At 43.4% G+C, this 239,270-nt stretch overlaps 1 protein-coding gene across 1 annotated transcript; it reads left to right on the top strand.

Annotated features, from left to right (window-relative positions):
- The first annotated feature begins 32,223 nt into the window (after positions 1–32,223).
- DLG5 (discs large MAGUK scaffold protein 5) lies at positions 32,224–232,758 on the top strand. Its single transcript, XM_006269642.4, has 33 exons — positions 32,224–33,170; positions 109,267–109,335; positions 146,323–146,488; positions 153,685–153,828; positions 156,856–157,039; positions 164,401–164,660; positions 170,847–171,159; positions 176,500–176,730; positions 180,087–180,271; positions 181,244–181,369; positions 182,394–182,526; positions 184,130–184,257; positions 186,088–186,263; positions 186,713–186,816; positions 189,036–189,128; positions 190,010–191,029; positions 193,651–193,789; positions 202,231–202,375; positions 204,855–204,976; positions 206,252–206,341; positions 207,228–207,396; positions 211,597–211,759; positions 212,813–212,946; positions 214,318–214,482; positions 215,335–215,518; positions 216,653–216,801; positions 217,219–217,389; positions 219,945–220,141; positions 222,796–222,939; positions 223,156–223,283; positions 224,171–224,280; positions 227,906–228,015; positions 231,113–232,758. The coding sequence occupies exons 1-33, from the start codon at positions 32,861–32,863 to the stop codon at positions 231,214–231,216; spliced, it is 6,066 nt and encodes a 2,021-aa protein (XP_006269704.1). The 5' UTR covers positions 32,224–32,860; the 3' UTR covers positions 231,217–232,758.
- Positions 232,759–239,270: the final 6,512 nt, after the last annotated feature.

Here is a 239,270-nt window from a genome sequence, read left to right as displayed (position 1 = left end):
TACTAACATCCCACACCAGGATGGCATCCAAGTCTGCCTTACATATCTACAGGAACAAGATTACAACTCAGAATACAGACCCAAAGATATTACTGACCTTATACACTTCAATGTCACACACAACAATTTCACTTTTAATAACCAACACTTTCTCCAGACAATGGGAACAGCTATGGGCACCACAATGGCCCCACAGTATGCCAACCTTTTTATGAGCCACCTGGAAGAAGATTTCCTCAAGAATTGCACCATCAAACCCTTGCTGTACTTAAGATATATTGATGACATCTTCATCATTTGGAGTGAAAACCTGCAATCTCTGAGTTCCATCAGAAGTTCAACAAACACCATCCCTCCATCCAACTTTCTCTAGAATACTCCAGTACCAACATCTCCTTTTTAGATGCTATGATCTGTATCCAGAATGATAAAATACAGACAATGTTATACAAGAAACCCACAGACCAACATACATATCTGCACAGAACCAGCAATCACCCTAAACACACCAAAAAAGCTGTGATATACAGCCAAGCCCTCACATACCACCGCATTTGCACTGAAGAGAACACCCAGGATTGCCACCTCACCAATCTTAAAAAGGCTTTCACCCAACAAGGACACCCTTCCAGAGAGAGAGAGCACACTTTTGAAAGAGCCACCTGGATACCACGTGAAGAATTGCTGCAGTACAGAAGAAAAAACCCTACACGAATTCAGAGACAGAGCTAGTGGAGGTGGGGCCTACAGCCAAAATCTATGGCACAGAGCCCTGTTGGCAATACATGTCAGCTGTGGGTGGCAAGCACCAGCTGTACTAGCCCCTGTGACTGCCACTCGCACCATTGTTGCCACTGCTTGCTCCATCACTGCTGCTTGGTGAGAAACTCCAAGGTCAAAAATCCAGCCCTGAGTAAGTTTGACACCCCTGGCATAGAGTAATGGGATCTAGTGAGAATGAAGCTGTTTAAGAGAGCAACTTTTTCATAACCATGGGACTATTTGAGCTGTTGAAATTCATGTACATCATGAACTGAAGATGCCTGGTATGCAGCTACCTTCCCCCCAAAGACCTTACTGTCCGTTGACTCAAGCCTGCAAGATATTGAACATTTACTACTCCCACTGGAAGAAGTGGGATTGGATTAAAAGGCAGGGGGGTTACCCAAGAATGAGTTGTTTCCTCCAGATGTAAGTATAATATTGCAGAAGGAATAAAGCTGAGGAGTGAAAGGATCGTAAGGGAGGGGGGTAGAATTGGACCAGAGGTGAAGTATTACACAGATATCAATTATATGAATCTCTGTGCCACCCTGTGGGGAAAGTTAGTTAAATTACATGTAGGTGTAACCCAGGTGGGATGGGACAGGTAGGCCAGCGGGGGGGGGGGAGCGTGCTGTGGGAGGGATGCCAGAATTTTGAGCAGATCCTCTTTCCTCTATAGAGTTAGCCCAAGCCCAAAGTTCTTAACTATATACAGTTTATTGAATTACCGACATACATATATAAAATTCTTTAAAATAGATTTAATTGGAGGTATAAATACAAATATACATATAAAGGTCTCCTAGCTGCAGGAAGTCAGCCCTAGGGAGGGATTCGGGTAAGTACCTGTGCCTCAGACCCAGAAGGGGGGTAGATCCCAGGACAGTCAATCCAGCAAGTTTATACCACTAGTGGGTTAGCTAATAAAGACATCCTTATAGAGCCCATTATACAGAATTAATACGTCCAACTATTTATAACACCAACAATAACAATAGATACCGAATAAGAAACATAACTATACCAGATATTAGACACCCTACCTGGGTTCCAACCACTTGGTCCCTCAAATGGGATAGGGTCTTCTCCCCCTAGGCTCACTCCCCCCAGGGTCCCTTGCCCAGGGACGCCTCCCCTGCGGGACCAAGGTTCCCAGTAATTCATGGTCCTTCCTCTGGGGCTGTTGATCTGGCCTCTGGGTCTGCACACCATCTCAGGTCTCCTGGAGCTGTTGGCCTCAAGTTGAGGATTCTTCCCTCTGGGCCCTGTGCCCCCACGTTGGGCACCCTGGGAGCTCCTATGGTAGCTGAGCCCTCACTGGCTCTGGTTCCCCAGCCTCACGCCAGGGGTCTTTCCCCTTCCCGGACCCTGCTCTGGGCACTAGGGCTCTTTTAGTTTAATGCTGAGCCACACTGGGGCTCTGGTTAGCCCTAGCTCTAGGCCAGATAACTTGAGCAGCCTTGACCTGCTCTCAGGGCCGACTCTCTATGTGCCAACTGCACTGTATGGGGCCTAAGCAGTGTCGAGCTGCTCCCAAGGCCAGCTCTGTGTACTGATCTGCACATTGACTGCCCAGCCACTTGCTGGGTTCGCAGGCTCAAGCTGCTTTGAGCAGCTCCTCGTGCCTGATCCCTGTGCACCGATTTGCACACCGCTAAAGCTCAAGCAGGGTCCCAAGGATGGCAGTCTCTGGAGCTTCTCTCTCCTCGCCATCCCTCATTGTCTCTCCAGCTTGCTGAGCATGCTTCTCCTTTATACCCTTCAGGGGCTCCATCCCCAAAGTTCTCCGGACCTGACTGGTGCAGTTCCAATTCAGGTCCAGCTGCTCCTTGCCCCCTCCCTTTGGAAAAGGGTGGGGCATTGCTTCCCTTGTGCTGCCTCTGGACTGGTGGGCAGGCTTTACCAATCAAACAGCAGACCCTTGATCCTGGGCCTCAACCCAAGCTCGGAAAAGGTAAGCCTGCTACATGAGTAAACAAACATGGGTATTGGTGATCTCCCCAAGGAGTTGTAATGTGGCATGGGCCTAGCTGAGAATACAAACCAGCCATCTGACCGGTAAGAGCCTGTTATAACCATTTGACCACTCTCTGTGATGATTCATTTCCTGAAAAATATTCTCTGATAACCAATTCTTAACATATGTGCTTTGGCTGGTTGACAACACAGCAATATTGATGAATCATAGAATTGAACCAACCATCAAACAAATGATTTATCTGTAATCTTCACTCAACCAGCTGTACAAAACCCAAAGCAGCAAATTTTACTGTTTGATGGGTTTCAGTTCAGTGCCAAAACTGCTGCTTACGTTGGGTTTTTAGCACAGTTCAGATCTCCACCTGCTATAAATAAAAGGCAAGATTTGTAGACAAATGAGGGCAAATCAGAAGCAGCCTTGTGGGGCTGATGCACATAGATCATAAGCAGCCATGGAAAATCCTTACTGCAAGAAAGCTTTATGTTATTTTTGTTGCTAGGGCAGCAACCAGAAATGATGCAATGAATTAAATTCTGTTTCACCTTGTTCCATTTTCTAGCAAGAGTAAGTATAGAACATTTTGTGTTAGGATTAGATCAAGAATCAACTGAAGTGAAAAAGGAAGCTGTTCCTACAGAACTAAAAAAATTGAGTTAATATTTTATTTGTAATAAACATGTACAGCCTTAACAAATGCAGCTGCAAACTTGTCAGATCTAATCAGCTGAACAGTACTGAAGAGTTTCAGCCCTTGGATAAAAGAGCTCTAGGAGCACAGGTGTTGACTTAGGAAGTGGCACTCCACTTAGGGAAGGGCAGTCCAGTCGGTGGTCTGTGTACTGCATGTGGCCCCTGAAGGGTTAAACTGTGCTCCCCAGGCTTGCAGTCTGGGTGCTGTTCTTACTGCTGCCACCCGAGTCCTTGGGCTCCCCCTGGTTCTTCCACCTTCTGCTGCCTGTCCCCACCTGTGGGCCAAAGTGTAGCAGTGCTGCCTGTGGGATCCAGGAACCTGTGCATGGACACTACACAGCCCATGCACCCCTCTGTCATGTGACATCCTACTCCCTCCCTGCCCACTGGGGACACTGTAAAAAGAACCTCTTTGGAGGTGGGATGAAGGGAGCAGCTGCACCAGAGCTTTTCTTCAGCTGGCTCCACTGCTTGTAAAGTGCTCGTTGCAATTTTTTATTTGTACTTTTCCTCTGTGAAGGTGAGGCAGGGAGAGCCCCTGCCCTGTGGGCTGCTGGAGGTGGCACTGGCAGAGGAGCTCCTCTTTGAACTCATCTGGCTGCGCAGCCAATCAGCACATGCGCAGTTGGGCAAAAGCGTCACAGACAGACAGACTAAGGCTTTTCTTATTAGAATGCTAAAGTATTTGGTTGCTGATATTTGCAATTTCATCCGAAGTCCTGTGATACATGACTTTAATCTTAAGGCCTAAGCTCTTGGAATCACATGATTAAAACCAAAAATTGTAGGTGAAATTGTAGTGCAGAATTTCTTAGTTGCAGTTTAAATCCTGAAAATGTGAGCCGAATGTATTCCAACAGCTCAGCAAATAGGCGGCCAATTTGTTTCTTACTAATCAGGAGGAATTGGTTGAAAATCTGAAAGTAAAAGGCAACTTGCTTGAGAGTGATCCCAAGGAAAAGAAGAAAGGAGAGCAGCGAAATAAGAAATGTTGGACTTCACAAAAGCTGCTTTCAACAAACTCATAGAACTGGTAGACAGAATGATGTAGAAGGTAAATCTAAATTGAAAAATGCTGTTTGGTACAATTGGCTATTCCTTAAAAACAACATATTAAGGCACAAGAGCATGTTATCCTGATGCAAGAGAAGAAGTGGAAGCACAGCAAGAGACTGGTGTGGCTAAACCATGAATTATTCAATGTCTTGCAATTTAGAAAGCTGTCTTTCAAAAAGTGTAGTCAGCCATATTAGTGTGGATGTGTACAAGACTATGGAAAGATATAACAATACACTGTTTTTTAAAAAAGGCAAGAGGAAAGCTTACCACTTGGGAATGTGTCAGCTGAACCAATTATTTGATTTGTCTACTTCTATATAGGTCGGCTGTAGCTAGGATACTTTAATTTTAAACCTGAATGAAACAGGTTTAAAGATGCAACTGTTTAACTTGCACTTACAGTAGAGTAGAGCAGGCAGATAAAGTGCAGAGGATCAGCTGTAAAGTGCTATGATTTTAAAGTGTGTTATTTCTCCATCCATCTGTAAAAGTACAGGTGTAAGAGTACAGTAAGAGCATACAGGGACAAAATGAGAGGTTGTCATGAACTAACATACAGCTAGCAAAGGTCACTAAAATTGTATTTAATGTATGCAGTTTTAGCAAAGGTCATAAACAAGTCATAAAAAACATTCTATGAATGTTAGAAGTAGGAGAAAAATGCAGATATTGGAGATAGTGGGGAGAGCTGAAATGTTTAATACCTCTCATTTCGGTTGTTACCAGAAGAACCAACTGTCAGATGACAGCAAGGACGGGGGGGGGGGGGGGGGGGGGGAATAGATACTCAGGCTAGAGCAGGGGAAAAAGAGGCAAAAACTAGAGGTGCACCGATACATCGATCCAATATCGGATTGGTAGCGATATAAAGACAATTCTGTATATTGAATAGTGGCCCGCTGTGGCCGATAATTTGGCCGATAAATGCCCGTGCTGCGCACAGCACAGCACAGCGCAGAGCCGGCAGCGCGGAGAGCTGTCTCCAGCCGGTAAGTTAAGAGGGGAGGGGAGGGGTGTGGGAGGGCAGATCAACACCCCCGCAAAGAGGGCGGGGGCAGGCGCAGGCGCTGCCCACTTGGGGTGGGGTGGGGGCAGCTCCCTCCGCTGCTTGCACCCCGGGGGGGGCGCGCGTGCCCCTAGATCAGCGTGGCGCGGGGCGGGCTGGATCCGGAGCCGGTGCTGCGCGCGGCTTTTCTTGCCAGGGCTGGGCTAGGAGTGAGCTCCAGCGGCGCTGGGAGGATGCTGCAGCCACCCCAAATTTCTCAACAGCTCTGCTCCCACGTTGCACCACCGCCGGCCGCCCAGCACACCCATGGCTTTTCCTGGGGCTTGGGTATAGGTGAGGCGTTCAGCCGGGGCTGCACCGAACAACAGTGCGGGTCTGTGAGCGGAGCTGCGGTGAAGTACGGGGTGGCTGCAGCCTCCTCGCCGCGCCGCCAGAGCCCACCCCAAGCCCAGCCCCCGGCAAGAAAAGGCACGCACAGCGCCGGCTCCGGCTCCACCCCGCAGCTGCAGCCCGCCTCACGCCACACGGGCCTGGGGCACTCCCCCCGCCCTCGTGGGGTGCAAACAGCGGTGGGAGCTGCCCCCACGCCACGAGCTGCGGCTCTGCCCCGTGCTCCCACCCCCCGGCTGGGCAGCGCCTGCCCCCGCCCCCTCCCGCACTGCAGGGAGCGCTGATCCTTCCCGCTCCTCACATCCCTCCCTCCCTCCCTTCCCCCACGTCGGACTTGCCATGAGGGCGGCTGTATTGGATCGGTATCAGCCGATTATGCCTCCTTAAATATCGGCTGTTGGTGTCGGCCCCCAAAATCTCACAGTGTACCCCTAGTTAAAACTTAAATAATTGGCTGAAGCAATAGCAGACTTATTGTCCATTATATTTCTGTATTCTTATATCTATACGTGTGTGTGTGTGTGAGAGAGATTAAAATAAGGAAATGTAAATGTTAAAAGCCCCCCACGCACATGTAAGTTTACAATATTTCAGGAAATATGCAAGTGAAGCACAATTAAGATTTAGCAAATGTCCCAACAAACTGCTTTGCTATTCTCATTTTGGTTTTAAGTGCTTTCTGATGAACACGGTGCATCCGATAAGTCATATCTTAATATTTAATAGTAATTTATTATTTTACTTTTAACAGTGCTTGGTTGACAAAGAACTTCATTATACAGATGAGCTTTAAAAGCTCTGAAACCAGCAGTAGTCCACAGATTCAGACAAATAATTATCTAAGGTAATCTCGATAACATCACTAATGTAGTTGCAGTAGCCTCTACCCCAGTGATTCTCAACGAGGGTGATGCAGCACCCCAGAGTGTCACCACAGCCTTTGAAGGGTGCCACTGCAAGAGAGGAGATAAATGCCTGCTCTTTGCTTACAGCTGTTCTTCCTCTCACTACTTGCTGCCACAAACTCCTCTCTGCCAACTGCTCCTCTTCCTTCCCAGCCCTGCTTCAAGCAAGTAAGCACTATAATAAATGAATTTGTTTTTGAAGCAGGATGCCTCTCAGTTCACAAAAGTTATGGAGGGGTATCTTAACTCTAAAAAGGTTGAGAACCACTGTTCTAATCATTCGCTGCAGAATAGATGACAGCAGTCCAGGTCTTGCTACTACACAGGTCTTGGAATGTGTGAGGTTTGGGTCAGATGGCTTGTTGCTTAAGACAGTGCCGTATTCATGCCTGGGAGAAGAAAAAGTTGCTCTTCATCACATCTATTTAAATATCTTCCAGTACAACAATGACAGAGTTCATGATCTGGGTGTATTTATGTCTGGAGAGACTATAGGGCTATCTCCCTAGTTCCATATAAGCCGACCTTAAAGAGACTTTCAGCTTTTAGACTGTTGTTGTTTCCACTTCTTTCTGGGTACTCATTTTCATATTTTATTATACTCCTATTCTAAAGAGAGGGATCTATTAATTTTAATCCTCATGATGGGACCCATTGCTATTCACTTTTTGCAGCTTATTTTTATATTTAGTTTCTCTCTGTCTTTATTCCTCACATTAGCCTTTCCTCCTGGGTCTGCGGTGACTGTCACTGGTGATGACACTGATTTCCTGTAGCAGAGATATGTTGACCACATTATGCCAATGGCTTGCTTTAACTCAGCCATCCAAGGTTACTCTAAATTTTTCTTCTGGGCACAATCAAATCACTCAAGGAAACAACACCATCCTGGCACATCTGGATTTGGGAAATTTACTGCCATCAAAATTATGACTCTGGACTTTGAATGACTTCTGGTAAAATGACCTACAACACAAAAAAGTGAGTCTGTTCTGTGCCTTAAGCAAGAGGCATCTTGACTTTGTATTTCTTTTCTCCTCTTTCATAATCATGCCTTGTGATAAGAGCAAAATTTAGTTTCCTCTTCCTATGTTCCTTTCCCATTTATATTCTTTTTAGAATAAGCCCTGATAAACCTTTTTCATACTGTATTGCTGAATACTCCAAGGAGTGGAGCCTTGGTAAAAGGGAGGAAGGGCAGTCAGTCCTTTGTATAGGGCACACTATCCTGGGCCTTGGGAGATCTGGGGTGAGTTCTCTGCTCTGGCACAGACAGGGAACTAGTGTGGGGCTACAAGGAAACATCTGCCTTGTCTTTATAGGAAGATGGAGGATTTCTTTATAGGCATACCCATATAAATCTGGGGGACTTCCTATTTCAGTTGTGGTGTTGTAGAACATATTTTATTTAAAAATTGGGTCTATTCCAAAGCTCAATAAGGACTTTGAGGGGAGTAGGATTTGTGGCCTCCATGTGTGCTACCACGAGGTTTGCTTACCACCACATACCCCTTTTATTGCATGTTTGTGTACTTGTTTGGAATTTACAATAGATGTACATGTATCACTGACAGTGGCTTGACTCAAAGGAGCACTGAATCTGGATTCTTCACAAGGCCTCAGATGTAGCTTAGGGCATGAATAAAGATGGTTAGTTAGCCATGTTAATCTGAAGTCAGTCAGAAGGCAAGATAGATATGCACCTTTAGGCTAAGGACAGAAGCTACACGTAAGCTGGTTTAAGTGATCAGAAACTGGTTTAAGCTTGTAACAGAACAGAAGCTCAGTGCACAAAAACCAGTTTCAAAATGGCTGAAACTGGTTTAAGATAAACCTGGTTGAATGTAGTATCAGACTTAACTGACTTAGGTCAAACTGGTTTATGAAAGTTCTGTCCAAGACCCCTTCCTGGTTCAAGTTAAATCAGAGTTGCACAGCATCCCACCATGCTTTGCAGCCCTGGGCTGGGATGTGCTGTCTGCTCCAGAGAGCAGGGCTGCTCCACCCCTCTGCTTCTTAGCTCGCTTACTGGCCTCAATGGCTAGCATATTGCGCCCCCCCCAGGCAAACACAAATTGGGGTCTGGGGCCAAGGAGGAGGGTTAGACAGCCCCTTCCCCCATTCAAACTTACTGCAGGCTGCAACTGTGGACTACAAATCCCAGAGTCACCTGGAAGCAGGAAGAGGAAGTGATGAGCAACCTTGCAGAGTCCTGCTACTGTGATTCTAGACTGCAAATCCCACAGACCTCGGGGGCAGCAGGAAGATGAAGTGAATACACAGAACATGCTGATTATATGCCAGAAAGCTGTGCTCTACCCCACCGTAGCTTCTGGCCTGAGCCACTGCATTTCCTGAATTAAAGGTAAATGTCTTTCCAGTTGTTTTTTAGTTAAAGCTCTGCAACTTAAACTAACCTGCAGAGACTGAATTGATTCAGCCTTGGCCTTTTTGACTGTCTGTACTTAGCCTTATAAACTAACTAAATGTGTGTATGTATATAAAGAGAGAGAGCATGCATTTTTGTAAACCCAAATTCACTTCATCAGATGCTGTGAAAGGACATGCAGAAAGCAGAGTATAAGGAGAGAGAAATTAGGATACCAAAGACAAGGGGTATGTGGGGGGAGAGCAGAGAGAGAGACGGGGGGTAGGGGACAATGCTAGTAGAGATGAGCAAATGAACAGTAAACCCATAGGAACAAAGGGGTCACCAAGCTAACCCAGGTAATGGGATAAAAATCCATAGTCCCTATTTAAGCCATACTTAACACAGTCCAGTTTGTGGATGATTTCTTATTCTGCAGTTTCTCATTCAAGCTTTTTTTTTTTCTTTGCCAGAGAGCATCAATCCTGAGGTCAGCAAGTGAACAGGGAGGTTGAAGTATTCTGCCACAGGGTTTTGTGTCTTTCTGTAGCTGATGTCAGATCAGTGTTCATTCATTCTTTCACAAAGAGATTGCCCTGTCTGTCTGATGTAGACAGCAGAGGGGCATTGAAAGCAGGTGATGGCACATATTGACATTAGTAGAGCTGGAGATGAGTGAACCTTGGATGTTGTACTTCTCACCATTAGGTCCAGTGGCAATGTGGTCTATATGATCTGGGGACACAGCATGTATTTGGGTCCGTTGCAAAGCCTAGTGCCTCTGTGAGTATGGGAGTTAGTTGATTTGTTGTTTGTGACACACCATTTGAGAGTGTGGGGTTGTTTATAAGGTGTGCCCCTAAAGGCCAGCTTTAGATGGCTGGAACAGCCTGCCACCGGAGGTCGTTCAAGCGCCTTCATTGAACACCTTCAAGATGAAACTGGATGCTTATCTTGCTGGGATCCTATGACCCCAGCTGACTTCCTGCCCTTTGGGCGGGGGGCTGGACTCGATGATCTTCCGAGGTCCCTTCCAGCCCTAATGTCTATGAAATCTATGAGAGAGTCATCCTTTTCCAGGAGGTCATTAATTATGTATCTTGGGTTTTTAAACTGAGGGCTGTAAGTCAAAACCAGAAGAATTCTGTAGTTCTTGTCTCAGGGCTGGGATTGTAGCAGGTCAGCATGAATGCTATCCCTGCCTGTCCTGGGCCACTCTTCACAATTTGTCTCTGTTGATTAGTCCTATGAGCTTTCCCCTCTTAGTGTAGTATTAAATAGGAAGGTTCTTTTGTTCAAACCCTTTTATGTTTTTCACCAGTCACCCATCGGTGCACCTCCTATCACAAATGTTCTGGCTTCATTATTAATGCATCCCAGATAATTTACATCTTATCAACCACCATAGTTATATAGAGATCTCTTGTAAATCACAACATTTTAACAAATTAATCCCACTTAATAACATGTTTAATGGCAGTTTCTTTTTAACTTTATACGCTCAGTATCTTTTGATTTCTAAGTTTCATATCCATGTGTAAAGATGAAAATAATATTTATTTGAAGTGAATATTTGTAGCTTGGTCTGTAAGTACTAGATTTTGTTAACCAAATCTGCTGGTAGTCACAAATGTGACTTGGCTAGTTTTTTACAGCTGTCCCCTTTGCCTTGAATGTTGCTGTCATGATACATAAATTTACATTGTTCTTATATCTTTGTCTCTACAATACTGTTGTATTGGGCATTGCTGGGGTTCTCTCTTTATTTTTGTATTAATAATCCCATTTCTTGCAATTTTGCAGTCATTCTTTCAGTGTTTTCTTGCATGTGGTCAATAATTTAGTCTACTCAGCTCATTTACATTGTCAGCTGAAATCATCATATGTCCAAGTAAGCAGATTATAATATTTTTACACTTTGACATTTGATTTCAGTATTTCTGTGAACATCTCAGTAGACATCTCAGTAGACTGAGATGAGTGCATGTAGACTGTTTTTTATATTCCAGAAAAGCAGTTTTTCTATGGTCACTGTTTTATAGACTGTTTTCCTCTTGCAGAAATCCATTTTTCCAAGATGGGGGAAGAAAAACCTTGACAGATAGCTTCCCCCCTTCCCCCCACCTCTTAGCATATGTAATCACATAAATAAGCATTCCTTCAATTCTAAATGGAAATTCTGTTCACTGTATCATCAGTGATAACAGTTAAAGCCTTAATACTGATATACAATGTCTATTCAAAACCTGGAAACATAGTAAAACTGTCAATTTGATGTTAAGAAACCAAGAATGGGGGTAGGGGTGGGGGGTGCCTGGTGAAGGCAAAAGCAGCGAGGGGCCTGATCCTTTTTCTTTCTTTTGGCAGGGCCTGCCTGCGGCCAGGGAGCAAGCTGCCGGCTGGCCGAGAGGCCTCTGAGCTGCAGGGGGGGTTCCAGTCCTTCCCTCCACGGTGGCGATGCCCCCCTGGGGTTGCCCAGGCAGGCTGCTATCAGCCCAGGTGCTGCCACAGTTTGGAGGCAGCACCTGGCCAGATCCAACTCATCCCTGAGCATGCTGGGGCTTCCAGCACCCCGCGCATTGTCCCAACTGCCTTTCTGTTGCCTGTGACTGCCTGGGAATGGGCTGGCTTGTCCCTGGTGCAGTGCAGGGAGGTGACAGGATGGTGGCTGGGTGTGCTGGTGGCCAGAGAAAGGGGCAGGGACAACACACAGGGTGCTGGAAGCCCAGGTGGGCTCCAGGAAGCTTGGGCTCAGCAGACTTCCAGTGCTCTGTGCACCAGCCCCACTGCCTTCTCTGGCTGCCAGCACACAAGCTCCCCTTCTGCTGCCTCCCTGTCCTGCCCCAGGGGCAAACCAGCTCGTTCCCAGGAGGTGGGAAGGCAGCAGAGACAGTGCACAGGTCACTGGATCTGGCCGGGTGCTGCCTACAAACTGGGGCAGCATGTGGCCCACTAGCAGCTTGCCTGGGCGGCCCCAGGAGATGCCACTGCTGCAGTGGGAAGGACCGGGGCTCCCCACAGCTCAGGGTCTGCTCAGCTCACCTCACAGCCGTGGGCAGGCTCTGGTTCTGACAATAAATAAATAAAGGATCGGACCCCTTGCCATAACGTGATGGAGAAACTTGAAACTGTTTAGTCCTCAGGGTTTTATTCTATGCCCCACATTTTCAGTTTAGGGGGCATAGAATAAAACCTTGAATAAACGCTAGAATAAATACACCCCTGTCACATGTACATGTACGCTAAGTCCCTAGAGAAGTGCTGGCATGCTTCTACCACTGCTGTCCTCTCCTTGCAATCCAGCCCCTGCTGCAAGCCACACCCCTGCAACCCTCTCACAGTGAACAGCAAATTTCATATAGGGAACAGATAGAAAAGGCAGGCACTGGTGGTACCTTCTCTGTCTCTTCAGAGACTAGGTCCTGCCTGCAGGACATAGGTTGCCATCTGCTGCTTGTGAGTCTGAATTTCTCCCACTTAAGGGTCTTAAGGCACATGCTCAAAAGTAAGGTCCTCTGGTTATCATCCCCTACTGAGATATGGGTTCTGTGGCCCAAATTCCTGGGTCTTGGGATTGGTGCTGATTTAACTAACCCTCTATCACAATTCCAGCTGTGTGTAGGCACTGGGAGTCTACAGTTCATCATGAGAATTTTGGAGATAAAATATTAAATACATCTGTATGCATTTTCTTGTCTTGGGTTCCTCCTCATTCTGGATAGGTCTTTGGGCTTGGGTCCTGGATCCTTCTCCTGAAGCTCAGTGGCTTCTGTTTGTGGCCTTTCAGTCTCTCTCCTCTAGTTCAAGACAATTCACTTTGACCTTTGCTGAACCCCAAGGCAAATCAAATGCAATGGACTTTTCCCCACACCTGTGGAAAAATATCTCTCCCTGCCATCCTGTCCTGTGCAACTGAGCCTTGTTGTTTGTTCATTCTCTAAGTTTCTTTAAACCCCAGCTTTGTCACATTTGTCCCTTGGTGCTTTTTGGAGATTTTCCATTTATTTCCTTTTCTCTAGCAGAGTACCTTGGTCTAACTTTATTTGCTTTTACATAAATGGGCTATTGCTAAAGTTTCACAAAGGACATAGTACCTGGCCTGGGAGGAATGTGACACAGCACGTACAGCCAATGACACTTAAGATGCGGTAGTCTGTGATGATACAGAGCATATTGATAGGGATGACTTCAATTAGAACCTATTACTCAAAGGCTTCAAATCTTTTGGATAATGCCTTTTATTGGACCAACTATATAGTTGGAAGAGCTGATGAACAAGCTTTTGGACATCAGGTGCCCTTCCTGAGCAAAGAAAGGCTTGCTTCTGTAAATCTATGCACTTTTTCATATTTTATTTTTCATATTTAAGTAGATGAATGCATGACATTACTGTTTAAATGTTCTATCTCTTGCCTTGTATGTTTTGAAACATGGTAGTGTAAACTATGTATGTTGGTAGATAAATGTACTAGAAACCTGGTCCAATGCTCATCACAACCAATAAAAGGACTCTCATTGACTTCAAGGAGTTCGAGATCTGGCCCTAGATCCTTTCACTGACCCACATATTGTCACAAGCTGAATTAGTGGGATAACTATTATCAAATTTCTGCATGTGCCTGACTAGAGTGGGACTCTTCTCTATGTAAAGTTAAAAGGACCTGGATAAGTCTTAGAAAAACTGGGGCTTTAAATGTAAAATGAATAGAAGAAAAATAATTAAATATGTCTTCCACCACCTCTAGATTTCCACCTAGCATGAAAACATGCATTGCTGTGGCCACCAGAAATACAGTTTTGTTTTGTTTTAGTTATTTAAATGAAGTATTTGATAAGGGCTATGAGAATTCTATTTGTTGATTTACTATAAAATGCTTTACTACTAAATGTATCTGCTTCTTTCAAGTGCCAATTTGTTTATTTTTCTCTTAAGTTTTTAGTATATGCACAGCCCTTTTACTATTCCCCTCTGGCTAAAAAGATCTGTTCCAGAGGTCACCAAGAGGCATTTATTACAGCCATTTGCTTCTATCTCCACATCAGCACTAAAAGAAGTGAAGAGCAAATGGTTTGCATAAATGGCCTCTCCTGGCTCGGGTCTGGAACAGGCACCCTGTCACCCTGGAAATCTCCCAGTAACAAACTGCAAGTGGCTCCTTAAAGTTCTACAGCTGCTTTACATCTAGTCGGGTAGAGACCCCGACCATGTGGTGATCTTCTCAAGACATGACAGAGAGTATTCCAGTGCAATTCAAAACAGTCTGGCTACCAGGCTGGGAACAGTCTAGGTCCTTGCTCTGACATAGGTTATTATACCGGGTGTGCATCTCACACAGTGTACCTTGAGGTGTGAATTCCTCAGGGAGGAATCCACAAAGAGAGAGGATATTCCCCAGGTCTGGGAAGGACAAGAAGGGTTTGTGAAGGGTAACAAGAAGGGTTTCTACAAGTATGTTAGCAACAAGAGGAAGGTCAAGGAAAGTGTGGGTCCCTTACGGAATGGAGGACGCAACCTAATGACTGATGAGAAGGAAGAGACTGAAGTACTCAATGCCTTTTTCACCTCATTCTTCACAGGCAAGGCCAGTTCCCAGACTACTGCACCAGGCAGCAAAGTTCGGGGAGAAGATGAGCAGCCCTCAGTGGTGAAAGAACAGGTTAGGAGGTATTTAGAAAAGTTGCATGTGTACAAATCCATGGGACCAGATGCAATGGATCCAAGGGTGCTGAGGGTGTTGACACTGACTTGGTGTAGAGTCACTTGGATGGACTGGATATGTTCAAGTCAGCAAGCCCAGATGAGCTGCATCCGAAGGTGCTGAAGGAACTGACCAGTATCATAGCAGAACCACTGGCATGGCTGTTTGAGCACTCATGGTGCTTGGGTCAGGTCCCGGAGGACTGGAAAAGGGCCAATGTGGTCCCTATTTTCAAGAAGGGGAGGAAGGAGGATCTGAGTAATTATAGGCCAGTCAGTCTCACCTCCATCCTTGGAAAGGTCTTTGAAAATATTATGAAGGATCATATTTATGGGAGTCCATCATGAAAAATAATGCAGCAGGGAAACCAGCATGGATTTGTAGCAGGTAGATCATGTCTGACCAATCTGGTTTCGTTTTATGACAAGGTCACAAAATGCATAGACACAGAAGTAGAGATGGATGTCATTTTCTTGGACTTTAGGCAAGGTCTTCGATACAGTAGCTCATCCTATTCTTATAAATAAATTAAGAGGCTGTGACATGGATGTTTACACAGTCCAGTGGGTGGCAAATTGGCTTAGAGGTTACAGCCAGAGAGTGGTAGTAGATAGGTTGGTATCAACCTGGAAGGATGTGGGTGGTGGGGTCCCGCAGGGTTCAGTCCTTGGACCTGTACTCTTCAATATCTTCATCAGTGACTTGGATGTGGCTGCGAAGTTGTACTCTGTCCAAGTTTGTGGACAATACTAAATTGTGGGGTGAAGTGCACACTCTGGAGAGTAGGGAACGATTACAGGCATACCTGGACAGGTTAGAAAAGTGGGTTAGAAAAGTGGGCAGTACACAATAGGATGCAGTACAACAAGGGCAAGTGCAGAATGCTGCACCTAGGGTGCAAAAATATTCAGCACACATACCAGATGAGAAGTGACCCTTTCAGCAGCACAGAAGTGGAAAGGGATCTTGGAGTCATAGTGGACTCCAAGATGAACATGAGTTGTCAGTGTGATGAAATCATCAGCAAAGCTAACCGTACTTTATCATGCATCAGCAGATGCATGACAAATAGAGCCAAGGAGGTGATACTTCCCCACTTTGTGGCATTGGTCAGACTGCAGTTGGAGTACTGCATCCAGTTTTGGGTGCCACATTTCAAGAAGGATGTTGATAGACTCGAGAGGGTCCAGAGGAGAGCCACTCGTATGGGTCAGGGGCTTACAGGACAAGCCCTATGAGGAGAGACTGAGAGACCTGGATCTCTTCAGCCTCTGCAAGAGAAGGCTGAGTGGCAATCTTGTGGCCGCCTATAAATTAATTAGGGAGATGCAGCAAGGGATTGGAGATGCTTTGTTCACCAAGGTGCGTCTTGGGGTAACAAGGAACAATGGTCACAAACTGACAGATTTCAGCTGGACACCAGGAAGAACTTCTTCACCGCAAGGTTGGCCGAAATTTGGAATGGGTTTCCAAGGGAGGTGGTGCTCTTCCCTATCTTGGGGGTCTTTAAGAGAAGGCTGGATAGGCATCTGGCTGGGGTCATCTGACCCCAGCACTCTTTTCTGCCTAGGCAGGGAGTCAGACTCAATGATTTGTTGAGGTCCCTTCTGACCCTAGCATCTGTGAATCTATGAAGGAGTCAGCTGATGTGATTGCAGAGTTACTGGCCATTATCTTTGAAAACTACTAGTGACTGGGGGAGGTTGCAGATGATTGGAAAAGGGAAAATATAATGCCCATCTTTAAGAAAGAGAAGAGGAAGGATCCAGGGAACTACAGACCAGTCAGCCTCATTTCAGTCCCAGGAAAAATCATGGAGCCAGATCCTCAGGAAATCCGTTTTTCTAAGCACTTGAAGGAGAAGAAAGTGATCAGAAACGGTCAGCATGGATTCACCAAGGGCCAGTCATACCTAGCCAACCTGATTGCCTTCTGTGATGAGATGACTGGCTCTGTGGATGCAGGAAAAGCTGTGGACATAATATTCCTTGACTTTAGCAAGGCTTTTGATACTCCTACAGCATTCTTGTCTCCCACAGCAGTCACAGCATTGCGATCTCCCACAGCATTAATGCAAGCAAGCTGAGGAAGTATGGGTTGGATGAATGGACTATAAAGTGGATAGAAAGCTGGCTGAATCGTCAGGCTCAACAGATAATAATCAATGGCTCAATGTCTAGTTAGCAGTGGTTCTAGGGCTGATTTTGTTCAATATCTTCATTAAAGATCTGGAAGATGGAATGGATTGCACTCTAAGCAAGTTCTTGGACGATACCCAGCTGGAAGTTGTATTAGATATGCTGGAGAGTAGGGCTAAGATTCAGAATGACCTAGACAAATTTCATGCTTGGACCAAAAAAAGTCTTATGAGGTTCAACAAGGACCAGTACAGAGTCTGCACTTTAGACAGAAGAATCCCATGCACTGCTACAGCCTGGGAACTGACTGGCTGAGCAGCAGCTGTGCAGAAAAGGACCTGGGGGTTACAATGGACGATAAGATGATTGAGTCGGCAGTGTGCCCTTGTTGCCAAGAGGGCTAATGACAGGGCCATCCCTGTGGGGCACGAATCGGGGAGACTGCCTTAGGCCTCGTGGTTTGGGGGCCCCCGCAGACTGGGAGTAGCAGCAGCATGGAGCCGGGTCAAGTGGCAGCTCTGCATACAGACACTTGCTATTCCACTCCCCCCTGCTGCTAATGCCACTGCTTCCAATGGCAGCTTCTTTGGGTCCAGAGCCTGGAGTGGAGCGGAGTGGGGGCAGGGCCTCGATGGGCTGATTTGCCCCAGGCCTCACACCCTGCTCAGGTCAGCTCTGGCTAACAGCATACTGGGCTGCACTAGTAGGAGCAGTGCCAGCAGATCAAGGGAAGTGATTATTCCTATGTATTCAGCACTGATGAGGCCACATCTTGACTATTGTGTCCAGTTTTGGGCACCTCAACTATAGAAAGGATGTGGACAAATTGGAGAGATTCCAGCGGAGAGTAACAACAATGGTTACTGGGGCTGGGGCACAAGACTTCTGAGGAGAGGCTGAGGAAACTGGTCTTCTTTAGTCTACAGAACAGAAGACTGAGAGGGCATTTGATAGCAGCCTTAACCTATCTGAAGGGTGGTTTCACAGAGGATGGAGCTAAACTGTTCTCAGTGGTGACAGTTGACAGAACAAGGAGCAATGGTTTCAAGTTGCAGCAAGAGAGGTTTAAGTTGGATATTAGGAAAAATGCTCCCACTAGGAGGGTGGTGGAGCACTGGAACAGGTTACCTAGAGAGGTGGTAGAATCTCTATTCTTGGAGGTTTTTAAGGCCCAGCTTGACAAAGCCCTGGATGGAATGATCTAATTGGGGATGCTCCTGCTTTTGAGCAGGGAGTTGGACTAGATGACCTCCTGAGGTCCCTTCCAACCCTAATTTTTTATTAATCTATGACAACAGGTCTGCAAATCATTTTTTACTGCCAGTTTAGGGCACCAGTTGTTTGAGGAACTGAGGCTACAGTACCTACCCAAAGCTCTATAATAGTTATTGCTTAGGTAAAGATCAGCTGCTCAGTTCTCTCCTGGAATTACCTTTTGCAATAAGAAAACCTTCCTGCTAAAATTAATTTTGAAGGATCTCAGCCCTGGAAGAAAGATGGCTTTCTTTTTAGTGTAGATAAATCTTTCTTGTCTTCTGGAGGAAAGCTTAGTAGTTTGGTTTGCTTTCATGCTGGTGTTTTGAAGTCAGACACAGAGATGTTGCCTCTTATGCTTGGTATAACAGGGTATGGAGTAACCCTCTTCCTGTGAAAGGAGGTAGACTACCTGCCTCTAGAGATAAAGCGGAGGAAGTCTGGGTCAAGGGGGGGGGGGGGGAAGTCTGGGTCAAAGGCAGGGCAAGGACAATAGCTCACTAGGTCCAACTGGGAGATTATCATACCATGAGAGGATTAATAGAATGACATCTGAAGTGGCGTCCAGCAGCAATAAAATGAAGTCATCAGGAGCCATTCATTGCCTCCAGGGGTGCTTCAGGAGACAGAACAGATGGGAGAGGAACAAAACTTCGGAGGAGCAGGACACAAAACTTGCCATACACGGGCTCACCGGGTGATGACATAACCATGGCAAGACCCTTACCTAAAAGGTGAGAAACATGAGATACTTACCGCTGAACATCATAGCCATTGAGATAACCCTGGGAAGGGGGATGTTGGCACAACCTGCAGAGAAGAGAAAAAAGATATTAAGTTGAGATAAACCATGGCCAACGGGCCAAGGTGTGATGGGAAGAGAAACCGCAGTTCTGTCTGTATTCTAGCCAGTTGCTAATGTTTTACGGGGAGCACAATAAAACTAATTCACTTTTCCTTTATACATAGGGTGATTAACTGGCTTACCTCTTGTTGGGGAAATAACTTTCTCATTTTCCATCATGCAAAGGTGTGGCAGGAGAGTCCCCAAGGAGAGAATTCTCCTTGATCACTTCTAACCCCACCACACGTGGTACTAATTTGAATTAAATTTAGTAATTTATATCCAACCTGGAGCAGTAGTTGTAAAGTAGTTGCTGACTGAAGACTTTACCATGCCCTATGCAAGATTAGTGTCAAGTAAAGGATTAGAAAGCCATGTGGAACTCTCATTATTTAGGATGACCTTTCTGCATGACACAGATCATGGAAACTCACTCCACTAACTTGGATATCAGGTCCAGTTACTCTAGTCTTTCAGAAAGACAAATGATATTGTTGTCTTTCCCCAGGTGATTCTTTGCACTGAATGGCAGCCTCAACCTGAAGGTCCTGGAGGCTTAGCAGGTGAGATGATCCTTTGAAAACTGCTTGGACCCTTTCCACTAAACCATTCTGACTGGATACTGTGGATGACAGCTTCTGCTATGGCTTTTTCCTAGGCTGTGGATAAATGGGAGATTGGAACATTGGCTCGTTAAACTAATACAAAATTACATTTTTTTTTAAGTTGAGGCATGAAGAATATGAGAAAACTGATCCCTTTTGAAAATTATATACTTACTGTTGTTTGACATGCCTGATATTCCTGTAATAGGAAAAAAGGCAGGTGGGTAGAATTTATTGATTTAAAAAAAAATAAAAATTTCCTGCTTCTATTTCCATTTTTAATGGTCTATTCTTATGTTGATGGTCTGTTGCATCATACTCATGCACTAGTCTTGGAGGCAACTCACATTCGTGTTGTTTTCCAAGCACTGCACAAAGTTGCCAACTGGCATTTTATCATGAGTCTCACAATGTTTTGTCTATCTGAAATGCTGTGCCTCTGAAGTTGCATGAAAAAAATTATGCTGTGACTATGAAAATCATACCTTTTGTTAACTAAAATGTTTTAGCCTTTGTAGTGCCAAGCAAAGTGTGAACCCCAAGAGTTCAAAGAATAGAAGGCAAATAAAAGAAACCAAACTGAATTAATTGTTAAAATATTAATGAGGCAAGAATTCTTGTGGGTGATAGCTTTTATTGGACCAACTGCATGGTTGGGATAGACATAGATAAGCTTTTGAGTATCACAGTACCCTTCCTTATGTCTCTGGGAGAGAAGTAGACACAGCAGAACTAAGCAGCAGATAGAACAAAGACTTGTGTAAAACTCCCTTATGTAAATAAAAACAGAATACCAGGGAAATTATCAGGCTACCTGATAACAGGGAAATAACAAAACTCTTACAGGGATGTTTGTAAGTGAATGTTAAAAAAATCCAGATGTTCTTCTTGGATTATCCTATCAGAAAAGTTTATCTAAAGACATTCAAACAGATGGTGTCATTTCATATGTTTGGGTCACTAGTTTAGAATGGAGATGCTTTATATAATATTTTTGAAAATATGGACACATGGTTGCTACATGTGCATTGGATTCTGTTATCTTTACATATAAGTATCCTTCAATATCATTACAAGTTTAGCTGGTATATTGATTTGAACCAATGAGAGAGAAACATACTGTTAAGGGGCTTTGTTTGCACTTCGGCTACATTTTTATTTTGTAGACTGCATGTTAGGTTCTGAGCTTTGGAGAAAGCACCTATGGGAGGAAAACATCTTATATTAGAAAATTTGTTGCTGAGCTTGCACACAGGAACCCAGTTAGTGGCTTCATAGCCAAAGAAGCCCAGGGTTGCCAACTGTCTATAAGTTTATGGACATCATGTAAATAAACAAAAAACAGGCCAAAATAACCTGTCTGTAAAATCCATTTAAAAAAAAAAATCAAGCCTTCTGGAAAAACACTAAGCAACCAGAGCTTGATTGAAGCTTTGTGGTCAGAAAGAAGATGGAGGCAAACTGATATAGACACAGCCTAACACTATTTCCTGCTGTCTGAAGAGCTGCACTGAACCCTGCAGGGAGCCTTTGCTCAGGTCTTTGTAGACTCCTCCCTCCCCCCAGCCATGTACCACTTCTGTTAAGTCCCATCAGCTGCCTGTAATACTTCTGATTTACAGGTAGGCTTCTTTGGAGTCCGTGCTGGGACAGAGAAAGGGTCAGTGTGGGTAAAGCTAGAGAATGGAGCGGGCAGGGAAAACATGATGCAAATTGCAGTTGGGAATATCAGGGTTTGGGGGTGAGTAGAGGACCCCTTAGGTGGGGGCAGCAAGGTGTAAAACCATCGCTGCAGTCAAGCAAGGTTGTCAACCCCAGGAATCTTTTTTTAATACTACAAAGTTTTTACTAGCATCTGAACTTTTTTACTATGGCTGGTGTTGGACCTCTAAATTTGAACCCAGTACTTCTATCTGGGGACCGGCAGCAAGACAGGGCCTAGCAGAAGAGTTACATTTACATTATGTATAACATATATCAGTAAAAACATGTGTCAGTAAAAAAGTTTGTCAGTGTGATCTCTGGGGCCTTATGTGTTGCACAGCCTGCCGGGTATGTAGCCCCTCCCCTCAACTCGCCTGCCACAACTTTTGATGTTAATCTATCAAGAGAGGGGGTTCAGTGGAGATCTTCCTGGGAGGGCCTCCTGACAACGGCAGTACTCACGATTGCTTGGCGTGATGTTCCACGGGGCTCTGCCTCCCCTACACCCCGTCCACTCACCAACTGGATAGGTGATCGTACCATGGTGTTTTCGGCCCCGCGGAGCTTGCCTGCAGCCTGCTTCAGGTGGGGGGGGGGCCTACATCTGAGCGGGCTCAGCTGGCTCTTGTCCCTCCAGCCTTGATGCCCCAACCTTCTTTCTCTATCTCTGATTTTTTCTCTCTTTTTTTTTTTTCTTCTGTTTTCTTCAGAAGAAATATGCTCCTGGGGAGAAGAGGGATGTGGAGCCACCTCCTTTCCCCCAGCCTCCTACAGGGGGCTCAGACGCCTCCCCTGCTCTACCTCTTCCAGGGAGCTTGAACGCTTCCCCTGCTCTGCCTCCAGAAGGGGGCTTGAAGATTTCCCCTGCCCTGCTCACCGGGGAAATCTTCCCTGTGGTGGCTGGTACGGCTGCTGCAATTGGTGCAGCTGTTCCCCACGTGGGGAACAGCTGATTAAACAGCCGGCGCAATGCCAGCTCGCGCAGCTGCGGCCACGGTCCCGGCTCCTGTGCTGACGGGCTGGCAGGAGGTAAGTTTTCCCTGCGGGTGGTCTGTTTCTGGGGTTTGGGACCCATGGAGCTTGCCCTCACCCCTTTGAAAGCCTGTGGGGGCGTCTCGCTGCCACAGTCAGTAAAAAGCTTATAGATTGTCAGTAAAAAACTTTCTTGAATTGGCAACCCTGAATTGGCTTCTGGGCTGGGTTTGGGTTTTTTGGTTGTTTGTTTTTGTTTCACCTTCCTTGGAGGCATTGGAACATTGCTCACAGCTAAGTTTAGGGGATTTTGACTGGAGTAGCTGAATACTTCTGTGTCTGATTTTTGTCTATGGATTTTAATAGGAGCTTCCCCCCCCCCCCCCCACTCCAATTTGGCCTTTAGTCTGAAGAACCAAACTCCAGCCCTGTTTTCTAGATGGGCTTATGTATACATTCCATTTTGCATACTCTGGTAAATCTCATAGAATTTACTGGGACAACTCATAAGGTCTACACCCAACTCTAGGCATAAGTAATTGCAAATTCAGAGTCTGAAGCTTCAAACCAGCAAGCTGCTGAAATACAGGAGCTCTTATGAGTGCTCATGACTTCCCTGGCAGAACAGCTTGCAGAATAAGAGCTTAAAATTGCTCAGTAGTCTCCATCTTTCATGTGAAAAAGATGATTTTCAAATACACAAATAGAAATTGGGATCTTAACCCTCATTGATTTCCCCGCTGCCCCATTCAAACTGAGTTTGACTTTGAAAGCCTTCCCCAAAATCCTTAAGATGTTTTAATAGTTATTGTCCTTTTTTCTTTATTTTACATGGAAGGACAATGAGCATCCAGCTATAAACACTTATACATGCTTGTACTCCCTGAGTTGGGCTAATAAGGTAGCTCTATCTTCATGTGGAAGACATCTGGTAATCATTTGCTTCAGGGCTTTTGCTGGTGTAACAGGGCTCCTTCAAGCCACGTTACAGGGAAGAAGGTGAAACTAGACAGGCTGGAGGCCATGCCCCTGAAAGCAATATAAGGAAGGGCCCCAGCAGCAAAGAGGGCGGAAGAGATCTGATTTGGGAGAAAATGGGCTCCATCGGGTGTAGGAGGGGAAGAGATTGAGTGTGACAGGGATAAGCTACGGGAGACTTAGCAGGCCGTGGGGAAGGTCACCTTGGAGCTGGGCCTGTTCAGAAAGACTAGAAACTTCAAAGGGACAGGTCTGGGGAAGAAAAACCAAGGACTTGCCAATGGGAGAAAAACTCAGCGAAGATGTTCCTTTTTTCCAATGACAATACACACTACATAAAATCAAGATGTGGCAGATAATTTTATCAGAGGCACCTGCGGAGATGGGCTGGTTTGATATGTTTGTTTGTTTTTTTTTGTACCAGACATTCCACATGCAGAAATGTTGTTTGTTTAGTTTGCATAAAAAAGCATAGAAAATCAAGCACAGAAAAAAATGCAAGCGTTAAGGTTGCAAGGTCATGCACTCAGAAGTTAGGAAATGCTGAAGTGAGATTGCCCATGTGATCTTATTTCAGTCTTCTTGTGTGTATGCATTATATTACACTCCTTAACTACATGAGCATATGCCATATATCCTGCTGTAGGCACAATGGGGGCACTACCATAATAACCCTCTGGGAGTAGTTAGTTTTGTCTGGGCATGAGAGAGCATATGGTGTAGTTTACCTCTTATTGCTAGTTATATTGTGTTCTGTTTCAGCCTTCATTTTCCTGTGTAAAAAATAGCAATTAATGTTCGCCACCAATTCTAGATCCAAATCATTATTTTTCAGAACATACTAACTCACTTCTGGCACAACATTGATCAAGAAAGCTGGAGAATTGTATGGTTTTTTATTTGTTTTAGTAAAATCTAGAAGAATTGTTGTACAAAAAAGAACTGCAAGTAACTAGAATAAACAACTATTTAGGAAGATTTTTGTTGCTCTTAAATTAGTTAAATGGTTTTGGAAATCTTCAGTTTAATTGCTTTTTAAAAGCAGATAAGACAGAAGAAACTTCACTTTTTTCTTTGTTTTTTTCACCTTCTTTTAAAAATGAACTGAATGTTTCATTTTTAAAAAGTAGCAATTTTTCATGCAGCACTTTTCTTCAAAAAAAAGAAAAGAAAAAAGCATTTCATAAGGACTTTACCACAAGGATTTGTTGTAAGTATGTTTCTACCAAATTTCATGTATTCAGATTTCTGAAATAATAAAAATGGAGTGTCTATCTAGGAATCTGGGTAGCTCATACACAATATGAATGATACACATATATATTTTTTTTAAATAATACATGCCTCCTTACAGGCAACAGATCTGAACCCTATACAAAACAGAGAACAAACATGTTCCTCTCTACACCTCTTCTGAGCCCTGGCAAATAGTATCGAATTTGAGATATTTGAGAAAGGGCTGTTTCTGTCTTGGGTCAATTGCTAGCAGATAAGGGATGGTATACGTTGGCATTTAATACTCTGATGTTAATGCTGTGAACACTGAACTGGGTAAAACAATTATACCTCAGTGGGTGCATCCACACGTGTGCTTTACTGTTGAGTAGACTAATTAGCTACACAAAAAAGCATCACTGTCTATACATGCACTGTTATTAGGGCAGAGTACGCAAATTAACTTTGCTGTAAGATAAGTACTGTTGGGAGATAATTTACTGCATTGAAATGCACATGTAGATGGTGACTGCAGATGTAAATTGGACCCAGTCAGCCCAACCAGCTGCTGTCCTGGGCGCACACATAGAAGCTATGCCCCAGAGCAGTTTACTCTGGCTCAAACTGCTCCAGTTTATTGCTCAGTAGGCACATCTACACATGAAATGAATGTGAAGCAATAAACCCTGATGCATGTCACACTGGAGTTTATTGCACCCAGGCACTGCATTTACATGTGCACCTGGGAATGTAGCACGTTGAACCTGGTTGGAACAGCCCCGGCTGGCAGCAAGTCCAGGGGTCAGCCTGCCAGCCTGAGGCTGCTTCAACCTGTCTCAATGCGTTGTGGAGAGGCTGGCTGGGTGCTCCAGTGTGGGGCTACCCAGCAGGCAGCCCCCACACTGAAGCATCCTTATGCCCCAGCCTTGTCAGTGCCTACATGTGTGTTGCTGCAGAGTGAAAAACTCCACGGCAGGATAGTACTTGTATTTACAAATACTATCCTACTGCAGAGTTAATTAGTTAACTCCTCCCTAATAGCCCTGCATGTGTAGACATAAAATGTTTACTTTGGAGTTAACTAGTTCTGTAGTAAATGTCTTGAGTAGACATGATCTCTGGGTGCATCTACACAAGACATAAATTGTGGAGTTGACTAATTAGCTGTGCAGTAAATGTCTCAGAGTCTACACGTGATCTCACTGGATCATCTGCTTTGGCCAGTATCAGATCTAGGAGCACTTTACTTCTTGTTGGCACATAGACTTCTTGAGACAAGTAGAGTTCATCAATGTAGATGAGAAAGCTATGTGACTCATCAGATTTGGCAGACTGCCCCTCCCATGAGATGTCAGGGTAGCTGAAATCACCTCCAACCACTTGGAATTTGAACAGCCCTGATATAAGCTATTGAGAAAATAATGTCAAAGGTTTGAGTGATGTCCACAGAAATTGTCGTTTTCTAAGCTGAATATGGGCCAACTATCAGCTCATAATAACCTTACAATAACCTAATAATAATAGCCACATATGCACAGCGGGATGCATAATTTTGGGGATCTGTGATAAAATTTGTCAGATCCTAGTCGCACATCTGCTGGGGCAAACAATTTGCTGCACCTCCCCACCCCGCTGAGGGAGTGCTGGGGAAGCATCCTGATTATCCACTTTCCCACACCCAGTGAGGATGCAGTGAGCTGCCCTCATACTGGTAAAATTGTGTTGCGTAGGCAGCTGTGGATTGAGGAGCTACCTGACCCATTGCATGCCAGCCTCATTGGCTGCTGCTCTGGGATGTGGCCAGGGCTGTGCTGGGCTCTTTCCAGTGGGGGCCTGGGTTGGGCAGTGGTGCTGGGAGGGGGCAGTGGGGGGATGGGGGCTGTAGGCACCTGAAAATTTACCAGCCCTCCCTCCCAGAGTTGCTGCCGCCTGGCCCAAGTGCAGTGTGGCCCAGCCCCTTGCTGGGAAGAGCCTGGTGCTGCCTTCTGCTTTCCCCACCTCTTTCCCCCCCCCCCGCCCCCCAAGGGCTAGGGGGCCATTTGCCCGGGATCCGAGTTGAGGGGAGGGTGGGCTGGGGCTGGAAGGCAACACCAAACTCTTTCTGATAGGGGGGCTGGGCCACACTGCACTTCGGCTAGGCAGCAGCAGTAGTGGCATTGGGAGGGTTGGGGGTGCTACAGTGAATTTTTGGAAGCCTGCAGCCCCCCTCCCCTATAGTCCCATCCCAGCACCATAGCCTGGCTTAGCCCCCAACTGGGAAAGTCCAGCACAGCCCTGGGCCCATCCTGCAGTGGCAGGCAGCCTGGCCAGTATGCAGGTCCAGGGGGGCACATGCCCCCCATGCCCTCCCAGGGAGGCACTCATTGCTCCATTCTGCGCCCTGGCTGTGCAAGGTCTGCCCCTGCTTCAGCCCCGTTCCCTCCCACACAGCTGCTGCAACCGCCCACACTGTCCCGCGTTTGGGGAGGAGCATGCGGCCCCCCCACATCTGTGCGTAGCAGAGGTGGCTGCTGTTGCAGGCTGGGCTTTGTGCCCCGAGCACCACTGCAGCTGGCCTGGGAGTGGCTCGATGCCACATGTGTCCAGCCGCTAGGCTGAGCCTTGTCCCTTGCCCGCCTGGTGACTGGATGCATATGGCATCAGGCCACTCCCAAGCCAGCTGCAGCAGGGCTTGGGGTGCAAAGTCCATTCTGCAATGGCAGCTGCCTCCACTGCACACAATGGGAGGACATGTGCCCCCTGGGGCCTCCACCAGAGTGTGCATAGTCGTGGAAACCCCTCACCCTCTGTGCCCCTCGACGAGCTGCGTAGGCTCAATCCTCTCAACACCTGCCTGGCTCCGAGCCCCACTCACCTTACACCTGGTCCTGTCTCTGCTGCACTCTGTCCCTCACTGCAGGGGCCTCGATCTGGGCCCCACCCCTTCCCTCCCTCAAGGACTGACCTGCTGGGCTGGGGGGGGGCGTGATGCATGCATGCGCATGCTCACCCCCCAGCCTCAGATCAACTCAAAGAGACTCCGTGATTGACTGGTTGGTGACCACTGCTTTAGAGAGTAACCTCATTCACATTTACTTGAAAATGATCTTGTAAGCACATTCCTCTTATAGATGTCAGTCTTCTCTCCCTGTCACTATTGAAACCAACTGATCTGCCTGTTGCCATAGGAGGGGTAACATCTTTTAGGCAGGGTGTAAATGTTGACCTCCTATAGCAACCCTTGTAATTTAACCCTGGTTGATTTCTGCCTTTTGTATATGTGGTTCAAGAAGTTTTAACTAGTATAAATAACAGAATTTGGCTGTCAGATTTAAAGGGAAACAATGATGCACAATTCCTCATATCCATCTCTTGGATCTAATGAAAAGAAAAAGAAGCTGGTAGCGGTAAAAACATGTTAAACATGAATGCGTAGTCATAGGCTACATCTTGACCTGTTGAACATGTGTTAATGGACACACTAAAATGTCAAGTCTCCGAAGTCATAGTCCCAATCTATCCTTTAAAGCAATGACTTAATCAAAAGGTAACGGATCTTACAGTATGGGTGCCTCATATTATAGATCCTGACCTGATGATAATCATATATCTAAGGAATAAAAAAGCAAATATGTTAGGTTGGCATTTTTTGCAGTGCTGAAGTTAAGGTTGTTTTTGTTTTTATACTGACATATGCATGCATACATATTCATATATTAGGGTGAAATTACATATTGTACTTAGACCATACTAAATGTGCAAAATGTTAAGTGGTGTTACAATTAAAATATGCTATGAGCAGCTGCACATTAAGGGTTAATACCATTTCTTGCCTGCAGAGCTCTGACATGCTGCTAGAGGGCTAGTGAGAAGAAGCATGATCTCTATCCCTGCTCTGGGTGAAGAGGTAAGCGGGGTGCATCATGGATTGCTAGAGGACTGCAGACTGCTCATTTTATCACTGTGGAGCAGACCAAAGTTACTCGAACGCAGGCTTGTCCAACATATGGCCCGTGGGCCACCATGCGGCCCGCCAAGCCATTTTCTGTGGCCCGCGGTGCTGCGACAGGACATGAAAGTAAACGCTGTTTACTTTTGTTCCCACCCCTTGTCCCTCCGCCAGCCCCTCAGCAGCTTCCTGATGGCTGCTGAAGGGCTAGGGAAGGGACAAGGTTTCCACATGCACCGTGTCAGCTTGATGTTGCTGACACGGTGTGGCTCCTCCCCTCCCCTCCCCCCTCATTTTACGGTGTCCCTTCCTCACCCCACCCCTCCCTTCCTCATTTGCATGCCGGCCCCACCCTGCACCGGTCCCTGCCGGCTGCATGGACTGGAGGGGGCGTGGATGCCAGCAGGGGGCGTGGATGCCAGCTCGAAGGGATGCTGTGGCCAGGCCTGTGGGAGATGCTGCTGCTGTTGCTGTGGCTGTCGGGGCAGGAAGCTGGCGCCGCTCCCGCATCCCCCCACGCCCACAGACATCATGCTGGGGGTGTTGAGTCGCGGATCCCGGAGAGGGAGGGACCCCTGCTGCTTGGGCTGCCCCAGGGAGAGAGGGAGCAGGGGGGTGTCCCTGCATATCCTGCATCCCCCTGTAGAGTCCCCACATGTCCCCCTGGCTGTTGAGCCCAGGTGTGCAGGTGCGGAAGCATCCTTGAGGCTGCCCAGGTGGCAGGGAGGACATGGCGGGGTAAGGTGGCACCCCTTGACCCCTGTGCCCCCAGGCCGCGGCTGGACTGGACAGGCTGCGCGAGCGCCCGTTCCTGCCGGCCCACTGGGTGATAAAAAGTTCATGATCCAGCCCCACATTCAAAAAGGTTGGACACCCCTGCTCTAACGTGAGCTAGGTAGCATGACCCAGAATTTGGTTTCTGTATTGTATGCTTATATGGTTATTTATTTTCCATAGTTTTTATTGTTGCTTTCTTTCAAATAATGTATGCAGTTAATGGCATTAGAAACAGTGTTTTAATGTCAAGTGTTAGCCAGCAACGTTTTTTTTCTTAGAACTGAATCAAGATGCTGCAGTGTAAACAAGGAAGTGAACAAACCCATCTTTGTGCATTGCCATTCCATTAATACAAAAAGTTTACTAAGCATGAAAACTAAATCAGTAGAAGGAAGAACTTTTTCTTCTCAAAGCTCTAAGTACGGGCTCAAAACAATGGAGCCAACACGAATGGAAACTACCAGTATTTAAAAAACATTGTGGGTGTCCCTTTAAATCTTGCAAGATTATGTTGTGACTTTTGGTGACTTTTTTTGTCTAGATATAAATCTTTCATTTCTTTTCTGGGCTAAAAAACTCACTTCAGAACTTGGATTTTCCAAAATGTAGTGCTTTTCCTAGGATAGCTAAAGAGCAACTGCTTCCAGCTGTACTTCCATGAGTCTGTCTATTGTCAGAAGCTGAACAGAATCAGGCTTTACTTAAGTACGTGGATGGGAGACAGCCAAATAACGGCCTTGCTACAAAAATGGTGGGAGTAACAAACAGCAGGATTTTCCCTGTGCCATTACTAGTGTTTTTACACAGTGTCAGAGGCCCTTACCTGTAGCAGGTGTGGTATTTTAGATAAAATGTAAATCCTGTAATTATTTGTGGTAATTAAAGGTGACGTCCATGAGGTGCTTGCAAAGTAAATCGCTGCTCAATGTAATAATTAATATCAGCATTTTACCCTAATTTATGAACAATATTCTCTCAATAGTTATTTCTTACTTTCTTTGTATAACTATTGTGCCCTGTTGCTGATTAACCACTGCTGATTCCCCTGAGGAAGCTGAATTTTATTGATAAGTGAAAGGATCCTTAAATTACCAGTAACAATGCCAAGATGAGTGGCAACTGCAGCTGCTACTCACTTAACATCATAGTTATGTCCTTGAAAAATGTGACTTTAAGTGAAACCATGTCATGTGAATCCAGTTATGTCACAATAGTTACCTACTAGCAGGTAGCGGACAAACAACGTTATAACTGAACACTGTGCAACTTTGAAGATGGTCTCTAATAGATGAGCAATGTAATAACGAAACAAGGTTAACGGGGACGATGTTAAGTGAGGCGAACCTGTATGTAAAGTTATTCATTGGAGTTGGCCAAAAGTTATCTGCCAGTGTAGCAAACGGTTAATTGTTGAAACATTCCCAAAGAAACAGAACTGTTTCAATTAAGAAATTACAATAGTGAAAAAAAATTGACAAACACTTTGATCACCCTGGAATAGAATGTCTTCAAACAACTTTCGTTTTGAAATGTATTTGTACCGTATGAATTTACAATAAATCCAAAACAACACAGGCTAGCTAATATGTTGATTATTTTGATCAAAACAAAACAACTTGGTTGGACCAGTTTTCTTCTGGAAATTGTTTGGAAGGGAGACTTCACAATTCCTTGTACCCTCCCAATTTAGAAACAAAATAAACTTTGAAATCCCAAACTGTCCTGCAAAACGAACATTTGTTTCCCTCACCCCTGCTTTTAATGCTGTCACAAGGCAGGCCAGGGATTTAGACAGTCTTTCCAGTAGATGGCACTAGTATATCCAGTTTAATATTTATTGTGTAAGCACGTGAATCAGATTTGCTCTGTCATTCATTTGCTTCCTCAGTGTATTCAGTGAGTACAGGATGTAGAAGTACAATGTCTGTCTTTACATTTTTATATTGAAGACGTTTCTCATCTTTGTATCATGTAGACATTCTATTTCAGTTGCACCTGCTTTTTGCTTTGGTATACTCACTCACTCCAGTAGTTTTCAGGGATGGGGCTAACTTCTCTTCCTGCCTCCTCCCCCCAAAAAAGTAAATGATTTATTTTCAGCAAACAAAACAAGGGTGATACTGTATAAGGGATGCATACATCTCACATCACCTACTGTGCAGAAATCACAACTGGGCATCTAGTAGAGGCCAGGGATCGTTAGATAGGGTTAGATCCAATTCAAAGCTCTACCTCTAGCATCCGGTTCTGCCCGTCAGAGCCAGGTTCACAGCTCCGAGGTGTTCCTCTATCTTTAGTAAAAGACAACAGGTTTATAGGAGCTGAACCGAGTAACAGGATGCTGGCCTGGATGGGGCATGGGTAGGAGCCAGTATAGCACTTGTGTTTCATAAGCTCTGAACTCGTAACGAAGTCTCCTTTACTTCTGGAAGCAGTGGGCGGAGAAGTGGCCACAGTTCTGTAAGATCCCAGAGTTCAGAGCATGGGTTTGCTCTTGGCCACCGAAGGAGAGGAAGTAACACACTAGAAGCCCCCTTCCCACATCCCCGCGGGGGCAGAGCTTTCTGCCTAGGGCCGCCATCCCTACGTGAGCAACCCCCACCCGCTCCTCCTTGCTCCCCTACTTCAGCGCCAGGAGCCAGCCCTGCGCGGGTGCGTGCTGCCGACGGGCTCCTGGAGGTCGGGGGGCCTCGGGCGGTTCCGCCCTGCGGGGCATGGGGGCTCAGGCTTCAATGCCCCTTTCCCCGCCGGGACCGGGGCACGACGGCTCGGCTCGGCACAGCACAGCACAGCACAGCAGGTCTCCTTTTCCCCACCCGGCGCGGGGAGGCGGCAGCAGCCGCGCTCCTCCCTCCCCCGCCCATGACGGACAGGCGGGGGGCGGCAGCGGCTGCGGGGGCTGAGGCGGCAGTCCGGGGCGGGGGGCGCGGGAGGGCCCGGGCCGCAGGCAGCGCGAGGCTGGGCGGGGCGTCTCTCTGCCTGCCTCCCTCCCTCTTTGTGCCCGCGCCGGGGAGAGGAGCGGCGGGGCCGGGGGTGCTTTTCCTCCGTCGCCGGGCGGCCAGGGGCATGAGTGGGAGCTGGGGGCTGCGCGGCCCGGGCCGCGCCTGGGCGCGGTGCAAGCAACATGGCTGCGCGCGGCTGGCGCTAGGAGGAGGCGCTCGGGGCTGAAGCCTCCCCCGGCCGCTGCGGCCTGGAGCGGGGCGCGGCGAGGCCACAAGTTGCCGGAGCGGCTGGGGAGGGCGGGAGGCGGCGCTGCGCGGGCCGGGCCGGGCCGGGCCGGGCGAGGGGGACCAGCCGCCTCCGCTGCCAGGTCCGCGCGGGGGGAGGCGCCGCGCGGCCGGCGCGTGTCTGCCGGCAGGACAGGGCGGGAAGCGGGGCCCGGCCCGGCCCGGCTCGGCTCGGGCGGCATGCTGCGGGGCTGCGGGCGGCCGGGAGGGGAGGAGACAAGCCGCCTGAGCCGCTGCTCGTGCGGAGCGGCCCCGTGCCCAGCCGTGGCGGCGCTGGGGTAGGCGGTGGAGAGTAACCGCCCCCGGCCTGCGCGTCCCGGCGGGAGGGAGGGAGGGAGGGCGGCGCGGCGCGGCCATGGAGCCCAAGCACAAGGAGCTGCTCGCGCAGTGCCGGCCCGCGTTGGCTCAGGCCATGAGCGAGGTGGACGCGGTGGTGGAGCTGCTGCAGGCGGCCGGCGCCCTCGGCCCCCGCGACCTGCTGGAGCTGGAGGAAGCCGGGGCGGGAGCAGCCCCCGGCAAGGCCGAGCTGCTCCTCAAGCTGCTGCTCGCCAAGGAGCGGGACCACTTCCAGGACCTGCGCGTGGCCCTGGAGAAGACGCAGCCCCACCTGCTCTCCATCCTCTACCTGAATGGGGCGGCGGGCGCACCGGCCGGCGAGGCGGCGGGTGAGTGGCGCTGGGCCTGGAGGAGTCCGCAGCCGCGGCGGGTCGGGGCTCGGGGGGGGAAGCAGCCGGGCTGCCCTGCCCTGCCCTGCCCTGCCCTGCCCGCTGCCGCGCAGAGAAGGCCTTGGTGTGCTGGGAGGGTGTCAGGGAGGCTGCAGCCGTGGCCCGCCAGCTTGTATGGAGCAGACCACTCCGGCTCTGGAAGCAGCTGTGCAGGTGTCTCCTTGCCGGCTTATTTTCTTCACCCCATTTCTTTTCAGTTTGTTTCCATTCACATATCCCCCTCCTCCTTGCTGCCAGCACCTGGGCTTTGCCTCCGTTTAGTTGCGCACTGCCTGCCTGCGTGCGGTCACTACTGCTGTGCCAGGGTCCCGAAACCCAGCCTCAAGGGAAGACTACCTGTTTCCACAGTCTTGTTCTGCCTGCTCTGTCTTGACCCGAAACTCCACTGAAGCTGCTGCTGCTAAACCAGTTAAAGTTTTTTGACTGCTGATGGCAGCTAGGAAATGGTTGTTCCTGTTGCAGGTTGCTTGTACTGGTTTAGCCTGGCTTGGCAAAACTGGAGATGCCTGCACCCAGTGTTTGAGGAAAGTGGTAAACGTGGGACCTAGTTGCTCCATTTGGAGCAGAGATTCATTTGGAACAGTCCTGTCATAACTCCTAGTTGTGAGGAAAGGAGAGGAGCAACTAGTGTTAACCTTCAGAGGGAGAGAAGAATCCCACACAGATTTCCTAGGGAGGGTCCTTTTTCTTTGAAACCCAGCTACCATATCTTATAATGAATATCAAGTTTGGCAAGAAGGGGGAAAAATATGGCAGATGTGGATGTAGACCAGGCAGGAAACTATGCATGGGAGGCTTCCTGGTTTATGTAACCCAGATCATTTTCTTAGGACAATAATGAGACAAACTAAATTACAACTTTTAATCCTGCCTGTTCCACCTGGAAAATGCTTATCATATACACTGTCCTACTTGACATTCTCTTTTTATTTTTAATGATGATGTTAGCTGTGTGTGTTGGTGGTAATAATAATAATAATGGATACATACAGTACAAAAAACTTTACATTGTATGGACTCTTCTAAGGCCCCTACAGCATTGGGGGGGAGCATAAACTTGAGCAACAGATCTCAACACTTCTATTATTACGTAGTCTGACATCAGTAGGAGTTGAGGGTACTTGGTTCTTTGCATAGGGGGGCTCATAACTTTCTGTGCAATGAGAATAATGGTCAGCATATTCTTGGCTGAAAACTCCCTTATATACTGATAATGTTGGACTATTAGAATTCCACAAACCTAAAAAAAAAAAAAAAAAAGAGAGAAAAGTATCAGGTGTGACTGCAGGAAAAAATGGGATTAGATGAATCTATTCTTTGACAGTGCCGTGTTCCTAAATTGAAAGTAAGGTAAAATGTCACAGTTCTAAAATTGGTAGAGGTATTTGTAATTATTTGATAAAAAGTCACACTCTCCTTTCTGCAGTGCAGTCATCCTTCGTATAGGGGGGAATGTTTCCCTGACATGAATTATGTTCAGAAGGAGATTTGTGATGCTTTTTAGACACCTTTTTCTTTCTTTTAGTTGTGTTTGAGAGAGAGTTTTCATACTATTGAAATATACTCTGACATTTTCTCAAAGGAATGCAGAAAAGATCATTACTAATGACCCTAATTGGTCATTGTTTGTGTGGCTTTGCATCTAGAAGGACAGTTGTACACAATTTACCTCTACCCCCCCACCCCCCACTCCGGCCCCCGTGTACCCTGGTTAAGACTAGTGAGACTATTCATGTGTATAAAGCTAGCCATTTATCAACAATTTGCAGGATATCTACCTGTTCTGAAAACATTCTGGAGAAGGAATTAATATTTAGCCACAGCTGGTCTTAAATGATAACTTATATTTTAAAATGATCTGTTATTTAATATGGGCTCAGTCTTGTCTCTTTCAGTCTACTTCCTGCAGTTAACTTTTATTTAGTTAGTATTTCCATTCATGGTGGACAATGAAAATAAGATTACATCAGCTAAACTTTCTAGTTTTTATGTACAGGAGTAAATACCAAGGAGGAATGGTTTAGCCTTTTTGTTTAAAGGATATATTATCAAATTGTTAGAAATAACTATTGTAAACAGATCTTCTATTATATTTTGTAAAATAGTTGTATTTTTTAAAAGCTAGACTAGTTAGGCCTACATATTTTAAATATCTTTTTAAGACATATCTTTCAATTATTTTTTACGGTTATTACTTAGATTATGATTGATAATCATTCCCATCCTACATTCTTTTTAAGTTATAAGCTGTTTGTCAGAGAGAGCTATGTGAAGTTATGAATCTTGAATGCTTGCTAGACATTCAGTTTGTATGCAGCAAGCTGCATATACTTATAACTGAATAGTTTTTTCTTGTCTGTTTTTCCTCTGAGTAATTTAAGCTATAGGTGCATGTCTCTTCTATCTACTTGGGATATCTTCATGAAAGAATTAATCTTTTGGTATATCAGTGTATGATTAATTTGCATTTCTTCAACTTTTTTTAGTTAAGGAATAATTTTAAGAAGTATCAGATTTTTTTTCTTCTCATTTGAAATTTAGATTCCCTGTTGGTTGTAATGATGCGGTGTAAATTGATGAAAATGAGACTGTTATTGCTGTTTGGGTGATGTATAGGTGATGCCATCTTATAAATATGTCCCCCCACAACACAAAAGGCAGTTGACAGCTGTTTTTATTGCTAAAGTGGAAGATTTGGGTTCTAGAAGTTGTTAAAGGATTTTTAAAATAGTTAATGATATTTGCATTTCAAGGAGCTTGCTTTTCTTTTAGCATTTTTCTTATGCGACTGTTAAGTCTTAAAGTTTACTGCAAATGTCAAATATGTAGTGAATTCAAATCTGCTATTGTTATACTTTAAAACCCCCCATGCTGATTTCCCCCCAGCCTTCCCACCCCTGCTTATTTGGTTTCTAATTTTAGAGCATTGTGCACGGCAGCATTAGTAAACAGGCTGCAAAAACTGACTTTGTATGATTTTTGCTTAGTCAGAAAGTAATTTCCTGTCAGGATTATTTACTTTATGCTTGGTCATTGTAGAGAGAGCATTTAGTTCTTACTGGATTTTCCTTTACAGATTCATTTAAGTCATTAAATCAAGGAAGCCTAGTATTAGCACATACTTTAAACAATTTTTAATTACTTGTAAACAACATTTATTAAGTTTGGTGTACTCCTCAAAGGCTAAATGGGACAGAGAGGCCAGTGTTGTGATTGGAGCATACGTATCTTTGCTAAACAAGCTCTATTTCAGAGAAACACTTGGGCACCACACAGGAGCACAGAAGCTGCTCCAACACACTGGAATTGTAGTGAATCAGAGCAGACTCAGTTTAATCGGGTATGCTAGAGCATGGCAGTTACTGTGATCCAGCAGCCTCCTGTGTCTCCTGTATCAGGGTTCCTGCACTTAAAAATGGTGGCAGGGGTGCTTAAACTAAAGCTCATTGAACAGGCTTTAGTTCAAGTGCCCCCACCACTGTTTTTAAGTGTGAGGATGCTTATACATGAGATGCGGTGGCGCTTCAATTAAATTGCCACCCCTCCCTCCCTCCCCACCCTGGAACATGTGTAAAAGTGCCCACAATGTCTTTAAAAATCAGGCTGAATGTGACTTGTAGCATATTTAAGCTACACTGCACATCTTGTGAGTCCACTTCTTTTTACTTCCCCCTGTATATTCCTATTATCCAGTTCTGAGAATGGTAAGTTATACTAGTAATTATATCTGACTTAACAAGTTACTTCAGTCATGTGTGTTCTCTCCTACTTTATACAGTTTTCTCTCTTTTAATGAGGTGTTAAATGGCTTTTAAGGACCACTTGCATGTTTGTCTTGCTGAATCAAAGCCTGAATATACAGGTTTGGAGCTGATGTTACACCAGTGTTAATGTTGTAAAATTAAAAAAATTATCCTGGGCATTAGACAGCTATGTGAATTTTATTAGTAAACAATACAAGAAAGTTTGTCTAGGTAAAACTAATTAAAAAGGGATAACTTCTGAAGTACTGTGACTTCAAGTGTTTGTAAGCATTTTTTTTTTTTTATTTTTTATTTTTATTTTTTTTACACTTCATTTCCCTGGTTTTACTGGGGAAAAACAGTTTGGAGCTATTTAATAGGTATCTGAGCTTATTTCTGGTTATGGGGTAATAGGCTTATAGAGCTGCAAAGGGGTGCACCAGTAGAAATTTTGGGGGCTGATATCAGTAGCCAGTTTTTAAGGAGGCATATACCAATCTGATTTTCAGATACAACTGCATCCACCTGGTAAGTCTGTGGTGGAAGGGGAGGGGGGAGGGAAGGGGTATATGGCCCCCTCCCAGCACTGCCCTTGCCTGTCCTGAGCCCAGCTGTGCTGAGAAAAGCCTAGTGCAACTCTGTTTCCAGGCTGGAGCTGCAGGCTGCCTGCCCTGCCCTGCACAGATCTGGGGGGCATGTCATGTGTCCCCCCTCCCTCCCCCTGCCCGGTGCCCCTTGGATGAGCTGCACCTCCGTCCCCTGCCCCGCCCTGGCAGGGCAGCATCTGCCCCAGCCTCTGTCCTACTCTTTCCCTCACCACGGGGGCTGTTGATCTGCCCCACCCTCCATGCCCCTTCCCTCCCCTTCCACTACAACAGACTTACCAGTTGCATGCAACTTTCCAAGCTGCTGGTCTGTTCTCCTCGCTGCCTCCATGCTGTGCTGCAGCTGTATGCACGCACGGGCATTCATCAGCCAAATTATTGGCCGCATCAGGCTGATTTCTAATACAGCCAATTTTTTTAATATTGGTGCCAATTCGATATAAAACCGATGTGTCGGTGCACCTCTACTGCAAAGGTGGTATAAATTCTTCACTTCTAAGGTAAGGAGTTTGCTGAACTTAATGTTTTGCCTCTTGCGTCCAGGCTTGTCAGGTTTACAGTTTCCTTTTGCTTTAATAGCTAGTCTGCTAAACTGTTGTGACTGATGAGCAGTGGCCATTGGTGAAGTAAGTGTCTTTGAAAGTTCACATCTAATAGCATGAAGAATTATTTAATTGTTCATTTTTAATGTTTCAAGACATTAATACAGAGTACAATATTATCCTTTAATAGTAGCTTCAGACATTAAAGCCATTGAGACTAGTTCTGTCAGTGAAGTTACTCATTCTTATTTGCAAGGCTAGTTTAATATTCCAACATTCAGTTAATTTTGATTTTTAAGGGTTTTTTTTTCTCTTTAAGAAAAGAGGTCTTTTAACGAGGAAAATATTTGTAAACTGAATTTAAAAATGACGAAAGAGAATTACTCAAAGCTGGATTTTTATTTTTAACACCATTTGGGCATAGACTAAGTATTACTTTCCAACCCAGTAGGTCAGATTTAAGAATTTAAATGTGAAAAAACTGCATTAAAATGACAACAGTTTCTATTTTGACTTTAAAAAATGGCACTCTGAACTTAATCCAGTCAGTTTTCAAAAAGATGAGTAATTAGTTTAAGGTACTACATTTGAGCCTTAGGTGCTGAGCTGGTTTTTGCGGTTTCCAGTCATGTCTGTATGTATTGTTTTAAAATGTTTTCTCTTCTTCTTGGCTGGATGTGTAGCGATAGGGAGCAGAGAGCTGGGAGGCACTTTTTCAAGGTAGCATGAAGTCAAGGAATGGAGTAGTCCTGTTGTTGCTGACTCCTTCACAGGAAACTGGGAGAACTAGAAACCTTTGAGTCGCTCTTATTTTTCCAGAAGGGGAGTGATGAGCACTGATCTGGAGGAGCCAGTGAGTGGGTAAGAGAATTTTAGCTGGTGGGTAGATGAATTAAAATGTTGGGGGAAGATTTTTGATGGGAAGACAGAATGAGAAACATTGGTGTTGGCTGGGGGAGAGCGGGGTTGAGGTGCGAGCTGAAGAAATATTGTTGGAGGATATAATGTTAGGAAAAATGGAGAAGGAGAGAAAAGGAATAATCGAAGAAGAGAGGTAGGAGACTCTCAACATTAAAATGACCCTAGGAAACATGCACTCAGATGCAGAATAAGAAACAATGTAATGAAAAGAGAGATTTCAGAAGTGTTACTTACTAAATACAAGATCAATTTTGACCCTGTACTTCAATTAATTACAGTACCGTGCAGTCTTTATTTCCTTTAAACTGAAAAGTAAGATTAATGTAGCTTAGATGTCTTTCAGTTTTGTTACTAGGTGTTAACTTCTTAAGCCATTTTTTAGAGTTCTTTAAACTGTCTTGATCAGGTGGTAGTTGCCTAGACAGTGTTCAGAAAAACTATAATAGAGTAAGACAGTGGATCCCTTCCTATATGAAGTAGAAAGTATTGAGTCATATTTCCCAGGCCAACTTTGTAGTGACCTAGTTTTCTCGTGCTGTCATATTCTAAATTTGTGTTACATTTGCAGGTAACTAAAGAGCAGGAAGTGTCCAGAAGGGTTTTTCCCAATGAAATCTTAAATAGCTTCTGTGTAATGATCTTCCAAACTCAACGAGTGCCAGTCAGAGTGCCACCTTGTTTACAGATTTCCTGAGAGTTGCTAAATAAAAATATGGTTAATAAGGGCAATAAGGTTGCTGAAGGCTTTGTCAAATGGCCATGTGCGATATTTAGTAGTGACCTGTCTAGAACAGACATAAAAAGGAAAGTTGATCACTTTCTTTGACTTATACCAAAAATGCAACAGCTAGCTCCAAGTTCTGACTGTCTCCCCTTTTTAGTTAGTAACTGAAAGATTCTAATATTTCTGTTCTTGTTGATCACATTGTGTTTTCATGTAGACTTATCGGATGCCCTCTAGCACATTGATTGGTGAAGAACATTTTGGCCTCATGGGACTACAACCAGTCCCCCTATATCAGCTGACTCAGGGTTTTCAGGTTGTTTAAGCAGTCTGTGCTCTGCTGTTTCAACTGAAAACTCTTTGTCTCCTTCCTTTGACTACCCATTACACTCCTGCTACTTATTCTCCTTTCCTTTCAATCTTTCTTCCTTTTACTTCTATTTATTTTCCTAATCCCTTCCGGTTAACTCTTCCTCAGTGATTTCCCTATGGTTGGTTTTTTGCTCCATTATTATTATATTTATTATTTACTAAAATCACAGATTACCCCCAAACCCCAAAATTGATTAGAGGTGTCAGTAATTGCCCATACCAATTTGATTGTACATTCTATCTTTCTTCATATACCTTTTAGGGGGCAAGGTTTTGAGTACAGGAACTATGTTTTCCCTTGTGTCTGTAGAGTGGTTAATGGATATTGCCCATAAATGAAAAGGAATTGATTTGCCAAACTTTTCCATATATTGTCTCAGTGACAAGTGTATGTTCTTCCCTATAAATCCTTCTTCTGTATACTTTCCACAGTATAGGTAGAGATGATAAAGCAAAAATATAATGAGTTAAATTTAGATGAAGCATTGCTGTAGGCTTTTCTGGGGGTTTTCAGTGGTGACTAATCAGCATCGTTTCAAAGTGTGATTTGTTTTCAAAATACAGCTGTCAGATTTTGTTTTTGCTTTTTTGGCAAATGCTTGTGATATAAGACTAAATCTTGCTGATGCACGGAAATGTAGCAATTTGTGCTCATAGAGTTTCTGAAGTTGAGGCTGAATAGTCATCTCTTCCCTCCTGCCTCCCTCCCCTATTTTTGCAAGGAATTAGAAGAGAAGGGGTTTGGCTCCTGAAAACTATAGTCCTTGGCAGCTGAAGTTATTTGTGCAAAGGTGTGTTGTTTCTCCTGTTTGTAAGTCTAATGGAAACTGTTCTCATCAATGGTACGGTACTCCAGGGCTCTGCTTTGGACTGCTATTTTTGTTCAGGATTAACTCCAATGTCAGCCCTAGCCAGGGGAATTATCGCCGGGTTGGTTTATTGTGGCTTTTAAAACCTAACTCCGGCCCAACTTCTGTGTGGATAGTACTCAGTTGTTTTTGTGCATAAAATTAGGCCAAAATACAGGTCTCTTTAGGATTGTGGGCCCTAATTTTTATTAGTCATGTCTGCAGTGAAGTGTCTGTTAAATCTGAGGCTGTAAAATTCTTCACTGCACATACAAACTGTCGTCTACAAATGTTTAGTGACTACATAGAGGACCACCACACTTTGTTTTAACAAATAAAAACAAAAACAGATTTATCTCCTTTGTAGCTTCTTTATTTCCTCATTCTGTTTCCCTGCGGACAGCGTTCTGCTCCCCAGATCTCTTGAATCTTCCAACTGTCATCTTTGGATAGATAATAATCCATGGGTGGGCAAAATGCGACTTCCCCCCCCCACCCCGGACGGTTGAGGCCCTCCAGGCCATTCTATCCAGCCTGCAGGGCCCCTAAAAACTTAAAAAAAATAATATTTATCTGCCCCTCGCTGCCTGTCATGCGACGCTCGATGACTTGTCAAAACTCTGTAAGTGGCCCTCGCCCAAAATAATTGCCCGCCCATGTAATAATCCCTATGAGTTAGTAGTTCTGCAGATTTTGGCTGTATTGCATGAATTGGGACTCTCTTGAAGTGCTTGTCTTTCAGTCTCATTTTTGTGATCTCTGGTCCTCTCTTTCTCTCTTGCCTGTGTTTTGTTCCTTGAAGTCTGTTAAACTTGTTCAAAAGAAAAAGGTTATATTTTCAGTGAGTTTTCAGGGAAGTTTACTTCTTGGTTATCTTTCAAAGTTGAATACTGTCTTTTAACAGGTAATGTGTATGTATGTGTGTCTGCCTGGGTGGTGGTGGGGACAATAAGTTGTGCGTTTTATTTACTCCTACCTTAGAAAGTTGAAAAATACGTGGAGGTTTTCGTGTTATAAATCTAGTTGCTCACCTTAAAATAAGAACGGCCAGTCTAGTTTTCTGTCCTGAATGATCAACCCATAATTGAAGAGACATGGTATGTCGCATCTTTAATGAAGAAACTGGTTTTTCCAACTTCATGTAAGGTGTGTGCTTTGTATGGGGCTTGGCTTAAAAACGGCAACCAAAATAAACGCACAGTTTTATTCTCAAATAACAGAAAACTATCTTGACTGATTGTCAATGTCAAATCTGTCAATGGTCATAATATCATTCTCTCGTTATCAGTGTCATAATATCATACCAAGTTTCCTAGAGTTTGAATTAACTGGGTAGACAAGACCTGAATTTTGAATATATTTAAAAACAATCACTTGTAGAGGAGAAGAGGTGTTTTTAGGAAAGGAGTTACTTTTAACTTTTTGTTTTGTTATTTTGCCTTTTGTTTTTAAAGTTTGTGGTTTGTTTTCTTTCAGTTTTTTTAACAGAGAAATATTTATTTTCCTTTTCTTTTTGGCCAGGTTCTCTAATACTGCCTACCTATTTTATATTAGTTTCAGTTTTGCTGCAGCAGCCCTCATGGTTTTTCTTTGTTCGTAGCTTTATCTATATGCAACCACGTGGTAGCTGGAAAAGTGTCAATTTCTGGTAGCTAAGAGGGCGTGTAGGGTAATAGACAGCTTGTCTTGGGTACATCTAGCCACTATTGTTACAGTTCAAGTGATTTGGGCCCTGGAGAAAAGGCATTGTGAAATCCAGAAGCTGAGGGTCTGATCCTTCAGTACTCGAGTAAGCATCAAAATTGCATTGAGATACGAGATGTTAACTTCTCTGTAGACTACATGAGTGAGCCCCAAGTTTAGTACTATGACATATTTCCTAAATTGGTGACCTTGGAAATATCTAGACTAATTTTTTAAAGATGTATATCATTAATTCACAAAGTTAGCTTTATTCTTCTATTGTGTCACTGTTTCATGGACCTCACTTGACTTCTTGATATTGCTGTAACAGCAGTGTTTTGACTGAGAGACTGAGTGTTGGTTGATAATACTAGGAGGTTGCTTCAGCTGTTCAAAGCAAACATACTATCTGCCTAAATTCTTTGAAAGTGCTGTATTGCTTTTGTTCACCTACATAGCTTTCTTGGCCTCTTGTGTCTATTAGGATAACTGGCGTGGGATGACACTGCTAGATGACTGTCTGAGGTCTCTTCAAACCATATTTTTCTCTGATTCTGTGTGTTAGGAAACTTTTAAGTACTCAATGAACAATTTTCATTTAGCAAGGAAGTATCCATGGCCCTTGCATATTGTCAGGATGAAACCTGCATTCAAATAATGGTGCTGGGACTAGAAGAGCTGCTTAGTAGATATTTGGTCGTCTTTTTTTTTTTTCTGTGCATGACTTCTATCCTTCAGTAAGTCCTAGTAAGACAGCTTTGTATAGACTACTTGTACATTTTCTCCCTTTATTAGAAGATACTCCTTACACTTTGTCTAGGTGTTAAGTGTGTCTGTATATCTTAGATCCATAAATATACTTCTCAAGTATTGTGAAGAATGTGGGTATTCAAAACATAGTTATATAATATTAAGCTATTTTAGTCTCGTTTGTGTTTTCTTTATTATGATACCAGTATGTAAAGGCAAAAGTATGAAGCTGTGAAAACTGTTATTTTAGTATAATCTGGCAATAATGACCAAGCATTTTCTGCATGCATTCTCCAACTTTATCCCGTTTCATAAGGAGATTTAATGTACTGGAATGTGTGCATCATTTAGTGTCTGTGAAGATTTGAATTCTTCTCATTTACCCTTTAAGTCTACAACTCAAGACTCCACTGTTTACTTTGTTGATTTTGTTCTTAATGTATGTTTGGATTTCACATGGGCATGTGCACTCACATCTAAGGGTTGAAGTAGCTGATGTGTAGTGCTTCTCTGAATTTGCCAAATTAAAGGAGTGTTTTTTAACATGATTTTTTTTTTTTCAATGAGGGTCTTAAAGAAAAGTGTCCTTGAATGGAAAGACTGATAGTTTAGCTGATTTATTTATTTTCTTCCATCCTTGGAGGAATGGCTTATTATGAACAGCAAGCCACAACTTTAATAAAGCTTTGAAAAACATCCTGTAAAGCTTTCTTAAACATAGTTGGATGCATAATTACTAGGGCTCATTGTTAGTCATGGTGAATGCTGAGAAAAGTCATGCTGCAGTCATGGAGCAGGAGGGATAGACAAAAGAAATACAATTTAAAAAGTCAGGTGTTTTAGGGAAGCTATACCTTTCCATGTTTCTACATGTTTACATCAGAACAGAAACAAAAGGTTTCTTAAAAACAGCAGTGTTGTAATAAGTGAAGTTTTGTCCACTTGAACTACAGGACAGGTACAGGGCATAGTATCATTTTCTTAATGATAAAATCATATTTATAGTAGAGAGTTTCTTTTCAGGAAGAAACTGAAGAATCAGAATTTTAGTTTTATTTCTAATAGGCAAATGAATGATTCTTGCTTTTAATTCAGCAGTTAGGATCAAATGATGACAACTAAACCCTTTGAATACCACTTTTTCCTATTTTATTTATTTTGCATGAGCTGATTTGGCATTGATATGTATTCCCAGCCATGTAAAACTTTTAAACAACACATACTTTTGCTAAGTCTTTCTAGAGTGCATGCAGTGCCCAGCTGAAAAGCACATTCTAAGGGTAATGGAAAAAAAATGAAAACTTGATTTTTGCCAGAAAACTGGGCTTTTGATTAACTGGAATTCCCCCCTCCCCCCCCAAATGTTTTTGCTTACCTTGAAAATGGGATTGATTTAATTTTTTTATTTTGGGGGGGGAGGGTAGAAAATTTATGTACAGAAAAAACTTGGTTGATTTGAACATGAGGAGAAGTAAAAGGTCTGATGTAAACTTTGGATTCTGTGGTTATGACACAGCAGTGGCCAACTTTTTTTTGTTAGCATCTTGCTATAGGTATGGCACACTGGTAGCCAGACTTTTTAGGAGGCATGTAGTAGTTTTATATGATGAGCAAAGATCCGATCCAAAGCCCTGAATTCAGTGGTTCTTGAAGGGTTTGGTTAGGGTTAACTTGATGGACACCTGACATTTCCATTTGCAGCAGCATCCGGTACCCAGAGGCTGAAGCTATCCTTCCTTCATTTCAGTTAGGGGTGCACCGATAAAGATGTTTTGGGCCGCTACTGATGGCCAATTATTGACCAGCCATATTGGCCAGTACCAGTCAGATTGCTGATATACAGCCTGGCAACTTCGAGAGCAGTGTCTGGCTGATAAGTCTCTTGGGGTGAGGGAGGTGGGTGGAAAGGGCGTGGGGGGCGGCAGATTGAAGCCTTCATCTGGCTCAGGTGTTGCACAGCTGGGGTGGTGTGGAGTGCGGGACAGATCCATGGGTGGCCTGTCCAGTGGGGTGGCTTCTGCCACTGCACACACCCCGGGAGAGAGATGGGGAGGGCTTGCCCACTGGATATGTGCACAGAGTGAGGGTGAGCTGCCGTGGTGGGGTGGGTGGCAGTGGCAGTATTTTGGGGGGGGGGCTACAGCCACCCCAAAATTTCTCATAGCTCACCCCATACCTCCCCTTGCAGCCCTGCCCTGCCCTGCCCATCCCAAGCACAGCCCTGGCCCGGCCCCATCACCAGGAATAGATTGGCACAGCACCTGACCCTGAGTGCACAGTGTGCAGCCTGCCCTTGCCCCGTGCACAGATCTGGGGTATGTATGCCCCCCCCCATACCACCCCCAGGGGTGTGTGCAGCTGTGGGAGTCGCCACCCTCATCCCCTTGAATGAGCCCCCCACAGCCCTGTCCCATGCCCAGTCCTGACTGTGCACTGTCTGCCCCAGCCCCCTACTCCCTCCCTAACTGTGGGGGCCTCGACCTGCCCCTCCCCCCCCACTTACCGAGTGGACCCTGTTCTCCAACCTGCCAGGTTGCACTCCTGGCTCTGTGCATGCTGCAGCTGCGCACATGCATACAGCATTTGTCGGCCACATTAGCTAAAAAAAAAAAGCAGACTGCCAATAATGTCAATTTTCCTTTTATCAGTGCTGATACCATATGGACCAGTGTATCAGTGCACCTCTAATTTCAGTGCCTTCCTTTACTGAGCGTCCAAGGCTCATGTGTGACACACAGGAGATGCCCATGCTCTGGGTTGGCCATCCCTGGCATATCAGCTCAGCTTTCTGACAAAGTGGCTGTGAGGTCATTACTGAAATGACTTTCTGAATTTCATGAACATATATGTTTGCTAATAAGAAGCCTTCTCCCATCTTGCATGCACCTAGAGACCTCTAAGCAATAGGCAGCTGATGTTATAGTTTTATTTATTTAAATTCAGGTGTTGTTGAAAAAATAGGCTTTTTGAGGGACTAATGGGAAAAAACTCCAATACATGAATAATACAAACGCTTCAACTAGAGCTAATGAGTAAAGAGGAAATGCCAATTAAATTTGAATCTAACAGCATCCAGTGGACTTTCATAGGGGCAGAGCATCAGTGTTACTTTAGTCTTTCTCTCATATTGGTTTTATAGCATGTCATTCTGATGTGTGAGGGTTTGGAGTGGATGATTTTTTTAAGACCCTGGGTAAATCATTACCTGGCAATATATGGGACTAGCCTTAATAGCTCTGGGAATCTTTTTGTCCATCTATTCATTTCTTTAAGGAAGTGACAGTACTAACTAAACGGGAGAGCTGTGGTCGTCAAAACCAGAATATGTTTGTTTGATGACAGCCATTTGGCATAGCTCTTATGCAAATTTGTTGACCTCAAAGGAGAATTTGAAAACTGGTTATTTGTTGCAATGCCTAGAGTGCAGTCCTTGGATATAGAAAAAACCCAGGAGTTTGTAGAGGGGTGGATTTTTTTGTTTTGTGTTTCTGGGTTTCCTTGGTTGGTAGTTGTATTTTTTTTTTTTTTAAAAGCCCAGGGTATTGCAATGAATTCAAAGTTTATATTATTGGCCCCACTTCAACACAGGTGACCTGTTTTAAAGATTTTTGCATTGGAGGATTTCTGCCTGCCGTTCCTCAAGCAAACTCCATGGACTAAGCTGAGATTTAGGTGGGCAATGCAGAATTAAATTGGTCAGACGTGTAAGCAGATGAAGAAATATGTATGCTCCACACTAAAGGCAGATGATACCCGACTAAATATATTAAATTTTATCCTGGCACAAGTCTACATACAAGTTTTAGGAAGCAATTCTTAGTGGTTAACTTCCTGAATTATCATATGGCTGAATCATACATCTCTTTAGAAAGAAGATGTCAGCCATACTGAGTTTTTTAGGTTAGGTCTGAATCTCTGGCATAACCTTATCTTGTAGGTATGTATTGGATAATTTGGGTATTTTTACTTAATCTTTACTTAGCTTAGATTATAGGACCAAATAGTTGTTGGATTTTTAAATGCTTTCATCTTCACTTTTCTAATCAGGGAATTTTTAATGGTAGAAAGAAGTAATTAGGTTTTTCTTGAGATTTTTGAGGCATAAATGAGTAGAAAACAGTGGAAAATTTGTATGTAGCTTTCTGATCATAAGATTTGTTGTTGCAGTTCCTAACAGTGTAACATCTATTTTTGAACTCTTGTCATAGGATCGTAGGAAAGTAGAGCTTCAGGGGATCTCATAAAATGATCTTGTCCAGCCCCCTGCTCAAGGCAGGATCAAGCCCTGGCCATCCCAGACAAGTGTCTGTTTAATCTGCTCTTGAAAACTTTCAGAGATAGACATTCCACCACTTCTCTGTAGGTAGTCTGTTCTAATGCTTTTGGCCACTGTCATAGTCAGGAAGTTTGTCCTGATCTCCAGTCTTAATGTCCTTTGGTGTAGTTTGAGTTCATTGCTCATAGTCCTGTCCCCTACTGCTATAGACAAAAAGGCCATTTCAATTCTCTTCATAATTGCCCTTTAGATATCTGAAGCCTGGTATCAAATCCCCTTTCTGTCCTCTCTTCTACAGACTAAACAACCTTTCAGCCTTTTCCCAGAAGTCTTGCTTTCCAGGCCCCTAATCCTTCTTGCTGCTGTACTGGACTCTTTCCAAACCATCCATCAGGTGCAGCTGGTGAACTCAGACTGGTGGGGCGGGTGCAGCGTCACACAGGGGAAGGTGTGTGGGGGTTGCAGCTACCCGGGCACTCTGGCCAGGAGTGGGGAGGCTGCAACCCCACCCCTGGCTCCTGTGTGCTGCTCCACCTGCCCCACCAATCTGAGTTCACCAGCCACACCTGCCATCCAGTTCTTTCCTGAAGTGTGAGGCCCAGAACTGGATACAGCGCCCATATGCCTAGATATCATTTCCCTTGAAGTGTCATCTTGTTTAAATCTGATTCATACATTATCCTTTAAGAAGAACGTTAATTTGGGAAACAATTCATTGTGATTTGAAATAGCTTAAAGTGTGTGCCGCTTATCTGAGGCAGCACAGCGCCTCCGCCCTGTGTCCCTCTTCCCCGGCTGGGCGAGTAGCAGCAAGGCATAGCCTTCACTCCCAGCATGCCCACTTAAAGTGAGCCATACCTGCATCCCATGCCCAGCTGAGAGAGCAGTGGGAGGGCAGAGCCCCCGCTCCCATTACCTTCTGCCTGGAGTGCAGCCTCAGCCCTGCCTACCCCATTCAGATCCAGGGCACATGCCCTCCTGGACTGGTGGCACACATTGCCATGAGCTGCCCCATCCCTTCCTTGTGCCCCAGCTGGGCAGCTTGCCTGGTCCCAGCCCCAGCTGCAATCCCTCCCTTGCTGCAGGGGCATTGATTTGCCACCCCCCCCATGCCCTTTCCATCCACCCTCCCGCCCACCACAAGAGACTTAGCAGCTGGATGCAGCTGTGTCGAGTGTCGTAAAGGCGAAACTCGCATCGAAACCATGAAATGGTGTCAATTTACAAATGTCGTAAATGCCCTTCGCCCTAACTCGCAAAATTACAAGTTGAGGACTTCCTGTACAACAGTTAAACAATTAATTGGTACAGCCCTGCAGCAGGCAGTAGTTGGCTTCTGACTTCTGCGCTCCCCAGAGAGGGAGCTGAGCTGCTTTTCTTGTGGACATTGCGGGTGAGGGGGACTAGTACCTAATAACTAGTTTCTGCAGACTCCAGTGCAACTGCTTGCAGCCTCCCTGCTGCCCGCTGCAAACAGCTTAGGCTCCATGGTGGATGACGGGCCTGCCTGGAGCCCAGGCTGCTCGTGGCCGGGAGGCTGCAAGCAGCTGCACCCGAGTCTATGGAGCATAGCTATAAGTACTGGTCCCCTTTCAACCCTCCTTCTCCCCTCCTTCCCTTCCACCCGCCCTGTTGCCTTCTTGCTCCTGCTGGGCCCTGCATGGCTCTTCTTCCCCCAACTTCCCTGCCAGACTGCACCCCACACTAAACAATAACCAGTAAACTATAACCCTAGCCCCATGCTCTGCGCTCCTTCCCAGCTACAGCCCCAACCCTACTACTTCCTTATCTGCTGCCTGGAGCAAGCAGGAAACGGGAAGCAGGAACAGTGGCACCAATGCCTGGCCATGATTTAGCAGGTCTCATTGCATAGTAGTCTTTTTAGTAATTGTTCCTAGCTCTGTAACTAGTCTTTCATCAGCATATCTCAAAGCACTTCACAAAAAAGTAACAGCATCTCTGTTTTACAGATTGCAAGACAGAGGCAGATAAAGGAGAAGCAACCTGCTAAAGGTTGAATAAAAACCAGCTTTACTAAGTTCCAGTCCACTGGGACTCTCTCCACTGAGCAAGTAGAAGTCTGCTTTCTAAAATCAGTTTCTTACAAGGGTTTAAATTGGAAACACCTTTTTTTAAGGTGTAAAAACAAACAGACTAAAATATTTCACTGAGCTTTCACCAGACACCCTGAATCTTCTTAATGAAGCCTCACAAAAAACTCAGTTATTGCCTAACAATAAAGCAAAAAAGAAAAATCTACCACTGCCCTATTGCAGTACTATTGAGGGCCATGCGAAACAGCACTGTTTTGTTTCAACTTCCATTTCTCTGGGACAGTGTGTTGTTTTGTTTTGTTTTGAAAGCACTGGTCCGTTTAGTTTTGTCAGAACTGTTTTGCTGCTTTGACCTTTTGCACATAGGCTATAATAGGAAAGCACAAAACTGCCTATAACTTTGTCATTTCTTGCCTGATTCAGATGAAGTGTACAGGGATGGTGGCCCCTTCTGAGACCCTGAAGACTGCCAAGTTTCAAGGAGATGGGTGCAGAGGTTTCTGGGAAACTGCGCCTCAAAATCTTGAAAGCCAAACTTGTCATGCGTATTAAGGCACAACAGGGTGAAAACTGCAGGCATGGTAGCCCCTGCTGAGGCCACAAAGCCTGCCTGCTTTCAAGGAGATAGGCGTAGGGGTTTCTGGGAAACTGCACCTCAGGCTGCTGACAAGCAAAACTTCTGGGGTGCGTGCGTGTGTGTGTTAAGGTAGGCCCACACTGGCTCTGGGGCCTCTACACGACACAGTCACTGGCCAGCTACACAGTCAATATCAGAGCAGTCCTTCCCCCCTCTTCCCCCTCCCTCTCTTTACTTTCTTTTTCCCCGCAGGCAAGCCCAGCTTCAGTTTCAAAACGTTTCGACTGCCCTAGTTTCGTTTCGAAGCCGTCTTGAAGCCTTTCATTTCATTTCAATTTTGCTGTTTTGAGTTTGAAACGAGTCAAAATGAAACAGCCGGTGAAATTTTGTGCAACCCTACTCTGCAGTCTAACTTTATAAAGTGTTCTGCTAAGGATTGGACTTGGTGCCCAATCTTCCAGAAATATCTTAATGGAAATGTAAAATCTGCTTCATAGAAAGAACATTACCAAATTATCCTACATGGATTACTGAATAAAAAGAAGTATTTTGTTATTACAATTTAGACAAAAGAATAATAAATATATTTATTCCATATTCATCTCTGTTTACTTCCCTTTTTGTCTTGCTGGGTTTTTTGCAACAAATAAGCACAAATAAAAGAATTGCTCTCATTTTCCTGTGGTCAAAAAAAATGAGTGAAAGCTAAGAGCTGGCAATTTGAGGGGTGCACCAAGTCTAAAAAGGTTGAAAACCACTGACCTAAAAGTTTCTCTCTCTCTCTCTCAAAAAAAAAAAGCTACATTGTTATCCAAAGTGAAAACCATTTTCAGACCAGTAATGCTTTGGTCAGAATACAAAAGAGACTTTGGTTCTTTGTGGGGTCATAGCATAGTACATAACAAGACACTTGTGTTTAAATAAAATAAAAATTTGTCTCCACATATCATTAAAAACAAAGGTGCTTATTTATAGAACAAATCCTTTAAACATGGTTAGCTACCTTGTGTAATAGGGCCTGCGTTAGAATTAGCAATTGAAAACTAAAATTCACTTTTCACAATTTTTGACATTTTTGTTTAAACTTGAATAGTAACAATAAGTCTGTCCAGTTTTACTTGTTAGTTAATTTGGAGTAGCAAGTACCTCAATATTTGTGTGGCAAATGCTACAGGAAAGTGATTTAACACTTGGACCCTTTCACTGAATTGGAAGAGTTCTGAAAACACTTATACTTAAGACTGCAAACTTTAAAATTAAACTAATTTTGGGGCTTGAATATGTTTGTAATATTTCAGTAATGCACGTGAGTTTTATTCAGTGTTAGTGTTTGACACAGTAGCATAATGAAGGGTGGGCAACCACGGTGTCCTGGATTTGAGTTGCAAAAACAGCAGCTGTGCTTCTGGATTGGCTGTGGGTGTGTTGCTGGAAGCGCAGCCAGTGATGCTTCCTTTATGCGTCACTACCACCCAGGATGCTTCAGCATCCTGTTATGAGGCAGAACTCTGACGGGGATATACAGCATGTGTTAATGTGCCCTTAATTACTGACTGTATCGTAATGCTTATGTATTAGGAGGGTTGGATTTCTGAGGAAGAGGTGCGAGGAGAGTTCTGATTAGTCCTTAGTGCCCTGGGGAAACAGCAGAATGAATTTCCCAGTCAGAGTAATAGATACAGCAGCGGTGGGCAATTATTTGGGCCCAGGGGCCACATAGGAAAATTTAGGGAGCTGTTGCAGTCTGGGTCAAGCACTCTTTCCTGGCATGGGACAGCGTAGGTCTTGAGCAGCAATTTCAGCAGGGGCAGCTCAGCTGGGTCCCCTGTCACCACTAGCATAAACTCTGGGCTGCCCTTCCACCCTGAGGAGGGGCTGGAGCTGCAGCCTGGCTTTGGCATCAGTAGCTTGGGCATGGAGGCAGTGGCAGCAGTTGGATAAGCTGCTGCTGGTTGCCAGGAAAAAGTGGGACCTGGCAGTGGGTGTGGCTGCCTTATGATGGGGCCTTCTTGCTGTGGCTGTCTGGAGCCAGTGTCTGGTGCCCTGACACCAGGTCCAGCACTTTCCCTGTGCCCAACAGCAGCTGCCTGGCTGCTGTTGCCACTCATTGGGTGGGCAGGTGTGGAGCGGGTGCTGCAGAGACCTCAACTCTTGGCATGTGGCAGACAGGGATAGGGTGGTGGCAGCAGCTGGAAGGACCTGCCACCATTGGGGCTGCTGGGAAATGCTTCCACCCCATGGGTGGCAGGATGGTGTTCCACAGGCCATATTTTGCCCGCCTCTGAAATATGGAATTGTATGAAAATGAAATACTTGTTGCAGCTGATATACTTGGAGAAATTACTGCTAAACTCTTAACAAGTTGCTACAGATCAAATGTGAAATGACAGCATTGTAGGTGATACTATTATTTCTTTCTATACTTAATAAGTGTGTGTGTGTGAAGGTAGTAGGGTTGGACTGTTGTAGTCACGATGTTCCAGGGTGTATGGAAGAAGCAAAGGGGCCTTTTTTCTTGATAATATCTTGTATTGAACCAACTATATAGTCGGTTCAATACAGTAGATAAGCTTGGTCCAATACAAGACAATACCAAGAAAACTTTGCTTCTAGTGTATTGGAAGTATAACATACTTTATTTCATAGATTCATAGATGTAGGGTCGGAAGGGACCTAAGTAGATAATCAAGTCCGACCCCCTGCCCTGGGCAGGAGAGAATACTGGGCTCATATGACCCCAGCTAGGTAGTTGTCAAGCCTTCTCTTAAAGACCCCCAAGGTAGGAGCCAACACCACTTCCCTTGGAAGTTGGTTCCAGATCCTGGCTGCCCTGACTGTGAAATAGTGTCTTCTAATGTTCAGCCTGAACCTACTCTCAAACAATTTATGGCCATTATTCCTTGTTACTCTCGGGTGAACAGGGTCTCTCCCATTCCCCGCTGGTCCCCCTGGTAAGTTTGTAGATGGCCAGCAGGTCCCCTCTCAGCCTTCTCTTGTGAAGGCTGAACAGGTTCAGGTCCCATAGTCTCTCCTCATAGGGTCTGCCCTGCTGTCCCTGGATCATGCAAGTGGCCCTCCTCTGGACCCTCTTGATGCTGGCCTCATCTCTCCTGAAGTGCAGCACCTAGAACTGGATGCAGTACTCCAACTGTGGCCTGACCAGTGTCGCATAGAGGGGGAGGATCACCTCCTTGGCCCTGCTCGAGATGCATCTGTGGATACATGACAAGGTGCGGTTGGCCTTATTGACCGTGTTGTCACGTTGGCGGCCCATGTTCATTTTGGAATCAGTAATGACTCTGCTTTTGAGAAGGGAGTTCCCCAGCCTATAGGCATGCTGCTGGTTCCTACTGCTCAAATGCAGTACCCTGCACTTGTCTGTATTGAATCCCATCCTATTCTCACCCACCCCTGTAACCTGTCCAGGTCCAGCTGTATCCTGTCCCTTCTAACGTGCCCACCTCACCCCAGATCTTTGTGTTAGCGAATTTGAAACAGGGTTCTTTTCACCCCCTCATCCAAGTAGCTAAAAAAGAGATTAAACAGTGCGGGCCCAAGGACTGAGCCCTGGGGGACCCCACGGCCCACATCCCTCCAAGTCAAATATGACCCGTCCACCATCACTCTGGGTGCAGCCCCTCAGCCAATTTGCGAACCATCTGACTGTGTAGGGATCAGTGCCACAGTTGTCTAGCTTTTTCATGAGAATGGGGTGGGAGACGGTGTCAGAGGCTTTCCTGGAGTCCAGGAAGACTACATCCACCGCGACACCTGCGACCAGTGATTTTGTGACCTGATCGTAGAATGCAGTTAGGTTGGTCTGACAGGACCTGTCCCTAATGAACCCATGCTGGTTGCCCCTGAGCATCGTCCCCCCTGCTGGTCCTTCCCGGATGTTCTCCTGGATAATCTTCTCAAAGAGCTTCCCCAGGATCGAAGTAAGACTCATGAGCCTATAGATGCCTGGGTCCTCCCTTTTTTGGAAATGGGGACCACATTGACCTTCTTCCAGTTGTCTGGCACCTGGCCAGAGCACCACGAGTGCTCGTAAAGCCGTGCCAGGGGCCCCTTGATAACCCCTGCCAATTCACTCAGCACCCTAGGGTGGAGAGCATCTGGACCTGCTGATTTGAACACGTCCATTTAAGGGCATAGCCTTGGGTCTGAAAAAACCTGTATTCTTACCCAAAATATACACAAGGCTTAATGTAAATAATGTGCTGAGAGTGCTGTGTACTTGCACTCTTTATTTCAGGGGTGCTCAACCTCTGGCCCATGGACAAACGTAGTCTGCAGAGCCATGGGTAGCCAGTCTGCAGGACTTTCCACAGATCAGGAAATTTGGTGAAAGGGGAGTGATGACAGTAAATGTGGCCACCCTTCCCTGCTGCCAAATTCCCACACCCCAAGCCCAGCACAGCAAGTTGGGGCCCCACACAGTTGGGGCAAGTTGGGGTTGGCAATGTCATGCCTCCCCACCCCCCCCATGGGGCTGGGCCACACTTCTTCCTCCCTCCCCTTGTGGGGTTGGGCCATGACCCCTGCCTCTTCCACATGGGGCCAGGATGCCCCTTCCTTGGCTCCCTCTGTATGACACATGTGGGCCCTGCCACAAACTCCCCCATGTTGTATCAGGGCCACCAGCTGGATGCAGCTCACAGATGGTCTGGGTGCTTTCCATTTGGCCAGCCAGTCAAAAAGGCTGAACATCACTTTTACTGCACTATTCTTTATTGTTGGGGGCTAGGTTCCCTTATTTTCAAGGGTTCTGATAGAGAGCAATAGTTAGCTTTGTTAGTCTAAACTTAGGCAGAAGCCTGTTCATAGCATCTGACAAAGTAGGCTGTAGCCAACTAAAGTTTATGCCTCTGTGAATTGAGTTTCTAAGGTGCTACCCTGCTCTGCATTCTGCCTAAGGCTCCTAATAGTTTGGGAAATTTCTGAAGGCAAGTAAGGGAGAACCATCTATTACCATCATTTCTAAATTAAAATAGCAGTAACAGCCCTTTGACGTCTGCTTCCCTTTTACTGTTTCTAGTCCAGTTAATAGTTAAAGTTAGTATGTAATTAATGGTAATTAACTGCACTAGAAACAGTAAAAGGGAAGCAGAGATAGCATCCTTGTTCACAGCAGTATATGGAGATGAGAGAGATAACAGACCTGATTACCCACTCATCAGCCCTATCGTCTCTGCAGGTTTGTATTCAGTCAAGCCCCTGCCTTTCTCTAAAAGTGCAAAGTTTCAAGAAGTTACATTGTCCCAGGGACTCTGGGGCTATAGGGAAACGCCGGCCCAAAACCAGAGAGAGAGCCCATACTTACCTCTTGCAGGAGCCGGGGGCAGCAAGGGAGCGCACACCGGGAAATTTTGTCAGCCGCGCCCGTATCCAGCTGAGACCGGATGACGTCAGCGAGAGACGCCACCTGCCGGGAATAAAGTGCGGCCCCAGGGGCACAGGAGGCAGGCAGCAGAAGACCACGGAGCCTGCAGGGAAGCACGAGGTCAGGAGCGTGCACCTGCGGGATTTGTCTGCCTCGGGCAGGGAAAGCTGCTGCAGCGAGGAAACTGGCAAGAGCCGCAGCTACAAAGACTCCGGCTGTGGAGCTGACGAGAGAGCCGGTAGGAGAGCTGGAGAGGGAACCAGCTGCGGAGCTGACAAAAGAGCTGGCAGGCAAGCCAGAGAAGAAGCCGGTGAAGGAACCGGTGGGAGAGCCGGCAGGGAAGCAGGAGAGAGAGCCCGCAGGGGCAACGGGACCTTGGGTCTCGTAGCCCTCAGACCGGAGCCCAGCTTAGGTCACCGAGTCAAGCTGGTCAGGGACTGGGGAAGAGACAAGGTGGGGCCGGTAAGAAGAAGCTGAGAGTGCCACGGCAGAAGGTGGTGTTTGTCCGGGGTGTAGGGGAGGTTGGCGCCCCATGAGTGCCCGTCGAAGGCATGACGACCCTGGAGGCTGCGTCGAAGGGGACCCCTACCACTGAAGGTCCATTCAAAGTCATGGCAGGCAAGTCGGGGGTCCGCCATTGTCACCACTGGTGGGAGCAGAGGGAGCGTGATCAGAGGCAGCAGGGAGCACAGATGTACCTGCCTGCAGCTGTGGAGGCACAAGCAGACGCATGTCGTGCTACCTGCTGCCCCCAATTGCCTCCCCCTGCTCCCACCTCTAGAGCAAAGGAAAAACCTGGACAGTTGGTGAGAGCAGAGGAGGCGAGGGCTAAGGCTGCAACAGGGCACAGCAGGCAGGGCTGCCTGTTCTCCAGTGGGGTGAACAGATGGGGGGCCTTTGAGGGCAGCAGGGAACTCTGTGGCTGGGCCAGCAGTGCAGGGGCTAAGTGGCCAAAAGAAGCTGGGGTGGGGGGGAAGGAGGGAAACAGGAGAAGGGCTGTGGCCAGGGTGCCTGGCATGGCACAGCAGCCCCATCCCAGGGCAGGGGGTGCCACAAGCCTCCCCTCCTCTTCCTTCCAGCCCATGCTGGGGCTGGACACACTCTGCCAACACTTGCATGAATTGGAACCACCATGCTCTAGCCTTGTCAGGACAGGGGATCCTGGGGTTCCTCTGGCAGGGCTGCAGGGCAGGGGGCTTTGGGTTGGAAGTGAGGGACACTGGCAGGACTGAGGGGCTGTGGCTTGGGTGAGGGGCACTGGGGTGGGGACGGGACTGTGGGTTTGAGTGCGGGTCACTGGCAGTGCCAGAGGCTGTGGGTCTGGAGCGAGGGGCACCAGCAGGGACTGGGGGAGGGGAGAGAGGCACCATCATGGCCCAGGTGGGCCAGGGTACTGCAGTTTGGGTAGGGCACTGGCAGGGCTGGGGTAAGTGGGTGAGGGGCAGCAGCAGGGTTGCTGGGGGCTGTGGCTTGTCAGTGAGGGGCAACAGAATGGGCAGGTGCAGGGTACTGGCATGTACTACCCTAATGTGGAGTAATTGCATATGATCCAACACGTGTAGACAGTTATGGGGCTGGTGGGGCACGAGCATGCTAAAATGCTAGGGCTGCCTCGCCCTTCACTGTAGCATCCTCCTGCCCCAGCCAGCCCCATCACCATGTGGAGCCTGGGGCTGACATACCCCCCCCCCCCCCCCCCCCATGCCCTCTGCTAGCTCAAGGCTGCTCCATCCTGGCTCCAAGTGCTGTGTAGATGCTGCGCCTGGGAGCAGCTGACTCCACCATGAACAGTGCTGGAGTTTATCATGTCACTTTAATAGCGTCTGTAGATGTACCCTATGAGGTTTTCTTCCCTCCCCCCCCAGTAAATGGGAATTTTTTTCTCTTTTTCAATAAACAACCATTCAGATACTTTAAAAAAAATGGTAATAATCTGTTTCCATTATGTTTCCTCATTTCTTGAGCATTGCTTCCAAAAGTATCTTAGAAAATGACTTGCTGAAAGGGGAAAGCAAGTGTATTATTTAAGTGCAATATTTTTGAGGCAGGATTTGGTCTCTCTTAATGCATTTTAAAGATGGTATATTACTTAGGGAGAATTGCTACTCTAGGATAGGTGGTCGAGTAGATGGCATCAAGATCCTTGAAAAGCTTCTTTTGGTTTTTGATGTTGAAAGAAGGAAAGTATTCATTGGTTTATGCCACAATGTGGTGGTAGTCTGACGCTTTCAAAGGCTGCAGACTCTCTCATAAGGTTTTACCTTTTTTCATCTCTTCCTTTTTGTTCCTGTGGCAGAGCTTTTGTTGTTAATTTTAACCCTTTCCAAGTTTCTTCTGCCTCCTTTGCCCTTTTTATTTGCTGCAGATCTTAAGGAAAATGCATTTAACCCTGTTTCTAGCAGCTTTGACTCCCAAGGGTCTTTTTTTTTTCTCCCATCCCCACAGTCCCACTTTTCCCTAACAAGAATTTCTTGTTAAATTGTCGTTACTTTAGAAGGCAGAATCACTTTCTTTAGTAGATGTATTTTGTGGATGTACAATGGCAGTTTAGCTATCCCGACTTTTTCCTGAATTTTGTTTTATGCAGAAATAAATTGTGCGCTTTTTGGAAGACGAAAGCCTAGTTGCATTGCAGCACTTAAATTAATCTGTTAGAACTTTGTAATTCTACGCCAACATACTAATTGTCTGCTAAGGTCACAGTGAGTCTTTGTGGTAACATAGACCAGCATACAGTACTGGGCCAACTGGTTGAGCCACTATGCTGGTGCTAGTTGAGAACAACAGGCCTTTGTTGCATGCTTGGCTATCCAAAGTGCATTGTCAGCAGGTTGCTGTGTTTAAGGATTGTAGAACCTGTCAGCTACTGTCCCCCCTGACATGGGCTTCAATAAATCTTGCAGTTGGTGTTATGTTGCACTAAAAGCACAAAATACAGTAGATACATAGAATCCATGAATGATTGTCCAGAGTGCCTTTGTCATGTGTTTTTTATATATATACTTGCACATTTTTTCCTTAGTGCCTTTTTGTAGGAATATTTCTAACAAGAATTAATACTAGGCAAAGATTCTTTCCTGTAGTCTGTATTCTTAACAACAGTTCTTAACTTATGTTCTTATGTTACTCATTTCAGTCAGACTCCTTGCATAAGGACTGGACAGGGCAGGAAAATGTTATTCATGTGATCAGTTTGTGTTGCGTCTCTGTAGGAGCCAACAAGACTGCACTCAGTTTGTTAGATATAATTGTAGGTGGTCTTCTGCATAGACAAGTAGCATGGCTTTAAAAAAAATCAGTTTTAGAGGAGTAGATTTTTGACACCCTAACTTTTGTGTTTCCAGGGCTCATTTTGATTGTCTGTGTAAAAAAAATAAATATTTTACAGAGAAAATGATGTAGCTTGTGCTCAGAAATTATCTTCATACTTCATTGCTGCTGACTTGCTTGCAAATATTATTTCTTATGTGTTAATATGCTCCCTAAAAGCTTGTTTTGACTTTTCATCGATTTAAAAAAGTTTCCTTAAAGTCACTTAGTAGTTGAAGTGTATATAATTTAATAGTGGCATGTTGTTAATGTTGCTTTACTATTGTTGTCCAGTATTAGTAACATTTAAGTCCAATGACCATGCTGCTTAAATGGAATAACAGTATGCAATTATAGGATCTTGAACATTCTGTGCAGTTTGGAGAAGTGATGTGCCTCCTTTATAAGCTTTATCTTTTAATTTTTTCCCTAAGCAGCTACCCATTTTCAGATGTCATGGTCCCTTTTTAGAGCTTGTTTTGACCCATGTGTAAGTTTTGTCTAATTCATGTTTGCTTTGCCGCCTCACCCACCCCAGAATCAACTGTTAGAAGGACTGTGAACTATGTATTTTACCTATTTAATAGGCCTTTGCGAGTAGGCATGTATTCGCTTCAGCTTCTGATCCAGCTGCTTCAGATGTCAGCGATTTGATCTGGAGCTCCAGATCGGTTTGCCACTTCGATCCAGCTGAAGTGGCTCCGAAGCTTCGGACCCGCCTCGGAGATCTGGCCATAGGCTATAATCGGGGATCAATGAAATATCTGTAACTTCTTTGTTTTGTCTCTGATTTGGGTGAAACTTGCAGGGGTGGTAGCCTCTGCTGAGAGCATGACATCTGCCAGGTTTCAAGAAGGCAGGTGCAGGGGTTTGGGGGGAACTGCACCCCAAATTATTGAAAGCAAAACTCATGTCACATGTATGTGTTACACCACGAGGGTGAAAACTTCAGGAGTGGTGGCCCCTGCTGAGGCCACGAAGCTTGCCAGCTTTCAAGAAGATAAGTGCAGGGGTTTGGGGGGAACTATACCTCAAGCTGCTGACAGGCAAAACTCATGACATAGATGACCCTGTGTGTGTTAAGACACAGTGGGCTGAAAACTGCAGGGGTGGTGGCCCCTGCTGAGGGGGGCTACCACTTTACGTGACAACAGGTAAAATAACTTAGCTGGCTCAACACCAGTAGCATCAGCATCAAAGTACCCAAACGGAGCTGTCACAGTGTTGTATTGGACATATGATGTTACTCATGGTGTGTGATTGCTTATCTTGTGTTTCTGTCTATATGTGTATTATGAAAAAATAAAGGAGTACTTAAATAAATGTATCTTTGAAAGCTTTAGGGTTGAAAACCCCTTTGTCAGGTTAAGCAAGTACCTGCAGTTGGTCCTGGATGGAAGGAATAGTAAAGAAGCCAGAGGCTGGCCTGGCCTGTAATGGAGGCAAGAAAGCCAGTCAGTGAAAATGGAAATGGAGGCGTCAGGGGGTGAGGTACAGGCTGTGGGGGTGGGGAGGGAAAGGGGGATGTAGCAGCGCAGGTAAAAATGCAGAGGTGCCTGGGGTGTCAGATGTCCAGCCAGTCGCAGTGTGTCAGAATCTACTGTGTATATGGAGTCCATGAGTTTCTGTACCTACTACCTAGGAGGCAAATTAAGTGCAGTTCATAGGCCCAGCTTTGAAAAGTGGTGTGTACATTCAAACAAGCACCTAGCCTCATCACCAGGACTGAAGCCAACTTCCTACAGCTCAAAACACAAAACCTGCCAACTTTCTCCAGTACCCCCACAAACTGCAGACCAGAATCTATTAAAGACAACAATACCCAACTACCTGTGGGGCTCACCAAAAAAACACTCAGACTCCAGTCTCTCAGACCTGATCCTGAGAGGGAACAAATTACAATGCAAAGCACTTTTCAGAGTGGCCAGGCCAGCCTCTGGCTTCTTTACCATTCCTTCCATCCAGGACCAACTGCAGGTATTTCCTCAGCCTGGCAAAGGGGTTTTCAACCCTAAAGTTGGCATCCCGTGCAGCTAAGCTGAGCTAAGCACTGCAGCCAGCAAGCATCAGGCCTGTCAAAGACGTGACCGGTCTGGGCGTTCCCCAGCCAGGACTTTGTGTGCGTGCAATAGCTGGAGGTTATAGTGCCTCCTACATGCCTTTCACCATGGGATCATTGGTCCTGGCATTTACGGGGCTGCTGTGCCACCAGCAGTCCCACCAGGCCCCTCTACCTTGGCAGGGTGCAGTTTTAGTGGTCATGCCCAGGTTTTGGGGCCTCTTCCTTCCCCATACCCCCAATCCCATACCTCCAAGTTCATCCTGGCAGGGGAATGAGCTCATGTTCTTCCCCTGCTGGCTGGTGATGCAGTTGGTGCCCCCTCCAGCTGAGAGCAGGGCATTACTCAGCTTTTAAAAAACTCGAAAAAGGAAATTGGTACAGACAGAGTGAGGAGGGTAGCACTCAGTCCATCTGCAGGTGGAGCTTGGGGAACCTCAGCAGCGGGAGGTTCACTTTTGGAAACACCAGCTGCTCCACCAAAGCAGGATCCAAGCAGGTGCGGTGGGGTGTCACAACATCCCCAGCAATGTTGAACACCCTTTCGCTTGCAGCACTGGTTGGTGGACAGGACAGGTGTTACCAGGCAACCGTGGCTGGATCCTGCCACATCTGGCTGCGGTTTGGCCAGTAGTCCAAGGGGTCACAGTCCAGTGGCTCCACATCCTCAGTGAGATAGGTAGCCACTGAAGCCTTGGCGCTACCTGCCCAAGGCTGGGGTCTGGTGCGTTTGGACCCCAGCACTGAAGCCATGCCCATGGCCCACATTGCCAGTGCCTGGTGGGGAGGAGACTGGCTGGTCCTGGTGCTGGGAGTGCTGGCATGGGAAAGTGGAACCCCCTCTTCCAAATCCCCTCACCTCTGCACTTCAGCCTCCCTGACTTTGTTCACCAGCACCTGCTTCCAGTGATCGAGGGTTTTGGGGCTGCCAGTGCACATGCATCCCTTCACCCTCGGGTCACATATGCCCACCATCATGTGGATCATACTGGACTGCAAGGGATCCAGCCATCTGATGCCCTCTTTCAGCTGCCTCACTAGTGCCTGCACGTCTGGTGACAGTGGCCTGCCCCAGCCAGGAACATTGATCCCCTAGAACTTCTCCATTTGGTTCTCCAGTTCCCTCACTGTGGGGAATCACCTGGCTGAGGAGGGCATAGCCAGCGCTAAGTGGCCTCGAGGAAGGGCTTTAGGACCACCAAGATCTGGAAGATGGTACCCCACTCACCTCTGTTCAGGGGGCTGCTGATCCCAGTCTCCCCAAGCAAGGCTATCCCATGGATGGTCTTCTGTTGCTCCACCAGCCTTTTGAGCAACAGGTATGTGGAGTTCCACCAAGTCTCCACATCCTGCATGATTCTGTGCTGCGGGATGCTCAGCTCTGCCTGTTTCTCCCGCAGCTTCTCGGCCCCTTTGGTGCTGCGGTGGAAGTAGCCCACCACCTTCCTGCATTTTGAAATCAGCTGGCTTGTAGCAGTAGTGGTGGTGGCACCATTACTGGCAGCCCTGTCCCCCTCCAAGGTGTCCCTCGCTATTAGGTGCAGCCTGTGTGCCACACAGCGGATGCCAACAAAGTTGGCATCAGGGACAGTCTTCACCCTATTGGCCCCGTTGTCGGTGACCGTGAACCCATGGGGGAGCTCGGCCTGCCCAATGAGCCACCCCTGCACCATGCGGTTTATGGCTCCTATGGTCTCCCTTGCCATGTGGGACTCGCCCAGCACCTCAGCTTGCAGTAGAGCCCACCAATGGCCTGACTGATTGCACCAGTCCCCTGTGAGGGAGAGGTAGGCATGATCGCCACCCTGGCTGCTCCAGATGTCGGAGGTGAAGTGCACAGCTACCTGTGGCCCTGCCTTGCGCAGCTCCTCCCTCAAGTACTTCCTGCATGCGTCATACAGGGAGGGCACCACTGTCCTGCTAAAGGTGGTGGGTGCGGGCACTTTGTAAAATGGGGCCAGAAGTGCTATGAACTGCCTGAACCCTGGCTGCTCAACTAGGGAGAAGAGCTGGCTATCCAGAGCAAGCATCTGCCCAATGCTCTGGGTGATCTCGCTCACCTTGGGAATGTGCTGCCTCCTTTCTGTCCACCTTTTCCCCCACTGGTCTAGGGTGACCTGCCTCTGTTCTGGGGGAAGGGGGCTTTGGAGCGAGCGGGAAACTTCCCTTTCGGCACACTTGTGCTGGTGCCAGGCTGAGCAGAAAGAAGGGCATGGGGGTGCTGCCTCCTTGGATGCAGCAGGAGTGCCATGATGGAAAAGTGTCTCACATCCTTGCCATGGCTCGTGCCTTTGGCAGTGCTGGCAGATGACAAACCTGGGATCATCTGCCAGCTCAGAATGCTCCCATACTACACTACTCCCCCGCTGCTTCATTGAAGGCGAGGATCCTGCCTTTTCCCACTCCTCAGCAGGCTGAGGTTCAACAGCAGGAGGAGCTGTCTCAGCTGAGCCACTTGCCTCCACAACCTCGGCCTCCTTTGAGGTGTTGCTTTCTGGAGGAGACCTGAGTGTAGGGGAAATTTGAGGGAGCGTGAACTCTGTTTCCCCCTCAGTCCCCAGAATTGCTTGAGCTGGTGTGCTCAGCATCCCTGGTTTCAGCTCCAGCTCCTCCTCTGGCAGTGGGAGGCTCATGCTGAGAGATGATATTGGGGTGGAGGAGGCAGTGATTCCACTGCTGGTGCCTACTGGACTGAGGGGAGGTGGTGCAGACACTGTTCCCACCTCCTGGCTTCTCCTGACAGCACTGATGTCATGGCTGCTTGGGAAGAGGGTGCGTCTGTTGGGGGCGGGGCTTGCAGCTCCAGCTCTCCCCCTACCCCTTCTCCCTCCCCTGCCAGAAGACCTAGCACCTGCCTTTCCAGCACGCTTCATATTAATTTTTCCTGTACTGCAAAAGGTCTCTGCGTGTGTCACTCCTTTTGTGTTGTGTGTTTTATTCCATCTGTTCCGTGTGTGTGCTGGGCTCCTCTTTGTTTGCTTCAGTGTTAAGAGCTATGTAAAAATTGTGTGCTGTCTGTCTTCTCCTATGAATATCCGATTATTCTTCTTTATAGTGTGTGTGCGTGTGCGTGTGCAATCAATCTGTGTACCTCCCTGCACAGTGATGGATCACGCTGGCAGGGAAAACAGCTTTCTTTTTTAAAAGTTTGCGGGGGAGAAAAAGAGCAAATATAAATAAAAGAAATGAATTGAATAGTACTAAGAGATGCTAAGCTAAGATAAGCTAAATCCTCCCCAATCCTTTCTAACAACAAAAAGGAGCAGGCAAGTTCAACTACAGAGTAAAGTAACCAAGCTGAGATGCTTGAGGATGCTAGTGTACCATTCTCATGCAATTCCTGAGCTAGCAAAAGGCGCAGCATGCCTCCAAAAAAGAGGCTTTTATGCTGTTTCTAGGTCCCTCCCCCCAGACGCTGTCATTGGAAAGACAGACAGAGAGAAATACTTCTCGCTGGCGACTTACACATGTTAGTCTTCCCCCCCTTCTCCCTCCCTCTTCTAACTTTCACTTTCAGCGTCTGAAGCATCCAAAGCTTTTCCAAAGTGCTTCAGAAGCTCCAATCTGCTTCGGACAGCTTAAACGAGTCCATGCTTCGCTCCGGGCATGCTGCTTCGGACGCTGAAGTGGCCCTGGATCCGAAGCGCGATCTGAAGCCTCGCACAGCCCTACTATTTAATTGACTTCCCCTTCATGGAATGTAACAGAGATCCTGCAAATCATGAAATCCATAGAAAGAAAAGAAGACTGAGGTATACAGTAAAAGCTCTGTTATCCGGCATCCCCTGGGAATGGGGGATGCCGGATAACAAAATATGCCATTAATTGAGCGGCCTGAACAGGCATCCTTGCCTGTTAGGGCCACTGCTTCTCCTGCCGCGTCTTGGGCGTTGCCGACCCTCCTGTCAGCCCTGTGGGACAGGGAGGCGGGCCCCGTGCAGCCCGTTATGCCCCTGGGCCATGGGGGCTCAGCAGTGCAGGCTGCTTTGCCCATGGCTCGGAGAAGCCGAAAGTGCCATGGTGGGCACTTCCAGTTTAACTTTACCTTACAAGCCGGCATGCTGGTTAATAGAGCATGCTGGCTTGTAAGGTGCTGGTTAGCGGAGCTTTTGCCGTATTATCACTGTGGATAAGTGAACATTCATGGCTTCAGTTAGCTGTAGATCAGATACAGAGCACAGCTGTGACATTTGAAGCCAATGGCAGCATAACAATTGAGCACTGCTGCCAAAATTTGAAGGTGGTGATAACTGGGTGTCTCTGATGCATAGTTCATACAGATAGCTTAAGGTCTTTATGATGGGGATTGAGGCAATGAAGAGTAACAAATAAAATTAGGAAGGAGCAGGAGGAGTCATACTCCATTAGTTTCATGGCTGCACTGAAAGGTAGTAGAAGGCTGGGTGGTTGTACTTGTGCAACTTCCTGGACTCCTTGCTGTTGACCACTCTTCTTCTGTGTATCTACATTCTTCCCATTAGTGGTTAGGGAGAAGTTTTGAGATTAATAGTTCCTTTGTTAACCTTGGCCGCCCCCTCTCCCTTTTGCTGTCAACATGGTTTGATAGAGCCTTTGTTAACCTTGGCCGCCCCCTCTCCCTTTTGCTGTCAACATGGTTTGCTAGAGCTCTGTACTTCAGCTTTGATTTGTATCTTGGGAGACCTGACTCACAGTTAATCCAATCTTTGCAGTGATTTATCCATAAAAGTACAGGGTGTAGGGTTTTTTTTTTGTTTGTTTGTTTTTTTTTAAGTAAAAGCTAATTTGAGTGAGTGGCTAAAATTTGTTTAAAGGAGGAAAAATATTTTCATTGGCAAATCACATAGTCTACAAGTTGACACATATTCCAATCCAGGCCTTATTTTATACAGTTTCTGTTGGGACTTTTGCTATGTGAAGAAATGGAAACCTTTTAAGGCTAAAACCAGGCTTTTCTTGTGGTTTGATTGCGTGAGTGTGATAACCCACTTCCTTTTCATAGTGTACTGTGGCATATGAATTTTTTCAGTGAAAGCCTTAACCACACTGACTTCCTGTGGTTGACTTGGTACTGCTTAAAAGCCGTGCATAGTTTCAGATAGGTTCAATTAACATTTTTATTTGGGAGAAGTAGTTTGTTATAGGAGGATAATATAAATACATTTTATTCTGGAATCTTCATTTTATATTAATATAGCTTCCTTCTGTGCTCTTGCTAGATTATGCTTGGTTTTTAAATTCCACATTATTCACACAGTCTTCTTTGACAGAATAATTCACAAATGATTTTAATTGACACTTTGTCAATAAAAGTAATGGTTCATTATGAAGAAGTATCTGTTTTGGATTGCTAAGATTTCTTGACATGTTTATCTTGCATTCTAAAATCATAGTTCTATTGAACTAAGGCATCTGTATGGATTTGGTGTTGCATATTTCTGTGGTGAATGACCTTTACCAAAGTATAGTTATATTTCAGATGAAACTAAATTTTTTGTTGGTAACTTGATTCTTGAACTTCTAGGTATTTTTCAGGCAGGGTGGTATTTCTGTTTAGAGAAATCTGTTAATAGACTCTAATATTAATGGCACAGAGAAATTTGGAAAATCTTATGTTTGGAACAGCACATAAACAAAAATCATAAACTTTGTGGGTTCATTTTATCATATACCCAATATATATGGGTTCATTTTATTGAAATCTTGGGCTTGCAGTTCTAGCAATCAATTGGACCAAACCAGGAATCAAGAGAAACTTGCCTTTCTCAGAGATTAGAGAGGAAGAAGAACAGAATGGTATCAACAAGTTTAAACTCCTCTTAACAAGTTTTAACTATTAAACTCTCATTTAAACTCTTCTTTCCCCATGTAGAAATTTGTAAATTCATTTACTCAGGCAAAACCCATTTCAAAATATTTAAATTATGAATTAAGCATGTAAGTGTAGTATTACTGAAATTACTTTTTTTGGTGTTAGGTCCCTTTTACAAAAAGGCAAGACTGATTGAAACTAGAGGTGAATCAGCAATTAAAAGCTACAGCTGCCAAAGCATTTTAAAGAATATGTTGGTATACATAGGTTACATGCTGATCATAATAGCTTCGCAGAGCTTATTTTTGGAAACTATATTTGCTTTCTTAAAAATAAAAAAGCAAAATATTGAACGGATACCAGGCAGGACAAATTCTAGTAATTTCTCTGTCATATTCTGGGTTAAAGATACTGCAAGGCATTTAGCTAAAGAAGGATTTTTTATTAAGAATTAGTAATTTTATTTATGCAAGTTAAATTATTTTAATCAACAACCAGTCCTGTGGTTGTTAATAGTTACTATAATATTTTAAGTTGGGAGGTTAGGTTTTATAACTGTTAAACCACACTGTTGAAATATATTTATTGTTCTAAACCAGTGGCCACCAGCCAGTGGATCTCAATCCACCTTGGAGTCGAACCAAGGCTGGAGTGGTGGGGGGCTGAGTGGCTGTGTGCATGCACGTTCGTGCCCCAGCCCAGCAGGTCAATCGGTGGGGGAGGAAAGGGGCAGGGGTTAGGTCAAGGCAGGTGTAAGTTGAGTGGGGCCCTGGCCAAGTGGGACTGTACCTGCTGGGGAGGTGTGCCCCCAAATTTTTTCGCCCTCTGCCTCGATCTGCCCTCCCCCCACCCCCTTTCCCTCCACACAGACTTACCTGCTGGGCGGTGGTGCATGGTAGATTTTGAATTGCTTTTAAATGTCAAAGGTGATCTACTTAAAGTTGGGGACCACTGTCCTAAATCTTAAAACAATTTCTCAATTTTGTGCTAAGTATGCATTTCCCACAAAGGAAAATTACTACTTAAGATGAACTTCTGTAATAGTGAGGTGTGCAAGGTAATCTGCAAAATTTGAATCTTGCACTGAAGCTGGAACTGAACAGGCAAGCTATAATGCCTGGGTATCATTTGAATGTCATGAAAGGGGCACCTACGACATTTGGAACAAGGTAGCAATGAGAGAAGAGAGTAGAATAGGGGGTCTGGCATCTGCTTTTGTGCAAAGCCACTGATCTGGAGAGTCTGCTTCTACCTCAGTCTGGGGACTGGAGTAAAGTGTAAGAACTGGCACATCATGGGGAGGAGGTTAAATGATGCCACTTCCACCTCATTTGTGTGCCTTTAACTGTGTGGAATTGGCATTTTGTGGTTGAAATAGATTCCACCCTTCCTGTGTTCAAACTTTTCGGTATGTATGTTTAAGATTTTACTCCAACATTTCTGAACTACAATTGTGGTGATGTTGCCAAGCATTTGTTCTCTTTGCAATTAACAGAGGTGGGTAAAGTTCTAGATTAGTAGTTAGGGAGACAAGGTTCTTTGGGTAGATGTGATGTCTTCTATTAGACAAACTAAATAGTTGGGAAAATTGTTTTTTACAAGCTTTTGGGCACAAACACCCTTCTTCAGGCAGTGGGAGACTGCTGGTGAATTGTGCTCTAGACCAGCGGTTCTCAACCTTTTTTGTACCAAGACCCATTTGTAAACACTGGCCAGTCCCAACCCAGTGCCCCTCACCCCCAGGCCCCAGCCACCCAGTACGTGGGATGGAGGAGGGCCCTCAAGCAACACCTTGCAGGCTGGAACTGACTGCAAGGGAGAAGTTATGGTTTACCACCTTTTTCTCCTTTAAAGGAGAATCCATTTGTAACCCTTTCATATATTCTTGCAACCCACTTTTGGGTCACGACCCATGAGTTGAGAAATGCAGCTCTAGACTAGTAGTTTACATTACTTGCACTATTACTGGCACTATAATAGGCTGCACTGATTTTCACAAAAGTGTCTCATATTTTTAATCTCATCCTCTCAGTATCCAACAAAAAAAGCACCTCTGTATACTCCCTTGTTCCACAATATTTTTGCTGCTTTTATCCTTACAATTGTCTTCCTATTTAGAGAGGAATGCAGTAATAGTTAGCTATACCCTTTTCTTTAGAGGTGCCATCTGGAAGGAGCTATCTTAACCAGGTGTAGAGCATGCATGTTTGAACTTTTCAGAACTTTTTTATAATGTGCCTTGAAGTCATAAAAGGCAACACAGGCAATATTGTAGATGACCATGGATAAAGGCAGAGGTAACATGTTTTTGTAAAATTACCTCATGGTTTGTTCTTTAGGATTTCCTCTGGTTCGGAGATTTTATTCCTCTCAAACCATGTTCTCTATGCCTCACCTACAGTGGGAGGCAAAAGCACATCTGCAAATAATAATAATAAGTGTAATAACAAAGGCTCTTATGCTTCTTCTCTCTGGAGGATATTTTGATATATTTCTCTTTTAATAGCAGTGAAATTAGCGTGTTCAGCCTGGTGATTTTTAGTTTCTAAACAGGAATTCTGTTATGTTTTTTCACTGTACATATTTCCGTGGTATTAGAACATTTCACAAAGGAGAAAAAGGGGTAAGTTACCTCAAGTTAGAAAATCGATCTTGATGGAGAATATCTTGCATTTAAAAGCTTGTTTAACTTTATTCCAGCTACTTAGTTGGTCTGTTAAAAGATATCACCCTAAGACATCCTTTCCTTATCTAATACTTGGACCATCACGGTTACAGCATTCTGACCATGCTCAGGTTGGAAGTATGCAACTCACACAGGCGTGAGGCTTTTTTTAAACATATAGACTCATTTGTTGTTGTTCTTTATACCAGTTCACAGAGCTGGGTTTTACATTTAGATTGTAGTTCTCAGACTGCAGGTCCTCTGCTGGACACAGGGCTTGCTTGCCAGTCTGGGTGTTGACAAAAATCTGCCTATGAGATGTCAAGAAATAATGATTCCAGTCCTCCCAGAGATGCACACAAAAATGCACTTGTTAATTTAATAGATTTCATAGACATTAGGGCTGGAAGGGACCTCGGAAGATCATCGAGTCCAGTCCCTGGTCCCAGGGGCAGGAAGTGAGCTAGGGTCAAAGGATCCCAGTAAGATAGGCATCCAAATGTTTCTTAAAAGAGTCCAGAGTAAGTGCTTACACTACCTCTGGAGACAGTCTATTTTAGGCCTTGGGGGGCTTGGACAGTAAAGAAGTTTTTCCTTATGTCCAGCCTAAAACTGTCTTGGAGGAGTTTGTGATTGTTTGACCTTGTCTTCCCATGGGGTGCTCTGGTGAACTGGCGTTCCCCCAGATCCTGATGTACACCCTTTATATACTTATAGGCAGCCACTAAGTCACCCCTGAGTCTGCGCTTCTCCAGGCTGAAGAGTCCCATGGCTCTCAGCCTCTCATCATAAGGCCTGTTCTCTTGCCTTCTGATCGTGTGTGTGGCTCTCCTCTGGACCCTCTCAAGCTTTTCCACATCCTTTTTAAATTGTGGAGCCCAGAATTGGATGCAGTACTTCAGCTGCAGCCTCACCAAGGCTGAGTAGAGCAGGAGAATGACATCTTGAGATTTGCTTGAGAAGCATCTGTGGATGCAAGCCACAGTTTTGTTTGCTTTACCAGCTGCAACATCGCATTGGTGACTCGTGTTTATCTTGTGGTCAGGCATGACCACCAAGTTCCTTTTAGCTGTGGTGTGAGCGAGTGTAGCACTGCTGAGCCTATAAGTGTGATGCAGGGTTTTTTCCCCCCAAGGTGGAGTACCTTGCATTTTTCCATATTGAATGTCATCAGGTTTTTATCCACCCGTTTTCTAAGCCTGTCAAGGTCGGCCTGGATCACCAGCCTATCCTCAGGTGTGGACACTTTACCCCAAAGTTTGGTGCTGTCGGCAAACTTAACCAATCTGCTTCTGACACCAGTGTCCACATCGTTAATAAAGATGTTAAAAAGTACCACGTCACGGAACATCACGAGGATTCACTTCCGTCGATTACTACTCTTGAGTCCAACCTCAGAGCCAATTCCCTAGCCATCAGACTGCGATGTTGCTGAGGCTGCAGTTGGCCAGTTTTTCCATGAGGAGCTCATGGGACACCAGATCAAAGGCTTTTTTAAAGTCCAGATATATGACGTCAATCTCTTCTCCCTTGTCTAGGTGATATGTCACCTGGTCATAGAAGGAGATGAGATTGGTCAGGCAAGACCTACTAGCAACAAACCCGTGCTGGCTATCCCTCAGGATGTTGTCATCAGCCAGTTTGTCAAGAATGGTCTCTTTGATAATTTTTTCCAAGATCTTCCCAGGGATTGAGGTCAGGCTGATTGGTGTGTAGTTTCTTGGATTTACTTTCCTCCCTTTCTTGAAGATAGGCACCACATTGGCCTTCTTCCAGACTTCAGGCACTTCACCTGAGCAAAGTTCCTTGCCAGTGGCTGGGCTATATGAGGCTTGCCAGCTCCTTGAGTACCCTGGGGTGCAAATTGTCAGGACCATCTGACTTGAAGATGTCCAGCCTCTCAAGATGTTCCTTTACATGGTCAACACTGATAAAGGGTATAAATGCATCCTCACCCTGGCCATCCTACACCATGTTAGGCAGGGCTGTCCCTTTGGGCTGGTGAAAAGCCGACGCAAAATACCCATCAAGCAGGTTGACTTTTTCCTGAGTGTCAGTTGTCCCATTTGATTTAGTAGGGGTCCAATGTTACCCTTGCTTTTCTTTCAACTCTCCATGTATCTGAAAAAGGACCTTTTATTGTCCTTGATACTTACAGCCAGTTGGAGTTCAGTTGCAGCCTTGGCTTTCCTGGCTCGGACTAGTGCAGAATACTCCTCCTTTGTGGTGATTCCAGTCTTCCATCCTTTATAAGCTTCTCTTTTTAGACGCAGGAGGTCAAGTTCACTGCAGAGCCAAGGGGGGAGCAAGTGGGTTGCTCTGCCCTTTTGCTACCTTTCCTCTGAGATGGGATGGACATCGCTTGTGCTTTCAGGATTGCTCCCTTGAGGAGCAACCACTCATCCTGAACTCCCCTTCGCTTCGTGTTGTGGTCCCTTAGGGCTTTGACAACAAGCCTCCTGAGCTTATCAAAGTCAGCTTTCCTAAAGTTGAGGACTTCTGCATTGCTGACCAACTTGCCAGCTTTGCGGTGGATAGTGAAAGTGATCAGCTGGTGGTCGCTGTCTCCCAGCTTTCCTAAGAATTACTCTTCTGAGATGTAGTCATCTGTGTCTGCTCCTAATTCTGGATGTATGTGTAATTTCTATTGTTTGTGGAAAGAGGAATTTGGTAGTTAATATGCGGTAGCAGATGATCTGTGATGTGTTACCAGACTAGTGAGGTTCAGAAGTTGTCTTGATACCTAGATGGTCTCCAGTCATTAATGATTTCATCCTAGCAATTCCATTACGTTTTGGAAAATATTCTTCCCTTTTACATGTGGGGGAAATAAGCCATCAAGGCAGGAAATGATTTATGCAAGTTAACACCATCAGAGTTTCAACCATGTCTCCCTAACTGTATGACCATCTTTCCTTTCTAGATGTTCTCTGAGAACATAGTAAAATTTTTGGCTGACACATATGTTCATATATTCAGTGTGTAGCACTAGTTTTTAAACTGTACTGTGCTGGATAAGGCTTATCCTGGAAAATGCCAGTGGTGGAAGTAACTGGTGTTATAACTAGATATGAAATGTCCCCTTTTGATTAAGAAAGGTACGTTATGTCTGCCTTTGATCATTCAGATTTGCAGTACAAGATTGCCAGCGCTAGAACTGTTATTTCTTTGACAGCCTGTCCTAATGATGTTTTCTACTACCATTTTCCTTGCCTTTCTCACTATTTCAGATCAGATTATTATAAAACACTTTAGTTACTACTGTGCTTTGCTTAAAGTTGTTTTAAGATCAGGATGCCTATGTTCCGTAGCTTGCACTGATTTCAAAGCCTTTAAACACAATTTGAAGGTTTGCCTTTGAAGTTTGTATAGTTTGTGTTCTGTATCCTTGGAGGTTGCTTCTCCTCCTACTTTACTTGAAATCAGTTGGAATGGTTAGAGAAGCAGTCCCTGTGATTTATTCATCTGGAGCTGTTGGGAAGTCACCTCTTAATATTCCTGCTAAGTATCCAGATAACAGTAATGAGTGTGTGTAGATAGTGTCAGGACTTTATCATTCTTCTTAGCATTACAGTTGAGTCTCCTCTTTCTCCCTCTGGTCTAACAGCCTGTGGGTAACAGTCTTCCAAGCATGCTGCAGGGGTCTGCCACATAGTCATTTTGTCTTGGAGGTGGGGGTTTGAGTGAAAGAGTCTCAGTAGGCAGAGTAGATTTCTTTTTGAGTGTTTTTCTCATAGGACGTGGTAATTTGTGTCTGTGCCAAGTTCCTTTTCATTGATCTTGTGCCTAGGGAGATGTAGAGAAGTGCACTGCATAATTTTGAAAAATAAATAATTCAGATCTCTGTATCTAATTTACAGCATCCAGGCTTGCATCTGTTAGGCTAAATCACTAAAAACATGTAGTTCATGTTCTAAATAATAACTAAAGAAAATCCCACACATTAGATCTTAACTTGGATAACATTAACGATATATTCAAAAAAGAGGAAAATATACAATGATAATTTGGCTGTCACACTTTTCTGTTGATCAGTAATTTTGAAGCTGTTGAAAGCCTATTAGGACTATAAGACATGTTTTCTGTTTAGAGTGAGGTTTCATCTTTTTCCTTTATATGTATTCCTCAGTGTATGCATTTAGTTTCAGTAGTGTTCAGTTATTTCCATTCAGTCCATTTCTAGAAGTGTGCCAAACACTGATTTGTTACTAATCTGTAGAAACTTTCCTACATTTGATTCAAAATAACATAATTGATGTGAGTATCACCAGCTTTACATCAACCTTCATTTCTTTGCTTTACTGTTTTAAAGCCTCTGTGATGAAACTTTGGAATCTATTTTTCTCAGCAGGCTAAAAAGGTAGCACATAATAATTCAGAAGACCTACCTGGTAGCATTCTCTATTTCATTATAGCCTGTTGGAGACCTAAATATTGTCACATTTTGTCTTTCTGACTTTTCTCTGAGATTTGTGTTCCCCTCTCTTCCCCCCAACTTTTGAAGCAACCTTCCAAAAGTCAGGGGTTTTTAAAAAATAACTTTAAAGGGAAGAGTAGTATTTTACTGTGGGTTATTTCTTATTACACACTTTTAAAAATTCAGCTGTAACCTAAGTTTATAACTGTGTGTGTACAATTGTCCAGTAATCAATGTTAATCTCTTCCTTTTAGGGGTAACTGGATCAAATTTTCATATTTTAAATCTGACAATGGTGTATACAATGGGACAGACACTTTCTAATTAGAGAAGTTATAGACTCAGTACTGAGGAGCTAGGGTTATATCAGTGGAGGTTAAACTCCAGCAACCAGATTAGTAGGAACTACCCTTCTTAGCTCTGATGCTGCATATGGTTTACATGTGTGAATAACTTGCTTTCAGGGGGGCTCCTTTTATTTCATAAAGTGAAGCATATATATGTCTGGGCAGAATTGACAGCAAAGTTAAAAATGCAACTATAATTAAAGCAATTTGAATAAATTTAAGGTACCCATTTACTTTTTAATAAACTAGTAAGATATTAAACTAATAGAAGGAGCATTTGGTGCTACTGGAATCAAGGCATTGTTATGTAGGTGTAAGTGGAAAAAGCTAGAATATCGGGCAGACGGGGTTAACTATACATGTGATCAAAGTAACTAAGGGAAGTTTTAATTTTGCACCCATCTAAACTCCAACCCAGCTCAAGCAATGTCATTTTTATGCACGTGCTTTTTAAAACCGTTCCCATATATTGACTACGTAAATTTAGCCTTCCATTGGAACTCGCTTCACACAATTCATAATTGTAAACATTCCAGCCATCTCTTTTGAAAAAGCTTCTTTCTGTATATTTGAAGATTCATAGTTTTGAAATAACTTGATCAGTGCTTAATTGTACATTAAAGCATGTTGCTGTGTGCGCCAGCAGTATGAATGTGAATAGAACAATGGATGTCTTTATATCTTGAATGCACTGGCATTTTGCTCATGCTGTTTGCTGTGTCTCCATCTGCACCCCCTCATCTTCATTGTTGCCACTGCCAGGGAAAGGGGAAGCATACAAGAGCAGATGCTGCTCCTCCCAGTGACAGCACCTCCAGTAGGGAAAAATACTGAGGATCAGCAAAACCTGTTTAAAATTAAAAGTATGAAGGTGGCTGGTAAATGACACTGGAAACCAGAGCCCTTGCTCACTCCCCTTTTTTATATCAAATAAGGTGAGGAGAGCCACAAGCTAGGGAAGATGAGCATATTCCCTCCGCATGTAGTCCCTGCAGGGCCAGTGCCCAATGTTGGGTGAGTGTGGGTGGGTGTGTAGGGGAAGGGGGGAGGAGGAGGTTATTCTTGTACTGTGGTAAATTCCAGTGTGAGTAGTGAACTAAATTAAATAGGTTAGCGTGCTACTTGACAGTAACACTCCCTGTCATTACTAAAGGTGTTTCCCAAGGAACAGATCTTTTCCCACCTGTTTCAGCTTCTCATTTGCAGTCTTTACATCTCTGCTTATTACATCCTGGAGCAGCATCACCTTGAACTTTTTTGCATTGATCTTCACTTCAATAGATGCTAGCCTGATACCTCTACTACCCTATCGTCTTCTGTAGGCCATCCACCCTCTTTGCCAGTGCTGCAACATTGTCAGCAAAATCCAGGTCATATTAGCCTCCTTTTGTTCCATCCATTGTGTCCCTCTACTGCCCCTGTCAACTAGTTTCATTAACCAGTCAATGACTATTCCAAAAACCACAAACTGAGACCTTGTGTTGCACTTCTGTTTTAATTTTGATCCATTCAGAGTATTTATACTTACCCTTAAGATGTTATTCAGGTTTTTTTCTGGATCACTTGCAATAATATTAATGTGCTTTATGGGAAACAGTAATTTTACAACACTTGTTTTTAAAATGCATGCTTCATGTGGTGAATCAAATACCTTTTTGGAATTGATAGTTGGTAGCATTTGACCACTGGTATCCTATCCTGTACACCTACTTATAATTTGACTTACAGGTGAACACTTGCTCCATATACTGCCACCTGTTCTTTTACTTCACTCTCCTTTAAAATATCTTTCACTTGCTCTTTTGATTATTTCTAGTACAATTGTTTCAATTGCCTTGCTTGGCAACCCAAACAAATGGTTACAGAGGCCTCCTTAGACCCATTTTAGTTCACTAACCACAGTGGAATTTACCAAAGTACAAGAATAATCCTCCTCTTCCTCCTTTCCTCCCCCCACAACTCCCCTGCACATACATTGTTGAATGCCTAGGAGAAGGTAGAAAGACCTGTAAAGTAGTCCAGCAGTCTTGATATATGAGAAGATTCCCTTCCTGGTTCTGAAATGGGCAGTCTTGCCTAACCCCCAGCTTTTCAGAGTAAGAGTGAGATGGGAAGTCCACAGTGGCTCTAGTGTGCAAGTGGCAAACTGTATGAGGCCCCAAACTGGGAATGTTTTTTTTCCAGCACCACTGCATTGCCCAACAGCAGTAGCTGAAGGCAGATGCTTGCTCTAGAATCTGGCCTTAGATGCAATGTGTTCTGTTAATTTAGTGGTGAGTGTCAGTTGAGTCTCTTGACTTTGAGAAATTTTGCCACAGTTTATTGTAGAATTATTATTAGTAGATGGATTTTTGCAGTAGTGCTGCAGTTCAACAAAACATCTAAGCACATGCTTTTTACTTCTTCGTTTACTGTGGGTGTAGGCACACTATTTCAGATCCATGCATTTGCTATATGGCTACCAAATTCTCTGTTTGTTTGCTAACATTAAGAAATTTTAGTCTATGATTTTAAATATGTTCCTAACTAGTAGTAGTTACCCTTCTTAACTTCTTTTCTAAGTCCCTCTTAATACTTGGCTTATGTTTGTTAAAACCTACCTTTATAAAATGTTTTGTCTTTCTTTGAAAAGCTTCTTAAAACTAGTGTGTGTGTGTGTGTGTGTGTGTGTGTGTGTGTGCGCCTTTAATTTTGCTGTATGCTGTACCATTCTAAAAAGTGTTTAGACTTTGGGATTTTTACTTGCAGTTGCTACTTAATTTCTGATAATGAAGACTTGATCTACTGCTATAACTAAGTTGGTTAGGGGTGTGACTTCTCTTTTTTACAAAAAAATGAACATGCAGGGCAGCAAATATAAATAAATAAATAATACACACGCACACACACTCTCAGTTTAGAAACTCTGGAACCAATGGTGTGTTTTCTTCTGTGTGTGTGTGTATGTGTATATGTGTGTGTGTATATGTAGATGTATACACACACACAGAAGAAAACATACCATTGGTTCCAGAGTTTCTAAACTGAGATCTCAGTTGCACAACATTACCAGGCTTTATATTTGCCACCTGCTGGTTGTGCTCGTGAAGTGCAAACTGATGTTCTTTTCAAATACAAGGCAAGTACTGTGTGAACACTGTTGTGCTCAAAGTTTTGGCCCTATGGGTCAGATGAGTGGAGCTGTGCTGGGCCGTGGGCCGGATTGCACTCCATGCACTGGGATTGGAACTCATCTATGCCTGGCCCCATGCTGCCCTGCATGTCCAATCTAGCATGCAGGGCCACAGCCCATTAGGTTTCTCTCATACCCAGAGAGAGCCCTGTGGGCCAGATGACCTTTAACCGGGGGTTGGATTTGACCTGTGGTTCAGCACTTTGCTGTAGACTGATTTTGTAGACAGATCTGAATGGGAGCTTTGGACTCTTCTTCCTTTCATTGACCTGATAGAAGTTTACAGTGTGGAGTGGTTTCAGAACTTTCTCATCTCTCACCAAATGGCCCTTTGGGCAGAAGGACCAGGAAGGAGTAGCTAAATGTGGGGAGTGGAAGTGTGAGGTTGCTGTTTCTAGACTAAAAAGAGTTATATTTCCTTTTGAAATCATTTCTGCCCATGTTTTCCTGAACAGTTCTAGCAATGGTAGAGACATTTTTGCTGAGTGTAGGGGCTTTGGTTCACCTATACATTATTCTCTTCTGAGCTGAGTGGCAGCTGGAGAAGAGGAAGCCTTTCACTATTCCTGTAGTCCTGGAAAAGAACCTGGGGATCCTGAAACTTCAGATGGATTTCTGAGGGCGAAATGGGGGAAAAATTATGAGAGAGAAATGTTTGTGGTGTAGATTGCATCTAAGTTTCTTTAGATTTCAGTTACCAACTCTTGGCTGAAGGGGAACTAGATATGATTATTCTTGTGTCTGAAAATGCGTGTAGGTTTCTCATTAGAAATGCTGGACAAAATCTTATTTAATGCCTTCTATAAATAAAGAAACTATTCCTTGGAATGAGCTAATCTGTGCAGTAGGCTTAATGTTGGAGCACACTATGAAAAGGTAAAGTACAGGCAATTCTTCTTCCATTACTTAGTTGATGATGTCATCATTTTAAGCCTGAAAGGAAGTTACTTTAGTTTTATCCCAGGTTTCATACCAAAACATTTGAATCACTTTTCTTTTAGAAGTGCTTGTTTGAAAGAGCAGTTTTTAAGGAAAGTCGATTCTGGTAACAACACTTACATTTCAAAAGAGGTGTCTTAAATGTTAACTCCAGCTTAATATGAATTTGAATGAATTTATTCATGTCTCCTTTGAAGTGGTCTTTATGAGCAGTAGGATGGATGGAGCTGATTTGTAAATCATAGGAAATTATCAGAAAGGTTTAATTTGTAATTCTTCCAGTTCTGTGAGAGAGCCCTGTGATATCATCCTCTGATCTGTTGATATTTGTAGCATTTAGTGTGGAGAACAGCTTGTGAAAAGATACCCAAAGTGACTATAATCTTCTGTTTCAAACAGTAGCTTTTTTTTAGTTTCATGTGGTATTTAAGGGAGCTTCGGTCAAACTAGTTTCTATATACTCAATAACATGAAGTTTGATGTATTGGTCAGTGTACCAGGTCTATAGAAAATCTATCAAGGGGCAGTTATTTTATGTATTTACACATTCTGTACACAACTCCTTGTCTGCAGTCTGGCCGAGCCAGCCTAAAAAAGCACTTGGACCTTGGATTTTCACCTGCACTTTCTGTTGTACTTCTGATGGTAAAGGTTTGATCTGTATACAATTTTTTTGTAATACTTTTGTACTTCTATAGGGCTGGGGCTTAAGCCAGTGCACCTTGGGCCCCACCTGGCTGTACCATGACTGGGCCTAGAGCCGGTGCACAATGGGGCCCATCTGGTCCTGCTGCCACCAGATGGTGGGATCGGCAGGTGCACTAGGGTTGGATGCTGAGGTTGGATCTGGCATGCCATATGTGGCCATTTGGTTGGTGCACAGGGTTGGTTAATCCAGCACATGGTTGAGGAGTGGGCCTCCCCACAGGTCCACTACTCAAATTTAGCAATGGAAGTCAGGTGTGGAAGGCAGCAGTGGCAGTGTTCATTGCCCTGGCTCCTGGAGCCACTGCTGGCTAATTGATGATGCTACTGCTGCCCCCACCTTTTTTCCCTACTACTCCCTCACTAAGTTTCTGGACCCATGTGGAGGCCTTTTCCTTGCATATATTGCATATCCTCATTTTCCCCAGCTGGTTTTAGGGAAAAAGTTGCAGGTTACATCCAAAAAAAATGCAGTAATAGTGTATGAACCTTTTGACTGTCACTGCCTGTGGCTCTAATCCTAGTAACTCTTCTTTTTTGGTTTTCCTGTAAAAGGCTACTCTTGTGTAGCAGTAGGTCTCAACCTTGTTAGATTCAGGACACCCTCCATAACTGCTGAATTTGGTGAGACCCTGATTGAAAACCAATGTTGTGATAACTTAGCTTACCTCAGTAGTTCTTAACTAAGGTGCTGTCACTGCTACTTCCATGTGAAACTGCCTTGTGCATGTCATATGGAGCCTGATCAGGAAGGCCTGCAGTAGGATGTAGTGCTTCTGCCTGCATTGGGTTTATCTGATAAACTTGCTGCAGTCCTGCCCAGTCTGCCCCTGCAAGCTTCACCCAGAAACAGTGGTGTGTAGTATACTTTCACCTGGTAGCAGTGGTGGTACCTGTGGCAGAGTGCCACCTCTGTCTCCCCCCAAAAACTCTGCTATGTGACAATTTGGTTAACATGGTCTCTGCAGAGGGCAGGCATCCCTCTTTCAGGTTGCCCTAAGTTGTAACCTGAGCTGGATACATTTCTGAGAAAGGGGGGAAACCTGCTCCCTCTGCCTACGTGACTGGCATCACATACTTGGGTGAGGGGCTCATGCTCCCTATTGTTCTAAGCAATGCCAACCTGACTGAGAGGGGGCTACAAACCTTGCCAGTCTACCTGGCAACCAGTTATGCATTTCAGATTGGTTGGCTGGTAGCCAACAAGTGCTGGCCTCCATTGGATCAGGTAAATGAGGTCATAAGTTAAGGACTGCCCAGGAGGAGGGGCAGTAGCCATGATGAAAACTTAGAGAGAAGCTGGACCATCTGAATCTTGCTTTCTCTTGAAACTCATGATCAATGAACTGCCTGTCTTCAGAGGGAATCTCCACCTGCCTCTGGATGTTACTCGTGAGTAAACTACCTGAGATCTAACTATATATATAGCTTGCAGTAACTCAGATGTGTGATCAAAGGCTACTCAGCCATGCCAGTTTGCAATATGGGATTTCTCTGATAATGCTGTACCCTGTACCCTATTCCAAACCTACTCCTTGTAACCAATAAAATTCTCCTTTGTACCTAGCATGGGAGATTTATTGGGAGTGAGTCTAGATTTTGCCTTGGGGTCCCCTTGGTTCGGCTAACTAAGGAAGACCACTATTTGTGCTCTAGACTAAGGGAAGCACCCCAAGTTCTTGAAGTGGGTTGAGTACCCTCAAGGGCTACTAGGCCTGTGTTTCCCAGGGGGCACAGAGCCAGAATCGCTCCAGACCCTGGGTGGTGGTTGCGTTACTTCCAGGCTAGTGGGTGTGCTCCAGGAAGGGGGTCAGCCAGATGTGAGGGGCCCCCAGGGAGGCACTTGGATCCTGGAAAGTGGTCGGGCACAGTGAGGTGGGTGGCTCAGTGCAGGAGCACCCCCAACTGGCCTGCCACAGTGCCCACACCCTGACATGCCTGGAAGTATCTTACAGTAACCCAGTTAAGAAGTATTCAGCTGCAGCATGATGTCACAAAAAAAGAATGCGCTACTGTTCTGATTTAGTTCTCAAATTAAAGCTAATAATTAATATAACAACTACATATTTGTAGTTTCCATTTAATGTCTCTATTACTTTTTTTTTAAATCTAATTAGAAGTTCACATTAACTCAGTGTACAATTTGCCACTAATGTAACAGCTCACATTCTGTGTGGTCACTTTCACGCTGATTAAACTAAGTGGATGGGCTAGGTTATAGGGATTTTTGTATTTTATAATCATAAACGCATATGTGTTATGCACATATTTTATAGACCTCCTGTAATGGCTTATAAACTTATCTTCAGTCCTGAAATACTGTTGCTTTTTTATTCCAATGCCACTGTCGTCTCACTTTGGTCCTTAATGTGGTCCTTTCATTTAGTACCAGTGTTCTGACTTCAGTGCCCCTCCCCCCTTAGTTAGATAGCAGGTCAGCTTCTCACTGGAGGATACTTTGATGATGCAGAATATGAGTATATTCTGAGTATAGTTTGCTTTTAACACATTGGTGGCAGATATATATAGTGTTGTTCTGGGTTGAAAGTAGAGTGGTTACATAATGTACTGTTATACACCATTAGGTGTCAGTCCCCTCTAGGGTACAGTTACCCCTGGACCCTGGTTTGTTTCTAATGGTGTAGCAGTCGCATGTCTGCTTGCTTTGTCAGCTTCATTTACAGGTAGTCATTTGCTTAATGCAGATCTCCAACTGTTGGGCATTGGAGGCTTGTACACTTCAGGGACTGCGCCCTCCTTGCCATGTGTGCAGCCCAGCTCTCTCTTTCCCTCCCACCAGGCATACAGCCCAGCTCCCCTTATGCTGTGCATGTAACCTCACCCCCACCCTAGCCACATAAATTGCACAGACTGCCTACCACACAGTACAGACAACACCCACACCCTCCTGTTGCACAGGCATCCTACTTGCAGCATATGTCATGGATAGCCTGGTTTCCTCCTTTGCCAGGCATGCAGTGTATGCAGCCTGGCACCCTTGTGCTGCACTGCCCTACTCCCAGGATGAGGGGCAGGAACCAGAAGTTGGAGGGGGAGAAGGGGAGGCTGGAGACCTTGGCTGCTGCTGCCACAAGAGCAGTGGGCTAAGTGGTGGCCAGGCGGGAGTCTGATGGCCACATGTTAACTTCCTGTGGGCTTCATGCAGCCCACAGACGGTCAGTTGAACAGCCCTGGCTTAATGCAGATGGTATCCTCTGCTGCCTTGTGGCCAGATGCTGTAATTCATGTAGCTAGCTTGGGAAAACTCATTTACACTTACTATAAATTACTCTAAAGCAGTTTGTGCCATGAGTTTGCACCCTTAGGCAGTCCCCTCTTCCAGAAATATCAACCCACACAGTGATGCCTAATTCCCAGAAAGCTAAGCTTTCTTAAGGACTTGCTTCTAAGGATAGAGAACAAATCAGAACAGGGTTTCTTTCAAAGGGCTGCTGCATAAAAAATCAACAACATGCCTTTTCTTCAAAGATTAACAATTGGTTCAAATGCTAAGAGAGAATTTAGAAGAGCATCTTGTTGCACTGCTTGGTGACTGCTAGTCATAAAAAGAGGCTGAAGTAGAAATTTTAATTTATTTTCTATACACCCAGTTTATTAAAATTGGATGGAAAGGAAAGATGTCTATGTGGGAGAGTTTGGTTTTTAGCCCTGCCTATGACCTATTATATAATTTAATGCAAGTCACTTAACTTTTCTATGCCCTCCATCTCTAAAATGGTTTATATAATACTTCTTTATTTCATAGGGCTGTTGCTGTGTTTAATTCATTGATGTTTAACCGGAACTAGTTCTAACAGGAGAGATGAATCAGAGACTAGAGCTTCCTGTGATGCTTGTAGGAAGGCTGCTGGGGGCTAGCAAGTCTGTTTTCAGAGTCTGTGACTGTTTTCTTATTTTCAAAATGTCACCTGTTTCTCTCTAAAGTACAACACATAGTTTTACCACAGCTGTAAGAACTGTGCAGAGGGAGGGAATGTTTCTTATTTAGCAGCAGGCAAGATTCTTTGAGTAGATGTGATATCTTTTATTAGACCAACTGAGTAGTTGGAAAAAAGTTCTTGGCAAGCTTTCGGGCACAGCCACCCTTCTTTGGGCATAGGGAGTCTCTGCTGGTTTGAGACTCCAAGGAATTATTTAACAGCATCACCCCTGAGTGAAAATTGTCTTCTTTATTGCTATTTCTGCCCCTTATAGTTTCTCTTCTCTTCTTTACTGCCCTCCCTTCTATTCTTTTTTTCCTGTCTTCACCACTTTCTTATTCTTCCTTACAGCAACTCCCTATTTCTTTCCCATCCACTCTGTTAAACCATCAGTGATAACGTATGTATTGTCCTTAAGAATACTAGTATATTTGAGTAGAGAGTTATTCCTTATATTTATACAACACTTAACAGGATGGGCTTCCAAACTTGTTGGTTTTAGGTGCTAGTACAATTCACATTTTAAAAATATCAAAAGTTGACATTTAAACTGTCATCATTTGACTTGAAATTTAGGAGGATGTTTGGATAGGAAGAATTCACAACTCTGAGAACCCTTATTCACAGACCAGGGAAGAAGCTACTGGTTTAGCACCGGTTCGTAGCAGGGTGATCCTGCCTGACTAACCTGCTTTTTTTCTATGATCAGGTCGCTAAAGAGCTTAGATGCAGGAGTTGAGGTAGATGTCATCTACTTGGACTTTAAGAAGGCCTTCAACATGGTGTCCCATCTGATTCTTATAAACAAATTGAATGGCTGTGCCATAGACGATTACACAGTCATGCAGGTGGCAATTGGCTTAAGGGTCCTACTCAGAGAATGGTGGTGGATGGGTCTGTATTGACCTAGAAAGATGTGGGTAGTGGGGTCTCCCAAGGCTTGGTCCTTGAGCCAGTGCTGTTCAATATCTTCATCAGTGACCTGAATGAGGACGTAGAAAGCGCTTTGTCCAAATTTGCAGATGATTTGGGTCCTCCACGATCCACTGGCTGGAAAATTGGCTCCGGGGTCGGACCCAGAGGGTAGTAATTGATGGAAGTCAGTCATCGTGGTGTCCTGTGACCAGTGGGGTCCCCCAGGGCTCTGTCCTTGGACCCATACTGTTCAACCTTTTCATTAATGATGTGGACACTGGAGTCAGAAGCGGACTGGCCAAGTTCGCAGATGACACCAAACTTTGGGGCAAAGCATCCACACCAGAAGACAGGCGGATGATCCAGGCTGACCTGGACAGGCTCAGCAAATGGGCGGACGAGAATCTGATGGTGTTCAACGCCGATAAATGCAAGGTTCTCCACCTTGGGAAAAAAAACCCGCAGCATCCTTATAGGCTTGGCAGTGCTATGTTGGCTAGCACTATGGAAGAAAGAGACTTGGGGGTCATCATTGACCACAAGATGAACATGAGCCTGCAATGCGATGCTGCTGCTAGTAAAGCAACCAAAACGCTGGCTTGCATCCATAGATGCTTCTCAAGCAAATCCCAGGATGTCATTCTCCCCCTGTACTCGGCCTTAGTGAGGCTGCAGCTGGAGTACTGCATCCAGTTTTGGGCTCCACAATTCAAAAAGGATGTGGAGAAGCTTGAGAGAGTCCAGAGAAGAGCTACGTGCATGATCAGAGGTCAGGGAAGCAGACCCTACGATGACAGGCTGAGAGCCCTGGGGCTCTTTAGCCTGGAAAAGCGCAGGCTCAGGGGTGATCTGATGGCCACCTACAAGTTTATCAGGGGTGACCACCAGTATCTGGGGGAACGTTTGTTCACCAGAGCGCCCCAAGGGATGACGACTAGGTCGAATGGTCACAAACTACTACAAGACCGTTTCAGGCTGGACATAAGGAAGAATTTCTTTACTGTCCGAGCCCCCAAGGTCTGGAACAGCCTGTCACCGGAGGTTGTTCAAGCGCCTTCATTGAACACCTTCAAGATGAAACTGGATGCTTATCTTGCTGGCATCCTATGACCCCAGCTGACTTCCTGCCCTTGGGCAGGGGGCTGGACTCGATGATCTTCCGAGGTCCCTTCCAGCCCTAATGTCTATGAAATCTATGAAATACCAAACTATGGGGCAAAGCACTGATGCGAAGAAACCGAATCCAGGTGAACCTGGACAGGTTAGAGAAGTGGGCAGAGAAGAATAGGATGCAGTTCAACAAGGACAAGTGCAAGGTGCTGCATGTAGGGAGAGGGAATTGCTAGCACACCTATAGGCTGGGGGATGACCTTCTCAGTAGCACAGTGGCAGAAATAAATCTCAGAGTCGTTTTTGACTCCAAGATAAATATGTATCATCGGTGTGACAAAGTAATTAGCAGAGCTAATCGCACTTTGTCGTGCATTAATAGGTGCATCACAAACAGGTCCAGGGAGGTGATGCTCCCCCTCCATGCAGCACTGGTCAGGCCGCAGCTAGGGTACTGCATCCAGTTCCTAGCACCACAATTCAAAAAGGATGTGGACAACCTTGAGAGGGTCCAGAGGAGGGTCATTCATATGGTTTAGAGGCCTGCAGGGAAGGTGTTATGAGGAAAGGCTGAGGGACCTGGACCTTTTCAACCTCTGCAAGAGAAGGTTGAGGGGGAATCTTGTGGCAGTATACAAATTCACCTCTGAAAAACACTTCTGCATGGCAGCAGAAATCAAAGGAGTGGTTGGAAACAGGTTCCTTTTGCCTCTTATGCCAGCTGGATAAGAGAGGAAAATTAGGAGAGTTGCCTTGCTTCCTAGAAGAAATGAGGTTGCGTTGCTATATAAGTGTACCTTTTCATTACCACTAGGTTGTTTGTCGACTTCCACTTCCAACTTACAGAAGTGTTGCAATTATTCCTGTATTAAGAGTGAACAGAGATTTCTTCTATGACCCATTGTGGTCTGCTGCCCATGAGTTCCCAGTCAATGAAGACTTTCAATTGCTACCTGTTTGCATTTCCGAAGTGCTCCAGTGGCCATTGTGTAAGGCTAAACTTCAGCAGGTTGGAAATATTAGTTCTTGGGTGTGGAGAACTTTCTTATCATGGTATCTGACAATAACTTAGGCTGTTTCTTTTCTTCTCTTTTGTGGATATTTATTTTGACACTCAAGAACTTCACATTTTGAGCTTTGGCCTTGATCCTGAACCTGGAAGATGGACAAAATCTTCTAGGTACAAGCAGTTGTCTTGACAAAGGGTTCTTTTTTGTGTGGTTTCTGATTTCATTGACTTCTGATCAAAACCCACTCACTGGGAAGTTTCTCAGTGCAAGGAAACTGCTGTGAAACAAACTAGAGTTTAGATATAAAATGCAGTTGCTCTTCTGCAATAAGTCCCTTGTGGACATTGGTACTCTGCACTAACAGTGACAGCTCAGAAGTGCTGGCCCACCTTGGATCTGAGCTGGATTGCTTCAGCCCGCTGCTTGTAAAACATTAACTGCTAGGCTAAATTATGCCATCATTCGAGTGAAGAGGAGCCTGGCAAAACTTATACAAGTCTCTTCTATACTTCAAATTTTGTGGAAGTACAGGTCTTACACTATTATAAAAAGAAGGAGAAGAGTAACAGTAACTTGGGTGTACCTGGTTGTGTACCTCCTTCTCCATCTGAAGGGAGATGTTGGCAGGGCAGGTGCGCTGTGGGGGGAAAACTGCGGCTGCATGCAGCTTCCTTCCTTCCCCTTCAGAGAGCCAAACCAGGACACTATATATCTTAACTATATACAAGTTTATTCATATTTACAAAACAATAAGAGATAAATATGCATATAAACACAAACATATACATACGTTAACATATTCTATAAGACTATTACCCTATTCTCTCTATATACATACATACACATCACTAGGGAAAACAGGTGAATCAAAGATAAATATGACAGTGGAGGATCCCAGCCAGGCCTCACTAGAAGTCGCACACTCTAACTTCTGTCATATTATCAATTTACAAATATAACGATACACAAAATATAGCATACAATATTGGACTCCATTTAAATCTAAATTCACATAAACATTGAATACTTGTATGCTAACATATACACTTCTATACCTCCATTTTAAACAAATACTCAGCCCCACAAAATTGAAAAATTAGTTTAATACAAATGACACAACCTTAAACTCTATCAACTCACAGCTACATAACTATAAACATACAAAACATAAGGTGCCCTCTCACAGAATATAAGGTGCAGCAACCCTTGAACTCAAGTTGATTTTACAGGGACACCAAGGCCTAGACTGTTCTGGAGCCTTGGCTGTATTCCCGTGCCTGCAAGGGCATGGTAAGCCGAGTTGCCCTGTGCAGCTCCCAGGTCTAGGTCTGCTCCCGGCCCACTCTGCAGCGCCGCCTGCACCACTCTGCCCTGGCTGTATGCCAGGGCTGGAGACCCAAGCCGCCTTATGCGGCTCCCAGGGTCCTGCCCCATGCACTGGGCTGTGCAATGCTCCTCACTTCTCAGCGGTGGGGCTGGGATGCATCCGCTCGTCGCTCCCCATCCAGCATTGAGATGGGGTCTTCGGGCTCTTCTGGGGCTGCTGCAATCGCCCCACTCCGCAGCTCTCCCCAGCTTTTCTTTAGTCCATCTTCCCTCTTCTCCATCTCTCACAGTTGTGTGTCCGTGTGCTGGGCATGCTGTTCTTTTATAGCCTCCGGGGGCTCTGCCCCCACATTGCAAAAAGGACCAATCAGGGTGAGGGACAGTAGGGTCCTCACCTAGGTCCAGGCTCTTTGCCTTACCCCAGGCAGAGGCAGGGCAACCTCTCTTCCTGATTGGTGGGAAAGTTCCACCAAAGGCTCAAAGCCCTTTCGAACTGGGCTGCTACCAGCATCCCTGCCACAATAGAATCTATCCTTTAGATTAAGAGATTTAAATTGTTGAGAGAATATTCAAGCTCCAAAGCTAAACTGCATAAAACCTGCTTGAAAATAGTCAACTACTTTATTTCCTCATGTTTCAGGGTATTGGTTGTAGCCATGTTGGTCTAAGGCCGTAGGCAGACAAGCGTCTTTGGGTAAATTTGATTTTTTTATTTTTTTTTTTTAATCAACTGAAATAGTTGGAAAACTACTTCTTTGCAAGCTTTCAGGTGCAAACACCTTCAAGCAGAGGGAGTGTCTGCAGTTGTTTTGTGCTTTTCCTGGATCATCATTCCCTCATGTTACCTTAGTTTATCATGTCTAATCCGGCAGACAAATGTAATGATTCTTGATGATGTCTACAATATAAGGCCTTTCTTAAGATTTTGAGAAAATAAATTCTTACAAGTAAGTATATATGTAGTTGACAAGAAACATTTTGCTGCTCTGGTAAATTGAGTACAAAATGATTCATGTTCTGAAGGCTGAGTGCAAATCTTACATACAGTAACACTAGGAAGATTAAGTCTTTACAGCTCCCTGTGGGACATGATGAAATAAGGAGCCTTCACTGCTAAGAATTTTGGAAAGCTTTCCAAGAATTTCTCACTTGTTTGAATTCCTTGTAGCATTCTGAAAATACATACAATGGGGATCCATTTTTTCCATTAACAAACTTGGAATAGATTCTGCCAATAAAAGGACCAGTTTTTACAGTATGTCCTTAGCTTGTATTTTTTGTATTTTCTTAAATCAGCCTCTCCCAGATTCCATATGACTCTATCATATGTCTGATAAGTGATTGACTTGCAATATCGTTCTATGACATACTCCACAATGTTGTTTGCTTTAGTCCCAAATAGCCATAACATGGTTAATGTTCAGATATTTCTAGCTTTTATTTAAATGTGAAGTAGTAACATTCTTGTTATGTAAATCTGTTTTAACAGGGGAGATCAGCTTAAGTATGTACAACAGGACTTTGGATGATCTCCATAAATTGTCAGTGCAACAGATGCCTTCCGTTCAGTAATATTGTAGCTGACTAACTTTAAAAAAGGTTATTTTAATTAGGTTTAATTTAAGGATGCTATGATAAAATTACAACCTTCTTGGATAAGGGCAATACAGTAGACTTAGTTCATCTATATGTAAGCAAAGCTTTTGTTGCTGTTCAAAGGTGAAATATCTGACTGGAAAGTGGGTACCTGTGCTGTTCTTTAGGGATCAGTCTTGGGGACTATCCAGATGAATATTCTTATTAGCAAGCTTGACAGTGTAGCTAGATGGGTCTTGATGTAATTTACAGAAGATGTTAAGATGGGGGGTATAGCCAGTACAGAAGAGAACTGGATAATTATATGGGAAAATGTAGATATCTTGCCAAACAGTGCATTACATATTGTATGAGGCTTAACAGTGTGAAGTACTAAGTTACAGGGGTTTAGGTTGTAGCCGTGTTGGTCATTCCATCCAGGAAGAGCACACACCAACTGCTGAAACTTCCTTAGCCTGACGAAGGGTTTTTGAACCTGAAAGCTTGCTTAATAACTATTCTCCAACTATTTGGGTTGGTCTAATAAAAGATATCAAATTCACCCAAGGAACCTTGTCTGCCTAAGTACTAAGTTATGCATTTAGGGACCAGTATTAAGGACATTAACTATAAGATTTGGTTGGGGACAGATTGGAAACACCTGAGAGAGAGACCTGCATATATTGGTCAACTGTAGGATAACCAGGAGCCACCAGAGTGATACATCTGTGGAAAAATCTCTTTCAGTCCTAGTAGAGACAAAGAGGTACTAGAACTATTGTACAGGAAGTTGGTAAGACCCCATTTAAAATACAGTGCACATTTCTAATTGCCAGTTTTTAAAAAACAAAACAAAAAACCTTTCAGGAGCAAGGTATTGGCAGTGTTCTCATTTCCCCTGATTTTATCTATGGAGCATAATAGTGCATTGGTATTTCTGGTATTGTTCCATATAGTCGTCTGTGAAATTATTTTAGGGATTCCTTGGATAAATGATTCCCTGAAAATGCAGGGGACTGGACTTGATGGCTGAAAAGGCCACTTGCAGTTTTAGATTTCTATATATATAGTGTATGTGGCATCAAAAGTTTTCCAGGCATTCTAGATGCAGATCAAGCTTTCCTGTAAAACTGATTTAGTACTATTAAAAAAAATGTACTTCTGAATTTCATCAGGGAATTTACCAGTAAGTACAATTTTGGTATTTAACTGATATGCTGTTTCTCCTTAATAACACATCACCTTTTGTAGAAGAGTGTATCACTGCAGATTTGCTAGTATGCTAAAAGAGTCCTGCTTAACTTGCATATATATAAATTGTAGTTTATGTTTTAGTTTATATTCTGCATGCCTATATTTATAACATATTAATGATACACCTCTAAATCTATACGAAAAGAATGAAATATTAGGCTAAAGAACAGATTCAGAGGTCAGGAAATGGCTGAGTGGCTTACTTAATATCTTCTTTGAAATTAGGTTTATGTCTTTAAATGAGAAATAATCCAATTAACGTAGCACATGTAATAATATAAACTGAACATTACTATATATCCATGCACTCAATATATTACCATATAACACATGGACCAATAGGCTCATGGTGATTAGGTAGTTTGGCTCCCAATCTCGAATGATTTTCAGGAATATCAGAAGATTTACCTTGTGGAAATCAGACTGTAGAAATCTGCCTCTGCAGAAGATATAAACCATTCACTGTAGTGTCAATAGTATGTTCTCATCAATTGAAATACTATTGTAGGATACAATATCATTGATTGTTAAATAAATTGGTCAAAGGGTAAAAAAATTGTAAGCAGCAAGTAGGATGAGTCACTCTTCAAGTAGGGGACAAATTTTATCCAAAAGCTGTGGGATGGTACTGATAGGAGACTTCAATTTCCTGGACATTTGCTGGAAGAACAGTGCAGCCAAACAAAATGTCAAGCCAGTTCCTAACTTATGTGGAGGACAACTTACTGTTCCAGAAATTGGAGGTTACAACTAGGGGATCATCTGTCTTGAATCTTGTCCTGACCAACAGGGAAAAACTGGTGGAGGATATGAAGGTGATGGGTAATGTGGGAGGAAGCGATCACAATTTGATAAAATTCCAGATCCTGAGACGGGGAAAGCACAAGGTCTGCAAAATTAGGACGTTAGATTTCAAAAAGACTGATTTCATCTGACTCAAGAAGTTAATAGACATGGTATTATGGGAGGATAGATTAGAGGATAAAAACACATAGAAGGGCTGGGACCTTCTAAAGGGCACAGTATTGGAAGCCTAGCAAGGAACTGTCCCACATGATGGAAATATGAGAAGAAAGGTAAGAGACCAAAGTGGCTGCACAAGGAGCTTCTAAAATGCTTCAAATACAAAAGGGAAACATACAGGCAATGGAGGAATGAGCAGGTCATCAAGGACATGTACCAGGAGATAGGAAGGAAGATGCAGGGACAAATCAGGAAGGCAAAGATAAAGATCAAGCTGCACCTGGCAAAGGAGGTTAAGGACGATAAGAGGTTTTATAAGTATATTGACCAGAAAATAACTAAGGAAGCTCTGGGTCCTCTTTTAACAAACCAGGAACTGACTACATACGCTATTAAGGCAATTGAATAGACTCTGGTGCAGTTGGCACTGGAGTTCATTGTTTCTGGCCCCTGCACTTACACATGCATCTGGGAACGTGGCACATTGAGCAAGGTCAGAGATGTCCCAGCTGGCAAGGAGTTGGGGAGGAGGGGTCAGCCTACCTGCCCAGGGCTGCTTCATTTCAATCCAGCTTAACGTGCTGTGGAGGAGCTAGCTTGGGTGCTAAGATGCTTTAGTGCAGGGTTAGCCATCAGGCAGCCCACATACTGAAGCACCCTCATGCCCTGCCAGCCCCATCAGCATCTACAAGTTAACTGCAATGTAGTAAATAACGCCATTGCAGGACAGTACTAACCTACGGCAGCATTTATTAGTTTACTGCAACCTAATAAGGATGCACATATAGATGCTGAGAATTTATTGTGGTGCTCATTAGGAAACTGCAGCAAATGTCTTGTGTAGACATGCCCAGTGGGAACTCCTAACACAGGATGGAAAGGAGGCAGATGTACTGAACTACTTTACCTCAGTCTTCACAAAATCTAAGCTGAAGCTTGACATCTAATAAGAATTATCTGGATAAAAAAGGGAGGAAGCTGAGGGAGGAGATAACAAAAGAGACTGTCAGCAGGGCCAAATGAACAGGGCAATGGAGGAACTGAGGCAGAGGAGATCTTGGAGTCCTTGCTAATGATCTTCATGAAGTCATGGGAAATGGGCCAGGTGCCAGATGACTGGAAAAGGGCCAACATAGTGCCCCTTAAAAAAAAAAATGAAAAAAGAGGACCTGGGGAACTATAGACTGGTTAGCTTAACCTTAATACCTTGTAAGTTACTGGACTGTATCCTAAGGAAGGCTTTGGAAGCATCTGGAGGAGGAAAGGCTGATCACAAGCAGCCTGCCTAGATATATGAAAAACAAATCATATCAAACAAATCTGATCTCCTCTGTTGACAGAGTAACTGCTTCAATGGATGAAGGGAATACTGCAGATACACTGTATCTGGACTTCAGCAAGGCTTTTGACAGTCCTGCATGATCTTCTCATAAGATACTGGAAAAATGTGGGCTAGATAAAACTAAGGTGGACTGATAACTGGCTCAGTAGCTGCAAGCAAAGGTTAATTATTAACTGGTCCATGTTGGAATGGCTGGAGGTTTGGATTGGAGTCCCATGGGGGTCTGTCCTGGGCCCATTGCTGTTCTATATGTTAATTAACTATTTGGATGCTAGCATAGAAAGCTTCTTGAGCAAGGTTGCAGATGACAAAACTGGGAAGGAGTGCAAACATGCTGGAGAATGCAAGCACAATCCAGAAGGATCTTGACAGTTTGGAAAGCTGGGCTAGAGCTAACAGGATGCAGTACAATGTGGATGAAAACAAGGTGCTACACCTTGGGAAGAATAATCAAAAACACAAATACAAAATGGGTGATTAACCTCTCTGGATGACAGCACTATTGAGAAGGATATGGGAGTCTTTGTAGATAACAGGTTCAGTACAAGTTTGCAGCATGATACAGTCGCACAAAAGGTGAACACAGTTTTGGATGCATGCCTCTGCTTAGCACTGGTTAGGCCTTATCTGGAGTACTGCATGCAGTTTTGGACTCTACATCTTAAAAAGGACATGGAGAAGTTAGAGAGGGTCCAGAGGTAACACAGGTGATCACGGGCTTGGAAAGCAATTTGTACAAGGAGAGGCTGAAGGAGGTAGGCATGTTCAGTTTGCGGAAAAGGCACTTAAGAAGGGGTCATGACAGCAATCTTCAACTACTTGAAGGGTTGCCATAAAGATGAGGGAAAGCACTTCTCTCTTGCTGCTGAGAAGAGAATGCACACCAATGGCTTGAAGTTGAAGCAAAGTAAATTTTAGATTGGATATCCAGAAAAGAATCTTTACTGTTAGAATAGCATGACAGCGTTATCATGAGCTATTGGTGCCGCCTTATGGGGGGCACATGCTCTCCCTGCATTCAGTTCTGCCGGGGGGTGGGGGTGTTCCCCCTGTGGCTGATATTGCTGCACCAAGAGAGGGGTCAATCCCACGGCCAATCTCACTGCCCCGGGGGGACTCCCGTGATGGCCGATGGCTGCGGCTGCTTCTGGGAGCAGCCGCAGTGATCGCTCGGTGCTTGCAGGGGGGCACCAGCACTCTCAGGGGGTGTACGTGCACCCCCTACGCATTGCCACTGAGTGTAATAGAGTCCACAACTTGCCTAGTCAGTCTGTCACAGGAGGCATTCAAAAAGAGGTTGGATGGCTGCTGGTTGGGGATGGTCTAGATATGTAGCTATGCCTAAATTGTATTGGTATGTCCCATGTTTCTGGGCTTTGCTGGTTGCTCCCATCCTCCCTTGCTATTAAATGTCATAGTGTTTTTAAGCCTCCTTCTTAGGCATTGGGTGTTGGCTACAGCCAAGTTTGGGGACTTTTACTGGGGTGTGCCAGTGCTCCTGCTGGGACCAAAGCCAGAGGTTCCTGGCTAAAGGGTTTTGTTCCTCCACTCAGGGTCAGACCTATCACCATATTTGGGGTCAGGAAAGAAATCCCCCATGATCTGTTTGGGGGATTTTTGCCTTCATCTGTAGTGGTGAGCATGACCCTCTCTACTTGTGACCTCTTGAGCATATATTGACAACATTTTATAGAAGCAGGACATGGGCTGCCATGGTTCCCCTGTTTTACCTGTGGCAGGTTAGGGTGTTAGGTCTGTGTTGTGTCAGGGTTGATGATAGTCTCAGGCAGAGTTTAGATTATGGATTGTATAGGATGATTTGGATAGGGATGATTCTACCTCAGGCACAGGGTTGAACTAGATGACCTCTGGAGCCCCCTTCTAGGCCTTTCCTATGACTCAATGGATGCATCTACACGTCGCCCTACAGCAATATAGTAAAGTGCTACGCTGCCTTACGGTGCACTAGGACGATGTAGTAATCACTTCTGTCTACACATGGTCGCCAGCTACACCACTGTAGCGGTGCACTCCCTGGGTATAGTGTGCTACTATGGTGATGTAGCGGCAAAATTTAACCGTGTGCTGCATGTATGATGCAGTAACTGCCTGTACTGTGCCAAAAGGAAGTACTAAAGCACAGCTCTGTAACAACATTGCCGTATGGCAATGTGTAGACGCACCTTATGTATAATAAATAATGAAAGGATGATTCAAGCTTTAAGGCATGCATCCATTTTGAGACTTGTCTTTGTTTTAATTTAAAAGTATTAATATAAAAAAAAATGTAATATGAATGCCCAGTAGTGAAAGAGAAATAAAGCTTATAACAGCTTCACAGGAATATTGAGGGTTAAAGCCTGCATGGAGCACTTAGAAGATAAAATATGTTGTAAACTGTAGCTATTTAATTCTGTAGAAAGCAGTTCAGTGTTTCCATTTAGCTCTCACTTAGTGCTTAAAGACTGAAATGAAGAATGCTGTACTTTAAGGCACAATTTAAAAAAAAACCCAACTTTAATCAGTACGTATTGTTTTACTATAAAAGTGTAACTTGAAAGTGAATAGTGAAAGTTGTGTGTAAAAAGCACAAGGAGAGGAGAGTATGTTGTAGCCGTGTTGGTCTAAGGACATAGGCAGACAAGGTTCCCTGGGTGAATCTGATATCTTTTATTAGACCAACCCAAATGGAGAGGAGAAACACCTTCACATCACTAGCATGACCAAGCCTCCCTAATGATTTCTACCCTCATTGTACCCTTTGCTTGAAATTCCTGTCAGCTCAGCCTTAAAGGAAAGTGAGTGTGAAACACCTGAAATAAAGATGGGCATCAATGGAAGCAAACTTCCTGTTGAATGTACTACAGCAAGATTAGGGCTTTGTCTAAGCGTCACATGATTTACCAGAAGAACTTAGCACTTGAATGACTGTGCACTTCACAGTTTCTGACAAACCTGACCACACAGGCTTTTAAGAAAAGAATTGCCTAGGAGATGATAGGTCCATGTGATTCCTTAGCTCCTTGGGCTGTTTTTCTTGTGATGTGAAAGGCAATGGGAACATTGTAAACTGGGTCATTTCCAGATTTAATCAAACTTTTATCTCCCCCACAGCAAGTGGGAGTTTTGCCAAAGTCAGTTTAGTTTGGTGCACTGAGATGTGGATAAACAAACGTTTGTCACACTGCCCTCTCATTCCGAGTATTGGACCTCTGTCAGAAAAAGTGTTTGCTGACAAAAAGTTGAATCATCTGGCATTTAAGGGAGGGATAAGGAGGTGGGAGGAGAAGCAGAGCTTAATTAACAATGAACATTTTCAGCAACGTAGTAGGGAGAGAGTTGTTTAATGTCACTGTTCTTCATGAAAGTGTACCAAAAGTAATAAATATACTTAGAGTAGGTGCTCATCTGGGACTCAGCCCTGCAAGGAGCTGAGCACACTAAAGTTACACACACATCAGAAGATTGCAGCATGTTGGCCTTACCTTTTTGAGGTCACGTACTGCTACCTTAAAGGGGGAAGAGACTTTTTAGTGGGATGTGTTACCCTGAATTGAAAGAGTATCATGAAGTAAAAGGGTACTTTAACAAGCAAAGCTTATGACTGTGTATTTGCTCACCTGTTCTCTTATTTTCTAATTGTATGACACTTTTGGATTTTCAGAAGTGCAAGGGCAGGGTTTGTTAGTAGGTGATTAGGATTTTCTTAACTAAGCTACAAAGATAATTTTTTTTTAATATTTCAAGTTGGAAAATGCCTGTTTTTTTCTCTCAAATATTAGTTCATTAAATATATGTAGAAATGGATTCCTTTATAAGAAATGGTACCATACTTAGTTCTAAGATGAGGATTTTTCCCATTTAACATGTGGGGAGGGGGAAAGCCCTTCATCTTACAGTCGAGTGCCAGGGCAGTGCAGGGGCACGTAGCTTCTGTGACTTGAACTCCAACCCCTACCCTCCTGCTGCCTGCCCCCACTGCCTCTGCACCCCACCATCTCCCCACTCCTCCCCGTCCCCCCCCCATGCAGCCCCTTCATCCCCTCCACACAGCCTCTTCTCCTTCATCTGTCATTGTCTTCCCACCCCCTGCACTTATTCATGCATGGAGGCTCTATCTCAGGGGCGGACAATTATTTTGGGCGGAGGGCCACTTACTGAGTTTTGGCAAGCCATCAAAGGCTGCATGACAGGCAGCCCAGGGCAGATGAATATTAATTTTCTAAATTTTTTAGGGGCCTGGTGGGCTGGATAGAATGGCTTGGCAGGCCGCATCCAGCCTGCGGGCTGTATTTTGCCCACCCCTGCTCTATCTAAACTGCAGCTGAGGACAAGAGCCCAGCCTCATAGTAGCGGCATGCAGCCCACTTGGCTACTGCAGGCACTGGGCTAGGGTTGTGCTCAGTGCCATAAACTAGAATGGGGATGCAGTCTGCTGGTGCAGAGTAAGGGTAAGTGAGGTGTGTGGAGCGTGGAGGCTGGGGTGTGAGGGATAGGGGTGAGTAGAGGCTGGAGAAGGAAGGGAGAAACTAAGGCTACATGAGGGCAGGAGGGGAAGGCACGAGGCAAACTGCTTACCCCTACCCACTCCACTGCCTATCCCCCTGTAGCAGCAGAGGGGGATGAATTAAAGATGATTTGCTAATAATTAGATTATGTACCCAGAAAACTGTGTGTGTGTACACATTTTCCATATATAGAATCTGTTTATTGGGAATTGTCTTAAATTTGGGTCTCTTAGATTTGGGTAAATACGATATTAACAGCACCCTGATTGAGGTTTTTGAGTGAGTTACTCTGTGCTTTAATTACTAGTTCCTATGATGGATATAAATAACTGCCTTTGAATGGGGCCCAGTATATAGTATAAAACTGGTCAGAATATGACTTATTCAGTGGTGGAGGAAGGACAGTGCTACAGGGAAGGGTAAGAATGTAGAGAGCCTGGGGTTCTGACATGATATGGTGGTTTTTTGCAGCGAAGGATTTTGTAGTAGCCTGAAATTATGCTTCTGTCAGTATTGTGCACTTGAGTTTGGGCTCATATGCCATTTTGGCAGCACGACAACAGTCATGGTGGGATTCTCATTTGATCCTGCACTTATCCTTTTATACAGAAAAAAATTAATCTTATGTTCTTGCTCAATTTTTAACTAATATAGTGGTGATGGCTGATATTGTATGGCACAACAGTTCTGAGGTTCAAAGAGACAGAAGGAGATAAAATGTCTTTTAATTTTAGATTCTTGTACATTCTGGAGGGTGGGGGAGATGTTTGTTTTTTCCTTCAGTATTATCCTAAAATTCATGAATATCCTTTACATTTTTTCTCCCATTTCCCTTTATCTGTGTCTTTAGTTAATTGGAGTTAATTGCTGAGAATTCAATTGAGATGGTCATGAATGTGTTATTTACAGTAATATGGAAGAGAGAGGTGAACTGAGAAGGCAAATGAGAGCCAGTACTTCTCTCAAATTTCCTGTCTGAGATAATAAACAGGGATCCGGGCTTTCCATTTGCCACGGAAAAATGGGTACAACCCATCCATTTTAAGGAGAAAAAGGCGGGAAATGGTGAGTTTCCCTTTGCAGATTTGCAGAGTTCCTGTCTGCAAAGGGCTGGGGGGAGTGGGAGGAAGGTGGTCAGGCAGGTGGCGCCATGTGCACGTACACATGCACATAGCTGCCAGGCAGCCTGGAGAGCAGCTCCTGCAACTCTGCAGACAAGGCTTGGGGCGGGAGGGGGGGCACGTGGCGTGAGGTGTGAGACTTGGGGTCTGGGTCCATGTGTGGCTGCAGGGAGCAGAATGGAGCTGTGGGTGGCTTGTCTGGGGGGGGAGGCTGGCTTCCCACTGCTACATGCACACGTGGGGGAGATTGGGGGGCGTATGCCCCCCAGATATGTGTGCAGGGCAGGGTGACCTTCTTGCTATGGGCTCAAGCTTGGAGTCCCTGTTCTGCTGCCCTCTGCCCAGGGCTTCTGTGGGCCAGCGGGCAGGACCTGGTGCAGCAGGGCAGAGTGGGCTGGAGAGGCTTGTGCCACTTCTGGGAGCCCCACATAGCCATGGTGAGGTGCTCCCTGCCCATCTCACAGCATTGGGGATGGCGGTGTGGAGTTGTGCCCCCTGCTGTTGCCAGGTGGGGAGGGGGCACCTCACCATGGCTGCATGGGGCTCCCAGCAGTGGCACAAGCTTTCCTACCCTGCTTCTGCTCTGCTGCACCAGGTCCCACCCACTGGCCCATAGAGGCCCCAGTGGGGAGGGCAGCAGGGTGGGGAGCCTGAGTCTGCAGCAAGCAGCTCACCACAGGCTTGGACCTGGCCATGCTGCCCGTGGGGAGGAGAAGCCAGGCTCGGCTCTGCTGCAGTAGCCACTGTCTCCTTTGCAGTGGTAGCCAGGGCTTGGGTGCTACAGCAGGGATGCAGGGGCCTGCAGACCTGGGTCTCTGGCCCCATAGCCTTGGCAGCAAGGCTTGGGAGGAGGGGTGGGGGGCTGTGGCTTGGGAGAGAGTAGCAATGGCATAGTCGGGGCAGCAGCATATTGGCGCTGGTCAGCGTCGCAAAGCAGTGGCTGGGAACAGCTGCAGCTGGACCTGCATCCTGGTCAGTGAAGGGGGCAGAGGAAGCTCTGATTTTTTTCCATGATAAAAAATCCAAAATTTAACTATCAAACTTATAGGTATTTAGAATTTATTTTATTATAGTGATTGAGGCACTGGTAGGCTTCCAAATAGCTTTAAAATTGTAAATATATCAGTAAAACATCGTGTTTAACTGATTTCTTTCTCTCTCTCTCCCCCCCCCCCCCCCCCCCCGGTGTGCACACCCACACACCACAGCGGGGCTGAGGACCATGAACTCTGCATCTGGAAGCAAGGGGTGGGGCAAAAGCATTTCCCAGCCCCTGAATAGAGGGGCTGCTGCTTCCCCCTGTGCCCCACTCTGGGCCTCAGTGCCACTCCTTCCTCCCTTCCCAACTCCCTTGCAATCCCCCTCTTCCCCTCCCAAGCTCCAGTACAAAGGAATGGAAGAAATCTGAAGCTTGTTTTTGGCAAGGCAGACCCAGGAGCCACAGCATCATGGAGGAAAGAGGGTGGGGAAGAAATGGGTTGGATCGCTCTAAGCAGGAGTTGTCTGCACCCCCCCCCTGCACCCCCCCCAGCCCCGGCCATGTGGGCAAGAAGCTAGGCTGACCATGGGACAAAGCACAGGGTCCATGGGCAGGAGAGGTAGACACCCATGTGGACCTGTGCCTGGCATCACTGGAGTCACTAAGAGAGAGCATTCTACCCTGGGCCTGGAGCGGGGACCTGGCTTTCCCCCAGTGCTGCCAGGAACCCTGAGCCCTTCACCTGCTGGGGCAGGAGGTGGGAGGTGCTGCCTCCAGGGACAGGGTTGTGAGGCTGCCCTGCTGGTGCTGTGCTGGTTATCAGCGCCTGCTTCCTGGTGTGGAGGCACTGGCTGCAGGAGCTGCTGTTGCCTCCTAGCCAAAGCCAGGGGCTTCCAGGACCACAGGCTAGCTCAGACCAAGTTTGAAATTTTTTTTGTCTTTTTTTAATAAAATACTTTTCTTTATTAACCTTCCAAATAAGTATCAGAACAATAATACTCTTCAAAGATTCCAGCTCATGAACAATTTACGGTGACATTTTCAATGAAATATCTGTAGTTCCTTCCCAAATGAGTTTGTGTTCTTAAAATTTAGAATTTTCTTGTGAAAATAGACTAAAAGGATTTTTTTTAATGTTAGAATCTGAAAACGTAAATATTTCTCTCTATAGTAGATATAGTTTCATAGTTGGTAGGGTCAGAAGGGACCTGAGCAGATCATCAAGTCTGACCCCCTGCCATGGCAGGAAAAAGTACTGGAGTCAAACGACCCCAGCAAGGTAGATAGCTATCTATAGATAGATAAATATCTATAGATATAGCTATCTATAGATATATCAAATAAAAGTTTTCAGATTATTTCAAAACAATATGTATCACTTTCAGATTCTTTAAAAAAATTATAAAAATATATATATATTCTGGAAAGATAAGCTATTTTACCAAGCACTTTAAAGAATATAGTATTTAGAGATGATGATGAAATGCCTCCAAGTATAAACTCTGAGCAGATTCATACTTTGTTGCATTTCTGACCACTTTCTACCCCAATTACACTAATAGAGTTAAACATTAGCTGCAGCATTTTATCCTCTAAAATTATACTCCGGTACTTGCTTATTTTAGGGTTCTTGAAAATCAGGTCAACAACAGATCAAATATTCCCCACTTGTATTGTTTATATCCTTATTAAAATATCCAGAATAAGAGCTCTGTTTTTACATCACAGTTTTTAGGAGTATTCTACTGCAAAGTCAGACATCTTTAAAATCCAAATTTATTGTAAAAAAAAAATCAGTTTTGCACAGTATTTTTTCCTGATTAAAAATGTTATTCTGGTTAAACAGTGCTCAAATTCTGTCTGTTGAAAGCGAAACTGTTAGTCAAAACTTCATTTTAAAATATGTGTGTATGAAATAGAATAATATGAGCTGATTGATGTAATAGGAAAAAATGCTGCTGGGGCAGGGGGGAAGAAAAAACATGGACCAATTGGGCAGATGGAGAAAGAAAGAGAAGGGGAGAGGGTGTGGCCAATGAAAACTTTGGATCCCAGAAGGCACATTTTAGACATCACATTGACGACTTTACCTGTGTTTTAGCATCCTTGTTTGAATGTTTTTTTCCTCTAATAAGGTCTCAATTCTTCATATACTTTGGCAGTCTGGAGCCTTCATGGATTACATTGATTTAAATGAGGTTCTTGCTCTGCTTCCAATATGTTAGGGCCTTGGGGCATTCACAGCATAGGATTGAGGTGTCATAGCCCCTAGTATGCATCTAGTGCCATGTAAGTGATAATACATGCTATATTTGTAATCCATTTTTTACTCTTGGCAGAGTTTAGTTTAGAGTATTGCTTGAAGACACATCTACATCAAAAGAAACATTGATGCAATGCTTGATTCTCAGTCTAAACTTTAAATACATTCACTTTGACTGGTGCAGACTTTTGGAACTACCAAGATGTCTGACATGCTTATTATGAATTTTTGGCTAAGTAGTAAATGTGACTGTTGAAAGAGTAATTTTGAAGTGATGGGAGGGGGAGGGGAAATGTATCACATTCTTTTTTCTTTGTTGAATTTTTGGCTTTTCTTCAGTAGTTATTTAACTTAATTTCTGAGCTCCTTTCAGTCATTTATTCATTTTTACATCCAGGTGCTTTGAAGTGTGTGTATATATAGATGTGAAGAGGAAGTGCAGAAATATATGGTTTACTCATGTTTGCACATGAGTACTGGCAGGGTCAGAAACTACCCAGACCTCATGGGTCTCTGACAGCTACCTTTAATCGCAAGAACTTTTTTTTTTCCTTTCTGGTTATTCATGAGTCCCTTGACTCTCTGTATTTTTGCAAAATAGAAAAACTAGTCATGTATGTGTCCTTAATGGGATAGTTTCAAGGGCATTGGAATTCTCCTAGTTATTCCTTTGTCAGAAATTCTGGAAGAGGGACAGAATCCATTAACAGGGCCAGTGACCAGTAAGTCTTTCTTGACCTTCTGTTAAACGGCAGAATACTAGAAAAGGCAAGCAGCCAGAAGCCTAAAGGTATTTATGCATCTAAATCCCTTCTGCACTCTTTTGAGGCTCTGGGCTAAAGTGATTTTTGTAGATGTAATTTAATTACCTTCCATGTCTTGAGACCTACATTCATTTTGTGCACAAGTTCTTCATTAAATTGATCTTACTCTGGCAAAGAGTTTTCTATGTCGTAAAACACCCCAGTTAAGTCAATGTGTGTACCAGTTTGGGTGCAGACAGAAATGCAGCTCCCCACTGTAACTGAGAATGCTTTGCAGGAAGCATTCTGAGTTGCTGCGATCACTTGGACCAAACAGAAATTCACTGTTGGTTCCAGGCAGGAGGGGAATGTAGCTGCTAGCTGTGAGCCTGCAGCTGGTCTCCCTTAGCAATGGCCTCTCTTCCCTGCCAGTCACATTGTTTCCGAATGGGAGAGGGGAAAGGAAGCAGAAGGAGCTCCTTTTAGGAGTTCTGCAGCCAGGATTGAAGGGTGGGGTAGATGAAATGGAGCCCCCTCACCTTGGTGGGCATTGGGCTCCAATACACCCACACCACCCTCCAGTAGGGGGCTGAAAAACTGCACACTGAATTCCCTGTGCTCTCTTTCTTCCATCCCATTCTGAAAACAGCTCAGAGGCTGGGAGGCAGGCAGACACAAGTTACAGAAGACGCTATGTTTTTAAATGTCTTTATCTGAATCCTCATGCAATGAGGATTCCGATTTTCACCAGATCGGCCATTTTTGAAGTGGTCTGCAGCTATGCAGCTGTGTTTGGTCACAGCTACAGACTGGTTTATGTAGCTAGATTGGGAGAAAATTGTCACTTTTCTCTGCACCATGTATCTTCAATTCCTGCTTATTCTGGACTACTGGCGATACTGCAGGTCAGGAGAGTAGTGGATGGTCTAAATGTTGTGAAGCTTACACCACACAGAGGGTCTCTGTCTATAGTTAATGAGTGCCAGCAGAATAACAGCTTATATTTAATAAGTGTCACTAAAATAAGAGCAAAACTCATTATTTCACCACATCCAAAACTTTAAAAATAAGGGAAGAGAAAAATAGCACTTACTATGTCTTAAGAAAATACTCTGTTGTGAGAAGCATGCTTATATATGTTTTGTAATAAACGTTCTTCATAATAGAGTGGAATTATTCAATAATTAGTCTATTTTGAAACTTTTTTTGCAAACATTTGTAAGGCAAAATGATCTCCAACATCAGTCAATTCCATTCTGTGTGTCTATTTTCTGTTATGTTTTTAGTGATGCTCAAGAGTTTGAAGGTATGGGGTGGCATCAAAATCCCTGTTTAAAAATTGCTGTCAACTTGACAGCATTTGCCCCATTTTATCATATTTGGAACCAAGTCCTCTGCTGATATAAATTGCTTTGGTTCTGTTCAAATAAATTGGGTTATAGTAGGGTGGGCAAAATATGACCCATGGGTTGGATCCAGCCTGTGGATGCCCGCTAATTAATTGTAACCCACCCAGCCCACTTGCTTTCTTGCAACCTCAATCATTGGAGGGCCCCGGACCCGACCTCAGTCTTGGCCAGCATGCACAGCTTACAGGCAGGGCTGCTGGTTCCACTTGCGGCAGTTGCTAGGGCACCTGCTTGGCTTCCCCAGCTTCCAGTGGCTTCCCCTGTTGCCCCTACCTAATGCAGTGCTTGCCCTATGCCGCAGGTAGGGAAGCTGCAGCTGGTTGGGAGCTTGGGGCTGGGGCTGGGGCTGGCAGGAGCATGGAGTCTGGGGCCCGTGCCCTGTGGGGCAACAGGAGCTCAGAGCTCAGGTGCACAGGGTGTGGGGTGTGAGGGGAGGTGGGGATACCCCTCCCTTCCATGGTTCACAGCCCTGGCTGCTGGTGGCAGCAGCAGGTGGCAGGCCTTCGGGCATTCATTGTTCGTGCAGACGTGGCCATCTAGTGGTTCCAGCCAGTTCTGGGAGTTGCACATGGTGGCAAGGAGCAGAGCCAGACCAGCTTGGATTTATAGTATGGGGCTTATGTGCTGCTCCCGGGACTTGTGCACCACTGGGGGGAAGCCCCACATGATGGAGCTGGTGGCCTAGTCCTACTCCCTGCCACCACATGCAGCTTCTGAGACTCTGTTGGAAGCGGAAGGGAGCCGCACCCCCTGCTTCCCAGTGGAATCCTATGCACTGCACGTGGAGACAGGGAAAGCAGCTAGCTCCATTGCTCAGAGCTTCCCTGCAGTGGCACATGAGTCCCAGGAACTGTACGCAATCCCCATGTGATAGAGGCTCGTTGGCTTGGCTCTGCTTCTTGCCACCATGTGCAGTTTCCAAAACTGGCTGGAGCAATGAGCAGCTGGGTAGCTGTACCTGCACAGGCCATGAGCACCCGGAGGGCCTGGTGCTGGTGCCGCTAGTGGCAGGGGGGGAGAACATGTAGGGGGCTCCCCATACCTCCCTACCCTCCCTCACACCCATACCCTGCTCACACCCCCCACATGTATACACACACCCACAACACCCAACATACCGTATACCTCCATGCATGCACACAGCTGTACCCTCTCTCAACCCCTCCCCCCCCAATATATAAGAGTAAGGCTTTATTTTTGAGCTATTATGCAATTACCTCTATACACACTATGCAAATGTACATAAACCAGGATGAAAATATTTTTTTAAATAAAACTAAAATACATTATAGTAGATGTTTGACTTTTAGTATATGATTTAGTTTTTTTCTTGTTTCAAGATGCCCTCCTGCCCTTCCCCTAGAGTAGTTCCAGGGGCAAGGGGAAGGACTTCCAGTGGCAAAGCTCAGGGGCTAGGGGGTGGGACTTCTGGTCCCAAGATGGCTACTGGGGGGGGGGGGGCACCTGTCAAGGGGCAGAGCTACTGTTATGACCCTTGGCAACTCACAAAAACTCACTAAATGGCCCTCCAGCTGAAATAATTGTCCCCCCCTCTGGGTCATAGGTTTATATCAGCTGAGTATCTAGCGCTCTCATTTTTAGGTAGTTGATTTATTTGCGTGTCAAGAAAAAAGAAGTATCTCTTGTTTTATTATGTCATCTGCTTTTTTGCAAATAATCAGATAGTCTTGTGGGTAGTGTGCTTCAATGTACCATGAAGAACGAAGACAAGAAAAACTAATATCCTTGTTAAATACCAGTCTTTGCTTGCTTTTTTGTACTAGAGATACAAACCAATCGTTCAGCCTTCGTGCCCTTCCCTCTTCATCCCGTAGAATCGGGAGGAAACCAAAACTGAAGCATGAGAGAGAAAATGTAAGACTGAAAAAAAAGTGTCTTAACTCTAGCCAAGTCCTGAAATTCCTGATTCTTTCTCTTTAGGCCAGGTTGCTGGGGTTCAGACTTCAAATCTTAGTCTGGATAGAAATTCCCTTGACTTGTGACTCGTTTCAGATAATATTAGCCTCTAATTTATATCCCATTCCCCATCTCTTTCTGTGAGCTCCTTCTGCGGGTTGAAGGAAGATGACTTAGATTATAAGTTCTCCAGGTAGGACTTGATTCTCCTACCTGAAGAGTATCTACAATTTTTCCGACAAATAAATAAGACTTGGCATGTTACCCTCACCCACCACTCTTGCCATCACCAGCCAGACAGTTTTGAAGTTTTATTCTTGTAAGGTGATGGCAGAAACAAAGGCACTGAAATTAGTCTTCCAAGCTTGGAAATGGCATCTTGAGAATAAACATGTTTTAGTTTGCTGCTATGACCAAATAGCAGCTGGTTTGTGTATCAGATGACATTGATGTACCAGAAGTGTCCATCTCCTTTTTGACATCTTAAACCTATCTTTGTTAGGATTCCAGCTTACCATTTCACTGTTTGTACTGGTGAAATAATTCTTTGGATAGGGATAGTGCAGCTGAATAGGGTTGATTTTGGTTTCTGGAAAAGGAAGTGGTTATTAAGATAGTAATGCTTTAGTGCAGGGGTTGGCAACCCCCAGACGCCATTTTGCTCGGTTCAGCACAGCCAGCCTAGGTTCTTGGTAGCTGCCACCAACAATGGAGTCCAGGCTGCTTGCAGCAAACAGTTGGGAGGCTACAAGCCCTGCTGCAAGCAGCCTGCGCTTGATGGCAGGCAACAGCTGCCCAGAGCCTGGGCTGCCTGTGATAGGCAGCTGGGAGGCTGCAAACAGCTGTGCTGGACCCCATGGCAGTGGCTATGCATGTGCCCCGGGGTGCATAGGCAACTGGTGCCACCTTTTTCTCCCCAGCACCACCTGGTGTGACGAACAATGGTAATAAGCTGATGGAGAATAGGTTTGATGGCCAATCTCGCCAACTGGGGGGATCCCCCCCATGGCCAATCTCACTGGCTCTCGTAAGTGGCCATAGCACTTCCACTCCCCAGTGGGCATTTGCAGGGGGGCACCAGTGCTCCTGCCAGCCCCTTCACCTAAGCGGGGAGTGTGGCCTGTCATGGGGTGCACCAGAGCTCTCTGGGGGTGCACATCTACCCCCTATGCATTGCCACTGCCAGGGTGCATGGCTGAGAAGGGGCCTGAGGCAGTGCAACCCCGTGCCCCTTGCCCGCCATGTACCTAGGGCTGTGCATGCTGCCGCTGCTGCCAATACTGCCACTGAGTCAGTGCTAGGGCTTCGGAGCTCCAGACAACAGCTGCCCAGAGCCTGGGTCAGCTGTGGCAGGCAGCTGCACTGGGGTCCAGAGCCCTGGCTGGGCTCCGTTTCAGTGGCAGCTTCATGTGTGCCTCTGTGCATGGCTGCGAAGGGGCTGAGGGGCAATATGTTTGTGGGTGGACAGGCGGTCAGCATGGAGCTAGAGGAGCTCTACAAGGAGCGTGGCATGCCTGGCTGCATTGCCTCAGGTGCATAGCCCGCAGAGCTGGACATGCCACATATCATCGCGTTGGGGCTGATGGGGCTGCAGCGCAGGTGAGCAGGGTGGGTCAGGAGTGGTGCAACCTGGGATCCCCCCACAGGAGGCAGGGTGGTTGTGGGTTTTGCTTCCTGCTGGCCACAGCCCCAGTGGAGGGACTGGCTGCCTTTGACAGCCCACCTGGGCAGGCTCAGGCCTGTGCCATATCCATGTCTTGGGGTTTGTCTTCACCACATGTGCAGCCCAGGAGGCATGCCCACGTCAGTGAAGTGGTGGTCTGGAGCATCAGACTTCAGGAGACAAGGGCATTTTGGGTAGAAGCTCCAGGTCAGTTGAGGTTGGATGTGCTGCCCCGGCTACTTCCTTGCCATGTGTACCGAGGTGTGTATGCAGCTGCTGCCAGCAATGAGCTGGGCCAGAGCTCTGGATCCTGGTGCAGCTGCTTGCAGGTTTGCAGCAGCCTGATGCAAGCAGCCTGGGCTCTATGGCAAGTGGCAGGGGCCTGCCCAGAGCATGGGCTGTTTGCAGAAGGCAGAGGTCTGGAGCTATGGCCCAGGTTATTACCAGCAGTAGCTGCATGCATGCCTTGGGAAGCACCATGGAGAAGGGGCCAGACCTGCGTTACCAAGACCAGCATCAGGCAGCTTGTAGCTCTTCTGCTGTCTACCTCGGGCATGCCAACATCTTCAAAGTTCAGGTTGCGGGGTTTTATGGCACTCAGCCCAAAAACATTGCAGATCCCTGCTCTCGTGTGTGCCTTTCGTGGGTTAACCAACTGAAAGATTGGATTAGATGCTCTCTTAAATTGTTAGATGTGGATAGGGGAATGTATTTAAGAGTTCTTCAAGGTTCAGGAAAGACAGATGAATCAGTTTTGGTGGTTCAGCTCTTTGAAGTAGGTTGTCCTCTGTCAAATGTAGATTTTGTGGAGGTGGCTGTGGAATTGGAAGTTATTTAATGACATACTATCATGTGATTTTACCATGTAGGACTGTAATTATTGAAAAGAAGATTTTGGGAGCTAAAGTACCTAAATCCTGTATAAAAAATCAGGTTTTGTCTCAACTCGCTTAGGCCCATTTTACCATAGATCAGGGGTTTTCAACCTTTTTTGGTTGGTGTACCCCCAGCAGCTGGTCGAGAAGCGGGGTGTCTCCTGGTAGCCAGTCAATTGAGGAGGTGGGGCGGGGGAAGGTCCCACTACACATCTGTGGCAGTGAAACCAGAAGTGCTGGCAGTATGCTGCAGCGGCAAAAATGTGCTGGTGGCATGTAGTGCACAGCATGCAAGCACCATAAAGTTCTGGCAGCCCTGCCCCCTGCTTCTCATTGCCACTGCTGCATACCCCCTTGGGCCTTCCTAAGTACCCCCAGGGGTGTACGTACCCCTGATTGACAACCCCTGCCCTAGATCCTTTTCAACAGGCACTAATCTCATTTTTCGCTTGTGTGAAGATTATCATCTAAGAGCATGGGTGATCCAAGCCAGATCAAATGTCACTTTGACAGTAGCAGATGACCAAATTAAGAATTGAAAGAGGTGAAGGATATAGGAAAAATTCCAGAACTTGCACATGACCGAGGGAGATGTGGCAAAGATGTATACACAAGCATGTGTTTGAGTCTGAGCAATTTTGAGAAGTGCTTGGTTAGCTCTAAGAACTTAAAATTCGAGAGTCTTGGTGGGAAAAAATCCACTAAAGAGAGGTGACTTAAATGTTTTTTGCTCAATTGTATTAATGCCAGGCTGCTGCCATGGCACTCATAGTTGAACACAAATTCTCATCATGGTTAACATGTTCGGAAGTGATTTTGGCAACCAGGGCTGTCATGCTTCTTGAAAATAAATGAGAGACTGTTTTCAACTGGATCCTGTTTAGATTTTTAACACTGCAACAGAAATCACTCACTGCTGCTGGCCTTGTAATTTAAAAAAATAAACAAAGCTAAATTTGTACTTTCAGTTTAGCACACTTAATCTGCATTAAGCGCTAGTAATTCTAGTGTGTCATTTTGCTCTGTGGAGTCATCCTTTCCCTTGCATGCTTTCTACTTAGGAACCTTACCACTGAATTAGTTTGAAAATGAACACAAATCTTTCCTCATCTTAGATTTCCATAGGTTAGAGAGGTTTGTGCTCTCCAGTCTAGGGTACTGGGAGTCTAGCCTGTCATGAAATGATATCAGATTGATTTGAAAAGGATGCAAATCAACTTTTGTTTTTGTTTTTTCCCAGGGTCCACTTACAGTGTGCTGTCTATAATGCCATCTGATTCAGAAAGCAGCAGTTCTCTAAGTAGCATTGGTACGTATTATATCTAAGCTCAACGTGGGAATCTTCTGTTTGAGGGAGTCTGGGGAGTACAAAAAATGTTTGTTTAGCTACTGGATAGCTGAATGGATCTCAGTGGTTTTTGTTTTGTATAGTAATATAACTGTAGCTAAACCATGGGAGACTTGCATGTCTGCACAATGAAAAAGTATACTTTGATACTGCAAGGTTAAAATATTTTCATAGCTAAAGGTAACTGCCTAGAAATAGCTGCCAATAAAATCTTCTAAGCTTGGATGAATTACATGAAATAGCTAGTTTGTTGAGTTGCATATTAAATGTTTATAACAGCAGTATTGATAAGATGATATTTGTATATTTCAATTTTTAAGTTGTAACAATATAAACATACCTGAGAAACACAGAATAAAAAAAGTTATATCCAACATTATATAGTTTAAAAAAAATACTAGCAGTTGTAGGACTTGAATAATTTGAAATATTTTTTTCTTACGTTGTTTATTTTTAAGGGAACTCGGGGAAGATAATGTTTGGGGAGTGGGAGAGAGATAAGTGATCTAAAATATAAAAATAAAAGTTGAAATACAATGAAAAAGCTGGCAGCAAAAATTAGTTTCACAAATACAGATGAAATGGTTTTGAAATCTGTATAAAAGTGATTAATCTTAAAATAAGGTCTAGAGTTGTTGCATTTTTAAGTTCCACTTGTTGTTTCAGACATCTGTAGACTTCTCTGACAGCATGAGGCAAGTCAGTTGTCTGTAAAAGGATGTTGGGAGACATCTGTTGCAGTTACTGGGTTGAATTTGTAACTCAACATGAATCAACAGGAGCTTTCACTCCTGATTAAAACTGTTTGCTAGAAAAATGAAAAGCTGTGACATGTTGGTGTGACTCTTATCAAGCCAGAACATGTATGGCTGCTTCCAGCATTGAAAGCTAGAAAAGGCATATCTAACAAAAGATTTTTCTAGTGCATTGGATGGACATACTAAAGTGATTAGAGTGTGATTCTTTCCCTTTAGGTAACTTTTTAGAATTGTAATAGAGAAGGGGGAGCTGAATTGATAGTTGTCTTTTAAAAAATGGGGGAAATAAAACATTTTACTTCACTCCTGCCTCTCCAGCAGTGCACTTCTGCATACTTTAAGGCTAGGGACAGACATTATACACAAACTATTTTAAGTGATCAGAAACTGGTTTAACTGTAACAGAACAGATGTTCAGTGCACATAAACCAGTTTGAAAATGGCTGAAACTGGTTTGAGATAAACCTGGTTGAATGTAGTATCAGACTTAACAGAGCTGGGTCAAACCAGCTTGTGCAATGTCTGTGCCAGACCCCTTGTTGGTTTAAGACAAACCAGACATCCCCAGCATTCCAGCATGCTCTCTGGGCTGGGCAGGGCTCTGCTTCATATCAGGGTTGGCCCCTTCCCTCTGCGTCTCCCTGGCTTCTCCATGCTAAACAGGGATTATTCCCTCCTGCTGGCCCTATGCTTTAGCAGACACCTCCGGATTAGCTAACAGACCACATGCTGGCTACAGTCTATGCTGTGGGAGAGACAAAGGCAGACAGGCTTCTTGGAGCTAATCAACAGGTAGCTTAATGTCTTTCCTTGGAAACATTTGAGAAGAGTTGTTTGCTTCCTCCCCCTCCCCCCCCAACTCTCTGCTAAGCACAAATTCCCCCCTCCCCTCTGTCTTTGTTGAGGTACCTGTGTATTAGCCAGTAGACCATATGCTGGGTCTGTGCTAAATCAACAGACATCTGGTAGTGTCTCTCTGTTTTCTTAATGGGGCATAAACAATGAGATACAAGGGTAATAAGCACTGTTATCAGCTCCCCTCTAATTCCCCCCCCCCAGCTTGTTTGCCTGTCAGTTTGCTGCAGACAGGATACAGAAGCAGGGAGGGAGAGTGAGAAATTCTGTATAATCAACAGATGCATGCACTGCACAGGCCCCCCTGCCTCAGAGTGCTAGCCCAGGGCTGCAGGCTGGCAACACTCCCGCCCCTTGAGCAGTGAGCGGGGGGAAAAGCCTAGGACTGCAGGCAGGGTGGGGGTTCGTACCCCTCCCTAATCAGAGCCCTGCTGGGGTCTGGCCATGCCCCTCTCAGTTTAGCTCTGTGGGAGGGCTGGTCTGGCATCCCCTGGCTTCCAGACTGAGCCACTGCAGGCATGTGCCTAAATTTATTCAGTATAGAGGGATTGTCTATATGGCTGGAAACTAGTTCAGCCTAGCCAGGTTAAACTAACCTGCAAAGGTTGAATCCATGGGTGACTGGTGCCTCCTTAGTTAGCGTCATGCCACTTGCACTTCCGGGTGAGCACAATCGGCCGCAGGAAGCACTGCTTCTCCTGGCACCCCCACTTCCCCACTGGCACTCTCAGGGGGGTCACTGGTGTGCTCACCTGCCTGCTCCCCCCTCCCCCCCGCCTGGGAACACTGGCTGAAAGGGGGTGCACCAGCGCTCAGGAGGTACATGTGCACCCCCTACACGTTGCCACTGGTTGAATCAGTTCGGGCTCAGGCTTTTTGGATGTCTGTCTTTAGCCTAAATATTGTGGCCTCTCTTTTCTTAAGCCTTTTTGGGTAGAGTCTGTGCTCTGCACCTAGAGAAGACTTGCAGAAAGCAAAAGACTTGTGACTAGCTTTGATGCAGCTATGTGCTGTGTTGACAATCCATGTATATTATCATACAATGCAATTATTGTAGTATAAAAGCATTTTGTGAATTTGAGTTATTTTCTTTAGGAATCATTATTATTCTAGCCACTACCTTAGTGCACCCAATAAGAAAAATTAATAAAAAGTTCTTGTGATTTTGTTAAAATGCAGTGCTATTTTTTATTTGATATGATTAGTGTTGCTTTGTGTATGCTGTAAAAATTCTGCACTGCAGGGCATTTCTGTAGATCTATGGCAATTGCAGTATTTTCTGCAGAGCTCAAACTTACTATTCAAATATATACTATATTTATTTGCATACCACATGCACCTTTTCCACAAAAATCAATCCTTCAAAATTGAGATGTGCGTTTTAAGTGGGAAAGCTGATTTCCTGTGCCAAAATGGAAGCATGAAATCATGGATGGCAGCTGTAATTCATAGATTCATAGATGTTAGGGTTGGAAGGGACCTCAATTGATCATTGAGTCCAACCCCCTTTGGGGGAAAGAGTGCTGGGTTTAGATGACCCTAGCTAGATGCCTATCCTCCTCTTGAAGACCCCCAGGGTAGGGGAGAGCACCACCTCCCTTGGCAGCCCATTCTAGACTTTGGCCACTCTAACTGAGAAGAAGTTCTTCCTAATGTTCAGACTAAATCTGCTCTCTGCTAGCTTATGGCCATTATTTCTTGTAACCTCCAGAGGCGCCTTGGTGAGTAAAGCCTCACCAATTCCCTTCTGTGCCCACATGATGAACTTATAGGCAGCCACAAGGTCGCCTCTCAACTTTCTCTTGCGGAGGCTGAAGAGGTCCAGGTGCCCTAGTCTCTTCTCATAGGGCTTGGCCTGCAAGCCCTTAACCATACAAGTGGCCCTTCTCTGGACCCTCTCCAGGTTATCCACATCCCTCTTGAAGTGCGGTGCCCAAAATTGCACACAGTATTCCAACTGCGGTCTGACCAGTGCCTGATAGAGGGGAAGTATCACCTCCTTGGATCTATTCATCATGCATCTGCTGATGCATGATAAAGTGCCATTGGCTTTTCTGATGGCTTCGTCACACTGCCGACTCATCTTCATCTTGGAGTCCACTAGGACTCCAAGATCCCTTTCCGCTTCTGTGCCTCCAAGCAGGTCATTTCCTAGGCAGTAGGTATGCTGGACATTTCTCCTCCCTAGGTGCAGCACTTTGCATTTCTCCTTGTTGAATTGCATTCTGTTGTTTTCCGCCCATATGTCCAACCTGTCCAGGTCTGCTTGTAGTTGTTCCCTGCCCTCCGGTGTGTCCACTTCTCCACACAGTTTTGTGTCATCCGCAAACTTGGACAGAGTACACTTCACTCCCACGTCCAAGTCGCTGATGAAGACATTCAAGGACCGAGCCCTGCAGGACCCCACTGCCCACATCCTTCCAGGTCGATACCAACCCATCCACTGTGACTCTCTGGGTACAACCCTCTAGCCAATTCACCACCCACCGGACTGTGTAGTCATCCAAGTCACAGCCTCTTAACTTGTTCACCAGTATGGTGTGGGATACTGTATCGAAGGCCTTCCTGAAGTCTAAGTAAACGACGTCAACCCCTACTCCTGCGTCCAGGTGTTTTGTAACCTGGTCATAAAAATAAACTAGATTGGTCAGGCATGATCTACCTGCTATGAACCCATGCTGGTTTCCCCTCAGGATAATTTTTCCTGCCAGGCTCTTGCAAATGTGAGCCTTGATAATTTTTTCAAAGACTTTGCCAAGGATGGAGGTGAGACTGACTGGCCTATAGTTGCCTGGGTCCTCCTTCCTCCCCTTCTTGAAAATGGGGACCACATTGGCCCTTTTCCAGTCCTCCGGGACCTGGTCCATGCGCCATGAGTGTTCAAATATTCCTGCCAGTGGCTGTGCAGTGACGTCAGCCAGTGCCTTCAGTACCCTCAGATGGAGCTCATCCGGGCCTGCCGACTTAAAGGCATCCAGTTCCTCCAAGTGCCTCTGCAGCATCTCAGGGTCTACGCTTGGTAGTCTGGCGCCCTGCTGCTGCCTGTCTACTATCCCAGTGAGAGCCTTGTCTTGCCCCTCACTTAGGAACACTGAGGCAAAGAACTCATTGAGGAGGTCAGCCTTGTCCCCCCTGTCCGTCGCCAATTGCTTATGCCCATTTAGTAGAGGTCCTATTCCTCCCTGGGCCTTCCTTTTACTCCCTTTATATCTAAAAAACCAATTTTTTGTTATCCTTAACTTGGGTTGCCATCCTCAGCTCCATGGTAGCTTTGGCCTGTTTAACTGCCTCCCTATAAGTGCGAGCAGAGGAGGTATACTCCTCTTTAGTAATCTCTCCACGTTTCCACTTTTTATATGCCCCCCTTTTAGCCTGTAGACTGCTCTGGATTTCTCTGGTCAGCCAAGGAAGCCTCTTGTCCCCTTCCCCCCCTTTTCCCCGCATCGGGATCATCTCCCTCTGTGCCCGAAGGATCATTTCCTTAAGGCACAGCCACTCTTCCTGGGCTCCCAACTCTTTAAAACTCTTACTTTGCAGTGCATCCTTGACTAAACGCCTGAGTTAATTGAAATCAGCTTTCCTAAAGTCTAGCACTTTCACCCTACTAGTTACCTTACCCACTCGTCGTCTTATGGTGAATTCTGTTATTTGGTGATCACTGTCCCCCAGGTGACCACCAATCTGTAGGTCTCCTACCATGTCATCCCCCATTGCCAATACCAGGTCCAGTAAGGCATTCCCCCTAGTGGGACCATGTACCTCCTGCGTCAGATGGAGGTTCTGTACACAGGATAGGAACCTGCGTGAACGGTGGGACTTTGCTGTCTGCTTCTCCCAGCAGATGTCTGGGTAGTTTAGGTCCCCCATGACTACCGCCTCCCTAGTTTTTATGGTCTCCGAGAGCTGCCTCAGGAGCCCCAAATCTAGTGTGGGGGTATGTAGCAGACCCCTACCACCAAATCCCTTTCTCCTTGACCTCCATGTAACCTAACCCGCAATCCTTCTACTTTCTCCTCCTCCGATTCCGTTTTGATAAGGGTCGATGTATATCGCTCATTGACATAGAGTGTCACCTCTCCCCCTCTCTTTCCCACTGTATCCTTTCTGTACAGCTTATAACCCTCAATGTGTACCGCCCAGTTGTGGGAAGAATCCCACCAGGTTTCTGTTAGCCCTACTAAGTCGTAGGTGTTTTCTGCAAGCAGGAGTGCTAGTTCATCCTGTTTGCTCCCCATGCTCCTAGCATTAGTGTATAGGCTCTTGAGCCCTGTGACTGGCGCCTTTGTTGCCCCCCTGCTCTGATGCCCAAAGGGCCCCTTATTGCTTACCTGCTTATTGCTTACCTGTGGTGTACTGCTGGCCGCCCCATGGATTGCAGGTTCTTCTATGCCTGCCAGCCCCAGGAAGTGAAGGTCAGGGTTCACTGTTCAGGGTCAGAGCTGTAGTGTTAACTGTTTCACAGCTGGTACTGCCAGTTCAGCAATGACTATGACAGGGTTAAAACTGTACCTTTTGCTGAGCAGCCAGGCTGAAGAGTTTACTCTTTCCCTCTGGTCAGGACATCACTATGACTTTGAAAAATCTTTTTTTTCTTCATTCTGTATTACCAAAAGAAGGTGCTTCTTTAACTTGGAAGGGTGTGGTATGCAAAAAAAAAAAAAGGTATGTATTTTCTAGCCCTCTTAAACAAATACATTTTCCTGCTGAATTTTGCTCCTCAATATAGTGGTCTTCCTAGACTGTAGAGCAGCAGTTCCCAATCTGTGGTATGTGTACCACCAGTGGTATTCAGACAACCTGTCAGTGGTACGTGTTAACAGATTTATTATAATTACTGTATATGACAAAAATTTGCTGGTGGTACTTGTGGGGGCCGAGTATAGCCAGAATGGGGCCGCACCGATGGAGTGGAATTAGGCACAAACGCGTACTGGTTGAATTGAAAAGAACTTTACTTACAAACTGGCATACAGGGACTTGCGTCGATGCACACAGTGTAGGCACGCTCCGTTACAAACAAAAGAAAGAAACCGGGTGGCACACCGGTGTTTTCCGAGCATGCAGGGTGCGGGGTACGTCGGGACGGTCGGCAACAGGGAGTGGTTGGTGGTTGATCAGGCCTCCAATTTTGCTCCAAGGTACACAAGGAACTCGTTCCCAACGTACACGCGGAGTTCTCCGACTTGGGTGGAAACTACCCAAGCTTTTATATGGCTAGTGAACCAATTGCTAGCCACCGGGTATGAATAATTTACAATGAGCCAATCGGTAGCATGCATCCAAACAGTGCAGCTGCTAGTTTTGGCGAGAGCTGATCACTACACCAAGGCTTTTCCCGCCGTAGCAAGGCATCCCTCGCACCGAGTACTCGCATTGTGGTAGGAATTCTGCTGTGTCGAGGCACTTTTAATTACTAAGTACAGACAGTACTTAAGGTTGAACTGAAAAAATTGCTAAATTTGTGGTGCGCAATCTGTCAGAGTTTGGGAACCACTGCTGTAGAGAGTCTCAGAAAGCCAGTCATAAATGACCACGCTGCAGTTGATATTAATACTGAAACCTAATGATGGGAATTTCTGGGTTTAAGTATCATACTATTTCATTGCTACTTACTTTGACTAGAAATTGGGTGTGCTGCTATTGATTGTAGTTTTTACAAGAATAAGGGCACAAGTTTTATGGATACTTACTTTTACTGAGTGTTGAATAAGTTAAAACACAATAGATTTGCAAATTTGAGGGGAGAAGTTGTTCAGAATTGGGTAAGATATTTAATAGACTTCCAGTGTTTCTAGGTATGATACAGAATCTTGATGCATAGTTCTTCCAAGTAATCTTCAGTTTTACACACAAGTCCATTTGTTGTAAGTTAGTCATTATTTGTTGTATTTGTCTTAAAAGGCACAAACCTTTTCAAAGATTCCTGATAAGACTTTCCAAGGGGGGGACTTCTCTGTAACTTGAACTTAAGGTGACCTAGGAGTGAACAGTATTTTAAATTTAGGATTCTTCATGGCTTAGCTCAGATGAAATGATTTATCCATGTGTATTAGTATTAATAACTAAAACAGGTAAACAGACTCATTTTGTTACTTGAAGCTGATGTTTAATCCTGTTGCCAGACTATAGGAAACAACTTAATGATATTTTTTATGCAAGCCAGTTAGTTAGCAACAGCAAATATTTTTGCTTCTTAATAACCATCGCATACAAACAAACCTTTTTACTTTGGCAAAACTACAGGCAAATTATTGTAGCAATGATTGATTTGTTGAATGATAAGCCATTATAACTAACACAGTTTGTTTGCCAGCACCCTGAAGGCTTTATGAATTCCTTAAACTATCACCTGATAAATACTAAGTTGCTGTAGTATTTCAGAACATATATGTAAAAAATATGCACCAGAAAGATTGTTACACAAATAGAATGGTTTGGTGGGCAGTGAAACTAACACAGTATACAGTTTACATGTATATAGTATGGTAGAAAGGAAAAAACAAACCTTGTTTTAGCAATCTAGTCTGGATGCAGTGTAAGCCTTCATGAAGATTCGCTTGTATGTACAGTTTTTCCTCTCGACTTCCAGGTACCTTTTATCTTCTTTGTGATTTGGAGAGACTAGGTCATCTAGGCTAGGGACAGACATTACGCATAAACTGGTTTAAGCGATCCGAAACTGTTTTAAATCTGTAACAGAACAGATGTTCAGTGCATGTGGACCAGTTTGAAAATGGCACCAGTTTGAGATAAACCTGGTTGAATGTAGTATCAGACTTAACTGATTTGGGTCAAACTGCTTTATGCAATATATTTCCCAGATCCTTTTCCAGTTTAAACTAAATGGCATACTCTCTGGGCTGGAGAAGGAGGAGGGCGGGGCTCTGCTTCACAGCAGGGCTGGCCCCTCCTCTCTGCTCCCTGACTGCAGCTCAGCAGAGACTGTGGGGATCTGCCTGGCTTTCCCCCTGCTCCCCTGTCCCCTCTGCCTTATGCAGACCTCTCAGAATTAGCTAGCAGACTACATGCTGGCTACTGTCTGTGCTGTGGCAGACAGGACAAAGGCAGAATCAACAGGTAGCTGGTAATCACTTACACTTAGGTCACTTACCACCCCCACTTCTGACTTTTGGAATGGAAAAAGTTCTCTACCCATCTGTTTTCCCAGTCTAGGTGTGTTGTGTGCTGGAGAGTAATGTTGTTTTTCTATAGCCAGCCTTCTTTAATTGATGGACCTGGCCTGAAGTAGCTTGAAGATGTGGTGGCTTTTTTGGGTTTCATAGTTGCCTTGTATTTCTGGTTACTGTGAAACTGATCGTGGTCTTGTTAATTTCACTCCTGGGGCAGCTTGGGAAAGCTCTGGAGCAGTCTGCAGGCTTAGAGGGAGAGAGAGAAAAGACAATTGGAAAGTTGTTGCAGCTGACTTGGTATCAAGAGATGTAACTTTCATTTTGAAAACTAAAAGCATTGACTGTATAGACAGTTGTTAATTAGGGAAAACTACTTATTTGACAGTGGCAAGTTGGTGAATGAAACTTGGTCCCTGATGTTAAAGACCAAAGCAGAATTGATATGTGTCCTCCAATTTAATCTTTTTTTATTGTGGTGGGTATAACCTGGCCACGAAAACCATGTTCTCCATAAATATTATGAAATCCACTTTGCTATATGTCACAGGAGTAGAGGAAGCTCTCTAGAGCAACAGTCATCTCTTCATCACATGTATGTACGGTGTCAAAAGCAATAGTCCTGATTCATAATTGGGCTTCATACAAATAATTCCAATACATATCATAGTCTTTGTGCTATTGGACCATACAAAATGCATGCTGAGTCGCACGGAATCACTCTGCAAAGTGCATGAACAGATTATAGGGAATATACCTGGGTGAAAGGGGGGACAGACCAAATATAACTCTGCATGCAAACATATACACTCTATATTCTGTTTGCTAGCATGAAAGACTCAAAGTTCAGCCCTTCTACCTCTGTATCAAGAGCATGGTAGCAAATTCCCTACAAATTATATCTTATATGCTTCTTGGAATAGCTGCCTCTTCTGCCTTACCAGTTATATACCTGCAGTGACTTCTTATTGTCTAAGGCCAATTCATGACAAATACTCCTTCATAGATTTCTAGGGTCGGAAGGGACCTATTGGATCATTGAGTCCGACCCCCTGCTCTGGGCAGGAAAGAGCGCTGGGGTTAAGTAACCCCAGCCAGGTTTTTGTCAAATCTCCCTTTGAACTCTTCCAAGGTAGGGGAAAGCACCTTGGAAGCCCATTCCATATTTTGGCAACCCTCACCCTAAATAATTTGTATATTTCAGTAGAAAGAATTTTTTCCTGTATAATAGGGTGTTTTATGTCTGGTTTAGTGTTTAGCAGGTCACAGACATTTTTCTCCCTCCATTCTTGGAGTCTTAGGGGAGGGAGAAGCACTTATTGAGGAGAACAGTATAATTAAAGGGATAAGGAGGGGAGAGAAGGAAGGCAGGCATCTGGTACCTGGTGTGATTCAACACTCCACAGGAATTTTATGGCAGACTGCTACTGCTCCACCTGGTGACCTGAACTCATCTTTGTTTCATGCTGATACATGCTATGTGACTTTGCCTCCAGGCCAAGAGCAGCCTGGCAGACTCTTGGAATATTCAGCACAGCAGAAGCCTGCAGTGAAATTAGTCAGAAGGAGAGCAGGTCCTAAAGAAAGGAGAGAAGATTCTCTGTCTTTATGAGGTGGTTGTTATCTTGATATCTCAATACAGGACTAAGTTTAAAGGAGAGAAATATCTCTTCCTCAAGGCCATAGGAATGTGTGGAGATATATATGTCAAATATTTTCTTTTAATTAATGTTTTATTCACGGCCTTTGTTCCCAGGGAAAACTTTGATTGGAAGATTGTCGGACTTAAAGCTGATTTATTCTGACAAGGAGCTTATATCCTGAGTTCTGTTGTGGCGCATACTGTGCCCTCAGCTATATTGTCCTTGTAAAAGGTTAGCTGTCTTGCGGAGTTGCGAAGAATGAGGCAGCTGAATCCCAGTCTGTTAAGGGCTTTGGTGTTTAGGACCAGGACTTTGAATTAGGAAATGATTTGAGATTAGTGAGCATGTAGGGACGATGTGTTTTGCTGGTCCTTGCTGCTTGCAAGACCTAGTGCTGTATGCATTATCAATTGTAGTTGTTTTGTGTTGGTCATGTCCAACCCCAGCTAGAGAAAGCCTGGAGGAGACAAAAGCATGGAATGTAGTATCTTGTTCATTGCTGTTAGAACAGACTGTATGTCTGGTAGAAAAGAATCCAGATACATCTCCTAAGCTTGACAATCTTTTGATCTGTGGCCAGATACCCTAAAGCAGGGGTTGGCAACTTTTTGCCTCTGCAGGCCAGAGATTGCCACCCCTCTTCTTTGCACGGGCTGCAAATCTCTTCTTCCTGGAGCACCAAAAATGCCAACGCTAACCATTGCTATTGATTTAGCATGTGTAGTGATCAAAAACATAACCTGAGCAATGAATTTAAGCAAAGATAAGGGTTTCAGTTTGTGAATCTCAGGCCTGACTTGTGAATACACATCAGTTTATTCATGAAGCTAGAAGGTGAATTCTCATTGTTTTTTCACCCACATATAAAAGAATATTTTTGATTTATTGAACAGTTAGCATTATTTTCCATTATTCCTGCCAAAGTTGTGCATGCGCTTTCTACATTAATTCGATAATCCAGATCAAACAAAGTTTTGACATCTAGTACCCTTTGGCTATAGGTCTTTGACATTGGTGTCTTTGGAATAAGATTTCAAACATTATTTTTATTTCAGTAGTTTAACATAATGAGCCCCAGGGTTTCCATACACCAAGGAACCTTGAACTTGTTGCTTTTCAAGGGGAGCTGTATCTCCTTTATGAGTGTCTTGGTCTTGATTTAGCTGTTTTATATGATTTAAAGGAGCCTTTTTCCACTGTGATAATATTAGCTACATAGATGAGATCATTATCAGCCCATTGCTTCATCTATGCTTTTTCATTAATTCCATAACTGTATTGTAGTCATAATATAATGATTTGGGGAACCTTTATATATACAAATAGTCATACCCAGGGGGAATTTATGACCATATGTATCCTTACGACCATGTGTGTTCTATCACCTGTCCCTTTGGACAACGATATTACTGTCTATAAGCATCAAGGCTGGACAGTGCCCACTCTGAGGCTATGCACAGACAGTGCATTTGTCTTGGGAGAAAGTCTGGAATCATACAGATGTACATATCTGCTCTCCCACTTCAAGTCCCTCTGAAATATGCTGGATAAAATGTACTAATACTTTTTCCCGGGCTATCCTGTTGTATGTCTGTGGTTACAGGCAACCCCCGCTTAATGCGGTTTCAGTTAGCGCTGTTTCGCTATAGCACTCATTTAGAATTAATACCTGATTCCACTCAGCCAGTTTCGCTATAGCGTTCAGTGGAACAGGGGTTTTGGCAGGCAGGCGGGCAGGGAGAAGTAGCAGCGGTGGCGGCAGTGAGTGGAAGGTGAGTGAGTGGGTGGGCAGGCATGAGGGCCCAGGGCAGGACGGCAGAAACGCGGGCCCAGGCTGGCACATGGTGCCAGAGTGGGCGAGGGAGTAGAGACAAGCGACTGCAAAAGAGGGCAGGAGCACAGTGCCCGGGGCCAGGGCTGGCAGGGGCCCACACCCAGGGTGGGGGGCAGGAGCATGGGGCCTGCACTGGTGTGTGGGGTCTGTGCTGGGGCCAGTGGAAGCCTGCACCCTGAGCAAGATGACAGGAGCACTGGTGCCTGGGCTGGACCAGGCGGGGTGGGGTGGGGAGAAGAGGCAGCAACAGAGGTGAGTAGCACGGGACCCATGCTGGTGCCCAGGGCCAGGGCCAGTGGGGGCTGGGTCCCAGAGTGGGGCGGCAAGAGTACGGGGCCACATCGGTGCCCGGCGGCAGGAGCCGGTGCCCAGAGTGGGGTGGCAGTAGTGTCAGTGCCCGGGCTGGCAAGTGAGCTGGCAGGCAGGCGAGGGGGGTGGGGAGAGGCGGCAGCAGTGACAGGCGGCCGGGCATGAGCGTGGGACTTGTGCCAGTGCCCAGGGCCAGAACCGGCAGGGGCCCAGAGTGGGGCAGCAGGAGCACAGGCCTGGGCTGGTACCTGGGGCTGGAGCGCCAGCAGGCAGGTGGGGGAGTGGGGAGAGGTAGCGGTGGGGCAGGCAGTAACCAGTTAATCTCTACTTACATTCATTTCTATGGGGAAATGGTTTTCGCTTAGCACGGTTCTGCTTAATGCTCAGTTTTTCTGGAACCAATTAAGAGCACTAAGTGGGGGCTGCCTGTATTGCAGTTCATTCTAGGGACAAACCCGTTGGGCTGTGTACTCTTGCTGGCCCCCTACTAGTGAAGGAGCAGCAATGCAGCCTGGAAGGGTGATGTGTGTAAAACTATGCCACTCCTGTTTTTATTTAGGTCAGAACCCAGGACAGTCAGTCCTGGGTCAAATGACATGTCTCTTCATAGTTCCATAGTTGGTAGGGTCAGAAGGGACCTGAGGAGATCATCTAGTCTGACCCCCTGCCATGGCAGGAAAGAGTACTGGGGTCAAACGACCCCAGCCAGATGTTCGTCCAGCCTCCTTTTAAAGACCCCCAGGGTAGGAGCCAGCACCACTTCTTTTGGAAGTTGGTTCCAGGTCCTAGCTGCCCTGACAGTGAAATAGTGCCTCCTAATGTCTAGCCTGAAACTACCCTCCGCTAGCTTGTGTCCGTTGTTTCTTGTAGCTTCTGGGATTGCTTGGGGGAACAGGGACTTTCCCAGTGCCTGCTGGTCCCCCCTGACTAGTTTGTAGACTGCCACTAGATCCCCTCTCAGCCTTCCCTTTTGGAGGCTGAACAGGTTCAGGTCCCTCAGCCTCTCCTCGTAGGGCCTGCCCTGCTGACCCCTGATCATGTGGGTGGCCCTTCTTTGGACCCTCTCCATATTGGCCACATCCCTCCTGAAGAGTGGCACCCAGAACTGGACACACTACTCCAGCTGTGGCCTGACCGGTGTCACGTAGATGGGGAGGATCACCCCCTCAGACCTGCTTGAGATGCATCTGTGGATGCGTGACAAGGTGTGGTTGGCCTTCCTGATCGCGTCCCCACACTGTTGGCCCATGTTCATTGTGGCATCAGTGATGACTCCAAGATCCTTTTCTGTCTCAACACTGGCGAGAAGGGAGTTCCCCACCCTGTAGGTGTGCCGCTGGTTCTTCCTCCCCAGGTGCATTACCCTGCACTTGTCAGTGTTGAACCCCATCCTGTTCTCTCCACTCCTGTAACCTGTCTAGATCCACTTGTAGTCTGTTCCTTCCTACTAGCATACCCACTTCACCCCACATTTTAGTGTCATCTGCGAACTTGAACAGGGTGCTTTCTACCCCCTCGCCCAAGTCACTGATGAAGATGTTGAATAGTGCGGGCCCGAGGACCGAGCCCTGGGGAACCACACTGCCCACATCCCTCCAGGTCGAATAAGACCCGTCCACCACCACCCTCTGGGCGCGGCCTTCCAGCCAGTTAGTGACCCATCTGACCATGTAGGCATCAACACCACTGTCTCCTAGTTTCTTACTGAGAATGGGGTGAGAGACCATGTCAAAGGCCTTCCTGAAGTCCAGAAAGACTATATCCACTGTGACACCTGCATCCAAGGACTTGGTGACCTGGTCGTAGAAGGCCAGCAGGTTGGTTTGACAAGACCTGCCCCTAATGAACCCATGCTGGTTGCCCCTGAGCATAACCTTCCCTGCTGGCCCTTCCTGGACATGTGCCAGGATAATTCTTTCGAAAAGCTTCCCCAGGACTGAGATAAGACTAATGGGCCTATAGTTTCCTGGGTCCTGCTTCCTTCCTTTTTTGAAGATGGGGACCACATTGGCCCTTTTCCAGTCCTCTGGCACATCGCCCGAGCGCCATGAGTGCTCGTAGAGCTTTGCCAGAGGTCTCGCAATGACCCCTGCTAGTTTCTTCAGCACTCTGGGGTGGAGATCATCGGGACCTGTGGATTTAAATATATCTAGTCCCTCCAGAAGTTCCCTGACAAGGTCCTCATTAACCCTAGGCCTGGGTGTGCCACCCACAGGGCCCTCGGGGGGGGGGAGGGGGCAGTGGGGGAGATATCTGGGTCCCTCCTCAGAAATACAGAGGCAAAGAAAGTGTTGAAGATGTCAGCTTTACCATTCGGTGAGATGACCAGATTTCCTAGCGTGTCCTGCAGAGGCCTCACATTACTTGGCATCTTCTTTTGCCCCCCCTATGTATTTGAAAAAGGACTTCTTGTTGTCCTTGATCTGGGTTGCTAGTCCCAGCTCCATTTCTGCCTTGGGCTTCCTGACCGCCCCCCTACATTCCCAAGCTACATTCATATCCTAAGGGAATTTGGCAATCTATTTTCTACCCCAGGGACAACAAAAGGAATAACAGTATCTTAAATTAAATTGATTTCTTCCATTCTCAATGCAGGGAAAGGCAAAGAGTTTTGAAGGGAAGTGAATATTTGTAGAAGCAGATCAAAGAAGCCAGGTGTTAGTGCCAGGATTTATAAACTCAGATGGACCTTGGGAAAGAGAGGAAGCTTCAGCAGGAAAGAGGATATGCTTTTAACTGTGGAATGAAGAGAATTACCTAGGGGATTGTGGGAGAAGTAGAGAGAAAGAGATGGATAGACTCCATGGTTTGGAAAAGTTGTGTGCAGAGAATAGATTCTGAGCTTCTTGGGAGGACTTTTACCAAAGCCCAAATGTGAAGGTGTGTCAAGGGAACCAAGGAAAGAAAGTGTTTGTAAACATTTTATTGTTTTACATGTATCTATACATTTCTTAAACTGTCTAAAGAAAAGTGTAACTTTAATTAGAATAATACATGATGCCATCCAAAATACAGTACATTTAGATTGCTCCAAGGAAGAAGCTTTAAGAGAGCCAATTGAGTTAAATTGCAAATACGCTTTATGGCATGCCAGTATGTAGAATAAGTCTGTATACCTTTACCCTGATTCCTATTCATTCAGAAAGGTGTCTGCTGTGTTTACCCAATCCACGGCTACTCTGAATTTAAGACAGCCCTCAATAACTAGATATAAAACATGGAAAAAATTATCATTTGTTATCATCTTCCATGTGTAGAATTTAGTTATTACAGGGTTGTCTTAAATTCCTCCCACCAACTGCTGCAGCAGGGAAAGCAGATTCAGGGGTGGACAGGTAGGGGAATCCAGTGACCTGACCTTAGCCTCTTGTTGCCTGTCATGGCTACATACCTCAGCTCCTGCTCCCTTCCTGGCCTCTCTCCTGCTTGTCACACCTGACCTCTCCCACTGCCTTTTCTCTGGCTCCTGCTCTGTCTCTGGCCTTTCTACATCTTAGGGCATGGAGCAACCATGTGTTTCATGCCTCTGGCTGAACCTGGCGAGAAGGGGGTGGTAGGGAGGTAAATGGGGAGGCAAAGGCTGCAGCGGGGAGGGGTGAGAGGGGCAGGTGGTGGGGAGGGGGCAAAAGTGGGAGAGTGGGCAGCAACTGCAGCTCTGAATCCAATTCAGGGCTGTAGCTGCTGCCCACCCTCCTACCGCCTGTGGTTAGGTTTGAGTCAAAGCTGCAGCAGCCACCTGCCTCCCCTCCTCCCCTTGTGGTTGAACCCAGACATGGGGCTTTTTTCCCTAGATTAAATGGACAAGAAAACCTTGTCTTGGATTTGAATAAATACAGTAAGACAAGTGGATCGTACTGTAAATTTTTGGTATGCTGCCTTTCCAGATGTCATCTTGGGGACCATACAAGTCCCAGTCATAGAGAAGTCATAAGGATTTCAGATCTAAATTGGTTATAATAGATTGATTATAATTTATGTGTTTCATATCTTTGCTAGAGTCCAAAACAGGGGAGTAGAGTATGTGGGGCTTCTGTGAGAACCAGTTTATTTATGGTATTTTGGAGAAGAGGTTCAAAACTTGTTCCTCCCTCTTTCATAGATCCTGCAGATGGAAATTTTCCAGTCAGCTTTTCAGTAATGCTCACCATTCTGGTGTCCAGGATCAGAGTAGATTAAACTCACAACTGTTTAAGGTGTGTCTATCCTTGGGTCCATGATGAGCTGCCCCACTCTTTTTTCCGGAACAGATTATTTTCTCCATTCATGGCCACTTTGCTAATTTAATGATGTTTCAGGAGTTGGGGCAGGAGCTGAACGATCTTCCAGTCCCACCTGTGCCAGGGAATTAAAACTTGGGCAGCAGTTGCTCTCCCTCCTGTGTTTCTGTAAAGGCAAACTGAGGGAAGGATGCCACTTTATGCCTGCCTGCTTGTGTAGAAATGGTCACAGTGTGTGTGTGTCTAAATAAAAATGCATATAAAAATGCGTAAAGATGCCAAGGTCACTAATGCTGCTGGCTTCCCCTTCTCCCAGATGTTGTGTGGAAGATATTCAAACATGTGCAGATGATATTTATTTTTTTGCCTTTGTTTTTGTCCTTTTTTTGATCGAGTTCATGCTGTGCACAGGTAAGGTACTGTCTGTTTATGACTAAAGGTAGAAATTTTCTGCTTAACGCCAGAGCTGTAGTGGCACAGGGTTCCCTGAGGTGTCCCCATTGTGCTTCAGCCTTGCCCCTTCCAACCAGGAAAAAATCCTTATTAAACTATCAGGCTCTTGTTATATTCCCTTTTGCATCATTCCCTGCCACTAGAAGCTTCCTTTATTGCCTGATGCCAGCCAGAATTGTTTAGCAGAGTCACAATCAAGCATCTGTGACATCAGATTAATTTTAATGGAGATAAATGTGCACGTGCAATGCACCAAACTGCACTATTACAGACGAAATGGACAGGGACTGCTGGCGGAGGCTGTAGGAAACCCTTACCCCCCTTTTAATCAGCAATAACAATGGAGGGAGACAGAAACAGACGGTAGGGGCAGCTAGTTGTTAATGGGGTATTTGATAGTATTTTTTAGTTTGCTTTAGCATGTCTGTAGAAATAGAAACAATGCAGCCTCCAGTAGTGATTCTTAAAGCATGACCTGATATGGTTACAACACATTTTGAGTGTTCCAAGGTTCTCACACAGGGGTGGGCAATTATTTTGGGTGGAGGCCCACTTAATGAGTTCTGATGAGCTGTCAAGGGCTGCAAGGGTAGCCGTGCTCTTTGACAAGTGCCCTGCCCTCCTGGTCATGATCTTGGACCAGAAATCCCTCCCCTTGCCTACCGGAAGCACTCCTTTTGGGAAGGAAGGGTTGCTATCTTGTACTGTATATAGAGGTGATTGCATAATAACTCAAAAATAGTCTTAATCTTGTATATTGTTTGTGGAGGGTGTGAGGAGTGGGTGGGCATGCGTGGTGGAATGTGGGGAGGTGGGGGGGTTTGAAGGGGTGTGACTGAGTGTGTGTGTATGGCGAGTATGTTGGGGCGGGGTATATTAGGGCTGTGTGAAGCTTTGGTCACTGATGTGATTTGGAGGAGATTTGGCCCAATTCAGCGATTGAATCTCCAAATCCAAATCGAATCGGCAGACTCGTTAAAAGGTCTGAATCGAATCTGAAGTCTCTGAATTGATTCGGAAAAGATTAGGAGAGATTCAGATCAGCTGGGGAGAGGCAGGCACAGCCAGGTGGCTGCAGGTTCTCCTGACGCTCCTCTGGCTGTGCCTGTCTCTCCGCAGCGGGGAGTGGGGGGGGGGGAGCTGTGGGAGAAGTGCCCATGGCTGCCCTGCTTGGCCTCATCTCCCACCCGGCCCTAGACTCCTGGCACAAAAAAAAATAAAAGCCATGCACTCACAAGGTGCAGCGGTGGCAATCAGGGCCTCTGAAAGCTCATGGCAGAGCCCCCCATGCAGCGTGGGGCAGTAGGGGCTGTGGGGATTGCCCCTCCCCACCTGGCACCCATGTGGCACCTGTCACATTGCGTGGGTACAGCGCAGCTCAGCAGGGCGCCGTGCACTGTCTGGGAGCTGGGGCAGCTTCACCTGTCAGCTGGAGCCCAACACTGCTCAGCCCCAGTGGCCCCAGCTCCCAGACAGTGTGCGGTGCCCTGCCGAGCCGCACTGCACCCGTGCGATGGAGCAGCTGTTGTACAGGTACCGGGGGGGGGGTGTCCCTGTGGCCCCCCACTGCTCTGCGCTGCACAGAGGGCTCTGCCACAAGCTCTCAGATGCCCTGATCCCCGCTGCCAGAGCCGGTGAGTGTGGGGCTTTTATTTATTTATTTTTTAAAGTGCTGGGAAACGGGCTAGGTGGGGGATGGGGCCTGGGCAGGGCAGCTATGGGAACTTCTCCTGTGGCTCCCTCCACCCAGGGAGAGGCAGGCACAGCCAAAGGAGCTGCGGGAGAACCTGCAGCCATCCAGCTGTGCCTGCCTCTCCCTGGCTGATCTGAACCTCTGAATCAGTGCCGAATCTCCGATTCTGATTCAGCCGAATCGAAGGGGGACAGTGATTCAAATCACCAAATTGAATCGCTGTCCTCCGAATCGAGTACTTCCCTATTCACACAGGCCTAGTGTATATGTGAGAGAGTTGTGGGGGCAGGGTGTGGGTATGTACAGTTTGTGGGGTGTGAGGGAGGGTGGGAGGATATGGGGACCTCCCATATACCGCCCCCATTGCACATAGCCCCCACCAGTAGTGGCAGCAGCAGGCACTGTGTGCTAGGGGCATTCATGGCCTGCACAGGCGTTGCCACCCAGCAGTGCGCTCCAGCCAGCGCTGCATGTGGTGACAAGGAGGGATGGCCTGTCTGCACTCCATCGTGTGGGACTTCCTGTGGTGCATGTGCAGCTCTCAGCAGTCGTGCCACCAGGAGAAGCCCCTCATGATGGAGCTGGCTGTCTTTGCTGCTTCCTGCTGTGCAGGTCCCGAGACTGCTGGAAGTGGAGGCTGAATTGCATAATATGCCAGAGATTTCCCAGCAGACTCCTGAGACCTGCATGGCAGGGAGCCAGCTTCATCACATGGGGCTTCCACTGATGATGTGCAAGTGCTGGGAGCTGTACATGTGCCACGGGGAGCCCCGTGTGATAGAGACGGGCCAGCCTGACCGTGCCTCTTGCCACCACTTGCAGTGCTGGCTGGAGTTGCACGCTACTAGGCAGCAGTGCCTGTGCAGGCCACAAGCATCCTGAGTGTCTGCTGCCGCCTGCTGCTGCTGTCAGCAGTGGGGACTGGGGACCATGTGGGGGGGGATTGTCGGGGCCCCCCTTCTTCCCTCACACCCATACCCTGCCCACCCAGGCTCTGTGCTCCTTCTGTGCCCCTGGGCATCTGCGCTACTGCGAGCTCTGTACTCCACACTCCTGCCAAGCTGCAGCTCCCCCATCCCCTCCACCCCCCCCCCCCCCCGCCGCTTCCCTATCTGGTGCTCAGAGCGAGTGGGATGCTGGAGAAGCCAGACAGGTTTCTTGGTGGCGCCACCAACAGCAGCAGCCCTGTCTGGAAGCTGTGTGCTGGCTGGGCTGGGCCATGAGGTTGAAAGTAAGTCACACAGGATGGGTGGGGTACAGTTAATTGATGGGCACCTGTGGGCCAGATAACATTTCCTGGTGGGCCAGATTTGGCCTGTGGGCCATATTGTGCCTGACCCTGTTCTAACATAACATTCAGCCAGCAGAAAATAGTATGTCAGAACAAATGAACAAAACTTCATCAGAACACTAATAACAGGATTACAACCTGCCTTTCCAACAATACAAGTAGGCCAGCCAGCATAGACGTAGTGGCAGCAGTTCCGTAATGTAGGCTAGCCCTAAGTTATCTTATGCTGTTGGGTTGTAGTTTATTTTCACTTTTTAGTGTAAAGGGATTTTTGTGAGAAAAGATATCATCTTGAGATATTACAACTACATGCTGTCACTTATTCAGGGTTGGTTGTAAAAGTATGATCTTGCTTTCAGTTTGTAATCAAAATGTGTTTATTGCATAAACAAGATAAAGTTATTCCTCTCTTAGTGCATCATAGGAGATTTTAATGGTAATTTTACATAATATATTATATTGGACTTGCGATTGTTTATATAAAAACAGAGACATCCAAAAAGGTAATTCAGGTTTTGCAGAAGAAATTTCTGATTCTGGAAGATTTACACAGCAATCTCTGGGGTAATTGTTTAGTATTTATTTTGTTTGTAAATTTAAGTGGCTCCATTTTTTTTTCCCTAGCACTTTTTTTAGTCCCACATAAATGTGGCTTTGGAGAAATTGTTACCCATATTTTTCTAGACTTTTAAGAAGAATTTTTCTTTTGACAGTAAATGCTGTGAGCACATTTTGTCTTGGAAATCAGTAGCTAAAAAGCAGTTTATTTTTAGCTACAAAACTACCTCAGATATGTTAACACACCACAATTGCTGGGGTATTTAGTAGGGGTGTGCAAACCAGGATGTATTTGATTTGGATTTGGCTCGAATCAGGGACAGGGTTTTGATTTGTTGATTTGGATAACTGTCCCTGATTCGATTTGGCTGAATCTGTATCTGAAGATTCAATGCGGATTCAGAGAATCAGTGATTTGGCCATAGACACAGCTTTAAATGTTGTTTTCTACATACTTTGAGGTACCAGGAGCTGCCTGTGAATGCTGCAATGCTGGGGCAGATGGAGCGTGTCCTGCAGGAGTGCAGGGGGGGCCCCCCACATGCTCGGCAGCGAACCTGGAAGTGGGTAGGAAGTACTTCCAGTCTACTTCCAGGTCTGCCACCAAGTACGCAGGCCCCCCCGGCTCAGCAATCAGCTGTGGGGGGACCCCGGGTGCCCCCGCAGACCCAGGAAGCACCAGTCGCTGAGCCATGGGGGTGTGGGGGGGCCCCCAGCACGCTCCCTGGCAGACCTGGAAGTGGACCGGAAGTGCTTCTGGTACACTTCCGGGTGTGCTGCCGAGCGCACTCCTATGGAACACTGCATCTGCCCCACCATCTTGGCATTCATGAGCCGCCTGGTACCTTGAGGTATGTAGAAAAAACATTTAAAGCTATGTCTATGTCCAAATCGTCAAATCTTTCCAAATCGATTTGGAGGGTTCCAATTCTATTTGAAGAGATTAAAGGGTCTCCTGATTTGATTTGTATTTGGAGATTTGTCCACCGAATTGGGCTGAACCTCCACCGAATCAAATCAGGGACCGAAGCTTCACACAGCCCTAGTATTTATATATAATTGCCTTTGAGGGAAATGAGTCTTTCTATGCCTATGGGAATAAGTTCTGCTAACATTTAAGTAACTTAAGATATTTTAACCCAAATAAAAGACTAAAGCAACAAAACCATATTAATTTTCTTAGGGGTAATTTTGGAACGTTTGAATATTTTGACTGTATTAGCTGTTATTACCAGTTAATACTATGCCAGTTCAAATACCTATGCTTTCATTTGTTTTAATGACAATTTTAAATTAATAGATCAAACTAATTACAATAGTTTCTTAGGTTTCATAGTTGTTAGTGGCTAGAATGGACCTTACAGATCATTGGGTCCAGCCCCCTTGCACTTGGGTAGGTAAGACTGCTGGGGTCAGACGGGCGAGATGGGCATCGAGATAGTTTTGAAGATTGCCAGGGTGGATGACTGTACTACCTCTGGGAGGAGCCTCTTCCAAACCCTTGGTACTCAACTATGGGTTTATGGCTTGTAATGCTTTTTAAAAAGCTGTGCTTTTAAGTTCAAGTGCAAAATGTTTCTCTATTAATATACATTCTTAAAAATGATTAATTTCTATGGCTTATTAAATAAAATTAAAAGAATTTACCATGATTTCTTAAATTTCAAGTGTAATTTTATCTTTAACTAAATCTTTATAGCTAGGCAAGAATCCAAGGTGAAATCATGGTCCCACGGAAGTCAGTGGAATCCCTGGCCTATGCTGTATCCTAAATGGTGAGATGATTATTTAGGCTTGGGAATGGTGCAGATTTAACAGATGATACTTACTAATAATGCTTGATTCTGCAAGTGAGTTACGTCATAGCCATAGTATCCTGGTGTTAAGTGGCATTGCTCTGTTGCATGAAGCTACACACAGTAGGAGTCACAAGATCAGAGTTTTTCACCTATTTGTCAGTTTATCAACTGAGTTAAGAAATCCAGAACTCAATATTTACTTATCCTCAGCCTCATTTTCCATGGCTTGATGGGGTAGTAATTTTTTTTCTTTCTGTCCCCAACCTGTACCTGCTTTCTTTTGGATTACTAGGAGCAGGGAAAGAACAGCACAACCTTTTTGCAGTTAAATGTTTTACCTTTGATGTCAGCTGTAACTGAAATTAGCTGGGATCATACAATACTAGTTATTCTAACTCGTAGCAGGTGCCATGGATAAAGCATTTCCTCATCTTCCTCCAGCAGCTATCATTCTGAACCACAAAGAATGGGGAAGGGATAAGTTTGGAAGAAAGTAGAGTGCCACCTCTGTACAGAGAAAAATTTTCCCTAAAAATTTGGTAACCCACTTTGTGGCTAGAGAGAATTATTTTGCTTTTTAATGGGTTTCTAGAGTCTGTCTGTTGCAGTTCCCTGAAAAGGACAGACTTGAACCCCACCTCTCATTTTTTGTTCTTCACCTCTTTCCCTGGTCCCTTCCAAAAATCAATTTGCATTCCTTTTCTCCACAGTAGGTAGCAGATCTTTTTCCTTCTCAACACCTCTTGAAACAGGCTACCCTTCCTTAATTAACTGTCATACTTCAGATTAATTTCATGTTTTATTTGGTCACTTCCCCATGACTCCTTACACTCTCCTTTTAAGTAATGCTTCTCGCAAAGCATTCTTACCAAAAGTGTGAAGATTAGCATGTCTGAAATTTGGTTATTGCACCTTTCTGTAGCCCACTGCCATGTAGCTACTGATCTAGCCTATACTTTTGATTGCTTGTTATGATGTAGAGCATAAAGATTTGTGTTTTTCTTTTCACATTATTGAGCAGAAACACCACTTAATGCAAATCCACATTTTACATGCAGATAGAAGGCAGCAGGATTCTGAGAATAATCTGCTGTTAAGCATTCTGTTTCTGAATAAAAATAACTTCTGGGTTCTTGACATTTAATTATTCTTCCCTTTCAACCTTTTTTTCTAATTGTGTACTGATGAATTATGCCAACTCTCCTTGCCACATTTTCATTGGGTTCCCTTGTCAAACGTGCCTTTTGACACAGTATTTCCACCTTTTGTCTTTAAACTTAAAATCCTAGGTTCAGTTACACCTTCATTCCACTTTATACCCCTACATCACCTTAGCCAATACCATCCCATTATATTGCTCAAATCTTTCAGTATCTTTGCAGCGGATTCTGTTCACTTAGACACGAATGCCACTCTCTCTTCTAGCTCGTTGTCATTGCACTGGCTTTTCTCAGTAAGACTACCATTGCAGTATGTAACACCACTGGTTTTATGATCATCAGGTGACAAGTGGTGATATATCTGCTACTAACAAGCTTCTCCACATATGTTACGTTATTTCCACTATGAGTACTGTCCTACTCTGTTTCTTGTGGGGTTTACCAGCTCAGCCCAGGATTTGCTGAGATAAAGATTATCATTAACGCTCCCTAAGGGTGCTTTATCATATATGCCCTTATTTCTTTGTTGCTCCAAAGCGATGCACTTTTAAACAAAGGGGATATGAAGAGTCTTAATTTTTTCTCTAGTTTTAATCCTCATTTATCAATGGTCCTATCAGTTATTTTGACACCTGTCCTTTTAAATCATTGTCATTTCACTTTGCCTCAAAGGTTCTACTTCTTTATGTAGTAAAATAATTTACATTGAAATGTCTTGCCTTAAGAGTCTATGAACCTGTTTTATAATAGCCTTTTAGGTGATGGCAAGCATTCTGTGTTTCTAGCTTTTTGAGTAACTGTCCTAATTCTTCCTCCAGGTCAGTCCATGGAAATGTGTTTATTTTTTCTACAGTAACACAAACGCACAGTTTACATTTGGTAAAGATGCCTCACGTTTATCACTCGCTCTTTGGTAAACATGTATTAAAATTTATGTTGTAACTTGTTGAAAGACCACAAATGAATGGAGAATCCACTAATTGGCAAAGTCAACATTATAATACATTAGAATGCTTCTACCACATTTTTTTTAACTTCTGTTTTTTATTCTCTGTCACAATCTAGGTCTTTTAACTTTAGATGAAAGTAATTTCCCTTTTTATTACAGCCTTGACAAACTATTGAGTTTAAATACTTCTAAATAGTTTGTATCCCTTGTATTTTGCTGGTCCTGTATGTATGGTCAGGATGCTGACTTTCCAGTCTTCTACTTGGCTAGTTACTGGAAAAGAGTCCCTTAACTTGTATAGTAACACTGCTCCCTCTTAATCATATAGAAGGATTTTGGACTCTAGTTATGCTTTTTGGCTCTCCTTGTGTCTCACATGGGCTGGGCGTCACATACCCTAGTTTCCACTATGGTTTTTAAGGGGGAGATTCTGCCACTCTTATGAGCATTGATTAGTATCTTGCATACACCTTTAGTCCCATTTATTTCATCCCTATTTCTGTAATACGTGGCTGCCAGAGCTGCAGTGGAGAGAATATTCTGGTCAGCATCAGTGTCTGATAACTTTCTGGCATTTAGCACACTACATTACCTTGGTGTCATTTGGGAGTTCATCATTGTGGAACTGTGATATTTACACAGATTGGAATTCTGAAGTTCCGGTCAATGTGGGTTTGAATAACAGGAAGTGATATAAGGTCTTTGTGTCTTCATATCTTTAATATTTTTGAAAGGCGTCCTGAATTTTATAGCTCATGATTCCAAAAGACTATAAAAGGGGGTGATCACTGCTTACCTCATGTCTTATTTTTGGAAGCTATGGCAATTAGCCCACTTGAATTTCAGATGGATTCTGATATGTATGTTCTGCTTGCTTCCATTGCACAAGTGATAGATCATGGAAATGTCATGCATCATATTCCTTATTACTCACCTCCCAGAAATTCAGAAGCAGCAATTATACAGACACCCCTAAAATTACTCTTCTCCCCTCTTTTTTTATTATAGTTTAATACTGTATATACTTGCCTGCCCACATGCACATGCATTCCCCCCCCCCCTCCTTTCCTGCCCTCCTCTCCCAGCAAAATTAGGCCTCCAAAATTGGGGTGAGTCTTGTAAGTGGGAAAGCTGAATTCTCATCACTGGAATAGAAGCAGGGAAGAACAGAGCAGTGTCCACATGCTTCTAATGGCTCCCAAGATGGCTGCTGCTTCTCTGGTTCCAGCAAGCAGAGGGGTTAGAGTCCTGTTAACCTTCTCATGGCTGCAGTAACTATTGGTTGAGCTCTGTAGCTTTTGAGCTGGTTTACAGCAAATTAGATGCTACACGCATTCTAAAGTATCTTGATAAGGTTTGCAGAGTGGAAAAAACACTTAATTATTCATAGGAACTAGTTATAGTGAAGTTGTGTTGTAATAGTCTCTAGGGCTGTGCGAAATTTTGCCCAGTGTTTCATTTCGAAGCTGTTTTGATGCGTTTTGAGCTCGAAACAGCGAAACTGAAATGAAACAGAAGCCTTTGAAATTGCTTCAAAACGAAACAAGGGCACTCAAAACATTTTGAGTTTCAAAGCTAGGCTTACTTGGTTTCAGCGCCAGTCCCAGTCGGCAGCAGCAGCTTCCTTTCATCTGGCAGGCAGATCAGGGGCCCTTCTGTATCCCCAGAAGGGCTGCGGGGATGTGCCGGACTGCTCCTGGGGGTGCAGGCCCCCGATCTGCCTACTGGATGACAGGAGGCTGGTGCTGCTGGCTGGGACTGGCACTGGGTGCAGCCTGTGCCAGAAAGATTGGTGCTGCTGCTGGCCCCACCCGGCAGCACCAGCCTCCTGTCATCTGGCAAGCAGATCGGGTGCTCACCCGCACCCCCAGGAGGGCCATGTGGCTTGTGCCAGACTCCTCCCAGGAGTGTGGGGGGCCCCTGATCTGCCTGCCAGATGACAGGAGGCTCATGCTGCCAGCTGGGGCCAGCAGCAGCACTGATCTTCCTGGCGCTGGATGTGGAATAGCCCATGGACGAAATGTCGAAACAGCAGTGAAACAGTTTCTACAAAATGGAACAGTGCTTTCGAAATGAAACTCTAAATGAAACACTGTTCCGTCAAAATGTTGAAATGGAAGTCGAAGTGGAACGGAGCTGTTTTGCAAAGCCCTGTTAGTCTTGGTACTGCCCTTTGAAGCATCTGAGATGTAGCTTTGTTGCTGTCCTGCCATACCTCGAATTTCCTGCTGCCTCACCCATAATGTCTCCTGGGAAGCCACGCTTTCTGGATGCTGTTTCCAAGAGGATTTACTGTCACATAGTCAGCCATGACTATGGAAAAAGTCTTTTTTTCTAGCTTCCAAAAACAAGGTGCAAATCTTACTTGGGATGTGCTAGGCAAGAAAATATGGTAAGTTCTGTTAATGCTTTTAAGACTATCTGGCACATCTACTTCTTCCTCACGGTTGCTTTCAAGTGCACAAGGTCTATGATAGACTGTAACTTTTTCCTGAGCATCGACTGTCTTCTCTTCATGTCTTTATAAAAATCTTAAACTTTAATTATTTTCAAACTAGTTCAGAAGGGTTTAATGTCATTAAAATTTGTATTGCCAAATAGTCCACTGCTATAATGTTTTCAGGCCAGCTTGTCACATTTTTCAGTCCTGTCATTCATGAAATTTAGCTCTAGATAGGTTTCTTGTTTCATCTTCAAAATTGTGATCAGAGGCTTTCATTTTCAGACTCAAACATTGGAGTACACCACATAGGGAGTGAATTTTGAGCTGTATTGTATGAGGGATGATTTTATTCTATTATGAACAATTTGAACATAGATGACAGGAATGGATTTTTGTGTGTTTTGTAAACCCAAAGACTTGAAGACTGCTTATGTAAAATGTAATTGCTTCAGCTTGCATTTCTTCTTCTTTTTTTTTTTTTTTTAGGGTTTATGAGGGAAACCTTATAAAATCTGGATTTTGGGTTTCCATCGCCCTCACATGTCATAGGAATTTTATGTATGTAATATATAGTAGGTAATATTCGTTTTGCCTACAAAACAATAAGGCCATTTCTATGGTTAGAATAGAACACAGCTTACCAGGAGGTAAGCTAGTAAAGGTGACCCGCATACTGATTGGTTCTTCATGCTCAAGGTAAAAAATTAGTTGTGAGGATTATGTAAGTAGACAAACAAGTTGCACTTGGCAGCAGTCGTAATAAATACTTTTTGATAGAGGTGCACCAATACATCAGTCCGGTATTGGATTGGCATAGGTTTAAATAAAATTGACTGTGTCTGAAATCAGCCTGAAGTGGCTGATACTTTGACCGATAAATGCTGGTGGGTGTGTTGGCTACAAATGTCCAACTCGGGATCCTTAAAATTCTAGTTTATTAGGCAGACTGAAACACTGTAATCATAAACCTTGGGGCTGGTCCCCACACACACACACGCATGCACACACATACACACACAGTAGCAGGCTACAGAGTCAGGTATACCTATCCTACAAGCGCTGGAGTCTGCCGTCGATGGCCAGTCGAGGCTTCTTTCAGCGTGGTGTTATCCTCCAGAAGGGGGTCACCGGCTGGTCCTTCTGGCTGGACAGGTCTGGTCGAGTTGGAGATCGAGATCAAGAGGGTGCCACTGAGGGTCACTTTTCACTGCCTTTTATCTGTCCCTGGCAGACTTTGGTGACTCCCCAGTTTTCAGGTTTGCCCAATCCAGGGGTCATTGACCCTCGTGGGACTTCCCCACCCCCCCCGGTGGCTACTGGACAGCATCCGTCAGCCCCAGGGGTTGTCCGCATGTATGTGCAGGTTTGGGAGTCCGTTGATGAATTTAGAATAGGGCTCTGGGAGTGGTCGATCTGGAGATATTCAGCCCAAAAGTTGGTCTCTGGCGTTGATTAATTCAGGCCAGGACTTCTAGCCCTTGATCAGTGACGTTTAGAGATTTCCCGGTTGTTACATTGTCTTCTATTGAGTTCTTCCGTTGGTTGATCTGCAGCTTCCAGGTGATAATTGCTGCCTGCTACTATGTTATACATTCAATCACTGATTCACTCACTCTTTCAGAGGCCAGCCTGATACAGGGAAGGGCAGTTTGATTCCTGCCCTTGTTAACATTGTTACAATGTATAACTTACTAAAACACATTTAGTTGAAAGTTGAAAGGTGAGGAGTATAAAATATAAGCTACAAATGCCATGGCGCACAAATAGATAAAAATACCAAAATACAAGGGGAGATACAAAATGCACACATACAAATTTTAAAACACAATTCCTTATCTTCAAGTGAAAGAGAGAGGAAGGAAGAAAAGGTAGAAAAAGAGAAACATATCCAAAGAGGGGAGAGCAAATGCAGGCAAGAGAAAAAGGGGGCTTTCTGCTACAGGTGTGCACAGCCGCAGCGCAGCACGCAGACAGGCAGCGAGGAGCACAGCTCAGCAGTGTGGAGAGCTGCATCCAGCTGGTAAGTCTGGTGTGGTGGAAGGGTGTGGGGCAGGGGCAGCCCCCTTTGGTGAGGAAGGGAGCGGGGCTGGGGTAGGAGCTGCCCAGGCAGGGCAGAGCAGGGGCCAGACACAGCCTTGGCAAGGGCGGTAGGGTGGCTCGCACCGCTGCATGTCGCTCGTCTAGCAGCTCCTGCTGCTGCCTCTACCGCTTGTCCAGGAGGGCACAGGGGGAGGGGAGGGTGTCCCTGGGGCAGGGCAGAGCAGGCTGCAGGTGCAGGCTGGGGCAAGGGGCCACACTGCGCTGTGTTTAGGGCAGGTGCCGGTGGTGCTGGGAGAGGACGGGGGGGGGGGGCTGCAGCCACCCCAAATTTCACCGTAGCCCCCCCCACCCCCTCCCAGCTGACTGCCATGAGCGTAGCACAGTATGGCTCCCAACTGCAGCCCACCTTGCCCTACCCTATGCAGATCCAGGGGCACCCCCTCCCCATGCTTTCCTGCATAAGCAGCAGGAACATAGGTGGGAGCCACCGGACAAACGGCACACAGCGGTGGGAGCTACTCCCCACCTTGCCAGACGAGCCGTGGCTCCATCCAATACCAGCCTTGCTCTGACATGGCAAGCACCTACCCCAGCCCCACTCTCTCACTCACTGTGGGGGGCATTGATCTGCCCGCTATGCCCCTTCCCTCTCCCTCCTCTTTCACCACAACAGACTTACCAGCTGGACTCAGCTGTATCAGAAATCAGATCGGTATTGGCTGATATGCCTCCTTAAAAATCAGCTATCGGTATCAGCCCCCAAAATGTCCATCAGTGCACCCCTACTTTTTGACAAATCCAGTTTGTACGAAAAAAACAGTTAAGTTGCTGAAAGGCAGCATAATATAGATAATGGATCTTTTGCCTTTAGGCTTTTGCTTGCTAAGACCAATATGATTGGTTAAAGTGTAGAAAGGAAACACTGTTGTGTAAAGTATTCAGTTAGGTGGAAAAAGAATACAGAGCTAGAAGCACAGGTCACTTTCTTTACATTGCATCAAGACGTCAGATCAAATTAGTGATTTTTAGCATTCATCTAGAAAAGTCTCTTTTAAGGGGAAATTAAGAATATTGATTTTTTTCCTATGAACTAAAAGCTTACTGAAGGTATTTGGAGCATATGCAAGTTGCACTTAATAGCACAAAAGGTCTCATAGCATTATTGAAAATGTAAGGCTCTTATTAAATTGAGCAAAGATAAGCTTCTTGGATTTCTATGTGAGGATGAGGGGGAACTGTCTGGATTATGTAAACCTATTTTTACACAAGATGAAGGGCATAAATCTTTGATCTAATATTTCACTGAAAAATATCTCACTTGCTTTACTTTGTCAGTACTTCAGAAACAAAAGCTTACTACAGATGCATGGAACTCGCTGTTCTATCCAGCAGGTTTTAAAATGTTGAGATCACAACTTTTACTGAAAGTATTTATTAAACTGACAGTTCACTGGATTAAAAATAGTAGATGTTGTCCAGTTTTGAGACTTAAGGCAATATGCATGAAGGAGTTTGTCATAGAAGTTGTATGGCTGCTATGCTGCATTTCTGACCTGGAAACCAGTATTCCTCAGTTTAAATTTTTAACTGTCCACAAGGATGTTCTAATCAAAGAAGGTTATAACGTATCTGGGCGTTGCCACCTGGGTCACAAAGAATGTGGTTGGGGAATAAAGAATATCTCTCATCACTTGAACTTGCTTGAATTCCTAGCCCAACCTTAATCTCAGATTTTACACAGTTCATAAATGAAACAGACACTGCCCTGGGGTTGGTCTTTACTTAATTATGGACTCTTCTTGACCAAATAGCTTTTTCTTCATCATCAGACATGTAGATTGCCTTGTGCACCATGTACGTAGAGCCAATTATCAAAGTCTTATTTGGCGAAGTGCACTTGCCCCTAAACCAACATTTCCATACCCTGACCAGTGTGGTTGACAAGCTGAAAATGACAGTTATGTTCCTATCATAAACATGCTTGAACCATTACCTGCAGAATACCTTTGAATAACACACTGCAAGTGCACGATGGAATGCCATAGGAGTGCTCCAGTAGAGATTTTTGGGGCTGATAATAATAGCTGATTTTTAAGGAGGCATATCAGCTGATACATCATGGACAGCTGCGTGCAGCTGGTGAGTCTGTTTTGGGGGAAGGAAAGGGGGGCAGATCAAGGCCCCTGTGGTGAGGGAGAGAGTGGTGCAGGGGCCAGGGCAGGTGCTGTCCAGCCGGGGCACAGCGTGGGACAGAGCCGTGGCTTGTCTGGGAGGTGCTGGGAGGGTGGGGCACCTCCCACTGCTGCGTACACCCTGGGAGGGCATGGGGGTGGGGAACAGCTTGTGCTCTCGGATCTCCGCGGGATGGGTTGCCTCGGCAGAATGGGATTGGGGCTGGGGCTGTGCCAGGCTTTTCTCGGCAGGGGCTGGCCAGGCTTTGCTTGGGGCAGGTGGTGCCAGCTCTTGGAAGGGGGCTACAGTGGGGGGGGAGCTGCAGCTACCCCAAAATTGGTCGTACCCACCCCCTCTCACAGTGCCACCACCACGTGCCCCAAGTGCAGCCCAGCCCCCGCTGACAAGAGCCTGCTGCAACACCCTACCCTGCCCCACCCCACACAGATCTGGGGGCATGCCCCCCCATGCTCTTCCAGGGTGCATGCAGCAGTGGGAGCCACGCCTCCCACATGAGCTGTGGCGCTGTCCCGTACCCCACCCCACCCTGGCTGGGCAGTGCCTACCCCAGCCCCACTCCCTCCCTCACCATGGGGCCCTTGATCTGCTCCCTGACAACCTTTCCCTCCCCCCTCCCCTTCCACCACAACAGACTTACCAGCTGCACGCAGCTCTCCAAGCTGCTGGACTGTGCTCCTCATCGCCTCTGTGCTGCACTGCAGTGGCACACATGCACAGGCCATTTATTGGCCATGTCATTGGCCACAACTGCTCGATTTCTGATAGCCAATTTTTTTATATCCGTGCTGATCTGATATCGGATTGATGTATCAGTGCTCCTTTAGAATGCCACGGACCATCATGCTCATGCAAGCAGGTTAATGTGCCATGCACTCATGGCTGCCCGTGCTATGAAACAGCATGTTGCAATCTGTATAATAACTACAGGGATTCAGAATAGGGTTCAAGTGATGAAGAAATATGAAAAACTGCAATTACCCATTATATTAATGTTATTACACTTATATTACCATTGGGTTAGACTATTACATTTTCCCATTGCCTGGAGCTGAACTTATGTCTGTGCATTTCATTGCCACTGAGTTATTAATATCTGACTTATCTGCATTTTGAAAAAAAAATGTACAGGTTTATTCAATATACCTTGAACAAATAGGCTAGCCTGGGGTTATAATGTCTTCAGTACTGTAGGCCTGCTTTGAAATTTGTAGTGATAGGATTTGTGAGGTTTTAGTATTAGAGTATTATTTACTAGGTTTTTTTAATTGCATTGAATCAATACATACATGCTAGTGTGTCAGCCATCTTGGAATCCAATATGGCTACTACAACAAAAACTTTACGATTTAATCTCCTTGGTTCATACAATGTTGGTTTTGTCATTGGAATTAATTTTCTAATCCTAGTAGGGGCTGAAATATTGACCAAAACATAATTTCATGGCAGCCATCTGAGATTCCAATATGTCAGCTACACATACTATTTGCCAGAATCGCAACATGACTTTTTTGATGCAGGTGTCACAACCCAAAGTTGTGATTTTTTGTTTGTGTGCGCTTCGGCGCTGCTAAATTATGTTCCCGCTAAATTGCAGCTTCCTTGCACGGTGGAGTTCTCTGCTGCAGAAGAGAACCCCGGTGCAGCGGAGAATTTCCCACCAATTTGAAGCTTTCTTTGCATGGTGCATTTTTTTTGCATCTCAAAAATGCACGGTGCAAAGGAGTTCCCACCATTTGTATGAAGATTCGTGCCACATTATTGGCCGATTCTAATATATGCACACGTGGCAGCTAGCGATTGGCTTGCTAGCCATATAAAGAGCTTGGGTGGCTTCTGCCCAAGTTGGAGAGAAATCAGTTAGAGAGCGTGAAGATCTCTAAGCGCTGTGGATCCTTATGGACCCAATGCATTTCTTAAGAAGGCAACAGAGGTCTAAACAGCCTCTGGCCTCTCCCCGTCGCCGAGCGCAATCCTAGACGTATCCCTTTCCTATATACTAAGGATTCGAACCCATGGAGCTTTAACAACTCCGGGGCCAGAGAACCGAACCGAACCCACGGAGCTTTGACAACTCCGTGGGAAAGAAATTACCGAACCCGCGGAGCCTAAACAACTCCGGGGCCAAAGAACCGAATTTGTCGTAGTCCTCCAACGAGGATTTAAGCGGAGCTGCACCTGGAAACTGTCCAGCCTACACCACGACCATCTTGGGTGTAAGTAAATAATCTTTAAATCAACCATTACGCTTCTGTGACTAATTCTAGCCCGTGCGTGCCTTGCCGCCACACGGTCCTTTCCGGTCCCGCGTGCCCGGGCTGCTGGCCACAGCCCGCGTGCGCAAAGACGGGCCCGGCTCGCCCCCGGCCCGCACAGCAGGTAGACCCATCTCTACCTGAAACACAGTGTTGAGGCTTGTGGCAGTGAGTTGCCTATGGGGCGATACCTTTTCCCTTCTTTTTTACCCTACTCTGTAGCCCTGTGCTTATTAGTTAACTATTCTGCTTATGAACATATGTCCAGCTTCAAATAAAACGAGATCTTTTTCCTTATTCCTGTTTGTTCTCTCAGCTTATCCCCTTTGGTTAAAGTATGCCACCAACCTGAAATTCAGTTTATTTCTACCCATTTATTTTCATTACTATCTATCCACCTACCTTTTTATTACTGTATACAATGTCATTTTTTAGGCATTTACAATTACATATGTGTAACTACCTTGAACAAGGTGATGCCAAGCTATTTGGTTTTGGGAACTGTTGTTAAGAAAGGTCTTAATGTTACACTTTCCCAGTATTTGCATTGTAACTTGTACTTCGGGTAACTGCAAACTTACTGTAACTGGCTACTCTAACTAATTGCAGCCCTTTTAACTGGGCCAGAAACAATAAAGAAAAAGCAGTTTTCAAAGGGCTGGCATTAAAAACCTGGAAAATGATGGCAGCTACTCACTTTCTTGGCTGCTATCTTTCCTCATTTTCAAGGCTTCTAATAGCAGCCATGATGGTAACTGCTAGAGGCCTTGAAAATTAGAGAAGTTAGCCAGCTTGGGGGTTTCTAATACCACAGAGTTGACAGCAGTTTGTACTAAAGGATCATTGCTTGTTTACATTAAGTTTGGGTAAATGCATGCTCTTGGTTAATGCCTAGCCATGTTTCAGTCCTGAAGCTATATACTTACATGGAGCACATTTTAAGTGCATTAAAGATGAATAAACCTTCTTTCAAACCAGTCTCTGCATACCTAGCTGCATGAGACTTCTGACACATGGTCTGTTACTTTTTGGCTTGTACCGTGATGATGATTATAACACAAGCACAACAGATTAACAGCTAAATACCTAATGCTACATAAGCCACAATGACAGTGCATTCAGTTCAGTCCATAATTATGGTCTAGCCTGTGGACCACAAGCAACCATAGGAAAATGATAGCAGGATTTATCAAATAAAACTCTGGAAAAGCAGAGATATCAAACTGAGTTCTTATCTCATATTTCCACTACCTACCACATTTACTTAAATACAAGATGAGGTTTTCTCCCCCCAGGAAGCATAGGGGGAAAAAGATCACATACAAGGAAATACCATTCAATGGATTGTCCATCACTAAACAACTGCCAAAAATAGCTTGTGCACAGCAATGGAAACCAACTGATTAAATGCAGCCAACTCTGAGCATAACTATGAAACACGTGACCCATATGGGGTAAACATACAAATGGGCACTATTTTATATTTCATTTTAAGGGCCAGACCGGTTCCAGGTTCAATTGGGCAAAGCCCAGTAGTCAAGTTCCAAAATTGACTGAGCAGATGTGTCATCAAGTTTTTGTGGCTCTACCACTGGGCAAGTATCTTCCCTCTGGACCCATTGGTCTGGGGCTTCAGATACCCCCCAAATGTAGGCAGGCATCGTACTTATAAACCCCAGGCCCACAGACCTTGGGTTTCAGATGCCCCCCAGTCTCAAAGATCTTGGCAAAAAGGCTATATTGGGCAAACATACTAATGGGCACCTACCACAAGGATAGTGCAGTCCATCTGAATAAGATATATGCTAGTTCCCATTGCCTGCAGTCCCCCTCAATGCTAACTCTTTTCCAAGTCATGGTGATCTACTACATTAAATACATTTAGACTTCTGCATCACCTGGGTAAGTCATCAAAGTCACAGTTTTCTAATTGCTATTAATTTCATGGTTCTTGTGCTTCAGTGTTGAGATACTGCATACTTTTCAGAAACGCTGATAGTCCACTGACTTCTTTTGGGGAGGTTGTGGGTGGAAGCACTTTTGAAAAAACACATTGTTTGAAAGTAGTGTCCAAAATCAAAAGCACTTCTGAAAATTCTGTCTTACATTTATCAATCCTGGAAATGGGGTAAATTAACTATCTGCATAATATGTTTTAGGTCCTTATGTGAAAATGTATCTGATGATAATAAAAGTATTAAGCACATATTAAGTCTTTATCCACTCGAAAATAATCCATTTTTTTTTAAATTGTACCTCAAGCTGACTGTCATCTTTTTTCCTTGTGAGTGCATATAGAGAACTGCAAATTCTAATCTAAATTATAATTCATATTTGCAACCTACATATCAATATTTGCTATCGTGCATCTAAAATTAGAATCGGACGTTTAGCTGGCAGAACTAAATTTACAGATTAATTTAGTGCCAGAAAGTAGTGCAACAAAATACATCAGATTAACACATCATAACTAGAAATTAACCTCTTTATCAAGTCATCTAATCCAAGGAATGTTTGTGCAGGGAATGTGCATTGTAATTAGCTACTGACAGTTTAAAAAAAAAAAGAGAAAGATTGAGTAGGCTGTATAAACATGTACTCATTTAATGTATGATGAAGTGTTAGGGATGATCTGCTGTTTAATTCGGTTTGATGTAAAGGTGGTTTACTCATCTAGGGAAACAATATTTAAGTGCAAAAGATTCCTTGTGTTATACTATTTATTTTGAAGTAAAATGGTTCAAGTTGACTGGGCAGATTTATTGAGGGGCAAAATTGCTTTTTCACTTTGTATATTCCTGTTCTGATTTGATAACAATACTTAGCAATTTAGAGGCTTTTTCTGCTTTCTAGGTCTATGATGTTGGGGCATGGATTCTTTCCTGGCAGCCAAACTGAAGCTTGAGACTCTGCCCCAAATCTGTCTTTGGTGTTCCATATTTTATTTTTGGATTATGATGCTTCACTAAAGAGTAGAAAATGCTCCACCATTGTGTACAGGACCATTACCCCTATTAGTAGGGGTTTCCAACAAGTTACCAGGCATCTACCTATTGTCTCTTACTCTGCATAAAATGTAATGTAATTCCAGCATGTTAATTTGTTTATGACTGATAGGGAGATAAAGAACTCTTATCTTGCAAACTGATTTGTTTAGTTGGACACCTTTGCCCATAGAGAATCTAATTGAATTCTCTGGGGTCCCTCACAAGCCATCTTGCAACCCTAGTGTTTTTTAAACAAGACCTCTGTAAATACTTATGCACGATTCTTATTAGCTTTGCTGGTTTTAATGAAACTACGTTGTTTGTTCAAGTGGGAGAATTTTTTGAACATCGTGGTTCTAATGCTTGTAATTCTAATGTTCTTATCAGGTACGACAGGCAAAGCATCGTCCCCACCTCCTGTTTTAGACACAAGGCAGATGAGTGAGAAACTAGAGACTATTTTATTTCAGCTACGCCAAGTGACCCGTGAGAGGGATGAGTTGCGAAAGCGCCTTGCACTTTCATCTCCCGGCTCAACCTTTGATGACTGCAGGTAATGATATGTGCTCCCCCTTTCCACCTCTACATTTGAATACCTGTTTTAAATTATGTTGAATCTTTGTGCTTAGGTTTCCATGAGTTTTATTGACTTCACTAATGACTAGAGCTGTTTACACACTTTTACAGTATACTTGCTTACCAGGGAGAGCCCGAAGTTTCCTGTTTGGCTTTGCAGAGATAGGACTTGCCATATAAAATGGATAGGGGGCTTCCCAGCACTGGTTAACGGAGGAAGGAAGGTGGACAGCACACTTAAATAATGGGAAACAGGGAATGATAGTGTGTTGTGTAATTTTGAACACCCCCAAATTGAAGTGCTCAGTACATGCCTCAATAAATTAATGTTAGACAGCCCCCTATACTCATTGTTTTGATTTAGAGAAGGGACTGTCCAGCAATCCATTATTACAGGAGTGGGGGGTGGGGAGGGCATTGAGAGTGTGAAGTTAAGAGGCCAGAAGTGATTAGCTGTGTGGGAGACCTAAGTGATTTATTTTTGGACAGCAAGGATATGATACTGTTTAAAAACCTGGCTTTCCAATGGTATGGGTGGCCAGCTGGTTTTTACTTTGGCTAATGAAATTCTAGTAAATTCTTTTCTAAGTATAGTATACTCAGGGTGTCTTTCTGACCAAATACCACCGTCACAGACTGAAATCCAGCTGCAAAGCACAGACGTATGGAAGTTCTTAAAGAAATTGGTTAGCTGCTTCCTGCCTCGTTTCTCTTTTTTGGTGATTGTGGGATACCACTGTAATGTATACTGTTATCAGCAGTATAACTTAACTGTTAACTTGTAGTCCTTATGTATGCATTCAGGATTTGGACTGGTGAACTGAAAAAGGAAGTGTTCTTTCCCAGTACCCGTCCCCTTATTTAACTATCCTGCCTTTTCTCACAGGCCTGGTGTAAGGCTTGTTCAATGAGCATAGAACACTTTGACTGTTAATATATATTTTGTCAAAGGATGGCAGAGTAACATTACCTCTAATTTTAGGCAAATTTTGAAATTCTTTTATACCTTTCACTCTGTCCTTACCCAGGCAGAACTCTCATAAAACCAGTGGAATTTGCCTAAATCTGGAGTTGAGGGATAAGTTGCCTTAATGTTGTAATACATTACAATTCTTAGAAGTCAAGATTCATAGATTATAGAGTCAGAAGGGACCCAATGGATCATCGTGTCCAAACCCCTGTCCCTGGCAGGAAAGAGGACTGAGGTTAGAAGACCCCGGTCAGGTGATTGTCAAGCCTCCTCTTGAAGACCTCCAAGTTAGGTGATACCACCACCTCTCTTGGAAGCCCATTCCAGACTCTGGCCACCCTTATTGTAAAAAATGTCTTCCTAATGTCTAACCTAAATCTGCTCTCCACTAGTTTGCACCCATTATTCCTAATTAATCCCTGCGGCACTCTGGTAAACAGCTCATCCTACTAATATAAACTTGCATTTAAATTGCCAAGATTTCCTCTTTGACTGTTAAATCAATCCACTGCTACAAATGTAGAAAATTATGAGTTTTAACATGCTTAAGAATAACTTTTTAGAATAAATATTGTTGTTGAGCAGTGTTTGGACCATCTATATTAACAGAGGGAGCTTGGCTTCCAAACAACTAAAGAGATTTCAGAAGTAGGACATGAATGAATATTAAGAGGTTACTTTTTCTCTTGTTAAACAAAATGAAACACTTCTCTATGTGAGAAAACAGGCAAGCAATTTTATGCTACTCTGTTTCTCAGTGGGCGCATCTACACAAGATATTTACTGCATAGTTAACTAATAAACTGTGCAGCAAACATCTTAGCGCCTACACGTGCGCCCCTGTTAGGGTGCACAAAACTAATAAATGCCGCAGCAGGGTAGTACTTATAAAATACAAGTACCACCCTACTGTAGAGTTTTTTTGTGCACAGCAGCGCGTGTATAGATGCTACCCTGGCTGGCTGAGGCACAGGGTTTCTCAGTGTGGAGCTAGCTGGCAGGCAGCCCCACGCTGAGGCACCCTGCACCCCAGACAGCTGCTCAGTCGCACATGGAAGTGAGGAGAGCAGCTGCTAAAGGGACAAAAGTTGGCCCCAGATTTTGTAAATTTTCATTCTTAAATGGTGTAATCTGAAAGAGAAATATTACACCTAAGATTTTACTCTGTCACCACTATGTGGACATTTAAGAAACAGACGGGCAACCCAGAATGAGATCCCAATAGAGTGATTGAAAGCTATTGTGACAGATAACACTTTTATTTGGGTCAGGTGCATGGGTAAAGGGAAATGGTTACTTCAGGCATGTGCATGTTGCCATCATAGCAAATGTTAAGTGAACTCCAGCATCAACAGATACTATTTCTCAGGAGAGCTGTAGAAGTGATATATGATGTGCTAAATCTAACACTTTTGCTGAGGGATAATATGTTGCTTGTGTTAACATTGTATCTGTCACTGACTGTGTGCACTTGGGCATGCACTGTGCAGCAGTCACGCATTTAGAAAATGCAGAAAGCATTTGGCCAAAGGGTTTTACATACCTGAGGTGTACTGCTTATGCTTAAAGCTGTTATTTGAGATGTCATAATATAGTTACTTTCTATAGAGCAGGGGTTGTCAACCAGGGGTACTTTGAAAGGTCCTGTGGGTACACAGGAGTGGGCAAGGATGGAGCACTGCAACCCCTGCCGCTGCCTCACAGGAGCAGGAGCAGGCCCAGGGTGGAGCAGAGAGCAGGGCCACACAGAGGCTGCACTGCCACCACTCGCCACGCCCCCACTCTGTGTCTGTCCACTCGCCCCCCCACTCCATGTCCGGCCTCTCACCATGCCCCTCCCCCGCAGTACACTTATTAAAAAAGGGGGCTGCCAGGGGTATACTTATTAAAAAAGGTTGAAAACCCCTGCTATAGAGAACTGACACAAAAAATGAAAGTTGCTGTTTGGAGCACATGCAAGATTGCAAGTGGGGGTGAGGTAATGAACATAAACATTTTCAGGCTTCTGGCAGGGCATTGCCCACTCCCAGCTCTTACCCCTACTTGCGTCCCACCTCATTGTCCACCTTTCTCCTGCACAGTGTGACAGCTTTACCTCTCTCATGGTACACTTGTCAGGCACACAGTAGAAACATACTACATAGCTCAGTATGTGCTAGATCCACAACACTCAGTATAGCCATGTTTGCATGTCCCCATCTCTCAGCCATGCTGATGAGCAGGCCTACAGTGCTGCTGTAAGATAACTATATACTCCTTCCTCTTTTGGAACTAGCATACACAGAAAAGCATGGTAGGGGAAGTATTTAGGGAAGGGAGGAAGGTATCAGTTGATCCTGCTCTGAATCTAACCATGTGGCCCACTTGCACAACTGACCAGACAGTTGCAGCCTGCTGGTTGAGAAACACTGATCTACATACCAAGCCCCAGTACCATTGTATTTAATTTGACTTTTGCATAAGTAGATCAACTTGTGGAAACTTATATTGTGTTTTTTTATTTATTTATAAGAGTCCACTACAAATTCTGTGATTGCTCTAGATATTAGCTTCACTGGAGCTTATAAGTGAAGAAATATCCATATGCACTTCATCATTTCAGTGATGTAAAGAAATGCTGGCATTTGCTTATGAGAGTAGCTTATCAGTTGCCCATTGTTTAAATCTTGCATATTGAAATAGTTTATGAGAATATACATTTTAGATTGCAAGCTTAATGTGAACATATGCTAATAGAACTCAGTAAACTGTAGTGCATTCAGCAGGGTTTAAAATGCACTTCATTTAACATAATTGTAATGATTGTTTTGTACAGATGGCACTGCTTTCAATTACTTTACCCTAAAGTCTTATTTAAATCAGTACTAAAGTTATGAGTGGTTGTGTCAAAGGTGTAAACAGTTGCAAAATTAGTTTTATTTTTGATAGTTTGGATTATATTTTAAGAAGGAATGTCTTTGCGTAACAGTTAATAATGATCATTTTTCATACATCACTGTTCTTTTGCTTGGCATTCCTAAAGGGGGAGAACATGTACAAAATATTGTTTTTCAAAGTCTGAGTTTTGCCATTGGAAGCTCAGATATTCTTAGATTATTTTTTAACTGAAGACCTCATGCTACAGAGCAAATCAAAAATATTGTCCCTAAAATAAGATGCCTTGGTATTGTGTGTCATACATTGTTGGGTTTGTAAATCTTATAGGATCACTATTTTATTTATACTTCTTTCAGCAATTCAGCTATGCAAAACTGTTTTCATTCTCGCTCATCAGCTGAACTGCCAGCTAAGGTAGAGTTCCAGAATCTTTATTGGTGTCTGTGTATGAGGCAGAAGGAACTCTAATTACTTTTCAGGCTGAATTTGCAGTGTAGTCATTTAGGATAGGGGTTGAAGTGGAGGATGTGGAAGAAATGTGCCCTTTACGGGCAACTTAGCAAATTCGATAGGAAACTAAGCAGTGTCAAAAAGAAAGCAGAGAGTTCCATAAGCTCTGTTCATTGCCTACAGGTTTGATCAATTTTAGGAGACCTAGGAGAAAGATCACATGAGCAACTGTCAAAAGTTTCATTGTGAAACCAGAAAATTCAGTCTTGGAAAAATATTGTGGCTATCTAGTCAAAAAGTAAAGAATTCAGTTTAGAGTTGATTTAAGAGCTTATAGGCTGAAAGCACGTTAAGACAAAATTCTGCTAGTAAGCGTTGGTAAACCAGAAATTATCAGTATTTCACATGATCTCAGGTTTTCCAAGTGTTTTTTCCCCCAAGTTATCTTACAGTAAGTCTGTTTTGCTAGTGCATGCTTCAGTTTCATGGTGCATAGTCAACTGCTAGCCAAGATAGGTAATTTTATTGGATTTTTTTTCCCTCCTGTTTCCTCCTCCCCCCCCCCCCAGTCTACTCTGGGTAGACTTAATTTCTACCCTTTTAAGATTTCTTGATTGACATACATTTTGTGCACTTCATTGGTAGGGGTGTGTGAAGCAGCCACTATGAGATTCAGATTCGGCCCAAATTGGGGACAGTCATTCGCTTCGTTGATTTGGATCACTGTCCTTGATTCAGTTAATCAATGCTGATTTGAAGAATCAGTGATTTGGACATAGACACAGCTTTAAATGTTTTTTCTACATACCTCGAGGTACCAGGCATGGCTCATGAACGGTTCGATGGTGGGGTGGGGTGGATGGAGCATCCCACAAGAGCGTGGGGGGCTCTTCCATGTGTTCGGCAGCTAACCCGGAAGTGGACCAGAAGTAGGTCTGCTTTCAGGGAGTGCGCAGGGGCCCCTCACAAACTCCCCTCCTGCCCACTCCCCCCCCCCCCCCCGGCTTGGCAATCAGCTGCAGGGGACCCCGGGTACCCCCCAGACCCAGGAGGTACCAGTCACTGAGCTGGGGTGACACGGGGGCCCCTGCGCACTCTCCAGCAGACCCGGAAGTGGACTGGAAGTGCTTCTAGTCCACTTCCGGGTCTGCTGGAGAGTGCACTGGGGAGCCCCCCGTGCTTCTGTGGGACACTCCATGCACCCCAGCATCACAGCATTCATGATTTGCCTGATACCTAGAGGTATGTAGAAAAAATACTTAAAGCTGTGTCAGTGTCCAACTTGCCTAATCTTTCCAAATCAATTCAGAGTGTTCCGGTTCAATTCTGAGAGATTAAAGGGTCCTCTGATTTGATTCGGAGATTCAGCCACCAAATCAAGCTTAATCTCCACCAAATCAAATCAGGGACTGAAGCTTTGCACAGCCCTACTTATTGGCCATTAGTAGAGTTTATATCTATTAAAAATGAATTGGGAATATATTTTTAAGTAAAATTATGGGCTGATACATACAATTAAACTTGAGTCTGACCTCTGTTGTCATTCATTTATAATAGTTTAAAATAAGATCATAACACTTAGATATAGCAGCATGAGTTTAAAATAAGTGGATAAAATGTCAGATGTATTAAGTAGATACCTATATGAATTCATTGAAAAAAACAGTGCTAACAGGATAACCCAGCAAAATAAGAATGAACTATGATTGTAGTAGAGGTGACAGGTTTATTCTGTAATAATGCTGTTGTCCATAGGAGAAGTACCCTAAATCTGAAATATAAGTAAATCAGAATTTCTGTTAATGAAAGCAGAGTCTCCTTAGAGTGGTTATATTGCTTTGCAGTAAGTACTCTACTACTTCTTCGTAGCTTGTATAAATTCTAGCTTGAGACTGGCAATGGTTTCAATTCCCTGCTTTGCCATAAGCTGCCTCTGTGACCTTGGATGAGTCATTTGAGTATGTCTACACTGCATTACTCAGGCCAGCTTTAAACTACTAGCTGGCATGACGTGGTGCACTATAACAGCTTCATTCCTGCCAGTATCTGAGTTACCCAGATTAAAGGTGGCTAGGTTATGTCTACATATCTGGCCTTTCTTATGTCTACACCTTCTTACATCCCTGTAATCTTTCCTCCTATTTTTTTATAGTGAAGATAATAGTACTTCCCTGTTTTATGAGGGTTTGCGAGATTAAAATTGTAACATTAACAGTCTGTTTTATTTTAAGCCTTTCCCATCCATTTTGAGTTTGCCTTGTTCTTTGTTTCATTAACATTTAGAATATGTAATCTTGTACCCTGGTTTATATAGAGCCCTCTAGCAGGATGTTTTCTTATCCAGGTGTTTCAGTCCAAAGTTCACTTCTCCCTGTCAGTCCATGATAGCCTAGAATTGTCAGCCTTTATGGTTCTTCTCAGTTTTTCTAGAGCAGAAACTAGACCCTCGAGAATTTGCAATTGTTTTAAAGTATATTTTTAAAATTTCATTCATGTTTAAAGAGATTTGTGAACCTTACACTATAAAAAAATCTGTGTGTGTACAGATTCCACATTTTATATGCTGCTTAATTTCCTGTATAAATTCTGATGTTCTGGATATCTTTAATATTATACATATACTATATAGAGAAATTAATATCTCAGAAGAGAATTACAGGGATTTTTTCTTCTTGTTTTTTTGCTGTTACCATGCATTGACAAAGGGTCAGTTCATGCATAATTTATATTTGCCACTCACTGTTTAAAAGCCACAGTATTTATAACAATCTCAAGCTTTGGGGTGCTTTTTACTAACTATAACTGAATGGTCATTTTACAGTTCCTTGATTACTCTGTTGATTGAAATCTGTTTTTATTTTCTCCTTCCATGGCAGACCCAGCCCTAAACCAAATCACGATTATGAAAGATTGAAAATACAGTGCATGAAGGCCATGTCAGATTTGCAGTCTCTACAGAATCAACATACCAAGACGCTAAAAAGATGTGAAGAAGCTGCCAAAGAGGCAGATTTTTATCAGTAAGTAACATGCAATAAAGGTATGGAGAGCCAGCAATCTCAAATCATGTAACTGCATGGGACATGAGGTAGTTGGATCTCTGCTTCATTATCAGATAAGAAGCTACCCTGAATTTCAGGGCTGTTAATAGCCATTTATGAACATTTGGACTGATGCTCCAGATTTTGCTCCTTGAGGCTTGGGATCAGAAGTTACACAAACTGGTACAAGTGATCAGAAACCGGTTCAAATCTGTAGCACAACAGAAGTTTAGTGCACTTAAACCTCTTTCAAATGGCCAAAGCTGGTTTAAGATAAACGTGGTTGAATGTACATCAGCCTGAACTGATTTAGGTCAAATTGGTTTATAGAACTTCTGTCCCAGACCCCCTCCCGGTTCAAGTTAACTCAGTCCCTCAGCATCGCAGGATGCTTGGAGCCCTGGGCAGTGCTGTCTGTTCTAGCATAGCAGGGTTGGGGATCGCTGCTCCAGCTGGCTGAGAAAGGGGTGGGGATTGGAACTTGGCTCTGGACCCCAGGCAGGGGACAGCCCTCCAAGTTTTTGCTCTGTTCTGCACTGGAACAGAGAGCCAGGGGGTGTGGCCAGGTCCTGGCCTGGGGCCAGCATACTGGGGGGAAGGGGGTTTAAACCCTTTCCCTGGCCTGCACAGGACCCCAGCTGGGGGTGGTGGAGCAGCCCCTGCCAGGCTTTTCCCAGTTCAAGTGTAGGTGGGTGTATGGTCAGGCCCCAGCCCAGCTCCACAAGCTGAGGTGGGAGGCAGGTTAAAACCCCTCTCTGCCCTACACCAGACCCCAGCTGTGGTCTGTCTGGCTCTGGGGAGGCAATCTCTCTCAGGCTTTTTCCTGCTCTCCACCTGAGCGGAGATCATCATCATCATTCCCCCCCCCCCACCCCCCCGGCTCCTCGCCTCAGCGTGCCAGCCCCTGGCTGGGGGCAGTGCAGGCCAGGGTGAGGATTTATTACCCTCCCCTTCTTCCCCCATCATACTCAGCAGGCCAGCTAGGGCCTGGCCATGTCCCTGCCTCTGCTTGAGCTGGGGGGGTGAGGAAGCTTTGGAGGGCTTCTCTCTCAGCTTCCCTTCCTTCCCTTTGGCAATGGCTGGGAGGTGTGCTGTAGTGCCCCACAGCTTGTGGCCTGAGCTGCTACAAGCATGTGGCTGCATTTCTGGAATCAAAAGTGCATATGTATTCATTTGCTTCTTGGTTCAATCTAGGCAGTTTAGACTAACCTACAAAGATTGAATCGATTCAGCCTCAGGTTTTTTGACTGTGTGTACTTAGCTTGAAAGTTGGCTGCTTTGTTAGAGCTCAGCAAGTCAACTGCATGTCTCATGTATAAAGTTCTTTAACAAGTCTTCCTGAGGAAGGATGGACATGGCTGGGTTTGGATACATTACTTGCATAAAGATGCACTGCACTTGTGTGCTTTTATCAGTATGTGGTCCTGACCTATGAACTGAGTGTATCAACTTTGTATGCTTAATCAAAGCTTCTGAAATTTAACGCTTCCCTGATCTTGAGACAGTTTTTATCCAACTGGATCTAGACCTGTATTTTTTTTTAAAGGCAATTTTGGATGCCTGTGTAAAAAGAACTCATGGCCATCCTAGGAGCTGTTGTTACATGCAGAAAAATCCAGTAAGTCAGGGTTTGCCAACCTACAGCACACATGGTACAAGTGGCACAGGAAGTCTCGGCACATGGCATATCGGGAAGGGACAGGCAGCACAGAGGCAGATAGAGCAGGAAACAGAAAACAGAACAGCAGTTTGGGCAGGAGATGCAGGCAAGGTGCAGAAAGCAAAGCAACAGGTCGGACAGGGAGCACAGAGCAAGAAGCGGCAAACTGTATGGGAAGCAGATCACTGGTACCTAGGGATGGTGTGGAGCTTAATTTGTGGCATGCCTGCAAAAGAGGTTGGCCCATGTAGTAGGCCATGCTTTTCAACTTTCATACTTTTTTGTGTGTTTATTCTCTTCTGTCTTCTAGAACCCTTTCCCAAAGAATTTGCAGTCTATGTAACATCTGAAAAACAGATTATACCAAGTGTAAAAATAACCTAAGTTTAATATGATCTACCAAAGGCTTAAGTTTTGGAACAAGTTGTTGCTGTATTCTTAATGATTTGTTAGTCCTTCAATGGGTGTAGGAAATGTAGCTAACTTTTTTTTTACAGAGGGAGGAGAGTGCCTAAAGAGCTAAAACCAGTTTCACAGGGTTTTTCTTATTGTAAATTGATTCCACTCAGAAAAAAGAGAAACCACAGGCAGCAGTTTTATTATAGTGATTTTTCTTAAGCAGTAAAACCTGACTGTATCCCATTGTAAATCGTTAATTAGAAGTTTAACCCCATTTAATAATACCGTCTTGCTCTTCACCAAAAGCAATCGGCTCTAATGTTGGACAGTGAAACTGAATTACAATTTGGATGTGATTTTTTTTACTTTTAATTTTTAAATGAGAGTGTATTACTGTCACCTATTAAAAGCTATAATCCAGGTTTGCTAAGTTTGCTGGTAGCTTTATGTGCTTAGACTTTTTTTTTAAATGAACGCTTAAAGTGTCTTGTTTTTCTCTTTAACTATTAGGCAGACAGGGAGAGGAGGGGAGTCAGGGGTAGGGAGTGTCAAGAGCAAGTATCAGCAAATATATGGGATTTATTTTGAGTCCAAGATATTTTAACACTTGGAAATTTACTTTGGTGTCCGTTTAGTTGCTTGATCGTTGAAAAGATTGGTTGAAGAAATCCTTGTTGTGCATAAATCTAGAACCTCTCTTGATGTAGAGGGTTCCAGATACTTCACCTCCAGAAGGTTTTCATTATTCTGCTAGTCTTCAGTAGGATTTAGTGAAGTTGTGATACTTGAAATATTCAAATATAAAGAAATACTTAATTAATTTAATTGTACCTGCATCTTTAATAATAAACTTTTCCTTGGTTTGAAATGATTTAGTGCACTAGCATGAGGAGGACTCCCTTGACATTTTTTTTTATTTAAGTGCTGTTTATCTGTGTTATTGGCAGTACATTGCATAGTCGACTGCTGAGTGACCAGTCACAGCTGAAAGAGGACATGGATACCTTGAAGAGGAAGAACACACAGTTAGTACGAGAGCATAACCATCTCCAGCAATCATGTGAGGAAATGAAGAGACTTCATGATGAGGATCAAAAAGAGATAACGGACCTACGTAGCCAACAACAGCAGGTAGCCTGCAGTTTGTGTCATAAACAGTAGGAGAGTTTTCAGGCAACTCCAGCCTTATGCAACTGAGCTACTACTTATATACCATATGTACCCAAATCGAAGACAACTTCAATTTAAGATGCTCCTCCCCCCAGTTAGATTCTATGCATGAAAAATTATAAATTTGTTATAAATGTCCATGTATAGATGGTAATTAATAGAAAATAATCTATCTTTATGCCGGGGGGGGGGAAGGAGGAGGGGCCAGGCCCCTGCCCCTTGTCCCCCTTTGCCTATCCCCTCCATGCCTGGGCCCCCTGTAACTACCACCCTACATTGTGTTCCTACATGTCTATGCCTGCTCCCTCTGCAGCCTGCCTCCCATGACTGCCTCCACTCCCTCCCTCTCCCCATACTCTTTACCTTCTGCTGCAGCTCTGCTCCTCCAAACCAGTTGGCAGTAGCACAGTCCTGACCCAGGCAGCCCAGCTAGGTCTGGTCAGTGCTGGAGGGACTGCAGCTAGAGCAAAAGGTAAGGTGGGGAGGGTAGCAGGGGATGGGAGCAGGCACAAGCATGGAGGGGGGGGAGCAGGTTGCAGTTCCCCCTCCTACCCTGTGGTCTCCACCTGTGCTTCCCCTGGCTGGGTGGCCCTCCCTCGCCAAAGTTGACATTCCTGCCAGGGACAGGTGGTAGCTTAGTGTCGGCTTCAGTCCCAAGCCTGGAAGCCAAAGCCAGAGCTGAGTGACCTCCTGCCCTGGGCTTGTCCTCAAATGTAAGACTAGGCTTTTTTCAACCCAGCCTACCCCCCCTCCCCCCCCAGCTGATAACACAAATTTTTGATAATGAAATGCACATAGCTGCCATTTAATTTGACAAAAGTATGATATTTTAGAGTCATAAAGATATATGACTTTTAGGTTGTCTCTCAGTGACTCCAGATAATTTTTACTTTTAGAAGTAAAAAGGATTTTTTTTAGCTAACTATCCATTCTTGCAGACTTGATGTAGGATATGAAGTCTCTCTCAGAACCTGACAAAGAGAGAGTTGCCTTTGTTCTGTCTTACCATTCCCCAAAAGAACATGAAGGGCACTACCTAATCTACCATGGTGGTCTCCATTGGTAATTGACTGGGAGGCTTTGAGTAAACAAGGGAGTTAAGATGCAGAAGTTTGCAAGTGGGAGAGGAAGTCGATTGTAATTATATATGAATTATTCTGGGAAAAGAGAGACCAGCATGTGACTGACTGAAGCTAGGAAAAGGTTAATGGAGAGCATATGGGGTTAAGAGACAGAAATCTGCATGGAAAGGAACTAAAACATTCAGCAATCCAGGAAAAATATTAATGGGAACTCTTTGGGGGAAAAATGGGGGAAAGGACTCATCCAGATACACTTTGAGAGGCAACAGTTATGGGATAGCCAAGAAAGAGTTTTGTACTGAATTACATACTCCGTAGCATCAAAGTTTTTAATAGAGACCTAAGACAAGTAACAGCACTACTACTGCCTACTGCCAGAATAACAGTAAACCAAAACACATCTGCACTGATATTGTAATGCTGGGCAGATATGTTAATATTTAACTGTTCATTATTTATTTATTTTTATTGAACATCATTAAATTGATAGTTAGAAGAGTGAGTTTATATTTGTCTTGTGAAAAATAAAACTCTTTGCTCAGAGCTTGTCTTCTATTAACCTGAATAAAAATTGTTTTGTTATGTTAAGTCTAATTTAAGGCGTATAAAAAAAAAATAAAGCTTTTCTCCCTACATCTTAGGACTTTTCTAGGGACAAAATTTGCTTTGGGCATGCAAAAGTCCAGACTATATTTATATTTGGAAAGAATCTCAAAAAATGAGTGACAGTTTTTCTTTATTCTAGTGATGCCTTAAAGGTTAGGGGAATGATTGAACAAAGTTTGGTTATTTACGTTCACAGACACTATTCAGTTAGAACAATGCTATGGGTTGATTAATGCTTTTAAACTTCAAACCAAAAAAAAGAGCTTTTCAGGAATAAAAGAATGGACTTTCTAAACTGTATGTAACAATTAAGCTGCCTCAACACCAAAGGGATTTTTATAGTAGTAAAGTTCACACACTTTGGAGAAAAATAGGCAAGAGAGATTGCGGGGGGGCAACCTGGAAATGGCATTGAGTCCATGGTTCATGTGCAGAAATGTTTGATTATTTAGGTAGAATGGTTACTGTAACATGTAGAACAGTTAAATAGCATGTCTTGCTTAACTCTAGGATGACTCACGAGACAAACTTTCAAGTCAAATGTTAGGTTTCAGAAACAGTCTGTGCAAACAAAAATAATTGCCAAGCTTGAAGAGTAAAGGTCAAAATAGGCAATAGAAACATAGGTGTGGTTTAGTTTTGTTTTTCCTTTGTATTTCATCTTGCTCCATTCATATGGCATCCTGTTAACTTGAATGGCATTTACTATGGATTGTACTAGGGGTTGGTTCACTAGAAATCTGAATCTATGGGGGGCTTGAGATGGCTACCTGAAGCTAGACTTCCACTGAAGAGATGGCATAATCCACAGACATTGCTGATGTACCTGACCCCCTTTAATTCCCCAAAAAAACATTTTCCCTGCTTTTAGACTACATACCCCATGTAAAGGTATCTAATTGAAAAGCTGCTTCCCCAGGAGAAACTTGCTTGAAGATCCTCATTCAGAACAGTTCACAGCATCTGCAGTCAAAGGAGGCTCCTATAGGGTTGAACAGTACAGGCAGAGCAGAGAAGGAGAAAGACAAAACAAACAGCCCCTTTGATCAGAGAGGACTTTGCTGAGTTTAGTCTCAGAAATCAGAGCTTTAAAATCTTCTGTGGAGGCATAGTTTGGCAAGATCAAAGTGAAGAGAAAAGTTGGGGCCAGGGTCATAGACCTGGATATAAAGGTGGAGGGAAACCTGCAGTTAACAGTAAATCTTTTAAATAAAATTAGGATGATTTGGTGGGGAAGGGGGAGAAAAAAAAAAAAGGAGCTTGCAGAGAAAATTGAGATTATAGAAAATCATGAAAGAAATAACAAGAATTTAAAGCATGTATTCTTCTCCTTCCTACAACTGAAAACAAAGTCAACAGTCCTTGCAGACAGAACACACAGAGGTCTCTATACTCGGACCCCCAATTTAAACAAACCAAGATATATAATACTAGCTCATTTACTAGTTTTGAATGATGTACAGCAAAGCACAGAATTCTGAAGGTGGTTAGCGAGATGTCTGTTCCTACTTTGGGAGAATATAAAATACAACTGTTTAAAGAATTGTCACAGGCAACGCTAAAGAGAAGCAAGGAACTGAGTGAAGAATTACAGCATCTCTCAGGCAAGCTAATATAAGATACAGATGTAATATGTTTAAAAGGAAAATCCCATCTCAAGAACAGCAGTAGCTCATAAAGGAATAAAAAAAATCTTAAAATCCTTGAGAAACTAATTTAGTAGAAAGCACCCCAGAATCTCGACCTGAGACCAACACAGAAAACGAGAAGCAACCCCATAATACTGAATGGCAAACTGTTAAGCTAAGAAGAAAGAAACTATCAAAGTACAAGAACAATGAGAATAGAAGAAATCACAATGTTGGGGGTATTAAAGAGGATATGAATGGGACTGAATAATAGTATGAGGGAGAAGAAAAGAAAAATAGAAGAAAGAATATCAAAGGGGGTAACCCCCCACCCCCAGCAATGTTGGGAACCAAAATAAATAAGAAAAGGGGGAAGTAAAGACTCATTTCAAATCTAAAAGCAAAGGGTGAGGGGTTGGGGGAGGAGTATAAATATAATATAATGGGGGGAAGGGGTGAGCCTGAAATATGGCTCTGACAACTCCCTCCAGAAAACAGTATCTGACAAGCTACATATACTGCCATGTCATCCTAGAGTAGGAGTTAGGAACCTCCTAGGAAAGGAGTTAAGTATTCAGGTGTGGTGGGATTAAAAATTCTTTTGCATCTGAGGGCTAGGGTGAATATCCACATTTCATGAAAGGGGTGAAGGATACAAAAATAAGCATCCTTTGGAAATTCAAAAGGGAGGAAAATTGGCTTGGGCGAATGAGGTTGGGGAGAACAGGGAGGGTCTGAAAATAAGGATTGTTTAGGAATCCAACTGGGAGGAAACTGGATGGGATAAATAATGGTGGGGAACATTGGAAGCTGTAGTAAGTAAAGTTAATTTTAGGGTGTGAATATATATTAAACAGTACATGCAGACCAGAACAGTATTATAGATATATTAAGTAGACTAAACATGGTGTAGATATTATTTTTCTGGCTATATGATATAAAGAAGTGAGGCACTTCCAGCTAACATTGATGGGATAGATGGAAAAGGATACATAATAATACATAGGAATTGCATAAATTATTACATTTACAAAGGAAATAAAATACAGTAATTTAGAATAGGAATAGGAATTACTGTATTTTATTTCCTTTGTAAATGTAATAATTTATGCAATTCCTATGTATTATTACTGTAGCGTTAGAGTGCTCTTTCTATCATTTCCTAAATAAAAAGGAAGAGGGAAAAGAAAAGAAATCTGGGTTTACATCAGGAATCAGTGGTGCTGCTGTAAGTTTAGGCAATCTACGTAATCAGGCTTATTACCTACTGTAGAAGGGCCCATGGTCTTAATGTTAGTCCTTTAATTTGAGATTGCTCTATGCAACACTGGAGTTATCATTAAATGATTTTTGTAAAGTAATTCAATCCTAGGAAACTTCATGATTACTTTTTTAAAAACAAAATTTTGTCTTTTATCCTTCATGGGAAACCACTATGGCTTCTTTTGGCATGGCAAACTGAATTGTGTTGTCTTGAGGAGATGTCATCAAGATTCTTGACTTGGCTTTGTCAGTTCTCATCCAGATTAATGACGTTCTATTTTTGTTGACCTATGACGTGTCACTCTGTCATCAGACTGTAGCAAAACGGCTTCCCAACTGCGAGAGGAACAGACACTTTGTGTCAGATTACTCCTAGCATGGGATAGCCATTATTGTGCTCTGCAACAGCAGACTGGCTTACATTTCTGCTGCTCACGTGTGATGCTTTCTGTTGTCGTGGGTGTCCCCTTTATTCCAGCTGAGACTATTTATTCCTCCTTATAGTAAGGTTTTGGGTAGAAGATCTTCCATTTTGCTGTGCTTTCTGTATGTGAGATTTTCTTTTCCTCTCCCTTCCAAGCCCCAATGTGTGCTTTAGTGTCTTTATTTTAAATGTACTAAAACTCCTGGCATCTTTGGCCTTGTCTCCATACTTTGTTAGGTGCATCAGATAATTGTATAAGATGTTCTCAACAAGAAAGGGTATCTTATCTTTTAGGCTGTGGGAAAATTTTTGTTTCTCCCTGGGAGTGTCAAATATTTAGCCCCAAGTACTGTTTGTTTTATTTTTTTAGGTAGTTTCAGTGATGGTTAAGGCCCTAGTCCAGGAAGGGCTCTTAAGCATGTGCTTGACATGAAAACCACAGAGTTCCAGAATTATAAAAACAAAACCAGCCAACCAACCAACCAAAAAGAAACCCCAACAACCTTTTTTGAATAGGGATAGATACAAACATGCTTAAACGATTTCCAATATATGGAGCCATATAAGGCTATGGAGCCTAGGGCTCAGTTCAGTAAGGCAGTTATGTTGGCTAACTGAAAACACATACCTATCTTAAATATCTTGCTAAGATGCCTAAACTAGAAGCTTTTTAACGTCCATTTGCCAGCTTCACTGAAAGTCAAACAGCTCAGTTTTGACACCTAGATGTTTTTGGCCATGTAGGTTAGTTAAAAGGGACTCTCTTTCTCTTGTGGGGATACGTGATGCTAAAGGTCAGCTGTTACCTGCAGTCTGTGGGCAACTGGTGGTCTGCTGAGAGCTGGCAGTCTCATACTAGGTGAAGCTAATTCTTCAAGCATCCAGACTTTTCATTGCTCAGTTGCTTGAAGCTCAAGCACCAGGAAACTGGGAGCTAGTAATAATGAGAGTAATAATGATACATGCCAAAGGGAAGTTGGCCAATTCCAAATGCTGTGGTGGTGGTCTGCATAACTGTAAATGAGATGGAAAGTGGTTTACAAGATTTCTCTTTTCTCTTGTGGTACATGAAGTGAAAACAGATATGTATTTTTTGTTTGTTTTAAAATCAATGTGTTGTTTTTTTTAATTTGGTGGAAGCAATCCTTTTGTTCAGGTTGTCTAGAAGTTTTAAATCTATCTGTAGGTTAGGCCAAATTAGATTCATGTCAACATAACATGTTGTTGTCCCTATTAATATTTATTAATGGTTTTCTGAACACATGCGCTAAATGTGTGGATTTTGGATTAAATACCTTTTTATTGTGGATGAATATTCATTTTCGATTCCATATAAATTGTATCTACAGATTAACATTTAATCTCTTCAAATATAAATTGCTGGAGTAACTGCTAGTGTGATTATAAAGATTGGCCATTTTGCTGAATGCTGCTTTGTGGTAATGTTCTAAATTACCGCTACTACATTACCGAGTTAGTCATTGTTTGAAGAGTTGTTTTGTATCAGGAAATTATCCAGTTTGTTCAAAAGCTCCATTAATAAGACTATCGGCACCTTTTAGTTACTTTTTATCCTGATTGTATGTTTATTTTTAATTAAAAGTTACTTTATCGGTTTAAGACAAGCTACTTGTTGGGAGGCTACTCCTATGGGTGCAATATTGCGCACAAATTTACTAATCCAAAGATAAAAATATTTTATGTAGATTCACTTTTATAAGTGGCTATTTCAGTTTAAAGATTTGTTTTTTCTTGAACATTAAGTTTGAGGAGAAAAGTAGTACACAAAAATTAAGTAGTTTAGATATAACCAGGTCTGCTGTGATTTTCATAGTAGTAGTACTAGTTGTAGTAGTAGCAGTTAGGTTTATATCCTGTGGCTTCTGGATCGGCTCAGAGTAGTTTAGAATAAACAACAAATAACCCACTGATCAGGGGAAAAAACCCAAACCAGCCCCCCTCTTTCCCCCAACGACATTCTGAAATTTGAAAACTCCCCCTCTTCCTCCCCTTTCCCATCTCCCTTCACTTTTGCTTCTCTGCCTCTCACCCAGGAGAGAGAACCATCCAGGAAATGTCAGTTGTGCTTCCCAACCCCCATTTGCTTCCAGGTATAAGAAAACTCTTTCCATTTGCTTCCCCCTCCTCTCCCTCTCCTCCCTATCTCTGTCCCACCACTCCCAAGGGAGAAACCTCACAGCTAAAAGCAACTGAAAGAACTTTTTCTCTGATAGTAGGTAAAATGTGTAGATATGTACCTCTTATGGGCAGTATATTTTGTTACCTTTTTATCAAAATCATACTTCATTTCTTTTTTAGGTTATGAAACAAAATGGCTCATCGGAGATACTAAATAAACTCTACGATACAGCAATGGATAAACTGGAGGGTGTAAAGAAGGATTATGATGCATTAAGGAAACGGTACAATGAGAAAATAGCAAGTCACAATACAGACCTTAGCCGTCTAGAACAGGCAGAGGAGGAAAACAGACGCCTTCAGAAGCAGATCGATATGTTAATGAAGCAGAGAGATACAGCAATACATTTCCAGCAACAGTATTCCTCTTCTCTTAGAAGGTAGAGTCAGTTTTTCAGGTATTTCTTATGTAGAGTGTTGGTGACACTAGGTGGCATTTTTACTGGGGCAGGTTCACAGATATTTCAATAACCATGTGTTTATGTACAGTAAATGCATAATAGCCATGCAAAAAAGTCCATATAAAGGGGGACTGGAAAGCATTGTGCAGGGAGAGGTATGTCCTGCACAATCTTTTCAAGGACAATAGTTTTATATCTTAGTCTGAAGGCCTGTATGAACTAGCCTTCAGTTTTATGTAAGAAAACTTAAAATCCTTCTGGGTTTATTTTGCTTTTAGAATCATGCTTGCCTCCTGCCTGTAGTAATGGGATCAAAGGTATATCCTAAGTTTCAAACTTGAAAAAGTGAGAGGTTTATCTGCTAGGTTTAATGAACTTCAGACTTAATGGATGACAAGTCTCTTGTAGCATAAGCAACCTGCCAGGTAGAGTTTCTGTTCTGCTAATGGTGTTTTGGTCAATGAAGAGGACCTCAAGCATAGTGAAAATCTTCATGACCTGTAACGGAATCCAAGGCTGTACTCATCTAGATTAGTGCTGTCCCCTGGCCTCAACATGCATGAGGACACGCTGAACAGGGTGTGCTCTTTGAATCTCCTTCTTTATAGAGAAATATTTGCCTGGTTTTCAGAAGTAGTACCAGTGGTTTGTGCACCAGCACAAAGTGGACACAGGTATTTTTAGCACCATGTTACTGGGCACATCTACACAGGCAATTAATTAATGTGCATATCTTGCTGGAGTTTATTGCTTCTGGGTGCTTCATTTGAACATGCTCCTGGGACTGCAGCACGTTGAACCAGGTCAGCAGCCCAGTATGGCAGGAAGCCTGAAGGATCAACTGCTCCCAGCGCTGCTCAAATTTGGCTTACCAGTCTGGCTTTTCTGAGCAGGGACAGGGACATCCCCCTCACTAGGAATCCGGACGAACCCAGGGAAGGCGCAGCCAGGCCCAGGGTCAGTGAGGACGTAGTCAGGGAACTTCTGGAGGGACTAGAAGTGTTCAAATCAGCAGGTCCAGATTATCTCCACCCCAGAGTGCTGAGGGAACTGGCAGAGGTCATTGTGAGACCCCTGGCGAGGTGCCAGAGGACTGGAAAAGGGCCAATGTGGTCTCCATTTTCAAAAAAGGGAGGAAAGAGGACCCAGGAAACTATAGGCCCATTAGTCTTACCTCGGTCCTGGGAAAGCTCTTTGAGAAAATTATCCAGGAGCACATCTGCAAGGGACCAGCAGAGGAGATTATGCTTAGGGGCAATCAACTTGGGTTCATTAGACGCAGGTCCTGTCAGACCAACGTGGTTGCCTTCTCCGACCAGGTCACAAAAGCCCTGGACGCAGGTGTCACGGTGGACGTCGTCTCTCTGGACTTTAGGAAGGCCTTTGACACTGTCTCCCACCCCATCCTCATTAAAAAAAAAAAAGTTAGGCGACTATAGTGTTGATGCCTACACAGTCAGATGGGTCACAAATTGGCTGGAGGGCCGCACCCAGAGAGTGGTGGATGGGTCGTTTTCGACCTGGAGGGACGTGGGCAGTGGGGTTCCCCAGGGCTCGGTCCTTGGGCCTGCACTGTTCAATATCTTCATCAGCGACTTGGACAAGAGGGTGAAAAGCACCTTGTTCAAGTTCGCAGGTGACACTAAGATTTGGAGAGCAGTGAGCACGCTAGAAGAGAGGGACAGGCTACAACTAGATTTGGACAGGTTACAGAGGTGGGCAGATGAGAATAGGATGGGTTTCAATACGGATAAGTGCAAGGTATTGCACCTGGGGAGGAAGAACCAGTAGCATACCTACAGGCTGGGGAACTCCCTTTTTGTCAGCACAGAAGCAGAAAAGGATCTTGGAGTCACTATTGATTCCAAGATGAACATGGGCCGCCAATGTGGGGACGCGGTCAGGAAGGCCAACTGTACCTTGTCATGCATCCATAGATGCATCACGTGCAGGTCCAAGGAGGTGATCCTCCCCCTGTATGTGACATTGGTCAGGCCCCAGTTGGAGTACTGTGTCCAGTTTTGGGTGCCGCACTTCAGGAGGGATGTGGATAGCGTAAAGAGGGTCCAGAGGAGGGCCACTCGCATGATTAGGGGGCAGCAGGGCAGGCCCTACGAGGAGAGGCTACAGGATCTGAATCTGTTCAGCCTCCACAAGAGAAGGCTGAGAGGGGATCTGGTGGCTGTCTATAAACTGGCCAAGGGGGACCAGCAGGCAGTGGGAGAGTCCCTGTTCCCCTGAGCGCTACTGGGAGTTGCAAGTAATAACTGCCCTACGTTGACTGAGAGTAGGTTCAGGCTAGACATCAGGAGGCACTACTTCACTGTCAGGGTGGCTAGGAGCTGGAATCAACTTCCTAGGGAGGTGGTGCTCGTCCCTACCCTGGAGGTCTTCAAAAGGAGGCTAGACGATCACCTAGCCAGGATCATTTGACCCCAACATTCTTTCCTGCCCATGGCAGGGGGTCAGACTTGACCTGCTTAGGTCCCTTCCGACCCTACCAACTATGAAACCATGCTGCAGAAGGGCTGGCTGGGGTTATGAGGGTGCTTCAGTTTAGGGGGTGCCTGCTGTGGCTAACCCTGAACTGGTGCACCCTCATGCCATAGCCAGCCGTCTACATGTGTATTGCTGCAGAGTAAAAAAAACTCTACCACAGGATAGTACTTGTGTTTACAAGTGCTAACTTGTGGTGGAGTTAATTAGTTTACCCCATCCTAATAGCACTTCATGTGTAGACGCTGGGATGTTTACTGTGGAGCTAATGAAGAAACTCTGTGGAAAATGTGTCATGTAGATATACCCACTTACTCCTGATCTGTTCCTGGCTTCTGTTAAAGCATACATCATTACTGACAAAGGGATACCTAGTATAACTAAGGCGGAGAAGAGGGTCTACAGATGGATGAAGTCTCTATTTTCAGAGATGAGGGCTAGCCACAGTTTGTATAAAGGTCAGAGACAAACATCCAGGATTGACACATACTTTTTCCAAGTACCTCCCATCATCCTGTGAATCTAGGCCTCTTTATCAATGGAGGAAGACGTTTCCTAAGGTCAGAGACAAACATCCAGGATTGACGCATACTTTTTCCAAGTACCTCCCATCATCCTGTGAATCTAGGCCTCTTTATCAATGGAGGAAGACGTTTCCTACATAGATATATTTTTTCAATGTAATTTATGTGGGTGTGACATACCTCAGTTGAAAATTGATGGAGAAAAACATGTCATACTTTTTTACACAGGATAATTGGACTCCTGGAGGTGTGTGAAGTCGTATGAAAGGCATATCTAGTTATTTTGATGCCCCAGGTAGAGTTGAGGGAGACAGAAGGGAAGGGAGGTATTGTGCTAAGCACTAGAGAATGGGGGAGGTGGGGAAATCTCACCTGCTTTGGAACAGTTTCTGCATGCTGGTGGTAGTGGCTGCTGCTGATACTGCTATGACAGTAGCATGGGCTTGGGCAGCTGTAGCTGAAAAATGAGCTTCCTGTACTCCAGCTGCATCAGCCCCCACAGCATGAACACCCCTTCTAAATTGGCTCCCAGAGCTAATGCCCCACTCACCCAGTCCTGGTTATGCTACTGCATAACTTGCTGCGTGTGAGGGATGTTGGAATTAGCAAAGGCATGGAACATTCTTGTTCTAGACCTGTCCTGCAGAACATCCCACACGGAAAAGTAGTAAATGCTATGGCCTATCTTCTACCTAAATTCTATCATCTACCTGCCTGGATATACATAATGTCATGGCATGTGAAATAGGAACATAGAACAGGAAGGGGCCACCTGGGCCATCAAGTATAAGTTCAAAACCACTACTGTACACTGAGTAAAAAGAGATCTTATGAAAAACTGAAGTTTCTTGCAAAGTCTGTTTCAGGCTTAACAGTGAACAAATATGAAGTCGGAGAATATGTTGGGAAGTACAGCCCTGTTCTTTGGAAGTATGTGCAAGCAGATTAATTGGATTGAGTAATTTCTTCTGTTTATTCCTCTTGTGCTTTTTTTTTTTTAGAGCATGTTCATGATTACTGGATGTTGATCCACTGGTTGTTCAGTGGATCAGTCTCAGTTTCTTTTCCTAAAGTCAAAAATACTAGGGGTGCACCATTATATTGGTTGGCTATTGGATCAGCACTGATAACAGGAGAAATGTTATTGGCTTTATTTGGTCATTGTAGCTGATAATTAGCCATGTGCCTGGAGCACCCTGGCAGGTAGTCCAGTCCCCACACCTTTGCCACTGGCTTGAACCCATGGCAGACTACAGGTCCTGGCGAGCAATGGATGGGGCACCAGGGAGTGGTCACAGGGCACCACGCTCAGCATCCAAGGGACTGTTACTGTCTCCTGCTGCTGCCACCATGGCATGCAGAGCAGGGGCCTGAGCACCGGAAATATTGGGCTGTGCTTGGGCAGGGTAAGGTGCAGCATGAGGGAAATCTGGCTCCACTGTGAGCCTTTGCAAAAGTGGTTTCTCCTTGGCATCCACAGGAGCTCGGCTGCACAGTGGCCTGCTTTAGGAAAGCTTGCTTAATAACTATTCTCCAACCATTTGGGTTGGTCTAATAAAAGATATCAAATTCACACAAGGAACCTTGTCTGCCTTAGGGCTCTAGATGCACCCGACACTGCTGTCTGCATGAGGGTCCATCCTGCCCACCTGGGTCGGCAGCATGGGGAGCAGGGCTGCAGGTAGGAGTCGTGAGCGAGGGGGTGATGTGCATGGAAATAAGGCGTTCACCTGCGTTCTCATCAAGGGCTGGAGCAGGCAGGAGGCATGTGTGTGTTTATAAATGCAAAACAAACAAACAAAAAGCTTTATTTATGTCAGTAGTTTAAGATGCCTTGCACTATTACTAAATATCGGTTATTGGATCCACATCGGCCAGTATGGTTGATTAATCATCAGCTATCAGTATCGGCCAAGAAAATCTTTATTGGTGCACCCCTAAAGAATACATTTTACTGGCTAGGAAACTGATCACTAAAAGTAGCATGAAAATAGTCATTGTGTCCTTGAGGCACTGGCCACCATTCACAAAATCAACCTTCACTGTAGTTCAGCCAGTCGTTTCTTGTAACAGCAGCTCCACATGTCGCTCGGACTCTGTGGATAGAACAGGAAGCCTGGCTTGGGTAAGAGTCATTTTCATAACATGGTATGGTGTGAATTCAAGACAAAATATGTCAGAAGCTTATAGGAGTTGGCATATTGGGTAAGACTTAAAGTCACTGAGAGGGGCAGTAACCAGTGGCTTCAAAAAGGAAGGAAGAATATACAAAGGAATCTCTCATTGCACGTTTATGGCATAATTAGCTCATAGAAAGTTTCTTCTTATTTCCCAGCTATGTTGATTCATGCCCCACAGGTAGAGAGAGAGATATCTATATCAACATCAATATAGATATATATAACATACCTGTGGCTGTTTTTGTTATTCATGTGGAGATTAATTCTTTTTAATCTAATTAATTTTCTGCCCTAAAATATCAAACTGGCAGTAAATTCCACAAGTTTTCCATGTGTTATGTTTAATAATTGCTGCTTGTGCCAGTTAAAATTGATTACCTTTCAGTTGCCCTGGATTTCCCTCTATTGTGCTATCAAAGGTGACTCAGAGCATGCTCCACTTTATTTTTCGTACTTCTCTTGTACGTGCATTGAACCAAACTGTTCTAATTTTGGGGGTCTGTGTCCATAAGAGAGTCCTTCTGTGATCATTGCAGATGACCTTTCCGTCACTTTTTACATCCTTATCTGGGACCCCATTTTTTTCTCTCTGCTGCTTTTCTTCTGCACTGAATGGACTCAAACTAAATATATTTATTTCAGGTGAGAGCGTACTGATTTATACAGCAGCTGTTTTCTGTAATATTTCTGATTTCCATTTTATATCTTGTTCTTTCTGAATTCCTGTGTCTTACCTCCTATGGCTTTTTTCCTATATTGATCAAAAATTTGTAGCCCCAACCATTATAACAACCTCAGATTTTCTGTATCATTAGACTGGAAGTAGATCCTGGCTTGATGGAACATAGTTCTGAAGAGAGAAGGCAGGCTTGGTTGAAAAATAGTGCAGTTGTAAAATTCTATAGTGAAATGGGAAAAGAAAAAATGTAGATTGATGGAAGTACCTTTGTGTCTTTTTTTCCAAGGTTTGAGTCAGTACAACAGGAGCTAAGCAAATCCACTGTGCAGAACAAGGAGATGCAGAGGGAGATGGAGCGATTACAGTCAGAGGTGACACGGTTCAAAACAATGCAGTTGAAGGCAACAAAGGATGCAGAGAAGTACAAGGAAGAGAGAGACTCTGTTTTCAATGAGTATCGCCTCATAATGAGTGAGAGAGACCAAGTAATCAAAGAGGTGGATAAACTTCAAACTGAGCTGGAGCTTGCAGAGTCCAAACTGAAGAATACTTCTTCAGAGAAAAGAGTGGCTAGTGAAGAAATGGAAGCCCTAAGACAGGTACCAATGAACCATTTCAGTAAGGGGGCAGGTGGGAGTAATAAAAAAGCTTTACAAGTGCTTCCTTGTAACCAGTCACGTGAGAGATGTATGACAAGTTAACAGGAAACAATGCTATATTGCAGAGGATAATCCCTGCTGATGCTTTTCTGGCACTTTAGTATTACACTTAGAATTTGAATAGAGTGCTTGCCAGTTGAAATATGACTTGTTCTGTGAAGCTCATTAGAAATTCTTCCTTTTAATGAGTCACCCCTTTCTACCTTTTGTGCTTTTCGGCAGGAACATCTATTAAAAAAAAAACACAAAAAAATACTTGCATTAAAAAATAAACTTGCTGACTTATTCAACATCTGTTCAAAATTTATTACAGCCATATTCTTTTTAATTTACTTTCTTTGATATCAAATAGGTTTTTAAATAAGATTGGTTTTTGCTGATTTAAAAAACTCAGGGACCTTTTTATAATTGCATTATGTCAAAAGTTGAACCTCCAGCATCCTCTTGAACATTTAAAGACAAGTTTCTTGCAGTGATGTTATTGGGATTTCCAATACGGACCTTGATGCTAAATAGTAAAATGTATTAACTAGGGGTGCACCAACAGAGATTTTTTGGGCCGATACCAATGGCCGATTTTGAAGGATCCATATCAGCCAATACGGATCCAATTCAGATATGCAGCTGGGCAGCTTGGAGACCAATTTTGGGGCTGGTAAGTCTGGTGTGGGGGAAGGAGTGGGGGGAAGAAAGGGGCATGGGGTGGGCAGATCGAGGCCCCTACAGTGAGGGATGGAGTGGGGCCGGGACAGACAGCTGCTCAGCCAGGGTGGGGCATGGGATGGAGCCACGAGCAGCTTGTCTAGAGGACACAGGGGGAATGGGGGGCGGTTCCCGCCCTGCACGCACTCCAGGAGGGCATGGGTGGTGTGTGCCCCTGGATCTGTGCAGGGCAAGGGCAGACTGCCACTGAGAGCTGGGGCCTGGGTGGCACTGGGCTCTTCCTGGTGGGGGCTGGGCCAGGTGGCACTGGGAGCAGGGCTACGGGGGTGGGGGGGCCTGCAGCCACCCCAAAATTCACCATAGCCCCCCTGTAGCCCCCATTCCAGCTCCACCGCTGCCTGCCCCAAGCACAGCCCAGGCCAGCCCCCGCCAGGAAGATCCCAGTGCCGTCCCTTCGCACAGCCTGAGCCCACCCTCACGCCATGCAGGTCCAGGGGCACCCTCCCCTCCCACACCCCTCCATGCAGGGCAGGAGCTGCCTCCACCTCCATGCCTCCCCAGACTAGCCATTCACAGCTCTGTCCTGTGTCCTACCCTGGCTGAGCAGCACCTGCCCCAGCCCCACTCCTCCCTCACTGTGGAGGCCTCGATCTTCACTCCCCCAACACCCCTTCCCTTCCCCCACAACCGACTTACTAGTCAGATGCTGGTCTCCAAGCTGCCGGACTGTACTCCTGGCCCCGTGCATGCTGTGGCTGTGTGCATGCATGAGGCATTTATTGACCATGGCTGCATGTGGCAAAAAGAGCTGATTTCAGATGCTTTCAGTTTTCCCTATATTGGTGCCAGTCCGATATGGGACTGATGTATTGGTGCACCTCTAGTATTAACTTGATCATTCTGTTTTTTTAAATACTTTTAATATGCTGCATGCACAAGTCAGTATTTTTCCAGTAATCGTAAATCATCAGATTAGAAAGTAAAACAAATATTCCTTGGTAGCTATCTGCCTGTTTTGAAAAGTCTGTTTGGATGGCTGGTTGAATCAGGAAAGAATAAAGACAGGTCACAGAAAGATGAAAAGTTTCTTGTCACTGGCTAGGGTATAGATGCATTTTCTTGAATAGGCATTTCGTGAATGGTTTCTAAGGGCATATCGCACTCTTGTGCCTGCATAGTAAGAATGTTGAAGTAACTTATACTAGAACTGCTTCAAAGTATTACTCTGTTTGCACTTTAGTTAAGTTTTTTTTATTTTTTTCCTATTATGTAAAGAATATTCTGCCTCTGAGTGAATTGTCTCTGATTTGTCATATTGGTGACCATTTGAAATTGCTTTTATGTGATTGTCTAAGGGAAATACATGATACAGGGTTTAATTTCTAGGCAAAGCTTATGAATAAAAAATCAATTACTTGGAGTAACTTCCCTTTGAATCCCATTTGAATAGGGATCTTTGAGAACACCATATAAACAGTGAATTTGACTACACTGTTTGTTGCAGTTGCATTACTGTCTATGGTGTGTAGCTCCACCTAGTGATGTGTTGCAGTTATGACTGACATGTTATATTGTCATTAAGTATTTGCTTGAAACACCACTGCATCCATTTAAATGTTCATCTTACAGTATATCTGTGTATGTTGGTACAGCAGTTGTGCTTATTCAAATATGAAAACTTTAAAAATATTGTCACAGCTACAAACAGTAGTTCTGTTAATAACCATGAACTTGCTACAGTCTCAATTTGATTACATGGAAATGAAATTGCACTTCCCTCAAACTTTATATACCTGTCAGCAGAAGCAGAATGACTAATAAAAAATTTTTCCCATTTTTTTTTTTCTTATCATTATCCTATGTTTATGGCTGTAGCGGCACCTTTTAGAATTAGCTACAGTATGGAAGTTTCTATTTACTAAATAGCTTAACTTTTTCAGCAAAGATTTGAACTTTATCTTTCAACATCTTCTGTCTTCACAGATTTAACATATTTCCAGTGCTTGAAAGTATGATCTACTATTTAAAGAAATATGATAAAATCATTTGAAATAGTTCTTTCTCCACCCCCATCCTGTAGCTTTTAAACTGCACTGCACTGCATGCTGAAAACAACGATGGGTCACTTCCATATGTGTTTATATCAAAAGATCAAGATGCACTTTCTGTACAGATATTATTTAAGCCCTGCTACAAACTGATAGTGTAGTTAAGCTTTTATTGTAGTTAACAGTTTAAGGGTTTAACAGTGATTTTTTTTCAGAGGAACTGAGTTCCCATTGTCAGCATAAACTGGACATAGTGATTTACTCAAGGTCATAAAGCAAGTCCACAGTGGGAATAGAACCGGTGAATCCTGACACAAGTCTCCACCTTTAGCACAAAATTTTCTATTATGACAATACAGCAGAATTGTTTCTCTGGGGCATTACCAGTATCAGATGAACACCATGGCTCACTGAAGGGTAACTTTTTGTGTTGCCAGTGCACCATTTCTGCAAATAACTGTTTGTGACGCTATAAACAGTATTTAATCCCTTAAAGCTGAAAAAGGAATGGAATAGTTAATATTTAACTTTATTTCTTTCCTTCCAAGAATTTTCCTTTTTAATTGGGCAGAGTGGGTCTATTTCCTTTTTTCCCATCTTCAGGCCATGTCTCTTTTTAGAGATATTTGAGGACCAAGAACCTATAGATTAAACTGTCAGTAGTTTCCAAATGGAAGAAAATGCCTTGACTTTCATGGAACCCTTTGTAAGATCAAGGCAAATCTTTTGTGCATTTCAGTGCTTTAGAGGGAGCTGGAAAGCACATACTTCACTTCGCCAGTTGTGCAGTTACAGCAGAGACAACTCAGTTTTTGCCTTCGTAGAAAATTGTGCATCTGATTTTTTTTTTTTTTTTAATTGTCATCTGTATTTTGTTGAGCTGAATATCATTCTCTTTCTCTGAAAACTTGCCTCTGGTTTTAGAAATTTATGGTTGTCTACTGTTTGGCCAGCTAAAAGATTTCTGATTTGAAATTGCCAATGCATTTCCCACTGTTGTTTTAGGCAGTGGTTCTACTTTTAGTGAAATGCTTAATTTGTACTGTGTTGAAATCTACAACAATCACTTACTTTGTCAGCCATTTTGGATGGCAGTGAGCTTTATTTTGTTGTACAGGTATCAAGGTTACTTTATTATTATTCCACATGCCATCACAATTTGTCTGAGCCCAATTGTTCAATTCATCATTAACGCAGATTAAATCCTTTTGTCCTTTCAGCAAAATGATGCTGTCTAAAATAGAAATGTTTGTAGTAAACATAGTAAATAAAGTAACTTCCCCTTTGAGGCATTCTTGTTAGAAATGACCTATAGAATATGTCAAAAAATGAGAATATTTCTATGGAATTGGTGAACCAATCTAAATGAGTCTTTAGAAGTAAACGTATCATTTTCTCACATTCTAAATGTTGTCAGAATATTTTCTCCAGGGACAGGTAGCTTTAAATTACCTTTTCCAGCTGAATAGCTCTCCTCCGTAAGGACAGCCTCCTTGTCAGTCTTGCTTGCTACATTGAGACATTATTATGAGGTCTGGACATTCTTTTAGAGTCTATTCTTTGTCATTGATCAAGCAAGAGGTATTGAAAGTGCAAGGTACTATTTCTTCCTGTAGTCTCTCTGGCATCATTTACCCTGGATTGAAAAAAGGTCCCTTTCAGCCTTACTTCTCTATGATCTATGAGATTTATTGATTAAATTAAATTCCAATTAAACTCTTTGGAAAAACCCTCATTATAGGAGAGCTGGATTATAAAAATATGTTTTCTGCTCCAGTGTAGAAGGGACCAGGGCTGCTTCTATAGTCCAGCTGGTGTTGCTGGCATATAGAGCCTGAACCTGGCTCTGGGAATTGAACCAGTCTTCTGCATGGTGTTGTACTGGTCTGGGAGTAGTACTTTCACACCTTGCTTTCTTTTCTTAATTCCTTTTTAATGCAATGCAATTGAGTTGAGAATGCCATTTATTAAGATGCATAGTTTATGGTTGTTATGGCTACAGTTTCAGTTTGTATTTTTATTGCAGTATTTCATACTAGTAGTATACATTATGGTATCTTACTCAATTATACTCATAGCTCTTTTAAAATAATTGAAAACTATAGTGCACTTATCACTTTAGGTTGTAAAATATTACCCTGAAAAAATCAAAGAACGTAATAACATCATGAGTTAAGCGTATACTTCACATTTTGTAAAATGGAGCAGCGAACATTTGTATAAACCTGTTTGTATTTAAAGCCACCAGTGTAAGAGTTTATTATACCTGACTGGGTATCTGTGACTCCTGAGGGATTGCAACAAATGTAATCTTCTTAAAATGATGAGTGTTCCTAGTTGCCTGCTATATTATTTAGACACAGCAGGGTTTTAAAGATTTTTCTCTGGCGCTGTACTTAATATTGCTATCTATTCTTTTTCTTCATTTAACACGTGCAGTGCCATACAATTTCCCCCTTTGGCAGAACATTACCTGTAGATTACAGATTTTTAAGGTGTTAATGTGTTCAACCAGAAGGAAGAACTGCTCCTGTACTTAACGCATTGCAAACGATGGATCTCATTTTAGGAGTTAAACTCGGCTCTAGTGGAACGAGATCGAGCAATTTGTGAGAGGAATGAGTTGCTGGAAAAGTACTGTCATGAAGTGAAGGACAAGGCTGAGGCCCAGAAGGAACTTGATCAAGCTTGCAAGGATATAGAGACAGTGAAGGAAGAAAGAGATGTTGCCAGGAAAGAGAGAACAGAGGCTATCATCCAGAGAGATCATCTTCTAAGGGAATATTATCAAGCTCGTCAGGTAATGCCTGTTTTCATAGATGGCTTTTTCTTTTTAGCTTAGAAGTTATAACTCCATTCGGCGGGCTTTCAAAGATCTTGGCACAAAACCTTTTTTGTCAAGTCAAAAGAAAATACCATATGTATGCACACGTACCTCCCTTATTAGAGAGGAATGATGAAGCTTATTGTTTAAAATAAATAAATTCAGTCAGACTTGCTTTAAATTTCTATTAATAAAGGTAGATGGTTAATAGATTGTTGTAGTCCAACCATAGGTTACCTATTAACACCTGTAATGCTTTCTGTTCCGCTAACAATCAGTCAGTGCTGTTTATGTCTATAACATATTTTCGACATGTTACCACTTTTTAATCTATTCTAAAGGAAAAATTAATGTCAAGTATGGGACATCTTTCTGTTCTCCATAAATCCTTTACATTAAAAAATAAGGAAACCATGAACATGAATAGGATAGATGGAACACAAAACGCTAACATGCCATAGAGCAGTGGTCACCAACCAGTGGACCTTGGAGCCTCTTGTCATAGATCTCGGAGCCTCTTGTGGTAGATCTGAGGCTGGGGTGGGGGGGCTGCGTGCTCATATGCGTGCATGCGCCTGCCCCAGCCCAGCCGGTCAGTCCTTGGGGGAGGGAAGGGGCGGGGGCTAGATCGAGGCCCCTGCAGTGAGGGACAGTGCCACAGAAGCAGGAGCAGGGGTAAGTTGAGTGGGGCCCCAGCCTGGTGGCATTTACCTGCTAGGGAGGTGCGCCCCCCAATAATTTTTTCTCTTTCTGCCTCAATCTGCTCCTCCCCCCTTCCCTCCCGACAGACTTACCTGCTGGGTGGGGGTGGCAGCAGCACATGGTAGATCTTGGGTTACTTTTTAAATGCCAAAGGTGATCTCGTACTTAAAAATGTTGCAGACTGCTGCCACAGAGTGAACAAATAAAGGTTTTTTGTCTTGTTTTGTTTTCCAGAACTTCCTAAACCTTACATGCTGGAGGCTGAAAGTGAGAGAGGAACACAGGGAAAAAAACCTTGGTCATACCCAACTCACTCTCTCTTTCAGCATCTATTATTCTCTGCCACTGTGTGACATAGGATACTGGGCAAGATGGACCTATGGTCTGACCCAGTCAGTGGCAGTTCTTATGTAAGATTAAAATATTCATTTTAATTTTGCATTTTATAGATATATCTAGATAGAGATATTGCTGTATTGTATGCAGTCTTGCACAGATTTATGTATGTTACCATTGTAGCGTCATTATACTATAAAGGTATATATGTATAAAATAAGATATATCATCCTGGCTTTCTCGGGTTTTGTGAAAGGCACAAAAGTAATTTTTGCATTGGGATTTTTAGGGTGTTTTATAAAGATAATATTGTCTTTTTTTTTTTTTTTTAATAATTTTCTCGTGGCATCACCCATTGATCAGAGCAGATTCTCTGTCCCTCCCTTTAACCTCCTTCGCCCACTAAAAAAAAAAAACCCGAAGAAAGAAACCTTCAATCCTCATTCCCTGCCACACTATGTAGATTCTTCAACCTTGAATCATCATCTGGGTGAGCAATGAAATTAGAAATTCAAGAGAGCTGAGTAGAACCCTTTTTTGGTTTTGGTTGTTTGTGGCTCAGGCCACAGAAAATACATGCCTCCCACTTTTTTCCTTATTGTGCAAGAAATGTGTTTTCCTCTTTGATAGCTTCTAACATGGGAGGAAGGCATGATTTCTAATGTTGAAGGGATGCAAGTAAGTTTGGGCATGTATCTTGTAGGCATCTTATCCCCCTCAGCAAAATGACCCTGATAGTTGCATTTGATAGACTCTGAATTGTGAGTGTCAGACTTTACAGTTTTCTGAGAAATGTTTTGGTTGAGGGGGAGGGATGGGGATCATCGAAAAAGAAGAATGGGAAGAAAAATGACAGATCAACAGGCTAGGCCTTCCTAGGTCTCAGTACATGAAACTCCTAGGTTTCATGCCGTACATTAGAATTAGATTTTTTGGAGGGGTGGGGTGGAAGGAGGGCAGAGTTTGCATGGCATTGCCCATAAAACCTGTTTGGGGATGAATATAGATTTAAAAGCATTGTTACTAGCAGGACTGGCTCCCCTATCATTGATAGGATTCCTCTGTATACCTTTAACGCAGGGGTGAGCAATTATTTAGGCTAGAGGGTGAGTTAATGAGTTTTGGTGATCTGTTGAGGACATCCCCCCCCCACACACACACTCACACTCCCTGCATCTGCCTCACCAGAGCAGGAGCATAAGCTGACCTAGGGCTGTAGCACGCCCTGGCCTCCCTAGAGCTGGCACCTGCCGGCTGCATCCACAGCTGGGGGGCAGGAGATGGAGCCTAGTTGTGGGCCTCCATAATTATCTTTACCCATGTAAATAGCCTAACTGAATTCAATAGCACATGCTTATAAAAATAAGAATGTCCATAATTATTTAAAGGATCAGTGCCTTCTTCTGATGGTGATAGTGTAAGTGTGTGCTTCCTGTGCTGCAAGTATTGAAGTCTCTTTAGTTTATTAGTTTAAACTATTAAAGTCAGTTTTGCCTTTGTCACTGTTTCCTGTGTTCAGAATCAGGAATGATGAAGGGATCAACTTCTACATTTAAAAGAGGAAATCAAATCTTGTTTGAAAATTCAGAGTTTGGATTCATGTAACTAAAACAAAAGTGAGATGTGTTCTGAAACTATCCTTAGGGAATTATGAATCTCAAGTGTAGATGCACTCCAGATTTTTGCTGCCTGTTAGAATATGTCATAGACATATTTCTTCTTTGTGCAGTATCTCGTTTCTGTATGTCCTTAGACATCTTTTGTTTATGGTAAACTGTCCACTGAGCATGAAATGGCATCACTGAAATATGAATTCTATGTGTGTTTATCCTAACATGAGAAACCTTAGCACTGGTTATCCCAGGCCTGCAAGTCTTTGAGTATCAGATACCCCAATTGGACTGAAAGTTTTGAACCAAGTTCTTGAATCTTTACCCTGGCAAATTTTTTAGTTGAAGACTTCCTACTAAAGGAGAGGCGGGCAACTATTTCACATGGAAGGCTACTTACTGAGTTTTGGCAAGCCATTGAGGGCCTCATGACATGCAGCCAGAGGCAGATATATTAATTTTCTAAATTTTTTAGGGGCCCCACGGGCAGGATAGAATGGCTTAGCAGGTTGCATCTTGCCCACCCTGTCCTAAAGGATAATTTTGCTTAAGAATTACTTCCGGATTGAGCCCTTCATGAAACATATTCAGTAAAGGTTACAAAACCAAATATTTGTACTTATGCTATGAATTTCACATAAAATTTATATCTGTTTATCTGTCTGTCTATCTTTGAATTTCTAGATACAAGATTCTGCTACACTGGATATAGAACGAGCTAACAAAGAAATTGAAATGCTTCGGAAGCAATATGAGGCAATGTCACAAGAGCTAAAAGAAGCTGTGCAAGAAGCAGAAGTAGCTAAATGTAGGAGAGACTGGGCCTTTCAAGAGCGAGACAAGATAGTTGCAGAAAGAGAGAGCATACGGTAAATGGATGTTAAACTATATGCTGGATATCAGGAGGTGCTACTTCACTGTCAGGGCGGCTAGGATCTGGAACCAACTTCCAAGAGAAGTGGTGCTGGTTTCTACCCTGGGGGTCTTTAAGAGGAGGCTGGATGAACACCTTGCCAGGGTCGTTTGACCCCAGTACTCTTTCATGCCATGGCAGGGGGTCGAACTTGATGATCTGCTCAGGTTCCTTCCCACCTCACCAACTATGAAACTATACGCTAGTTCTGTGGGGTTTTTGTATTGTCCTCTTGATCTTCTCAGTTGGCTTTTGGTAGCATATATTTTAGCTTCTAGGAACCGATGCATGTTTTCATCACAGTGTATTTTGTTAATAGAAAAGGTCTGCCTTTTTATAATGGGAGGATTTTCCAAGGCATCTTATTTTTTCAGTCAGCTCTGTTGTTATCACAGTAACTTTGCTCCTTTCACAACATACAGGAAAATGGCCTAGGGAGAAGGCATTCTTTCCCTTCATTCCTAGAATCCAGTTCAAAACACCTACATCACTTCTGTTGCTGGATAAGAGGAAGAATTTCTGTGTGGTTAAAGAGGACGACTAGGAATAAAATTGCTGTTTTATTGGCTGAGTTGCTTGTTTTTTTTCCAATACAGCAATGGACTTTCTGTCTAGTCCTGCATAAATCATTTAATCTCTTTTCCTCAGCTTCCCTATATATAAGATAACATGCAACTCCTTCACAGCAACGCTGAGAATAACTTAATTCGTTAATATATGTTAGCCTTTTTTATGTGTTCTGATGAAGACAAATTTGTTTATTTCTTATTCTTCAAAAACTCTCATTTTACCTGACAACAAACACAAGCAAGTCAGACTGACCTCCCGTCACTACTCAACTTTTCCTTGTGTCGGTCTCCATACCATAAGTTACTAATTTTAAGTTACAACTTTAACATTTTCACCTAAGCCTCTTGACTTTTTAAAGGACTTTGTGCGACAACTTGAGGAGGGAGAGAGACAGGGCTGTAAGCGACTTGGCTGAAGCTCTCCGCAACCTGGATGATATGAGAAAGCAAAAAAATGATGCTGTCCGTGAATTAAAGGAACTCAAGTATGTTATAAAAGTGACTTAAATGTATGGAACTCTTTTTATTAGTGGACTCTCTAGGCTTATCTATGTAAAGGACATTTGTATCAGTGTCTTTAAGGCGAGATAGTGTATAAAAACCCAAATGTGCAGCCCTAGTGCAGAGTAGAATGGACTGTAGTTCAGCTTACTGCAGATTTCAAGTATGGTTTGAGGTTTCATATAGTGTCTTAATTCTAGTGCTTAAAAAAAGAAAGAATGAAAAAGATGCCATCCAATTACAAATAGAGAAAAAAGTTCAGGCTCATATTTAAGTTGAGAAGAGCTGATAAAATAGGTGGTCATAGTCTTCTGCCTGCATTGTATTCACACTTTTCCCCAAAATGAAATTCAGTCTAAGGACCTATTGTACAGAATAGAATCCATGAGTTTACAGATGACCAGTAGAGTTAGTAAAATTCCTGACAGGGGGCAAAAGAAGTCTGCTAATTAGTCTCCAGTTCAGCTCAGACTATTCAATCAGAATGTTTAAATGTTCTGAATATATGTGCTACTAAGTAGCTGTTGAAATGCAGCAAAGCAATTTAAGAGTCTCAGTACAGTCAGACTTTCACTGAAACATTTAGTTCATTACAGCCAAATTCCCACTGGATTATAAAGGAGAAGAAACTTGTGTGATGTATTTCCAGATTTTATTCTGAGTGGGAATCTCATCTCATTTCTCCCTTAACTTTATGGAGCAGCTCAAGTATGGGTAAAATTTGGTATCTTTCATGGCAGGCACTTTAGACTCCTATCTGTGCATTATACTTTATTTCATTTTTTTTTCTTAAGTAAGTTTTGTCCATCTGATGTAAGAGAAAGTTAGCGAAAGGTGAAGAAAACCCAGCTTTTAAAAGTTGTTTTAGACTTCTGCCAACATGGAGAGATGGGACAAATTTTAATGAACCTTGAAGTGGTAAAATAGTAAGGGGACTGAAAAAGAAAATTTAATCCATTTGTATCTCCTAAAGGGAGCACTTCTAAAACGGTTGTTTTAATTCCTTAGAGAGAAGATGGAGAACCAGTTGGAAAAAGAAGCCAGATTTAGGCAGTTAATGGCCCACAGTTCTCATGATTCAGCCATAGACACAGATTCTCTGGAATGGGAAACAGAAGTGGTTGAGTTTGAAAAAGACAGAGTAAGTATACTGATGACTTTAGCATTTTTTGTGAATGAATATACAAGAAACACTTTTGCACACAGTTTTATAAAAAATACCAATGATTGAATATATATTTTTAAGAAGTTACTTATTTTCATTGCAGTATTTGCAATAAATAAGATAACCAGATGTGAAAAAATCACATTAGCATAAAACTATTAACATAAAAGATTTGTTGCAAATAATTTGCATTCTTTGTAGTTTGAAGCAAAAATAACTTTGCCAACTTGTTTTGTAAGTTAGGCAAGTCACTTACCACTAATATATTCTTTAGAAGCATAGTGGGTAATTGCACAAATTAACATTAGTAGTGATGCTAAGGAAGCGGAAACATTGGATTAGAAGGGAATTTCTGAGTTATTGATTCTTTTTCCCTGCTGTTGCAGGCAACCACACCATATAATCCCCTTCGTAAACTGATTGAGCTTCCCCCTAAAACTGGTTAAGATTCTTAACTCTTGATCTTACTGAAAGAGTTCCACAACCTCACTTCTTTGAATAGAAAGGATAAAAATGTTTATATTTCCAATCTGTGTTCATGGCCAGTTCCTTGTAATGTAAACTCAAGCATGCCTCAGGAACATACTGACTTACCTCAAGAACCCAAAGTTGCTGGCAGGCATAACATGTTCATGCTTTAACAACTTACTCCAAGCTAACCCCTAGCTTGTCATGCTATTTCTTCCATGAACCTTAAAATAAAAAAATTTAAAAAAAGACAGAAAGCAAGAGAGTTTTCTTGCTTGCGCTGCCTTACAGAATGTCACTCTAAGAAAAGCAATGTAGTCTTTATACATATCTAAATCCAACCATGGTAGTCTACATCAGGCTTCTTTCATTACCATCTTCTACTATCCTTCCCTCAAATGATTTGGACTCAATTTAGTTTAACTAATGTCACTTTGTATTTTATACAGTCCATTAATGTGCAGTACTGCGAAATTCCTTGAATTTCTTTTTTCCTGAACAATGTCTATCCTTAGTGTTCCAGTCTTGATTACAGGAATACAGTGGAAATAGTAATCAAGATTAGAACACTATTTCTGTTACCCCTTTCAGATCCTACACTATTAGTTCTTGTGCTTCCATTTTTGTCAATTATCCTCTTTCCATTAGGAGAGCCAGTCCATTAGTTTCTCATTAGTCTCATTCAGGAGAATGTATCTTCTAGGTGCACCCGTATCTGACTACTGATCTCACCAGTATTAGTAGTTTCTGTTTGTAGTCCAAATCTTGTGTTCCTTTATCCAGTGCTTTATTCTTCTGTACCCAGTTTTCCTTTTCCTGTGTAATCTTCATGCATGGTTTTAACACAAGCTGCATCAGCTTTTTTACCAATTTCTTACTTTTAAAATTCTTTTCAAGTGAACAAGGTTGTTTTAATATATTCAAGTAATTACAATCCAATGGGGAAGATTAATTCTAAACTAAAGGTAATAAGTTTTTGGGGACTTATTTTGGGGATATAAACCTTAACAAGGGATAGTAAAATGTACTAAAGTTGTACTTTCTCCCTACATGCAGCTGCAAAATAGTTTGTATATTATTTCAGTCACTTGTAATATTAATATTTTTTTAGGAGGATATGGATTTAAAAGCACTTGGTTTTGATGTGGCAGAGGGTGTGAATGAACCATACCTCCCTGGAGACTGTGGGATATTTGTTACCAAAGTAGACAAAGGAAGCATCGCGGATGGTCGATTGAGGTAGTGTGCTACATGGTAGATTTTTTGTGTGCCACTTTGAAATATATTTTTTATTTTGGTTTGGTTCTAATAATTGACATATCATATTTTCTCACATGTACATTTTAGAAGATCTTTCCTTGTAGTAAATACCTGAGTAGCAACAACTAGGGAGCAGAATCTGCTCATTGTTTTACTCCCTTTGAGTTGCCTGCAGATTTTGTTTCCCTTTTGGCTGCAACTGGCAAGAACTGTTTTTACTGAATTTCTCACATGTTACGTGCACAGCAATTTCCAACTGCTTTTTTTGGGGGGAAAATATGCATTGTGTGAAAGAATATAGTATTCATTATAAACAAAAGATTGAAACAATTTGGGACGTCCAGCTTTCTCATTGTAGAGCTGCATTTTAGCACCTTAGTAACTTCAGTGGGAAATTGGCTGCAAATGTTAATATGAAAAAGATTGTTTCTGTACGTTGTAGAAATTATTCAAACCATTTTGGACTTACTGGTTTGTTTAAAAAAAAATTTAAAATATCATGCTGGCTTGAAGTGTTGGCCCTTGCCAATTTTTTTTCTCTTTTTAGCATTTACTCTGGATACTAGCAGTGTGCGAAATGGGCTGCATTTGATTCGGATTTGGCCCGAATAGGACAGTGATTCGATTTGTTGATTCGGATCACTGTCCCCGATTCAATTCGGCCGAATCTGAAGATTCGATGCCAGTTCGGAGAATCAGGGATTCAGGCATAGACCCAGCTTTAAAAGTTTTTTCTACATACCTTGAGGTACCAGGTGCAGCTTGTGATCACCGCAATGCTGGGGCGCATGGAGCGTCCCACAGGAGTGCAGGGGGTGGGCCCTCCACGTGCTTGGTGGCAAACCCAGAAGTGGACCAGAAATACTTCTGGTCCGCTTCTGGGTCCTCTGGGGAGCATGCTGGGGTCGGGCATGCCTCTCTGGCTTGGCGATCGGCTGCGGGGGACCCCAGGTGCCCCCCCAGACCCAGGAGGCACCAGTCACCAAGCCGGGGGGATGCAGGGGGGCCCCACAGTGCGCTCCCTGGTGGACCCGGAAGTGGACCGGAAGTGCTTCTGGTCCACTTCTGGGTCTGCTGCTGAGCACACTGGGGAGTCCCCTCGTGCTCCTGTGGGACATTCCATCCACCCCAGCATCTCAGCATTCACAAGCTGCCTGGTACCTTAAGGTATGTAGAAAAAACATTTAAAGCTGTGTCTATATCTGATTCGTCAAAACTCTCTGAATCAATTTGGAGGGTTCCGATTCAGTATTGGAGAGGTTAAAGGGTGTCCTGATTCGATTCGGAGATTCAGCTGCCAAATTGGGCTGAATCTTTGCCAAATCGAATCAGTGACCGAAGCTTTGCACGGCCCTACTGGATGCTGTCTCTTCAAGCATGGAATGTTCTGTTTATTTCAGTGTTTGTGAAATGTATGGCGTACCTGTATTTGAAAAAATAAACTATCTGATTCCTATGGTGTCAGTAGAATTTTTTTGTCATTTCAGTGCAAGTGAGACAGTTTACTAGATAGCTCATAAGATTGTCATTACTAGATTTTTTTCCGTGATATAACTAGATAAGGTCAATTGACTAATGGACACTTGGGCAAATGGGTTAGGTAGGCACTGGTTGCGGGACCATGAATCCAGTGTTTTAGTCGGAATCATTTCAAGATGCTGAAAAAATTTGCTCTCTACAAAGGGACTTCAAATAAAAAAGGGTTAGCATATCAAGGTGGTATTAGGGCCAACTGTGATGTGCCCTTCTATTAATAATTACATATTTGCAGCAAAGTATTCTTATTCCTTACCTTTATTTTCATTCTAGGGTAAATGACTGGCTCCTGAAGATAAATGATGTGGATCTTACTAATAAGGATAAGAAACAAGTTATAAAAGCTGTACTTAATGGAGGAGGAGTTATTAATATGGTGGTGCGAAGAAGAAAGTCCTTAGGAGGGAGAATGATAACACCTCTGCATATCAATATAGCTGGCCAGAAAGGTAATTATATAAATGTGAGGTTTGGGGTCAGTGTATTAGTTTACTTATTTATCATCACAGTTTATCTCAGGTAAGATTTGTCATTAGCTGTTTTTTTAAATGAACAAGAAATAATAGAGTCAATTATAGGTTTCTTGAGTGAATATTTTTCACACAAACCTTCTTCTCTTCAGTTTACCCTCTATTATAAAAGCTTATATTGGAGTTCACATGAATAAGCTTGCCAAATCTCTCAACTCTTTGTCCTCTAGCGAAAGAGTCTGTGTTAAATTTTGGCATAACCAAAACAATTTTCCCCCATTGTTTAAAGGATTTTCAATTTTAGGAAGTCCACTTAATTTTTACTGCGTTCTTATTATATGCATTTCTTTTTGAAGCAGACAAGTCATATATGCATTTAAATTATTTGAAATGCAAGAGTGAATTCAGGTTTATCTTGTGGATTTCAGATAGTGGAATCAGTCTAGAAAATGGACTGTTTGTTGCTGCTCTTGTGCCTGGTAGCCCAGCTGCCAAAGAGGGGTCCCTTACTGTGGGAGACAGAATAATTGCTGTAAGTTTAAAGAAGATATTCTCTACAATTGCATTACTGCAACTAGAATGTGATGTATGTCTTTTATTAACTAACTCTCCAACTATATAATCTGTATTTGGCTCATTGCACCATGTTTTCTTTTGTTTATTCATTTGGTAATTAACTATATTTACCCAAATCCAAGACGACTTTGAATTTATAATGACCTCCAATAATTAGATTCTAATCATGGAATATTTATAAATTTGTTATAATTTCCATGTATAGAATCTGTGTTTTGGAGGATAGTCTTAAAATCCCCCCCACCCACCACCACTGCAGAGAGGCAGGAAGCAGTAGGAACCAGTCAGTGGGGGAGGCAAGTGGTATCGTCTCCCCTCCTCCCTCATCTACTCCCTCTGCTGCCTGCTCCCTGTGCTGTCTCCACATACCCATGCACCCAAACCACCTACCAGTTTCCCTAGGTTCTGCCCCAAACCCATCTTCTCCTGACCCCCTGTGGCACCATCCCTGCCCTGCTTCCTCCCTTCCACCCCCCCCCCCCCCACAAGTGCTTACCCTCCCATTGCAATTCCAGCTCTGGCTGGGGTCCTGCTCTGGCTTGGCCCATAGAACATATGGTGCCTCTGGTCCCTGCATGGTTATGCAGCAGCAGTTGCAGTGACAGCAGCTCAGGCCTCAGACCTCTCCTTCCCCACAGCTTCTTCTCTAATATAAGATGAGGGTCTCCCCACCCCCCGTGTTGCCCAGGGTCTTCCTAACTTTGCTTGTGCACCAGAATTGGGCCCCATGTGCCAGGATCAGGTCCTGCTTGCCTGGGGCCCAGTGCTGCCCCTGCCCAGTCCTGCATGCTGGGCTCAGGCCCTCTGCATCCAGTCTAGCATGTAGGGCCCAGGGCTTCTCATGAATCTGGAAATTTGGCAGCAGGGGTGCAGTGCTACTACTCCCCCACAGCCAAACTTTAGGACTTTTGGGGAGCCTCATGGCCTGGATGACAGTGTCAGGGGCCATATCTGGCCAGCAGGCTCAAGGTTGGGCACCCCTGCTTTAGAATAATGTGTTAATATTTGTAGGTTGGCTGCGTAATAGAAACTATAAGGCCCATGGAGGGGGCCTTCAGCTCTTGGGGAAGTTTTGATAGTGTGGTTGCAGTAATTCTTTCTTCAGATGTTATATAAGGAAATCATGCAAACTTCCTCCTTTCACAGTAGGTGATAAGGTAAGACTAATTCTGCCATTACAAGTTAAAAATAAATATTATCTGGGATGGTCCCACATTTATTCTCCCTTTAAAAGTGGAGAAGTTGACTTAGTTAAATACCTTGATAATCTTCAGGACTCATAGTAGCGATGGTATCTTTTATTAGACCAAAAATTTATTTAATTGCAAGCTTTCAGGCACAAACACCCATCATCAGGCATTGGAGAAAAGATTGTAAAAGTTCTCCTGAGTAGAAATGAAAGTTCATATTTCAGATTCCTATGAAATATGAACTTTCATTTCTGTCCAGGAGAACTTTTACAACCTTTTTTCCAATGCCCGATGAATGGTGTTTGTGCCCGAAAGCTTGCAATTAAATAATTTTTTTTTTGCAAAAATCTTGTTGGTCTAATAAAAGATACCATCGCTACTATGAGTCCTGATTGCCTTTTCCTCTAGACCAATATGGCTACAACCTGGATACTTGATTATCTTCAAGAACTCCTGTGATTTGAGAAATCTCATGGAGGCCTGCCTTTTACCTTCAGTCTTTCTTTTGAACTGAAGAATTGGCTTCTAGACCAAATTTAAGAAACTGGTTAGATCCCATCTCTTTCACAGCACTACTTCTGTTTTCTGAGGCCTGCTGTAGAGGAGAGCAATAAATAACAACTTTTTAATAAAAAGCTACATATTTTCAAAGCTGATAGGGTACTGGATTTGTGCAGCTGCATAAGAATAAGTAGAGGTACGCAGTGGAGCAACAACATAGTTAAGCTCCATTTACAGTGAAGTGGGAAATTCAAAACTGTAGTTCAACTTATAGTATAGCTCTGGTGATTCTTTGTGACTGTGAAAAGACTGATTTCACTGATATGCAAAATTAATCCCAAACAGGGTACTGACATTTTCCTTTCTGCTTTAATTGATGATTTATTTAGTATAACCAGTATTTTCCTCATCACATAGAAAGTAAAGAAAGATGATCACAGACTGCTACCTCTGTTTTGCTAAATATTTATTTGTTTTTATGCAGATTAATGGCATTGCACTAGATAATAAATCGCTGACTGAATGTGAAGCTTTGCTAAGAAACTGTAGGGATTCTCTTACACTTTCATTGATGAAGGTGAGTGTTAATATGAAGTTGCAGGATTTGATTCTGTTTATACAGGTAGCCAGATGTTCAGGTTTTTCTAACTGTGCAAAGAAGAGGGAAGAGCAAGTATGAAGTAGACTGGTGTGGAAATTCATCAAAAGCCAGTACTGAAATGGCTTTGTCCTGATTTACTTATGATTGAGCAGTATTGATAATTACTACACCATAGAAGGCTGTTTGCCATTGTACAATATGTGAAATTGTTTGTTCTTGGGCCCATTCCTAAGGAAATGCTGTTCACTTAAAAATAACTGCAGCACAATTAATGTTAATTTAGCTTCCTTGTTGTCAGCATTAAAAGTTTTAGGAAGTCCAGTGGCTGAATGGACATGGAAACAAAATTTTCAGCTTGCCCCATGGAGAGGGTCCCCTTCCAGATTAGGGTAAACCTAGGGCAAATGGACTCTGTCTGTGATGTCCATAAATGTTTGTTCTGCACAGTTCTCAGTATAGATCATTATTCCTTGTGGTCGTACCTGTTGACCCCAACATGTATGATGAGCATCACATTCACATGGTTAGTAACAATCCTTGTCTAAGGAAGCTTATAGATTATAAGCAATAAATAGACAATATTGACAAAACATGGAAAGAAAGTTCTTGAAAGCCGATTTCTCTGGAATGAATCAATAAGTCAACTAGAACCCATGTTTCCTGATTCCCAGTTCAGTGCCTTGTCTAGCACACCATGCTGACTTTCTATGATTATTTCTTACAAAATTAAAGGGTTTTTTCATCCTTCATTTAGTTTGTATTTACTTTAGTGTAAATTAGACAGGAATGAGGATGCTTAATGTAAAAATGACAATGTACTGTAACAGTAACATGATTAAATGTTTTTCTCTTCCTAGGTTTTTCCTCAGAGCTCATCTTGGAGTGGTCAAAACATATTTGAAAACCTGAAAGATTCAGAGAAAATATCAAATGGTAGGGTTCATACATCAGAGATACAAGCTCAAAATAAAAGAAATCTGAAACTCAACAGTTCAACGCAAACGGACATTTTCAATCCAGAAATCCTGGATGGCAAGAAGGACCAGAGTGACCAGGGTAGTGGTTCGTTTTGTGATCACAAGCCCTTTTCCAATAGTGCTTTACGAGCAGACTCTCACAGGAGCATGGTGCATGGTTGCCACAGTAATTCAGAACATAGTCTCAGTTCCTTTAATCCAGATGCCTATGGGGAGCGAGGCTATGCAATTGTTGACTTGGAGAACAGAAGGTTGCCATTTGAGCCCACAGGAGATGACTGCATCATGGTTGAGACCACATTAGACAAAGGCCATGGAGCTAAGCATAGCGGTGGCACTTGGCCCAAAGTGATGGTAAACATTTCAACAGTAGAAACAGAAAAGTTCTCTGTGTATAAAAAGCCAAAACAAAGGAAATCTATCTTTGATCCTGACACTTTCAAAAGACCACAGACTCCTCCCAAATTGGAATATCTCTCTCCCAATCAAATGTCAGGCCATTCGCCTCAGCCCTCAAAAATGGAAGTTGGGTCAGCTCCTCCAACACCTCCCAAAAGAAGTGATTCTATTAAGTTTAAACATAAACAGCAGACGAGTTCTGCATCAGACTCTACTGTAACAACTGGATCCCCACCTACCAGTCCAGCTACTGTCCAAGCACCCGTTCCTTTGGCACTTAAGCAGGATTCTGCCACTCACAAGGGGCACAGTAGGAACGCTGGGCATTATTACCGGGAGGAGGGAGTTGACTGTGCTCATCTGTCCTCAAGAAAATCCTGTGAAGATGACATTGGCTTTCAAAGAGTTGAAGAGCCAGAGATGAAAAGGCCAAGACCAAAATCTGCTCCTGCTTTGAGGCATAAAATGACCCCTGTGCCCATCCCTAATCCGTCACTTCAGGTAGAAATTCAGTATGTGGCAGCAGTAAGCAGGGACCTTGTTCAGTATTTTTATAAGGTATTTGTGCATTTGGGTGCCTGATACGCCACTTCAGAGCACGTACACTCAGCACATGCTGAAAACACAGGCCTTGTTAAAACAGCCCAAATCAGATGTCACTTATAAAACATGAAGACTTTTAGATTGTGCAATGCAAAAATAGTTTTCAGAACTTTGGTATTATAAAAGCTGTGATGGTCCTATAATAAGAGTATCTGGTTTGATAGTTGCTTCATGGATTTTATATTCTTTGGTAGCAGGTGTTCATAGTACTAATTTTAGACATCTCCGTCCTGTCTTGAGTATGTTGTTAACAAAATCCAAAAAACTATGGCTATGTTATGTAATACTTATTACAGTAATATAAGAAATGTAAAGAGCTCTCACATGTGACATTTAAATTTCTAACCAGAAAATATTATGCCTTTTTTTGGCACCAACCAACATGGAGGGAATATGCAAGACCAGATGAGCTTGGTCATGTCATGTCAGTGCTAGCTATCAGCACTTTTCCAGTAGTCTTACAGGTGTCAGAAAAGTGACTACAGCTCCAACAGATTTTTTTTCTGACAATAAAAATATAATTTTGCCTCCCATTCTTTAAAATGATTGGAACATTGCTGTGTATTGAAAGAATAGTGCCCCCAACCAGAGGGTTGGACTTTTGCAGGTGTAAGAGTGTATGCAATTTTCTCTATGCTGTTAGTCAGGCAAAACTTGCAGGTTCACAGCAGGGTTTCAGTAAGTTTTCTGGAAGAATACTTCTAAGAATTGTATTCATAGTAGTACCATATAATAATTTGTAGATAAACTTATATTTACTCAAGTTTAGGTTGGGGGCTTTGTTATAACTTACTGCTTTTCACTTGTTTGTATTGTCTCTAAAATGTTATCTTTTATAGTTGAGATACTCATGCTTGTCTCAGCATAAGGCTTTATTTTAGATATATTATGCAAAATCTTTACTAATTTATGGATATTTATTTAAACCCTGCTGCAAACCCAACAATTTTGGTTTACTAACAGTGTGCACTCCATCTCCAAAATTCCAACTTTCTGGTTGGGTAATATTTTTTAAACACATATCTGGTCTCCAACTAGCTTCACATCCTATAATTTCATGGGGACTTGGACTTAAGCACCTGTACAGGTATTGTGTGTTTACTCTTCCCCTGATCTTTCAGCAAGTCAGAAGACCCTGCGACCCATCAGCGGGCTTAGGCCAAGGAGCAAGGGAGGCTTCATGCCTCAAAGAATTGTCTCTAGGCCCAGTGTCTCCTGGGGTTATCCTTAGGTTGGTGCACCTTATGCATCCACCCCTTGATCCAGAGGTGATGAGTATACCCAAGATTTGTAATGAAGATAAACAGAAAGACGGGACAGTTCACAAACAGCACTAGTCATGCTTGGGTAACAGCATGTTTGCTGCTGACACAGAAACCACTGTATGGTCTTATGAATGTCTGTCAGTGAGTTTTTAATTTTCTCCTTTTATGTAACAAAACTTTCCTGTCACATTAACCGATAAGTAATGTTTAGGAATGTATTCTTTGTGTGTATGTGTGTGTGTGTGTGTGTGTGTGTGTATATCTCACAGCTTTTTAAGCTGTAAACTTTTTCTATTGAAAATAGTTCTGTGAATGCTGTACACTGAAACCTGTACTTGTCTTCCTGTAATTACATCATTGGCCAACAAAAGCTAGTCCTCATTAGAGTCCTTAACTTACCCTGTGTGAAGTGGATAACTTAGTTGTTTCCACAGCCCACACCAGCTCTTCAAATTGACTTGCCAAAGCAGTCAGAAAAGATTTGCCCTCTCTGCATCTTAAAGCAGACTCATTGCCCAGGCACTTTCAGGCCCAAATACCAGTCTTGTTTTGGCAGCAGCTGCTCCACTGACTGGGGTGGGTAGTAGCTTCTATTTTAAATATATCTATCTCATTCTTGGCAAGGGAGAGGAGGGGTGGTTATTGTTCAGTTACTACGAGCCGTATGTTTTACAGAGAAGTTGAATTAAAGTGCATTTTCTTTACACGCCAGGATAGGCATAAGTTGCAAGCACAGACTTTCTTTTTGCAAGATATGGTGGGCATATGCCATAATTCTTAAGCATTCAAGCAGAGCCCTTAAATCAGTGGAATCTTCTAACGTTCTTAAAGTTAAATGTATCAGAGCTATGAAGGGAGAAGTAAATATGAAGGCGACAGTTGGAAATGTATACAGAGAGACCCCAAGACTGGGACTGGATGGCCAGAGATGGTGGGGTTTCTTTGTATACATATGTATATAGTGATCTGAGAGTGCCTTGTGGAAGTGAATGAAAACCGAGATGAAGGTGGAAAGGAGCATGAAGATGAAGATAACTTGACCTAGAAAGTAAAGACAGTGAAAAATAAGAAGTGGGTAGTGATATTACTAGAACATAATAATCAAAACATAATAATCAAAACATAGCAAGCATTACCATGCTAAGAACTAGAAAACTTGTTATTTCTGCCGTAGTTATACAAAACTTTTTTGAATTAGTTTGCTACCTAAAAATGTTAATCCTAGGTTGGTTGGGATGCGCTTCTTGCTTACAGGTACAGAAATACTGTCCAGCCAGCGAAGAACATCTGTCTCCAGACCTCCAGGAGTGGGCACCATATTCACCAAAACGTTCCACTAGGCATAGCGATGGTTTTGCACCTTCTTCCTTGTATGCTGGAGGCATGTCAGCAGGTTAGTAACACCAATTTTAAATGGTAATGACTGTATTGAAAGTCTTTTATCTTGGTTTTAACCTACTTAACAGCAAAGTCAGAAATGTTCTTTTGTGTTCAAAGCATAAATCCATGAATGAATTTTAAGGCAGGAGGGGACCCATCTAATGTGATCTTCTGCATAACAGGCAATAACACTTCACCCATTAATTTCTCTATCCAAATGTAAAATTTCTGGTTGACATTGACTCTTGAAGTGAATCACAGTTATTATTTGTGTTCCGATAGGGCCTACTCATTCTAGATTAGAGATGTATCATTCATGGTATAGCGTAAATATATACAAAGATGTAACAATTGCATTGGTATTCCCCAGCAGAAACTCACCTTTTAAAAGTGGCTAAAATGTATATTTGTTCATACCCCAGGAGATGCTGCCTGCTGTGAATAGAATAAATTCTAAATAGAGAAGGCATGCGAAAGGGGAAGAGAAAGAGGCACCAATTGATTAATTACATTGCTCCAAGTCATGCAGCTTACAAACTATGAACCAGACTTATACCTCTTGAGTCCAGTTCCCTGCCCACTAGACTTTACTGCTTCTTTCTAAAGGAACGCATCTTGTATTAAGGTGCCCCAAAAAAACAAGGGCTAAGGGCTCATGGCCGATCCTTTTTGTGATGAGAGAGCTGGAGTATCTGCCTATCATTTGTGGCATTTGAGCTAAAGAGGCAAAGAATATTTTCAAGATACTTAGAAAAGTCAGGTCTGGATCTGGTTGCCCATTTTGAGATACCTTAAAAAAGGTCTGATATTCCCAGGAATATCAGATTTTTTTTATAACATATTTTGCAACTGTTGGGCTTAGGTTCATGGCAAGCTCTGGATCCCTGTTGGTGAGCCTGCAAGACAGACATCAGTTTTCCTCTTTGACCTTTTGGAAACAGAGATTTGGGGAAAAAATTAACCTTTTCTAGGTCTTGAAAGTTGAGGTCCTAAAATCGGTGGAACTTCTAAAAATCTTGGACACTATTTAGATTAGGAAATGAACCAAAGCACGTTTGTGTTGATGTGCCACTGGAGAAGAAATCCACATATTGCCCATGCAGTGATCAAAATAAACAGGAAAACCAGAACACATTCAGAGACTTGAGTTCCAGCAGAACAGACAAGCTGTCAATAGATCTGAACTTTGCTTTGGAAAATATGCTTTTGACCTGACCTGTGCTAAGCGGGGTGCTTCAAAACATAGTCAAGTGCCCAGACTTATTACTATAAATTGGACAAGGTGTGATGCTTGTTTGCAGTTGATAAGTATGTCACTAAATGTGTAATTTAGCCTTTCAGTAACAGTTGATTTCAGAGGGCTGTTCCCACACACACATTTGACTTGCTTCAGAATTATAGCATGGCTACTAGCATTGGGCCTGTTGTTCAAGGATAAGGTTATTTTGACTATAAAACTTTATAGAAGTTATGGGAATACATAGGAATCTGAAATATCTTCATAGCTTGTCAACGGTATATTGACTTTACACTTTTTTTGTGGATATCTTGGGGTTCCTTCTGATGGTCTAAACTAGACCTGACATGAATTCCTTAAAAGTTCAACCTTTAACATGAGCCACTTTCAGCAGATGTATGGAAAGCATGATTTCTAAATGTATCCAAGCATCTTTAGTAATGTCTGTATTGCAACACCAACTCTACCTGATAATTAAAGTTGTTTCTGAGCGTATATAATACCCCCTTACCACCTTTTAAGCCTTTCTTCTGCTTTCTAACCATTGAGGTTCTGTTAAAGCTGGCTTTTTATGTATCTGAAGCAGTGGAAAGCTTCAAGCCTTGTCATATTTGATCTTCCATCTGGACAAAGTGTTTTTATGGCATTTGGTTGCACCTTGCCTGAGATACTATTTTGCCATTCTTTTTTCCCAAAAATATCTACAGGAAACCATTGACTCTCTAGACTATAGTGTATGTGTAAGAGGTCTAGTCAGGTGCCTGATGAATCCATTTGTGGCTGACAAGCCAAAGAGTGACACAGCTTGTTACAAGTTTCATGAATCCATGTGTTGTCTGAGTTGGAGCTGAAGTTTACAGCACACTGCTTCCTTCTTTCTCACTTTGCTTCCATCCTCTGGATCAAAGCCACTTCATGTAGAGCTGTACCAAATGCCAGATGTTACCTCCAGATTGGACGGGATTCTGCCCACTCCTCCCAGCTTTCTACATTGACGTTGAATGACTTAATATAATTTTTTACGCATCTTGGTACCGCCATACAGAGTGACCCTGATTTCTAGAGCCAGTGAATTTCACTGTACAAAATATTCTTGGGGATAGACTCTCTTCCCATTCTTCTGACATGGCTGAGCCATCACAACCATCTTTTCCTGATAGTGGTTTCTAAATGTGTCAGTCCTGTGCACTCCAGTACCTCTGTGTTTTGCATTTTGTCTTTCCGCTTTATTTTTAGGATCCTGTGCAGGCATCTAATGTGGAAGTTGTTCAGTCTTCTGATGTGCCTAGCATATGTAGTCCCATGTTTCTGAACCATAAAGCAGGGATAAACAGAGAGATAGCAAAAATAGTACTGCTTACATATAACCAGAGACCTGGAAAATCTCTTTGAGAGATCGAATTTTTGAATTGAAGTTATTTATTCTTCACAAGATGTTGATTCTTAGTGAAATCTAATACAGAAGTACTCAACCTCTAGCCCTCAGGCCAGGTCCAGCCTGCAGGGGCTCCTCATGGGTCTGGAAAACTGACAGTGAGGGAGCGGTGGCAGTGTTAACTGCTGTTCCCCAGCTGGTAAATTTTTGGACCCATAGTGGTCTGGACAACATTACTCTGAGTGCTAGATCACTCAGTGCATGGTCAGGTCAGACCTGTGTGTGGCTGAATTCAGGCTGGGTGGCACACCCATGAACTAAGTCTTTGTGGGATCTGGCACATGGACGAACCCTGTGTAGGGCCAGAAGGTTGGGTACTATGGTCTAATGAATGGGCTACTGAACTAGACAGCAAGGGTGCATCCACACATCAGGCATCTGCACTTGCAACAGCTCAGATAGGACCGGCACAAATTTGTGCTGGAGATTTTTGCATCAGCACACGTGCCAGAACATCTACTTTAGTGTGGGGCAAGTTGTGCCACTTGGGGCAAACTGACCCTGCCCAGTTCCTTTGGGATCTTCAGCCAGGGGGATGCTAGAGCCTGAGGCCAGCACCTGTGCTGGCCCCAGCAGTATAAAAACCTGCCCTGGTGAGCAGCTTAGGGCTACTTGCCCTCAGGAGTTTCTGAGGCCCAGCCAGTTGACATATGGGGACACTAGCCCCTCATGCCACCTGAACTGCTGCGCAGCCCTGACCTACAGTGGCCCCTGTACCCTCTACCCACTGCAGCAGTCTGGCAGTGAGGGCTGCTGCCTGGCTGTGACCTGCTGCCACCTGCAACAGCCTCTGCCCCCTTGGACCTGCAGCCCCATATCTGTATATCTGCCAGACCTGGACGGGGACTGCACTGGTCTGTAGTATGGGCACAGCAGCAGAACTGTCTGCACCTCTTGGCCAGTTATCAGTGGGCCGTGTTGGCCTTTGTGTGGCACTGCTGCCATGTGTGCCCCCGCCCTGCCACCTGAGCAGCTATTACCTGGAAGATGTTCTCAGTGTGCTGGCCTACTTTGAACTGTCAAAGCATGACCTCCTGACCCCAAATGGCCAGGAGGTCAGCCACCCCATTTGCTCTCTAGCTGGGTCCTGGGTGCAAGCCCTGAGCAGACGCCTCTGCCTGGGTCCTGTCACTTGTCTCACTAGCAGGAATCTTGATGTTTCCTATTTAAAAACTGCAAATACTCTGATAAACAAATCCCAAATTCACTCTTTAAATAACCCCCAAATCCATGTTCTTCCACAATTAAAACAAAAGACCACTAGATCAGTTGGGCAATGTTTTACTGATATATTTACAATGTTAAAGCAATTTGTAAGCCTACCAGTATGCCCATCATCATAATAAAATAAATTCTAAATTTCTATATGGTTTGATGTTTGCTTTGGCTTCCTTATCATAGAAAAATTAGCACTCCCCCTGACCCCTTCATTAACTAGGATGGGGGACAGCTGCTCCTGCAGCCACAGTTCCTGCCCTGCCTGGCAGCTGGGCACGCTGGGTGTATGATGGGGTGATCTGGGGTTTGCAGGAGTGAGGTGGGAAGGGGTATGGGGGTGGGGTGGGGAGGATGTGCAGTGTGTAGGTGGATATGGGAGGGCGTGTGGTGTGTGGGTAGGTATAGGGGGATGTGGGGGGCATGGGGTGTGTAGGTAGGTGGGGAATGTGGGGTTTACAGGAGCGGGGGTGGAGGGTGTGAGGTGTGTGGGCCATGAGGGCCATGGCCCACTGTCAGCACAGACCTGTGGCTGTGCTTCGGCTCCTCACCCTCATGAAGGATGGGGCCAGCCTGACCCAACCTGGTCAGGCCTAGCCTGCCCCACTAGTGCATGCCTTGAACAGGAGATGCAGGTGGTGACAGGAGCCATACCTTCCTGTCCAAAGGTATGCCAACCAATCTGGGCCAGGCCCGTTCTCTGTGCACAGACTGCAGGTGAAGTAGTGCTGCAGCAGGCACGGCCCAGCTAGCTGCTGGTGCTGTGTGTGAGGCATGGGGGGTTTGTGGGGAGGGGCTTGAGTGGGGGACACTACATGCTTGCCCCTCCCCATGCTCCACAGCGCCAGCCAGTGTGGCCATGGCCCGGCTGCAGGCACAGTGGCAGCACAGCGCTGCCTGATGTGTGCTCTGTATATGCTGAACAGACCTGAACCCCACCTGCCCCACTAGCGCATAGCTTTCCTGGTCCTGTCCAAAGCCATGTGCTGGCAGGCTGAGCTGGGCCAGGTCTGTTTAGCATGTACAGAGCCCGTGTCAGGCAGCTGCTGTACCTGCAGCCAGGCCACGCTGGCTACTGCTGCTGGTGCCATGGGGGCAGGTGGGAGGGCAGGTGTGTGGTGGCCCTTGCTCAAGCCTCTCCTGCGGCCCTACCACTGATCTCAGGGACAGTGCTTTGTGCTGGGCCAGGTCCTGCCTCCAGATGCCCCAGGCTGGCTCCATGGAGGCAGGATCCAACCCAGCACAACACGGGGTCCCTGCAAGCACTGCCAAGCCCACAGGTGACAGCCGAAATGGCCCAGTGGTGCCTGAAGGCTTACGGCCCTGCACCACACCAGGCAGGGCCTGCAACAAGCAGCACAGGCGGCACCAGGTCTCAGGCAGCCAGGGCCATGCTGTGCCACAAGGGACTCTGGCAGCAGTGGGCCCTGAACACCTGATGACCAGTGCTGCTCGGGGGAGTGGGGGGGGGTTGTGCACCCTGCAGGAGACCCACGCCCCCAACCAATCCCTCCCCTCACCCTCACACAACCCTCCACACCCACAATCCCCCCCACACTCCCAGTCCCTACTTATCAGAGACAGCACCTGGGTCACACTGTAACCTTGCACTGCTCCTGCTTGCTCCCCTGCATGCTAGGAGAGCAGGAGCGCTATAGAGATGCTCTAGCCAGATGCCAGAGTGTCTCTGGAGGACCCACGCCAGGGTATGGTGCAGGACCATGCCTTGCCCCACTTTTCCTTCGTGGGGTTTTTTTTGATACCTGGATTACCATTTTTTTCCATTCACAGCATGCCTCTTGCGATGTCTCAAACTGCTTTGAGATGTTGTAAGAGGCATGGGCGTGCTTGTCTGGACACACACCAAGAGGCTTGGATCGTAATGCTGATGTGTCAGTAGGTGCAGCATGTTTATCGGCAAGTCACTTTCTGCAGTTCAGTTTCATTCTCTCTCACTTTTTGTCTTAACAAATTTAATTCTGAGGTTTTAAGTTCAGGGACAGTCGTTTAAAACAGCAAAGCCAAGTGAGTCCCTGATTCTAACAGGGCCTCTAAGCACAACTGTAATATACCTCCCCTAATCAAAACAAAGATGCTCATCTGAGAGATTTACTTTAATTACCAACAATAGTAGCCTGTTCCAAAGCCCACTTCATGTCATCAGTCGTAAAAATGACTAGTATCCATATGAAAAATATTACAAAGTAGCCATTTGGGCTTCATTTGCCCATCTGTATGTATGTATGCATGAAATCACTATATACCCTGTGTAGACGTGAATACTGATATATGCTGATATATATCTCAGGCCATTGGTACGTACAGTGCTTCTCCTGTTGTCATGCAGAATACTTAGGCATGGCTTGCATTAGGACTGGCATAGGAAATCTCAGAGAGAATGTTTATCAGCTTTCATTTGTCTGACTGTAAATGAGCTGGCCCAGAGATAAATTTATGCATCAAAATATACTGTGCTGAAATACATACAAGGAATAAGTTGTATTTTGTACAGTTTTTGTTACAACTCCTGGGTTTTCATCTTAGCTGTCACTATATCACTAGATAACAGCAAAAAACTTATTTGCTTCTCTGTAGATTTATCACTTGTACATACCAGTGATATCAGTATAGCTTTCTCTGATGTCTTTTTTTAAAATTAAAACATTATACTTTTATTAATCCAGTGTTTTCTGTAAACAATATGATAAAGTACCTGTGATTTTAATCATGTTCTGGAATATTTTTTTAGTAAAAAAAGCTGCCACAAGCTTCCATGTTTTTCCATACTTTTCCATATTTTTCTTCATTTTAAAATAGACTTAATGAAAGCATATTTGACTTTAGCAAGTCATTCTGTATTTCTTGCAGTACACAACACTTTCTTAAGCTACAGTAGGATACATCTGTCTGATATCGGACTGGCACCAATATAAAGAAAATTGACTATCGGAAATTAGCTTTTTTTGCCTGATGTGGCTGATAATGAGGCTGATAAATGCCCCTTGCATGCACGCAGCCGCAGCGCAGCACTTAGGCAGTGAGGAGCACAGTCTGGCAGCTTGGAGAGCTGCGTGCAGCTAGTAAGTGTGGTGTGGTGTGGTGTGGTGTGATGATGGGGGCGGGGGTAGGGGGGCGGGGTGTAGGGGAGGGAAGAGGTGTGGGGGCAGGCTGATTCAAGGCCCCTGCAGTGAGAGAGGGAGGGAGTGAAGCAGGGACAGGCACTGCCCAACCTGGGTGGGGCACAGGACAGAACCATGGCTTGTGTGGGGGGGGAGGGACAGGAGGCTCCCGTCGCTACACACACTCCCAGGAGGGCATGGGGTGTGTGTGCCCCTCTGGATCTGCATGTGGGGTAGGACGGGCTGCCTCTGTGTGCAGGGGCCAGGGCTGTGCTGGGCTTTTCCTGGTGGAGGTTGGGCTGGGCTGCATTCAGGACGGGTGGCGGTGGTGCTGGGATGAGGGGTCAGAGGGGCTACAGCAAATTTTGGAGTGGCTGCACGCCCCACCCTGTAGCCTCCTCCCAGTGCTGCCGCTGCCCGGCCCAGTCCCTGCTGGGAGGAGCCCAGCACAGCCCTGGCCCCAGCCCACAGCAGCAGATCCAGTGGCACATGCCTCCCATGCCTTCCCAGGGTACACACAGCGGCGGGAGCCCCCCACCATAAGCTGCGGCTCCATCCGGCTCCCTGCCCCAACCTGGCTGGGCAGCGCCTGGCTCAGCCCCATTCCCGCCCTCACTGCAGGGTCCTCGATTTTCCCACCCCCCCCCGCCTCTTCCACCGCAATAGACTTACCAGCTGCTCAAGCTGCCAGGCTGTGGATCAGAAATTGGATTGGTATAAGCCCAAAGAATCTCTGAGTGCACCCCTAGAAAATTTATCAGACAGCGTTTTATACACTGCTAAAGTGTGAATGTTCTTAAATGAAAAGGACTTAAATAATGAGATTTACATATAGGTAGCAACTTCACAGTGCTGTGAATTTTTATACTCCAAGGCTAAAGGACATAACAGAAGTGGGAGTGTTTAAGCCAGGGGCAGGCAATTATTTCGGGCAGAGGACCACTTACTGAGTTTTGGCAAGCCATCAAGGGCCACATGACAGGCATCCAGGGACAGATAAATATTAATTTTCTAAATTTTTTAGGGACCCTGCAGGCCAGAGAGAATGGCTTGGTGGGCCACATCTTGCCTGCCCCTGGTTTAAGCCCTGTGGATGAAAGAAGAATGATTATAAATACGATCAGTTCTTCATTTGTCCCACTAAAATCTGCCACCTTATCTACTTGTGATTATTTACTTAGAAGTATGGCATTATTGTTGTTTTATGCAAATTGTTGACATTTTCATGATGGAGGAAAAAGAGAATATTTTTATGTTGGCAAATACATTCTAGACTGTTCAATAAAGTACTTAATGGCTTAAGCCTAGGAGTTATGACTCTCACTTTCTACTTCTAGACTGTATAAGTGTTTCAGGCAAATGTCTTTTACCCATTCTTGATATGCCTAGAATATTTTAATGGAATTTAGCAGAGAAAACTCACCAGACTTTTGTTTGTATTAAAAAAGGTACTGTACCAAGAAGTTTGGCACCATGTCCTGCAGTAACTGCTGTCATGAGAAATCCAATTTATACTGCTTGGAGCCATAGAGTTCATACTAACAATTGTCCATCTGTTGCCAGCCAAATCTGCCATCAGCATCTCCATCCCAGGTATGAATTCAAAACCCTGTAACTTTGATTTCTTTTCTTTGCATTTGACAACAAATTAAGATACAACTTCTTCTTGCCAGGCACTGCCATATTAGTACAGCACAGTGTTTTGAGATTGTCAGAGTACTTTCACAAACATTGTATTGTGCCCCTTCCTTGATAAGGTTTCTGTGGTCTCCACAGACCTATAACTTTGGCATGAAAATATTTTTTTTCTAAAAACAACCAGATTTTCTTTGCAGGGGCCTGTGAACTCTATAGAAAACTCAGAATATAACCTTGAAATTAATCATTTAAAAATTACCTGGATTTGAAATTCTAACTGTTTTTTTTTTCTTTCATTAGTTCAAAACTGTTTACTGTTCATATTTATTTATTTATTATATTTATGAACTTAGTATAGTTAGTCTCCTGAAAATGTTGTGTTATTTAAAGATTATACATTATAAATGTGTACAGATATTCATTATTGTTACTGTTGATTTATTTAAGGCCACCTCTGCTGTGACATCGGCAAACCCAGAAATAAAACCAAACTCCCACTTCTCCAATTAATAAATAAATGTGATATGTTGCAGTATGTACATTCTGCAAATACTTAAATAATTTTCAATAATCTTCCTAGTAAAATATTGCATTTTAAAAGAATGAGAGTTTCTTGATAAAGATTAAGAAGATATGAGTGCAAATGAAAATTGATTATATGTTTTGAACTATTTACCTTATGTAGAAGGATCTGTTGTAGGATTACAGAGAAGGATTCTGTAGAAGGATCTTTGTAGTAATCTGTTGTACATTTGTTTTTCATGAGATATTTCATCATAATATATATAATCCAAGATTCTAATAAAAATAGCCTTTGGAGGTTGCAGCCTTTGAGTACAATAATATGCTAATTAAACAGGGCACTCACATTGGCAAAAAGCTTTTCAGATGCTAGATCAGGATGTCTAAAGTGTTTTATTGTCTGGGACTGATTTGCATACTTTTCTTTTTAAAACAAAACTGAAATTGAATTTACAAAGATTTTTGCTGCGTGCTTCTTAGGAAATGTTACACATAGCACAGATGTCCAAATCTTAACCCTTTTAAGCTTACATTGCGTTACAAACCTAGTGGATATTCTGTATTAAGTACCTGTCTGAAGAGTGATAGAGAACTGAACTAGCTTAGAACCAAAACAAATGGCATTTATTGATTTGGATGTTACTGCTCAGGGTTAGGTTTCTTTGTATTGCTGGCTGCAGTATTGTTAATAGGACTGCGCAAATAATTTGATTTTTTTTGTATATTATTTTTAAAATTGAATCGAATTCAATTTTTTTTCCCTGTTTTCTCTTTGCCAAAACAAAAATCAAAACCCACAAACTTTCATTTTGTCCATACAAAATAACATTACTCTTGGAGCACTTAAGGAAACTAAGGAAAGAGGAGATAGAGGCAAGTAACTGTTGGGTCTCCTCTACCCATGCAGGTAAAGGCATGATGCACACAATTGCGCTTTCTGCCATACCACATGTGCATGTCAGGAGGTGCAATTGCGGGATTCTGCATTAGATCCAAATGTACCTTATTGCTGGGATAGGGGGAGCCTGATCCTGGGCTTCTGCTGTACAGCAGATGGGGCTCTGGGTCCCAGCTGTACATGAGGCACAACCCCCTGAGCCCCATCAGCTTCAGGACTCTCAGTCCCTGCTGTGGATGAGGTGCAGCTGGGACCAAGAGCCCTGTATGGGCCTGGGGGTTTCACGTACCACCAGCCTTGGGGATAACAGCAGCTATCAGCTGATGGGGCTCCAAGCCACAGGGGGGACCCTGTTACATATGCAAATTAAAGCTCAATAGCAACCAGCTATAAAGTTAGTGCACAGGTTTGAGGTCTAACTTCATAGCTAGTTGGAGATTTTAGTGGTGTTATGGCTGTTTTGCACATGTAGCTGGTCTCAAGGTAATTGCACAGTTAGCCAGTTAATTGCGCGATACCTGTAATGTGTAGAGGGGCCCTTGGTGGACTGTGGATCTGTCCCCTTTTATTCGGTAGTTTAGGCATTAGAGTACTTGCTTAGGATTTGGTAAACCCAGGATCCCATCTGTCAGGGAATTTAGAGCCACATCTGCAACCTCTGAGAAAGTACCCTAATAATCAAGCTACAGATAATTCTGGGGTGGAGAATGCTCAGTCTCTCCTGTTGTTTTTTTAACACTTTAACTAATTTAATATTAACTGAATTCAGATGTTCCACTTCTCAGGGGAGTGTTCCAACCTTCAGGCTTTTTCTTGGTATCAGTGGTTTTTCAGTTATTTTATACTAAATAGATCAGTGTCAACAGGAAGAATGAGGCCATCCCCCCCATACTTCCCCAAAATACACTTGAATGTGTATGTTTTATAGCAAGGAAGAAATCACACAGCTCTACTGGTTAGTTCTGAAGAAATTGTTTGGAAGATACTATAACCTACTTTGCTTTTTTAATTCAGTGCACAGCACCAGGGTCGCCTGAGTTTGGACCTCAGTCACAAACACTCCAGTGATTATTCTGAAAATTCACGTACAAGAGCATCACATGGTTCAAATTCATTACCTTCCAGTGCAAGACTCGGTAACTAGCATTCACATTCATTCATGGGGGAAATACCCCTCCCTTGTGTTAAAGGTAAACAATATAGCAAAAATGCTGCCCCTCAAAGCAGTTTTCATGATGCTCTCATAACTCAAAGAGCCTCCTAGTTTCCCTTGATTCATGCTTCTGGCTAATGTAATTTAACTTTTTTTTTTTGCCAACTGGGTGGGTTAGTATGAAACCTCCTTTATGGGCCCTCTTTAAAATGTTGTTGCCCAGTGGTTCAGTGCTGCATAATTTGCTGTTATCACCAATTAGAGGGAATTGACCAATATAGTTTTGAGCTTTTGCAAGATTGTAAGGAAAAAGAAGTTAGCCCAAAAATGAAGGATAGGTTTTAATAATGATCAAATGCCTCTGTATTTAATTATTTTATATTCACTTTATACATTATTGATATTATCTATATTTGTGTCTATATCCATTACAGTAATATTTAAACATATACATTCTCTTGCAATAAACTTTAAAAAAATGTTTTCTATTTCTTTTCTTTCCAAAGTCTATTTTAAAAATTCTGTCTTCAAGAATGACATGATCCATTACTGAAATTCAGCTAAAGCTCTTTAAAACTATCGCTGCAAAAATTACGTGACACTTTAAGACAGGAAATATGCTACTTTGTTAATTTAAACTAGAACAGAACCAAAATTTTTGTAAATTCTTTTCAAAATGTGCTATGGGATGCTTAAAGATCAGATGTAATGGAATTTTCTTGATTAGGTTTTTTGTAAAATATTTAGTTATGTGCTGCCCTTATTAAAGGAGGGTGACAGATAAATCTAAGTAAACAAATATATTATTTTCAACAAATAACGTACAATTCTTTGATAGTGTGTCTATATATTAGCTATATAAATTATTTATATTAGCTATATTTAGAATATTTATATTTTAGCAATACAGTTTAAATTAGGCAGTTTGCCTGTAACAAAAGTGTTGAATATAAAGGTTTTCATTCATAGATTGTGAGGCTGGAAGGGACCTTGGGAAATCATTGGGTCCAGCCCCCCTGTACCAGGCAGGAAAGACAACCGGGAGTCAAGTGACCCCAGCAAGGTTGTTTTTTAAAGCCCCAGTACTGCTAGAAGTGAGCTCCTGAATTTCTGCATCCACGAGGAACCATTTAATTCTTGTTGGAGGGATTAGAGTCTAACTATTTTGGTTACATGCATATATGGGGGTGGGGCGGCATTTTTTGTATAGCTGCTGTTACATTCGCCAAAACATTCTGAAGTTTTCTTGTAAATATAGGTTCTTCCACCAATTTGCAGTATAGAACGGAAAGAATTAAGATCCCTTTAACACCACGGTATCCAAGGTCCGTCATAGGTTCTGACAGAGGTAAATATTCTTTACTTTTATCCTTTATTTTCCATAATTTAAGTATTCAATAATTCAGACATTCAAAAATTACGGATCGAAAAGAAATAAGGAAAAACTGGGGGTTTTGCTACACTGCTATGTTCCTATACCCCAAGTGATGAATGCAGTTCCTATAAATGGCTTTCGGTTACCGTTATGTAAATTTTTACTTCCTTTAATAATTTCTGATAATGTAAATCATTGAATGTTCCTGCCAGTGAACTTGTTGAGTAAAAAATTCATGGGGAGAGCGAACAGAAAAGTGGTGGAAACACAGAGCAAGGTTGTGTAAAATTACAGCTGAATTTTTAACCCAGTTTGACCTGAAGAAGAATGCCTTGCATTGAAAGCTTGTCTAAATCTATCCTGATTATGCAGTGGGTCCAATAAAAGATATCACCCTAAGAAATAATTGCCTCTTGCAAAATAGGTAATTTGTATAGACTTTGGGTTTTCCTGTCACTTCCAAATGTTTTGTAGGACTTTCTTTGCCCAGAAATAAGGAGAATGTGTTTTGTGATCTAAAAGAACATTCCTTTAGATCATACCCAGTAGTGAGATCTTTATTTCATTGTCTCCTATATTTTCTTGATTTTGTATTATGGCTGGACTTTACACTGTTCCTGTGCATTATGTATGTTTTTACGGAGCTTTCCTGTGGCCTGTGTTCAGTGTCTCAGCTTTAAACCAATGTTCTCACTGTTAAGAGACCTAGCATATATCTTCATATTTTGAAGTATGCTTAATAGTGTGTGTGTTTATAGACATTATATATTGAGTTTATACTGTATGTGACAATTAATATCTCATCATTGATCCCTCAGTCATACAGTGCCATATACAATCCTCTTCTTATTTTGTACAGGTTCCTTGTCACATTCTGAATGTAGCAGTCCCAGCCTTATAACTCCTCCACAGTCGCCTCTTAACCTTGAGACATCTTCCTTTGCCAGCAGCCAGTCACAGAACTCCCTTTCTACACTACCAAGGATTTCTATTAGCCCAGTATCAATTGGAGAACGTAGAAAAGATAGGTAAGGGGATTGTTGTTCTTTTATACAAATGCATCAGAAATTATCTTGTTAGATAGCTTATTAAACTAAAGGAATATAAGAGAATTCAAATATAAGTTTGTTAGAGTGAAGGTGGTTATGCAAAATGGGGCATGTAGATGCTGAGGCATATTTGGGTCCTGTTGTTAATTTTTTATATTTGAATGATTTGTGCAAGGTTCTCTTTTTCGGAACTTAGAATGCAGTATTAAATCTCAAAAGAAATCCTGAGGAGAATGTATATGATAGGGAATTTTCTCTTAGACTAATGACCACATCAAACAGGTGTGCAGCTTCTCAAAATCTGAGTGCTGCTCTTCTATGTAGACTTCTTCAGATGTCTGCCTCTGGTGAGATCTGCTCACTAGAAATCGAAGAAAAATAGATTTAGACATATTTGGCGATTAATGCAAATCTTTAACATTTCTGACTTACCATCTTGTTATACCTGCCGTGATTTGGCAGAGCTCAGTCCAAGCTGATCTTTTCCAAATTATGTAAATTTAAGAGCATGGCCAAAATTCTGTAAATGTGCTTAATTTCACAACTGAGGGACTGAGGCCAATGTGTGACATGTCTTTTCTAGACGATGCTTTATTTATGTCTGTTTTAATTTAAGTCCCAATCTTATACTTTTTGATGCATATTTCTAAAATATGCTTCTTGAGCTAATTAACCCAGGACTTCTAATTTTTCTTTTATCATAAACTGTCAGCCATGCATTTGTGAAATAAAATTTGTGTACTTTGAATAACAAACAGCAAACACAGACTTTAAGGACCAGATTCTCATTTACACTAGAAGCACATTTATACTTCCATGGCAGATTAAAGAAACATTCATGTGAGAGTAGATTACCTTCTCTCACAAATGCTTCAAGACCCCTTTAATACTGCCTGAATTGTGTAAAGATGCTCTGCTATAAGGCTTGGCCTAAGAAAGTAACTGATGCTATAACAAAGACATTCTGCAGCATGATACTAGAGTAATAATTATTATTCAAATCATAGGGAAATGTATCTAATTTTATCAGTGGGTAACTAGAGGTTTTATCAACAGTATTAAGTATTTTGGGCAGCACAGTGCTATCTTGCAAAGGATTGTATGAGTTGGTATGTTTACTATACTACCATGACTTGTGCAGTTAGTATAAAAGTAAAAAGATTTTCTCCTCTAAATGGAATCTGAAAGTCAAGCTGCTTTGTTTTATCCCCTTTGCATGTGGCCCATGGTGTAAACTTTCAGCAGGACAAACGATTGAAAACTATGTAACCCCCACTGTATGCGAGTGGTTACAGGTGTGGAAACACTTGGAACATAAGAAATAGTCTGCTGATGATGTGTAAGGGAAGAGTAAAATTTAGCTCACTTCTAGTCATCTTGCTTTCACAGGGCTTCTGTGAAATAAAGCAGTATGAACACACACACACACACACTCTTCAGATCTATCAAGTGAGAAGGCACTGTTTTAACTTTTTGGAGCATGATCATAATTCACCAAAACAGTGATTATTTAACAACCTGATCTAAAATAAATAGAAACAAAAACTTCTCCTTTAAATTATTTTCTAAACAAAGGCTTCCTTTTGTGTATGTTGTTGAGATTGTAAAGGCACCCTCTGTCCCCACAATTTTAATTCATTCACCTTTTTCCAGTGAGAATAACATAAGTAAAATATTCAGCAACTTTTTTCTGAAGAAAAATATTTTCACTTTTAAAGAAGTAGACAAAAATGATCAATTAACTTGCTTGTCACCACTCCTTAGGGACTGAAGCAGACAATGTGAATATTATAGCATAAAGTGTTACATTCTGTTTTAGTAATATTGCTAATTAAGCCAGATAGCTTTTAAAACATTATTGTTCAATTATTATTATAGATGCATTACTAGCTAATTTCCATGTGAGACTCCCAAGATAGGCTCATGTCATATCAACTTGAAAATTGTATACAATAGTATTCTTGCTCAGATGTGACTTATTTTTCTCCCTCAAGAAAATGAGTTTCAATGTATATTAAAACTTTTTTTTGCATGGTTTGCATATGTTTTCATCAGTGTTTCTTCCAATCCCACGGTAGAGTAATTTAAAAATCTGTGTGGGTGAATGGTTTGGGAACAAATTAAGATGCAGTAAACAAAGCTGCCAACAATATAAAGCAAACATTAATGAGAGTCCAACTTGGTCAGTCTTGCTTAGTCATGGATAATGTGATCGTATCATAATCTTTTCTGTACAAGACTTTCCTTTTTATTCAATGCATTAACTGACCAATACAAGTGGAATTTTTTTGCTGACAGTTTTCAGGTTTCCGTGACTTAGCATAGTTAATTTAATACAGCAGTAAGAACGTTTGGTTTTGGGTTTAACATAGTGTGTACTTGTAATAATACACATTTAGCACTTAAATAAGGCTTTATATTTTCAAAGAGAGCTAATTTAAGTTTTATTGTTATTCTATCCTGCAACAACCATTAATAAGCAGTATTATCATTTTATATAGGAATTCAGATTGAGGTTCTGACATACCCAATGCTAAGGGGGTTAATTCTAATCCTAATGCTGACACAAGATTTCCTAGCTCCCAGAATTAAACCGGATGTCTCTTATATGCTACACTGAGATGTCCCTTTTGAGAGAACAGTCTTGGAAATAGAAGTTAATACAAGCAGGAGTTAGATAAGATGGAAGATACATTTCAGAAAAGAAAAATGAAAAACAAATCTGGAAGAAATTTTATTTAGGATTTTTGGTGATCTTGAAAGAGTGACCGCAACCATACTTTTTTAGAATAATGAATAAAAAAATGCTCCTTGTTCCTCCCCAACCTGCTCTTTCCAGAGATATCTCAGCCACTGTTTCACATGTGTATCTGACATGAGCTGCACTAATCTTAAATCCAGTTAACTTTTCTGACTAGATTTAAGAGTGTTTTTGTAGTAGTAAGCATTTCTGGAAATTTTAGCGTCATTTGGCAATATTTGAAAATTATTCACAAGGATTCAGTAGCACTGTGTATGAGCACGCCTTAGAAGATTTATGTTTCTGTTCACATGCTCTATGAAGAGCTAGGCCTCTTAGTACAGAAGAGTGTCCTGTTGTTCAGCCACCTTGAAGGATTTGAAATTGGGAAGCATATTATAAGTCCCAGACCTTGGCTTGTGATGTCTGCCTTTGGAAAGCAAGAACAGAAAATCATGCCTTCTGCTGGGAAACACTTGGAAAGGTTTATCTCCTTTATCTGACATGTCATAATGTTCCAGTGATCAGTAAACTTATTGAGAAGCAGATGAGATAAAAGTACTGTAAATGGCAGAAATGATGGGGAATAACTGCACCAGACTTCTTCAAAAATATATGTAGCTATTCTCTTGTACTTACTAGTGTCTGCTACTGCCCTGTGTCTTTCTAAGTGTTCTTTTTCTTCTCAAATCTTCTGCATCTTTCAGATATCTGTTCCGTAATAGGTCTTTTCTGAGAATCCCTGTGGCTCCTAGGCCTAGGTTCTCATCCCTAAGGAGTTTGAGGTTGGCCTGATATAAGGTTGTCCTTCTCAAGCAGTATTGCGCACCTTGTGCTATTTTACATGTTTGGATAATTTCCCTGAAGGAGAATTTGCATGGTAATTGTAATGCTACCATGCAAACTGCTGTCTTAATGGCTTGAGTTTGCAACTGCTTAATTTTCATTACTAATTTGCGTTTTCTTGCATACAAATTTAAAATTTGATATTTTGCATTGTCCTTTCTTGGTTCACCTCTTATTGTTTACAATGTTTGTTTTCACAAGAGACAGACTCCCAGCATTTATAAACTGTAAGGCACCTTTCAGGAGTATGGTTTGTAAATTGCATATTATATACAGTAGTTTATTTACTTCTATATAATATGGATGTGGAGGTTTCTTTCTTACTTACATCACCACATTAGTATTTATAATTCATGTTTACCATAACATTTTTTCAGTGGTCATGTATGTGATATACATATAGTTACACCACTGTACATTGCATGTTTTTTAAGGAATGCATATGCAGCAGTTTTTTACAGTATTTTCAGTAGCTGTTCATATCTGCCTTAATGTTCCACTTCAGCTAGATATAAAGGTAGTGCATGTAACTTAAATGTTTTGGTTCAAATTCCATTTTTCCCAAATCAGTTTTTAACCATTTCCTTTTATAGGCCATACATGGAAGAACCACGCCATGTTAAAGTGCAGAAAGGTTCTGAGCCATTAGGGATTTCCATTGTGAGTGGAGAAAATGGTGGGATATTTGTCTCTAAAGTAACTGGAGGGAGCATTGCCCATCAAGCTGGCCTCGAGTATGGTGATCAGTTACTGGAGGTAATTGTTTACTTTCTATGTCCATGATTTATTAAATGAATACAGTTGTCCCCAAGTTCATATATTCATGTGTGCTCACACACACGCTCACTCTCAGGTTCTCTCCTCCCCTCTCCCTTTCCCCTCCCCTCCACTCTCTCCCTCTCCAATACTAGAATACTGATTCTGAACCATTTATGAAATAATTTTGTCAAGTTTTATAACAATAATTGCTTTACCAGTCATTACCCTCCTAAGGATGTGACTGCAGCTCACTCTGAGATACCCTAGCTAGCTTTATACTAGCTTGCTCAGTTGCAACAGCAGTATTGAGAAAAGTGAGAACCTGTATATTCAGGTGTTTAACCTGCACAGGCTCTATGGTGCCATACTTACATTGTTATACATATGTGAGTGAACTAGTTTAAAGCTAGCTTGGGTACCCCTATGTGAGCCTGCAGTCACACCTTGGACTGCAGTGTTCCCCTATCCTATGTTTGCGCTGTAGGAAAGTGCATTATTCTTTTTAATATGGGGATGGCACAAGTCTACTGTTGCAATATTTATTAAAGATCTAGATGTATTTAAGGCAAGCCATAGATCCAAACAACTATATAAGCCCTACTTCTTAGAAATTCAGAGTTGGATCCAAGGTTTATGTTCTTAACCCATCTGTACTTAATCACTGGTGTCAAGCTGTACTAAGCCCTAACAAAGATATATAAAAATAAATAAACCAGATGTAGAAGCTGTTTAGAAAACTTTCCAGAGGAGAAGAATACTGTTTCGTCCAACCAGAATAAGTATTTTGTTTTGTGGTCAAATGTCACATTTCAAAATTGTATTGATTCCTTCAAAGGAGTAATTAAATAATAACAAAAGCAAAATCAATCCATTCCATAGCAGCACTTTCTCCCTCCCCATCTCCAGCAAACATCTTATAGTCCTTCTACAGCTCAGCAGAATTTAAAAACACAGTGAACAAACTGAGATTCTGAAAGTTTTATAATGAATTTGCCAGTTTTCATTTGAACATTTGACATCTAATGTTTTATATTTTGGGTTTTTTATTAGTTTAATGGAATAAATCTGAGAAATGCTACAGAGCAGCAGGCTCGACTGATCATTGGACAGCAATGCGACACCATTACTATTCTGGCTCAGTACAACCCACATATGTATCAGCTTGGCAATCACTCACGATCTAGGTAAGATTAGCTAGACCTTGAAAAAACTATTATCTGGTTGATGTCATATATCAAGGTGTTAGATATGTTCTATGTTGTTACTGTGCTAATGAAAGATGTGTTTATAAGCAATATGATTACCAAAAAATGCAACATAAATATCATTCATTTTACAAGCAAAGAATTTGGGCATATGTCAATTTTTTTTCTTTGTTTAGATGTAACATTTCAGAAATATGAAACCAACATCAAATGGTTTTTTTCCCTACTGTTATTATCATACATCAATTTGCTGTTGGGAGCTCACAAAGAGAGCTAGTATTGTTGATAATTTATTTGTCAAAAGTACAATGAAATACTTGTTTCCAAAGCCTATCACCTTTTTATCCAGATATTCAGGAATCTTCTGATACGTACGACCTTGCAATGTCTTAAACTGAAATAAACAGGGCATGTGAAATATGAAAAAATGTTCAAAATAAAGGGCTGTACAAAGTTGTCCTTTGTAAAAATCGACTCATCTTTAAAAACAGGCTGTTAGTTCATTCACAAAAGGAGGGAAATTAAAGCCTATCTTCTGTAGGTGTCATTTTCAAAGGTGATCTGTCATGTTCTTGAGAGAGAAAGGAAGTTACTGATATCACTAATATTCAAGCAGCCATAGGCTTTGCTGACCTTTCATTGCCATTGTTGTTTTCTGCTTATAAAAGGGACCAGCATAAGCTGTGAGCATGCGTGTAGTGAGCCCTGATTTTCTGGTTTTCTAAAGGAAAGCAGGAACTGATTTGTAACTATATTAGTTTAAAACATTTCTAGTTTTTTTAAATGCATTTTTCAGGTCATTTTTAATGGACTTCCATAGTTGTTCCCATACATATTGAAATGTTCACGTGCCAATGTTTACATTCAGCTCTGTTTGCATTTTCATTTATGAAAACTGCATGTGCAAATGTTGGGTTTACCACATATAGATAGTGCTTTCCAAGAGACTGCAGCTGAATTTTAAGGAGGCTAAATGAAAATATCATCTGACATGGTTCAGGTTCTTAGGCAGCTCTTGGACTTATTTTAGGACGTAAATTCACTTTTAAATATTGGATGTCATAAGATTCCAAAAAAGTATTTGAAAAATGATCCCACTTCACTTAAACTATAGTTCTATTTTGAGATATGTGATCATATGTAAAACTAAGCTGCGTCTTCCATTCAGAATTTTATAAGGCTCATACTTCTGTTCTGTTTTAAGATTTTCTGTTTGTTATTAACTTGACTTCAGCCTAGATTGTTTTTCCCAAAATTTAATATTTCTTCATATCTGAAGTGAAAGGTTTGGTATTGGTTGGATTGTTCAACATTTTTACCAGCACTTTTTGATTCTTTCTTTCATTATAGTTCTCGACTAGAACCAGTGAGCAATCATTCCACACCGCAAGGCAGTGGAGCTGCAACCCCTGACAATCATTCCATAATTGATACTGTGAGTGAACAGGATGAAGGAACAATGACGCCTCCATCCAAGCAAACCACACCAACTACTAGTCCCCGGAATTCCATAAGGTAAAGGCTGAACATTTCTCTCTGACATGTGAGGGAAGGAAGAAAGGTACAAAAGAAAAAAAGACACTTGAGAGGGGACATAAGATGGAAGTTTATAAAATAGTAAATGGTACAAAGAAAGTAAACAGGGATTGATTATTTAGTGTCTCAGTGCTAGAACTAGGGGGCATAAAATGAAACTATTAGGTGATAGCTTTAAAACTAACACAGCAAAGTTCTTTCTCACAAAATAGGCAACTAACTTGAGGAACCCATTGCCACAAGCTATTGTAGAGGCCAGTAGCTTAAGCCAGATCAGAAGGGCATTAGATGTATTCTGGGAGGCAAGCTCCATCATAGATAATGAGCATGGTAGATAAATTGAGTGCAGTCCTTGACTCAGGAATTTCTAAACCTCTGAATGCTGGAAACCGCAATAGGAAAGGAGCATGTGTGGAAAATTCTGAACGTGCCCTGTTCCTCCCCTTCCTCTGCCAATATGCAAGACAAGAAACCAAGCTAGACCCAGTATCTGACCCAGTGAATGCAATTTCTTATGTTGTTAACTAGATTCCAGAAATCAACTGGCCTTTTTAAAGTAACAGTTGAGGGACCCCATGATCAAACTACTTCCTCATTTCTTACAAGCACATTTCAAAATGCATTTAAATAAAAATATAAAACAAAATGACCTGTGTTAGAAATAATACAGGATGCTTGAAGGTAAACTTTAACAATGGTTTTACCTATACAGCATAACAAATGAATATACTTCTTTTTGTTTAGGTGACTAGTTACACCTGCATGTTAACCAAGAACAGTGAATAAACTTTTATTTTAAAAAGAACTTGTCTTGTTTCTTGGTATCAAAAGGGTCCCTATGGATGCAAACAAAAGGACCCGTGAACCTAGGATCGTAGTCATTAAAAAATCCCAAGTTGATCTTGGAATCCAAATATGTGGTGGAAACCTACATGGAATATTTGTGTCAGATGTAGATGATGACAGCCCAGCAAAAGGACCTGATGGGCTAGTTCTGGGAGACATAATTCTTGAGGTATGTGATGCAGGTACAAAATATAGGAGATGTATGTTGCTTTCCATGTTTCAGCTTTTTTAGAACAGGACAGTGCAAGAGGGTAACTAAAGATACTTCTAGATTCCTCATAGCAGAAATATGTCCCTTTCTGGCAGTCTTGGCAAACCAGGAGCAGTTGCCCATAAACTTCATTTGTGTAAACTCCACCTTTTAAATCTCTGTCATGAAGCACTCCATTCTGAATGTCATGTTAGGGCTTGCTTACACATGGGAAACTTGTTACAAGTTGTTGCTGAGACCAGTTGATTGCCACCAGTGTCTATAATAGTAGAGACCCTAGGGTAGATGAAATGTTGCTGGCACTGGATAAACTCTACATCATCTAATTCTGGTGTTGGGATAATAACATTGTGTTTTGTGAGCTGCTCAGATTTAGTAGTCTGTAATGGAGTCTCAGTATGCTAGCATGCCAGTGGAGGCATTGTCTTTGTTAAGTTGCTGCTAATTTCTCTGCATAAATAGCCTAAATCAGGGTTGTGGGGGTGGGGGGGAGGAGGGAGGGGGTACTTGGGAAGGCCTTAAGGGATATGCATGGGTGGGCAGGGATGGAGTGCTGCCACCCACCACCCCGCACTGCCGCCTCCCGGGGCGAGGGCAGTGGCACCCCTCTGTGGGCTGCATAGGTGCTGCCTGTCTGGTCAGATGTGGTGGGGAGGGAAGCTTGTATGCGGTGGCAGCTCCTGCTGCCATCTACCACCCCATGCTGCTGCCGCTCTGCATCTGGCCATGCATCAACCCCTCCTTCCCCCCCCAAATCCAGCTGCTGGGTGTACACTTATTAAAGAAGGTTGAAAACCCATGACCTAAATTATAGATCATTATTATTTTCTCAAACTGCCGTGGAGATAGTGTTCTTTTTTTTTCCTTTTCTCACATGTTCCTTGTATTTTCTTTAGGGATTTCAGTTTTAATCCTACCCCCTCTCCACTGGCTATCTTAATCTGGTACCTACGCTAATGTGTCTAATGTTATGGCAAGATTTCCTTTGACACAGATAACTAGCTACAACCTCACATTTTTTAGGCTTTACTAATCCAAGAGCCTATTAAGATGTAACAGGTTTAAGGATTTTGTGGGGGTTATGTTTTACAGTATGGATCTGTTGATATGCGAAATAAAACAGCTGAGGAAGCCTACCTTGAAATGCTGAAGCCAGGAGAAAATATCAGAATAAAGACTCAGTTCAGAATAGAAGAATACAACAAGATAAAAGAGTTACCTGGAGATGGATTCTATATCAGGTATTCAGATGTCCTTTAAATAGCCCAATTCCTAACCCTTTTGTCAACAGCAATTGCATGTGGTGGCAAACCACTGAAAGGCAAGTGAGACCACAAAACTCACCATTAAAATACCTTGCACATATGGCAGAGAGAAGCAACTGGTTGGTCTCTCTTCTTTTTTGCTGAGAAGTTAAAGAAAGAAGCCTTAACTTAGCTCATCTTTGGTCTTTTTCTGAATTGGACAAGTAGTATACAAGTATAACTGCAATGTATACCACACGTATAACCGCATACATCATTGTAAGCATGTGACCATTCAGGATATTTGGCAGTAACCCAAATATGTGTTAATTTCTTTCTCTAAATAAGTATACCACATTTCATCTCACATGGTGTAGTTTCAATAAAAGAGTCTGTATATATGTCTCTCTGCAGGGCACTTTATGATCGACTGGCAGAGGTAGAGCAGGATTTAAGCTTTAAGAAGGATGACATTTTGTATGTTGATGACACGCTGCCACAGGGCAACTTTGGCTGCTGGATGGCCTGGCAGCTAGATGAGAATGCTCAAAAGCTGGAAAGAGGACAGATCCCCAGCAAATACATGTAAGTGATGTCAGTGAATAACTGTTTATCACTGTTTAACATGTCTGACTGATGAGATTATAAAAAAAAGAACTGGGTTTGAATCTTCAAAGTTGTATCACTTTTGCAAGGTATTAGTTTCCTAGAAAGGTTATTTTAGGGGTGGCATGTTTTAATAAGACTTAAATAAACCACCCGGTCAAGTCGTTTTTAGTGCTGCCAGGAGTAACCTCCTAAAAATGTTAAGTATATATAGCACCAGGTTATGATTTGAGCAGTAACCAAAATAATTTTCCACAAAAAGACTCATTAGTGAACAGGACTAATCCTTTTTTCTTAATCTTCTTTGACCAGGGTATATATTTAGGACTATGTACCCCCACAATCAATTGATGCCAGTAAAAGATTTGCACTGAGATCAGAGGCAGAGTACCATGTATGCAGTAACTACATTTTTAGTTGTTATTTGAAGTCATATTTAACATTACTTAGCAGACAAGTATTCTTTGCTCTCTCATTGTTGCTGCTATTTCTGCCCTTCCTTTTTTTCCCTCCGCATTTGCAGGCTTCCCATATTCCTCCTATGTTAAGTACAGACATTCAAAAAGCATGAGCCTGAACTGATTCAGTCTTTGCAGGATAGTTTAACTTGCATAGATTCAACCAATTTGCAAGTGAATAGACATTCCTTTTTAATTCTGGAAATGCAGGCACAGATGTAGTGGCTCAGGCTAGAAGCCAGGGGCACTAGAACGAGCCCTGGGCTGCAGGGAAGCTGTACTGAGGGAGGGTCATGGCCACGCCCTGGCAGGCCTGAGTATGATTGGGGAGGGATTTAAACCCCCACCCTGGACTGCGGGGTCCCCAGCCAGAGTGTGCCTGGAAGGGGAAGGGGGAAGCAACCCCTGTCAGACATTACCCACCCCCACCCTACCGCTTGAGCGGTGCAGTGCGGGGCGTGGCCAGCCCTGGCAGCGGCAAGAAGTGAACAGAGACAGAGGGGGGTTTAATTCCCTTCTCTGTCCCCTGTCCAAGTGGCAGGGATCCGAGCCGGGACCTGCCTGACCAGGGTGGAGCAGCCTGTGTCGGGGCACCCCCCCTCACTGCTGCAGAGGCAAGGGTGTGGTCAAGTGCTGGCCTGGCATGGCCTCCTGAAACAAAGGGAGCAGGGAGGGGGCAGGGAGCTGTGCCCCAGGTGCAAACCTCAACCACACCTGCGTGAGGTGGCAAGACCTGACCTCTGTCCCCAGACCACGCTGCTGCAATGGGAGGCAGCAGTGGGTCAGGCTCTGTGATTAACCCTAGCTCCCCTCCCTGTCCCCTGCCATGGATGCAGCCGGACCCACATCAGCCTCAGGTGCTGCTCACCTCTCCTCCAAGGGACTCAGCCCAGGCACTGCGGCATGGGCCCTATCTGAGGGGATCTTCAGCATGGGACGGAGCCAGCACCATGTCAGTGCCTGTGCTGCTGCTGCCTGCAATAGGAGGATTAACCCTCCCGCCACACCACCACCACCTTCCCCTCAGGCTACTAGCTTCTGGCCATGCCCCCCTCACTCCTGCTGCTGAAGCAGCAATGGGTGTGGGAGGCTGGGGACGCCTGGTAAGGGCTGCTGCCTTCCTGCCAGGTAGACCCAGCTGCACTCCAGAGCAGGGTTTTGCACCCTGCTCAGTCAGCTGGAGCAGTGATAGCACACCTGCTAGGGAGGAGAGGGATGGGGCCAACCCTGCTTGGCTGCAACAGATAGCCCAGCGCAGGGCTGCAGAGCATGCTGGGATTCTGGGGGACTCTGATTTAACTTAAACCAGGAAGGAGTCTGGGGAACAAGTTCCGTAAACTGGTTTGATCTCAATTGGTTAAGTCTGATACTACATTCAAACAGATTTATCTCAAACAGGTTTTGCTATTTTGAAACTGGTTTATGTGTACTGAACTTCTGTTCTGTTACAAGTTTAAACCAGTTTCTGATCACTTAAACTGGTTTATGTGTAACTTCTGCCCCTAGCCCTATTGTCACGCTTCCATGCCATTCATAGCTTAAAAACTTCCATGGTGAAATTTTTGACAACAGAAGTTGTAATAAACACACAAGATGGCTGCTAAGTAATGATGCACACGGAGCTAGCCATTTTCACAGCACTTCTCTGAGATGGACAACAAAACTGGTCCCATTTTTTCGGAGGGAAGAGCATGTGTTGCATGTCAGGGGGCATTGTCTGTTTAAAATAAAATTGTATGATGTGAAATGTGGTTAGTTTTGTTTGGGGCTGCTAACAAAAATAGTCACTAGTTTTCAAAGATAGCATTAAAAAGTGCAGCTTCTCCTAATCAAAACTTATTTGGCATAGATTTTTGTAGTGTTTATCAGTACTCACAATTTTTGATAGCTTTCAGGTTATGGACTTACTCTTGCTGTTGCTTCAGATCACTTGGGAATTACATTAGGAAAGTTTTCCCAGGCAGTTACAGAACCCACTGGTGATGTTAAACTTCTCTTTCCCAAAGAGCAAGCTTTACAATCATTATGTATATATACTTAAATTAAAATGCAACTGTCTCATCCATTTTGCTGTAGGATGGACCAGGAGTTCTACAGGAGACACAGCATGTCTGAAGCTAAAGATGAAAACAGTTCCACAAAGACATTGTCAGCAGCAGCTCGAAGATCATTCTTTAGAAGAAAACATAAACACAAGCGAAGCGGTTCCAAAGATGGAAAGGATTTACTGGCTCTCGATACAATCAGTACAGACTCCATTCCTTTCATGGATGGCAAGTTCTTCTGTTATTTTTAGTTTCCTTATGGCTCCTATGAGAAATATGGCTTTCTGGTTAGCCTCTACATAAATAAAGGAGAATCACCTGCTTCCCATCACACACACCACCCTCAGCCACCAGTATAGATGCTTGTATTAAGTAACAAAGTAGGCTATCTCAAATCAATAGCTTGTATTAACCTTTTTGAGTCCATCTCCTGAAGGTGAGCACTTAGGCCACTGGCAGATGTTCATTTAAAGGCATCATGAGATCTGGTCTTCAGTCTCAAATTACACCTCCTGTGCATGGCAGGACACAATTCTGGGATTAGGTCCCAGTCACACCCTACTTGCTAGTGCAAGGGGAACCCAGGAACATGATGCTGGGCTTCCCCTGCATCAATAAGTTGAAACCCTAGTGCCCAGCAATCAGCTGATCATCAGCTGAGGTCAGGAACCAAACTGGGGTCTAGAACTGGCTCCAGTGTGGTTGTCAAAACCCTATGCTCAACACCTCAGGCTGGGCTGCCAAGGGCAGGAGATCAGAGACTCCTAGCAGGAGAACCAAAGGCCTTCCCATGCTGGAAGTGCTAAACTCCGCACCTGCGCTGTTACTCTTCTGTTCCAGGTTCCCTTGTACCGCAGTGAGTAAAAAACACATGTGAAGCCCACTTAAGGTGCACAGTGATTTTTCCAGGTCCTGACACACTGGGGCCCCAGTGCTTCTCCCCAGTCCCAGGGTCCTATTTAACCAGGACCTTTAAAAACTGCATTTTTGTCTGAGCTGTACCTACAGTTTTCTGATATAACTGGTGCACATGGACCCTGGGATTGGGAGAGGCTCCTTGATTCCATGGTCCCTCGGTGACGGGGTTGTCAGAAAAACATGTGTGTACCTGGGCTACATATGCAGTTTTTGAAGGTTCTGACATGCCATCAAAGAACCTTTCCCCAATCCTAGGGTCCATCCATCCCCCCTGGAACTTTGAAAATTAGTGTGGAGCTGGGCTGAATAGAGTTTTCTGACACCCCTTGTACACGGGGACCCTAGAATTAGGGAGAGGTTCCCTGATAGGATACCACTGTGCTAGGACCCTTAAAAAATTGTATGTGTAGCTCAGCCCAGTTGGTTAGGGAAGAGCTGTGTCCTCGGCCCAGGGGCTGCCCTATGCAGGATTTTGACACTCAGCTGAGTGTCAGGATTTGACATGGGTCAGTCTCAACCTGCCACAGGTTCAGTTTAAGGCAAATGAGTCACAAAGACGTTCTACATTGTATGTTGAATAACTTTGTGGTTCATTTTCTATATTATCACACCATAAATTGACTTGAATATGTGGCCACGTTACTATTTAAGGTGTGATAAATAGGTTAATTGTGTCTCAAATGTAATGTGTGCCAGGGGCCTAACATTTGGCTTTCTAAGGAGAATAGTAGTTGTATGCCTTTTGCAATTATTGCAAAAACATAATCTCCTTTGAGGGATGCAGTTGTTTAAACCCAGATTGCTAGACTTTGGCAAAGTGAACTCCTGAGTAAAAAACTGATTTTAATATTACTTATACTAATTTACTGCTTGAAAAAGCACGTTGATTGTAAAACTTACTTATTACATTTGCCTTAGAAAATGCCTTAGATATCACTGCAGATTTTGACTTTTGTAGAAGATGTAGTGGAGGCAGACACAGGAAAGCTTGGAACCCTTTCAAAAGGGCAGCAGCTGGTATCTTCTAATTGTTATGCAAGAATGAGCTGAGAACAGTTCAAATGCAGCAAAATTGCTCCAACTTTAACCCTGGATGAAAGAAGTTAGGCCTCTGGCACGTGTCACACTTAAGGCAGGATTAACTGATTAATCACATCTTAAGTTATTACCTGGCCATGTGTTAATGCAATTAATGGTATGATAAATAAAGAATAAGCCACAAAGTTACTACATAAAAATGTGTAACAACTTTGTGGCTGGTTCTAATCATGCCATTAACTGAACAAGTCTCCAGGCCAATGCTCCCAGCCATGGAGGTGCACCATGTGCCTCCGAACCAAGGAGCCAGGATCAACTTATTGTGCTCCTAGTCATGGCAGCCCATGATGCACCCCCAGCTGAGAGCCCTCTCAGATGATAGAGTGCCCAACTGTAGGAACTTGCTGTTGCAGGGAGAAGCCCAGGATCATAATCCTAGGCTCCACCCTGCACTGGCAATAAGGCATGATGGGGTCTGATGTTGGATCACACCATTACACCTCCTGCCATGCACAAATAAGCTGTGGCAGGGCAGGAAGTATGATAGTGGGATTGCACATCAGATCCCACAGCACTTTTACTTGCATGTCATCCAGAGGCATTAAAGGTAGAGCGGATTTGTTGCATTTGAATTGTTCTCAGCTCATTGACACTTAAGTTAGAACTATCAGCTACTGTCCTTTTTTTAACTTTTCCTTTTTAAAAGGGCACCGAACATTTCTGTATCCACACCATTTGTGCTTTGCTAAGTATTTGTGTATCTGATGGATCCAACTTCTCAGAGTAGAATTATGGACCTTTTATCCACAGCTAAAAGTTTGTGTTCAAACCATAGTAATTTGGTTAGTAGGAGTCCTTCAGTTATCTGAACACTTAACGTGAACAATTTCAAGTTGTGTATAAGTGATGTTTCTATTTTTCTTTAGACTCTGTGAGCCTGGCTTACCAGCGTGTACAGAAGGTGGATTGTACCTCTCCAAGGCCTGTGCTTATTCTAGGGCCATTACTTGATGCCGTGAAAGACATGTTAGTCAAAGAATCTCCTGGGAAATTTTGCAGATGTCCTCTTGGTAAGCCTGCCAGGGTACATTTAAACCAATTTATTTGCTTAATTATATAAATGATACAATGATTTATCTTAGCACCTACATTTAACGATCGCACAAACATTATAGGGTGGGGAAATAAAAAGCAAGACTGAATTTCTGTGGACTGTCCTGCAAGACTTTTTCTGTGACTAAGTAATAAAAATTAACAGTGTATCTGTGTTTTGTTCTTTGAAACAGAGGTGATGAAAGCTTCCCAACAAGCTATTGAACGGGGAGTAAAGGATTGTCTGTTTATAGATTACAAACGGAGGAGTGGTCATTTTGATGTGACAACTGTAGCTTCAATAAAGGAGATAACAGAGAAGGTAAAATTTCTTTATGGTATCCTTGCTTTCTCTGTGGTTCTCCAAAATTTACAAAACATGATTTTCTGCTATGGGTTTTGGGAAGAAAAATGATTTATTGCCTTTTTGGCCTTGCTTCAAAAGACTATGAAGAGTTGTTCCCCAGGACATTGTTTTATTTAGACAAAATAAGGTTTATTTAGTGTAGTGCAGTTACTTCATGTCAGTATTTAAAAGATTCTTTTATATAATCCTAGCTGTGGAGAAATTGTGGGATGTGGGGTTAATTTTTTCATGTTAGCTAAATTTTAAACATTTTAAAGTTTTTTGATATGTGTATATGACAGTCAGTACATAAACATTGTAAAAAAAAATTAAACAAGCTAAAAGAATTGACATGTGCATGCCGTTTAAAGTCCTGTCAAATGAGGGGTGCATTTTTATTAATGAAGGGAGTAACATATTGTGCCTGCGTAAAAGATTTGAAAAATAATTTATTCTTGAAGACAAAAATTAATATTCAACTTCTTTATCACAGTAGGCTTGAAATGACTTGATTTCATCTGCCTCACACTGTGCTTTCAATTTAATATAAATCTCCTAAATACATTTTTCTTCTATTAATAGTTGTTTCTCACAAATGTTTCATTTGTTGTCATTTTAAGCAGTAATAAATCCTTTAGACATAATGTACTTTGTCTTTACTGCCATAAGATATTTTGCTTAGGGGGCTGGGTAGGTAGAAGGTGTGGGGGGGTGAGGGAAGGTGATGCCAGAATGCTAAGTGTGATGTGAAAATGTTGTTGAGTTGCCATAATTGCATTTAGAGGTGGAGTGGGGTTTCCTAAGTTTGCTTATGTTTCTTATCCTGTTTACCTAGATAAATGTTTATATCTATTTGTTTCTAGGACTGTCACTGTTTGCTGGACATCGCTCCTCATGCCATTGAGCGGCTCCACAGTGTTCATATCTACCCTATTGTCATCTTCATTCGCTATAAAAATGCTAAGCAAATCAAGTAAGTGGGAATGATAAGTCATGGATACTTATTTTATGTTACAAGATTAGCTTCTGCCTCAAAGCAGAATGTGCATTTTTGTCTTGCAAAATCGTTTTGAGGTAAATAGTATTAATTTTATCTCTGTTTACATGGAGAAAAATGGTATGCCCAAAGGGAAAAGAACAGTTCCACTTAAAATCTGAGTACCAGAGAGCACTCTGGGCACCTATACACGTGGCAGACTTCTGCTCCACCGTGTGCTAATTAGCATGCTCCAGCAGCCTCCATAGCACATGTATTTAGCATCCCTGCATTTCAAAATGGTGGTGGGGGTTAGTTAATACACCTCCACTGCCATTTTGAAGCATGGGACACTGAATACACATGATGCTGCGGCTCTGAGAGCTGCTCTAATTAAAGTGAACCCACACACACCCACACCCACACACACCCTGGAGCACATGTATAGATGCCCTAAGTGGTAAATGCAGGAGGCAAGGAATTTTGTCCCTCCATTTGAGCTGGTACTGGGAATGTAAGGCTGCGTAGCTCCTTTGCTCTATATCCCTTTTTACCAGTGGGGGCCAACCTTTTTGTTAAATATGCCACAAATTTAAGCCTCATGCCCTCTCCAAGTACCACTGTGTTCCCCTTTCCCTGCTCAATCTGCTTCTCTGCTTTCTGTTCCCTGCCGTATGCTTCCTGCCTAATATGCTGCTTTTTTTTCCTGATCCCTGCCCAAATTTCTATTCTGCTTTCTACTTCCTGCCCCATCTGCTGTGCTGTTTACTCCTTTCCTGATCTGCAACATGCCATGCACAGGGGCTGCCACAGACGCGCTGCGGTTGGCCATCTCTGCCCTACGCAGTTGAGGCAGCTTATTTTGAACACATCTCCCTACCTCTAGGCTGCTGTAAATTGATTGTCTTCAGAAGTCACCTTCCACAACGTGCAATCTTGCCTGGCCCCCAAGCATGGTCAGTTTAATTTTCAGAGAGCCAAGAATAGGAAACTGGTGTTCTGACTTATGGTCCCCCTATTCATATTATGAGTTAGCGTTCCCTTTTACTGGGTGTACCTATCTAAGATGTCTGCTGTGCAGTTGACTAATTAACTGCCCAGTAAACAACTCAGTGTCTACATGTATGTCCTATTAGGGCACACAGAACTAATAAACTCCACAACAGGGTAGCACTTGTAAATTCTAGTGCTACAGAGTTTCTTCATGCGCAGCAGCGCACATGTGAATGCTGACTGGCTGGCTGGAGCATGAGGCTACTTGCTGGCTGGTCCCACGCTAAAGTACCCTCATGCCCCAGCCAAGCCTCTGCAGCACATTGAACCAGATTGGACCATTCCTGGGCTGGCAGGCTGACCCCCTGGGCCCCCTGCTAGCTGGATCTGTTCCGACTGGGCCACACATGCTGCACATTAATAATGAATAAACTCCAGAGCTAATTGCTCTGGAGTTTTGTTCCTTGGCACACATTCAAACAGCATGCCCTGGAGCAAAAAACTCTGGAACAATAAACTCTGGAGTTTATTCACATGCACTAATTGTACATGTAAATGCACCCACTGACTAGTTCAACCAGTTACACGCAGACACAGAGTTGTTTTGCTAAGGTATCCTTATATGAACTGTGCTCTCATTTTGAAACCTTTCCTCCAGAGCCGTTTGTTGGTTTTTTGGTTTGTTTTAGGTATATAACAATTACACGAAGGAAATAGTTTCCTTTATACCACTGGACCCTGTAATTTATCAAACTTTAAGGATCCTACATAAATATTAAACTACAGAAAGTATATTTGATTATTCCCCTTCAAATAAATAATGCTTGAATGTCAATGAAAGTCTAGTCATTCATTCTGAAGCTCATCCATTTAAAGAAAAATGAATGTCCCCACCATAGACCACCAGAAAATCAATACGGTACATTAAAACTCCCCACTCTGTATGGTTATAGAGCCACATGTTCAGATGTTAAAGGAAACTCTTGTGTGGTGAGCATACTTAAAAATCAGGTCCACTGCTCTTAGTTGTTTTCACCCTTCAGAACAAAGAGAAATAAAGTAAAGTGAAGCATTAATCTAACAGAAAAAAATCAGGCTATTTCTGCATTCATCAAGACAAGATAGAGTTGCATGTTGCCATTGGGAATTACTTGTTCCCATCAGAGGATTTGCAAAAAAACATGCAAGTAATTTAACACAAAAACCTTTTGGTTTCAGTGGGTCCTGTGCTCTTAAGTCATGTGCGTGCTTTTGAAAACCCCACCTGGAACAGTAAATCAATATGTACAATACCACTACAACAGTGCCCATGTTTGATGTATAAGCTAAGCAGTGTGAGGGCATGCAAGCCATAGTTTTTATCTACATTTTTACCATTTCAAACAGAAACTTGCCATGACTCAAATCTAAGAGAGAACAAGTTCAGCTAGCTCAGTAAGAGCTATGAGAGCCTGCTGCCTTTATAAAAAGTCTTTACCAGTCTGAGCACTCTTTATGCTGCAGCATGCAAAGCAAAATAGCTGAATAAAGGCTATTTGCTTAATTCATATGAGAGTACCTTCTAGAAACAGGCCTGAGACAAATTCATAGATCTGAATAGTGTCAAAGACACTCATGGACCCAGAGGGACAGACTTCCATCTTCAGCTCCCTCTGTGCAAAAATGAAGTTTATTTCCTACCTATGGGGACTTTTTACCATCTTGTACCATCTACACTTTTCCCAGAGCCTGACGAAGGGACTTTGCTCCCAAAAGCTTGCAGAAAAGGACAGTTTTCTTGCCATTTTCCGGTTGGTCTAATAAAAGGTATCATTTTGGAACCAAGAGTTTTAGTTTTTTGTATGTAGCTCTGACTAGTATAGCAGTACTGACCTCAATGGAGACTTTATAGGCTGATTTATCTCTAATTGGTTGTTTTTTCCAACAGCTGGAATCCACATTTCCTACCTTCACCAATTTCCTCTGCTAAATTTAGTACTGTATGACTATATTTGGTTGCAGAGTATGAAAAATATTTTTGAAGTCCTTTGCTAGAGCAGTTTCTTTAGTGTTGCTTTGTCTAAGATAGGGGCTGGCAATTTAGTCAGTGTTGAACGCTGAAAGTTTCCACCCCCCCTGCCCCCCTACCCCCCCATTCCAGCTGTCAGATATCAGACCCCTCTGCAACAAAGTTAAACTCAGACATTGTGAAGCAGCAGGCTCTGCACTGGAAGAGAGTGCTGCAGAGGGGATGGGTGGCATCAGACCTCTTCACAGGCAACAGGTTGCCAGTATCGGGTCTAAGGGGTAGTTTTCAAAGGATATATATGATATTTTTAAAAATCCTATTAACTTTGGAACAGGTTGAGATTTTTTTTTTCCTTCCACAGGTCTGCTAATTATGTCAGGCTAAATTTCTTAATATTGCAATTCAAATAGATTGTTAAGAATACCACTTAAGAAAAAATCCTCTGAAAGTAGCCTCATATTAATGGCACTATTCCACAGAATACACCAGGCGGCGCTCTCTGCACAGGATTATGCCTGTAAATTATCAAAGACTTTCACGTTAAGACATCTGCATGCAACTCATCTCAGGTCTGTTGAAAAGCTTGCTTAACAATGATTCTTTTCTTTTCCTTTTTTATAGAGAGCAAAAAGACCCGATCTTTCTGAGGGACAAAGTTACACAAAAACATTCCAAAGAACAATTTGAGACAGCTCAGAAAATAGAACAGGAATACAGCAAGTACTTCACAGGTTAGTATGTAATCTCCATTTCAGTAAGAATGCAGTTGCAATTAATTTCACCTGCATTGAATTTTGAAAAATCAGTTAGTTAATAAGAAAAGAGGGGTTTTTTACTGGTATTTTTTTAACCTCCCATTGATTTTGATTAAATTTATGCTCTAGTTTTTCAGAGAGAACTACAGTATTTTTCAATAAAACATTATCACAAGTGTTTTCCTTTACTTTACAATAAGTTCAGCTTATCAGATAATACATTTTGATATTTAAAGATGCATCCAATCCCCTAAAATGTACATAAAGACATATCTTTATCTTCCTTCAACAATATTCCTTTTAATTTATTGTCCATGAGAGTCCTGAAATCACAACTATTTAGTGTGCAATATGGAGTGAATTTTGGTTTCATTGTTTAAAGTGAGTTTTCTACACTAGAGAGATTTTGTTCAAAATGTACTACAAATAATATATGGAGCAGTCTAATGGAATTACTTAAAGTAGTCACGAGGAGCCTGTGATTTTTGCTGTCATGACATTGCGACATTCATTGTTTTTCATTCCTGCTACAGTATGGTCTTCCTGAGTTGTAACAAAAACAAATATACGAAGTATATAATGGGTTCTAGTTAATAGCACTGACATGATGCATGCTGTAAGAAGCTTTAAAAGGGCAGTACAGTTTTTCAAAGTTTTGTTTATCAGCCATTGTTTTCACTGTCACTTGGAAGCATGGCCCATAAACATGATGGAGTGTATTTAATTGCAATATAAAACTCACAATATAAACCCTTAAATTCTATTTGGAAAGTAGTTATCTGATACATTTTCCCCGAGATGATGTTGCAGTACTTGATGCTGTCATCAAGGGTCTCTAGAAGCAAAGCATGACGTATAGTTTTTAAAGAGTCCTTTAATTTGGTGGAGGGAAGATGAATGAGATTTTTATATTATTGATTTTGGTCAAATACATGCAGAATACAGAAATGCCCCTAGGTATTTGTCTGTCTTGTCTTCTAACATTCGTTGAGAGAAGTCACAAATCATTAATAATGACAATTTTCTAGTGACTAGCTATTACATAGAAAGATTTAATACTTATTAAATAAAAAGAATACTCAGTGTCAAGAAAATACCGTTAAACTTCTGAGCTATGTATTTAGTTTCAATAAACACATGCTGTTGTCTGCTCCCTGTATATGATTACAGCCACTTGTTGCATCTTGTCTTCATTGATGCCTGATTGTAAAGTGAACTGTCTGAGACCAGGAACTCCTTGACTTCAGTAAGTTCCTGTGTAAAGCACCTTGCAAGATGAGGGCTTATATTGTAAGGATTGTAAGCACTATGAGTATGATTGAGGGCCTTGAAAATTACTAAATCAAAACAACTACATTCCAACTGCTGTCTGGTTTCAACAAATGGAATATTTTCATTTATGATTTAGTACTTAGCTACAAGACGTTTTGGGTAGGGAGGAAGACGTAGTTTACACAGATTGCTGTATAATCTTGCACACTATAGCTTTTCCCCCTAGCTGCTGCATACCTTCAGTTCTGAACTGTGTGGAAACTTCAGGAACTTTTTTGCTGAATAACCTATTCAGGCTATCTTTACTCTTCCCCAAAAAGATAGCATGTTTTATTAACTGTATTGAATTTTAATGCTCCTGTTCACCAAACACAAACTTGTCTGTTTTGCCTCCTGGATCCAAATTTGTGATATGTGGCCAATAATAATAATTTTTTAACGTTATTAAAGTGTCTGTTTTCAGAAGTGGAAAAACTATCTACTGTCTGATATTTTTTCCTGTTATTCCATCTTGATATTGGCTGTATTCAAAGGGAGTTTTAAACCAGTTTTTAAATCACGTAACTTTTTTGTCTAATGTCTTAAAGCTCATAGGTTCAGTCTCCTTTGTCTTTACTGGTATTTTTTCATAGTAAGTTTCCTGTGGTTGGAACAAGATGGAAACAGACAGTACATGTATAACAATGCCACTGTAGGCAAGACCCAAACTTTGGGTAGCTTGCATTACCTGTTCAGAACTACCTAGTTTCAGATCATTTTGAGATGAGGCATAGGGGAAGTCTATTGTAGTAAGTGATGCTATTATGATACATAATTCTCAATGTTAGATTTTGCCTGAGCACTCCAGAACAGTTAAAAGAGATTTTCAGCAGAAGAGCCCTTGCCTCTAGATCAGTGATTCTTAGCCAGGCTGCCTAAAGATTCTTTGAAGGGTGATACATAGTACGAGGAGATAAGTGCAGGCTCAGGTTTGTTCCCCAACCCCCGCTACTTGGCCCCTCTGCAAGGAAACAAGGACTGTAATAAATAAGATAGTTTTGCTACTGTATTCACAAAAGCTATGGAGGGAGTGCCTTGAGTCTAATGGGGGTCGGGGGAGGGCTTGAGGCTAGAAAAGTTGGGAATCACTCCTGTAGATCTTCTTCTGCAGCCTATTTGGCAGGCCTCAGGGTGCAATGCAGGGTGGATTGCTTTTTGTCTTTGGTTTATTATTATTATCTGTGGTTTTTCTTGCTGCTGCTGTTTGCTTTTTGTTCCCTGAGCATGACTGTGGCTTTCTGGTGGCAAAAGTGTTGGGATATTTTAGCTCAGCCTGTTGTCAGCTGCTCTGTAAGTGGTTTCAAATATTTGTAAATAGTTCCTAGTTGCTACAGCTATGAGCTCCATGTATGTTACTGCATAAATATTACACCCCAAGGACCACTTGCTCCATCATGGAGGTTTAAAGATGGTCAGAACCTGTTATATCATAATAGATTCAAACTTGGCAACCTGGTATCTTTGAAAACAAATTGCAGAGTACTTTGTAACAAAACCGTTGTCTTAGTTGATTATAGCCACAGATCGTACTGCTTGCCTGTCATTTCAAGGGTTAGTAGAAGAGCTAGTATATTAAATGTTTAACCCTTGTACTCTGTTACCCTTGTTTGAACATGTATACACATGTAACAGATACTCAAGGTGTAAAAATATACATGATCTGTTGATAAACACTTTTAAAGAAAATACCTAACACTTGCTGTCTGAAATAAGTCAAGTCTTTCAAGTACCTGATTTGTGTGTGGGCATTTTCTTTTTGTAGGTGTTGTCCAGGGAGGAGCCCTTTCAAGCATTTGCACTCAGATTATGACAACTGTCGATCAAGAGCAAAACAAAGTCCTGTGGATTCCAGCTGGCCTGCTGTAGATATTTGCTGTGAAGCTATTCTCCAGATGTAAATAGCAATTAACCTTTTTCCAATGGACACATCATTTATGTCTTTATAGAGATATAAATGATTGCTTTTCATGAAGGGGAATGATACACTGAACACAAACAAAATCAACAAGGTGTGTAGAAGGGATAGCTCTTTATCAGAGAACATTGTCCTGCATAAAAACTGCAGGATGGGCTATAACCTAGGTGTACCTTTTCATAAGAGGTGAATATAGTAATGCTGCGAAATAACCCTCTAGAATGACGTTTACAAAAACCTTTTCAAAGTATTTGGTTGTTGATGTTTACTTGAATGACCTTTATTTTTTTTAAGTCTGTCTTCTTTCCCCTAATGAGACAACTCTCCAAAATGGAGTGAAGTTTCCACAAATAAATGGATTTGCAGGCAATGTGATTCTACCTTGCAGTTCTGACCTTTTCCGAGCGCGTTGTTGACATGACTACTGGGTAATCATGCAGGGTTTGTGATCAGTACATCTTGGGAGTGAGCTCAGAAGGAAGAGCCCTCCTTCCCAGGGCAGACCACTGTTTGTAGTCTATGAAAGTTTATCTGTCAAAGATACTGTTTTTGTTTTATGCATGGATCTAATATTTAAACTTTGTAATATATCTGATCAATCTGAACTTAGTATGTGTTTAGAAATATTTTTTGGTTGTTGGGCCTAGTCAAAGCAATGTTGGGGAGAGTCGATAGCTAGGCCTAGCATGCTGTGTTTGTCACTTTTAGATACTGTAAATATTGAAAGCAAATGTTGGTGCAATTTTGCAGGGTAATTCTTAAGCTTTGTACTTCAGTGTGTAGCATTCACATAGATTTGTATTTAATATAAGAGCAGTCACCGTTTTAGGTCTTTGAATGAGAGCCTTTAGGGAGGTACGTTAATTGTTAGTGTTTTCACTGTCAACAAGTAAGCGATCATTTAGTTTTGTTGCAATACTCTTTTACCTGTTGAACCAAACTTCATGATATTGGTTCCTTTTTTGTTTTTGCACTTCTGAGTCTGTGTTTCTAACGCAGGGTTTGTTTTCTATCTTTTCATTAACTGTCATGTTCGTAGGTACTGTACTTAAATTGTTATTTGAAGTATCATTTAAATAGGGCTGTTTCTCAGTGACTGTTCCTAACATTTCATTATGTAGCAAGAAGTATTTTCTTTTATGAGTTTTACCCAACAGTCTGTAGTTTTTCTTTTATTTGCTGGGGGGGGTTTAATTAAAAAGGGATTCTTCTTGCACAGTTCTTCAAAGAAAAAATTGGTCCTAAAATTTAACTTCTGTTTTACAAGTACTATTTTATAGCTCAAAATACTAAAGAAAAGAAATGTAGGCAATGAATGGATGAATTATTAGTCAAAGTACTTTTCATGGTGAGGGACAGTGGTTATTTTTTTTAAGTGCGGTCGGAATGGACTCCAGTGGTACAGATAAAACAGACAGGTACTGTTCTGGCTTGGACTTTCTGTACTAAAAATAAACATGTCACTTTGTATCAATAAAAGGTAAAGAAACTGATTCCTGTGTTAAGTAAAGGTCAATTTCTATAACTTGACTTGTATTTAAGGACTATTTATATTGTCTCTAGCACTTTTTAAGAGACATATGAGGCCACTTTTTAGTTAATTGGCCCCATAAAATTTCCTTGTGTAAAAACTAATTTTTGTCAATTGAAATTGATATGTGTACTTGACTGAAATTGATGTATGGATATTGGAGGTTCTACATAGGTAGGTATCTTCAAAATAGGTTCTGCAGTCACAATTTGTGTACTCATTTCTCCTGGTATGGAGAAACTGGAATTGCATTTCTCCTGGTATGGTCCTTCAGCATAGTGGTGGAATTTGGGCTTATCAGTTGTTCTTTCTCAAATATATTCCTCTAAGAAAAGCCTGCTAACTGAGCATTGATGAAAAATTGTTCTTAACCTATGTATTTAGGAATTGAGCATTAACAGACGTAAATCTAACCCACTTCTCATGCTCCTTAGGAAGCCATTTCTGCTGTACCAATTACAGTAGATGAAGTGTATGAGGTAAAGCACTTGGAAGAATGGAAATTTTGGAAATGGAAAAAAAATGCTTTGTTAGCCTGTAAAATATGGTCCTAGCTTTTTTATTCTTCAGCAGAGTAGGTGTTGCACACAACACAATAGAATTTTATATGCCACTTGTGCCAAGAAAAGCAAGCTTGTGGACTAAAATAAGCAAGTGTATCACAAAAATGAACCCATGTTTCTGCTATAAACAGCAGAAACATAACAACACAAAAGACTTTAGGGATGATTACTAGGTTTGTCCAAAGAATCAGTTTGTCAGAGTGTAAAACACTGTATTTAGTTCTCTATGTTAATTGTGATAGATATGTAATAACATTGCTATCAAGGCTACTATAGGAATAGCTGTTTAAGAGGTGTGTACAGATGTGGGATTCAGCATCAGTTTAAGGACCCATTGTTCAACTTCATCAGAAATAATATTAACCCACAGCAGTGTAATTAGCACACTTGCCATGTGTTCTGCTGGTCAGAATGTTGAAATGAAGTATTTGCTAAACATGCATCTTGTCCACGTGATTTAGTGACGTTCGGTTTTACTGACATACTGCATTCTATTACGTGGTGCAACATTTTAGGCCTATATTTGCCACAAATGTCAGAATAAAATAATCTTGGCCAGGTATAGACAAAACATATTTAAACTTGTACTTTGTCCAAAATATATAAAAAAAAAAAAATTAAAAACTTTCAAAGTTTTCTAGGTAAAACTGAGTTCTGAAGACCTGTACCTACAAGCTACTATGACTACTATATGACTACTGGCTTAGAGTTATTAAGTAACCTCTTTGAAGACTATCATATTTTGGAAAGTTACCCTAGTTATTACTCAGCACACATTTCTCAGTGGAGTGCACTATCTATGACTGGACAAACACTCCCTCTTCATTTTGTATTGCTCTGTCTCAGGGGTGGGCAATTGTTTGGGCCTGTGGGCCGCATAGGGAGTTTTGATGAGCTTTTGTGGGCTGGGTCAGCTCCCCTCCTCTCCCCCACCTTCCGCATGCAGTAGCTCACCAAAACTCCCTTAGTGGCTCTGCTCTGCACTTGGCCAGGTAACTAAGATAGGGCCATAGGTAGGCAGGAAGTGGGATGGGTGGGCAGTGCCAGGGCTTAGATCACAAGGTGGTGACAGTGCAAGGCTGGGGCCAGGGCAGAGCTGCGATATGCAGCCCACTCACCCCCATGACAGGCTCCAGTCCTGCAGGCAGGGTGGTGCGGGGAGCAGATCACGGCTCTGTTATGGTCCAGTGATTCCAGGGTCTCTATGAACAGCAGCTTGGACCCGAGCAGACAGGGCACATGGCTGGGCGGATGGCATGGGGTCACTGGCAGGCAGCGAGCTGCATCCAGGGTCAGGTCTGGGGTCTTGGGGCAGCGACAGCACAGGGCCTGGAGCAGAGCCACAATCTACTCCCTGCATGCCCCTGCCCGAAGAACCCACACCCATTGTAGCTCAGCCCCATCCCCGCACTGTCACTGCCCTATGATCCCAGCCTCGCTTGCCCATCCTGCTCCCAGGCACAGCTCCCTACCTGCTCACGGCCCCCATTCCATCCACCTGGTTGCACACCCTGCCTGCATGGGTCCTGCCCCCAGCAGTGGGTGTGGAGCAGATGGGCCAGGGTGCCCAGGCAACAGGACCGGGTCCAGCTGCAGTGGCACCATTGCCAGAACTGCTGGGAAGCAAGTCTGTCTGCTGTGCCGCCCGGCCCTGCTGTGCACCCAGGGGCAGCAGGACCAGTCACATGCACCACAGCCTGGGCTGCCCCGCTCAGGTGGGCTGGGCAATACAAAGGGACCCATCATGAGCCAGGCAAAATCCCTCAGTAGGCCAGATCTGGTCCGTGGGCCATATTTTGCCCATTCCTGCTTCATCTACTAATTATATTATTGCCTCCTACAGTATAAGATTATTTCCAGAACCTGATAAAATTATCCATAAGACTCTATCAAATAAATCAAATGTATCCAGATTTTTGTTGCGTGTCTGAATGAAATTAGCATTACAGCTACTATACCATCAAGAAAAAAAACAATTTGTTTCGGTTGGGAAGAGTTGTCATAGGAGTTCTGCTCCTAGTATGGAGCATGGAGACTGGGTCCACACATAATCCTTACCAGTACAACATTACCATTAGGAAGATGGTGTTTAAATTCTAGAGTGGATGCAGTTATAAACCAGAATAATGGCTAATTATTTTGTTATAGTTATTTCCTATCCCATATAGAAGTAGCACCTTCATATCAATACTGGTGTATCCAATTTCCAAGGGGTAAATAGAAGGATACAGTTAATTAATTATACAGATATATTAGTAGAATGTACTAGTGTAGACAAAGCTTAAGAAAAGTGATTTTTTTTTTTAATCTTTGTATTCTTTTATGGTCCTGGTACAAGTGATGCCTTCACTAATTATAACAGAAGGCATTTCTCCCTGGTTCTACTGTCTTATTTTGTGTGCTAGGCACTATTTGACAGAATCAGTTTCTTAGTTCCCATTTTTATAGGCTTCAGAATGACAGCATCCCCTTCATTATCCACTGTCAATCTTCCTCAGACCTCTGTTTACATTGCTGTCAACTGTATGGCAAGGTCTCCCTGGAACCGTTGCTGGAAATTACCATCAAGGACACCTGCCAGTCTGTCCGTATCAAGCAATAGTCTATTTCTGGCATCTGGTAAGTTTGGATGTTATAGTATAGTATTGGAGCTAAACAGGGGCACCACACATTCCCACTCCATAGATGCAACTGATTATGCTGATGTTTTGCCCAAACCCATCTCAGAACAGCCTTCACTAGAAGCAGAAGTGAAGCTCAAGATTCCTCTGAAGAACTACATACCTAATCTCATACAGATGTGCTCATGGGTAAGGCCAAGCTGGTCCCAATGGGAATTAGACTTGAAAGTCCTATGAAAAGATATAATTGATGTTTGCAAGAGTTCACAGATCTCAAGGTTTCTCGATTGCCAGTTTCCCCAAAGTTACACAGGGGCATGAAGAGTAAATACAGGTTACATTGTTCTGTATCGTGTCAGGTTAGGGTGTTGTCTTGTGTTAGGGTTGATTGTATAGTTTTGCTGAGAAGTTGGACAGTGGAGTTGTATGCTATGTTTTGGATAGAGATGATCCTCAGGTTGGGGATTGGACTAAATTGGAAGGATCCCTCCCAGCCCAAAGTCTCTCTGATTCTTTGATAACTAAGCCTCCTATCTATCCAGATGTTTGCCTAGCGTGACAGCCAGTAAAGATTCCAGACTCAAAGGCAGAAGTTGAGCAGGGTTGGAATCTTACTGCAAATTTCTTCTACATGGTGTCTTAAATGGTTTACGGGTTTTGTTATACTATAAGTTTTATTTATGTTGCTCTAAAGGGAAATTTATTCCCAGCCTTCATTCTACATTATCTACATTATCTTCATTCTACATTATTACATGATCTTTCCAGAAAAGGCTTTGTGATCCTTTAGAATGAAAAAGTGCTGTACTGGTGTTGATAGCCACATTTTCAATCATTTAAATGAAGCTGTTTTCCCCTCAGCCTCTTAAAAGAGGGATAATTTCATCAGGGAATGAGATGATTTTCTGCTAAAAAAAAAAATATCCAGGCTCTGGGCTATGTGAATCCAGAAAATTCAAATGTGTGGTCCTGCTACTTGTAAGGTACAGTAGGCTGTTGTCTGCTTCATATAACCATACTCTATCTTCTTTTAAGTAAGCAATGGGCCTGACACTACAAACCTTTGCTTTTGGGCATGAATAATCTAACTAGTCTACACAATGGAATTTACAAAAAATACTGTTTGGTTGCCAGTTGTGCAGTTGTCCTGTACAGCAAGACCTCCCTCACCATCCAAAACTGGGGCAGCCAGCCAGGCACTGAGGCTGTTTTCTAGTACTTTCACAACCAGTACCAGCTTTAGCAATGACAAGACATGACTATTTACTTCACCAAGATTACTTGTATGGGTGAGCATTTCAGCTGGGTAGGAAACAGTTCTCTCGTTGTTTAAATATTTTTAGCATTTTGGAGACTTTTTCCCTTTTACATGGGGGGCAGCCTTTTGCATGAGTGCCAGACAAAGTACACGTCCCTGCTCCAAATCAGACCTTCAACCCCCAAGTTCCCTACATCCCAAGTGAGTTCTCTTACACTGAGTTCACTGGCTATTGTGCAGTCAGGCCTCTCCATTTTCAACCAGAAATTCAACTGCTAGACCCTTCTTCGAAAACTGTCATTGAACCTGACAGAGTAGCAGAAAGTTTCGATTAAAAACAATTAGCACCTTCTAACAAAACAATTTTATGGAAGATTCCTTATCGACTCAGATAAGGAATACTTGTGTTAGGTAAGTATTTGCATAACCGAATTGTTCACTGGATTTTATACATAGATAGTTCAGTGAGACATGAGAAAAAATTAAAAACTGTCAATATTGGAAAACTATCGCTATGTTTGATCATATTTTGAAAATTGGGTGCAAAAATCTTTTTTTTCAATACAATAGCACATTTCAGACAAATCAGTTCTTGTACAACATGACGTTTTAAAAGGTGTGAATGGCCTTTCTACAGAAATGTAAAAGAACATTTCTGGGATGAGAAACACAAGGAGGAAATTTGCAATTTATCAGAAGTCAATTAGTTAGCATAGTGCAGTATTTCCTTAGTTTAAATTTCACTTCTTACTCTCCTTTATCAGCATTAGATGAATCCTTAAATGTGCATGTTCAATGGAGGAAGCATTTTGAAGATCTAACACCTGAGGGTAGAAAGGATCTAATCATTTGATTTTTTGCTTTTTTATTTTGAGGGAACCTGGAGGAGCTGGGATACTTTTTCCTCTAATTTACCCTAAAATGGGAAGGAATTTCAAGTCAGACCTTCCCATTTATTTCTCTCCCTTTCCCCATCCAAGACTTCTTGGATGTTGGAAATATATGTCCTATGAGTACTCATACCTTAATAGATATGCATGCTGTATTTTCAATGATAAAATTATTTTCCCTAAAACTAAGTTTGAATACATGTTGAACATATCACATTTTAACCTACCTGAACCAAGGTCTCGTTTCTCAGGTTTTTTTACTGAGACTCACAGTATCGTGATTTTTCTGAATCACTTTTTGGCACAAACAAGACCAATTTCTAATGTCTGAAAACAAGGCAGGAGGGGGCAGGAAATAAAGACTGTATTATCCTAACTCTTTGTTCTTCAGCAGAGGTGGTATCTTGCATTTCATCTGCTTATTGCTATGTGTCTGAGGGTTTATTATGGTAATTTTACAAATTTCTTATATCACCAGAAGCTTTTCTGGTCAATTTTAAAATCCTTCACTGACTTAATTGCTGTCTCAATACAAATTTGTGCTGCTCTAGTAAATAAGCCTACTTTTGTGTATTGGCAAGTTGTCAATGAAAAGATGTTATCAGGATTTCAGGTGAATGTACATTCCAGTTGTGTTCAATTGTAGTTGTCTTTTTTTACTTCTAACACACAGAAAAAGATAACCAATTTTTAATGCAGACACCACATGATATGGAACAAATAATAAAAATAATCAGTTACTGAGTGAAAAAGGTCCAACTGTGACTTAATTTCTTGGCCATATTGCAAAATTAAGTTTTAGGTGAAGAATATTTGCCAGTCAACTCCAAAAAGCTCAGTAATTTGCAAGTATAAATATTAGAAAATTGTTCAAGGGTCAGCCCCTGGGGTTTAAAGTAAAGTACATGACTGAATCAGAAATTGTTTCATACTTCAGTGATGTGCTTTCAGACTTCTGAATCTTGGCCTCAGTGACATTAATAATGACTTGTGTTCCAAATATGAATAAGTGCAGCTGTTTTAGAAGTTAGATACAAAGAACCAGATTTTAGTAAGGCAGTGGAAGGTACAAGTCCTCAGTACCTCTTGGGGTCAATCCCATGGTTAAAAATGTGTATTATTTGTGTTTAGTATCAGCTGGA

Source organism: Alligator mississippiensis, chromosome 6 (assembly GCF_030867095.1).
Source record: "Alligator mississippiensis isolate rAllMis1 chromosome 6, rAllMis1, whole genome shotgun sequence".
Classification (NCBI taxonomy): domain Eukaryota; kingdom Metazoa; phylum Chordata; order Crocodylia; family Alligatoridae; genus Alligator; species Alligator mississippiensis.
Note: the sequence above shows the minus strand (reverse complement) of the source record. Positions and strands in the feature narration are given on the sequence as shown.

Bases quoted from the DNA above. Each gene is read 5' to 3' on its own strand.
- DLG5 (XM_006269642.4), top strand. From the start codon at position 32,861: ATGGAGCCCAAGCACAAGGAGCTGCTCGCGCAGTGCCGGCCCGCGTTG. The intron at 109,336-146,322 runs GTACGTATTATA...TGTTCTTATCAG, and splicing joins CAGTTCTCTAAGTAGCATTG to GTACGACAGGCAAAGCATCG. The intron at 220,142-222,795 runs GCAAGTTCTTCT...ATTTTTCTTTAG, and splicing joins CTCCATTCCTTTCATGGATG to ACTCTGTGAGCCTGGCTTAC.